This window comes from Talpa occidentalis, unplaced genomic scaffold (genome assembly GCF_014898055.3).
Source record: "Talpa occidentalis isolate TD23 unplaced genomic scaffold, MPIMG_talOcc4v2.1 talOcc4.9, whole genome shotgun sequence".
In the NCBI taxonomy this organism is placed as follows: domain Eukaryota; kingdom Metazoa; phylum Chordata; class Mammalia; order Eulipotyphla; family Talpidae; genus Talpa; species Talpa occidentalis.
In genome coordinates this window covers 28422220-28710577 of record NW_023605305.1, presented here as the reverse complement: position 1 = coordinate 28710577, position 288358 = coordinate 28422220, and the positions used below count along the sequence as shown (strand labels likewise).

The 288358-nt window shown below is 42.3% G+C and overlaps 6 protein-coding genes, 1 long non-coding RNA gene and 1 pseudogene across 18 annotated transcripts in view; 4 read left to right on the top strand and 4 right to left on the bottom strand.

Annotated features, from left to right (window-relative positions):
• LURAP1 (leucine rich adaptor protein 1) overlaps positions 1-10260 on the bottom strand; it is a 16678-nt gene extending 6418 nt beyond the window's left edge. The window contains exons 1-2 of one of the 3 annotated variants that reach the window (XR_005122820.1): positions 10080-10260; positions 9780-9859 (exon numbers count right to left, since the gene is read on the bottom strand). Coding sequence is in view for 1 of the 3 variants with exons in the window: in XM_037498634.2 (XP_037354531.1) it covers positions 6292-6489 (198 nt within the window). In the remaining 2 variants the exon portion in view is untranslated. Of the gene's footprint in view, positions 1-6291; positions 8931-9779; positions 9860-10079 lie in introns of those variants that run through there. The other 2 variants (XR_008550160.1, XM_037498634.2) reach the window with 2 other exon arrangements.
• Positions 9417-19437, top strand: POMGNT1 (protein O-linked mannose N-acetylglucosaminyltransferase 1 (beta 1,2-)). Of its 3 annotated transcripts, XM_037498630.2 has the most exons (23): positions 9471-9523; positions 9959-10128; positions 10440-10502; positions 10728-10842; positions 10984-11102; positions 12052-12117; positions 12206-12319; positions 13134-13251; positions 13442-13540; positions 13693-13820; positions 14177-14247; positions 14466-14541; positions 14718-14801; positions 14892-14933; positions 15144-15202; positions 15531-15603; positions 15687-15815; positions 15899-16024; positions 17071-17135; positions 17323-17367; positions 18173-18308; positions 18554-18663; positions 18760-19437. In XM_037498630.2, the coding sequence occupies exons 2-23, from the start codon at positions 10009-10011 to the stop codon at positions 18845-18847; spliced, it is 2046 nt and encodes a 681-aa protein (XP_037354527.1). In that variant the 5' UTR covers positions 9471-9523; positions 9959-10008; the 3' UTR covers positions 18848-19437. The 3 variants fall into 3 exon arrangements, with proteins under 3 accessions (XP_037354530.1, XP_037354527.1, XP_037354528.1); XM_037498633.1 differs by lacking the exon at positions 10440-10502 and having other exon boundaries at positions 9417-9523; XM_037498631.2 differs by lacking the exon at positions 9471-9523 and having other exon boundaries at positions 9678-10128.
• A 2778-nt stretch (positions 19438-22215) lies between these two features.
• TSPAN1 (tetraspanin 1) lies at positions 22216-62747 on the bottom strand. Of its 3 annotated transcripts, XM_037501079.2 has the most exons (12): positions 62424-62747; positions 59453-59565; positions 59229-59328; positions 39610-40473; positions 27210-27341; positions 26720-26784; positions 23782-23985; positions 23486-23560; positions 23271-23369; positions 23043-23195; positions 22872-22955; positions 22216-22698 (listed from the first exon to the last, which is right to left on the bottom strand). In XM_037501079.2, exons 6-12 carry the CDS (start codon positions 26774-26776, stop codon positions 22651-22653), a joined length of 720 nt encoding a protein of 239 aa, XP_037356976.1. In that variant the 5' UTR covers positions 26777-26784; positions 27210-27341; positions 39610-40473; positions 59229-59328; positions 59453-59565; positions 62424-62747; the 3' UTR covers positions 22216-22650. The 3 variants fall into 3 exon arrangements, with proteins under 3 accessions (XP_037356976.1, XP_054547260.1, XP_037356978.1); XM_054691285.1 differs by lacking the exon at positions 59453-59565 and having other exon boundaries at positions 62424-62444; XM_037501081.2 differs by lacking the exons at positions 39610-40473; positions 59229-59328; positions 59453-59565; positions 62424-62747 and adding an exon at positions 27901-27989.
• On the top strand, positions 31385-32131 carry P3R3URF (PIK3R3 upstream open reading frame). The gene is made up of 2 exons (XM_037501082.2): positions 31385-31681; positions 31961-32131. Exons 1-2 carry the CDS (start codon positions 31444-31446, stop codon positions 32002-32004), a joined length of 282 nt encoding a protein of 93 aa, XP_037356979.1. The 5' UTR covers positions 31385-31443; the 3' UTR covers positions 32005-32131.
• Positions 62748-63582: 835 nt separating the features above from the next.
• Positions 63583-124573, top strand: PIK3R3 (phosphoinositide-3-kinase regulatory subunit 3). 2 transcript variants are annotated; one of them, XM_037501078.2, is made up of 10 exons: positions 63583-64392; positions 92718-92826; positions 94845-94943; positions 106327-106507; positions 106893-107018; positions 110470-110612; positions 113393-113569; positions 118390-118464; positions 118885-119055; positions 124359-124573. In XM_037501078.2, the coding sequence occupies exons 1-10, from the start codon at positions 64287-64289 to the stop codon at positions 124555-124557; spliced, it is 1386 nt and encodes a 461-aa protein (XP_037356975.2). In that variant the 5' UTR covers positions 63583-64286; the 3' UTR covers positions 124558-124573. The 2 variants fall into 2 exon arrangements, with proteins under 2 accessions (XP_037356975.2, XP_054547259.1); XM_054691284.1 differs by lacking the exons at positions 63583-64392; positions 92718-92826 and adding an exon at positions 95352-95447 and having other exon boundaries at positions 94905-94943.
• Positions 87453-113581, bottom strand: LOC119237096 (uncharacterized). Of its 3 annotated transcripts, XR_008550257.1 has the most exons (6): positions 113532-113581; positions 109912-110054; positions 105921-105957; positions 105020-105150; positions 98711-98814; positions 87453-87624 (listed from the first exon to the last, which is right to left on the bottom strand). It is a non-coding gene; the product is annotated as an uncharacterized LOC119237096 (long non-coding RNA). The 3 variants fall into 3 exon arrangements; XR_005123190.1 differs by lacking the exon at positions 105020-105150; XR_008550258.1 differs by lacking the exon at positions 109912-110054.
• An 8084-nt stretch (positions 124574-132657) lies between the features above and the next one.
• Positions 132658-270791, bottom strand: MAST2 (microtubule associated serine/threonine kinase 2). 3 transcript variants are annotated; one of them, XM_037500978.2, is made up of 29 exons: positions 270615-270791; positions 247586-247733; positions 245510-245652; positions 211353-211384; positions 173274-173365; positions 166461-166536; positions 161518-161596; positions 159832-159986; positions 155877-155952; positions 153313-153522; positions 148473-148574; positions 146362-146494; positions 145488-145549; positions 145152-145237; positions 144493-144701; positions 143687-143825; positions 141119-141251; positions 140259-140424; positions 139613-139714; positions 139278-139400; positions 138967-139076; positions 138163-138317; positions 137401-137684; positions 137095-137292; positions 136153-136379; positions 135849-135971; positions 135299-135435; positions 134977-135170; positions 132659-134693 (listed from the first exon to the last, which is right to left on the bottom strand). In XM_037500978.2, exons 1-29 carry the CDS (start codon positions 270789-270791, stop codon positions 133186-133188), a joined length of 5379 nt encoding a protein of 1792 aa, XP_037356875.1. In that variant the 3' UTR covers positions 132659-133185. The 3 variants fall into 3 exon arrangements, with proteins under 3 accessions (XP_037356876.1, XP_037356878.1, XP_037356875.1); XM_037500979.2 differs by lacking the exons at positions 247586-247733; positions 270615-270791 and adding an exon at positions 200106-200300 and having other exon boundaries at positions 132658-134693; positions 245510-245611; XM_037500981.2 differs by lacking the exons at positions 211353-211384; positions 245510-245652; positions 247586-247733; positions 270615-270791 and adding exons at positions 200106-200300; positions 203165-203338 and having other exon boundaries at positions 132658-134693.
• LOC119237026 (60S ribosomal protein L37-like) lies at positions 175740-176003 on the top strand (annotated as a pseudogene).
• Positions 270792-288358: the final 17567 nt, after the last annotated feature.

Genomic DNA, 288358 nt, shown 5'->3' with positions numbered 1-288358 from the left:
ATAAATCCTTTAAAAAATAAATAAATAAATAATAAAAAAGGGAAATCACTTAGTTACTTCATGTCTTACCTTCTCAAAGTAGGGAAAAGCCCTACTTGTTGCTGAGTTTTTATAAAAGGTTATAAATTACATATACTTTGTGATTATGGCTTTCTGAGTTGCCCAATGGCTACAGAGAATTAGTAAATTATATCTAGAATAGAGCTTCTCTTCTTAGTATTACTTTTTAGTAAAAAGTTTATTTTCTCCACTAAGGGCTAAAAACTTTTTAAATGTTTTCCATACTTCCCAAAATGATAAATTTGAAAGTTAGTTTTTTACTAGATGATAATTTTTCCCTTTGTTTTTTTATAACAGTATAATTGATATATAACATGTTTCAGGTATATAACATAATCATTGCATAATTGTATATATTGCAAAATTATCACCACAATAACTCTAGCTATCACCCATCACCATACATTTACAAATTTTTTTTTTTAAAGATTTATTTATTTATTTATACAAGCACTGGGTACAGTCAGAAGCATGGGAGGGTGAGAGAATTCACCAGAGTCAGAGCGGGGAACAGAGCAGGCAGAGGGACCGAAGTGCACTGCTGAGGGGAGCAGCGGGCGGCAGGAGAGGTCTGCGCGCCATGTGGGACCCTCACCCGGTGGCCGGGGTGGCCGGGGATCGAACCGGTGCTGCAGAGGCTGCGGGCAGCTTCGCAACCCAGTGCTCAACCGCAGCGACACCGGGGAGGCCCTACAAATTTTTCTTATGTGTGATGAAAACTTTTAAGATCAACTGTCTTAGCTCTTACTTTATGATTCTTTTTTTTTTGTTTTCTTTTTTTCTTTATTTATGGATAGAAGAACTGGGGTGCAGGCCGGAGGTGCGGGGTGGTGGGGAGAGGATTCACCAGACGCAGAGTGGAACAGGCAAATCTTCTGAAATATACTGGTGAGGGGAGCAGCAGGCCAGACAGGAGAGTCTGCTGTGCCATATGGGTCAGGTCCCTGGCTGGGGATTAAACTCAGGCCATAGGGATGACAGCCTGAGACTTATCCCCTAGGTCACCAAGGAGGCCCCTTGATTATGATTCTTTTTTTTTTTTTAAAGATTTATTTATTTAAACAAGCATTGGGTACAGTCAGAAAAGCGGGAGGGTGAGAGAATTCACTAGAGCCAGAGTGGGGAGCAGAACAGGCAGACTGACAAAATACACTGCTGAGGGGAGCAGCGGGCGCGGCAAGAGAGGTCTGCCGTGCCATGTGGCACCCTCGCCGGTGGCCGGGGATTGAACCAGCGCTGCAGAGGCTGTGGGCAGCTTCGCAGCCCAGCACTCAACTGCTGCGCCACCAAGGGAGGCCCCACTTTTTTTTTTTTTTAAGATTTTATCTATACAAGAACCAGGGTACAGGCCAGATGTGCAGGAGGGTGAGAGGATTCACCAGAGACAGAGTGGGGAACAGAACAAGTAGACTGAAATACACTGCTGAGGGGAGCAGTGGGCGAGACAGGAGAGGTCTGCCATGCTATGTGGGTATCTCCCTGGCCGGGATCGAACCCACACTGCAGAGGCTGCAGGCAGCTTCACAGCGCTGTGCTTAACTGCATACGCCACCAGGGAGGCCCTAGATTATGATTCTTAAACATAAACCAACCCTATTGTTTTCCACCCCACTTGTACCCCCAGTGCAAATGAATGATTTCAATAAATACTATGTAGAGCCTATAACATGCCAGGCATTGTGTGTGGTGCAGGGAACAGGCCTAGACTAATTACAAGAGGAAGATGAGGAATCAAAGAGGGCTCTCAGCTGACTCAGAAATATCTGCTGCTTCTAATTCCTGTAGTATAAAATGGTTTGTTGATTTCAGTTTTCCCCACTGCTGACTTGGAATTCAGCTTTTTTCAGGTCTACTAAATTAGTTTCCACTCCCCCTTCTGTTTTTCAGCTTCCAAAATTGTGTTGTTCTATCTTTTTTCCTATCCTTGTTGTCATAAGGGTTCATGCTTCTAAAATAATCCTGACTTTTTTAGTATAATTTCAAGAGAGAATGGAAGTAAAGTACATGTATTCAATCTGCCATTGAATTGGAATTCCCACTGACTATAAATTCTTGAAGGTCAAACTCAAATGCTACCTCCTCTAGGAAGTCTTCCCTGCCCTTCCTCAAGAAGGAATTAATCCATTTAGTCATAGAACAATATTTATTAAACATTTCTCATAGGCATGGAATTGTGTTAAATAAAGAAAGAAAAACACCATCTCTCACCCTTAGGGGAAGACAAGACAATACAAGCAGTTAAAATTCAGTATGGGGCCTCCCTGGTGACACAGTGGTTAAAGTCTTGGCACTATCCAGCCACTGTGGCATGAGTTTGATCCCCAGCCAAGGAGCTAACCCACATGGCACACAGACCTATCATGTCTCCCCGCTGCTCCCCTCAACAGTATTTTTCAGTAGATATGCCTGTTCTGCTCCCCACTCTGTCTCTGGTGAATCCTCTCATCCCCCGCACCTCCGGCCTACACCCCAGTTATTGTATGCATAAAATAAATCTTTTTTAAAAATTCAGTAGGGCAATTGCTAAGAGAAATAACTGTTATATAGGGGGCTGTGCACACATACAAGGCATAACCCAACCAGGGGAGGTTAGAAAAAGGCACATGAGCTGAGACTTGAAAGTGAAGTAGGACTTAGCCAGAGGGACCAGTAGAAAGAGGCACTCCAACCAGAAGAAACAGCATGTGCTCCCTACAATTCAAAGTGACCTTTCCAAATGTGATCATGTCACTCTATAAAGAAGGAATTCCAGGAAGCCCTCCCTGGGTTCCAGAGCACTTATCATTCTGTACTAGAATTATTGCTCTATCTCCCTCTTTCCCTATCCCAGTCTGGTGCCTAGGATTAGATGGGCATATTCAGTTCTGTGATTCTCTTGCCTTTATTATCTTTGGTCCCAAAGGTTCAGGAGGTTTGGGTTTACTCTGTTGACGGAAATGAATGTGAGAACCAGATTCTGTAGTCCTGACAGTGGGATTCCTTGACTAGGAAAGCATCACACCTCAGGATAGAAAAAAGCAAGGCTTTTTTGCCAAAAAAAGGAACAACTCATTTTATACCATCTCTTTGGAAGTAGGAAAGAGATAAATAGCTCAGGAGAGTTGCAGCCTAGAAGGCTGCTCTACCTACCCCAATCCCCCTAGGATGATCGAGGTGCCTGACTCTTCCCACTAACACATATACATATCAGACTCTGCAGGTTCCTTTACCTCTCAATCCAAATCAGGTCCAGGGGTAAAATCCAGAGGTCCCAATCCTAGCTCCCTGGTTGGGAGCTGAGATTCAAGACTATTGTTACCTGAAAAGCTCTTAGAGATCACAATCTCCCTTCCCCTAAGAGATAGAAAAACTGAGTCCAGGGCCTCCCCTGGTGGCGCAGTGGTTGAGCGCTGGGTTGCGAAGCTGCCCACAGTCTCTGCAGCGCCCGGCCACGGGGCGAGGGTCCCACTTGGTGTGCAGACCTTTCCTGCCACCTGCTGCTCCCCTCAGCAATGTATTTCGTCAGTCTGCCTGCTCTGTTCCCTACTCTGGCTCTGGTGAATTCTCTCACCCTCCCGCGCTTCTGACTATACCCAGTGCTTCTGACTATACCCAGTGTATAAATAAATAAATAAATCTTTAAAAAAAAAAAAAGAAAAGAAAAGAAAAACTGAGTCCAGTGGAAGAGAGAGCCCTGCTCAAGAGCACAAAATGATGCAGTAGGCCCTGAACTGGAACCCATGCTTTTTCCCTCCTTGCCTTCCTTTCTTCTCAAACTGCTCAGTGGAGTAGGTTGTCCTAGCAACAGTTATTTGGGTAGAGAGATTAAGGAGGGGAGGTTGCTGTTGTTTCCCCTTCCCACATATTAGAGTCTGGCAGGTTCACTGAACCTTTAAGTAGGGGAGGGAAGCAACAGGGAAGACAGGGAGAAGCAGGGATGACCTTGGTCTCAAGGGTAACACTGCCCACTTCCTGTAGGTAAGCTGGGAAAGGGACAGTTGAAGAACTGTACTTATAGGATTTGGACAAGCTCAGCCACAAGTGGCTCCAAGGGGAATCCCCTGCCCCACTCCTTGTCCTGGCAGGGTACAACCCAATGGGGAGAGCAGATTGCATAAAAAGATCAATTATCAGTAGATATGCCTGGCCCAAAGAGGGGGGAAGAAATGGCTCACATGAGAAGCTTCACCCCGTTCTGGCCCCTATGCTCTTCATGGGCAACCCAGGAGTCCAGGTCAGGCTGGGTCAAGTACACAGACAGCTACAAAGAGAAATTAAAAATACCCCTTTAAAGTTTACAAACAGGTAGTCTCCACCAAAAGCAGGAAAGAAACCCAGAGACAAAGCAAGGTTTCTTTATTGGCAATCTGTGTGGTCTCCGGTAAGTCCCTTAACACCTGCAAACGAGTTTCATCTGTGAGATGGGGAAAATGATGACTACTTTCCTCACTTCAATGACATAAGATGTGTTTTAAAGTGTCTGGCACAAAGCAGGTCTCAAATGGTAAAGATGTAAAGTGCAGGCAGAACATCTGGGTTCAAAGTCTGGCTTTTTTTTTTGTTTTGTTTTACTTTTTGTATGACTTCAGGGAATTACATAACCTCTCCTCAGTTATCTAATAGTGTTGCTGTGAGGATTAAGAGACTATCTTGTAGGGCCTCCCTGGTGGCGCAAGGGGTTAAGCACTGCACTATGAAGCAACCTGCATCCTCTGCAGCATGAGTCCGATGTTCGATCCCCGGCCAGCCAGAGAGAAACCCACATGGCTAGGCAGACCTCTCCTGTCTCGCCCACTGCTCCCCTCAGCTGTGTATTTCATCAGCCTGCCTGTTCTGTTCCCCACTCTGTCTCTGGTGAATCCTCTCACCCCCTGCATCTCTGGCCTGTACCCCAGCTCTTGTATGCATAAATAAATAAATCTTTAAAAAAATATAAAAAAAAAAAGAGACTATCTTGTAAAGTGCTGGGCCTGGTATGTGCACTTGATGAAAGTTAGTTTCCAAAGCAGGACATTCTAGGTAGGCTCTTTCTAGGCCTTGAGCTAAAGTTTGTACAGGGAGGTGAAACTAGAGCCTTCCCTTAGGTGGGGACAGTCACAGCCCTGCTCTGCAGAAGTTGGCACTCACCTGCACCCTTTAAGGCCAAGTGCACACATGGCATTCAAACCCTTCTCTCAGGGGATCTTTCCTGTATTGCTCAGTCCACAAGGCTCTCCTCACAGCCTCTTAAGCAGTGTGGGAGCTCCCATGACCACCACCCCTACTCCCTCAACAGCTCAAGCTGGCACAGAACTGGGTACACAGTGAGGGTCCAGAAAGACTTATTAGCTAACACTCATTATGGCCTCCTGGTTCTGGGCCAGAGAGTTGCTGGCAATTTCTCAGTTCCCCAGAACTGGCTGCAAAGCAGTAGCAGGTGTAAATCACCCCCTTAACCGGAACCAGAGCCTTGGGGGTCCTGAGGAGGGTGATGGGAGGGGGGCAGGCAACTACTCTTTTGGCTCTTCATCTACACCAGCAGCAACAGGGAAAGGAGAGTGTGCCTGTTTCCTCCTGTTCACATGAAGGAGATACACAGAAGATCCAAATATCCCGTGTACCGTGTACCTGAAGGGCTGGTTGGGGGGAGACAGAGTCAGACATGATGGGACCAACGCTGGGGAAGCTGCTGCTTGGTGTCAGCTAAGGTGCTAAGAGTTTTCAAATATTTCAAGTGGAGTGTGGGGGCAGTGTGGGGGAAAGAGAGGGTGATTTCAGTGGCCCTAATCCAGGTAATTTCCATCGAAATCTCTTCTGTGCAAAATCCTGTCATGAAAACTGGGGCCACAGGTACAAACCCCAGGACTAGTTTGCAGGAGGAGACCAAATTGATTGCCTTGTTATAATCGTAGCGGAGGGAGGAGGGGGAGAGGGGGGATAGGCGGCCCTGACATGAAGGAGAGGGATGAGATTCGTGCAGTGTGCGGTTCTCAGGGCTTCCCAGACTTCACCTTTCTACCCCCTCCCAATGATTTGGCAGGAAAAACTCCCACGAGCTTGTGCCCCAAGTCTTCAGGATCCCTCCGCACTCCACTCACCCAGGAGGGCAATTAATGGATCTCAAGGTTTAAGAACAGATGTGGGAGGGCCCCTGCTAAGTTAGGTGGGGAGTTTCAGCTACCACCTCTCCAGCTCAACTCTGGGGCGTGAGTCGGTCCCTTCCGGCCCTGTGCTAGGGACTCCGTGGCCCTGGTCGGGGGAGCCCACACTCACCAGCTCCATCCTCAGCGCCATGATCTTGTCCCCCAGGCCGTGGCCTGTGCTAGGCGCCCCTGGGAGCAGCAGGGCACCCGAGATTTCCGACTCCCACTCGCCTCGCAGTCCGCGCAGCAGCCCTTCTGGGGTCTTCCTTCCCACCTTGCTCTCCACGTCGCGAAGGTCAGGCGTCTGGGACTCCACTGACCCCTCCATGCGGGCCTCTGCCTTGACAGAGCGGGGCGACCAGGCGCCAGGGTCCGGTTGCCGGGGGTCCTTCTGTCTCCCCGCTAGGACTGAGCGGAACCGGTGGGTCCCCGCCCGCGAGGCGCGGGGGCGGGAGGACGGTGCCGTAACGCTTAGAAAAGCCGCGCAATGGCGTATGTTTGTGTATATAAATATTCCAGAGCTGCGCGCACAGCCGTTGGCCCCCGGACCCAGGAGACTAGGCGATGCTGGTTTGCACCTGAGCGAGCAGACTCAAGTAGAGCTCGGTGCTTCTCTCCAGCCTCGCACTGGATCCAGTTAGGCAGTTCAGCGCATCAGGCGCCCAGAAATTTTTTGCCGAATGGAGGCTAGGCATTTTCAGTTAGGGACGTGGGAGTTTAAAAAACACTGGTGAGGGAGGGCTGCAGAGAGTTTTGGAAGGCTTCCTGGAGTAAAGGAGCTGAGTCTAAAACTGTGATTAGAATTTAACTACGCACACACACCCTCCGGGTAGCCACTAAATTTAGACTAAAGGAATAAAAAGTAAAGTTCTTCCGACCAAAGAAGAGCAATCAGTATTGAAGAGCAATCTGTTGAAGAGGTCCAAGGCCCCAGATCATGCTTGACCTGTAGACTGATGCTTCTTAAGCTTGACTGTGCTTATGTGTTATCTGTGAATCTTAAAATCTCGATTAAGATTCTGCAAATCCGGGGTAGAGCCTGAGATTCTGCATTTTTAACTAGCTTCCAGTTGATGGCTATAGGATTGGCCCAAGGGACCCTCCCCCATTGTTGAGTAACAAGGTCATAGGAAGATGGTTCTAAAAGACTTGGATTTTATTCTATAGGCAATGAGGATCCCTGAAAACCTTTTGCGTTGTTTTTGTTGTTCCTGGCTTGATTTTGGTTTTTAATCCAAACATTTTCAGAAGGATGGATAATAAAAAGAGTTACCCTTGTCCTTTCTTTGCCACCCTTAGCCCCACTCTCCAGTGGCAACCACTCTTACCTATATTTTCCCTGGTGTTTATAACTCCATATAGGCTTTTACCACTATTTCTTGATTTTAAATAATTTCTACAGACTTCCTATTATAATAAATATTACACTCTGTATTCCCTTCTTCAATTGGTCCTAGATATTTCTATCATTATTTTAAATTCATCTAATGGTTACCAGTATAATTTTATGTAACATATTTTTCCTTGACTCATGGAAGGATTTTAAATAAAAGACTGACCAAAAAAAAATTTGCCTTTTGGAAAGTTACTCTGCGTTTTACAAGGAGAAAGGTCTGGAGGGGTAAAAATCTGGAAGCAAGACTATGTGGAAGGCAGAAATCGGAAATGGCCTGAACCACAGGTGGGTTGTGAGGTTGGAGAATTAGAACGGAACTGAGGACTCTTTAGGAGGTAAGATGGACAGGACTTTTATTTATAGCAGTCTTTAATAAATATTTATTTAAAAAACTGAATGATTTCAATCAATATTATGGGACGCTTACTATGTGCTCACCATTGTGTGTGGTGCAGAACTAGAGTGATAAGTAAACAGACCTAGACTTGTTGCAGGAGAGAGGTGAGAAATCAAGAAACTCTCAGCTGTTTGGCCTGATAGGCCATTCACTAAAGAAGGGTACCCAAGAAGCCACCGTGGCAAGAGATGATTACAGCAGTAGTGCTGAATTGGAAGGACCTGTGAAGATGTCCTCACAGATCAGCCTGATCCCAGGAGAAAGTTTAGAAATGTAGATAGTAACAGAGGTCTTGAGAGAGTGGTTGAATCTTCCAGAGAGAATGAATTTGGGGGGTGGGGGGAATCAACCCTGGGGGGCATCTTTTTAAAATGCTAATAAAGATGGTTTGGATTTCTTCTGTTCTAATACATACTTACTTAGAAAAAAATCACCTATTGCCTCAACTCTTAAGATAAGCAGTGTGAACATTCTGGGGGATATCATCCCACAATTTATGAAGCAGATGGAATAGTTAAATGAAAAATATCTAACTGATCTTCAGGCTTCCTTTGTCTCCTTTTAATCCACTCTCCACAAAACAGTAAATGTTCTCTGAAATCAGATTATAATGCTTCCCTGCCAAAAATGCCCCACTCAATTCCAATAAGCATCACCATCCCATAGAAACTGGTTAGAAATGCAGCATTCGGCTCTGTCCCAGGACGCTGAATCAAAAACTCCAAGAATGGGGCCCAGTGTTCTGTGTTTTATCTAATACGCCCTCGCGGTGATTTCAGTGCAAGCTGAAGTTTGAGAACCACTGTGTTGAGCTAAGCGCTTTATATGTATCAGCTCATTTAACTTGACCACTTTGTAAGAATTACCCCTGTCAGCACAGTGCAGGAGTTAAGAGTAGAACCTGGGGACAGGTCGCTTAAGTTGGAAGCCAGCATTGTGACAATGGATCTCAGTTTCTTTTATAAGATTGGACAGTAAGAGCACCTACCTCGTGGAGTTGTTGTGAAACTGAATGAGGTCATGTAAGTACCTAGACCAGAGACTGGCACGGTGCACAAACATCACCTAAGTCCATCACATAATCACCCACTGCACAGAGGCGAAGTGGCTGGCCCGAGCTCGAGGTGAACGCTACCATCAGGGTTCTCCTTCCCTTTGGCCTCCCCAGGCCGGGCAGCCCCAGCCTCGCCAAAGCCAGCGGGGGCGCGCCGGCTGCGCCCGACGCCTGTGGCGGCTCTAACGCCGGCTGCCGTGGGCGTCCGGTGCGCGGCGCTCGGGCTCCACCTCAGCCGAGACGCCGGCCGGGGAGCGGGGGAGCCGTTCTCCTCCAGGAGCCCCCCGGCCACCTGCCGGCCCCGCAGCCCGGCGCTCGAGGGCCGCAGACTCGCCGCCCGAAGCGCCGCCCGCCGCCCTCTCACCCCGCGGCGGCCGCGGCGGCGGAAGCGGGGAGGCGGGCCGGGCGGGCCGGGGCGGGGCCGCGGCGGCATGGAGGAGGCGGAGGCCGCGGCGCGCCGGGCCGAGCAGCGCTGGCCCGAGAGGGGCCCGAGCGCGGCCCGGGCCCCCTGAGCCGTGAGTGCCCCCGGGCGGGCGGCCGGCGGGGGCGGCGCGGCCGGGCCCATGTCCCGAGTCCTCGGGCGGACCCGAGCCCCGGAAGGAGAGCGGGGCCTGAGGAGAGGGGTGCGGGTGGAGAGGGGTGGAGGGTGGGGATCGCGGCCCTTTGCCCGCCCCGGGACGGAGAAGGCCTGGGACTTGGTCTTTGTAGGGACTGAGGAGCCTGGATTATTCGGCCTCCACCTCCGGGGCCCTGGGCAGCCCTGACGGTTACCAGGGGTCTGACTGTCTGCTCTCCGGGTTTCCTTTCCAGAGAAGTTGAGCCACTTTCCCCAGATCACGACGCAGGGGTGCCTGCAGGGAAGAGTTACTGAGCGGTCTTCCTTATCCCCCCAGAAGGCATCCTACTTTAAGAGGGACGCTTTACCCCATGTGACCCTTTGGTCCCCTCAGATTCCTGAAGGCATGGGTTGGCCAGGACAGTGGTGACCCCGGAATTCGGCATGGACGACTGGAAGCCCAACCCCCTCATCAAGCCCTTTGGGGCTCGGAAGAAGCGGAGCTGGTATCTTACCTGGAAGTATAAACTGACCAACCAGCGGGCCCTGAGAAGATTCTGTCAGGTATAGAAATGTCCCAGGTCTCCCAGGAATTCCCTCCCAGCTCTATCCCAGCCTAGATTATGGGCACTGGCACCCTGGGGACGGGCAGCAGGTACCTAGAAGGAACCTCTTTGTGTCATGTCCCTATAAGGCAGTGCTTTAGGCCCAGAGTTCTGGAATCAGAACTCAAGTACACCCTCTGAGTCTTCCGACAGAAACCTGAAGTCTGCCCAGGAAGAGTCCTCAGGGTCACACACCTGTCAGGCATTCAGGGCTAGGACCCAGGTTTTCTGATCCCCAGCTTGGTTCTCTGGGACCGGCTGCATCTCTAGGAACTAATTGTGGAGGGGACCAAGGAAATCAAGACTTCAAATGGAAGAATACAGGAGCTCTGGGTAGGGAGGGCCCTGATGAAGGGGAAGCGTCAGGGGAGGTGCCCTGGAGGAGGTATTGGTTAAACTGGACCCTGGTTGGGGAAGTAAAGCTGGGCATACAGTGGGAAGAGAGACAGGCCCCAGGTACTCCCTGTGCCCTCACTGCACCCAGGGCCCTCCTCTTGGGAAGACCCTCAGTGGTCTAGAGAGGGTGCTTCTCTTTAGTTGTCCTCATCCCCCCCTCAGACAGGGGCTGTACTTTTCCTATTGGTGACCGTCATTGTCAACATCAAGTTGATCCTGGACACACGGCGAGCAATCAATGAAGCCAATGAAGACCAGGAACCAGAGCAAGACTATGGTGAGGCCAAACTGAGGATAGTATTGGTGGAGAGCCTGGGAGAGGCGTCCCCTGGGATCTCAAGGCTGAAATAGCAGGTCCTAAGGAATGACACTCTGCTGGAGAGATGATCTCCATGACCTGTTACATGCATCCCCACAGATGAGGCCCTGGGCCGATTGGAGCCCCCACGGCGCAGAGGCAGCGGTCCCCGGCGGGTCCTGGATGTGGAGGTCTACTCAAGTCGCAGCAAAGTATATGTGGCAGTGGATGGCACTACGGTGAGTGGGCCAGTGTCTGGGGTACTTAGTTCTATTCAGGGCGTGATTCCACGGGCATTGGGATCCACTGCCTGAGTAGAACCTGCACCTCTGCCAGCTTCTGACTATAGTGTGACTATGGGGCCCTCAGTTCCTCATCTGTAGACTGAGACTAATGACCTCTACTTTGGAGGATTAAATGAAAAGCATGTGAAATGTCTTATATATAGTGAAATATTATCCAGAGTGATAATTAGTATTACTAGGCAGTTAATTTATTGATTTATTTCATCGCTACTTCCTGATCCCTTCTTTGGCTTCAGTCTTGTCCTGGACCCTGGGAACCTGGAGGTATCAGACCTGGTCCTGTTTTGAGGGGCTCAGTCTGATGGACTGTAATCTCTCCAGCATGAGGGAAAAGTTGTCAAGAACTCAAGGAGCGGGGCCTCCCTGGTGGCGCAGCGGTTGAGCTTTGGGTTGCGAAGCTGCCCGCAGCCTCTGCAGCGCTGGTTCAATCCCCGGCTGCTCCCCGGCCACCGGAGGAGGGTCCCACATGGCACGCAGACCTCTCCTGCCGCCCGCTGCTCCCCTCAGCAGTGTGCTTCGGTCCTTCTGCCTGCTCTGCTCCCCGCTCTGGCTCGGTGAATTCTTTCACCCTCCTGCACTTCTGACTGTACCCAGTGCTTGTATAAATAAATAAATAAATAAATCTTTAAAAATAAATAAATAAATTTTAAAAAAAAAAACTCAAGGAGCCATGGAGGGGAGGGTTGTAGAAATATGAGATTTCCTTTGATGAAGGGGCTATGGACGCTTCTGGAAGAGGTCGCCTTCAAGCTGCGTTGGAAGAGAACTGTGTGAACAGGCATAGGCAGGAGGAGAGGTTTCATGAAACTTTTTTTTAAGTGTCTCTAAGACAGACCTTGAATGTGAGAGTGAAGAGTTCAACTTTGTCATTGCCATCCTGTAGGTGCTGGAGGACGAGGCTCGAGAACAGGGCCGGGGCATCCATGTCATCGTCCTCAACCAGGCCACGGTGAGGTCCAAGGGGTGGGGGACCTGGAGGACTAAAGCTGGGCCCTTTGCAGGTGACATTAACTCACAAGAGCTGTGTCTCCTGCCAGGGCCATGTGATGGCAAAGCGTGTGTTCGACACATACTCACCTCATGAGGATGAGGCCATGGTGCTGTTCCTCAACATGGTAGCACCCGGCCGAGTGCTGATCTGTACCGTCAAGGTCAGTGACTCTGCCCTGGTCCTGCCTCCTATTTTCCCAGCTTCAACCCTGCTCATGGCCCAGGGTTCTCTGCCCCAGTGTGGCATAGTAGGAAAACCTCTGGAGGAAGGTAACTCCAGTTCTAATCCTAACCTGTTGTTTTTTATTAATTCAACAGATAGTTACCGAGTACCTTGAGTGTGCCAGACACTGCTCTGGGTGCTAGGGATACAATGGAAAATGAGAGAGTCCCTGCACTTGGGAAGCTTACATCCCAGCAGGGTCCTGTCCAACATAAAGCAGCCAAATATATGTATAATGTCAGAAAATGATAATGAAGAAGAAAATAAAGCAAGGGAGACAGTGATGGGGAATGTGTTTTAGAAAGGGAAGGCCTCTGTGAGGCAATGATGTGTGAGTAGAAAGCTAGAGGAAGTGAGTGAAACAGGTATATCTGGAGGGAGAGCATTCTACATGGAAAGACTGGCAAGTACAAAGCCTCTGAAGGGGGAAGGTGCTTGGTATGCTTGAGGAATAGCCAGGTGCGAATTGAGCTGGAGAGAAAGCAGGAGAGTGGTGAGAAAAGGAGGTGGAGAGATAGCTAGGAGAACGGCACAGATTGTGTGGAATTGTAAGGATTTAGTAGCCTGGAGATTTGGGGTGATTATTAGACTCTCTCTAAGCCTTCTTCTGTTTTCTTATCTGTGAAATGGTAACAGAGGGATGTTGTGATAATTTGATAAGCTAATTTAAGTAAAAGATTTTACATGGTGCTCAATGTTTTGAGCTCCTGGAACCATGCCGGTCAGACCATCTACCTTCTCTGGTCTCCCAGGATGAGGGCTCCTTCCACCTCAAGGACACGGCCAAGGCTCTGCTGAGGAGCCTGGGCAGCCAGGCTGGCCCTGCCCTGGGTTGGAGGGATACCTGGGCCTTCGTGGGACGAAAAGGAGGTACTGGCACTGTAGGCCATCCACCCTTAGTACCTTTAGTCTGGGAGGAGCAGAACCCCCCAGATATGATGTGGGGTGGGGGTTATATAGGAGTCAGTGGTGGTGGGTTGGATGAAAGCGGGCAGGGAGATGGGAAGAAGCTGCCAAACAGCCTGAGCCTCCATTGTCCCTTATTCCTGCTCCTTGCCAGGTCCTGTCCTCGGGGAGAAGCATTCTAAGTCACCTGCCCTCTCCTCCTGGGGAGACCCAGTTCTGCTGAAGACAGATGTGCCACTGAGCTCAGCTGAAGGTGGGGTTAGTGGGGCCTAAGCTCTGGGACAGTGTCTGGTCTGGGTATGGCATTTGGGTCCTCTAGGGGGATTTATTCTCGACTGGATTCCTGGGGCTCTCCAAACCTTATGGCCTCATGTTCCTATCCCATCGATCCCATCCCTTCCTCAGAGGCAGAGTGCCACTGGGCAGACACAGAGCTGAACCGTCGCCGACGGCGCTTCTGCAGCAAAGTTGAGGGCTATGGGAGTGTGTGCAGCTGCAAGGACCCCACACCCATCGAGTTCAGCCCTGACCCAGTGAGTAGCGCCTTAGGCAATGAGGCTTGGACTCCTTCCCAGGGTGGCAAGTGACCCTAAGAAAGATCCAGGTTGGACTTTTCCCTACCCCAGCCTGGGAGCGAAACAGGAGCTGTGGATCTATACTGAGCTCTGAGAGACAGGGGATGTCCTGATTGCAGAGGATGGGGCAGGCTGTGTGGGCAAAGGCCCATAGTTGGACTTGGGCTGGGTAGGTGGAGGGGTCAGGCAGGGAAGACCCTCTGCCTTTTCCCTCTCTACTCTGGCGTCCCCTCTCCCCCAAGAATTTTTCCCTCCGTGGGGATCCCAGTTTGGAAAATGAATGAGGCAAAATCTAAAAGTTGTTTCTCCCTCAGCTCCCAGACAACAAGGTCCTCAATGTACCTGTGGCTGTCATTGCAGGCAACCGGCCCAATTACTTGTACAGGTGAGCCAGGGAATGGGCTATACCCAGCTCTGAACAGGAGAGTGCTTAGTGGGTGGGCACCCCAGGCTCATCTCTGCAGGATGAACTCTTGAGGTGGGTAGAAAGGCATTCTAGGTTCACCCTATGGGTAAACTTGGGGTATCTGGGTCCAACCATGAGCACAGGGGAGTCCTGAGTTGGGAGGCCAAAGAGGCCTAACCTATTCCTGGGCTCTCCAGGATGCTGCGCTCTCTGCTGTCAGCCCAGGGGGTGTCTCCCCAGATGATAACAGTTTTCATCGATGGCTACTATGAGGTGAGTGAGGCTCGGGAGCTTCGCGTGGAACAGAGAACAGGACTGAGGGGCTGAGTAGCAGTGATTGCCAGGGACCACCAAGGGCTATGAAATACGAAGGGCTTGCCATGTCAGAACCTGTAGCGGAGGGCAGGGGGAAGGTGGCTCACATGGTGACCAGTGGCCATGCCCCCCAGGAGCCGATGGATGTGGTGGCGCTTTTTGGTCTGAGGGGCATCCAGCACACTCCCATCAGCATCAAGAATGCCCGAGTGTCTCAGGTACTGCCCAGCCAGGGATGGGAAGGGGCAGACACCCAGCCCTGGTACCCACCCCAGAGCTTACATGTCCTGTTCCCAATCCCCACCCAGCACTACAAGGCCAGCCTCACTGCCACTTTCAACCTGTTTCCGGTGAGTAGTAAGGATGAAACTCCTGGGTCTAGGAAGGGGAGACATGGGCATAAAATCTGGTCTTATTATATAATAAGCTCTTGCCCTCCCTGGACCTCATCCTCCTGTTCTAGAAAATGGGGGTAATGCTGCCTGAGAATTGGGTTATGGGTGGAGGATTGCAGAATGAGAAAGGCCACCTTGGGATCATGTTGTCCCCTGCCCTTACAGGAAGCCAAGTTTGCTGTAGTTCTGGAAGAGGACCTGGACATTGCTGTGGATTTTTTCAGGTAAGGGGAGAGCCCCTTCATATAGCTGATAATAAGCCGCATGGGGCCCTTTTGGCCTGGCTGGGACTCCAGGGAAGAAAGCAATGAGGTGTCTTAGAGAGCTTTCTGGTGGAAGTGAGCTCAAAAGTAGGGGGAAAGCTTGAGCAAAGATGGGATGGCAGGTGTTGGGGCTACAGTAGGAAGTAGAAAGGGTGAATGGAGACAGTGGAAATTTGAGGGAAAGGGAAGGAGGTATGACTCCAGAGTTGCCTGTGCAGCTCTTCCAGCATCACTGTGTGATTGGGTTTTCCTTGCCCCTCCCTGAACCCTTGGATCCTGCTTTTTTCAGTTTCCTGAGCCAGTCCATCCACCTGCTAGAGGAGGATGACAGCCTGTATTGTATCTCTGCATGGAATGACCAGGTAGGCTGAGTGACCAGGGGTCAGCTGGGGAGTTTGTAAGATCCTAAATTAAAATCCCTCTTGTCATGGTTCCCTCTCCCCAGGGCTACGAACACACAGCTGAGGACCCAGCACTGCTGTACCGTGTGGAGACCATGCCTGGGCTAGGCTGGGTGCTCAGGAAGTCCTTGTACAAGGAGGAATTGGAGCCCAAGTGGCCCACACCAGAAAAGGTACCCTGGCAAGTGGGGTGAATGGCCTGGAATCCCCTACTAGTTGGGAACCTCCTAGACTTCCTAATCCTCCATCCCCCCAGCTCTGGGACTGGGACATGTGGATGCGAATGCCTGAACAGCGCCGAGGCCGAGAGTGCATCATCCCTGATGTTTCCCGATCCTACCACTTTGGCATCGTTGGCCTCAACATGAATGGCTACTTCCATGTGAGTGGGAGGCAGGGACATTGAGGAGGGGGCACAGTATGGTGAATGTAGGTCAAGAACATGGACTTGGGAGCAATCACAGCTCTTGCCATTTAACTAGCCATGTAACCAACATGGGGAAAATTATGTATCCTCATTACCTGTTTCTTTATTTGTAAAGTGAGTATACAAATACTATCTTTCTCCTAGAGTTATGAGTTATGAGGTTTAAATAAGTTAATATATGTAAAATGCTTTGAACTAGAAATGTTATATAAGGGCTAGCTGGTATTATTTTTATTATTACTATTCTTAGCACTAGACTGTGGGTGTGGGGAGGGTATTTCTGCTGCCAAGCGCTTATCCAGCCCTAGTTTTCCTCTGTCCCCTCCTGTCCTTGAGAGTGCCGGGGCCCATACTTTAGCCTAAAGTGAACAGGGAGGCCCTCAGCCCCACACCTCATCCCTGACTGTCCAAAGGGTCACTCCCCAGTTTCATACAGCAAGGGAAGCCTTGAGACTGCCCAGCCCTAAGGAATGGGGAGAGCTATCAGTTTGGAATCTCCTAGGAACAAAAAGGGCCCTCAGAGGTTGGTTAATACAAGACCACCCCACTCGTGTTCCAGAGAGGGGCAGATATTTACCTCAGACTGCTCTTAGTATCTTAGTCATAACAGTTGCCTTAGCCCTTGAAGCCCAGCCGATTCCTTCCTTTCTCCCCCCACACCTCACCCTTGCTTTGCAGACCCAATCCTGACTTAACATCAGGCTCAAAGGAAGCATGTGGCATAATGGTTAAGCACATTAGGTGCAGGGACTAGCTCAGAGGTCAGTAACTTGAGCTGCTGGTGTGGGTATGAGCTCTCTGGCAATGGTTGAGCCCAAATTAAAGCTAGTAATAGCCTGCCAAGGATGCTGTGAAGAGGACAGGGAAGTCAGGAGAAAACTAGAGGGACTTTTATAGGTCTGGGATATCATTTGTAGGCCTTGTAGATATGTGGTGGGTCAAATGGATGGTGTGGACCAGACAATGTAAGGCCCTGACTTTTACCCTCACACCAACTCCAGGAGGCCTACTTCAAGAAGCACAAGTTCAACACGGTTCCAGGTGTCCAGCTCAGGAACGTGGACAGGTGGGGGCAGGGAACAGGGCAAAGGGAGGATATTAACGAAGTCTTAATGACTAATCCCTGACAGTCCCTTTCAACCCTGGGGTGTGTGTGTCTACCCCAGCCCTGCTTCCCCTATGACCTCTTGCCCTGCCCTTGGGAGGCCTTGAGAGGCTACCTCACCCTTGACCAATTTCTCCCTCCCCTTCAGTCTGAAGAAGGAAGCTTATGAAGTAGAAGTTCACCGGCTGCTCAGGTATGGCCTAGGGCAATTGGGATATGTGGCATGGGCTGAGGGAAGTCAAAATTGAGGGTCTTGGGCCAGTAATTTGTGGGGCCCACTGCAAAATGCAAACAGAGCCCCTTGTTTAAAAATTATAAGGGCCTCCCCTGGTGGTGCAGGCAGTTGAGCTCTGCGCTGTGAAGCTGTCTGCATTCTCCGCAGCGCAGGTTCGATCCCAGCCTGCTGGCGAGGGTTCCACATGGTGCGGCAGACCTCTTCTGTCGCGCCTGCTGCTCCCCTCAGCAGTGCATTTCATCAGTCTGTCTGTTTTCTTCCCCGCTCTGTCTCTGGTGAATCTTCTCACCCTCCTGCGAATCTGGCCTGTACCCCAGTTCTTGTATAAATAAATAAGTCTTTAAATAAATAAATAAACAACAAACAAACAAATAAATAAATGAAAATAAAAATTATAAGAATTGGGCCTCCCTGGTGGCGCAAGGGGTTGGGACGCAGCCGATGAACCTGTCCGCAGCCTGCCAGGGAGCAACCCACATGGCGAAGCAGACCTCTCCTGTCTTGCCTACTGCTCCACTCAGCAGTGTACTTCAGTTAATCTGCTTGTTTTGTTCCCCACTCTGTCTCTGATGAATCCTCTCACCCCCCACACCTCTGGCCTGTACCACAGCTCTTGTATGCATAAAAATAAATAAATCTTTAAAAAAAAATTATAAGAATTTCAGGATAGCAATATCAGAGCATTAAACTGAGGACATGGCCTTGTGTGACATGCACATGAGGGGGGCCCTGTCTTGGCCTTTCTTCCCCAACCCTGCCACAGTGAAGCCGAGGTTCTGGACCACAGCAAGAACCCTTGTGAAGACTCTTTCCTGCCAGACACAGAGGGCCACACCTACGTGGCCTTTATTCGAATGAAGAAAGAGGATGACTTCACCACCTGGACTCAGCTTGCCAAGGTGCCCCCAAACCACATCCATTTTAGGAATACCCCTCCCCACAAGATATAGGGATCTTTGTTTTGGAATCTTCTACCTTAGAACTTTCTCTTCATGCTCTCACAACCCCTTTTCCAAATCCATATTCGGGAGGTTGCTTTCTCGAGGAAGCTGCTTTTAAAGAGCCAGAAAAGCTAGGCTAATGGTCTCAGTGACTCCTCCCCACAGCTCTGACCCATGCCTCTCCTCCTATCCCACCCTACCAGTGCCTCCATATCTGGGACCTGGATGTGCGTGGCAACCACCGGGGCCTGTGGAGGTTGTTTCGGAAGAAGAACCACTTCCTGGTGGTGGGGGTCCCAGCCTCCCCCTACTCGTGAGTGATTCATTCCTGCCTTAGGAAGGGGAAAGTAGTGGGGTTAGGGGACATAGTAATGGCCTTTTACAAAATGTTTTCATATTACCTCTCCAGAGTGAAGAAGCCACTATCAATCACCCCAATTTTCCTGGAGCCACCCCCAAAGGAGGAAGGAGCCCCAGGAGCTGCAGAACAGACATGAGACCTCCTCCAGGACCCTGCAGGGCTGGGTACTGTGTACCCCCCAGGCAGGCTAGCCCTTCACCCCATCCTGTAGGATTTTGTAGACACTGCAGGGGCTGGGGCTGGTTTGTTTTTAACATGAGTCTTAATTACTAACTCCAAGGGGAAGGTTCTCCTGCTCCTATGTCCCTGTTCCTGAGTTGGAGGTCTATTTATTTACTTTCCCATTGGGAAAGGACAGGATATTACCTGGGAATCATTGGAATCCCCAGGCAGCTGATTCTGCCCTTTGTACACACCCTTACCCCAGGCCTGGCTCAGAATCTCACCTATTTATTGACTGTCCTGAGGGCCTTGGAAACAGGCTGAAGCCTGGAGGGCCTTGTCTTCTTACTGGACTGGGGTGCTGCCCTGAGGGTAGGGCTGGTTCTTACTCAGGAAACTGGTGTGCCCAACCCATGGACAGGCCCAGCTGGGGCCCACCTGCTGATGCAGACTCACTCAGAGACCTTCAGACACTGAACCAGGCCTCTTCTTAGCCTCTTCTTTGTCCATGTCTCCAAAGCTGGATAAGGTGGTCATTGATTAAAAAAGGAGAAAACCTCTGGGGATGTGTCTTATGATTGTGTGTATGTGTGTGTTTGTGAGGAGAGAAAGATGGGTGGGTCATAATTGATGATAAGTTTTCCTTACTGTCCTTCATAGAGTTTATCTTCCATTTGGGACTGTTTGGTGACCATCGGATGCCCAAGTCTCAAATTTCAAGGCTTTCTCTAGGACCCTTCTTTTTTTTTTTTTTTTTAAAGATTTATTTATTTTTATACAAGAATTGGGGTACAGGCCAGAGATGCAGGGGTGAGAGGATTCACCAGAGACAGAGTGGGAAACAGAACAAGCAGATGGACTGAAATACACTGCTGAGGGGAGCAGTGGGGAGACAGGAGAGGTCTGTCCCGCCATGTGGGTTTCTCCCTGGCCGGCCGGGAATCGAACTCATGCTGCAGTGGCTGCAGATTGCTTCATAGGTTGCGTCTTAACCCCTGCGCCACCAGGGAGGCCCTCTCTAGGACCCTTCCTTGCTGCTGAACTATCAGGTCTCCTGCCTAGCTAATATGAGCCAGACACCTGTCCATAAAGATAGAGCAAAAGAAAGCAAAAAAAGGGATACTTGGGGCCTCCCTGGTGGCACAGCGGTTGAGCGCTGGGTTGTGAAGCTACTTGCGGCCTCTGCAGCACCAGTCGATCCCCGGCCGCCAGGCAAGGGTCCCACATGGCGCACAGACCTCTCCTGCTGTGCCCGCTGCTCCCCTCAGCAGTGTACTTCATCATTCTGCCTGCTCTGCTCTCCCCTCTGGCTCTGGTGAATTCTCTCACCCTCCCACGCTTCTGACTATACCCAGTGCTTGTATAAATTTAAAAAAAAAAAAAAAAAGGGGATACTTGGGGGTAGGGGAGCTAATGAATATAGCAGGAATGGGAAGGAAGTGGATGAGATAGGCCTAAGTGGGCATTATTCTGGAAGCTAGGGCTAGCTGCAGATGAAGCAGAGGAGCAAGGATGTCTGTGGGCCTTAGGACACTTTACAGAATTCCATATCTGGGCATTTCCTCAACCCCAGTGACCCAGAGATTAAAAAGATCTGAGAAGTTAAGACACTCCAGGAAGTGGATGGGGTTGTCTAGAGAGTGAAAGAGATTGCCCAAGGCAGGGAGCATGACATTTGAAGGATCTGTGAAGCACTTAGAACCAGGAGATGAGTATAGAACACCTCTTGAGAAGCGGTTGCCTCCAGAGCTTTCCCAGTGACCCCGTTAAGTTCCTTATATAGAGCCTTGGCCAGGGAGAAAGGAACTGACTGGAACTCCTGTCCTTCCCCAGTTTTCTGCCCCTGCTTCCTCCACTGGGGCCTAGAGCCCAGATTGGCAATGGCCCGGGTGGTGTGTGGGCTGGACATTTCTCTCCACCCTGGCGCCTTCAGTGTTTGCTGGAGCTAGAGATAGCGCTTGGGGTGCCACAACACCAGGCTGAGAAGCAGTTAAGTGTATGATGAGGTAGAGGCCCGCCCTGGGCAAACAAAAAAGCCTTTAGCCTCCATACACACTACCCCTGGGGGAGGAGTAGTGTGTGAGACACAGTGAGGTACTAAAGAGGGAAGGAAAGCCAGTTCCTCTCCCCAGCCTCCCAGCAGCCTCTTGTGGCACTTACAGACTAGCTCTTAGGTACTGTGTGGCTCTGGCCAGGTTTCTGTTCCTTTTTGGGCTCAGCAAAAGGTGGTGGTTCTGAGCTATCCTAGAAAAGCCCAGGAAGAAGGATTCAGGGGCCTAAGGGAAGCTAGGAGGAAGACTAGTTTGCCAGGTTTGACTTTCCATGGTAGCAGACACCATATGCTCCTGCAGTAGCTCCCTGCTGTCCAGGTTCGGTAGGCATCAAATCTACCTCTCGGACATTCTGGCCTTCAAGTAATTCTGGGGTCGTGTCAGCCAGGACCCCACCAGGTTCTAGAGTCAGACAGCCTGGTCCTAAATCCTTCTCAGCTCTTCACTGAAAGCTTGGGCCTGGAACAAGCTGCCTGGAAGGCCCCAGTTTCTGGAGTATGAGAGTAGTTAAGTATGAGGGCCTCCTTGGTGGCACAAGGGGTTAAGTCAGCATAATGAAGCTATCTGCAGCCACCGCAGCAAGAGTTCAATCCCCAGCCAGGGAGCTAACCCACATGGCGCAGCAGACCTCTCCTGTCTTGCCCTGCCCCCTTCAGCAGTGTATTTCAGTAGATCCATCTGTTCGGCTCCCCACTTTGTCTCTGGTGAATCCTCTCACACACACACCACCCCCCTCACCCCCACACACCCACCTCTGGCCTATACCCTAGTTCTTGGATACATAAATAAATCTATTTAAAAAAAAAAGATTAAGTAAGAAATCAGGTCTACAGAGAACCTAGCAGACCAAGACCAAAAATACATGTTCTTTCTGAAGTCCACAAAGGAACAGGTGGGTTTTACCTGCCTGGAAGGGTAGGCAGCTTGGATCCCCTGATAGGCTTTTCAAAACCTAAAAAGTAATTCTCTCCCATTGCCTGGAATGTTTCCGGTCTCCCGCCCCCATTCCAGCATAGCTTGTTATTTTCATAGTTTTCTGGTCCAGTGCCCCTACCCGGGAGGGAGTAGTTTCAGGCCAAAGTCTTCCCATATTATGAGAAGGCAGACTAACCCAACCCTCACCTCCTCAGGGCCACTCTTGTTAGGCTACTTCCCACATCTGGAATCCAAATGAAGGGAAGAAATAGCCACCCACCTCCACCTCACATCTCTTCTGCTACCTTTCTAGGGGTCCTTCTGGAATCTGCAGCCAGTTTAGGTAAGAAGGGCCCCAAAGATACACAGGAAAGAGTCCAAATGAAAACATTTTAATTGGTCCATGATTTCTGTAGTGTTTTCTACATATCCACCTGGTTACTTCTGATTTTGCATATTCCCAGGCTGTAGGGTACCTTTCTCTCATCTCCCAGGGGAGGACTGGGGTCACTGAGAGACCCCCTTGCCTGAAGGGGTGTCAAGGGCTTAAGGGACAGACTAGAGGAATGGACAGGAGAGCTGGCTTACATTGAGGTTTCATTCCCAACGACAGAAGGAAAAGTCAGGCACAGCCTGAAGGGGGTGATCCCTATTTGGTGCCAAGTCCAAGACACCAAGGCCAGGCCTACTCCAGTCCAAGTGCCACTGTTAGATCCTATCCCCACCCTGATCATGCTGCTTAGCAGTGCTAGGGTACCTCCTCCCAGCTCCCATGTAGCAGGCAGCAGCACTGGTGGAGGCAGAAGCGGACTCATTCCAGATTGCAGTACACATACATGGATACAATCATGGCAGCCAGCTGGTGGGGGAGGAACAGAGAGAGGTGAGAAGGTATGATCAGGGATCATTAAGCAAGTCCCCTACCCTCCAGATACCCTGCTCTGTTAGAAGTCCGTCTTTTCCTGAGGCTTTGAGATGGGCCAAACAGTCCTGACCCAGACCTGACCCTACCCAACTCCCTCACCCCCTTACCTCTAAGGCCCCAATTCCAGCTGCCACACCACCAACAATGACTGAGTTGGCTTCAATGGAATGCACAATCTGTTTCATGCAACCCTTGGGAGGGGAAAGAACATCTATAGTCAGCAGCTGCCCCCTCTGATGCCATTAAAGCAGCCCCCAACCTTTCATGCCAGTCCACACCTGTACATGCATCTCCTGAGCCTTCTCCTGCGTACAGTTTCCCATGGCTGTGTTATTCTTGTCAAGGCAACAGTATGGGGGAAAGGCATGCTGCTCTTTGAAATAGGGAGAATCTTCAAAATCGGTGTAGTTGTTGAAGCCACAACACTTTAACTGAAGAAATGGATGAGAAAGAAGTCAGTGGGGCATTCTTTCTCCCCACCCAAAAACCTCCCCAGCCCAGCTTACATTTTCCATGGTGGAGTTCCACAGTTGGGTGATATCCTTCTGGGAACCGTAGTCTTTCTTGATAGTGGACACGATCACTGGCTTCAGCAATTCCTCGCTCTGGATAGGGCAGGCCAATGTTTAGGGTCTGGTAGGGAAGGTGGCCATGCATAGGCCACAACCCACTTCCAGGGCTTTGCCCAATCTTCCCCCCTTGCCCTATCTCTGTTTCTCACCTTTTTGGAGTATACCAAGACAACCACACCAGCTGCAACCTCAGCAATGAAGATGAGGAGGAGGATGACGAAGAACTGAGTGGAGAACAGGGGTCTGAGTTTTAGGGAAAAACAGCCCATCTGCCTTCCTTGCCCTAGCCCCTCCAACTCCTCCCCCCCATAGTAATGAGGCAGCGACCCCCTTTGCTGAGGCCCTTGAAGGCCAAAGCAGGGTTTGGGGACCCCCAGGGTCTGGTATCTAGGGTGAGGGGGCCCTGGGACTTGGTCATGGGCCAGTGGAACCGGGTGTAACACACCATCATGAGGGCACACTTGCTCTCATACTGAGCCCCGTAGCAGCCCAGGAAGCCAAGAACAAAGAGCACAGCGCCAGCCGCGATGAGGAAGTAGCCCACGTTGACAAACTGCATGATGGTGGACGACGATCCGAAGATCTTCAGGAAGGATGACCCGTCAACTGACACCCAGATGCCCACTGCCAACAGGGCCACACCACAGAGCTAGGGACAAAGAGGCAGGCCTTGAAACATTACTGGCAAGCAGCTCCCTACCACAGTGAGATAGGAGATGAGACACTTCCCCCTTTATTTGCTGAAAACTCATCCTGTAGGGAGAGAAAATATCCTTAGAGTTAGAAAGGTAGAAACTGAGATGCTTATAGCTGGCACAGGCTGCACACCTTGGTAGATTAAATAGGACTGGAAGGGTGGTGGGGGGAGGTTTCAGAAATAGCCACAGAGTGGGGGTAGGGGCAAGGTTTTCCCTCACTGCTGCCAGGGCCCTGCCACATAACTAGGAGAGAAAACAAGCAGTTGAGCTCAACGCCCCCCCCCCCCACACACACACCCCTGCTGTCCCACCCCTCCCACTTTCTTTCTGGGCTTTGAGCGCCCAGAACACCTCTGTCCTCTGATAGGAGGAAATGAGGGTGGTAGCATTGAACCAGCTCAACAGTCACCATAGCAACATAGGCGGCACCGAGATTTACACCTGCTCCCAACCATGGTAAGGGTGGTAGTAAGGGACTCCCACCCTAAGGATCCATTGGCTCCCCTCCAATCAGACTCCATGCCTTTCCTTCATCTAGCCTAGACCTCTCCTTGCCTCTTAAGTGGAAATTGAGGTACCAGAAGGTGATTACAACTAGCATTTCTCTCAAAAGCTCTCTGACTTAAACCCCAAACCTTAGAGGGAATCCTGAGGCTTACACTGGGGAGGGCGCTGACCGGTTCTCACAATTCTTAGAGCAAGGCTTTGTTAATCAAGAGTTTCTCTGGATAAATCAGCCTGATATCATTTTGGTCCCAGCCTACACTTTCCAGTTATAGAAACTGAGGCAGGAACTAGAGGAGAGGTGGGAGATTGTGGCTGGATCACAGGCATGTTTGCTCAAGGACAGAAAACTGGGCTCTCAGCCTGCAGGGTCAAATTTCAAGGAGTCTCAGGCCTGTCCTGCCCTGCCCAGTCTGACAAGGCCTGGGCAACAGAGGCCAAAGCCAAACCGGATTTACCTTTAACCCCCTCGGGCCAGAACCCTTGCTCTCCAAATCCCTGGAATCTTTTCCTTTTCTCCAGATACGTGAATAAAGGTTAGTTCTCTGAAACCAAATGAAGCCCAAGACATGGATCACACTTGAATTAGAGTTTACTCACTCCCAGCCCAATTTGTCCAAATTCATCTACACTTAATGTCTTTCTTTTACTCACTCTAATCTATTCTAGTATGGCCCCGACGTCTCTGGTGACATCCTGTGTTACATCCAGAGACATTTCATGGGCCATGCTCTCCTCTGGCATCTCACTTTCCTTGTTTCCTTCTTCTGTTGCCCTTTCTTCATTAGCTTCTTGAGGGCTATTTCTCCCCTGATCCCTTGTAGCTGGATTTCCCGAATTCACTGTCCCTGAGTGCTCCCATCCACTTGCTAACTTCAGTGATCACCTGTGGGCACATACCTTTCAAGTGGCTAGCTTGAATTTGAACTACAACCCCACTTGGTACAGAACTGTCTGTGGGACTTCCCCCAAGGAGTTCATGCCAGCTATATGGGCATCATCTCAAGATCTCCCTTGTCTTTCCAATCTTCAGCCACCATATGAGGGCTTTACCCATTGTTCATCTCTCAGTATCTCCACCACCATCGCCAAGGTGCACGCCTCATTGCTCAGCTTCCTCAAACATACCTTATACAATCTGTTCCTGGTTTTCTGAACAATATCTAATTTCATGGCCTCTGGGTCTTTCTGCATGCCTTACAACCCTCTCACCCAGCACAAATCCCCAGCCTCAGCAATTTCCTTTAAGTCTTTTTTGACCAGGCTGGACTTAAGTTCCTCCAGAGCCATCCAAAGCCTCCCCTAGTCCCTGTGCTAAGGTCATATATATTATGTTGCAACTGTCTGCCTAACTGGTCTGCCATACATACCTTCAATACTCAAGGGCAGAGAAAGGCCTTACCCACCTGTCATACTAGCACTCACAGTCTTAGGTAATAAGTTGCTAGGTAATAAATGTTTTTCAAATGAATAAGTGTTGCTTGGGGGCATAATTCTGATTTAATGATGTAGGGCCTTCTCTCCTTTCAGCTTCCTTTTATACAGAGGCCACTGAATTTCCTTCCACACTAGGTGGAAGGCAAACCCCTTGCCTTCAATGGGCCCCAACGCCTATACAAAGGGGAGAATATTTCCTGTTTACCTACCCTGCCCTGCCCTGCCATAAGGCTGGCCCAAAGCTTCCTGGGAGGAAGGGGATGCCTCTAATCTTTTTTTTTAAGGTTTTTTTTTTTAATTTATACAAGAACTGGGGTACAGGCTAGATGCGTGGGAGGGTGAGAGGATTCACCAGATAGAAAGCAGGGAACAGAACAGGCAGAAGGACTGAAATACACTGCTGAGGGGAGCAGCAGGCGAGACAGGAGAGGTCTGCTAGCCATGTGGGTTGCTCCGAGGCCGGCAGGGATCGAACTGGCACTGTAGAGGCTGTGGACAGCTTCACAGGGCTGCGCTCAACCGCCTGCGCCACCAGGGAGGCCCCCGATGCCTCTAATCTTTACCCCAATTCATACGCCAGGTAAGCTGCTATTGACACCAAGATCCCATATTTGTGAAGGCTTCTGTACCTCATCATAAGGGGAAACTTTTACAATAGCATGTGGGCACAACAATCTCCTCTCTCCCCTTGTGCTTTCCCCACTCCTGTAGGGACACCCCAAAGCCCCAAACCCCCATACTTACAAAGATGATCAAATTGAAGATGATCATCAAGGTCTTAATGAAACTGAAACACTGCATGGTGGCTCCTAGAAGGCAGACATGAGTGAATTAGGACCTCACCCCCTTACCTGGGCCAACCTTGGCACTGGACCATAACATACCAGACTCCAGCATCCTGGAACCATAGATCACCAATCCTCCCCTGCATCTGTACTCTGACTCTTCAGGACTTTTCCTAAGATTCCCGTTTGGTACCCCTTTCTTCTGTAATTCCCAGAACTGATGCAGGTACCTGACACTCTGCGCTACTAATACCCCAGTGTTTTCCACTGGCACCAAGCTTGACAGCCAAACTAGAGCTCACTCCATGCCCTTTCCCTGACACCTGTATACCTGAACCCCTCCCCAAACCAACAGTAGACTCTTCCAGGATCCTTCTTCAAGACTCTTTCAGCTCCCAAATCTGTTCCCAGGTTGATTTCATAGGTTAATCTCTAGGCAATGCGTTTACCTGCTGAGGGCTCTTGGTAGCCTGTTCTGAGAGGGATCTGCTGAGGCTCCAGAGGGGGTAGATAGCTCCAGGGAACTGCCACTGAGTGGGAAGGCAGGAAGACAGGGCTGGCTCTCACACACCACTGCTTACCTGCAGGAGAGGCAGGTGCTTTAAAGGCTTCCTTCTGCCTGCCCACCAGCCCCACCCGCCTGCCCCACCCTCCAGTCTACCTCTTTTGCCCCTACTGCCCTCTGCTGCCTGGAGATGTGCCCCTACAGCTACAGTGGCAGAGGACCTCCGCCCAGCTAAGTTAACCAGAAGCAAAGCCCCTCAAGATCTAAAGAAGGAAGAGAAGCTTGGGGGTGAGGAAAGTGCCCCGTTTCTTGTGTGCTTTCCATTATACAGTGCACATAATCTTCCTTACACACTCTTGCGCGCGCGCATAAACACATATACACACACACACACACACACACACACACACTCACTGAACTCTGTGTGGACTCACTCCCAGCAACTAACAACAGAGCAACACCTGAGCAACAAACTTAAAGATGCTAAGTATAAGGTAAATACTTAGAGTAAATAAGCGGTACATTCATTTTCGTTCTCTCTCTTCCTTACCCCCCCTCCCCTCCCCTTCGTCCCTCCAGTTGCTGGAGGTTTCGCAACTTTTGCTCCTTCTCTGGGTAATAAACAGCTCCTAGACCTTTTCCCTCTATAAAACTTCATGTTTCCCATCTTTGTCCTTTCTCGTCTTTCTTCCTCTCTTCTTCCTCCCCACATGGTCTCTTTTCCCTCTTCTTGTCTTCTCTTAGACCTCTGTGTACGTACACCCCTGTTCTTTATGCCAGCAGGTGGCACTATGGCCCCAAAAAAGCACTCTAGTGTTTTTGTTTTGTTTTATTTTGTTTTTAAAGATTTATTTATTTTGCATACAAGAACTGGGGTGTAGGCCAGAGGTGTGGAGGGTGAGAGGACTCACCAGAGTCTCACATCCCACCCCAACTCTCTTGATGTGGAGGGGCAGGAAACTTCTGGCTTTCAAGTGGCTCAGACCAGGAGCTCCAATCTTGGTTCTGATATTTATTAGTTATGTGAGCTGGGGTGCGGGAGGGAAGCCGGGGGAGCATTTCTTAGACTTGGTTTTAAGCCTGTTTCCTGATCTGGATAACAGAATATATAGGTTTTAAAAATGAGATCACCCTCCCCCCACTCTGGAATATGTGGAAGTGACCATAGAGTTAGAAGATCAGAGTGAGGACAGTCACAGCGGAGGCAGTATGGGTGCAAGAAGTGGATTTTTAAATTTTTGTTTCAAAGATTTATTTATTTATGCATACAAGAACTGGGGTACAGGCCAGAGGCATGGGGGAGAGGGGAGAGGACTCACCAGAGACAGAATGGGGAACAGAACAGGCAGAGAGACCAAAATACACTACTGAGGGGAACAGCAGACCAGTCAGGAGAGGTCTGCTGCACCATGTGGACAGCACCCTGGCTGGCCTGGGATTGACTAGTGCTGCAGCGGCTGCGGACAACCCCACAGGTTGCATCTTAACCCCTTGCACTACCAAGGAGGCCTGATTTAAAAAAAATTTTTTTTAAGATTTATTTTTATTCATGCATACAAGAACTAGGGTGTAGGCCAGAGGTGGGGGTGTGTGTGTGAGAAGACTCACCAGAGACAGAGTGAGGAGCAGAACAGGCGGATCTACTGAAATACACTGCTGAGGGGAGCAGCCGGTGAGTCAGGAGAGGTCTGCTGTGCCATGTGGGTCAGCTCCCCAGCTGGGGATCGAACTCAGGGAGGCCCCTCAGATTCCCTTTTTATTCTCTTTTTAAATATGGGGGAACAGGAGCAAAAAGATTAAGTACTTGCCATGATCACAAAATGTGTAAAGTGGTAGAGCCAGGATTTACTCCCAGTCAGTCCAAGCCAGTCTTAGCCCACTGTCTGCATTGATGGAGTCTCTAAGAAGGCAGGAGGGACTGGTTTCCAAAAAGAACATGAGAGGAGGCCTTGGAATGAGACTCAAGAAAGAATATAACTAGGGCAGGTGGGTTTATGAGCATAGTAGCTAGAAATTGAGGGGCAAGGTCAATTTTCTTTTCTTTTTCTTTTTTAAAGATTTAATTATTTATGCATACAAGAGTTGGGGCACAGGCCAGAGACAGAGTGGGGAACAGAACAGGCAGATTGACTGAAATACACTGCTGAGGGGAGCAGTAGGTTAGACAGGAGAGGTCTGCCTCATCGTGTGGGTTTCTCCCTGGCCGGCCAGGGATTGAACTCGTGCTGTACAGGCTGCAGATTGCTTCATAGTATGGTGCTTAACCCCTTGCACCACCAGGGAGGCCCAAGGTCAATTTTCTAAGGTTGAAGATAGCAAGAGTAGAGAGGTTGGAGGGGGAGGTCTTTGTCAGTCCCAGTTTCCTAGCAGGCTACCATAGGAACAGAGAAAAGGTAGAAGCTAGGAAGAGAACCTACAGGTAGAGCAAGAGGGCATGGGAGAGTAGGCTGAGCTATGGAGGAAGAGGCAAATCCAAACAACCTGGTGTAAGGCCTGGCCGAGCTATTGATGTTCCTGTCTCCTATATGAAAGGAGATAAATTCAGGGTTCATACCTCTCTCAGCCCAAGGGGACCTAGTTGTTCCTCCACCTGCTTGGTTGTCTACATGACTTTGTCTTTCATGGCAGCAAGAAGCAGGGCGAGGCTGTATTCTTCTGTGTCCCCAGGGCCCAGCACATATAAAGTTATTAGTGAACATTTGCTGAATCTTTGAATGAATGAATGAATGATTGAGTACAGAGTAGCAAGAGTTAAATGTGGATTCTCATTATTCATGGTTTCCAGATCTGTGAATTTAACTACCTACCCTACTAAAATTGATTTATAATGCCAAGCCAATACTTATGGCCCCTTTGCAGTCATTCATGGTATGTGAAGAGCCACACAAAATTTGAGTTGTCTAATACTCACATTCTCAGTTAAGGTTGAATTAAGGTTATTTGCTGTTTAAAATGATCCCCCAAGTGTAATGCTTAAGTGCTGTCTGGTGTGCCTAAGAGGCAGTGGTGTGCCTTGTGGAAGAAATACATTTAAATGTTACTCAGACACAAGTTATAGTACTACTGCCCAACAGTTCAATGCTAATGACAACAGCATATATTAAATTAGCTGTCTTTTTTTTTTTTTTTTTTTTTTTTGGTAGAGGCATGCTTTTTTATTTGTTTGTTTGTTTGTTTGGTTATACAAGCTCTGGGTACAGTCAGAAGCACGGGAGGGTGAGAGAATTCACCAGAACCAGAGCGGGGAGCAGAGCAGGCAGAAGGACCTAAGTACACTGCTGAGGGGAGCAGCGGGCGGCAGGAGAGGTCTGCGCGCCATGTGGGACCCTCCTCCGGTGGCCGGGGAGCAGCTGGGGATCGAACCGGCGCTGCAGAAGCCGCGGGCAGCTTCGCAACCCAGCGCTCAACCGCTGCGCCACCGGGGAGGCCCTAAATTAGCTGTCTTTAAATAGAAACAAACATGCAACTAAGTCTTGTACTGATTGATCAGTTGACAAAAATATTGTGACCAGAGGCTAGTAGGAATCTAACCTTTCTCCTAGGAGCACTGGCTCCATATTTGCTAATTCAGTGTTCATGGTGACTTTATTAGAACACAACTAGTGTGACTAGCAAGAATTGTCTGATATGAAACAGGAATAGTAGAATATAGGGAATTGTGGAGTAAAATGGGACCTTTGTAAAGTACTCTGCAGTGTCTGGCACAAGGTAAATGCTCAGTAAACATTGTTAATATTGTTAATGTGGATGAATGAGAAGGTGAGGGAATGATGTCCTTTTCCCGAGGGGCCAAGCTGAAGTTTTCTGGCAATTGTACAGATCATGTTTTAAATGCATTACATACATAGTAATGCATTCCCCTCCATAATAATCCTGAGATAGAACCTCTTTTAATCCCCTTTATAAATATGGGGATACAGAGGCATAGAAAGGTTAACTTTTTGCCATGATTGCAAAATGTGTAAGTGGCAGAGCCAGAATTCACCCTCAGTCAACTTAATGTCTTAGCCAACAGTCTACATTGACAGGATTGTGAGGAAGCCTGACCCATGGGGAGGGGTTAGGGTCCCAGGACATAATAAAAAGCATCACCTGTATACACCCTTTGCATGTCATAGAGGCCTCCACTGCCCTGGCCAGCAGCACCTTCAGGCACACTGCAGAAACTCCTTGTGCCCATGGGGCCTTCCCAGCTTGTCCGTCCCCCTCGGCATCGGGGCATAAGCTCCCCGTACCGCAGACCAGGTATGCATTGGCCTCGGCCGAGGTTTCCCAGGATGTACAAGTGTAGCCGCAGAAGGTACCAGCAGAGACCCCTAGGACAAGCTGCCACCATTACAGCCACCAATCTCACCACTATGACCACAGATATCAACACCCGTACCACCACCAGCATGTGGATCCTTCCACCACAAGGTTAGCTGAGGGTCCCATCCCACGGTGGGAGCTGGAAAAACAGGAACACTCAAGTTTTTCCATGTTATCGCTGTGTATACACTCTGAGGGACACACCCTCTGTAAAATATCACCCAAAAGGAATGGGGGCTCTTGAGGGCAGGAGTCCCAAAGGCTGAGAGCCTAAATGGACCATGTAGAAGTGGAGAACTTGGGAAAGTGGGTGAATGTAAGAACACTGGAGCTTTTAGAATTAACTGCTGACTTCCTCATACTCTTCCCTCTCTTTCCTGTCCTCAGTTCTCAGATACCTCTGTCAACCTGGGAGCTTTCTCATCATCTAGAAATGTCCTGAAACTTGTCCGCATGCTTGACTGGCTCCAGGTCTGCATCTTCTAGTGGCCTTGGATGGTGAACAACAGATAAATACAGACATTTCTGCTTCAATCACCTTATTCCACTCCAAGGTGTTTCCAGACAACTATGCAGGGTGTGAGGGCAGGGAGGGGGCTGAATGTTCCCGGGGATAGGCTTCAATGACAGCAGCTGGGATCACAGATAGTGGAAGGACAACACAAGGTCAGCAACATGTACCATCTCCCCATCTTTGACCCCCATATTTTGATCTGCCCTATGAGATAGGGGGTCTTCCTGTCTCGCACTCCTAAATGCACAGGGAAAGGGATCTCTGTAGGTATCTTGGAAGGTCTAGGGAGTCAGTTTCTTGATGTGGGAAGTAGAGGCACAGATCAGAGATAGGGTGAGAGACAATTGCACTGCTTGAGCATAACTCCACAGCGCTTGTGTGGGGTATATGAGGCTGTGTGTTCCTGTGATGGTCAGTGTGTAGGTGTAGTGCCAGTATTCATGACAGAGAATGTATATGAGATCCAGAGAATGGGAGTCTAAGCCAACATGTGGCTGAGTATACCTTTGCAATCAAATGTGCCTCTGTGGCTGGCTGTGCGTCAAGGTGTGTTTATGAATATATAGGTTGCCAGAAAGGTCATCAGCTTGGCTAAGAGGAATGAAGGTCGGGGGTGGGGTGGGGTGGGGGCCGCCTGAAGGAAGAAAGGATTAGCTTCTGAGGAGAGTACACCATCTTTAGCCCCCCAGTCATTATCTGAGGTCAGTGTTTTCTACGACTGACAGCTGAATTGGGGCGCTTAGAGATAGGGCAAGAGTTTGAGTCCAGAGAGAGGGGAGGGTGCTAAGCACTCTGGCCTGGGGATTTTCCATTTGTATTTCTGATCATGTGCCCATGTGTCACTGGGTGTAACTGGGTTTTTATGGGTGTGTCTCCACGGTGCTGTACCTCAATGTGAGGGACTCTGTAACATGTTACTCTATGCCTGGGTTAGTGGTATCCCTAAGTCTCAAGTTCTGGCTCCAGTTCCAGGGCTCCCTTCCTTGAGGGTTGGGGGTAGAAGTGAATCCTGTGACCTTTGGCCTCTCAAGAAGTCTGGGTAATGTTCTCTGCTGCCTATGAGGAGGATATGAATTGTGTCTGTGTCCAGACACTCCAAGGCTGGCCAGAGACTGAGACTATGAGAGGAGGGAAGGGCATAGTCCTCACTGACACATTGTGCCCAGACAGTGGGTGATGATGTGCCTCTGGATATAGGGAGGATGCTGAAACCTCCGTCACTACCAGAAGGTGGCTGGGCTAATAGTACCCAAGACCCACAATGGGACCCCCACATATAAAGACACATGACACAGCCCATGCAGGGCTATGTCGTTTACATACATGCAGGTATGTAAATGTAAGTGGACTCACAGATACAATGCAACAAACACATATGCCTGTAAATACCTGCCTATAAACAGATCTTCCCTTACACTAATGTCCACAGGCCTCCCCACATGACTAATTTAACAACATACACACATGCCTCCAAATGAACACAGACACAAACATGCATGCACATAGACACAGACACACAAGCAGCCAGATAGGCACGAGCAATCACACTCATGCAAACTAGGCACACAGACACACACACATGCAGACACACTCACCAGACTTCCCTGCCCCTTCGGCCCTGGGACCCAGAAGCCTCCCTCCCCTATATGAGTGTGTGTGTGTGAATGCACGCATGCCCACACTTGTATCTCTGTGTATCTGTGTGTGTGTGTGTGTGTGTGTGTGTGAGTGAGAGAGAGACAGAGAGAGAGAGAGTGAAAAGGGGGGGGCTTGCAGAGCTGTGGGAACTCAATGACATCATCTCTCCCATCTATTTTTAGCTCCCTCTGCAATGACGGTTTCTGTACCGCCCCTCCCCCTCCAGGTTCCCTACTCTCCTTCCCCTACAGCTCCCAGAGATAGCCTCAGCCTGAGGGCCCCACCACCCCAGTCTAAGTGACCCTCTGGATGACTGGGTGCAGCTCTCACCCTCCCACCCCACTAGAGTCCCAAGAGGCTGAGCACCCTGCGCTCTCCGGGAAGTGAGGAAGCTTGGGTCATTGGCAGCCTGGAGCAGAAGCCTGGGTTAGGTGAGCTGACCTGGCCCTTAGGGTGCCCTGCTTCTGCTTTCAATCTGAAACTGTCTCATTTGTAGTGCCTGCTGTGTGTCAGGGAGGGGACCATGTTCTGGAGATAGAGAGTGAGCAAGACAGTGGGAGTTCTTACTGGTGGGAGCTCCAGCCTGGTGGGAGACAGACACTAAACAGATCACACGGACATTGCATTAAATTGTGGCAAGGGCGCTAGTAACAAGGGGACTTAGTCTTGGATGATTATCAGTTCACTGTCTCTGTGTCTGTCTCACTTAGAGATAAACTGAGGAAGCCAAAGAGTCACTATCCCTTCCCTCACACCTTTCACCCTAAAACCACACCTCCAGAATTCCACAGAGCAGCTCTTCCTTCTCACACCCCAGGCTATGCTCCTAACAATGCAACAACCTGCCATCCAAGAGTTGACCGGCTGCTATGCACATTCCCCTTTTCTTTGGAAACTCCTCACTGTCTATCCCTGGGAGGCAGTCCATTGTTCCCCCTGTATAGATGAGGAAACTGAGGCCAGAGAGGGTGTAGCTGAACCACACCTCCTGGTGCCCCAGGAGCAGCCCAGGGGAGGTGGCAGACAGGTGGAGCAGGAAGTGGTGGTGGCACAGGTGAGGGAGGGACAAGGGTGAGGGTGGGGTCAGAAGTGGAGGGAAATTGGTGGCCTGAGGGGTGCAGGCCTGGAGAAGGGCTTCCTGCTCCCACCAGCTATGGACAACCAGAAAATCGGGTTTGGCAGCTTCAGTCATTTGCCTGAGGGCTGAAGGAGGGGCTTTGAGAACTCCCGGGAAGCAGCCTGGGGGTGGGCCTGTCCTCTAGCCAAATCACAGTGTTGGAGGATTTTTACAGTACTCAGACCCTTAGGAACTTTGGGAGAATGGCTCCGGGCTGGAGGCAGGAGGCTGCAATTACAGTTCTGCCTGAAATCCCAGTGTGATATTTGGAAACTCCTGCCCCCTTTCTTGATCTTAGTGGGTCCTCCCAGGAGGGAGCCCTAGAGGATTGAGTTTCCTGCCCTCAACCCTACGGGGTTTTCCTGGGAGCCTGACTCAGGCACAGTAACAGAAAATGAATGAGAAGGGGCCAGACCAGACGCCTCAAGGGCGCCAGACTAGAGGTCCCTTGTCACCACTGACCGGAAGACAAACTCCAACCCCACAATGCTACATTAGGTTACTCCACCCTTACCAGTGCCCTTACCCGCACCCCCACTTCCGGCGTCTGTTCCTTCCTCATCTTCAGGGAAAGCTGCAGGGCTCCCTAGGTAATCTCTCATCTCTTCTCCACTGGCTCCCTGCCCTGTGCTTAATCACTCCCCATGCCTCTGCCCATTTGGCCAGGCCAGTATCCCAGTAAACTTTTTTTCCCCTGGACTCTGGGGCAGCCCAGGAAGGTGAGGAAGCTGAGTGGAAGGGCTTTAAAGGAGTCTGCTTTTCCTGCTAACTTCAGATACTGGAGCCCAAGTCAGGGGGGAGGTGGATGGACTGAGTTCTGGGGCCTGGGACTGAACTGCCCTAAGTATATCAAACTGTGTAGCCTTAGAGGAAACAGGAACATTACCCTTCACCTATCTAGCTATCTCCTTCCCTGCTTTCAGTAAACTTAGAGCCGAAGTCATGGATTCTTACAATCACAGAATTCTATGTTAGTAAAACCTGAGTTACAGAATATTAGAAATCAGAATTGTGGTATCACTGAGTCCCAGATCACAAGAGCTCAAGAGAAGTCAATTAGTGAAGCCCCTTCAGGTGATGAGAACTCCTGGGGATTCCCCATTGGCAATGGGCAAAGGTGTTCATACATGAACTCTCAAGAGGAGGCAGAGAGCCTGGGTCACAGCTTAGGATGAGGTAACCCACAATAAACAAGACATAAGACACTTCCATGAGGACACATTCCTGGGTTCCTGAGGATGAGGGGAATGGATAGTAAAGGGGATAGAGAAAGAGGAACTACATAAACTAAGAACACATAACTTAAAGAAAAGTCATCAAGTTGCATACTATGCTGGTCCCAATGTCTCCAGCTTCCCCACAATTGGGGTTATCATCAGCCAAGGACATTCTCCAAGGCTAGTAAGAGTTATCACATTGGAATGCAAAGTCACATCTGACTTTTTTGAGAAGGTTAGCAAAAAAAATACTACATAGGTCACACTTTTCTTGGGGGGGAGGGTCTGTTAGGAGGAACAGACTCTCTAAAGAGGATGCTGAATGTTGAGCAACATGGTATATACCAAAGTCACCCTCTGGGGTGGGATTCAGTTCCAGGCAAAGCCCTGGTAGGGGACCTTGTGGAGGGCATCTGTCTGGGATGATGCCGGGGAGGACAACTCTATAGAAGGAGCCAACCTTCAGGCAGCACTTTGCATGGGAATCCTTATCTGATCTATGGAGTTGGTTACTCAGCAAACAACAGGGATATTTATGTAGAACTGCTGTAAACTCAGGAACCCAGAGGGAGTAGCTCCATAGAGAGGCAAATACCAAGTCCTGCTAGGCATGGAAAATGGAGCAATGTCAGCTAAAGATTCTCTTGCTCAACTGCCTGTCCTTGAATTCAGCTCAATACTTTTGCCAGACCTCTATCCACACTCCTATTTGCCTCCCTCTGCCTATTTATCTGCTGTTCCACCTACTTGCACCTGCTGTGTGAACTTTGGCAAATGCTCTCCCCTTTATAGGCCTCAAACCTCCTTTGTTCTCTTTTGAAGTCTATAATTGGGTCCTAAGTACAGTTTTTAGTATTTTATAGTCCTGCCTTTGTTCAAATAAGTGCTAACCAGATATCTCCATTCTCAACTTCCAGAGAATGTGACTGGAAGTGCCCCCCAGTCCTGACCCAAAGGCACCAGGGCCAAGAACGCAGGGTGCCTTCCCAACTAGCGGATCCAAGGAGGCTGACCCAGCCTCCAAATGGGGGTGACGTTGGGAGTCCTGTGGCTGTGTTACAGGGCAAACCCTGATATAAAATGGGGTTGCCTGACTGTTGGACTGCCTTGGCCACAGGCTTAGGGGTGGGGCTGTAACTGACTGCTCAGGGTGAGGGGAGTGGTGAGCAGGAAGCTGAGAATCTGGGAGACCCTCTTTATCCAAACTGTGGGTAACTCTGAGTAGGAATGTGTGGGTGGGGAAACACCTTGAGGTCTGGCATGGAGACTTGGTTAAAAGATTAGAAAGTTGTGGGCCCGGTAAGTGGGCTCCGGGATGGAGGATAAGGGAGAATATTTGGGCTTATGCCACGCCCCCGCCCCCACCACACACACACACACACACACACACACACACGCATGCACGCATGCACACACGCAGCCCTGGGCCTGAACTCAGTGTCTCCCTTGGTCTCTATATAGGCATGGTTTGGGCACTAAGAGCCAGTTCTAGCCTTGTCTCCTAGGGAAGCCAAACCCCAACACTGCTGGGGGTGGAATGGAACGGGAGAGGGCTTGGGGAGCACTCTCAAAGACTCCAACTTCAGGAAATAGAATGGCAGGAATGGTGCAAGCAGTTTAGGTAAAATGCTATCCATATCAGCATGTGTGTCTAGGCATAGAGAGAGATGGTGTTTATTGAGTACCCTACTGTATGCTAGATCACTGATATTCACCAAATTGATATAAAAAGAAGGATGCTCCCCACTTTTTCCTTGATATTTTTATTTATTTATTTATTTTTTTAATATTTTTTTTTAATAGAGGCATGTTTTTTTTTCTTTATTTATTTGTTTGCTTGTTTGTTTGTTTTGTTTATACATGCACTGGGTACAGTCAGAAGCGCGGGAGGGTGAGAGAATTCACCAGAGCCAGAGCAGGGAGCAGAGCAGGCAGAAGGACCGAAGCACACTGCTGAGGGGAGCAGCGGGCGGCAGGAGAGGTCCGCGCGCCATGTGGGACCCTCCTCTGGTGGCCGGGGAGCAGCCGGGGATTGAACCGGCGCCGCAGAGGCCGCGGGCAGCTTCGCAACCCAGCGCTCCACCGCTGCGCCACCGGGGAGGCCCTCCTTGATATTTTTATAACAGTAAAATGATTTGTATATTTCTATATCGGTCTGTCTATCTGGACAGACATGAGTTTCAGTGCTGATTAGCCACTTACTGTTTGGCCTCAGAAATGTTGCTTTAACTTTTATAAACCTCTATTTTCTTAGTTGTAAAATAAGAATAATAGGAGAATGTAGGCACAGGGTTTGTTGTGAGGATTAAATGAGTTGAGACAACAAAACTGCCTGCAAGAACACTCAGCGGGGGCCTCCCTGGTGGTGCAAGGGGTTACGTACCACACTATGAAGCAATCCACAGCCTCTGTAGCACGAGTTTGATCCCCGGCTGGCCAGAGAGAAACCCACATGGCAAAGCAGACCTCTCCTGTCTCGCATGCTGTTCCCCTCAGCAGTGTATCTCAGTCAGTCAGCCTGTTCAGTTCCCCACTCTGTCTCTGGTGAATCCTCTCACCCCCCATCTCTGGCCTGTACCCCAGTCTTGCATGCATAAATAAATAGATTAAAAAAAAAAAAAGAACACTCAGCGGCAGCAGTGACCCTAGTTTGGTGTGTGGGAAGTGGGAGAGCAGAAAGTCTTTTGGAAAAGTGGAAATTTGAGCTAAATCTTAAAGTATTGAGTAAGAGCTAGCAGTGGAATAAGAGGGTAGGAACAGAAAGATATTAGTAACAAGGAGAATAATAGCATGAACAAAAAGCAGGCAGGTGAAAAACAAGATAGTGAGTTTGGGGAACCTACAGGTGTGAGACAGTGTGGAGAGTAATGAGGTTAGAAAAGTAAGCTAGGGGGCCTCCCCGGTGGCGCAGCGGTTGAGCGCTGGGTTGCGAAGCTGCCCGCTGCCTCTGCGGTGCCGGTTCGATCCCCGGCTGCTCCCTGGCCACTGGAGGAGGGTCCCACATGGCGCGCAGACCTCTCCTGCCGCCCGCTGCTCCCCTCAGCAGTGTACTTTGGTCCTTCTGCCTGCTCTGCTCCCCGCTCTGGCTCTGGTGAATTCTCTCACCCATCCGCGCTTCTGACTGTACCCAGTGCTTGTATAAATAATAAATAAATCTTTAAAAAAAAAAAAAAAAGAAAAGTAAGCTAGGGCCAGACTGGGGGGCTTAAAGTTATTAAGACTGAGAGATGTTGTGGGGGTTTTTAGCGGAGTAAGAGCAGACAGGCTCCCTGTGGTGGCAGTACAGAGGCAAGGACTTGTGGGGAGGAGGCAGCACTGGCATGGAAAGAAATGAATGGATTTGCGAGACAGAAGTGACAGGACTTGTGATGGCTTGAATAGGAGACATAAGAGAGCAGGAGGTATGAGGACCATACCCTGATTTCCAACTTGGGTCCCCAGGTAGAGCAAGAAAAGTAATACATTTGAGGAGAAAGTGACTTAAGTTTTGGACATGCTTGTGACCACATTCCAGGACAGATCTTCAATTATTGGGATTCTGTTGTCTTACCTGGCAATTACTCTGTCCAGAAGATGGGAGAGGTATCATTAGCTACTGTCTGTTCCTTGGCTGCGGTTGGCTGGAGGTCTGGGTGAGGAGGCGCATGTGTGCGTGGGGTGGGGATGGGCACACGTGCATGCATGCCTGCCACCAGTAGACTGGGCCTGGTGAATGTTCATTTGTGGTTCTGGGCCACCAGGATATCTCTTTGGGCACAATCACATTAGGTGAGTTTGAAGATTGGGACTGTCAAATTATTTCCAAAGAGAGTCCCAGGAGGGGATTAGTACTCTGTGCTCCTGAGATTACTGTCTTCATTTTGCAGTTGAGGAAACTAAGGCTCAGGAAGTGAGTGGCAGAACCAGTGAATGAAGATCTGTGTGAAGTCTTCTCACAGCACCAGCTGTCACACCATTGATAGTGACATTTGTTCCAAGAGGAGCAGGGACATCACCAGAGTCATGGCTCCTTGAGGGAGAAATGCAATATTGAGGGGCAGTGGAGATCAGGGAAGGTTGCAGGGAAATCTTCCTGGAGATGGTGCTATTTGGGTTGTCATAGAAGCATAATGCTTGCTTTCTGTCTCTCCAGCCAGCAATCACTGGCAGTCTGCTGTTGCCTGCTGTGAGGGAAAACTCGTCAGCTGAGAGGCCTCTGGGTAGAATGTGTCCAAAGACCCAAAAAGTGGCAGGCCGGAATTCCTGCAGACATGTCAGGCTTGAAATGGGGACATTTCTACCTCTGTCTCTGGCATCCATCAGCCCAGCATCTCTTTTGCATTGGCACTTCACTGGCAGCTGGCAGTTCAGTGCCTATTAACTTTCATATCAGGGTTCAGCATAAGTTTATGTTCTGCCCCTGGATTTGTTTTACCTGGAAAAAAAAAATGCATCATGTGATGAAGTGATAGACTCTAAGGGGAGGACTAGCAATTATAAGAAAAATTTCTTTCCATGGATGAGTGGGGGAGAGTTGTAAGACACAGAAAAGTGTTGCTAGTTCTTATCTGTCACCTACCAAGTTTTTTTTCTCCAGGTGTCCAAATGGCTGAGTTTGGGACTGGGGCAAATTCATAGAAACTGAAGAGGGGTGACTTTCAAAAAAAGTTTAAGGGCCTCCCTGGTGGCGCAGGGATTAAAGACAGCACTATCAAGCTATTGTCAGCCACTGCAGCACCAGTTTGATCCCTGGCCACCAGGGAGCTAACCCACATGGCACAGCAGACCTCTCCTATCTTGCCCTGCTGCCCTCCTCAGCAGTGTATTTCAGTAGATATGCCTCTTCTGCTTCCCAATCTCTCTGGTGAATCTGCTCACAATCCCCCTGACCCCCACACCTCTGGTTTATACCCCAGTTCTTATATGCATAAATAAATAAATCTTTTAAAAAAGTTTAAGTAATATTTGCTCATTGTGGACAATATAAGCATGTGAAAGGCAAAATACTTAAAGTACCCACTAACAGATAAATGCTGCTAATATTTTTATATATCTATATTTTCATTTCTGGTCATATGTAACTTTCTTTTAGGTAGTTAATATACTGCATAGACAATTTTTTTTGAAGATTTATTTTTATTTATACAAGAGCAGGGGTACAGGCCAGATGCGCAGGAGGGTGAGAGGATTCACCAGAGACAGAGTGGGGAACAGAACAGGCAGACTGACAAAATACACTGCTGAGGGGAGCAGCGAGACAGGAGAGGTCTGACTTGCCATGTGGGTTTCTCCCTGGCTGGCCAGGGATGGAATTCGTGCTGCAGAGGCTATGGATTGCTTTATAGTGTGATGCTTAACCCCTTGTGCCATCAGAGAGACCCTTTTTTTTTTTAAAAAAAGATTTATTTATTCATGCACACAAGAGCTGGGGCACAAGCCAGAGGTGCGGGGGGTGCGGGGGTGAGAGGATCCACCAAAGACAGAGTGGGGAACAGAATAGGCAGACCAACCTAAGCACACTGCTGAGGGGAGCAGCAGGTGAGCCAGTAGAGGTCTGCTGTACCATGCTGCACCATGTTGCTCCCCCACCAGCTGGCGGGGGGATCAAACTCCGTGCTACAGTGGCTGCAGACAGCCTCACAGGTTGCATCCCAACCCCTTGCACCACCACGGAGGCCCTCATTTGAAATTCTTTAAAGCTACTTAATAACTGTAGTCTTCCTCAATAGGGAGTTACTATATTTTATGTTATCAAACTTTTTATCTGTAGACATAAAGATTATTTCTCCTCCATCTTCTCTTCCTCCTTCTATTCTAAAAATGCTGTGATGGAAATCTTCATTCATAAATCTCTATTCATATATTGGATTATTTTCTTACAAATTTTTCTGGAAGTTGAATTACTGGGACAGAGGAGCAGAATATTTTTTTTTTTTTTTTTTTATAGAGGCATGTTTTTATTTATTTATTATTTATTTGTTTGTTTGTTTTCGTTTATACATGCACTGGGTACAGTCAGAAGCACGGGAGGGTGAGAGAATTCACCAGAGCCAGAGCGGGGAGCAGAGCAGGCAGAAGGACCGAAGTACACTGCTGAGGGGAGCAGCGGGCGGCAGGAGAGGTCTGCTCGCCATGTGGGACCCTCCTCCGGTGGCCGGGGAGCAGCCGGGGATCGAACCGGCGCCGCAGAGGCTGCGGGCAGCTTCGCAACCCAGCGCTCAACCGCTGCGCCACCGGGGAGGCCCAGGAGCAGAATATTTTTAAAGCTCTTGATATGTATTGCCAAAATGCTTTCCAGAAAGGTTGTGCCAATTACACTCTATCACTCCGACATATCTGTACCTATTTTATAGCATAAGACTAAGTATTAACGGGCCTCCCCAGTGGCGCAGCGGTTGAGCGCTGGGTTGAGAAGCTGCCCGCGGCCTCTGCGACGCCGGTTCGATCCCCGGCTGCTACCCGGCCACCGGAGGAGGGTCCCACATGGCGCGCAGACCTCTCCTGCCGCCCGCTGCTCCCCTCAGCAGTGTACTTCGGTCCTTCTGCCTGCTCTGCCTCCCGCTCTGGCTCTGGTGAATTCTCACCCTCCCGCAGTCTTCTGACTGTACCCAGTGCATGTATAAACAAAACAAATAAATAAATAAATTAATTAATTAAAAAAAAAAAAAAGACTAAGTATTAACATTTTAAAAGTCTGAAAAGTGTAAAACAGAATCTCTTTTCTTGGTGCTATACTTGGAGACCAGAGCTGCATGGTTCTACAGTGGTTCTATCAGTGATTTGATCCATTCAGACTGATGAATTCCTCTATTGATCAGATTGTCTTCTTCACTAAATTGGTGGCATTTGCCCACTGTTGTGGATATCCATAGTTTTTACCTGCCCGGAATTCTCTTTTCCTTTCAGTTACAGCTTCCCAATTTTCCTTTGGGGAACAAACCACCTCCATGTGGTTCAAGTGGAGCTGCCCCCACTCCTGAATTCCAGGAGTAGGCACTGATACTCTTGGATCCACTGGCCAGTTTTTGCAGTGATTGTTTTAATGATGGGGCATTTCACCCAAATGGGACAATGAGAGACTTTTACTGAATAACTGGGACAGAGGCCCTCCCTTCTGTTAGGGAATTGGTAGGTGGGAGTGTGAAGCTATAATATATTATGCCTGGACCCAGCTGGTAACTGTCTGCCTCTAAGGTGAGAGTCTATCTAAGACAGAAGAAAACACTAGATAAGTGGTAGTGAGAATAAAGAAGACATATGCTTGGAGACCGAGCTCCTGATTCATTTATATGAGGCAACAAATTCTCCTTTTTTTTTTTTTTTAAATCAGTTTGAAGTAGGTTTTCTATTATAAAAAAACAGTTAAAAAAGTTCTATGACATTGCATGGTGTTCAGAAAAGGCAAATATGCTAAATTGTTACAGAATAATTGGTTCTAAAGATTGAAGGATCATTATCTTCTTCATTCATCCTTTATATACAATGTCCTGATATCTGATATTATAAGCAGATATCAATCCAGTCTCTGCTTGCATTCTCACTACCTTCAGAGGAAGGTAATCGAGCCCATAATTGGAGAGTCAATGCTAAAGGAAATTTTTTTTTCTCATGAACTGTAAGAACCAACTACCCCCATGCCTGAAACTAAGACAAAGGAAAGAAGAATCTAATCTGATGACCCAAGAATTTTGTCCAAATTCTTGGCTATATAAGCAGAGAGGTCAAAGAAAGCTGAGTTTAGGGGTAGGGTAGAGCAAAATGCTTTGAATAAGATTGATGTATGTTTTTATTTATGAGAATTTGGGGGTCAGGGAGAGAGGGCTGGAGAGAAAGAAGGAAAAGAGAAAGGAATGTCAAATTAATATAGTATAATGGCAGTAAGACTTATAAGAACAACAATGTCTTAATACTAAATTTGGGAGGTTTTCTGTAGTTATGCTAAGTTCCCTCTTAGCATGCTAAATCCCAAGAATCGGGCCTCCCCAGCAGCACAGCAGTTGAATGCTGGGTTGTGAAGCTGCCCACAGCCTCTGAAGCACCAGTTCAATCCTCGGCTGCTCCCTGGCCACCGGAGGAGGGTCCCAAGTGGCACGCAGACCTCTCCTGCGGCCTGCTGCTCCCCTCAGCAGTGTACTTCGGTCCTTCTGCCTGTTCTGCTCCCTGCTTTGGCTCCGGTGATTTCTCTTACCCTCCCACGGTTCTGACTGTACCCAGTGCTTGTATAAATAAATAAATAAATCTAAAAAAAAAAAAAAAGAAATGGATATGGAAAGGAAGAATGATAGAAATGCAGGGAGGAGCAGGATGCTCTCGCTGCTCTCTAAGGATTGCCAGGGAACATATAGGAATTGCCCACATAGAGGTACAGTGAAATTAGGTGTTAACACTTTTGAAATTGGGCTTTGGGTGATTGAGGTCAGCTATTTTCAGTCCTATTCACAGATATACCTTTTGGAATGGGGGACTGATAGGAATAACATGTGTCTGGCCTGGGCACCTTGCTGCTTTGGCATTTGATAACTGAAACATCAGCAGCCTGGGGCACTCTAGCCATCACTCTACCCTTCAGGGATCAACTTTTTGGACAGGGATTTTTTTCTAGCTCCCAGAACAGCTTGAATTGAGAGATGGAGAATTGAATTTTGGTCCTTGGAATGCCAGGTTTAAAGCTCTGTAAACTTGAACCAAATAATGCTATGATCGCCTCATAATCTTTTCAAAAGGTTGTTTTTGACTTTCTAAATGGTCTATCCGGCTGAAGTAAGAAATAAAGATCATCCAAAATCTGATAATTTGGGGGAACCCAGATCTGCATGTTTCCAGTTCTTTTAAAAGACGAAAGCCAATCCAGACCCTGGGTTTCAGTACAGTGACATTAGGAGACTAGAGGAGGGGTATAGGGAGGGTTCTGGCCTTGAACATCAGTGACCACTCAGTCACCTGCCATGGAACTTTCCCATCAACAGACAGCAAGGAGTCTTGTAGACTGAATTTGGGTAGAGGAAATCAGGGAGGGGGGCCCAGCAGATGATTACCCTAACCCAATTGAGCATTTTTCAGCTTCAAGCGTTTTTACCCACGTTAGCTAAGTAACTGATGGCTTGTCCAAGTGGAGATGAGGGATGGCAGAAGACAGGAAGCTAGCTCGCTGTTGAACACGCTTCCAGAGTCTGCAGGCGACTGATAACGTGACTGCGAATACTAGCTTTGGATGTACCTAGTGGACAGGAGCTAATTGACAGGATCCTGGGACTGAGTGCGTGATGGTCAGCTGGTTTATCTGAGACAGTGTGATAAATGCCCTATTCAGTCTAGGGGCAGTCATGGTCAGAGAGACCCAGTCAGACCCCATTACTGATCTGATGACAAGTGTATGGGATATTAGCTGCTTTGCCACAGATGTCTTCTCTGGAGAACTGTCTCTGTCTCAGGAGACTGAATGAATTTCTTCATGGTCAGAAATGTCACATATGATATTTTTATAAGCAGGAAATTCTCACATCTGAACCTAGCCAGTGATAAACCCTTATTATCTACTATCTATCATTTGTAAAAAAACAAAAAACAGAAAAGACATGTAAATTTACAGAAATGGGTGTGTTAGCACAACTCATAGTAAATCAGTGTAGGCATCTATAATTCCACATTTTAAAATTCACTTTTAAATTTTACATAAGTATGGGACCTCCCTGATGGCACAAGGGTTAAGACACAGCCTGTGAAGCTGTTCACAGACACTGCAGCATGAGTTCGATCCCCTGGCTGGCCAGGGAGCAACCCACATAGTGCAGCAGATCTCTCCTGAGTCTCCCGCTGCTCCGCTGAGCAGTGTTTCAGTCAGTCTGCCTGTTCTGCTCCCCATTCTGTCTCTGGTAAATCCTCTCACCTCCCACACCTCTATCCTGTACCCGAGCTCTTGTATGCATAAATAAATCTTTATAAATAAATAAATAAATTTTACATAAGTAAAAATTACTATTTTGTGTGTATGTTTCTTTTCTTTTTTTTTTTTTTTAAAGATTTATTTATTTATTTATTTATACAAGCACTGGGTACAGTCAGAAGTGTGGGAGGGTGAGAGAATTCACCAGAGCCAGAGCGGGGAGCAGAACAGGCAGAAGTACTGAAGTACACTGCTGAGAGGAGCAGCGGGCGGCAGGAGAGGTCTGAGCGCCATGTGGGACCCTCCTCCGGTGGCCGGGGAATAAACCAGTGCTGCAGAGGCTGAGGGCAGCTTCGCAACCCAGCACTCAACCTCTGTGCCACCGGGGAGGTCCCTGTGTGTATGTTTCTAGGGTTTGGACCAACAAATTTAATTGCAAAGAATTGGTAAATATTTTAGGTTTTGAAGGCATACAGTTGCTGTCATAAATACTCAGTTCTGCATTTGGAGCACCAGAACATGCACAGACAATACATAAACAAATAAGCCTGAATTTATTTATGAACATCAAAATTAAAATTTATATAATTTTCACAAAATATTTGTTTTCTTTTGATTTTTCCCACATTTGTTAAAACAATCTAAAAAAGCATTCATAACTGCGAGCCATACAAAGATGGGTGGTGAGATGAATTTGGTCTTTTGGGCAATAGTTTTTTCTTTTTCTTTTTAAAGATTTATTTATTTTTATACAAGAGCTAGGGTACAGGCCAGAGGCATGAGAGGGTAAGAGGATTCACCAGAGACAGAGCAGGGAGCAGAACAGGCAGATGACAGAAATACACTACTGAGGGGAGCAGCAGGTGTGACAGGAGAGGTCTGCCGTGCCATGTGGGATTCTCGCTGGCTTGCCGAGATCGAACCTGCACTGCAGAAGCTGTGGACAGCTTCACAGTGGCGCTCAACCCACTGTGCCACCGGGCAGGCCCTGTGCAATAGTTTTCTGATCTCTGGTTTATACCAGGGTTCCTCACCCTTGGCACTATTGGCATTTTGGGCCAGCTAGTTCTTTGCTGTGGGGAGCTGTTCTGGCACATTGTAGAATGTTTAGTAGCATCTCTGGCCTTTATCCAATTGATGCCAAAAAGCACTGCCTCTACCTTTGAGTTATGACATCCAAAAATGTCTCTGAACATTGCCAAATGTCCCTTTTGGAACAGACGTTCCCCACTTGAGAACCACTGGTTTATACTACTGTGTACAATTATTCAATCACCACCATAATCAGGGTACAGAATAGTTGTATTCATTCATATTATATAGATCTGCAATTTTGGGATTCAAAAGAACTGTAAAAAACCTGAAATTCAAAAGGCTGTGCAAACTTCTACTAGCAGATAAGGATGACCCAGCAAGGTCTTCAAGAGGGAAGAGAACACAGCTGTACTCAAGTTTGCCAAAGATGTTAACTAGTCTGCAGTTCCAGGGAAATACCAGGGAACAGAGCTCAGTGCTGGATATGGTAAGAAGTTCTCCTATATGAAAACAACCTCAGCTACCACCAGAATCATTGGCCTAGTTACTAGAGATAGTTGAAAGGAAAGACCATTACATTAATCTAGAGATTTGTGAGGATCCAGAAGTTGAGAGCATTTAGGGAGAAGGCCACCCATGGCATGAAGAAAAGGTGCTCTTGGCTAGTACTCTATTGATATCCTGGATACCAGGAGAACTCAAAGGTTCTGCTATAAACTGGCAAGGAAAGTTTTCAAGGCTAACAAGGCCCCATGTCATTTGATTGAGTGTTGAGTACTCTAAGTTAGCAGTCGGGACAGTTTATAACCAAAGGGCTGTTCAGATTTTTTTCTCTGCTCTATCAGTATGAGTGTGATTGGAGACACACTAATAGAAGGCAGAGAAAAAAGAAGCCAAAAATCCAAATAGTAGGAATTAGGTTCCTCATGTAACAAACAAAAACTACAACTTTCTTAGGGAAAGGTTTACAGGAAAATCACAACCCCCAAACCCGGAGTCTTCTTTTAGATTCTTCCCATTGTTGAAACTAACATGGGAAAAGAAGGAGGGCAGACAATTCAAGTAATGGAGTGGAAAGAAACTTCAAATCAATTGAAATGATATACCCAGGATTATATATTGTATATTGATTATATAACCAGCATTGTAGATGGATTGTAGATACCCATGGACATTAAGCAATATAAAACATGAGGACTTCCTGATACCATTGATGCCCTAATGATGGTCCCATCGGTTTGGAGAAAGAGGTTTGAGGGTGAACACTTCTTAGGCCCTAAGAGACAGAACACTGGAGGAAGTTAGGGGTGAGGAGGTTCTGGGCCAAGAAGAAATCCCATCTATAGCATCTATGAGATGGAAGAGCATTAGGAAGAGAGGGAGTGGACATGGGCCTGGAGTTTGAACTGTCATTCACCCTCACAAGGGGAGGTCCCACTCAGGCAAATATCCCATCTTTGCCTTGTGGAGACAGGCAAATATCCCATCTTTGCCTTGTGGAGAGAGTATCCTAGAAAAGGGGCAGCCAAGGAAAGGATCAAGTCTTTTTTTTTTTTTTTTTTTAATAGAGGCATGTTTTATTTATTTATTTGTTTGTTTTGTTTATACATGCACTGGGTACAGTCAGAAGCGGGGGAGGGTGAGAGAATTCACCAGAGCCAGAGCAGGGAGTAGAGCAGGCAGAAGGACCGAAGTACACTGCTGAGGGGAGCAGCGGGCGGCAGGAGAGGTCTGCGCGCCATGTGGGACCCTCCTCTGGTGGCCGGGAGCAGCCGGGGATTGAACCGGCACTGCAGAGGCTGCGGGCAGCTTCGCAACCCAGCGCTCAACTGCTGCGCCACCGGGGAGGCCCTCTAACTTAAAGTTTTATTTATTTTATTTTTAACTTAAAGTTTGAATTTGTGAAATTTCAAAAAAAATTTTTTTTAAAGATTTATTTATTTTTATACGAGAGCTGGGGTATAGGCCAGAGGCATGGGAGGGTGAGAGGATTCACCAGAGACAGAGCAGGGAGCAGAACAGGCAGATGGCAGAAATATACTGCTGAGGGAAGTAGTGGGCACAACAGGAGAGGTCTGCCACACCATGTGGGATTCTTGCCAGCCGGCGGGGATTGAACCCACACTGCAGAGGCTACAGACAGCTTCACAGCACGGCGCTCAACCCGCTGCGCCACCAGGGAGGCCCTCAAAAAAATTTTTTTAGAGATTCATTTATTTACTCATAGAAGAACTGTGGTACAGGTCAGAGGTACGGGGTGGGGGAGTGAGAGAATTTACCACAGACAAAGTGGGGAGAGGAACAGGCAGATTTACTGAAATATACTGCTGAGAGAGTAGTGGGTGAGGCAGAAGAAGTCTGCTGCACCATATTGGTTAGCATCCTGGCCAGATATTGAACTCAGGCCATAGTGGTGACAGCTCTAAGACTTAAGCCCCACGCCACTATGAAGGCCCTTCAAAAAATTTTAAAGGTGGAAAGAGAAGGTATCAGGGAAGGACGAAGCCAGGAATTGATTTCTTTCTTGAAGACTAGGACATGACTAGGTTTAGGGTAAAGAGCACAAACCTGAAATTGGAAACCTAGACCTTTTAGAAACAGTGCAGGAAGTCTGTATTGTATGAGATGATTTTTAGATTAGCTTAAAGACCTACTGATTAACGCATTTTCTCCGGCTTCTATATCCCACAGATTCCCTTTTGTGAGAGCAAAGAAAAAATCAGGTAATATCTGGATTTGTGTGGATTTCCTGGCTCTGACTAGACAGTCCAAAATAGTTCAGCACAGTGTGTTCCATATACAGGATGGCTTAGCCACTTCCTATGGAGTTAGTTGTTTCCAGCATTGAACACCAGAGCAGGTATTATATTTATTTATTTATTTATTTTTTTAATAGAGGCATGTTTTATTTATTTATTTATTTGTTTGTTCATTTGTTTTGTTTATACATGCACTGGGCACAGTCAGAAGCGCGGGAGGGTGAGAGAATTCACCAGAGCCAGAGCGGGGAGCAGAACAGGCAGAAGGACCGAAGTACACTGCTGAGGGGAGCAGCGGGTGGCAGGAGAGGTCTGCGCACCATGTGGGACCCTCCTCTGGTGGCCGGGGAGCAGCCGGGAATCGAGCCGGCGCCGCAGAGGCTGCGGGCAGCTTCGCAACCCAGCGCTCTACCGCTGCGCCACCGGGGAGGCCCCAGAGCAGGTATTATAAAATCCCTACAACTACAGAGGACATAAACAGGGTGTGTTTATTCCGTCTTGTGTAGGTCCACCAATATGAAGGGATATGAGTTTCAGGCACCCCTATTACTATTCGGAAGTTAAGAGAATGATTGATCATTTGAATGTATCTGCAAGTGTGTATTTTTAACATTTATATATTCATTATATATACATATATACACACATATAAATTCTCTAAAACCTTGGAGAAACACTACTAAGAGTATATATCTCTTTAAGAGTAGTAGTGAGGGGTCTCTCCAGTGGCCCAGTGGGTTGAGTACAGCGCTATGAAGCTGTCCGCAACCTCTGCAGTGCTGGTTCAATTCCTGCTGGCCAGGGAGAGGCCCACAAGGTGAGGCAGATCTCTCCTGTCTTGCCTGCTGCTCCCCTCAGCAGTGTTTTCAGTCCGTCTGCCTGTTTTGCAACTTGCTCTGTCTCTGGTGAATCCTCTCACCCTCCCACGCTTCTGGCCTGTACCCCAGTTCTTGTATAAATAAATCAATCTTTAAAAAAAAAAAAAAGAGGAGTAGTAGTGAATACATTGCCTATCAGATTTTCTCTGAGAAACTGCCCCTCTCCAGTTCTCAGTAGCATCAGGCCAACTGACTACTTATTTGCTTGCTTCCAGGGGTGTCATGTGACTTACTCCTATCCAGTTAGAGCATTCCATCTAGCTGGATTCAATGGTTAGTTCAGAGGTGAGTATGTGACCCAAGCTAGGTCAATGAGGTTGAACTCTCAGAATTTTTCTGCAGTTATGTGGAGAAATTTACACTCTGATAGACAGAGATGGAGTTGCTAAGTGGGTGGAATGTAGACCTGGAGCCACCTGAGGAAACATCAGAGGGGAAAACTGAGAATGAATGTGGTTCCTGCTAACATTGTTTGAATACCTCTATTTATGGTTGTGCATCAAGTGAGACTGCTTAAGTGACTTCAGAGAATTTTCTGCCACTTGCACTGAAAACGTCATCCTAATAACAATAGTGATACTAGACAATATGGGGGACTTCACAACCTGAATAATTTTGCCTGATTACAATAAAAGGTGAGGACAGGTAACATCACACATGGGGTAAGCACAAGCCATGAAAAGATAAGATCTTCATTATTAACAAATTCAATTATGGAAAGCTAGAAGCATTCATAATGCTTATGCTAATCAAATCTCTTCCAGTATTGCAAAAGCCTTTTGTGCTCTACCTTTGGCATTATTAGGACAGACCCAGAGTATCAATTTAGAAATAAGCTTAAAATTTACAAGGAAATCAATTCCCTTATTCCCTTGGCCCCTTTTGAGAGTTAAAGGTCTTTATAATGTGTTGAACTACTTAATTCAGGCTTGTCCTAGCAGTTGCTGGCCCATGTTTAGGAGGTTAAATTTTGAGGGCATGAGGCTAGGTACAATGTTTAAAAAATGAAGAAGAGGACCTCCCTGGTGGTGCAAGGGGTTAAGATGTAACCTATAAAGCTATCCGCAGCCATTGCAGCACAAGTTCGATCCCTGGCCAGGGAGCAACCCTCATGGGACAGCAGACTTCTCCTGACTCTCCCGCTGCTCCCCTCAGCAATGTATGTATTTCATCAATCTGCCTATTCTGTTCCCCACTCTGTCTCTGGTGAATCCTCTCACCCTCCACACCTCTGGCCTGTACCCCAGCTCTTGTATGCATAAATAAATAAATCTCTAAAAAAACATTAATTGAAGGATACTTGCACCCTTATGTTTATTGCAGCATTATTTATAGTAGGCAAAACATGGAAATAACCAAATGCCCAAAAAATAGATGACTGGATCAAGAAGATATGGTATATATACACAATGGAATACTATGCAGAAATCAAAAAAGATAAAATAATGCCATTTGCAGCAATATGGATGGAGCTAGAAGGGATCATGCTCAGTAAAATAAGTCAGAAGGAAAAAGGAAAATATTGGATGGTTTCACTTATAGGAGGAATATAAGGGAACCAAATGAGGGGCAATAATAATAATAACAATAATAATAACAATAAATAATGTTATTTATAATAAATAATAACAACAATAATAATAACAATAAAAAACACAACAAAACTAAACAATAAAAAGACAACTACAAATCAGAGACATTCTGCAGGGGAGGGGGAGAGAAAGAGACCAGGGCGAGGGTGGGAAGAACACAAGGGACTATGGTGATGGTGCACAGGTGAACTGGTGTGGAAATTCTATGGGACTACACCTGAGAACAGAAAGCAAACATTGTAAAAAAAATTTAGTTAATTAAAAAATTATGGTTTATTGGTTTGATTTATAACTTTTTAAACTCAGAATATTTTTTAATTTTAATTTCATTTTCATTGTATTTTTTTTCAGGCTACAATAGTTTACAGCACTTTATATGATTCAGATGTACCTCTCTGCTACCATAGTCCTTTGTGCCCTCTTCCCCTTTTGTGCCCACCTGTAGAATTGGTAGCCTCAACTCTACAGTCAGATTTCTAGATTTTTTGGGGGAGTTTAGTTTTGCTTTTGTTTTGTTTTGTTTTTATAGTCCACATATGAATGAAGTCATCTAGTATTTGCCTTTCTCCTTACTTCACTTAACATTATCCCTTCTAGGGGGGTCTCCCTAGTGGCACAGGCAGTGGAGCACAGCGCTATGAAGCTGTCCGCAGCCTCTGCAGTGCCGGTTTGATCCCGGCTGGCCGCAGAACAACCCACTTGGCGCAGCAGACCTCTCCTGTTTCGCCTACTGCTCCTTTCAGCAGTGTATTTCGGTCATTCTGCCTGTTCTGTTCCCCACTCTGTCTCTGGTGAATTCTCTTAACTCCTGCACCTCTGGCCTGTGCCCCGGTTCTTGTATAAATAAAATAAAATCTTAAAAAATAAAACTAAAAAAACCTCCCATGATCCCTTCTAGTTCCATCCATGTTGCTGCAAATGGTAAACTTGCATCTTTTTTTTAGCCATTGGGTTTATTTATCAAATCTTAATCCACACATCTGTTACTGGGCATTTTGGTTATTTCTATAACTTACCTGTTATAAATGGTGCTGCAATGAATATTAATATATATATCTTCAATTTAGTGTTTTTTAAAAGTGTAAGGTTATAGTATTTATTTCCAGACCTTTCTTGTTTCTTGATCTGGGTCTGTATAACTATATACTTTCCTCTAAGTTCTCTTAGTACTGCTTTTATTTTCATTTTGCTCCAAGTATTTTTAGATTTCTCCTTCGATTTATAATTTTTAAGCATTTTGATAGATGGAAAATGAGTCTTCATTTATATTCTTATTTTGTTTGTTTAATTATGCATAAAAGAGCTGGGATATAGGCCAGAGGTATGAAGGTGGATGAGAGGATTTACCAGAGATAGAGTGGGAGCAGAACAGATCCACTGAAATACACTGCTGAAGGGAGCAGAAGACGTGATAGGAGAGGTATGCTATGCCATGTGGGTCAGCTCCCTGGTTGGGGATCAAACTCATGCTGCAGTAGCTGGTGATAGCTTGACAGTGCTGAGACGTCAACCCCTTTGCTACCCGGGGATTTTGATCTGGTTCCTACCAACATTAGGGGTGGGCCCCACCTTAGAACTGAGGCAAAGTTGGGTCTTAGAGGCTATAGACTCAAGAAATTGACTGCTGCTTGTGTCCTTTCCATTCCTCATCTCTACTCCTTTCAGATATTTATTTTATCTCTCTTTGACTTTCTGAATATTGGCCACATTTGCAACTCAGCTCTCATGGCGATGATTTTGCTATGTTTTGGGGGGTATCCAGTAGGCATTTGGATAGACAAGAGATAGGCTAGGGTTGGTGCTTTAGGAAGCTGAAGAGGGTGCCATCCAGAGGTCTGAATGGGTGATTAACTTTTTTTTTTTTTCAGAGGCATGATACCCCCGAAATTTTTTTTTAAAGATTTATTTATTTATTTATACAAGCACTAGGTTATAGTCAGAAGCGGGGAGGGTGAGAGAATTCACCAGAGCCAGAAACAGAACAGGCAGAGTGACGAAATACACTGCTAAGGGGAGCAGTGGGCGGCAGGAGAGGTCTGTGCGCCATGTGGGACCCTCGCTGTAGGCCAGGGATCGAACTGGCGCTGCAGAGGCTGTGGTCAGCTTCGCATCCCAGTGCTCAACCGCTGCACCACCAGGGGAGGCCCAGGGTGATTAACTTTTAAAGGGAGGAAAAGACAGGCTTTCTCAGAGAGGAAGGCAAGGAATCAAGGTTGTATACAAGTTTATAGGCTCTAGAGGGGTGGAAGTGTTATGTCTGTTGGTCTCTGAAGTAAAACATGAGGTCATATGTACTGATCTGAGGTTGGAGGGTAATCATTTGAGGTGAGTGGTGAAGGTGTGAGATGATAGCAGAAGCACATTCAGGAAACAAAAGGAATCCCAGAGACGAGCCTACAAGAAGTTGGTAAGCTTGGTTTTTCCTTTCTTAAGACCACTGCATGAGTATACCAGAAGGAGGACTGTGGGATTTGGCTTTGGCAGGATGACTTTTTTGGAAGGACAGGAGGGAGAGGCAATTGAAAGTATTGGGAAGAAATGGTTAAAAAGGTCCACCTTGGGTTAGACCTATGATTCCTAGTATTGAAGTTAGTCTCTAACAAAATTTCATTAGTGAACACCATAGTTAAATTGATTTACAGTCATTTCTTGGAAAGGAAGGTCTTTTATTTTGCAATTATATTCTATGGCTTGACATAGAAATGTCTTTTTTAAAAAACTAATGTGGATAAATTCATTTCCTAGGGCTATCATAATGAATTACTATGTGTAACAAAAATTTATTCTTGTGGTTAGGATTTATTCTCTGACAGTTTTAGAAGTCCAAAATCAAAGTGTTGGAAGGATTGGTTCTTTCTAGAGGTTCTGAGGGAGAATCTAGTCTATGTTTCTCTCCTAGTTTTTGGTGGTTTTAGTCAATTTTTGATATTCTTTAGCTGTAGATACATTTTCCAACTATCTACCTCTGTTTTCTTGTTGCTTTCTTCTGCTCTGTGCTTCAAATTTACCTTTGCCTTTCTTTATAAGGACATTGGTCATTGGATCTAGGGCCTATCCTAAGTCCAGGATGATTTCTTCTCAAGATCTTTAATTTATATCTACAAAGATCTCTTTTTCCAAATAAGATCACATCCAGAGCTTTAAGGGGTTAGGATTTGGACATAACTTTTTTTTTTTTTTGGGGGGGGGGCATCATTTAACTCATTGCAAAAAAAAAAAGAGGTTGGGAGAAGGATCAGAGACAGCTGCCTGTGAGAGTTGAGATTTCAGAGAGGGAGCAGTTTGTTCATACAGTATTGTTTGCAGGGAGAATTTAGGAGAAACACCAACCCAAGAATACTGACTTTAGGAGAAATACCAACCCTAATATACTCTAGTCTCCTGACAAGGAAGAAAAGGGGCAAATTTGAGTTGTAGCTAGAGGACACAGCCAGAAGTCAATGCTGTAAGCACAGGAGTGTGAGGTTAAGAATCAGCAGTCAAGGAGACCAGGAAGGTGCTAAGAAACAGAGTAAAACAGCTGGAGAGAAAAGACGAAGAGGGTAACGAAGGGGGCTATCTTGCCTCGCTCTTATGGTCTCAGGGAAACCAATTTAAAACTCAGTTTAAAAACACACGGGTGCGGGGTTGGGGGGGAGGCCTCTCCCTGGTAGCACAAAGGGTTAAGTCACAGCACTGCAGCATGAGTTTGATCTGATTTGCAGCCAGGGAGCTAACCCACATGGTGCAGCAGACCTCCCCTGTCTCACCTCCTGCTCCCCTTAGCAGTGTATTACAGCAGATCCCCCTGCTCTGTTCCCCACTCTGTCTCTGGTGAATCCTCTCCCCTCCCACCTCTGGCCTGTACCCCAGCTCTTGTATGCATAAATGATAAATTAAAAAAAAAATAAAAATATGGTCAATGAAACTGTTATTGCTTGTTCACATAAGTCTCCTTTACTGGATGGTGGGCTTATCAAGGATAGAAATAGTATCTTACTGAGTACTCAGTGCAAGATCTCACCCATGGAAGGGACATAGTTGAATTGAACAGAAAGTGCTTGTTATTTTATTATTATTATTTTTTTTTGTGGGACCCTTGCCAGCAGCCGGGGAATGAACCGGCGCTGCAGAGGCTGCGGGCAGCCTCACAGCCCAGCGCTCAACCACTGTGCCACCAGGGGAGGCCCAAGTGCTTGTCATTTTGTACTGTTCTTCCCTTAACTCTTCTTCCCTTAAACATTTAATAAATCTACTTATAAGTGTGATTATCATGTTACACATTTGATATATATGATAACCACTTACATTTTTTGTTTATAATATGAAAGTATATTGCTTTTAAATATATGTTTTCAGTATTTTAGGCGTCTTTCCTTAGTCTTAATATTACATAATTTAGAATTTGGTACATTGGTACTGAGAGGGGAGAAATAGGATCCCGAATGAGGTTTAGCAAGTAATAGTGGTCTTCACTGAGTGTCTCTTTTGCAAGAAGCGTAAGATGAACAGAGTAGGGCCTCCCCTGGTGGTGCAGCAGTTGAGCCCTGTGTTGCGAGGCTGCCCATAGCCTCTGCAGCGCTAATTCGATCCCCAGCCACCGGGCGAGGGTTCCACAAAAAAAAAAGAAAAGAAAAGATGAACGGAATATAAGGTACTCTCTAGCCTTGAATTAAAACAAAGTCAGTGTGGTTTTTCATATTCTCAGAGCTAAATGACCAGACCTTTTACATTCCACTGTACTTTTCTTTCTCAAACGGTGACCTTTAGTCCCTAGAGGTTGCATAATTGCCCCAGATTTCAAGAATGATGCTCTTGGTGTCTGGTGAGGCATTTTTGTATAATACATAGATTTTATAATTTTTTTTTTTAATAGAGGCATTATTTATTTATTTGTTTGTTTGTTTATGCATGCACTGGGTACAGTCAGAAGCACGGGAGGGTGAGAGAATTCACCAGAGCCAGAGCAGGGAGCAGAGCAGGCAGAAGGACCGAAGTACACTGCTGAGGGGAGCAGCGGGCGGCAGGAGAGGTCTACGCGCCATCTGGGACCCTCCTCCAGTGGCCGGGGAGCAGCCGGGGATCGAACCGGCGCTACAGAGGCTGCCGGCAGCTTTGCAACCCAGCGCTTAACCGCTGCGCCACCGGGGAGGCCCTTTATAAAATATTTCTAAAGGAGGCTTTTGATTTATTGTTCATAGAAGCAAATAAAATGCTATTAGTTTAAAAAGATTTTTAGGGGCCTCCCTGGTGACGGAGTGGGTTGAGCGCAGCGCTGTGAAGCTGTCTCCAGCCTCTGTAGCACCAGTTTGATTCCCGGCTGGCCAGGGAGATACCCACATGGTGCGGGATACCTCTCCTGTCTCGCCCACTGCTCCCCTCAGCAGTGTTTTTGGTCCGTCTGCCTATTCTGCTCCCTGTTCTGTCTCTGGTGAATCCTCAGCCTCCTGCACCTCTGTCCTGTACCCCAGTTCTTGTATAAATAAATAAATCTTTAAAAAAAAAAAAGATTTTCAAACCAAAATTGTCTAGTATAGGAACCAAACTGGTTTAGTTCTTTAACAATGAAATAAATAAGATAGCTTTTACATTTGAGTCCTGTGGTATTAAAGGGTGATTATTACAGATTCCAGTAAAGAAGCATGAACTACAAATTGTTCCAAACTATTGAAATAATGACCACAGGAAGTGAAAATACTTCTAAGCCCTATATGGTGTTACATTTCAGAAATGAGCTGGGATGGAAAATGAAACCAGCTTCTCTTTCCGCTGCTGAGTTTTCCTGAATTTCCTACAGGCTGCTTGGAATTTTGCAAATAATTCACAGCTGATAAAATAAAAAGGCAGCAGAACTGAGTATCTGTAGTGAGGACCCAAGAGACAGACAGCAGAGAGAAGGGTTATCATTTGCCCCTCAGAGTCCTGTAACCAAAGAACTATATAATTGTTGGATTTCGTGTTGTTCTTTTAAACAAATGGGAATCAGCTGAGGGCCTACAAAAAGGATTATCAGGGTCACTGGAACTTTTCTGCTTGAGAACCTTCTTGGGGAGTTTAGTTTGTTTTTGTGACTTTTGCTTACTCATAAAAGAACGTTCACTGACAAGCCCTCTGTGCATCAGGAATGATGCTGGGCACTGATGATTCCAGGACACATTTTCCACCCACTAAGAGTTTCCTAAGAGGAAACTCCTAAAGTGGAGGCAGGGGAGAGATAGACCCGGAAACACACTTTAAAAATGGTGTGCAAAGAACTGTGCAGATGCCAGGACAGGGTGCTCAATGAGTGCAGTTTGCCAGATCAGAAGAACATAGGTGGGAGTTTGCCACTTTGTGGTGGAGGACTTGGTGTGGAAGAAATATTTCTACTGTTCTAAGAATGGCAGTCCTTCAGTATAGCTAGTTCTTAGGAATGACAGGAAGAACTATGTGAGGAGAGATTGGAGCAGTAGGCAGGGACAAGATCTTGAAGCCTTGAATGCCGAGCTTTCCTGAAGGTAAATGGAATTATTGTGGGTTTATGCAAAGGAGTTCAGATTTTTCACTTAGATCATTCCTCTAACTGTGTAGAATATGAACTAGAGGAGGCAAGGCAGGGATATTATGAAGAGGTTGTTGCAGCTAAGTAAAGATGATGACAAACTCTTTGGTCATGTGATTTTTGGGTCAGCTTTCAATTAAATTTTTTCAGTCTTGGAGCTAATCTTATGGACTGGGGAAATCGAGAAGTAAAAGGAAGAAAGCAAGAAGTTTAAAATACCTGCATATAAGTTTGGGGTAGCCCAAATGACACCTGATCTAGGGAGACTTTTTCACCTACATATGGCCATAGATCATCACTGTTTTGGGGGCTCACCCAGCATTTTGTCAATCTCTCTATTATAGAATTAATCACACTCCTGTAAATATTTCTTTTTGGGGTCCTCCTCAGTGGTGTTGGGCTCAATGTTAGGCATTATGTATTATTCATTTTTGTATCCCCAGGGTTTGAAAACATCAATAAACATTCACTAAGTGAATGAGAGGGAGAAGGAACTGTGTTGCATGGTGGATAAGGTACTGACCTGGCTGTCAGGAGTTGGGGCTCTAATTCTGGCTCTGCTCCTAGGTTACTGCATGACTTTGAATAAGTCCTCTCACTTCTCTGGGTTTCAATTTCTTCATCTGTAAAATAAGGATAAAAATACAATTTTCAGGGTAATGGACACTAAATGAGGTTACAGAGCTTATCAGCTGCCTAGCCTGTTTGGCCCTGCCCTTGGGAAACACCCAGGACTATTGTTCCTACCATTTGGATCTCATTTGCTCTCTATCTCCTGGTGAGTGAAGCTGAAAGCTGTAGCCTTGATGAGGGAAAGTTTTCAGCAGTGACTTCTGTCCATCCAAGTGGTCCCTGTGTTGCTAGAAAGTTGGACATGAAAAAGAGGGGAGCATGTTAAGAAAGCTGTACAAGAGAGGTTAAAAAAAATGCAAATGCCAAGTAAAAGGAATACCATTCTGGGTCTGCCTGGTGGCACAAGGGGTTAAGCCGCAACCTATGAAGCTGTCCCCAGCCACTGCAGCTCGAGTTCGATCCCCAGCTGGGCAGGGAGCAACCCTCATGGTGCAGCTGACCTCTCCTGACTCGCCAGCTGCTCCCCTCAGCAGTGTACTTCAGAGTCTGCCTGTTCTGTTCCCTACTCTGTCTCCAGTGAGTCCTCTCACCCCCCACACCTCTGGCCTGTACCCCAGTTCTTGTATGCATAAATAAATCTTTTTTTTTTAATAAAGGAATACCATTCTGAAAAAGATAGAAAATCATGATTTTAGAAATCGCTATCTCAATAGATGACTGAATTCCCAGGTAGGATGTCTTTCCAGAATATCTACCAGCCTTGCTCTATTTACATTGTAAAGCTACTTTTTCCTCAAAATGTGATACATTCCCAATTTATAAGGCATATGATTAGGGAGTTTCTGAAATCTCCAAGTGATAATTTGTAAAGTTTTCTTAGAATTCCACTTAAGTGAGCTTAGTTAGCGCACAGCATTGGCTTTTTCCCAAGACAGTGGTCAAGGGAAAATGATAAGAAAAAAACTGGGCGTGGGGGGGAGGGGAATTGAGGCCAATAATCCTTCCCCAAAGGCCAAAATCAGCTCTGGTGTTTAAGTGAGTGACCTTAAAAAAAATAATAAAAGTGTGTTTCCATTTTGCAAGGCTTAAAAAACTATATTGTGTGCTCAGATGGCACCTTTAATCACAAAGAATTTGGCTGAGTTCCAGGCCAATTCTGCTGGTACAGAGAGCTCTGAGATCATACCCTATATTCAGTGCACAGAAGAAATATTTCATCCATCTCTGAAATGAAAAGGGGGAAATGGAGCATATTTGAACAGTTTTATACCAAGACCATACGGGGTGAAAAGTGAAGGACGTCCCATCCATTTGGACCTAGGAAAGGTACTATTAATTCTAAGTACTTAAATGGCATTTTTTTTTTCATTCTCAGAGTATTTCACCATAAATTAAGCAGCTTGCATAAATCTGAAGGCAAGCTCCTATTTCACAGATATATAAATGGAGGCAGATGGATTTTGTGATTTACCTAAGACTACTTTAAAGAAAGGCAGGGAAGAGGCAAAGGGAGAAAAAAGCAGCTCCCGAAGTAGCAGGTTGTAACCCAGGAGTTTGAGCTTTTAGAGCTGAATTTAATCCATACTGAGGCCAAATATAATCCTCCAGGATGGAAGCGGTCCAGGACACCAGAGCTAACATTCTCTGCCTTTGCCAAAGAGCCTGAGGCAGTTCGGTGACAAGCAGATAGAACCTCACTTCTATTTCTCAAGTGAAAGAAAGTAAGGCCGACATCATGTGATAGGTACTGCCCATCTTTGCAGGGCCCTGGTTCAAGCCCATGAGAAGGACGTGTGCTTCTCTTTGATTCATCATTGCTTTTGCATTAGTGCTATTTTTTGGAGGTGTCCTATTCAAAGGTTTATTTTAGTTGGAATGTTGGGTCATACAATTTTAGGTAGCAAGGTTGAATGACAGCTGAGTGCCAGTGTTGAGCAGATTATATACTGTGATGCTTCTTCACTGCATCTCCCGAAGCCTTAGCTGTGGGAAAGGCCTGGGTGATTGCTCTATGTATTAGAGATTGAAACCCCATCAGTAAATAATGAAAAGCGATCCAAGCTAAAGCTGCTGTGGAAATCTGAAAGCCATTATCTTTTCCACACTTCCTCTCTTCACCCTCATTTTGTTTGGGAATGTATGGGGACACCTAAGAACAAAAATAAGCCAACTTGCCCTTGACTTATTGTCCTGCCTTTTGAGTTATCAAATGTGAGTACTTCTGGCTCCCAGATATGATGAAGTAAAGAGAATGCTGGGAAGCAAGCCATAATTAGAGCTGCTCTTCCGGCATCTTCTATTCTACATGGAGGAATGGTTGGGGACATTCAAATGAACGTGCCTGGCCCCGTTGATATGGTTTCTGAATCACATTTGGGTTTCAGAAATGTCAGGGAGCAAATATGTAATAATCCTCACGAATTTTCTCGGCTAAACCTTGTCCACCCTTTCTTACTGTTGTTTTTTTAACCCATGACTCTATACACAGTTCATACACGTTTTACCTATCTGCAACTAACCTGTCTCAACTCAGAGCACCTTTAAAGAAAGCAGAAGCACTTTAGGAGAGGAAACGTGGCAACTCTTTGCAGGCACCAATCAATATCGCAGAACCACTAAGTATAGGAGGTTTTGCTAGGGCTTAAATCTGGTTGTCAACCCAAACACAATGGGCTTTGTTACTCTAGTGTAAAAAGGAAATGGAGCAGTTTTTGGCCTCCCCAGACTGTATCGCAGGATGGCAAATTTCAGACGCTACATTCACCAAATCTGCTTTTCCCTATTCAGAGTTCTCCAGCAAGTTAATTGGCTGTTTTTGAAATGCATGGCAATATTCAGCATTTTCACCCTGAAGCCTATCATAGTTTTCAGCTTTCCACATGCGAAGGGCTGGGCATGTGGAAAGGGATCGAGTTGGTTAGAATAGAGCCCTTTTGGCAAGGGATCCCAGCACCTGTGATTTATTATAGAAATCACACACGCACGCTAATTGCAAGTCGTTGCTGCTGCTCCCCGCCCCCCCCCCCCCCCCGCCTTGAGTTCTCAAGCCAAGGGACCCGCAGCGACACCTCAGTATTTCAAGTGTGGGGAGTTACTCTGGGTTCGAAAGTCCTTGGGCGGTAAAAGCAAAGGAACTGCGAAATACCTCGAGAAATGACCATTCCAGGAGAAAAGTGGAGCCTGCGCTCCCGGACGGGCCGGAAAGGGTGCTAGGGCCACGGCACATCTCCCTGAGCTGCAATGGTCCTGCAAGCGGGGTCCGGGACCTCTGCTTTATTTGACAACTTAGCGCGGTCTGTGGGTCTGTGGGGAGGGCCGTCCCGGCACGGGGAAGCGGTTTGAGGGAAGGGCCGTTCCGGCACGGGGAAGTGGTTTGAGGGAAGGGCCGTCCCGGCACGGGGAAGTGGTTTGAGGGAAGGGCCGTCCCGGCACGGGGAAGCGGTCTGTGGGGAGGGCCGTCCCCGGCCGCCTCAGGACCAGAAGAACGCGCGTCCCGCCGAGTGACGGCGCGCGCCCCGCTCGGGCGCCCCTCTCCCGGGCCGTCTCCGGGCAGAGGTGCCTCGCGCCCGCGGTCCTCCCCTCTCCTCACTCGTCCGGGCGAGCCGAGCCTCAGCGGGAGCCCCGCCTGTCTCCGGGCAGCTTGAGCCCCCGAGCGCTCGCCCAGCCTGTCAGTAACCGCCGTTTGCGCTCGCTTTCTTTCTATTTTTTTTCCCCCCTTTTCTTTTCTTCCCCCCTTCTGCCTTTGTCCCGCTTGGTAACTGGGCTCTGACCAATCGCCGCCTCACCGGCCGGCGCCGGGTGGCTCCTGATTGGCCCGCCCGGGGCGCGCAGCCGTCTCCCGCTCCCCCGCCGGAGCGAGGCAGACAAAAGACGCAGGCTCCGGGGTCCGGCAACCGGGATCGGCCAATCACAGCCCAGCTTTTCCTCGCGTCCCTCTCCTCGCGCGCTCCGCTCCCTCCCCGCCTGGCGCGCGTGCTCCCGGCTTCGACTCCTGGCGAGCGGCCAGCGCCCGGGCCGTACCATTCTCCCCGAGGCTGGGGGAGAGGCCTGAGGGGTCAGCGCGGAGCCGAGGGCTAGAGAGAGGTGTAGAGAGTGGAAGGCCGAGATGGAGGGCAGTTTTCGGAGCGCTTTCTTCGGCATCTAACCGAATCCCCAGTGCGCCGAGGCGGAATGGCGTGGAAGGGGCTGTGGGGACGCTGGCTGTCCCCCCCTGCCCGGCACGGCTGGGTGGCACCTCAGCGGGGGAGCGTGGGGGAGGGGGACAGTGTCCCCCCTCCGCGCCGTTAAAATGAAACTCTAGTGGCTGGAGTCCGGGCAGAGCGAGCGTGAGGGGCGCGGGCTCTGGCGGGCTTGCCGCTGCCCGGCGAGAGCGCCCCGCGGAGCGGAGCTGCTGGACTCCCCGACGGGCCCCCTCCGGAGGCTGCAGCGCCCTCGGTTCCGAGCCCGACTGGAGCCGAGCCCAAGTCCTGACCCCTGAGGGGATCGCTCTCTGCAGACCAGTGGGACCCCGAAACTTGAACGCAATACCCAACCCCCTTTTTATGCCCGCCTTTGTCACTTCTCCACCTTTCTCCCAACGGCCCCCCCTTTTTTTTTTTTCTTTTCTTTTTCTCCATTCTCCCTCACGCGAAGGACACAGAAGTGGCTTCCGCGGAAAGATCTGGAGGCGGTGGGAGCTTTTCTCTTTGGACAACGACTGTGTAGAAGGGATTTTTGGGAAGCCTCGTTTTTAACACCTCAGCCCTCCTCCCCTCAAGCCTCCCTGTACCTCTCTGAGGAGGAAAACCCATAAATTGAAAGTTCGGGGGGGCATTTTGCTGGGTGCTGTAGAAAGGACCCGGTCCTCGTCCTGGTAGTTGGCTGGACTGGTACCGGCCTTTGGAGATCCCGAAGTACATTTCCGTGTGGGACTTTTGCAGATATACATTTTTAGATTTTTAAGTGTCAGATTAAAAAAAAATATATATGCTTTCTATATATCTCCTGACGACCTGCCCCTGACAGCGCGATGTACAATACGGTGTGGAGTATGGACCGCGATGACGCAGACTGGAGGGAGGTGATGATGCCCTATTCGACAGAACTGATATTTTATATTGAAATGGATCCTCCAGGTACTTGGGAGAAAAAAAAGAATCTTGTGATGGGTCTGGTTTGTGCTTAACAAGACGTTGGTGGTGTTTTCAGGGCAGAAGTATGCTGGGTGCGTTAGGCTCAGGATGAGAGGCAGATTTGCAGTTAGAGCTGCAGTAAAACTGCTGCTGTTTTACGCGTTCAAAGTTTGCAGTTAGGACCCTGATCCTATTGTCCTGCGAGGGTGGGGGTGGGGGCTGGAGTGGGGGTGGGAGGAGAGACCCGTTTCTTTTACTTCTTTGCCTTTGCGTGTCGTTCAGGTTTTTGTCGAGCTCCCCCCACCCCCTTTTTCTTTTTTTCAATTAAAGATTATTCTACCTGCAAAGGATGCTTTATGTCCCAGTCAGTCTTCCCCTTTGGAGGAATTCTTTAAATTTTATCATTTCAAACATCTGTCCCCTTTGCTTCGTGGTTTTTTTTTTTTTTTAACCTTCGTTAACTTCTGAAACTGGGTTGCTTATGTGATTATTCATTTAAGATCCCCCCCCCCACACACACCTTTTTTTCTTACAGAAACCAAATGCCGGTTAGTGATTTTCAGGGATTGGGCTTGCTTAGTCAGTCATGGCCTCATTCAGAGGTTTTTCTTCTCAGAAATATAGTCGCTCAGAGATCTATGTGCCGTGTTTTATTACTCTTTAATTTATGGTGATTTAACTTAATGTGTGGGATAGGTTTAATATAACTTCAGTTCTTAAAGAGTAAAAAAGGAGAAACCTGCCTTTTTGTGTGTGAATATATGTGATGTGTACATGTAGATGATAGGCTGGAATACATATAATGTATACATATACTGTATTTTTAATTTAGAGCTTTGTGTGAGACCCTTACAGACATTTTGTGTATCTGGTAGGAAAGGAAGAGGAAGGGGAAAATGGAAAAGTTGGATGATTTTTTTTTCTTTAAAGTCTACCCCATTTTATGATTATTAGCTGTCAGATTTTCAAACCCTGGCTACAATTATAAACATTGCTTTATGTAATGATTTTGAATATGTAGAAGGCCTTTGTGACTCCTTATTTTGTTGAGGATGAACTCCTTATGTGTTTTAAAAATGTGTTTTAGTTAATAAATTGCGTGTCATTGGGGAACCTCATTATTATAAGACTGTAATTTTGGAAACGTTTGAAAGGATTTGAGCCCGTGGAAGTGTAATGAAGTATAACTGTCTTATAGAATGCATATAGAATTATTTCCTGAGTCCTTGTGAACAGTGAATTTTCCTTTGTTTTTTTAAAATTAGTTGTAGAGTATTAAATGATGCTGTGTTTAAAACTAATGCTAATATTGAATCAACCTTTTTGCTGCTCTTAATGATCACTTAGAATTTTTTCTTTTCCTGTCATTTTGGAGCCTTCTCTCCATGCTTTTATAATTGTGACTGCAATCCAGATGCATCTTTTCAGTGTTTTGCAAAGTTTGTAAAATTTACCACCCTTCTATTGTGTTTTCCCCCTTTGTTTCCTCCTAATGGTAAAGCATCATTTCTATTAGATGCATTTGTCACTCATGTAAATGGAAATTTACTGCATCGTTGATTCTTTTTCTGTAAAAAGTTAATAATTCTATATTTTTGTTATTATATGAATTATATATTCAAACTGCTTAGAATCACACTATATCATATAGCATCTTGCTTTGCAGACATACAAAGGGAATTTGTTGGGCGGAGAGATGAGTGGGGAGGAGGGGAGAAAATGAAGAAGGCATTAATGTTGGAAAATTGGAAAATATAGGCCTAGTAGTAGAATATTGGCCAAGTCGAGTTGAGTTATCCAAAATGATTTTAAGAAAGGTTGACTATTGTAATTATGTAGTGGTATGAGTCTTATGAGGTTATATGGAAAATTCTGATCCAAACTTTGTGTATTCCATTGGATATAAACTTTTTTGTTCAAAATGGTCATCCTTGATGAGATTTTGCGTACTGAGATTCTATTCAGAATTATTGAAAATACACATGTGTTGTTCCTTGTCACCCATTTTGTAGCCTTAATGTAGAACATGGTTAGTTATACCTAACAACTTTTTTTTTTAAAGACTTATTTATGCATGCATGCAAGAGCTGGGGTGTAGGGCAGAGGTGGTGTGTGTGTGTGTAAAAGGATTCACCAGAGACAGAGAGGGAAGCACAACAGGCGTATTGACTGAAATACACTGCTGAGGGGGAGCAGTGGGTGAGGCAGGAGAGAACTGCTGCACCATATGGATTAGCATCCTGGCCAGGGATCGAACTTGTGCCTTAGTGGCTGCTGATAGCTTCATATTGCTGAGACTTAACCCCTTGTGCCACCAGGGAGGCCCTATTCCTAACAACTTTTTAAAAAGAAGTACATTTGAATATGCTGAAATATTGCCTAAGTGAATAGCTTTTAATGAAAATGAGCACCAACCTTGTTTTGTGTGATTAAAAAATTAGGTGCATTATTAGTGAAGTTGCAGCATGTTTGTATCTGTCTTTTTCCAAGTTCTTATCCCAGATCAAGCTCCTATTTCTTGCCTGAACTGGTGTAATAAGCATAGTAACTGTTCTCCTCAGGTTCTGCTCTGTCCAGTTCGCAGTGTTATTTAAGTATCTTCTGGGCCTTCCCTGGTGGTGCAGGCGATTGAGCACAGCACTTTGAAGCTGTCTGCAGCCTCTGCAGTGCCGGTTCTATCCTGGCTGGCCGGCAAGGGTCCCACATGGTGCAGCAGACCTCTCCTGTCTCGCCTGCTGCTCTCCTCAGCAGTGTATTTTGGTCAGTCTGTCTGTTCTGTTCTCCTCTGTCTCTGGTGAATCCTTTTACCCTCCTGCACATCTGGCCTGTACCCTGGTTCTTGTATGCATAAATAAATAAATCTTAAAAAAAAAAAGTATCTTCTGATGACTTACCTTCCAATGGTAAGTCTTCCAGTGACATAAAGACCTTCCAATGGCTTCCTTTTGCCTATTGGGAAAAAACAAAACAAAAAAACCCCACCCATCTCAGATCCCCTACTCTGTCCTATAAGTTCCTCTATTTTTGCTTTCAACCTAATTTTCAAGTTTTTTCTTCTCCTCCTGGAATATATCTCAAGTTCTTTGGAAACTGTTTTGTACTTTCTGTTCCTTTAATGTATGCTTTTTCCTCTTCCTGGACTATCTTTCACTCTCAGTGGTTATTGTTAAAATTTTATCCTATGTTGGATGGAGCTAGAAGGGATCATGCTTAGCGAAGTAAGTCAGAAAGAAAAAGAAGAATACCGGATGGTCTCACTCATAGCAGGAATTCAGAAAACCTAAATAAGGGTCCAGGCAAAAGACTAATTAATACAAAGTAAAAGTCAAAATCAACAAGCAACTATAAACCAGAGACACATGGCGGGGAGGGTAGAGGAAGGACTAGGGTCAAAATAAGGGGGGGGGTGCAATTGTATGGGGAATATAACCAAAATGATAATGCAAACATTGTGCAAAAATGCAAAATGATTTAAGAATTATATAAAATATTAATATAAAAATATTATAAAAAATTTTTATCCTATGTTTAGGACCCAGATTAGATGCTTTCTTTGCCAGGATGGATGTTCCCTGGCCCCTTCTGTTAGAAGACAGCTCTCCTTCCTTTTCCTTTCTCTTCTAGCACTTCTCAGATAGAACTTATTTCCATTCTGTGAGGGCCTGTTGAGCCCATTCTCTTGAGAGTAATTTATCCATTTACTTATGTATAGGTTGCCCTATGGAATTGTCTTCTCACCAGATTATGAAGCTCATAGCTTGCTCAGGGTTTTATAAATAGTAGACAATTTAATAAACATGTGTTGAATTTATAAATACCTGAGGAGCACTGTTTCTTTGTAGCTGTTGAGTGCTTTTCTACTTAGAGTCCTTGGTTACCTCCTTCTTGGCTATTGCAATAACCCAGGGTTAAATAACTTTTGAATTAGACAGTTACTGATTTAGGGGTCTTAACTGTAATATGAGTATTATTTTAAAAGCATTTTTTATCTTAATTTTAATTTGAACATAAATGCAAAATTATGTATTATTTGTTGTTTCTACTGGTCTCAAAATTTTTTTTCAAAGGTGTTTTCCTTCAGCATATATTTTCAAAAACTATCATTACTGGACATCCTGAAGGGGTCTAATAATTGTGTGGATTGTGACAGCTACTATAGTTTACTAACATATAAAGATTGGATCCAAGTGGGAGTTTGATGTTTTAATTTTTCTGTACTTCCCAGCAGCAACAGAAATACTGAATTGTTCGGATGATACAAAACTTTTATTTTGGAAATGTTAAGATTGTGGTTCAAGAATTGCTTATAAGCAAGACTAATCAGTCTTCCTATGGATTCAGGTATTGGGATTATAGTCCATAGCAGAATAGTTGGTGGATAGGCCTTTCAAAGAGTCCTGGCTTTGCTGTAGGAGTTTAAATTAGAGTACTACCGATACTCAAAGGATCACAAAGTCTTGCCAACACTTAGGTGATCTATTAGCCTGTACTTTAGTTTTGACACTGTTAATTGATTTTATTTTGGGAAGATAAAGTAAATGATTTATTATTTTAATTAATAGGTACAATTCTTTTTAAAGATTGTAAGTTTTTTTTGGTTTTATCAAGACAAATTTCTGAAATTATCCTTAGGGCAGCATATCTCTTTAGTAGTTAGAAAATTAAAAGTTGTGATTGTTTGACAAAACATAAATATAGGAAGATCTAGAAAAGTGGTTCTCAGTACTCCTTTTAGAGTCTTAAAAATGATTGAGGATCTCACAGAGCTTCTGTCTAAGTGGGTTATATCTGTTGGTATTTACTTTGTTAGCATTAAGTTGATAAAAAAAATTTCATTCATTTAAAAACAGCATCACATGTTAGCATAAATTTTTAATGAAAAAAATTAAATAACTATTAGAAAACAAAAAAATGAGAGTGGCATTGTTTTAAATTTTTGCTAATAACGTTGGCTTTCAAATCTTTAATGTTTGACTTAATAAAAGTCACCTTAATTTCCATGTCTACTCCTGCATTCAATCTTTTGAGATATCATAAGTTATAACCTCTGGGATACACCACTGTACAGTTGTGAGAAAATGAGTGTGCATAAGGCAGACAGCATCTTGAAATATTTTGAAAATATTTTTGTCCTCCTGGGCCTTCTGAAAAGATCTTAGGGACCCACAAGATCTGGACTACCCTTAGAGAACTACTTGTCTAGAAGTTACCTGACTTCCTAGTTTGCTCACCAACCAAGTAAAATATCTTGACTTCCTTGAAGCCAAATGAAAAGATTGTTTCAGGAAAGTTGTTTGCTTATTCTGGCATACTTGGTATTTTCACTGGTAAAATATAGATTAAGTAAGTAACATTCTAGTGGAGAACTGGCACACTGACCCATGGTTGGGAAAAATATCTGCTGAGAAACACACTGAAGAAATAGGTCACCTGCCACCGTATGATCCTTAGGGTTGGGTATCCTAGTCATGTGAATTTTTCTTCATATACTCTGAATTCAGTTTCCTGGGTTCATCTTATATAAATACTTCTGTGTGTGATAAGAGATCTGTTATGAGCTAGGTGTCACTTTTTTAATGATATTGTCGTATGGGACAAATGTTAATATAATCAAAGGATGTAAAAGATATTTCAGTTTTTTTTCAAATCTTATCAAAAAAGATTAGTCATTGCTTTCATTTAATATAGTATAGTTTATCCAACCTTGTTTCATTAGAAGTATGGTGGCTCTCCATTTTATAATTCTTTTAAAATTTATTTTCATGTTGAATATCTTTATATTTTTCTTAGAATGTAGAAAAGATTGAACATGTTTATGGTCACCATATTTAACAAGATATGTAGAAAAATAATTACATATGTCTGTGTGATATAATTTTATTGATGTTAAAGGGGAATGCAGCCCAAACTTAGTAGAAAGAACACAAACTTTGGAAACAGATGATATGGTTCCAAATGAAGCTTTGCTTCTAACCCTGCTCAAGGTTATATGACTGGTTTAACTTTTCTGAGCATACTTTTTCTCTTTTGTAAAATTAAACTAATCCTACCTTTCAGACTTGTTCTTGGGAATAAATATACTATATCAATATCTAGAACAGTGTTTGGCATGTGGTATGTAGCTAGTTCATTATAGCAAATATCTTAAAGGATATTGATTACATAATTATCCTAAGTCTGTCTCTTTGGGTGCAGTCAAAACATTTTGAGTTATATTATCCCCCTCCATTATCTTGATCTCTGATGTTTAAGCAGGATCATTTTATTTTTGAAAGAGTTGTCTAGGGTCTTTTCTAGTTATAACATCTTATGAATCTATGGAAATGTCATGCAGTCATCCTTTTTTTTTAGTTTCTATTGCCCTTGTCCAGTTCCTCATCATATCACATTTGAAATGATTTCTAATGAATCTAATAGTTGCTGACATTTGTTGAATAATTAGTGTTAAATGCTTTTATGTGTGCTATTTCTTTTAGTCAAACAACCTTATAAAAATAGGCACTATTGTATTATTCCACTTTATAGGCAGGACACTGAGAGTTAGATGTTTTTAGTAACTTATTCATGCTAGCCTCACAGCTAGTAAGTAGCCGAGCAGGTGTTTCTGCCTGACTCTTAACACTCAGGTTCTTAATCAGTACCTCCTAACTGGTTGCTATTTCTAATTACTACCCCCCCAACACACACACAAAGTTTATCCTTCAGCTGAATTCTTTAGCCAGGTTAATCCAATGAAAATGTTATTTTCATTGTCTTATTGTGCAACTTAGAAATAATCAGCAGCTCCATTTATTTTAAGCAGAGTCCATATTTTTGGGATACGTGTTCTTTATTGATATGGCACCAATTTACATTTCTGCCTTAGATGCTAATCTTCCATTTTTATTTTTATTCTAAACCAATTCTTTGCTAGTCCTTGAATATACCTTGTTTATTCCTATCTCTAGCTTTCTGCTTGTGCTGCTTCCTTTGTTAGATTATACTCATCCTGCTCTCATCTTCAAGTCAGGGTCCTTTGCAAGTCCCCCTTCTTTCTTTTCTTTTTCCTAAAATTCTAGCACTGACTCCCTTAGTTATCTAGGGCTGTAGCCTGTTATTTTGATTAAAAATCATGTGTTTCATTATGACATTTAATTATTTCATGACTATAACTTATCTCTCCAATAACATAAGCTTCTTGAGCTTAAGCTATCCTATTTTTTAATCTTTTTTAAAAAAGGTTTATTTATTTATGCATATAAGAACTGGGGTATAAACCAGAGGTGTGGTGGGGGGGGGTGAGAGGATTCAGCAGAGACAGAGACAGAGTGGGGAACAGAACAGGAAGATTAATTGAAGTACACTGCTGAGGGGAGCAGTGGGCAAGTCAGGAGAGGTCTGCTGCGCCATGTGGGTTGCTCCCTGGCTGGCCAAACTCGTGCTGCAGTGGCTCCAGACAGGGATCAAACTCGTGCTGCAGTGGCTCCAGACAGCTTCATAGTTGTGTCTTAACCCCTTGTGCCACCAGGGAGGCCCGGCTCCTGTTTTGTTTTTTTTTTTTTTTTTTTTTTTTGAAAATTTCTTAGGCCAGTTTTGCACAGCATTTGGCAAAATATAGATTTAAGTTACCCAACGTGGCGGTATACCAATTAAATTCAGAATGTGTAAGGCTTGACTTGGTATAACAAGTCTGTTACTTCTTAGATTGTGTCTTTGAGCTTGTGTTTCTGAGCAATTTACAGAATTTTTGTTTCCACACCTAAAAAAATGGGGATCAAAATGGTCCTCTTCAATAGGGTTATGAGGATTTAGTAAATTAATAATTGTAAAGCACAAAGCATTGTGTATTGTACATGTTAAGCACTCAAATGCTTTATTCATGTATTCATTCTTATTTTTCAACAAATATTTTACTTCTAGGCACCGTTCTAGGTACGGCAGTGAGCAAAACAGCAGAACTCCCTATATTCAGAGTATACACTTTTTTTTTTTTTTTTTTTTTTTAATAGAGGCATGCTTTATTTATTTATTTATTTGTTTGTTTGTTTTGTTTATACATGCACTGGGTACAGTCAGAAGCGCGGGAGGGTGAGAGAATTCACCAGAGCAAGAGCGGGGAGCAGAGCAGGCAGAAGGGCCGAAGTACACTGCTGAGGGGAGCAGCGGGCGGCAGGAGAGGTCTGCGCGCCATGTGGGACCCTCCTCCAGTGGCCGGGGAGCAGCCGGGGATCGAACCGGCGCCACAGAGGCTGCGGGCAGCTTCGCAACCCAGTGCTCAACCGCTGCGCCACAGGGGAGGCCCCAGAGTATACACTTTTAAGGAGACACCAGAAAATAAACATATTTATAAGTAAAGTGTGAAGTGATAGATGATACCAAAAGAAAAAAAAGAGCAGAGAACAAACAGATTGCCAGTAGGGGAACTGCTGGTTTATTTATTTATTTTTTTTGAAGATTTATGCATACAAGAAACTAGGGTTGTGTAGGAGAGAATTCACCAGAGACAGAGTGGGGAGCAGAACAGGTAGATCTACTGAAATACACTGCTGAGGGGAGCAGTGGGCGAGGCAGGAGAGGTCAACTGTGCCATGTGGGTTAGCTCCCCAGCAGGGGATGGAGCTCTTGCCTGTCTCTTCTTAAATACTTTTCCTTTTCCTATTTTATTACTTTGCTCTGTATCATAAGGACCAGGAACCAAGAGAGTCAAGAAAAAGAAACTATGAATACTCATATAGCAACATTTAAAAATTTTGTCAACATAGCTTTCTATCATCGACTAAAACATGTTTTAGCTTTTTCAAAGATGTTTGGTTTTAAAAGGACAATCAGTTGGTTCATACCTGTTGTAGGACATCTGGTCAGCCAAGCTCCCCAGTGAATCTTTACTTTTTCTTTCTCTGGGTTCTCTCTGGCATTCTCTCGTGGTATTGCCTTTCTGTAGTCACCAATCCTCTCGTAGCTATTTTCCTGTCTGAGTGATGCTGCCATTAAAGCCTCAGCCGCTACGCATGCTCACACCATACTCCAGGTGTCCACCATCAGGCAGGCATGCCTGCATTAGCACAATTGAGGCCTCAGGTGATAGCCACAGAGGTCAGTAGTGTAAAAGCCTGACCGATTTCATTTACCCCACAAAAGACATTAACTGTGAACATTTAAAGTAGAGTTGCCAGATATAATATATGCAGTATGTCCCATGCACTGTTTGGGACATACTTATACTGAAAAAATATTGTTTATCTGATATTCAAATGTAATTGAGTATCCTGCATTTTTGTCACTAAATTTGGCAACCCTAATTTAGAGGGAGGATAGACAGCTGTGTAGGGTAAGGAAAAATATCAGGCTTTTCTGCCCTCCCACCATCAGGAGAGATGATGGATCCTTGAGGTCCTGAATATATGCCTGATGGCGGGCACCTGGAGTAGGGTGTGGGCATAGGTAAATGGGATTCACCTGGGCTGAGACTGTGCTTTTAAGGGCAGCGTTATGGGGACGCCAGCAGAAGCCAAGAACGAACAGAAGCCAAAAGAAGAAAAGTAGAGAGAACGCCAGAGAGCCCAGATAGAGTGAAGATTTGCTGGGGGCTGGGAGGACTGCCAGCCCCCCAGCCCCCCTGCCTGCCATGTACCCACTAAATCCCAATAAAAGACCTGCAAAAAACCACTGAGGACTCTGACTCCTCCTTTACCCGGTCTGCTGGATCCTAGAAAACCTGCACCGTGTCCATTCCTGCCTCTTACAGCTGACTAGAGCATATTTCCAAGTACATTCTCTGTATTGCCTTTAGAGATAGATGTGTGACTTGATGTAGTGGATATGAGGATACTTTGAATAGCAATAACAAAAAAAGTCCACCTCAAATTGGCTTAACCCAATAGTACTTTATAAGTTCGTGTAATTGAAAGTCCAACCGGAATGGAAAGGCTCCTGGCATGGTTTGATCAAAGTTACCAGACCTTGGCCCTGTTTTTCTGCATTTCTTTTGGCTTTCCTCTATGTCAGTTTTTCTTTTGGACTGGCTTCCCTGGTAATACAAGATGACTTCCTTCGGCTTCTAGGACTACATGTTTCCTAAATTCTGAGGGAGAAAAAGGATGCTTCCCACAAGTGTAACAGAAATACTGAACTTGGCATTAATTAAACTGCTCCTGTATTCAAAGGGATCACTGACTTAAAATTTCAGTTTTCTTGCACTATTAATTGAAGCTTTGTCTGAGACCATTGGCTCTTAAACTGGAGCAAGCATCAGAACCACCTGTAGGACTTGTTAAAGTACAAATTGCTAGTACCGACCTCCAGTTTCTGATTCAGTAGGTTTGGGGTTGGGATGTAAGAATTTGTATTTTAACAAGTTTCTAGATGTTACTGATTTGGGTGCCTGCAGATCACACTTTTAGAATCACTACTGTATCAGATCAGGAGCTGGGGAAGAGGCCAGTCCTACATAAACTCCTTACCAGTGTGGGGGAATAAACAACTTGTGTTTGGGGGAAATAAGTGCATTGTCATTCAAGAGAATGCTTGTTTTTTGTCTGTCTAGCTCCCCTTCCTTCTTATTGGTAACAACTTCCTGATTTTTCTCTTGGAACCATTGCTCCCTCATTTGCAATAAATGTTGAGTTAGGTAGAGTTGATCTAAGTTATTAGCTTTAAGGATTGGGACATGACCCAGGCTTTGCCAGTAAGATCACTGCTTTTGTCTGGGCACTGAGAGTAGCCTGGGAGTTAATAGGACAGTGATTTTTGTAATATAGTCAATCAATGCACATTACTATACATTACTTACTGTCCTGGCCTGTGATATAAAGATGGTGTAATCACTATCCTTAAGGAACTCCAACTGTAATTAAGGAAGACTCATGCATGCAAGTACTTTTCTTTGTAACTTCCGGTTCTCATATAGTACACATTTCTATTATATGCTGTATTCCCACCTTTATAATGCTTAACTATTTTATTAGTAGTTGTTTAAAATCTTTAGTCCTCATTAGATTATAAATTCCATCAGGATAAGGAATAAGTGCATAATTAACTACTGGATCACAAGTGCCTAGCACTGTTTCTGACACATAGAGGTACTCAGTAAATACTGGTTGAATGAATTGTTTTACGTATAGTAATAGAAAAATGTATAAACAGAACAGGGAATAATTGGTTTACTTGTGGAGTTGTGGAGAGATAATAGCCTGGGTAAGCAGCAGAGTTGTTAAAGCACCTTGGTGTATTTTGGGAACTGTAAGTTATTCTGTTCTGTTGAAATGTAATGTGTATGATGAGAAGTGGTGGTAAATGTTTTAGGGTAGGGAAGTGAGGGCCAAATCATGAGAGGCCCTGAGTGCTAACACTTAGAGGTTGGATTTTATCTTGGGGCAGTTTGGGAGCCACTGACTGATTGATATTGAGCAGGGAAAAGAATATGTTGGCTGCAAAGTGAAAAATAGATTGGAGGAGTGCAAGATTAACGAAGTGAAACTGGTTAGGAGGCTATTTCAGTACAGATGAAAGATGTCATAAAAGGTTAAGGTAAAAAAAGAAAAATATGGATGAGAGTGGGGAGAACCTGAGCGCAGAATTCATGTGACTCATAGAGCCATTATAAATTTAATTTAATTTTGTTTTAGGAACAGATATTAGCCAATCTCATTTACTAATCCATGGTTTTTCATCCATACCCACTTAATATTGTAGCCAGAGATTATATTTTCTTTTCATCTTGAAATAATTTTTTAAAAATGGTAATATACACCCATCCGCCACCCTCCCCTGAGAAAGCCTAACTTAAGGTAGTAGCAGTGAGAATGAATAGGAGAGTCGTTTAAAAGGTAGAATTTATGGAACTATTCAGGGAAAAATGAAGGAATCTAGAATGACTTAGCTTTTAGTTTTCTGCCTTGAGAGATGGTGGTACTATAAGCCAAGACACAGAATTTAAGGAGGAAGGACAGATTTGGATCATATAGCCTCTTAAATCAAAATGAGGCAGAGGTGAAATGGACTCGGTTCTTCCTTTTGGGGAGATTCTTTTTCTTTTAGGCTTTACTGGGGTATGAAAAAAGAGGGACTCCCACTGCTTCTAGGTTTGGAACCTAGAGCAGATGGCAGTAAATCATATGAGTTCCTACTGAGTTCTTGAAGAGTGGGAGAGAGTGCAGTAGGACCTTGACAGTTGCGAGGGTATTAGTTGCCAGGGTCATTTAAAATTTCCAGATGTTTAAGCTGTTGCATCCTTTTTGAAAGTAAGTGGGCATGAATTATAAGGATGTTAACTTAAGATTCATGAGTTAGATTCAGTATTGGTGAAAATGTGAATTGCAACAGCCATTTTGGAAAGTTTGGCAATATTTAGTGAAATTCCGTTTCTGGAAATATATTCTGAAGAAATAAAAGTATCAGCATGTGAAAGTACATGTATGCAATATTTTTGTAATATTGCATTGAATGGCAAAAATTGGAAACAGCTTGAATGTTCATCAGTAATGGGTATGGATATATAAATTGTGATGCATTTATATTGTAGAATATTATGCAACTCATGAGACTAAATTTTTTAAATTAATTTATTTATTTATATAAGCACTGGGTACAGTCAGACGCGCTGGAGGGTGAGAGAATTCACCAGAGCCAGAGCAGGGAGAAGGACCCAAGTACACTGCTGAGGGGAGCAGTGGGCCACAGGAGAGGTCTGTGCGCCATGCGGGACCCTCCTCTGGTGGCCGGGGAGCAGCCGGGGATCGAACCGGGGCCACAGAGGCTGTGGGCAGCTTTGCAACCCAGCATTCAACTGCTGCGCCACTGGGGAGGCCCTCATGAGACTAAATTAAATCTGTATGTCTTGACTTAGAGGAATATCTATGATAGATATATATTAAGACTAACAACTTATAAATAAATGTGTATAATAACATACCATTTTAGTAAAATAAAATAAAAACTACGCATTTCATATCTTTATTTAGTATTATATAAACATGGAGAAGGTGTAAAGGTGTATTTCATTGTAGGTATTCTTCTAATTACTGGGGATGTAGCAGTGAATGAAACAAAGCCCTTGCTTTATGTGGGAGGACATATGGTAATAACAAATTAAGAACTTATGAAGTAATATGTTAGGTGAAGATAAATTTGAGGGATAAGAAAACTTACTGGGTAAGGGGAATAGAGGGCAGAGAAGGAATTACTAGTTAATTTTGGATAGTCAGAGAAGTCCTTACTGATATGCTGATTTAACCTTTTTATTGTGAAATAAAATGCATACAAATAAGTGTATAAAACATAAATGACAGCTTGCTGACTTCATATAATGGGAACAACCCTGTAACTACCACCTCAATAAAGATGGTGAGGATAGCTAGCGTCTCAGAAGCCAAAACATCCCTTTCCAATTGTATTGTCTATTGGCTTTTTCTGGTATTCACTTGGCCTTTTATGGTATTTACTCTCTTGTTTTTCTTTACATTTGTATTTCTAAATGATATGTTTTAGTTTTGCCTGTTTCTTAATTTGATAATTGATGGAGTTATACCATATGTATTCTCTTCTATATAGTTTTAGTTCAGTATTATGTTGAGTCACCAAACTGTTTTCACATAGCTGTAGTTCTTTTGTTTGTTACTATATGGTATTTCATTATATATCACAGTTTATTTCTACTATTTATATTTTTGGGTGACTTCTGTTTTGACTTTTATGAAAAATGCTGCTATAAATGCAGTTCTGTAGGATACATCTAGGATTCAGAAATTTAGTTCATAGAGAATGACAAACTGTTTCTCTGTAAAAGTATGTGAAAACCCTATGTTGTCTTAATTTTGTGAATCACAGATAAGATGTACAGGTATTTCCTTATTTTTTTTCTTGTGTTTTCTTTATTCTTAATGAGATTGATCATCTTTTTATTTGTTGGCTGTTTGGTTACTTCTTTTATGAAGTACCTTTTCATGTCTTTTTGCACATTTTTCTGATTGAATTTAATCTGCTTAACAACTCTGTAACATGGAATAGTTCTCATCTATAAAATGGGAGTAGTAATAATTCACGAAGATTTTTTTAAGAATTATATATATGCACAGGCATATATATACACACAAATATACATATAATGAAATAATACTTAGCTTAGCATTTGATATATAGCAGGTACTTTTTTGAAGCTTTGTTTTTTTGATAGTGTGATTAGGAAATGTTAGAGTTACTAAGATGAGATGCTTGTGCTAGAGGTTTTACTAGTCAGCTGCACATCTCACTTACTAGAAGCTACCTGATTCTAGTGTCTGTTTAACTCTAAGATCAAAATGGTAAAATTTGGAGACATGAGAAGCAATGGGTTCATATTTGTAACAAGTGTGACTGATCACTCCTCTTCTGTGACTCATTTTGCCTTTTTTCTATGGGAAATTAAAATGTTTTCTATCTCTAAGCTGACTTTCCTTTTTCTGTCAATAAAATTCTGTTATTTTTAGCATAATTGCTTTTGTATCTTCACTTCCTCCCCATGGTTGAATATATGGTAGTGTGTGATTTAATGAACAGGAAAGTAGTAGATTTGAAGTGAAAAGGGAAGAAGGAGAGATACCTTTGTCCAACACTTAGAAAGAAGAAGGTGGGGGGCCTCCCTGGTGGCACAGCAGTTGAATGCTGGGTTGTGAAGCTGCTCACAGCCTCTGTGGCCCCGGTTCGATCCCCGGCTGCTCCCCGGCCACCGGAGGAGAGTCCCACATGGCGCGCAGACCTCTCCTGCTGCCCGCTGCTCCCCTCAGCAGTGTTCTTCGGTCCTTCTGCCTGCTCTGCTCCCTGCTCTGGCTCTGGTGAATTCTCTCACCCTCCCGCGCTTCTGACTGTACCCAGTGCTTGTACAAACAAACAAACAAATAAATAAATAAGAAGTAGGTTGGAAAATTGATTGGGGTTAGATTTCTCTTTTCTGTTAGAGGGCACTGTGAGAGAAGTGATGTATAAAGTGTTGAGCTTGAGATTTGTAGTCTCTGATCACTATGTGGGATGGGAAAGGTCACTGATCAGAGGCATATAAATGAATTACTAACAGGATAATTAATCTCAGTTAAGATTAGAGACTTATAAATTTGTAATGGCACAAACTCCCAGGTTGTGATTTTCTTTGGAACTCAGTAGTTGTGGTATGGGAACAGAAAAAAGCAGGTGGTTGGATTAATTCCCCATGATTGAGAACTTTACTGAGCTGGTGTGGCAAAAGAACAACATGCAGCTGAGTCCAGAGAGTGGTTGATGCCCAGCATTGAAGGAATAGTTAAGCAAATTTATGTTTATAAAGTACTTATTTTATAGTGTTAAGGTAAGTGCTTTTGTGTATAAAGGTTTAGTAATGATCAAACATAATATTCTAGGGATTGTCTTAGGCATTATGATGAAAAAATACTCTCAAAACCAGAATATTGGTCCCCCTTATTTGTGTATTTGAGACAATCACTTGACAGGAATTGTTATTTCCACTTTATAAAGGAAGAAAATGAGATTTTGCAAATGATTTGTTTAGAGTCATAAATTTGGTAAATCACAGAGAAAACTATTATAGCACGTGTAGTTACTTTGTAAAGCATTGTTTTATATATGCAGTCTTAATATTTCCTTATATATTGCTCAAATTTTTATTTATAGTTAAGATATCAGACTCAGGAGAATAATAATATAAGCAATAGATAACTATCAAAAATGTGATACCCACAAATGCTTTAGAAGTTCAAAAGAAGGGGGTGTTATAGACTAGGGTGGAAGAAGGACTTTGGAGATGATATTCGAACTTGGTCTTTGAAGGATATGTAGGAGTCTTTAGTTCTGTGTCTTTGGTTTACTTTTTCCACACAATAATCTTGTATATTATGTTTCGGGAGCTTTTTGCTCATATCGAAAAAAATTATTCTTGCTTATTTTTGATGAAAGGCCAAGGCTATCTGTGGATATCATAGAAGAATGCCACATCATTTCCAGATTTTTAATGCATCACCTTTGAGACTGCTTTGGAAAGAAAGAAAACAGCTTCCCACTAACTTTACAAGTTGAATTATGAACTCTTTGGTATAGTTTCAAATATAAATATAAATCTATTGATCCCTCTATCTACAGTTCTTTCCCCCATTACACAGTGATTTATATTTGAGTGTTACTTTTATGTGATTAATGGGCAAACACTCTTCATTTGAATCTAATGTTAGAAGGAGATTGAAGCCAAAGATTTAGCTTCTTTGTACTGAGCTGAAATGGACAAAAATAAGTACTTTTTAAAGGTTAGTAGTTCAAATTTTCACTTATCTTTTCCTTGTCTTGACATTTTTATTATATGGTTTCAGTGGAAGAAACATTTGAATATAAGATATTTTACATTAAGATCTTTAAAAATATATCAGAAAGAATGATTTCATTTTACTCAAAGATAATGCCCTGTGTGAATTTATTTATTCATTTTTAATATTTGGCATCTATGAATTTCTTTAAGCAGACAACATTATATATAACCTGTCTCATTTGTAGATTAAGTTCCTGTGTTATAGATTATGGCTTCAAATGAGTACTTGACACTTTTTAATAGTTCTCATCTGGCAATTCCAAAGAAGTAAAGATAAGATAGACTATTTAATGAGCTATGTAAAAGGTAGCTTCCATGGAAAGCACACTTAAAGAACAACTAACTCACTAAGGCTGACTTGAAAAGAAATTGAAACTCTTCATAGTCTTTTTTTTTTTTTTTAAATGCTCAGTGGTTTTTTTTTTTGTTAGTTTTTTTTTTTTTTTTTAAGTTTTATTTATTTATTTATACAAGCACTGGGTACAGTCAGAAGCGTGGGAGGGTGAGAGAACTCACCAGAGCCAGAGCGGGGAGCAGAGCAGACAGCAGGACCGAAGTACACTGCTGAGGGGAGCAGCGGGGCGGCAGGAGAGGTCTGCGGCCATGTGGGACCTTCCTCCGGTGGCCAGGGAGCAGCTGGGGATCGAACTGGCGCTGCAGAGGCTGCGGGCAGCTTCGCAACCCAGCGCTCAACCGCTGCGCCACCGGGGAGGCCCCTCTTCATAGTCTTTTAACAATAAAAGAATTTGAATTAATAATAAAAAAATCTAGCTCAAAAAAACAATTCCAGGCCCATTACCCTTGTTTCGTTGTCATGATATTTAAAACAAACAAAAAAACACATAAGGGCCTCCCTGGTTATGCAGGGGTTAAAGACACAGTGCAGCACTATAAAGTTATCACCAGCCACTGCAACATGAGTTCCATCCCCTGCCAGGGAGCTGACCCACATGGCCTGGCCCACCTGACGCAGCCGACCTCTCTTGTCTCATCCACTGCTCCAGGAGAGGTCTGCTGCACCATGTGAGTCAGCTCCATGACCAGGGATTGAACTCATGCTGCAGTGGCTGGTGATAACTTCCTAGTGCTGAGACTTAACCCCTTGCCCAACCAGGGAGTCCCCTTAACCTAAATGTTTTAACTTTTAATTAATGTTATTTCTTCTAATTATTGGAATCATTGTTTCAGTTGCCAGAGTATTTTAGAAAAACGTATTTTCAAAGGAAAAGCCAGTAATTTTAAGAAAATATGTCTCCAAAGATAAGATCATATTTCAATTTTGCTGAGCCAAGAAACTCAGCTAAAACTACCTTTTGGAGACTGCTGTTTTCCGTCTAATGTCAGTAACCAGTAATGTACGATCCAAATTCTGCGTTGTGATTGGTTTTTGACTGTTTTCATTCAGAGATTAGTTTTGCCATCAACATCTGATTTGGAATTGGGATTTAGTTCACATAGCAGGTTGGTTGTTGGGACATAGGAAAGGGTTAGTATTACTAATGACTGCACTACAGAGAAAACATTTCAGTAGGGAAAAACAGCATTTGTCCATGCATGAGCAAAATTGTTCTGTAATTCAATGCTGCATGCCAAATAGTGAAGACTGGATTTGAATGTAACAGCTCACTGATGATGGGGAAAATTTTGTTTATTAGTTGCCTTTTAAAACAAAGTTGGGGGCCTCTCTGATGGTGTAGGAGCTATGTCTCAGTGCTATCACCCCTTTACCACTGTCAGCTATCACTGCTGCCTTTGTTCGTTCCCCAGACAGGGAGCCAACCCAGGCAGCAGACCTCTCCTGTCTCGCCTGCTGCTCCCCTTAGCAGTGCATTTCAGTAGATCTGCCTGTTCTGCTTTCCACTTTTTTTCCCCCTCTGGATAGCCTAATCAATCAGTCATTTATTTCTAAATATTTTTCTACATCTAACATTATAGCATAATATCTAGGCTAGTTCTAATTCTCGATATTTTTATTCCTCTAAAACAAAATAGATTTTTGAATTTAGGAAATGTATTTTAATAAAATTTACTTTTATTTTTGTACTTTAAAGCCGTGTATGATTTCTGGTTATTTACAAATATATGTTCTGGGAATTTTTTCCTTGATACTTGGTTTTTTAGCAATAGTTAATAAAAGCTAGGTTAGCCCACCGACTGGGAGAAAATTTTTGCACACACCACTAATGATAAAGGACTGATCACAAAAATCTACAAAGAGCTGATGAGACTCACCAAAAAGAAAGAAAATAACCCAGTCAAAAAATGGGCAGAAGAGCTAAAAAGAAACTTCTCCAAAGAGGAAATGCAAATGGCAAACAGGCATATGAAAAAATGTTCATCATCACTTGTAATGAGGGAAATGCAAATCAAAACTACCATGAGATACCATCTTACACCAGTGAGAATGGCACATATTAAAAAAACTAGCAACAACAAATGTTGGCGAGGATGTGGAGAAAAAGGAACTCTTCTGCACTGTTGGTGGGAGTGCAAACTGGTCCAACCACTATGGAGAGCTGTGTGGAGATTTCTGAACCTACTAAACATAGAGCTTGCATATGATCCAGCAACTCCACTCCTAAGTATTTACCCAAAAGACACAGAAACATTAATTCAAAAGGGCACCTGCACCCCTATGTTTATAGCAGCACTATTTACAATAGCTAAGCTATGGAAGCAACCCAAATGCCCAAAAATAGATGACTGGATCAAGAAGATGTGGTATATACACACAGTGGAATATTACTCAGCAATCAAAAAAGATAACTCATGCCATTTGCAGCAACACGGATGGAGCTGGAAGGGATCATGCTCAGTGAAATAAGCCAGAAAGAAAAAGAAAAATACTGGATGGTCTCACTCATAGCAGGAATTTAGAGAACCTAAATAAGGGACAAGGAAAAAGACTAATTGCAATAAAGTAAAAATCATAATCAACAAGCAACTATTGACCAGAGACACACTACAGTGGGGGGTGAGGGGAGGAGAAGAGGGATTAGGGTCAGAATACGGGGGGTGGGAATTGTATGGGGAATATAACCAAAATGAAAATGCATACATTATGCAAAAAAGAAAAATGATGTGAGAATTATATAAAATTATATAAAATGAAAAATGTAAGAATTATATAAAATAAAATATATTTTATTATATAAAATAAAATAATAAATTTGTTTATTTTATATTAAAAATAAACAAATGGGGTAAAATGGAAAAAAAAAGAATAAGCAGACAAAATTTAATTTGAAAATAAAAGAGCTAAATAATTGATTATTAAATTTTACCTAATCTCTTGACATAATTGATATTTTAAAAAGACTGTATTCAGGACCTCACCTGGTGGCGCAATGGTTGAGTGTTGGGCTGTGAAGCTGCCTGCAGCCTCTGCAGCGCTGGTTCGATCCCTGGCTGCCAGCAAGGGTCCCACATGGCACGCAGACCTCTCTTGCCATGCCCGCTGCTCCCCTCAGCAGTGTATTTCGTCAGTCTGCCTGTTCTGTTCCCTGCTCTGGCTCTGGTGAATTCTCTCACCATCCCGTGCTTCTGACTGTACCCAGTGCTTGTATAAATAAATAAATCTTAAAAAAAAAATAAAAAGACTGTATTCAACAAATTCATAATACATAATCTTTTCAAGTGCACATTGTATCTTTAGGAAAACTGACCATTTAATCCCAGTGTAATAACTGTATGTTTTACTTATTTGAATTGCTCATTGTTTGCTTTATTACTGTCTTTGGCATCTACCCTTCCATCTATAGCTAACAGCTAATATTTGTTGATTGCTGTGTATTAGTTGCTATTTTAAGTTTACACATTAACTCATTTAATTTTCATATGATGTAGATACTACTTTAGCCTAATTTTATGGGTAGAAGAAACAAAGGCCTACAATAAGTAGGTTCTCATTTAGTATCTGCTGAATGAACTTATTTATTTAATCTATACTCTATACCAGGACTGTATACTATGTTTGAGTTAGGAAAGTCTTTTGGTCAGGGTTTCAGACAGAATAAGAGAAAGAGACTCTTAGTCTTATGGTACTTGGAATCTAAAGGTTTGAAGGCCTCTGACTTTGCTTATATAACTAGAGGTGCCTCTTTTTCCACCAGCACAGACTGGAGACATACAAATATTATTTTAGCTTTTTTTTTTCCTTCCATTTGTAATGTAAAGTCATCCTTCATAAAGTCAAATCCTGGCATAGACTATGAGGACTGAGATCTGCCACTGATCCCTGGCTTTTTTTTTTTTTTTAAATTTTTTTTTTTATAGAGGCATGTTTTATTTATTTGTTTGTTTGTTTGTTTTGTTTATACATGCACTGGGTACAGTCAGAAGCGCGGGAGGGTGAGAGAATTCACCAGAGCCAGAGCGGGGAGCAGAGCAGGCAGAAGGACCGAAGTACACTGCTGAGGGGAGCAGCGGGCGGCAGGAGAGGCCTGCGCGCCATGTGGGACCCTCCTCCGGTGGCCGGGGAGCAGCCGGGGATCGAACCGGCGCCGCAGAGGCCGCGGGCAGCCTCGCAACCCAGCGCTCAACCGCTGCGCCACCGGGGAGGCCCTGATCCCTGGCTTTTTAAAGTACTTAACTCTTTATTCTTAATTATAAAAATTGTCAAACATTTGGGAAAAATGTTAAACTAGCAGAAAAGTTGTAAAAGTAAGAATACAAAGAACATGTATATATCCTTTACTCAGGTTCACCTGTTAACATTTTACTCCATTCATACTTACTCATGCTCTTAATATAAAAAAAAAATGCTTGTTTCTGAATGAAGGGTAAGTTACAGTCATTCTGACCCTTAATTACTAAATACCTTAATATGTATTTCTTTAGAATAGGAATATTCCTTTACATACCACAGTGCACTACAGTTATCAACTTCAGTACATTTAACTTTGTTACAGTACTCTCTAGATTATATAGATATGTAGATTATGACCAAAGAAATAATGTTTACAATGCTGTAGCCCCTCTGAATACTTCTTTAAAGAATATAAAAGTGAATTTTGAAAAGATTCTTGAAAAAGGAAACTAAATTCAAGTGAAAAATTACTCATATTCCATTGTTTTTGTTTCTGTTGTTATTAAAACATACAAACATAGCAGACGACCTCTCCCATGGCACCTACTGCTCCTCTCAGTGGTGTATTTCAACAAATACACTGTTCTCCAAAAAAATAAAATAAAAAGTGAAATAAAACATAACAAACATAGGTAAAGAAAGTACGCTTCTGTGCTGCTGCCCCCATCACTGTTATATACCCTGTTAACAGTTTGATATTCTTCCATGTGTCTTTATGCATATATACATATACCGAATATATATATACTCACATGTGCACAGTCACACACATACATATATATGTATGTTCATATATCTACATTTTAAAACTGATTTTAAAAGCTTTAATTACTTTAATAATTTCTTTATCAAGGAGTTATGAGATGACTAACATCTTTTTTTTTTTTTTAAAGATTTATTTATTTATACAAGCACTGGGTACAGTCAGAAGCGCAGGAGGGTGAGAGAATTCACCAGAGCCAGAGTGGGGAGCAGAACAGGCAGACTGATGAAGTACATTGCTGAGGGGAGCAGCAGGCGCAGCAGGAGATGTCTGCATGCCATGTGGGACCCGCAGCCCAGCCCTCAACCACTGCGCCAGCCACGGGGGAAGCCCTGACTAACATATCTTAATTAGCTTTTCTCTCTCAATGTGTTCTACTTAACTTATTTAAAATTCATGTGATTAGGAATTTTTTTACCTTTATTTATGATATAATTTGAAAATGACATAGATAGAAATCTGCTTCTCTCCATGTAACTAGAAGGTTAAGATAAATTTTTATTTACCTTTAGGGCCCCCCCGGTGGCGCAGCGGTTGAGCGCTGGGTTGCGAAGCTGCCCGCGGCCTCTGCGGCGCCAGTTCGATCCCCGGCTGCTCCCCGGCCACCGGAGGAGGGTCCCACATGGCGTGCAGACCTCTCCTGCCGCCCGCTGCTCCCCTCAGCAGTGTACTTCAGTCCTTCTGCCTGCTCTGCTCCCCGCTCTGGCTCTGGTGAATTCTCTCACCCTCCCGCGCTTCTGACTGTACCCAGTGCTTGTACAAATAAATAAATAAATAAAAAATCTTTATAAAAAAAAAAAAGTTAAAAAAAAATTTTTATTTACCTTTGCTAACTAAGTTCTGTGATTTACATGGGGGTGGAGAGCAGTTACCAAAGAAAGCAAAACATTTAGTTTGAACACAGTGTTGGTTTGGTAGACCTAAATTTGAATATTCCCATGATTTTAGGAATAATGAATTATCTTTAAATTTATCCTTTTGGACTATGAAGTTCTTAAGTATAGGGATTATATTGATCTAGTTCACTGCTATATTTCTAGTTTCTAGGACACAGGAGTAAATATTTAATATATGCATTAAATGATAGACAAAAATATAGAAACAGGTATATTACATTAATTTCAGATTGTATAGTTCATTTTATTCTTTAGCAACTTTATGTAGGAACTTCTTTGTAATCACTTTATTCTTATATTTCTGCAGATAAGAAAGGCAGGATACATGGAGGCTGTGGGCAACCCTCTGTAATAGATGTGAAATGGTCATTATATGTTTGTTGGTGGTAGAGTAATCAGTGAACTATCATTATCCATAAATAGTAGCTTCTACATGTGGCCTGGTCAACTCAGTTCAGTATAGGGCTCCTCCAGGGAAGGGATGCAGACAATAGCAAGACTGTGACTCCCTTTGGTGATTAGGGTGTAACTCACCTGCTTTTCCAAGGAGGTTCTTTGGAGGCCTTGTTGGTCATAGCACTTCAATCCGTGAGGACTGGGTTTGAGACGCTTCATGTTTGAACTTGAAGTTTCCCCAGGAGAGGATCAATTGTTGCTTTGCTGAGTTTCCGTTACACTTTGCTTTTATCTTTATAAAAGATAATTTTGTTGAATATTATGGTTAGGTGTTTCAATGAGTCATTCCCTGTAGATTTGTTCTTTTGAGTGGTGGGAATATCTTTGTATCTTTTATAGCTATAGCACAGTGCTTTGTGTAGCACAAGTTTAAACTGTTAATCCGTGTATGTGGATAAGTAGGACCATTTTAAATTTTGCAAAATTACACTTCCAACTGTAGCTACTTTCATAAGCCACATCAAATCCTTTTCAAACAAGATAGGTATAAATAAATAACCATTTAGAAAAAGGGTATGAATTATAAAAAACTCTCCCCTTATGTAATAATTTCAGAAGTTCAGTATATTTTTTGTAAACAATAAATTATGGTATAATTCACATATCACACAATTCACCCACTTAAAATATGTGATTTGGTAGTTTTTAGTGTATTCATAGCATTGTGCAACTGTCACTACAAGCAACTTTGGAACATTTCATTATCCAAAAAATAAACCTTGCACACATTAATTGCCACTCCCTTTTTCCCTATAAGCCTCAGCCCTGGACGTCCATTAATCTACTCTCTGTCCCTAAAGATTTGCCTATTCTGGACAATGGAATCATATAATAATGTATTTTGTGATTGGTTTCTTTCACTTAGCTTAGTGTTTTCTTGGTTCACCCATGTTATAGAATATTTAATTTTACTGATGAATAATACTCCATTAGATGGACATATCCCACATTTTATTTATTCATTCCTCTTTTGATGAACATTTGTTCTTTCCCCATTTTTTGGATATTATAAATGATACTGCTATGGACATTCATTTATAAGTTTTTATGTGGATGTATGTTTCATTCCTTTGAGTAGATAGCTAGGATTGAATTGCTGGGTTGTGACTCTGTTTAACCTTTTGAAGAACTGTCAGACTGCTTTCCAAGCAGTTACATCATTTTACAGTACTACTAGCAATATATGAGTTTCAGTTTCTCCACATCCTCACCAACACTTGTTATTTTCTGATTATAGTCAACCTAATGCGTAAAATGGTGTTTCATTGTGGTTTTGATTTTCATTTCCCTGATGACTGATGACATTGAGTATCTATCTTTCATGTCTTTATTTGCCATTTGTATAATCTTTGGAGAAATGTCTAATGTCTACTCAGATCTTCTGCCCATTTTCAGTTTGGTCATTTATCTTTTTAAATTTAAGAGGTTTTTGTGTATTTTAGATTTTGTTAAAAAAAGATTTATTTATTTACGTATACAAGAGTTGGGGTCCAGGCCAGAGATGCGGGGGTGAGAGGATTCACCAGAGACAGAGTGGAGAACAGAACAGGCAGACTGACTGAAATACACTGCTGAGGGGAGCAGCGGGTGAGACAGGAGAGGTCTGCTGCACCACATGGGTTGCTCCCTGGCCGGCTGGGGAGTGAACTCCTGCTGCAGAGGCTGCGGATCGCTTCATAGCGCACACGTTGCTTAACTGCTTGAGCCACCAGGGAGGCCCTGTATTATAGAGGCCCTGTATTATAGATTTAAAAAAAAATCAGATATGTGATTTACAAAGACTTTCTACCATGCTGTGAGTTGTCTTTTCACATTCTTGATGGTATCCTTGGAAGCACAAATTTTTTAAAAAAATTGATGAAGTTCAATTTATTTTTGCATACGAGAGCTAGGGTGTATACCAGAGGTGCTGGGGTGTGTGTGAGAGAGAGGATTCATCAGAGACAGAGTGGGGAGCAGAACTGGAGAATTGTCTGAAATACACTGCTGAGGAAAGCAGCGGGCGAGACAGGAGAGGTCTGCTGCGCCATGTGGGTTAGCTCCTCATGCTGCAGTGGCTGCCAGTAGCTTCCTAGTGCTGAGACTTAACCCCTTGCGCCACCAGGGAGGCCCTGAAGTTCAATTTATTTTCTTTCATAGTTCATGCTTTTGGTGTCATATCTTAAGAAACCATTGCCTAATCCAGGGTCATGAAGGTATAATTGTGTTTTCTTCTAGAAGTTTTATAATTTTAGCTCTTTTAAGTCTTTGATCCATTTTGAGTTAATTTTTGCATATGGTGTTAGAACCCTTTCTAACTCTTTCAGAATGTATCTGGTTCTAACCAGATACATTCTTTTACATGTAGATAACCAGTTGGTCCAGCATCATTTATTAAAAAGACTGTTCTTTCACCACTTATTATCTTGATGCCCTGTTGAACATTATTTGACTGGAAATACTTTCTGTTTTAAGAAACATACATTGTTTCCCTTTTCTGTCAGGGTTGTCTCTGATTTTTGTTGTTGTTAATTTTTATTAAATGGAAACAATGTCAAACTTACAGAAAAGTTATAAGTACAGTACAAATACAGTACTTACAGAAAAGTTGCAAGTATAGATTTTTTTGAACCATTGAGAGTAAGTTGTCAGCATGATGCCTATGTTAAAACATGTGCGTTTATTTCTCACAAACAAGAACATTCTCCAATATAGCCACAATATAGTCATCAAGATCAGAAAATTAACATTGATGCATTACTACTATCTCATCCTCAGATCCCATTCAAGTTTTATTTATTGTCTCAGTGATGTCCTGTATAACAAAAGAATCCAATCCAGAAACACACATTGCACTTAATTGTCATGACTCTCTAGTCTTCAGTCTGCAAGAGTTCCTTAGTCTTTCACTTGACATTATTGAAGATCGCACAAGTTATTTGTAGGCTGTCTCTCAGTCTTACTTTGTCTGGTATTTCCTAATGATTGGATTCTATTTGGGAGTATTTGTTATGAGTATCAGAAGTGTTGTTATGCCCTTCTTCATGCATCCTATTGGGGGCCCATGATTTCACCATTATTAGTAGTATTAACCTTGATTACTTGATTAAGATGGCATTTGCTAGGCTTATATTAGTCTTTTTGCTTTTGTGATTAATAAGCACTTTGTGGGAAGGCCCTTTGAGATTATATAAGTTCTCTTTCTCATTAATCTTTCAGTTTTTCATTAAGTTATTTTTATCTGCACAAACACAGGGATTTCTATTTTGTTTAATGACTTATATTTCCATACTATTATTATATTAATGCTCTGATTGTTCCTGATTTGGTAGCGGGAGCCCCTTTAGCTTCATTGTTCGTTTGTCATAGCCCCTCATTCTTGGAGCGCTCACTATTTGGCACAACATCAGTTCCAGGTCAATTTGGTACTTCTCTGGAATCAACCATTTCTCCAAAGAGCCTTCATTTCTTTTAATAGAGAATCACATTAGAACCAAGACTTTGGTCCTAGGTGTGCATATTGTGGTACTGCAGATGCCAGGACCTTTCAGGGCACAGAGATAGGGAATAATTGTATTTCTTATATGTACATTTACATCTGTCTACTTATTGAAATGTTTTAGTTCACATCAATAGCTGCAATTCAGTCCAAACCAGATGGTTCATTCTTTTCACTTATTTTCCATATATATTTTTTATTTTAGAAAACTTTTTGAAAGTTGCTTTTATTTACAACGGTAACTTTTAAAAGGCCATTAAAGTTAACTGAACAATAAACGAGGCAGAACTCCTTTACAAAACCAGGAAAAAACTAAAATGTCACTTTCTTTAGAGAACCTGTAGTTCATTTTTATTGAAAACAAAGAAAAAACAAACTTTTGATCGTACTAGAAGAAACTCAAGTCATAGGTCTGGAATCTAATTTCAAACACATGGAATGAATTGCTGATATAATTGATTTGCTGCTGTATTTGTGTTAACATTAATAATTATAGAGCAGTGCAACTAGTATTTAGATCAATCTTTATAGTTTTACAGTCAGACACAGAATTTCACTTCTCTTTACACTACTGGTTCTCTTTGTGTACCTGGGCTACCTCTTACTCAGTGAAGTGATTTTTATATTGAAGGTCTTAGAAATTTCCTCAGTTTTCCCCTTGATGATAGTGGCAATAATCTTGTATGAAACATCAAGCAAGTCTTTGGTGTCTGAGTATTTTGTAGCCAGAATTAGTTTAAAAGTGTTCCTTGGTAAAGCGGGGTGGTCATCTATTTACTTTTCTTTGTACTCATCCTCAGGATGAGGGTCATCCTTATAGTGGGTGTCCCATTGAGTGAACTTAGTAAAAAAACTTCATTAACATCTGGATCATGATCTCCTTCATCATACATTTCTACATCTTCCAGTATGGTCTTGGGTCATCATCTCTGTCATCATACATTTCCAAATCTTCTAGTATGGTCTTGATAGTCATAGATTGCTTGGGAATCTCCATATCAACCTCAAATATCACTCCCGAATCACCATTCTACAATTTCGGTCTCAAAGAGATGACAGGACAGAGCCTGATGGCAGCAGAATAGCATCAGCAAAAAGAAACTTTTCCATGTTTGTAACTTCCATTTTAGACTATGAGAAACTAGCCCTCAATATCTTTAATAGTAGTTACTTGTTTGACTCATGTCTGTACTTTCTTACAGCTAATTACTGCATTTCCCCTGTCACCTTCCATCTCCTGCCCAAGTTGAAACAGTTTTCACCCTTACTGGTTTTGCCCACTGCATTGGGGTGCTCACATTGAGGACTGTGTCCTTATTGGCTTGGAATCCATTACTCTGTGATATTACTTATACAGCCCTTATTACTTAGGTTCAGCACCCCATGCCTGGCTGTCCCCATGAGAATCCCCTCCTCACCCTACTCAAGCTGCTGCCTCCTCTATGGTCATAGTGTTTCCTTATCTGCTTTGGGTTCTGACACCAACTCTTGGCTATCATACCTATACTGACCTCTTAATGATTTTGGACTAAAATGTTTGTGAGTGGCCTTAACCTTGTCTTTTGAGAGACAATGAAGTTTTCTTAGACATTTTTTCAGAATTAAAAATCAGTATTTTATAAGAAGGAAAAAAGCTTAAATGACTTGAAATTTTTACTTTTCAGGCAGTTGTTGGTAGAGTTCCAAAAAGGGGTCATTTGTGTGATGTTTAACATTTATCATAAAATAACAATTTGACTTATAATTATTTGAATCTTAATATACATTGATTAATGAGCTGTTCCTCACTGAGGAAATTAGAAAACAAATAATTTACATCTATAAAATAATACTAATTTCTTTTCTAGCTCTTCCACCAAAGCCACCTAAGCCAATGACTCCAGCCATTACAAATGGGATGAAGGACAGTTCTGTTTCTCTTCAGGATGCAGAATGGTATTGGGGGGATATTTCAAGGTAACTAGAATGTTACTATAATTGAATATATATTTTAAAATATTTTGAGAATTAGTAGTTAAAATATTTTAATGCCCCACTAATTGTCATTAAGGATTACCATTATAAAAATATATGAGAACATTCTAAAAGTTTCTAAATGCTTTTCTTCCCACAAAGGAAATCTTCAAATTAAGATTTGAAGTGGCTACGACTTTTAATACTATACTGAGGATAAATTTCTGAATAAATGAAATGTAAACATTTAGTATAGTTACATGTGTTTTAGGATAGATTATAGGTACTTAATTTTCCTTACCCTTCTCTAAGATAATGGTTCCACAATTTTTGCATGCACAATAATCAATTGGAGTAGGACCTAGGAATCTATTAAACAACATCCCTTGGCAATTTTGATGCACCCTTCGCATACATCATTTTGAGAAACTGGACTCTATGCCATATAGCTTTTTTGGGTAAAATGTGGTTTTGGAAAAATTTGAATCTAGGGAAGGAGATACACACACATATTTAATTTTAATATTGTGCTTTCTTGTTCCTATAAGACTATCTATTTCTGCCAGCTCAGATTCCAGGTTGATGATATTGATGATATATTCAATATGTTTGTTCTTCCTTTTTTCTTGTCTGTTCTCCTCCATTACCAAATTGGCACTTCCTTTTTTTCTTATCATTTTAACCATCTTTAAATGTATATACAGTTCAATTGCAGAAAGTATATTCCCCCTTGTTACTTAGATAATACTGCTAGCCATCTCTGAACTATTTCATCTTCCCAAAGTGAAGCTGTACTCATTAAATATTCATTAATCCACTAAATCCCCTTTCCTCATATTCTCCCAGTTTCTGGCAACCTCCATTCTACTTTATATTTCTATGCATTTGACAACTCTCATATAAGTAAAATCATAACAGTATTTTCCCTTTTGCGATGGCTTATTTCACTTAGCATAATGTCTTCAGGGTTTATCCATGTTGCAGCATGTGTCAAAATGTCTTTCCTATTTAAGGCTAAATAATACTCCATTATATATATTATATGTATAATATATATAATGGAGTATATATACATATATAATGGAGTATATATACATATATATACACACACACAATTTAAATTTATTTATTCATCTGGACATTTGACTTTGATGAACATTGGATTGTTTTCAGAATTTGGCTATTGTGAATAATGCTGTTATGAACATTGCTATATAAACATTTGTCTGAGTCCCTGCTTCCACTTTTTTTGGGTATGTACCCAGAAGTAGCATTATTAATTTATGATAATTCTGTGTTTAATCTTTTAAGATGATAATATATTAAAATTGATCAGAAAAATATATTTTAGCATTGTGTGATAAGATTATCTATTATATTTAAATACCATCTAATTTATAGTTTAAGATATCTTTAATTCCAACATCTTTTATGTCCTGACATTTCCTTTGAGTGTTGTGTTGTTTTTACTTAAAGTCCTAAGCCAACTCTGCAGAAGGAATTTGTCAGCAGTATAAATTCAAATTAAGAGAACATTGTATTGAAAGGTTATAAACTTAGTAAATTTTTACCTCTCTACTCAGGCATAGTTGCCACTGTTGCTTAAATTTAACCTTCTTTCTAAACAATTGCTAGTTTTTCCTGAAACTATAAACTCACATTTGCCTATGGATGCCCTAAAGTTTAATAGGAGCACTATCCCATATAGATAGTTGAAATCTAGAAGTTTGAAAAGCAAATAGTTTTTCCTTAGAATGCATTATACTTCCTTAGAATGCATTATATTCCTTAAAATGCATATAGTTGAAATCTAGAAATTTGAAAAGCAATTACTTCTTCCTTAGAATGCATTATCAAAACAGAAAAAAACATACCTAGGGTAGAAACTATATGACTTCTGCAGGCTCCCATGATTCTATAACCTTAGATATTACTCATCTCCCAAGTAGCTTTACTCACAATGTGTGAAAAGAACAATGGACACTTCTTTATTTCCATTTTTCTATAATTCTGTTCTTTAGGGAGGAGGTAAATGACAAATTACGGGACATGCCAGATGGTACCTTTTTGGTCAGAGATGCCTCAACAAAAATGCAAGGAGATTATACTTTGACACTACGGTGAGTATTTTTCATCATGGCTAGTGTTCTATTAGCATAATTTTTCAGTATACAAATATTTGTGTTTTATTTAAATCTTTAAAGATATCTTTTCATATCTATTTAATAGATACATAGTTTTGAGTTGTTTGGTTAACTATTTTTTGTGTATTAAATATTTAAATGTCTTGTATAAAATTGACAACAATTTTTATTTTTATGTAGCAATAAGATGAGAAGGCTAAAATCCCCAAGTGTGTTAGGAAGTTAAAGTTATACTGTTGACCTTATGAGTAACGGAGAGGTTATGGATATAACCTATGGTTATTAATATGTGGGAATCTATAATAACTCTACATTATATATATTATATCCATATGTATCTATAACTATATATATCCATCTAATATATTGTTTTTCTCAATGCAGACTTCAGAAAGTAAACTCAACATAACTTAGGTTGATGAGGATTGTAGAAGATAAAGCAATTCTGTTATGCTGTTTATATGGGCATATTAGATTCTCGTAAGTGGTAGATTACTTTTTACATTTTTAGAGATGAGGCATACATGTAGAAAGATTAGGGAAGCTGTTTGAGATTTCCACATTTAAACAATTTAAATAGTCTAATATAATAAAATCTTGTGATTTTAAAGTGGTATTATCTAAAGAAAATAATAATAATGAACAATGACAACTCATTGTGCAGTATCTTATTTATTTCTCACAATAAACTTATGAGGTACAGTTTTTATTATTTCCATTTTCTAAGTGAAAGCAACTGAAACTTAACCCAATTAAGAAACTTGCCTAGAGACACATAGCTAGTAAGTTTCAGAGGATATTTTCCAATCCAGATTTATCTGGCTTTTTGCTGTCTTTCCACATTTATGCTAGAAATTTGGAGTCATTATATCAGTTTCTGTTAAAGATATTAAAAATTAAGGGCCTCCTGGTAGCACAAGGAGTTAAGTCTCAGTACTGTGAAGTTATCAGCAGCCACTGCAGCATGAGTTTGATTCCCAACTACGGAGCTAACCAACAGGGAGCAGCAGACCTTTCCTGTCTCGCCTGCAGCTCTCCTCAGCAGTGTATTTCAGATAATCCTCCTGTTCTGCTCCCCACTCTGTCTCTGGTGAATTCTCTCAACCCCCTGCACCTCTGGTGTATACCCCAGCTCTTGTATACATAAATAAAATAAATCTTTAAAAAATATTAAAAATTAATATCTTTGGACTTATACATTCTACATTGATTCGTTCAATACAGTTTTTTGTCTGTTTCTAGTCATTCAGCCTTCTGTCTCTGCCACTCAACAGAGACTGTTAAAACTAATGACCACTTCTCTCTTACCTTACCCGACCTATTAACATCATTGGTCATAGACACTTTTTCCTAGAAACAACTTATTTTTTTGATTTCTATAAAACCACACTCTTCTTGGGGGCCTCCCTGGTGGTGCAAGGGGTTCAGCACCGCACTATGAAGCAATCCGCAGCCTCTGCAGCACAAGTTTGATCCCCGGCGGGCCAGGAAGAAACCCACATGGTGCCGCAGACCTCTCCTGTATTGCCTGCTGCTCCCCTCAGCAGGGTACTTCAATCAATCTGCCTGTTCTGTTCCCCACTCTGTCTCTGGTAAATCCTCTCATCCCTCCCCCCACATCTCTAGACTGTACCCCAGTTCTTGTATGCATAAATAAATAAATCTTTAAAAAAAAAAACCACACTCTTCTTAATTCTAGGACGTTTCTTTGTTCAATATCTAAATGTTAATTTGTCCAGGGTTCAGATTGGGCCTTCTTCTCTTTTCTGTATTCATTCTTCCAAGATGAGTTTGTCCTATCCTGCGACTTTATTTATTTATTTTTTAAAGATTTATTTATTTTTTCATACAAGAATCGGGATACAGGCCAGATGCGCAGGAGGGTGAGAGAATTCACCAGAGACAGAGTGGGGAACAAAACAGGCAGACTGACAAAATACACTGCTGAGGGGAGCAGTGGGCGAGACAGGAGAGGTCTGCGGTGCCATGTGGGACCCCCGCCAGCCAGCCAGGATCGAACCGGCGCTGAGGACAGCTTCACAGCGCTGCGCTCAACCGCCTGCACCACGAGGGGAGGCCCCTATTCTGCGACTTTAATATCTAAGTGATAACGATTCATAAATCTCTTCTCCAGCTCTGATCTCTAGAACTCCAGGTGCATACAGCCAGTTGCCTGCTTGACTTTGTCACTTGGATAACTAGGGGGCATGCTAATTTTAACAAGGCCAAAGAGGAATTCTTGAATCCTCATCCAACTACCCCTATCCAAACTGTTTATCTTCTAGTCTTTACTTTTTTTTTTGAAATGGAATCACCATCTCTACAGTTACTCAAGCTACACATCCTTTTCCTCTATTTCTCTCACCCCCACATCCCATTCATCACTAAACAAGTCCTACTAACTCTACTCCAAATCTATATTTGAAATCTCTTCACTCATCTCTACCATCCAGATCTAATTCACTACCATTTGATTGCTCTTTTTTTAAAAAAAATTGATTAAACTTTATTTTCTTACATTGTTTATTTTTTGTACAGTTTTTTTTCCTTTTTTTTTAAGATTTATTTATTTATTTATACAAGCATTGGGTACAGTCAGAGGCGCAGGAGGGTGAGAGAATTCACTAGACCAGAGTGGAGAGAACAGGCAGAGTGACGAAGTACACTGCTGAGGGGAGCAGCGGGCGGTAGGAAAGGTCTGCGCGCCATGTGGGACCCTCTCCCGGTGGCCGGGGATCGAACCGGCGTTGCAGAGACCGTGGGCAGCTTCGCAACCCAGCGCTCAACCGCTGCGCCACCAGGGAGGCCCTTTTGTACAGTTTTTGATTTCTCCCCTCAGGTGTCCCCATACTACCACATCACCTTGAACCATCACCATAGTCCCTGTGCTCTTCCCTCCCCTGTTTCGCTTGTTCCTTTGTTGTCACCTTCTATCAGACCTCGCAGTGTCTTCTAACTTCTAATTTTCCCTACCTCTCTTGACCATTTTCTGCACAGCACCCAGATCATTTTAAGATCTGAGTCTGCTTGCTCCTTTATTTAGAACTCTACAGATCTTCCCTACTGCACATAAGGTAAAGAATTTGGATTTTATTTCACTTACTCTATTTGACCTCAAGATGTAGGTCTCAGTCTACTTATTCCCTCATCTGTTTCCGCTCTCCCCATTACAATCAATCCCTCAATTCTTTCTGTATCTCAGACAAGTTATTCCTGCCTTACAGCCATTGTAATAGCTGTTTCATCAGCTGTTCACAATAGCTGTTTATTCTTTCTGATCTTTGCATAATTGGTTCCTTTTTTGTCATTCAGACCGCTGCATGTATGCTTACCTCTTCAGGTGTTCTTTGACCACTCAATCAACAGTAGCCGTTCAGTATTGCCTCAATTTACTTCTCTACATGGAAACTAACTATTTAGTATTTTCTCCTCTACCACCTTGTCTATCTCAAACCATTAGAATAAATTCTCGGAGATTAGAGACTTGTAAACAATCATTGCTATATCGCAGTGTCTAGATTAGATGCACACTTTGGAGATATTGCTGATTTGGTTACAGACTACAGCAATTAAGTGAATATTGAAATAAAATGAGTCACACAAATTTTTTGGTTTCCCAGTGCACATAAAGTTTATAGTTAAACTATATGGCAGTCTATTAAATGTGCAATAGCATTATGGCTAAAAAATGTACATACCTTAATTAAAGAAATACTTTATTGTTAAAAAATGTTAATCATTACCTGAGCCTTCAGTAAGTTGTAGTCTTTACTGGTGGAGGATATTGTCTTGATGTTGATGGCTGTTGACTAATGAGGTTGGTAGTTGTTGAAGGTTGGGGAGGTGCCTGCAATTTTTTAAAGTAAGGCAACAATGAAGTTTGCCACATAGATTGACTTGTCTTTTCACAAAAGGTTTCTCTGTAGGATGTGATGCTGTTTGATAGCATTCTACCCTCACTAGAACTCCTTTTAAAATGGGAGTCAATCCTTAAACCGCAAGGCTACTTTATCAACAAAGTTATGTAATAATCCAAATCCTTAGTTAATTTACTTGAAGTTGCCATGTTTTTTAGGAACAAAGGCCAGCAGGGGTTCTACTCACTGACTCCTACTCTAGGATCACTGTGATCTGTAGCTGGCAGGGATCTTTAATAGTCCATGGTTCAGCTGGATTTCTCCAGATGTGAGAATTTCCTGATAGCATTTTTCAGATGGTTTTCCATTTGATCTTTCAGTTGTAGGAAGCTAGTATCTTCCTTTTGATGCTATACTATACCTTCCTATAGTATTATTGTGCAACTATAGAGTTCAGAGGATTATCTTTGTCCTGGAATTTGTACTAGAACCAGGGGCATGTACGTGAATAAGACTTGGTTTTAGGGCCTCCCCGGTGGCGCAGCGGTTGAGCGCTGGGTTGCGAAGCTGCCTGCAGCCTCTGCAGCGCCGGTTCGATCCCCGGCTGCTCCCCGGCCACCGGAGGAGGGTCCCACATGGCGCGCAGATCTCTCCTGCCACCCACTGCTCCCCTCGGCAGCGTATTCTTCGGTCCTTCTGCCTGCTCTGCTCCCCGCTCTGGCTCTGGTGAATTCTCTCATCCTCCCGCGCTTCTGACTGTACCCAGTGCTTGTATAAATAAATAAATAAATCTTTAAAAAAAAAAAAAAAAAGACTTGGTTTTACCCTTAAGAGTTCACAATTCAAATGTGTAATGATGGATAGTTGAGACACATATGTATTATACCTCATGCAGTATGCTAAGTGTTATATTAGAGTTCTTCCTTTTCTTCCTTTCTTCCAATCCCTGGTAATCACTGTTCTACTTTCTGTCTCTGTGAAAGACTATTTGACTATTCTGGGTGCCTCATGTAAGTAGAATCATACAATATTTATCTTTTTGTGTCTGGCTGATTTCATGTGGAATATTGTTTCTGGGGTTCATCTATACTATAGCATATGTCAGAATTTCTTTTTAAAGCTGATTAATATTCTATTGTAAGTATGTACTACATTTGTTATGTAACACTTCCTGGGCATTGATAAGAATGTTTTAAAGTTTTCATGTATCTAGTACAAGGTCTGACATGACAGAGATATTCAGTAAGTATCTGAAAGAAGGAAGGAATAAATAGATGAAAAATAATGAGAAAGTTTCTCAGAGGAAATGACAATCAAGCTGCACCTTCATAGATTTTGCCATGCAGAAAAGTGATAGCCTTAATTCAATTTAAGAAATTCACAGTGCTCAGTACTAGTGACTGCAAAACCTAAGTATGAGTTAAAACTTTTGTCTTAAGGAACACATAGTCTAGTAAGGGCAAGGGGTATATAAGAAAAGTGCTTTGACTTAAACTGAAATGACACAAGAAGTTCAAACTGTGCTTTGGGGGCTCAAAGGAGGAAAATGGATAGCTTATTGAGATGATATAGAAAGCTGTCTATATCAAGGAAGAAATAGCATTGCAATTTATGTTGAAGAAGGGAATAGGTTTGGATATATAAAAAGTGGGAGAGGAGGGTGCAGGATTTGGTAACAAGAGGAACAAAGATATGGAGGCCAAAAACTGTAGAAACGTTCTGAAATGCAGCCCCATTTGGTTAAAGGTAAAGTCTGCAAAAAAGAAAAAGGTAGGGGATAGAAGGTTGAAAGAGGGTCATGTTGAAAAGGACCTTGAATTTTGAAATTTGGAGTTTGTATTTAATAGTATAGGTTGTTAGGGGAAACCATTGCATTTTTTTCAGCAGGGAAGTTATATGATTAGATTATTTGAACACAAAGAATAAATATGGATAGACACTAGTAAAGCATTAGAAGGCTATATGAATTGAGAGTTAATGATAATCTAGAATAGGATTTAATTATCATTTAATATTTCTTGAGTTCCTACAATGTTTTCAGAACTGTACTAGGAAAAGGAAATGATAAACATGTCATGAGTGAAGGCAGGGAGACAAAATAAACATCTGAAAAAGAAATGAGATCAGTGTTATGAAGTACTGTCTAGGGAATACATAAGGTTTTATGATAGGGAATGTGAAGAAAGAAAATGTAAGGTAGTTGAGGAGGGTCTCCTTGAGGATGTGATGTCTGAAAACAGAAAGATTAAAAAGAGCTAACCAGAAAAGTGTTCCAGGGAGAGGGAACAGAAGATGCAAGGACACTGATTTTGGAGCCTCAGGTAGACAGAGGGGGCAGGGATTGAATTTGCTAAGTCATTGGCAACCCTCAAATGAAAGGAATGATTATAAAATCAGACTTTAGAGAGTAGGGGGGTGAAGAAGTAGGTCAATTCAATAATGATTAAAAAAATCAGTAATTAGGGGGCCTCTCTAATGGTGCAAGGGGTTAAGACGCAACCTATGAAGCTATCACCAGCCACTGCAGCATGAGTTTGATCCCTGGCTGGGAGCAACCCACATGGTGCAGCAGACCTCTCCTGACTCACACACTGCTCCCCTTAGCAGTGTATTTCAGTCAGTCTGCCTGTTCTGTTCCCCACTCTGTCCCTGGTGAATCCTCTCACTCCCCCCACACACACCCCTCTGGCCTGTACCCCAGTACTTGTATGCATAAATAAATAAATCTTTAAAAAAAAAAATCAGTAAATAGGGCCTCCCTGGTGGCTCAAGGGGTTAAGTTGCAGCACTTTTTTTTTTAAGATTTATTTATTTATGTATACAAGAACTGGGGTACAGGCCAGAGGTGTGAGGGATGAGAGGATTCACCAGAGACAGAATGGGGAAAAGAACAGGAGACTGACTGAAATATATTGCCGAGAGGAGCAGCGGGCAAGTCAGGAGAGGTCTGCTGCGCCATGTGGGTTGCTCCCTGGTCGGGGATCGAATTCATGCTGCAGTGGCTGCGGATAGCTTCATAGGTTGCATCTTAACCCCTTGTATCACCAGGGAGGCCCAAGTCGCAGCACTTTGAAGCTGTTTGCAGCCACAGCAGCATGAGCTGACCCACATGGCGTAGTAGACGTCTCCTGTCTCACCTGCTGCTCCCTTCAGAAGTGTATCTCAGTCAGTTTGTCTGTTCTGTTCCCCACTCTGTCTCTGGTGAATCCTCTCACCCCTGCACCTCTGGCCTGTACCCCAGTTCTTGTATGCATAAATAAATAATTCTTTAAAAAATCAGTAAATAGTATTCATTGAAGAAAATCTGGATAGTTAACAAATCTTTAGGAATATGCTATATGCTAGGCATTGGGACAGGTGCTAGGATATCAAAAGGAATAGCATGATTCTTCTGTTCAGAAAGATTATAGTAAGAGAGAGAGAGACTATAATTAAAAATTAACTGTTCTTCAGTTCCATCATGTCTTCATTTTCCTTTTTCTCTGCTTTAGAGTCCTTGATCCATTATTAAATTACCCCTGTGAATATATATACTCAACAAACTTGCTCCTTTCTCTTGAGTAGCCACCTAAGTATATCCCAACACTTATTAAATTGAACTTTTCATCTATTGTCTATACTTGCGCTGTTAAATGTGAAGAAAAATATACCACACATACCAGTCATACTTTAAATTTCTGACTATTAATCATAAGTGGGCCTTTTAGTACTGCCCAGCTTAACTGCATTTCCACAAACCATTGCCCTTCCACTTTCTTAGATGACAATTTCATGTTTTTTTTCTCTCACATCAACAACTCTTCTTCCCCCCTTTAACTTAAAGCAACTTAAAGATTTATTTATGTATTTATTTATTTATTCAAGCACTGGGCACAGTCAGAAGCGCGGGAGGGTGAGAGAATTCACCAGAGCCAGAGAGGGGAGCAGAGCAGGCAGAAGGACTGAAGTACACTGCTGAGGGGAGCAGCGGGTGGCAGGAGAGGTCTGCGCGCCATGCGGGACCCTCCTCCAGTGGCCGGGGAGCAGCCGGGGATCGAACCGGCGCTGCAGAGGCTGCGGGCAGCTTCGCAACCCAGCGCTCAACCGCTGTGCCACCGGGAAGGCCCTTAAAGCAACTTTAAAAAGTTGCTTCCTGAGTGCATGCAAACAGTGAGATGATATCTAACTCCCTTTTGTTCCAAATGTCATGGTTATCCACATATTTATCTGAATGTAAATACTCGCCTCTTTCCTATTCCAGTGAATGATTATTCATTTTCTTGTCCAGGTTCTACCTCTCTGCTTGTGTCCTGGATCCCAACCCATCCTTCTAATCTACTCAGGGATATCATCCTAGGCACTATCTATCCTTTCTTTTCTTTCTTTATTTTTGCATAGAAGAACTGGCATGTAGTCTTGAGGTGCAGGGGATGAGAAGATCTGCCAGAAACAGAGTGGGGAGCAGAACAGGTGGATCTATGGAAATATACTGGTGAGGGGAACAGCGGGCAATATAGGAGAGATCCACTGCCCCATATTTGGGTTAGCTCCCTGGTCAGGGATTGTCCTTTCTTTTAACAGTTTTTGTTTCTCTACTGAGATCCAGGCCTATGTCTCTTTCTAGTTACTTCTCTATTTCTCTGCTCCCATTTGCAGCATTATTTCCCTAGACAGTTGTCTATAGGCATTTCTTCTTCCTCTTTTTTTTTTTTTAATTCTCTTTAATCCATTCCAGTTAGCCTCCCATCCTTACCATTCCACTGAAACCATTTAGTCAGGATCTCATAGTGATCTCTTCTTTGCCAGTTCCCAAGATCTTGAATCCATTGATTACTTCCATTTTTGTTGAAATGCTTGTGTAAAAATAGTTTTTTAGGGTACCATGCTCTTAGTTCTCTTACTTCATTAATTGTTCTTTCTTGGTTTCCTTTGTTGATTCTTATCCCCTGACCAGTAAACATTGGTATGTCCCAGAATTTAGACCTTGGATCTCACCTCTTATTCAGCTATACTTATCTTTAAATAACATCTGTAGACTGACAACTCCTGATTTTAGATTTCTTGCCCAGACCTTTCTCCTGAACTTTAGACTCTTCAAGTAGGTTGATAGGTCATCATCTTCACTTGGATATTTGCTAGGCATCTCAACATGTCTAAAATCAAAATGATTTTCCCCTTTAAATTTATTCTTTTATAGACCCTTCTTCATTTCATCAAGTGAATAAGTGAGAATTCTGTTCTTTTAATTGCTTAAGATAAAAACCTTCAAATCATCTTTATCTTGTCTTTTTCTCTCATACCCATATGCGAGCCATCAGCACATCCTGCCAGCTCTTCAAAACATATTCAGAATCCCCTGATCTCTTATTATCTCCACTGCTACGCCTCTTTTCCAAGATGCCGTAACCTCTTGCCTGGATTATTTAATTAATCTTCCATCTGATCTTTCTACTTTTACTCCACTTTGCATGGTCTCTTCTCAGTCCAGAAGCTATAATGAACTTTTAAACCACAAGATAGATATCATTCTGCTCAAAACCCTCTTGTTTCCCCACCTTATGCAGTAAAAACCAAAGCCCTTACCAGTGGCCAACAGGATGTTATATGAGCTAAGTTCCTTTTGTATTTCTTAGTTTGCTTTTTACTACTCCCTTTTGCTCTTTTTTTTTTTTTTTTTAAAAAGAATTCTTTTTTTTTTTTTTTTAAGAGGCATGTTTTTATTTATTTATATTTGTTTGTTTGTTTGTTCGTTTACACATGCACTGGGTATAGTCAGAAGCGTGGGAGAGTGAGAGAATTCACCAGAGTCAGAGCGGGGAGCAGAGCAGGCAGAAGGACCGAAGTACACTGCTGAGGGGAGCAGCGGGCGGCAGGAGAGGTCTGCGCGCCATGTGGGACCCTCCTCCTGTGGCCGGGGAGCAGCCAGGGATCGAACCGGCGTCGCAGAGGCTGCGGGCAGCTTCGCAACCCAGCGCTCAACCGCTGCGCCACCAGGGAGGCCCTCCCTTTTGCTCTTTCAGCCCTAGCATCGCTGATGTCCTTGCTGTTCCTCGAACATATTAAATGTGCTTCTGCCTCAGGGACTCTGCATTTGCTGTTTTCTCTGCTTGAAAAACTTTCCCCCACATATTTGCTATGTCAGCTCTCTCACTTAGTTTAGTACTCTGCTTAAGTCCATTCCATATACTTAAGTTCTTCATCCATCTACATACTGACCTTCTAAGCGTTATTTAAATCCATCCATAGATTCAGACCTATTGTGTTTGACCTTCCACACCTTTTTCATGAGTGACAGCATGGTATAAAGAGGTAGCAAGGTGTATTTTTCATGCTAAGTCTTCATGCTGCTGTAAAAAGAGTTGAGTGGGAATGATGCAATATTTTGTTATGATATGAATCAATCTGCTGGTTTTAGATTATACTTTAAGGGACTTAAAAAATGTTGCCATTTTAAGCTTTGGTTATAAATTATTATTTTTTTTTTTTAAAGATTTATTTTTTTTATTTATACAAGCACTAGGTACAGTCAGAAGTGTGGGAGGGTGAGAGAATTCACCAGAGCCAGAGAGGGGAGCAGAGCAGGCAGAAGGACCAAAGTACACTGCTGAGGGGAGCAGCGTGCGGCAGGAGAGGTCTGCGCGCCATATGGGACCCTCTTCCGGTGGCCGGGGAGCAGCCGGGGATCGAACCGGCGCTGCAGAGGCTGCGGGCAGCTTCGCAACCCAGCGCTCAACCGCTGCGCCACCGGGGAGGCCCTGGTTATAAATTATTTTTAAAGGAACCTCTCTATATGACTCAATAATCAAAAATATTCTAAACTATTCAAACATAAGATTATATCCATCTAATATAAATGGCTATACTTTATAAAACAGTTGACTCACTTACATATTGTGATGGCATAAAGAAAGTTGCTTCCAAGAATTACAAGCAAATATAAAAGACAAAATATTGTCAAGTGCTACATTACTCAGTTATAAATCATTCAAGGAATTAATTATATATTAACAATAAAACCTTGAGTGTCTAGGTGATTTGTTTAGAGACAAATGTTTCTCATCCCCCTTCGTAGAGAGATGGCTTCTGCTTCCTTTCGAACACACATGTGATGACTTACCTACACTATGTTCCCAGAGAGGTTGCCTTTATTCTTCCTGAAAAAAAAATTGGTAAAATTCAAATTAGGAAATCTATTCAGAAAACAAAAGACACAGTTTACTTCTATAAGTTATTTTTCTTAAGTGATTACTTTTGCTAAATTTGTTGGTACTGTAGGTCAGCTGGCAAGACCTTCAGAAACCAAGATATTTATTTTATAGACAAAAGAAATAGTTTTAAATTATATATATATATATATATATGTTTACACACACAATTATATAGGCCTTCTCACCCCTTCTATCCTCATTAACTTGGTAAAACTTGCTTATTAATATGATACCAGGCTTTCAGATCTCAGTATGAAAACAATACTTCAGTAGAGTTTGGGGGGAAATCTATAGTTGTTGTCTTGTTGTTCACAGGAAAGGAGGCAATAATAAGTTAATAAAGATCTATCATCGAGATGGTAAATATGGCTTTTCTGATCCTCTGACATTTAATTCTGTGGTGGAGCTCATTAACCACTATCATCATGAATCACTTGCTCAGTACAATCCCAAACTTGATGTGAAGTTGATGTACCCTGTATCCAGATACCAACAGGTATGATTAGCTCTTTAGCAAGTCATTGTTTAACGACATCATTTGATTCTAATTTACCAAGCTTATCAGTTAAAAAATAAATGTTTAACATGTTTTTGGACTTTGGGCTAACTGTTCCTTAACAGCTCATTGCATGTATTTATTAAGCTTATATGAAAATATTTCTGTTTATATTTCCTATTTATACTTCATTTCTTAATTTATAAAGTAACTATTTTGATGTTATCTAAAGATTGATCTTAGTGTTAATAAAAAGATTTAGTACTTTTGTATGCTTAATACAGTGGCTCAAAGCTACAGTAGAAAGACAATTTCAAAATAAATACATGTGGAAAAATTCATGAGTCAAATTGTTAATTTTCTTTATTTTTGTTTTTTATTAAAGGATCAGTTGGTAAAAGAAGATAACATTGATGCAGTAGGCAAAAAATTGCAAGAGTACCACTGTCAGTATCAGGAAAAGAGCAAAGAGTATGATAGGCTATATGAAGAATATACCAGAACATCCCAGGTTAGTATATTTTTGTTGGGTAGGCCAGTAAGTATGCAATTTTATAGTTATACTGGATTTTATATAATTTGTCTATCAATCTTTAGCTATCTTAATGTTTCAAAGATTTTTATTAATTTATTTTGCATAGAAGAACTGGGGTGCAGGCCAGAAGTGTGGGGGTGAGAGGGTTCAGCAGAGACAGAGTAGGGAGAGAACGGACAGATCCACTTTAATACACTGCTGAGGAGAGCAGATGGCAAGCCAGGAAAGGTCTGCTGTGCCATATGTAGGTTAGTTCCCTGGCTGGGGATCAAACTCAGACTATAGCAGTGATAGCACTGAGACTTAACCCCCTACGCCACCAGGGAGGCCCTATCTTAATGTTTTAAACAGCCTTTTTGAGACTTGGGTCACATAAATCTCTTTCTCATTCATAAATCACTTTTACTGGTTACGGATATACTTAAGTATTTGAATTAGTGACCAAGAAAATACATGTTGGGGCCTCCCTAATGGCCTAGGGGTTAAATCTCAGTGCTATCACCATTGATCCCGCCGGGGGGTGCAATGGACCTTTGCTGTCTTGCCTGCTGCACCCCTTAGCAGTGTGTTTCAGTAAATCCACCTGTGCTGCTCCCCACTCTGTCTCTGGTGAATCCTGCCCCCCAGCCTCTGGCTTACACCCCAGTTCCTCCACATGAAAAATAAATATTCAAAAAAAAGGAAAATATATGTAACTGGATATCTCCTGTACTTCTTTTGAAACATAGATTATACATTAAACACCTTATTAGTTGCGTTAGTGTATGTTGATTAATCCACACTACAGTAACATTAGTTCATTCTATTAAATTCAAAGTGAATTCTCAGTGTAAAAGTAACCTGAGTCCTTTCTAGTAGATAATAATTTTGTCTAATGTTTTTTTTGTATTTCATGGGTTTTTATAATCTTTCTCTTGCTTTCTTTCAAATTAATTTATTCATCTTATAGCTTCTTAAGATGGAAATTTTGTTCATTAGTTTTAAAACATTTCTAATATAACCATTGAAAAACATAAATTTCCCTCTTATTTTAAATTTTAAAAATTTTTTTAAAGATTTATTTTTATTTTTATACAAGAACCAGGGTATAGGACAGATGCGTGGGAGGGTGAGAGGATTCACCAGAGACAGAGTGGGGAACAGAGCAGGCAGACTGACGAAATGCACTGCTGAGGGGGGCAGTGGGCAAGACAGGAGAGGTCTGCTTCGCCATGTGGGATTCTCGCCGGCTGGCTGGGATCGAACCCGCGCTGCAGAGGCTGCAGACAGCTTCACAGTGTGGCGCTTAACTGCCTGCGCCACCAGGGAGGCCCAAATTTCCTTCTAAGTAACACTAAAAATACATCTTACAAGTCTTGTTATACTGTATTTTTATTATTTGGCTTTAATTATCTTCTTGTTTCCCTTGTGATTTATTCTTTGGCACATGCATTGTTTAATTTCTAAATATTTGGGACTTTCACAGATATTATATTATTTATTTGTGGTTTACTTTTGTTGTAGTAGGTGAACATATTCTTTAAGATTATATATTCTTTTGAAATTTATTGACTGATGACATAGCACTTGCCTTATCTTGGTAAACTTTCCATGTGCACTAGCAAAGGCTGGTAGAGTTGTTGATGTAGTGCTATATAAAAATAAAAATAAATATAGTCTTCCAACTGTTCTTTCTACTTTTACCTCTCCCACTTTGAATGGTCTCATCTCAGTCCAACAGCTATAATGAACTTTTTAAAACACAAGATAGATATAATTCTACTCAAAACCCTCTTGTGTCTCACCATCTTATGCAGTAAAAACTAAAGCCCTAACAGTAGCCTATAGGATGTTATATGATCTAAGCTCCTTTTATAGTTCTTAGTTTGCTTCCTACTGCTCCCTCTTTTGCTCATTCAGCACCAGCATTGCTGACCTCACAACCCAGCCATAACCGCACTTAACAATTCTAGCAAAGCCCATCTCAGATATGGGAGATCGTCAGATATGGAGACTGTTTCTTCCATGGTTCTCGACTAACCTTATATATGCCCCCGTACTGAGCAACTTCTTCCCCACGCAGAGACACCTTCTCATCTCTTTCCAGGTCCTCATTCTTACCTCGATTTGTAACATCATGAACTGTCATCTGCAGCACCATTGATGCTGTCCAGTGGAAGTCCTTCCTCTGCACCCAGTCCAGACATTGTTGCCATCTTGACTGTGTCCTCTAACCATAGCTAAATATTTAGATATTGGCATTCCAATAAATTTATAATCCTATCTGATATACATGATGTAACCTCAACTATATGGAATATCACAAAGTTCTAGCCTCCGTTATCTGCTAATCCTTTTATGTTCTCACCCTTTTGAGCAATTAATGATTGCTGAACATCTCCCATTTTCTTCCCCTGCCCCAGTCTTTATGACCTAGTTCATACGTTGCCTCCTCTGTAAAGCAGTAAGTAATTTGGTCCCCTTGATTGCCTCACCATGATATGAAAACAAACCTTATCATAGTTTAGAATCTATTTCACATGTGTATATTGAATCCTGAAGGGCAGTCTCCCTATTTTATGAGTCTCTTTATCACCACATGGTACTTTTCAGATAGTGGATTCTCAATAATCATTTGTTGAAATTAATCGGTACTGGGTAGTTGAGGAATTATATACTATCAGGACTAAAACTTTTTAAGTGGTAAACATTCAGGATAGTAATCTTTCTAGAACTTTATATGTATATCTTGGCTTTCTAAAGTAAAATGAATAACATTTAACCTCTGAAGATTTTAGGGAAACTGTGATTCAAATACTACTCTCTTACTAATAGTCTCATATCTCATCAAAATATATGGGACTGTTTATCCTGGTGCTGAATGGCTTACCCTGCTGGATTTACCCTGCTGGAGTTTTTGGTTTTTCATCTTAGTGGTCTTTGTGTATCTGATTTTAGCAGGTACTCTTCCTCTTCTGCTGTCTGCTTCTGATCAGATTAATCTACTGATGAATCTGTTTGGAAAACTGCATCCTTTAGAAATGAAAGTAAGAATAAATAGACTTTACAGGGTTGTTCTAGAAATAAGTTTTGCACATTGGTGCATGGACTCTTCTGCTACATCTGCTCCCTCAGCACTTTTTGGGAACAGCACTTCAGTAGGTATAAAGGCAGAGTTTATCTTTGTTTTCAAGGCTTTCAGGGTAAATTCCTTAGCAAACTAAGTGGTCTTCCAGTGGTTCTCAGCTATATTTCAGATAATAGGTATTTTTCTCTTCTTTTGGGTTCAAATATATTCTGTATTAAGTAATAGAGGTAGGAATTCAGTAAAGATTTTAGCCTTTTAATTCAGTCTGAAATGGAATTGTAACTACAATTATGGTTTGTTTTAAGATCAAGGTTACAAAAATAGATAATAAGATTTGTCTTTCTTTTTCCTCTCCTATAGGAAATACAGATGAAGAGAACTGCAATTGAAGCTTTTAATGAAACAATTAAAATATTTGAAGAGCAGTGTCACACACAGGAACAACATAGCAAAGAATATATTGAGCGATTTCGCAGAGAGGGGAATGAAAAAGAAATTGAACGGTAAATCTACCTAATAACTCCAGGTGCACCAGTGAAACAAGACTTCTTTCCTTCCCTTATGATCTCTGTTTTGTCTGCTTTTATCTCCTCAAACTTCATAGTCATGCCATATGGAACCACTTAACTGTTTCTGCAAACGGCACCAAACTGAACCTCCTCTCTTCTGCATTCCCCCCACCCCATCCTCCTAAATTGTTAACTCCTGCTCATCACTTAGGACTCAGCTTAGACATGACTTTTCCAAGAAAATCACTCCTGATTCTCTAAAGTGGTTTGGGGTTTTTTGGTCTATACCTCTACAGCATCTTGTCCTGATCCCTACTGTAACATTTACCGAATGTCATACCCACTAAAACTATGAGTTTGTTGAGAGTAAAGACTGTGGCTTATTTTCCCTGCTAGTTCCAGCACCTATTATGGTGCCTGATAACACATAATGGATGCTCACTGAATATTTGTTGAACTGAAAATCAACTTTGATAGAATAAATTGAGTAGAATAAGACCATGGACAGGAAGAATCACCCTGACTGTTGCAGGTCACTGCAGTCTTTGTGGTTATCAGGCAAAAAGATGATGAGGCCCTGAACCAGAGCAATGACAGGACAGGAAGAGGAGTTTATAGGAAACTGAGGACTTAATGCCTAACCACATGATAGTCATGGGAGAAGTCAGCATTTACTCCTAGATTTCTGATATGAGTGATTAAAGGATGAATTATTTACCAAAATAGGAAGTATATGATGAGCGTTCAACATTGGAGCCAATGATTTGAGGTTCCTGTGAAAATCCAAAAGGAGTTGTCCAGGAGACAGGCAGCTGGTTATTTGGATTTGGAATTCAAGGTACAGAAAGGATTTGGGAAGATTAAGTGTATAGTTGAGGGTAGATGCTAAGAATAAGTTTACTCAGAGAAAGTGATCAGTACGAAAAGTCTTGAATCTGGCAACTCAAAGGAATTGGAAGCCTGGATCAAAGCAAATTTAGGGAGTTTTAGAAGACTGAGTCAGGTAACTGTTTTGAGGAGTGAAAAAGTGGATAATAAAGAAAAATTAATCATGCCAGGGAAAAGCAAAATTATTTCTCATATCAGCTCTAAGTTATGTGCGTAAGTATAGGGTTAAGTGCTGTGAGACAATGTAGTCTAGTGGTTAAAACCTTAGGCTTGAATTCCATATTTACCACTTACTAGCTGTGTGATTTTGGGAGTTTCTTAAATTATCGGTAATATCTTGTTGAAGTGCTGAGAGAATTAAGGGATTTACCTATTCATATGTGTGTACACTCATACACTTGGTACATGGCATCAACAAATGGCAGTTAGTCTTCAGATGTCTCAATAGATGGCAATTATTATTATTATTTAAATATCTATTTATTTATGCATACAAGAACTGGGGTACAGGCCAGAAGTGTGGGGGGTGGTGAGAGGATTCACCAGAGACAGAGTGGGGAACGGAACAGGCAGACTGACTGAAATATACTGCTGAGGGGAGCAGCGGGCGAGTCAGGAGAAGTCTGCTGTTCCATGTGGGTAGCTCTGGGGCTGGGGATCGAACTCGTGTTGCAGCGGTTGCAGACAGTTTCACAGGTTGCATCTTAACCCCTTGTGCCACCAGGGAGGTCCAGATGGCAATTATTAGTTTATTTTTATTTTTTAAAGAATTATTTATTTATTTATACAAGCACTGGGTACAGTCAGAAGCGTGGGAGGGTGAGAGAATTCACCAGAGCCAGAGCGGGGAGTAGAGCAGGCAGAAGGACCGAAGCACACTGCTGAGGGGAGCAGTGGGTGGCAGGAGAGGTCTGCACGCCATGTGGAACCCTCCTCTGGTGGCCGGGGAACAGCCAGGGATCGAACCGGCACTGCAGAGGCTGCAGGCAGCTTCGCAACCCAGCGCTCAACTGCTGCGCCACAGGGGAGGCCCAGATGGCAATTATTATTAATGAATAGGAAAAAACTTATAGTTTAGTTGCAAAGGTAGATAAAGTAGCATATGATAATAGTAACATAAAATCATTGTTATTGAGAGACAAATGAATAATGTGGATAGTTGTTACCTAAAAGGTTTTAGGGTAAAACTGAAAGGCTTGTAGCTATCACCTACCAAATGTTTATGAGGATGCCAGGCACTGTTCTAGTCCTTTTACCTGTATTACCATATTTAATTATAATAACTGAGATACTACTGTAGGTACCTATTTTAACAGATTAGGAAATGAAGGCACAGAGAACTTAAAACTTAACTACCCACACAGTAAGTGGCAGGACAGAGATTTAGACTTGAGACAGGTTGACTACAAATCTATAGCTTTTAACTGCTATATTGTACTACCTGTTAAATATTATACAAACAGCTTTATTTGTTCATTCATGGCCCTGGAATTGCATATTCATAGTTTAGCAATCACAGTGGAGAGAATTTGTTTACAAGAGTTCTAGAAAAAGTTCTAGAATTTACTCTCACTAGATCAGTTCAGGTATTATTATTATTGTTTCATTTCTGATCCAGTCACTGTGACCTGAGGGTAGGGATGGGATGGAATAGAATATTTTCATTGTGATTGTGTGGATGTCAACCCAAGAATCTGAGATGGGGGCAGGGAACCCTTACCAACAGCAAACATCAGGGGTGCTATTACCAGAGAATGGGAATGGATACCGGGCCAGGCAAAACCAACAGATGTTCACCACACTTAAGATACTTGGAATATACTCACACTATAGAATGCTTCTGCTTAGTTCCTATTTTAGCTTAAATATGTCAAATATTTTCACAGAATTATGATGAATTATGACAAATTGAAGTCACGTCTGGGTGAGATTCATGATAGCAAAATGCGCCTAGAGCAGGATTTGAAGAAACAAGCTTTGGATAACCGGGAAATAGATAAAAAAATGAATAGTATCAAACCTGACCTGATCCAGCTGCGCAAAATCCGAGATCAGCATCTTGTGTAAGTAGTCTGGGTCTGTGTGGGAGGGAAACACCAGTACCAGATCACTAACAGTATTGAAGACATTAGAGGTAGAGGAAGAGATTTCAATTTAAGAACTTAAAAAGGCAATCCTGTTTGTTAGTAGTAGAGAGTACCAGAGTTTACCAAAAGTCAGTGGGTATGGCTAACCAGATGAGGGACTCAAATCTATTCAGATGCTTTGGAAATCTCAGAAAGTGGCTGTGGTATGAGCAAAGTGATATAGCTTAAAAAGTACAGTTTAATGTTTGCCTGAAACACAAAAACCAGAATTGTTGGTTATATGGTAGAACCATAGAAATAGAAATTACCCTTCGGGGCGGAGAGAAGGAAACTAATAATGGGGGATTACAAATACATATACAGAACAATCTATTAAGGGTTTTTATATTTAAGAAAAGAAATCCTGTATTTAAATAATAGAAATGTGTTATAGCAGGCATGAAAGATAATTTGACCTGAGGAGTAAAACCCAACTCTTAACTATTAGGGAAAAGTATTTGATTTGACTAAATATAGAGGTATTATTCAAATACAAATTGAAGGCTATGTTATCAGAATAAGTTGTTTGGATTAGATTTTTACACGAATAAATGATTGTTTCATAGAAGGAGCAAATCCATAAGAAAGGAAGATATTTTAGATTTTAGTTCTGGGTAATGAATAGACTGTTAGGAAATGTGTTTATGCTTTTGTGCTTGTAACACAAATCAGTTCAAACTCCTAGCAGGAGAAGACAGAGCAAAGACCTGAGTTTTCCATAGACTTTAGGATTTCTTTGTGTGAGTAAGGGAGAAGAGACATGATGTGAGCTATAGATTAGAACAGGTGAGTTTCAGTAGAGGGAAATTTAAGGTAATTTTTTTTGAAGGGGAAATAATCTCAACTAGAGAGGCATAAATTCTCTAGGACTACTGCTCCAGTTTCAAAGTACCTTTTCCAATCCCCCTCTTCGGAGACTGCTTAGCTTAATCCTTTCTTGGATTGAAAAACAAACTCTTCCCTCTTAAAGGATAGTAGTGGGGTTATAAGGGTAATTATAGTTAGACCATTAGAAACACAGCTCATTTACATCAGTTTACATAAATGTAAGTATGCAAATTGTATATTTGCATATTTTTTCCTACTTGCTAGTGGAATAGGTAAAGATATGCTAATACCAACTATATTTTTTCTTTTATTCTTTTTTTTTTTAAAGCTTTTTTTTTTTAAAGATTTATTTATTTACACAAGCACTGGGTACAGTCAGAAACATGGGAGGGTGAGAGAATTCACCAGAGCCAGAACGGGGAGCAGAGCAGGCAGAAGGACCGAAGTACACTATCAAGGGGAGCAGCGGGCTGCAGGAGAGGTCTGCGCGCCACGTGGGACCCTCCTCCGTTGGCCGGGGAGCAGCCGGGGATCGAACCGGTGCTGCAGAGGCTGTGGGGCAACCCATCGCTCAACCGCTGCACCACCGGGGAGGCCCTTTTCTTTTGTTCTTAAGAGATCTTCAGTGTAATGTATGGGAGTAGTATTTTTCTTGTTTATTTTTATTTATTTTTTTTAAAGATGAGAACACTAAGGTACAAAGAGAGGCTGGTCCAAAACCACACAACTAGTAACAGAACAAGAGATTGGATGTTAGGTCCTTGAATGCTTTGCCTCAGATTTTTCTTCTACAATGTACTGCTTTTACATGTGATCTAAGCATTATTCAACTACAATAAGTTAAATATGAATTAACATATTTATTGGAATTGTTCTTTTTCAAAATCATTTTTATTTTTTTTTAAGATTTATTTTATGCATACAAGAACTGGGGTACAGGCCAGAAGTGTGGGGGGTGAGAGGATTCACCAGAGACAAAGTGGGGAACAGAACAGGCAGATTAAACTACACTGCTAAGGGGAGCACCAGGGAAGTCAGGAGAGCCTGCTGTGTCATGTGGGTAGCTCCCTGGCTGGGGATCGAATTCATGCTGCAGGGGCTGCAGATAGCTTCATAGGTTGCGTGTTAACCCTTTGCGCCACCAGGGAGGCCCAAAATCATTTTTAAATGTCAGTTTCTGGCATTGTTAATAGATGTTGAAGGACTCAGAAATTATACAATAGTATTTGAAATGGATTTTTGGGAGATTGTAAAAGTTGGCTGTGTCAGAAGGGCAGATACCATGGAGAGTGGCCCCCAAAATTCTTTTTCTCCTGGTCTTTCCTGGATATACTAAGATTTCTTGTAGCAAAAAGGGAGGTTCAACTTAAAGAGGTCTGTGATTAAAAGAAATTAGTTGAAAATGTGGCACAGTTTGTTCATTTCAAGCCTTTTACTCAGAATGCTTATCTTTCTAATAAAGGAAAGATCCTTTTCTTTTTCTTTTTTTTTTTGAGGCATGTTTTTTATTTATTTGTTTGTTTGTTTGTTTGTTTTGTTTATACATGCACTGGGTACAGTCAGAAGCACGGGAGGGTGAGAGAATTCACCAGAGCCAGAGCGGGGAGCAGAGCAGGCAGAAGGACCGAGGTACACTGCTGAGGGGAGCAGTGGGCGGCAGGAGAGGTCTGCGCGCCATGTGGGACCCTCCTCCGGTGGCAGGGGAGCAGCCGGGGATCGAACCGGCGCCGCAGAGGCCGCGGGCAGCTTCGCAACCCAACGCTCAACCGCCACGCCACCGGGGAGGCCCGAAAGATCCTTTTCTTTAAGAAAACTTTTTCCCGACTTCTACCCATTGCCTAATTCCAAATCTGCTTCTGCATTTTTTAGGTATTTGTTATAGCAGCATCCCATTTCCAGGTATCTAAAAAAGTCTACTATGCCTACTCATTGTAAATTGACACTTGACTTTGGAATTTCTACCTGTATTAGGGGTTTTAATATTGGGAGTGTTTCCAGATCTGCCACAGGATAGAAGTGTTCATTCTTTCACCTCAGAAAAGTATAGAATAAGATTATATCTAAGTATACCCATCAGAATAGGAAGCTTTGCTCCTTTCTGTTAATAGAAAGCACAGAGAATGTATATGTAACAGTTCAATATCAGTTCAGTTCAGCATCAGTTCAGAAAGATTATCAGGGATAAACTACATTTTCACAGGAGCAAAATCTTAAGGAAATGATCTATTGAAACAAATGAACATTTTAAATAAGAGGGCATTTCCTGGTGTTGGAGGAACAAGTCCATTGCACAGTAAAATAAAAATTTTATTCTTACAGTTTAATCAATCAAGTGGCATGCCTGTAGTCACAAAATCAGTGCAATTTTTGTACATAATAATCTTCCAAAATATAGAGAATTACATTAGAAGAATTATACAACCAGAAGGGGTTGAGTAATGCTTAAATCACATGTAAAAGCAGGACATTAAAGAAGAAATCTAAGGCAAAGCATTCAAGGACCCAACATACACTCTCTCGTTTTGTTACTAGTTGTGTGGTTTTGGACCAGCATGTTTATACCTTAGTGATCTCATTATAAAAAAAATAAACAAGAAAAATACTACTCCCATAGATTACATAGTGTGCTACGTATTTTGTTTCAGTTAGAGTCATTATCCTGAACTTTTTACTACTGTAGTCACTGTAAATTTTTAAATTTGTAATCTCTTCAACAAAGATATGTAACAGTGACAACAATAAAAAGGATGGAAATTTTTGGATGATAAGAAATTTAGAAGATAATATTTTGCTAAGAGACGTGATGGTGTAGAAGGCAGTTTGTACTAAATAAATTTTATCAAGATCACGTGTTGCTTTCCAGCTTCACTATCACTAAGCATAAAAAAATGAAAATCTGGTTAACCGAAGGGCAAGCATTACTGAAAAGGCAATGAAATCTTTCTAAAAGAACTTCAAAATTAGGTGTGATGCCAAGTTGTCTAGTGTCCTCAAGGTCAGATAGATACAAGAGGATCGTGGAGATTTTGTTAAAAGCAGCCCATCTGCAAATATTTATTGACTGTGTGCTGGCACTGTTTACCTTATTCACAATATAGCTGTGAACAGGACATGCTCCTTTCTTTAAAGTAGCTTACATTTTAGTGAGAAAGACAAACAAGTGGAAATATAATGAATATCAGGCAACTGCTGTGAAGGTGATAGAATAAGCTAAAGTCTAGAGAGTAAATGGGGACCTGCCTTAGTTGGGACAATTAGGGTTGTCCTCCTTGAGGAAATGTCTATTTGAGACCTGAATGATCAGAAGCCTTGCTTGGGGGATGGTGATGAATGAAAGTTTGTATGCGTTACTCAAATTTTAGACTGTCATTCATCTCAGTGGAACTAAATGTAATGGTTTATATCATTTTATATGTAAAATGTTGATACATTTTAAGATACTGTGCTTTACCTAGTGATGAAATTACTCAGATTACCATTCTGAATTTCTTGTGACTTGCTTAGGTACAAAAACAGACTTTGAAATTCTGTTTTAGAATTTTAAACTCAATGCAATAGGCCATACAGGAAATGGGTCCTCTGGCTTAGCAGAGATTGTAAATATGATGCCACGCTCACCTAGCCAATGATTTCATAAACAAATGTCCCACATGTTTGAGCACAAGTTATATACTTGTGGTAGTGTAACCTGGAAAAGGAAAATGAAGTGAGAGAAGTACCTAATTTCAATTAGCTCCTTGCACTTCTGCTTTTTGCAGAAAGTTGAAGGAAAAGTAATATAGACTAACATGGGTAAATCTCAGGCCACTCTTAGTGGGGCTGGGAAAAATAAGAGGTTCTTGGACTCTGGGAGTTTGGCTGACTTGAACATGTCTAATTTGCCCAGGCAGTGTTTGCAGATACTTACAGTACTGTCTTCCTTCCGGCAGATGGCTCAATCACAAAGGAGTAAGACAGAAGCGCCTGAATGCCTGGCTTGGAATCAAGAATGAGGATGCTGATGAGTAAGTTCTCTGTGTACCTTTCTATCAGAGGGCCTTGTTCCTAATATAAGACATGGACTTTCTTTATATAATATGTTAAGTGCTGGCTCTTATATCACTTGAGGACATTGATTCAAGAACTTTGCATCTCTTTTGAATTGAATTGCCTGAAGAATACTCTCTAGGTGCTTGAATTCAGAGACCTGCCCAACATGAAACCTGAATGCATAAGCACTGTTCCTTCAGACATTCATGTGTCAACTTACCAAATGAGACATGTGAATTGTGTGCTTTCAGCACCATAGTAACGAAGTTGTTAAAAAATCATGCAACTACTTACATTTTACTTTGTCATTTTGTGCTTAAAGATTAGAAGATAGTTTTGTGAATTTGCTTTTAGAGATGTTACCTGATTATTAAATATTTTAATTTTTTTTTAAGGACCTATTTCATCAATGAGGAAGATGAAAACTTGCCCCATTATGATGAGAAAACTTGGTTTGTTGAGGATATCAATCGAGTACAAGCAGAGGACTTGCTTTATGGGAAACCTGACGGTGCATTTTTAATTCGGGAAAGTAGCAAGAAAGGATGCTATGCTTGCTCTGTTGTGTAAGTCTTCTCTGGGGACATGGCCTTTTGAAAACTTCTCACTCACTGATAGAAAATCAACCCCTCATAAAATTCAGATCAAATTAGTTAAAATATAATAATTAGTTAAAATATAATAATGGCTATACATTTTTTTTTTACAGTTTTTTTTTTTTTTTAAAGATTTATTTATTTATTTATACAAGCACTGGGCACAGTCAGATGCGCAGGAGGGTGAGAGAATTCACCAGAGCCAGAGCGGGGAGCAGAGCAGGCAGAAGGACCTAAGCACATTGCTGAGGGGAGCAGCGGGCGGCAGGAGAGGTCCGCGCGCCATGCGGGACCCTCCTCCGGTGGCCGGGGAGCAGCCTGGGATGGAACCAGTGCTGCAGAGGCCGTGGGCAGCTTTGCAACCCAGCGCTCAACCGCTGCGCCACCGGGGAGGCCCCCATGGCTATACATTTTTATAAAGAAAAGAGTTACCTTTGGAGAAGTGAAGTGCTATCTGAAATTATTTGGGGGATTTAAATTTAAATGGGTAAGCAGTTTAGACCCTGCAACATTGCTGTTGGCTTTCAGGTATTTGTGAAAAGTAATGTGAGATCTTCAATTGAAAAGATCCCTTAATTCTTTAATAGTCTCTTGCATATCTTAGTCTTCACGGTCTGATCAAGGAAGGCTTGATTAAATAGCAATTTTTTTACTTCAGAAGAAAAACTTCTAAAATTTGTACTTAAATAATATTCTGTTTGGATGATAGAAAATGTATTTTCTGTAAGTTGATTTTAAGACTTAGTTTGGAAAAGCTTATTTTTCTCTTAATAGAAAATGAAGTTCTGGGGACAACTAATCATGCCCAGTCATACTTTACCTGTGTTGTATATATTCCTTTTAAGAAGGCAAACGCCTCCATTAACAAACACCCCACTTAGAGTGGAGGTATAGTACAATGATTATGAGAGCAAGCTTTGGTGCCAGATATATTTTATTTTACCTTTCTCTGCCCAGTTTCCTTATCTATAAAATAAGGATAATAATAATATTTACTTGAGGGTTTTTAAGTATTGAGTTAATATATACTGTAATGTGTTTTGATCAGTACTGACACATAATGAGTAAACATTTTCTAATTTTATTATGATACTGGTGCTAATGATGAATATGACAGAATGCAAGTAAAGATGACAAAATGATTTTGTCCTCAGAGGGCAAGGTGGTAAGAATAGATGGAAGACATTCATATTAACAAGTGCTCAGGGCTTTATGTGATTACTTATCCTTAATGGCCTACTTCAGTCATGGAGGCAGAGTTTGAGTTGGAATTTACCTGGTTTCAGAGTTCACATTTTCCTGTTGCATGATGCTTTCTTTGTTTCACAGTACCCAAGTAAATAGAATCACTGTGAAATAGGTGTCATTACTAGGCTTTGCACATGAAGAATTGTAAATTCTGGCGGGGAAAGAGAGGGTTGGGGGTTTTGTGAACGAAGTGGCTTTTGAGTTAGGCTATCAAAGGATGAATAATGGGGTAACTACTAGAAGAAAATAGGGCAAGATTTGAAAAGTGCATTGCATTATTGTTAACCAATGATAGAAATACTTGAAACATTTAATTTCTCTCAGACCTATGCTGCTTAAATTATCTGAGTGGAAATGGCAGGAAAGGATGTTTCTTGTAGGATTTGGGATTTTTTTTTTTTTTAAAGATTTACTTATTTATACAAGCACTTGGGTACAGGCCAGAGGCATGGGAGGGTGAGAGAATTCACCAGAGACAGAGCAGGGAGCAGAACAGGCAGAAGGACCGAAATACACTGCTGAGGGGAGTAGTGGGCGAGACAGGAGAGGTCTGCGGCACCATGTGGGAATCTCCCTGGCCAGCTGGGAATCAAATGGGCACTGCAGAGGCTGCGGACAGCTTCACAGCGCAGCCTCAACCTGCTGTGCCACCAGGGAAGCCCGGATTTGGGATCTTTTAAGAATAAAAAGGAGGAAGGAATAAGCTCAGTTCATTCATCCTTCTCCCTTACCCAGGTTATTGGGTGGCAGTCTGTGGGTTAAGGGCTTCACTGGTAGAAAAAACTGCCCAGCAGATTGGCTAATCCTTGAGAAACCAAGTTGCAGCTTAAATATCTTGGAGGAACTGTGTTCTTATTTTCCTTCCATTAACCATTGACTTGACCAGACTCAAGTTCACAGTGGTGTAGATTTCCCTTGCCTGTGAAAACCTTCTGTAATCATATAGTGAAGTTTACATTGAGGAATGGCTGGAAGCAAAGAGTCTGACATTACAGACTTCAACTTGTTTGTCAGCTACTCTAGTCATAAAACTCCTATGTCCAGTGATCTCTCAATATACTTAGAACATTTACTGAAGGAGGAGCATGAATAAGTTCAGTTTTTCAGGAGATGCTAATAGCAAAATTAAAATGTTCAAGTAGTAGAGTATCAACTTCTGTTTTTGATTCCTATTTTTTCTATTTTAATTTCTGTTAAAGAAGCCTGAGAAGACATTGCTTAACTCCACAGCATTCTTAGGCCAAGAGTCCTGCAAAACAGGAGTGTATAATATTCTGTTAGGGGGCCTCCCCAGTGGCGCAGTGGTTGAGCGCTGGGTTGCGAAGCTGCCTGCAGCCTCTGCAACGCCGGTTCAATCCCCGGCCACCGGACGAGGGTCCCACATGGCGTGCAGACCTCTCCTGCTGCCCGCTGCTCCCCTCAGCAGTGTACTTCATCAGTCTGCCTGTTCTGCTCTCCGCTCTGGCGAATTCTCGAGATCACCCTCTCGCGCCTCTGACTGTACCCAGTGTTTATATAAATAAATAAATCTTTAAAAAAAAATTCTGTTAGGTTAGGGAGTGCATACTTGTGATCTTTATTGTTGTCATTTGGATAAAAAATTTGATTAGGGATAGAAAACTAGATAGAACAAGAAATAGAAGACTTGACCAACACTATAAATAACTAGACCTCTTAACAAACACCTCTAGAACATTCCCCTTAACAAGAGCAGAATACACATTCTTGTCAATGGCCATATGACCTTGATCAAACATCTGATCTCAGAAGCTAAGGAGGGCTAGCTAAGCAGGCCTTGTTATCACTTGGATAGGATAATACATATTCTTCTCAATCACACATAAAACATTACCTAGGATAGACTACAGATGAGGCCATAAAACAAGTCTCAATGAATTTAAAAGTGTTGAAATCATGATATGCTCTCTGACCACAATGGAAAGAAATTAGGAGTCAAAAACAGAAGGAAATTTAGGAAAATCAAAAAACAACATACTCCTAAATAACCAATGGATTAAAAAATCAAAATCTGAATAGAACTATAAGAAACTGAATCACTAATTTAAAAAAAAAAAAAAAAAGCCCATAAAGAAAAGCCCAGGCCCAGGTGGCTTCACCAGTGAATTCTATCAAATATTTTAAAAGAATTAATATAGGTCCTTCACAAACTCTTCCAAAAAATAGGAGAGAACACTTTCCAATTTGTCCTAAAAAGACATACCAAAACAAGACAGAGATATCACAAGAAAACTGTGGCCCAATATCCCTCGTGAATATAGGCAACAAAATGCTAGTAAAGCAACTCCAGTGACATCAAGAAGGATTTATATTCCAAGACTAAGAAAGAGGATTCTTTCTAGGAATGCAGGGGTGGTTCATCATAAAAAAAAATTAAAAAATAATACACCATATTAAAGGAGAGAAAAAGCACGATTATTAGTACGTAAAAAGTATCTGACAATATTTGCAAGTCATATATCTGTCAAGCAACTGATGTTTAATATATAAAGAACTGTGGACAATAAAGACAATTACCCTATTTTAAAAATAAGGAAAGGGGGCCTCCCCGGTGGCGCAGCGGTTGAGCGCTGGGTTGTGAAGCTGCCCACAGCCTCTGCAGCGCTGGTTTGATCCCCGGCTGCTCCCCGGCCACCGGAGGAGGGTCCCACATGGCCACCGGAGGAGGGTCCCACATGGCGCGCAGACCTCTCCTGCCACCCGCTGCTCCCCTCAGCCATGTACTTTGGTCCTTCTTCCTGCTCTGCTCCCTGCTCTGGCTCTGGTGAATTCTCTCACCCTCCCGCACTTCTGACTGTACCCAGTGCTTATATAAATAAATAAATAAAAAATAAAAATAAGGAAAGGATTTGAATAGACATTTCTAAAATGAAGAGATATATATGGTCAATAAGCATCTTTAGTCATTAGGGAACTACAAATCAGAACCACAATGAGGTACCACTAAGATGTCTATGATTAAAAAAAACAGACAGTAAATAATGTTGGCAAGGATGTGGAAAAGTTGGAATCCTCATACACTGCTGGTGAAAATATAAATTAATGCAACCACTTTGGAAAACAACTTGATATTTCCTCAAAAAGTTAAACAGAATTACCGTTATCAACAGTTCCTCTCCTAGGTATTTATTCACGTGAAAACACATGCCAAGGGGCCTCCCTGGTGGCACAGCAGTTAAAGTGTATTTCAGTAGGTCTGCCTGTCTCCCCACTCTGTCTCTGGTGAATCCTCTCACCCCCGCACCTCTGGCCTACACCCCAGATCTTGTATGCATAAATAAAATCTTTGAAGAAACAAACACATGCCCATATAAAAACTTGTACATGAATGTTCAGAGCAGCATTATTCCTAATAGACAAGGAGTGGAAACAACTTAAGTGTCTATCCACTGATGAGTAAACAAAATGTGGGATATCCTTACAATGGAATATTATTCAGCCATAAAAAGAAATGAAGCTCTAATACATGCTACAACATGGAAGAACTTTGAGTATGGTGTATTAAGTGAAAGAAGTTGATACAAAAGTCTACATACTGTATGATTCCATTTATAGAAAATGTCCAGAACAGAAGACAGAAAGTAGTTTAGTGGTTACCAGTGTCTGGGGGTAGCGTTACCAGTGTTTGCTTATGGATACATGGTTTATCTCATGAAAATATTCTGGAATTAGATGACGATCATTATACAATCTTGTGAATATTCTAAAAACCATTGATTTATACACTTAAGAAAAGTTGATTTGTTCTGTCCCTCTCTAGTGTATTCTTGCTAGTGAATATCCAGAGTTCATGATTTAATCCATTTCAGCTCCACCAGGTCTTGGTGGGAGGTGAAGGATATCGCTGTCTAAAATGGGGTAAAGGGACACACATGAATGTCACATTTTGCAGACTTTGTTGACAAAACACTTCTCCTTTGTGTGACAGTTGCTCCCAGACTTCTGGCCATTTGGGTTCCCTTTATCATTATCTGTCTTAATTCCTTGTGGTGGTTGTGTCGTTGCAGGGCTGATGGGGAAGTGAAGCACTGTGTGATCTACAGCACTGCTCGGGGATACGGCTTTGCAGAGCCCTACAACCTGTACAGCTCACTGAAGGAGCTGGTGCTCCACTACCAGCAGACCTCTCTCGTTCAGCACAATGACTCCCTCAACGTCAGGCTTGCCTACCCTGTCCATGCACAGATGCCCTCGCTCTGCAGATAAAGGGGGAATGGGAAGAGAGGTGGCTCTCTAGCATTTTTTTCTACAGTTTTTATTAGACAATGAGGGCATTCTTTCTACGTAGACTGCTTGTTTTGCACAAGAAGTGATTCTGTGAATGTGAAGTGGAGAGGCCGAGCAGCAGCTGGCCAGGATGGGGGCATAAAGGGCCTGAGGTTCTCTGGGACTCAGCTGTGCCGCTGCACTGACATACGAAGCTGGAAGCAGATGTTGTTTTTTTGGAAAGTTTCACTGGGAGCTTGTTTTGTTTAACCAAGCATCCTCAACAGATCACATTAGGCTTGACGGGGGTGGTAGATTGTATCTGGAAGCCTCTATAGAGTCAGTGTCTTTTTTTGGTCTTAGATTCTTGAGCATGTGGCAGGAGGATGACTCTGCCAGTTCTCTTGTGATCTGGCCATCTCTCTTCCTCCCCCAAAGATGACTGTTTTGGTTCTGTGGTAGAAAGCATTTGGTGAAAAAGACAACCAAAGGAAAATCGGGAGGTTTGGAATTTCATTTAAAGAATCTTAGTCAAGGGTAAAACACCTTCAGTTGAGTGTCAGCATCTCAGTAGCTCCTCCCTCTAAAAAAAAAGCATCATGTTTAGAAACCAAATTGACCCCAGCAAAACAGCATTTGTTGCTGAACTAAGAAGGCGGCACTAGTATCTGAATGCACACTTCTGTACCAAAACTTGAAACTGAAAGGAAACCTAGAATTTGTTAGTTTTAACAAACACAAAAATTGGTCACTGTAACTCTGGCCCTTCCCTTGTTTCTCAGAGATGAGAAATAGTGTTGTGTTGTTTTGTTTTGTTTTGTGGGCATGGTGAGCTTTGAATCATAAAATGAAGTTGGTGCTTGTGTGGTGTTTCCTTAGCCTACAGGAGGAGCTGTTGTTTGAAACTTTTGTAACTTGTTTGTATGAGTAAAGAAAAGGTGCAATTCAGTGCTTTTAGATGGCTTGATATACCAAATATTGATATAGAACAACATTCTTATATGTGCTTCCTCAAATTTAAAGACCTTGCAGAAGCAGTAAACATGGTTTAATTTCCCTTCATCTCCCATCCTTTGCTGGGTAGGGCTCAGGGAGCCATAGGTGACAAGGGCTGTAGCAGGAAGGGAGCCAGGTTGTGGTTAGGGAACTCAGCAAATCACAGACCCAGTGGTTCTGGTGTCCAGGGCTAGGGTCATACCACAGTACCCATGTGCTTCCATATAGTGTTTTCCAAAACTTGCAAGGTGAATAAGGGATGATTTGGGAGTTTAGACTGTCAGGAGAAGCCATCTGGAAGCTTTTATCTTTGCCTTTTTTTGTGATCCTGCCATTAAGATGTGTGCACAAACTGTCCTCATGCTTCAGTGGCCCTGATTTTAGGCCAGGAATCTTCTGCTCCATGTGGTTTAAGTCTTCTAGCTGAGTGAAGGTAGGTGAATGGGGTTGGGGGCAGGCATCTACTCCTTCTTCCATTATGCCCAACTCCCTCAGTTAACACTCATTTGACAAATGAGTCCAGCTGCCTCTTGAACCAATCCTGGAACCGTAACAGACTCCAAGTGATCAGCTGTTGGAGCCCAAAACTGTGCAGTGAGGCATCCTGGCTGAGCTAGAGAAGCCTCTTTCAGGGTCTTTGTGCGTAAGGCTCACGGGTAAGAAAGCTCTAGTTTTGTGAATGAGAGTTTTACCCTGAGCACTTATCTTGGGAAAGGGACTAGAATGGGCCATGACATAGTAATAGATTAAAATTTTTGGAAAAAAGTTACTAGCAATCAGGATAGGAGAGAAAGTGTGTATCTTTGGTTTTTTCTTGGTGATGTTACAGTTTCAGGATTGGGTGAGACAAATGATCCCCCCTCCAGTGTCACTATCACTATTCTGACTTAGGCCCATAACTAATAGCCAGCTGTACTTCCTTTCTCCACATTGCCAGGGAGAAATCTTGATGAAAGTTTTACTGAGTAATCCAGGCAATTTGCTGCTGGACACAGTGGATGGCTTTCACCTGTGTTGAACCTGCTTAAGTAGTTGGATGCTCAAGATTGGGTACAAGGAATCCCCTGATTCTAAAATTTAGTTTCTGGAGGTTTCTTCTAAAGTAAGCCAAAAATGGAAATAAGGATTCATGCCTGTAACACTGAACCATGTCTTTCCCCTTGTCAAGCAGACATTAAGGGTGTACAGGGAGAGAGCTAGCACCACCTGTTACCTACACTGGTTTGTGGAGAAGGGCTGACCTTTTTTCTTAGTCCTACATTCCTTCACATGTTGTTTCAAACTTTTTTCATTTGTTGTTTTGTGGGAACTAAGATCTAGGGATCATTTGAGAACTTGGAAAATATCTTTTGAGTAGTTGCCACACAACTTACTTGATCTCCTGAGTCCGTGGAAATAGCATAGGGGCCAGTCTAGTAATCACCTGGAAGGGGTTGCCATCATTTTGGCAAAGTTTTGGCCTCCTTCTGAGTCTAGCTGTGTCCTGTCCCGTGATCTGGGCCCTGGGCTTCTCTCTTGGCATCTTAATTTCAGCTTCACTGAGACAGATGCTAAAGAGGCACAGACCAAGATCAGACTCATTCATTGTCCTGCTGGAAAAGCCAGCCACCAATATGGAGGCAGTTTGGGGTTCACTGGACATAGGTTTTAGGCCCATCTTCCCTAGGTGGAGCTTTCATCATGGAACAATGTTGTTTCCACCTAGCCATTAATGCTAAACGTTGGTCAAGGCTGAGGCCTCTATAGGCTAGCTGTGTCCTTAACACTGATTTGGCAGAGGCTGAGAACTTTTAAATGCCTCCCCTATTATTTCCAAGCCTTGTTGGACTTATTTTGGATCTCATTTGGTCTGAAGCAGCTTTGAGTGCCGTTGTCCTATCTTTCATGGTCTCCTCTTGCTTCAAGGAACCAACTGCATGAGTCTTGGGCCAAGAATTGCCATCTGTGCAATCTCTGGTTTTCACGATGGTCTTTGTTGCCAGTGAAGACTCCAGGGTAGGCCTCAAAATAGAGGGTCCAGATGGGGGCCAAGTGTTCAGCCTTGCTTTAGCTCCTGCCACTTGTGACAAACCTTGTTTTCTTACAAACTCCAGCATGTGACTTTGGTATCCTATTGTTACTTGTGGAAAAGCTATTCTGTTGTCTTTGATGTAGTCCAAAAAATTCATGTAGTTTACATAAAAATATCTGCTCACAAGAAAGCCAACTATGTGTCTTGTGTTGGGACAGTTCATAATGTAGTTCCTAGACCACTTTTGCAAATTGTTCTTGTCACCAGATGTGTTCAGACATTGCTGTGCAGTTGTGGGGGGAGGGAGGGGGGAAGGTCAGGGGAGCTACTTTTTGGTCTTTGTTTTTTACCTTCCCCAAGGGGGAACAGTCTGGCCAACTTGCTCCAGTAATGCAATAAAAACATTGCAATAAAGCACTTTTTTGTCTTCATGCTATGGAGTGGTGGGCTGGGTGTGTGGGGAGGGGTGGGTGAGGGCAAGAGGAAGACTGGTGTGTTGAAACTCCCAAACCTTCTCTTTCACAAGTAGTCCCGGGGTGAACTGAGGCCACCGGAAGCTCTCTTCCCCCCAAAATAAAGGTAATTGATCCTAACAGGCATGCTGCCAGAATCCTGTTCACAGACATAGGGAGACTCAGAAACCAACTCCGAGAAAGTGAAATCTGAGCACTGTTTCTTTGTCATCCCAGTCCCGATTACTAAAAAGCCCAGCTTCTCATCACTTGGGAATAAGTATTTCCACATTTTATTCTGGACGCCAGAGAAATGGACTTACAGTTGCCCCAGGCCTTTAGTCAGCTGAGATTCCTGTGTTGGAAACATAACTAGCAAACATGTGACCACCTCTGCTTGCACAGGCCATTGTAGCTCTTATCCACTCTCTCAGGCCCCAACCAGATGTGTACTGAATTACAAATCAGATTAGGTAGGGGAATGGTGTGTACCTATTACCCCATGGCCACTGCTACAAATTACGGATGGCTTTTAAGGATTAATCCTTAAAGCTGTTCCCATTTTCTGCATAGAATGATCAAATTCCTGTCTCCAGTGTAGTGCTCTCTTCTGAACTCTGTGTGTTGGTTGTGTATCCCCACTGAGGCCTTGGGTGTCCAATTGGCACTGCAAATTTGTTTAGAGAAAACATGTTTGGCTATGAATTTCCTAACTTTTCCACCACCAAAACTCTCTGTACCTACACACCTCCTGTCCCTCATGTGTTAACATTACAAAAGGTAGTCTTCCTGGGCCTCCCCGGTGGCGCAGGGTTGAGCGCTGGGTTGCGAGGCTGCCGAGGCGCGATCCCCGGCTGCTTCCCGGCCACCGGAGGAGGGTCCCTCATGGCGCAGACCTCTCCTGCCACCCGCTGCTCCCCTCAGCAGTGTAGTTTGGTCCTTCTGCCTGCTCTGCTCCCCGCTCTGGCTCTGGTGGGTTCTCTCACCCTCCCGCGCTTCTGACTGTACCCAGTGCAGGCAGGCAGGCAGGCAGGCAGGCAGGCAGGCAGGCAGGCAGGCAGGCAGGCAGGCAGGCAGGCAGGAAGGCAGGCAGGAAGGCAGGAAGGAAGGCAGGAAGGAAGGCAGGAAGGCAGGAAGGCAGGAAGGCAGGCAGGAAGGCAGGCAGGCAGGGAGGGAGGGAGGGAGGGAGGGAGGGAGGGAAGGGAGGGAGGGAGGGAAGGGAGGGAGGGAAGGGAGGGAGGGAAGGGGGAGAGAAGGAGAAGGAAGGAAAGGAAGGAAGGAAAGAAGGAAGGAGGAAGGAAGGAAAGGAAGGAAGGGAAGGAAGGAAGGAAAGGAAAGGAAGGAAGGAAAGGAAGGAAGGAAAGGAAGGAAGGAAAGGAAGGAAGGAAAGGAAAGAAGGAAAGGAAGGAAGGAAAGGAAGGAAGGAAGGAAAGGAAGGAAAAAGGAAGGAAAGGAAGGAAAGAAAGGAAGGAAAGAAAGGAAGGAAAGAAAGGAAGGAAGGAAAGGAAGGAAGGAAAGGAAAGAAAGGAAAGGAAAGAAAGGAAAGGAAGGAAAGGAAAGGAAGGAAAGGAAAGGAAGGAAAGGAAAGGAAGGAAAGGAAAGGAAGGAAAGGAAAGGAAGGAAAGGAAAGGAAGGAAAGGAAAGGAAGGAAAGGAAAGGAAGGAAAGGAAAGGAAGGAAAGGAAAGGAAGAAAGGAAAGGAAGAAAGAAAGAAAGAAAGAAAGAAAGAAAGAAAGAAAGGAAGAAAGAAAGAAAGAAAGAAAGAAAGAAAACATGCCTCTATAAAAATAAAAAAAAAAAACAACCTCTTTAAAAAAAACAAAAAACAAAAAAAACAAAAGGTAGTCTTCCAACTAAAAAGCCACTCCTTCTGTATTTTGGACCCAGTTTTCTCCCACTTTCTCCAAAGCCACCATGATCAATTCTTTAGCTTCTGTTCAACTTTTCACCCATTGACATTTAAACACGGTTGGGTGACATTTAAACTCCACTTCTCCAATCCTCAATCCTTTTATCCCGTTATCTCTTTTCTCCTCTTCAAAGCCAAGTCTTTTGAAAAAACTGTCTAAATTTATTTCATCTCCTCAAGCATTTCAGTTCTGGATTCTTCTTAGTTCTGCTACTAACTGAAATTGCTCTCCTTGATATGTTTTCAAAAACCATCTGTATTGACTGCTTGTCCATTATGGAAAATTCTCCCATGGGCTCCAATGAAGACCCATTCATCTAGCTTTCCTCTCTCCCTTCCTTCTAATTCTCTGGACTTCAGTCTCATATTCTTCCTGCTGCCTCTCACTCACGCCCTTTCCCTTTTCTCCACATCCATGAATTCACCTACCATCTCCAGGCCAATTCTGTCCTTCATTCCTTTTGCGCAGACCTACTGCGAGGTAAGTCACATGTAGCCCAGTGATTTACAGGGTCATCACCTGGCCCTGGTTAAATCACATTTTACAATTCAGTAAATATGAAATAGGTAATTCATCTAGTTGTGTAACTCAATGTAGTTTATCTTTGAAACCTTCCTCTGCTTCATGTCTATGTAAAACCCATCACCAACCTCTATCAATTTTACCTTCAAAATATCAAAGACATCACTTCTCTTCAGCTTCACTACCACTTCTCACTTTTGTGTACTGCAAGGCTTCTTTTCTTCCATTCTTGCGCCCCTCAAATTCATTCTTGTTATAGCAACCAGAATCATCTTTTGAAAATACACACCTGAAACTGTAAAGCCATTAAATAACTTGCAATTGCTTTTAGGATACATGACAAAATTCTTAAAATGGCCTGGCTTTTCCCAAGTTCTAGATCTCATTTCCCACTTCAGTTCCTCTTCACTGGTTCCCTCCACTTAGGTAGTTCCAATGTCCTGGGTTTTAACTTTTCCCTTCTGCACAATCTTCTATTCCTGTGGCTTTCATTACCACCTGTTTGCTGATAGCTGCCCCAATCTGTTTCGGCTTCCTGCACTTTTTCCTCCTTGGGGGGAACCTCACTATTGTCCCCATTCAGATACCATAATGGATCACTGCATTTTCTGTTCAGTCTGTTAACCCTATTCAAGTCTCTGTACACTATAGCCAGTGATGTTACTAAAACATAAATCCCATTATACCATTTCCCTTCAATTACTTCTCAGAACTCTCTCACTCCCTTCAGGTTAATCTGGCAGTGTTTTTCTTAAGGAGAGAACATTGGCACTGGGAGCAGTCTCCCTAAGATTGGCAGGATGCATAACCTCTCAGTGCCTACTCCTCCCAACCCTCATTTCCAACCCCTCTAAGGGGGCAGTTCCTTGCTTCCATGAACTGCAACAAGATTTGCCCTTATTTTCTGGCCTACCCTCTTCACCTATAGGATGGGGCTTCTAACTTGATATGCATGAAGGTCTCCCCCAGGCAAGCACTTCCCAGTGTCCAGTAACAGGCTGGCAGAGGGTCTGCTGTCAGTGAGCAACCAAAGGAAGAAAGTTTTCATGGCTCACTGGTGGGCTCTGCCACCACAGTCAGGGTGCGCCCTCTGGCGGCACAGCTTTTCCCCAAGCTAGGTGATGACGACAGCGATGCCTGGTCTAGAGGCATTTTCCTGTCTCTGGGCATCCTTTGGACCTAGGCGTGGATTGTGTAGAGCAAGCAGCAATTTCCTGAGTCCTGCAACCCCATGGTGCCATCTGACTCTCCCACACAATGGTCCCACAAATGTCCTCCCTTTGCCTTCCACACTACTCACCACCATGTGGGTAACTCACTGGGAATGGTCCACCTCAGCAATGTCCAGCTACTGTGCTGAAGATTGACTGACAAATAGACCAGAAGGGCTCACTGGCTATAAACATTAAAGACTGATTAAAACAAAAGGCAGTATCTGTTTTCATGTCACCTGGCTTCTCAGCATTTTACCAAGCACTTCTCCCTCCAATTAAAATATCTTTCCTTTCTTGAATATTAAGACTCTCTTCTGGCTGCTTCTAAGTCTTTTTTGCCTATATCTTAGTGCTCCCCAATGTGTCACTATTGATACACTGATGGCTCTTAAATGTCTATCTTCAATCTATTTTTCTCTAATGAGTTCCAGACCCATGCATCTAATTATCTCTGGATGCCTCAGAGATACCTCAAATCAAATATATACAAAGTTCAACTCTTTACCTCACCACTTCTTACCCCACCTTGTTTTCTGGCTAAGAGTCAGGAGATAAGGGCCTCCCTGGTGGTGGAAGGGGTTAAGACGCAACCTATGAAGCTGTCCGCAGCCTCTGCAGCACGAGCTCGATCCCTGGCCGGCCAGGGAGCAACCCACATGGCACAGCAGACCTCTCCTGACTTGCCCACTGCTCCCCTCAGCAGTGTACTTTGGTCAGTCTGCCTGTTCTGTTCCCCACTCTGTCTCTGGTGAATCCTCTCACCTCCCCCCACACACCTCTGGCCTGTACCCCAGCTCTTGTATGCATAAATAAATAAATCTTTTTTTTTTTTTTTTTTGGTGGGACCCTCGCCGGCAGCCGGGTAACGAACCGGTGCTGCAGAGGTTGCAGGCAGCCTCGCAGCCCAGCGCTCAACCGTTGCGCCACCAGGGGAGGCCCCAATAAATAAATGTTAAAAAAAAAAAAAGAAGAGAGAAATGTGGGTTCTAGGGTTGAAACCTAAATTTTAATCCTAAGTCTGCCCAGGGTATATGATTTTGGGCATGTTAGCATCTGAAAACTCGAGTTCTCTTATTTATAAATCATGGCCTTTCCTGGTCTCCATCAACTACAGAAAGTCTAGACTTCTGGAAGACAATCAGAACTGGCCTTTACCTAACTCACTGACTCCATTTCCCCTCTTATTTTCAGTTTCTTTAACAAACCAGGAATACCGTATATGCTGTATTCTTTACCTAGACATTCTTTCTTATACCAATTCTCATTCTTCAAACCTAGCGAACTATTACCTATCCTCCGTCCTTTAGGTTTGAGCTCACATATCATTGTTTCTGGAAAACCAAGCCAAGTTATGCACTCCTACCCTGACAGTGGAAGCTGTCTTATTCATTCACTGTATTATCAGCAATATAGGACCTTGAGTTACACTTGTGTTGACTGAAGGAAAGAAGCAAACATAAGAAACATAAAGGTGGTTTCCAAGAGCGTGTATTACACAAGTCTGAGTGCAAGAAATGACAATTACTATGTTTGCTTTAAAAGCTCATCAGGTGCCAATACCAAGTCCTGATGCTTCTGAGGATGCCCTGGGTCTCGGCCCCTCCAGAGCAGGCTGGGCCCAGGCTCCTGGGTCAGTGGGCAGCCTCTGCATGGAACGTCCTGCCTCCTGTCACCTGAGGCATCAGGCACTTTGGTGGTACCCAGGGCTGGCTCCTCTTTCTCTGTTTGTGTACACTCGGGCTCCCAGAGCCAGCTTTGGCTAAGAACCCCACAAGGTGGACGGGCCAGCTCAGGAACATTGGGAGGCCGTGACTTCCCTGCCTGACTGGGACAAAGGTTCTCCGGGTGGGCTGGAGTTGTGTTCTCCAAATACTGGGGGCCAGGCAGTCCACCTTTCACTGTTGCCCCTCTGCTGGAGGCTGCTCTGTCTGGGTGCTCACTAAGTAATTTCCAGGACCATGGACCTGGCTCTCCAGCAGTGGAGGAAGAAGTGGAACAAATGGTGGAGAGGGGACAAAGTGCTGTTAGTGCCTGGGTGTGGAGGTGATGGGCATTCCAGCAGCCTTCCTGGGGAATGGGATCTGTAGGTCCAGCCCCACCCACGCTGGGGGCTGGTGTTGAGGAGCTGGTAGCCTCAAAGGCTTGGGGGGTCTCAAGCCTCCTCTGGGGATCACTAGGGCATTTCATTCTAGGAGGCCCCAGTGTGACCCCTGTCAGTGTGTCTGGGACCAATGGGCCCTGGCTCCTGGGGTTTCTGGGCAGAAAAGTTTCTCCTTCCTCACCCTCTCTTGCTCCTCTGAGAGGTAGATCCTGTCCCACTTCTGGGTTAGATATCAAGGTTGGCTCCTGTAGACCTCGGCTGTGCTCAGGTTCGTCATCAGTGTCATCCTCTGAGGAATCTACCTCACGGATGGCTTCTTGCTTCTGCAGTGACTCTCGCCGTTCAGCCCGGTCTTGTCGGAGGGTGCCTAAGGCCCGTGAGGGAACAGGCTGCAGCACCGCCTTCCCTGGTAGAGCCCCTTTTCCAGAGAGCACAGTCCTGGTCCCAACAATATCCAGAGGGTTGACTTCCCTGGGTGGCAGTTCCTTCTTTAGCTCAGGGTGGGGCAGGTCAAGGCTATGCTTTCGAGAAGTGACCAGCTTCTTCTCAGAAGCAGCAAGGGCAGCTGCTAGTTTCTCAGATGACTGTACCCTCTTAAGCAGTGGTGAGCGGGGTGGCTCTGCACTCTTTGGCCGTGAGAGTTGCCTGCCTAGGGGAGGTGACAGATGAAGCTTGGTGGGGAAGGCCTGAGCTCCGTGGCCTGATAGGGGCGATGGGGAACGCTGGGGTGAAGCTGCTGGTGGTGGAGAAGGGGTGTGGGCCAGTGGGGACAGCGGGATGCTGCCTGCTGACTTGCGCCGAGGAGAGCGATACTGGCGTTGAAGCTTGGGTGCCAGACCGTGTAGGGAGCTGGGCCGTGTGTGGCCAGAGCTGGCTGGGGAGCTGGGCACACTGGAGCTGGGGGAGCTGCTCTGTGAAGAATTCCCTCCCACTTTACACAGACAGACACACAGACAAAGGCAGAGCAATGTTAGCAGGTAGAAGTGACTGAGGGACAAGGTAGGGTCTCACCATACAATGTCCCAGCAGCATCAAGATTATCCCACTGGTAAACCAGATCCCAAGCTACAGAAACTAGGTCACCCTCCACCCATGTAACCTCCTCCCAGGATTGCTGGGTCTTTCAGGGAGTGGCCTAAATGAGTTTCAGAGGACTCAGGCACTGTCCTATCTCCCAGGGGTTGTCTCTGAAACCTGAAGGGGGCCCTTCATACCTGAATGCACAGCATCAGGGGTTACCCGGTAGCTCTGAGTGGGAGATCGAGGGGAAAGGCTGTGGCTGTGTGTGGGAGAGCCCGGCCCACTCTCCCCTGACGACAAGGAGCGGTTAAGGGAAGACAGGCTGCGACTGGTATGGAGGAGGGACGCCTGCTTGGTGATCTTCCGGAACAAGGAGCTCCTTTTTCTGCTGCAGAGACAAGAGTCAAAGGCTGTCTGAGCTGGCGCAAACAGCACAGTATACACTAGGGCTAGGGCATGGATCCCCAGCTAACACTTGGGTGGCTCAGAGCAGACCCCTGGGCTAAGTTGGCTCACCTTTCTTGTCCATCCTTGCCTCGGCTCCGCTTGCTCCTTCGGGCCATCTTGGCCTTGTAGCTGCCCTTCCGAGCTGGCCCCACTTTAATAGAGGTGTTCTCCAGAGGAGTTGTTGAAATAGATACTTTGTTTCCACTCTGGGAAACAGACCATGAAATGAGTCTTGGCTAAGGCAGTTACCTTGTTCTCACTCCTACCGCTACCCCTGCCCATGGTTGCAGCACAGCTTTAGCTTTGTCCTTGCATCAACGTTTCTGAACCACAGATTAGGAAATGACTCCAACTGAAGCCTGAGTGGTTTGGGGATGGGAAAGTAGCGAAGAGGCTCACCTGTCTTGTTCTCTAGTCCTATACCCAAGGATCCCTGGGTCAGTGAGGGTGCTACCTTCCAGTGAAACCCCACTGCTGTGGTTACACCCAAGTTTGGGTTTGTGTCTGTTTTTAGTGTGCAGTGTCTGTGCCCCACTCTCCCAACACCCCTCTGGCCACTCAGAGACTCACAAGGCTGGGTCTTGGAGGGACCAGAGTAGGCAGTATACCCAGTACTAACCTTCAAGATCAGCTCCACCACTTCTGTGTGCACCAGCCCATGCACAGGCTCACCATTGACATGAGTGATGAGGTCACCCTGGCGAAGCCCCGCCTCACTGGCTGGACCTCCATCTTCCACGTGCTGCCCCAGGGAGAGAACAGTCCTCAGCCTGGAGTCTGAGCATGAAGTAGGGGGCCTGATTCTGCTCAAGTTGTGTCCTCCCCACCCCTCCCCAGTGTGGGCAGGGACACGTAGGCCTTAGTACCCGGAAGGCAGAGAAGAGATAAAAGTGGGAGCCAACAGAGATGGTGGCCAGACATACCCACACCATGTGGTGCACAGTGTAGACATCCGAGTCACCCATGTAGACACGGATGGCCCGCAGAGTGAAGCCATACTTTTTGCCAGCTCGATGGATGATGATGGGTGGTCTTGAGCTGCTGAGGGCTGGCAAGAAGTCCCTGCTTGGAGAAGAGTCCCTGGATGATGGGTTCGATGACTGGGAATGTGGGGACATGGGGCTGGCCAATGGAGAGCAGGTGTGGTGTTCTGGGGAAGGACAAGCTAGGACTTAGTGGTCAGAATGCTGGCCTGGCCCATGCTCCCAACCCAGGCCCCTGCCTAAGGTGTTGATTCCAGGATAGCTCTATTTACCGAGAGATCCTGAGCCCAGGTTATGTTTCCCCTACAGCTTCTAGTTTTGTTTTGTTTTGTTTCCATTTTAAAAGGTTTATTAGGAAAAGGAGAAAGAAAAAGAGAGAAATCTGCATAGTCACAGGTGGGCAGGAGAGCTGCTCCCCTACATGTTCTAAGCCCTCTTGTGTGCCCAGACCCTCTCAGACCCCAAGAGATGGAGGTGATAGGGGATGGCTGATACCATTTACTGAATGTTTACTCATACATATCAGGGATAAGGTCTTTGTATGTATTTAAATGTCACAGTTAGCCTAGGAGTGACTACTATTAATATTCCCCATTTTTTGATGAGGAACTTGAGACTCGGAGGGATTAAGCAATGTCTCCAAGGTTAAAAGTCATTTAGCGAAAGAGCCATGATTTGAATATAAGCTCTCTGTCTCAGCTGACCTCTCTCTCCCACACACACAACCCCAACACCAGAGCGTAACTTTAGAGACGCTAGATTATAACAAAGGAGCAGTAGTGAAACACAGCCCCTCAACACACCATGCAGATGCACCTGCCAGACCCACAGAGCTTCCAACACCCTTCTGTGAATTTTATCCTAGTTCCCTGGGGACCTCACCTGAAGGGATGAGGAGAGACAGGGTTGTGGCTGAGGCGGACTTGATTACTTTGTTGATGGGGCGAGCCGACCGTTTTTCTAGAGAGTCCCCAGAGAGTAGCCGGTGGCGGGCCCTGCGCACAGCCAGGTCACTGATGGCCTTGGCTGTGGCTCCCTCAGCCAGCTGCAGGGTTCCACGTCCTCCTTGTGACTCCATAGCTGTAGACCCAAGTGAGCAATGAGACCTGCACTGCAGCTGAGTCTCCCCTCCCTGTCTCCCTGCAGTATCCTCGAGTCTAGGCCCTCTGGCCACCTGCTATGCCACACCTGGACTAGAACCATTGTTCTGGCCAACAGGCTCTTCATCCAGCTTTAGCCGCTGCTCCACGGGTCGTTCAGGGACAGGTCCAGATACTCCCTCCCCAGACAGGGGTGTGAGAAATCCTGTACCCTCCTGCTGCTGTCTCCTGGGGGTGCTGCTAGCCTCATCAGGGCCCTCGGAGAAGCGAGGCACATCCAGGAGACCTGAGCAGTGGCGTCGCACTGTCAGTGGAGGGCTTGAGTCACTCTCTGTATGGGACGACTCAGACACCGACAGCCGCTTTCGCAATCTGCAAGACACACGGCCTTGGGTGAGATGACCCAGGCAGTCTCCCTCCTCCAGCCCAGGCTTCCTCAGGGGCTAACAAGAGTTCTAAATCCCAGAACTTTTCAGATATTCCTCTAGGAGCTTGTTGGGCCCCTTGTTGGGTGTCCCCGAGTGGCCTGGTGCTAAGTCTCAGTGCTATCACCACTGTGGTCTGAGTTCAATGCCCCAGATGGCACAGCAGACCTCCCCTGTCTTGCCCGCTGCTCCCCTCAGCAGTGTATATCAGTAGATCTGCCTGTTCTGCTCCCCACTCTGTCTCTGGTGAATCCTCTCACTCCCACCTACATACCAGTTCTTCTATGCATAAATAATTAAAAAAAAAATAACTAAAAGCCCCTTGCTGCCACTAGTACTCCTCCCTAACAGCCAACTCTCGCCCATGATCTGTGACAACTGATGGTTGGTGTGTGGGCCACCATGGGTGAGCTCTGGGTGCTCACATCTCAGGAGAGCCAATCACCCAGCTCCGGTCTCGGCCCTTCAGTCCTGCCAGGCCATCTGATCGGTCCTCCTTCTCCTCACTCAGGCTGCGCTTGGTGGGAGGTGGTGTCCGGCGTTCCTCCAGCAGAGAGAGTCGCTCCATGCTACTGTACACCTGTGGGCACAGAAGATGTGCTGGGATGAGCTCCAACAACCACACTTCCCAAGGAGCAAAAAGTATTCTTGGGCCTCCCCGGTGGCGCAGCGGTTGAGCGCTGGGTTGCGAAGCTGCCCGCGGCCTCTGCAGCACCGGTTCGATCCCCGGCTGCTCCCCGGCCACCGGAGGAGGGTCCCACATGGCGCGCAGACCTCTCCTGCCGCCCGCTGCTCCCCTCAGCAGTGTACTTCGGTCCTTCTGCCTGCTCTGCTCCCCGCTCTGGCTCTGGTGAATTCTCTCACCCTCCCGCGCTTCTGACTGTACCCAGTGCTTGTATAAACAAACAAACAAATAAATAAATAAAACATGCCTCTATTAAAAAAAAAAAAAAGTATTCTTGACACCTGAGATCTAGAAACACACACACACACACACACACACACACAGCAGCTGAACATTCGAAGCAACAGCTATTCCACTGGACTGACCCGAGCTCACCCTAGCATTCCCTACGTCAGGGCTTGCAGTGGTTCTAGAAGCACCTGTCATATATAAGCCCAGTCCTTTCCTCCTCTTTTCCTAGGGCAGTCCCATTACCATCTGCCCCAGACACATCTCTCCCCACCCCTCTAGTCTGTTTTGCCTAGTCCAGGCCTCTAAGTCGTACCTTGCTGAACCTTGGAGAGCAGGAAGAGAACTGACGGATCTCAAGGTAGCCATCCTCACTCACTTCCTCCTCATCCTCCGAGTCTATGTGGTGGTATCTCTCCGAGCGGGCTGAGTCAGACAAACAGGACAATCCCCTGCAGAGGTTGCTGGGGGTGGTCTCCTTTTGACCCTACCAGACCTCAGCAGGGCCTGTAGAAGTTGCTCCCAATGTCAAGTTTAGGGAACACATTTATTTCTGGACCAACAGGCAGGATCTCTGCACCACTCTCCCTTTCTTCCCTCCTCCCCGCCCTGGCCCCTTGGCCTTACTGTCAAAGTAGCTGGTATCATCCTCTGATTCCAGCTGGGGAATAAATTCAGCCTTCTGGCGAAGCAGTCCTGTCCAATCCAGACCCGTAAAGAATGGGTGCTGCTTCACCTCATAGGCGCCTCCTGTGGGCAGGGAAGGCATGGGCAAAGCTATGGAGTCCAGTCAGCAAATTCAGTGAGAACCCAAACCTTGAGAGGCTAGGCCTAGAGGCAGAGCTTCTAGTACCTTTCCTCTGCTGCCTACAGGGATCAGAGCACTTTCCGGATCCAGAGGACTGCCTACCTCAAGTCTGACCCTTCCAAGAGGTAAGACAAGTTAGTGGGGCCTGCCCTACCTGTACCCAGTCTCTCCAGAGGGTTCTGATGGAGCAGTTTAGAGGTGAGGTCCTGGGCATCTGGTGGCAGTGCATCATCCCCTTCAGGCCACACAATCTCATCTGGAGAGTCATGAGGGGTAAGGAAAAGGAGGGAGATTAGAGAAGAGTCTCAGAAGTTGTGTATAAAGGAAAGGAGGCCAAATGGGCCCAGCCCAGAATTCCTGAAAGTCCAGCTTAGGATCCCAGTCTCTAAGTGCTACAGGTTCCTCTATCCCTTGGGGGACTTCACACACCCTAGACCATGGCTTGCTCTCTGATCCAGGGTAGGAACTGCAAAGCCATACTGCTGTGCTGAAGCTCCAGTTGACCTTGCCTTTATAGCCCAGACGTAGGTACACACACATACACAGAACTCACACTCACAGGACATGCATGTACACAACATAGCCACATGCATGCATACACGAGAGATACATGAACACGAGCAGAGCAAGTTCCAAGGAGACAGACAATGTGTTCATGAGCACACACAAGCTGCACCTAAGAGGCAAACCACACCAGTCATGCACACACATGAATCCAGAACAAGAACTCATAAGCCTCACAGGTAAACCATTTTGTGGATCCAGGCCGTGTCTCTGTGGGTCAGGGTGGTGGTACCTACCACTGATCACTTGTCCAAAGAGCTCCTCCGGAGTGTCTCCAAAGAAAGGGACGCAACCCACCAGGAACTCATACAGGATTATGCCCATGGCCCACCAGTCCACTGGCTTCCCATAGCCCTGTCGCAGGATCACCTCAGGCGCAATGTACTCCGGGGTCCCGCATACCTAGGTGCAGAGAAATCAGGCTGGCTTAGCATCTTGAGGCAGCTCATCAGCCTGACCTCTGGAGCAGAAAATCTATGAATGAAGACCCAGTTTACTTTAATGAGGTGAAGATCAATGGGATTTCCAGGGTACTAGTTAGAACTGCTGGAGTAAGTTTATGTATTTCCTAATTAGCCAAAACATCTAATTCTAATCTGGACTCACCACTCTCTGTTCCCCTTCCTTCTGTTATCTGATTCCCACTATTGGCCGGTCCTCCAGTCTCACACAGAACAGATCCTACCAGTTATATGACTAATATACGGACTTGTAAACAATCCCTATGTGATATGTCAAATCAGGGAATGTCCAGAGGCCATTCTCAGAGGCTGGGCCACAGTCTAACAAAAACTTAAAGCTATATTCTTAGACTCGGCGCCAGGAAAGCCTGTACTTGACGTAGGAAGGCTAAGTTGTTAAGCTCTGATCTCACATCAGTCTTTTGGAGTGTTGGCTGTTATAATACCTATTTTATAGCATGGCCCACTGTATCTTTCAAACATGCTCTCTCTCTCTCTCTCTCAATGCCTCCCTGGAGCCCAAAGGTGGAAATGAACTCCCAGTCTTTGTGTCTAGCTACAGGGTAAAGCATATGGCCCTGTCCTTATTCTGACGCCTGGAATCAACCCCCAAAGTCTCAACTGTCCTTCCTTACCTGCTTGTCCAGGAACTCCCGTGCATCCTTTTCAATGTGGCCCTCATACAAGTTTGTCGTCAGACTCATGAGGCCAATTTTAGAAAGGCCAAAGTCAGTGAGCTTGATGTGCCCCATGGATGTAATCAGAAGGCTGGGAAACCAGAGAAACAAGCCGTAAGTTATTTCCTGGTTTCCTATGGGTGCTGATTTTAGTATATGCTAAATTTTCTCATATAGGCATCCACAGGGTTACTATGGGGTATAAGCAGTATATCTTCAGCAGGGAGACAGGCAACCATAAAAGAATAAATAGCTCTGGCTTTGTGAGCACTGCATTCTGCATAAGCACTAACTTGCCATTCAGCCATTCCCCCAATTCATGTGTATTTACTCCCCTCAAATGTGTTCTATGATGGGAGCAGGTAACAGCCAGGTGAGGAACAGACTTTCCTCCACAGAGCAATCAGCCTCACCTGAGGGCATGAGCTATCCTCAGTGCCCTTCCCTGAACTTGGGTGACACCATACCTGACCTAGGAAGAGGGAAAAGGGGTACATAATCTTGTTGCATGTCCACTTCTGGTCTTATAAGGGGGGTTGCTTGGGAAACTAGACATAAGTCCTCACAGAGAATTGCCTCTTGTCCCTTCATATAACTCTACCTGAGTCATTTTCTTCTGTGTCAAAGGCTTCATTTGCTACCCATTTATTCTATGATTTCCACATCAGTATCTCTAGTCCTGACTTCTACGAGCTCCATGCCTACTAACTGCCCAGATATCTTACAGGTACCACAAACTCAACTTCCCAGACAAAGTCATGCCTCCTAAGTGGTTCCTCTTCTCAGTGAAAAGCAATTTCTACCCCCTGAGGTCTGTAATAAATGTTTTATTGATTGTTGATAAAATATTCTGGCTCCTGGAAGATCTTACATAGTACATAACAGAACAAAGGTAGCTATTATCACGCTGTTTTTTATTTGTTTGTTTGTTTGTTTGTTTGTTTGTTTGTTTAGAAGTGGGATACAGGCCAGATTCACAGGGTGGTGAGAAGATTCACCAGAGAGAGCAGGGAGCAGAACAGAACAGGCACATGTACCAAAACACACTGCTGAGGGGAGAAGCGGGCGAGACAGGAGAGGTCTGCCATGCCATGTGGGTGGCTCCCAGCCGGCCAGGAATTGAACTCACACTGCAAGGCTGAGGACAGCTTCACAGCACTGCACTCAACCCCCTGCGCTACCAGGGAGGCTCCTATCACCCTGGCTTTTTTTTTTAAAGAGGAAGAACATGAGGCTCAGGTTTAAATGACAGAATGGAATTCGCAGAGTTAAAGAGTGGCCATTTGAACTCAAGTCCATATGTCAGTACCACTTTCCACTACAAAGTCTTTATCACTGTGCACCAGTCCTAATCTGGAAACTTCTCTTTCCAAGCCCCACTTCTACCATATTGTTTCTTTTCTACTTCCCAACACTATCCCTTTGTTCACCATCCTGACTCCGTTCTGGTGCAGGCATTGTTGATTTTGGTCTGGTCTACAGTAATGGCCTCCTTGTCTTTTTCACTGGCAATTATCTTCCTAATCAAAAACAAAATCTGAGCATGTTATTCAATCATACCTTTGGTTGATAAAGACACTCGAGGAATCTTTAAAACCTAAACTTAACAGGCCTCCCTGGTGGCACAAGGGGTTAAGCATCGCACAATGAAGCAATCCGCAGCCTCTGCAGCATGAGTTCGATCCCTGGCCAGCCAGGGAGAAACCACATGGTGAAGCAGACCTCTCCTGTTTCACCCGCTGCTCCCCTCAGCAGTGTATTTCAGTCAGTCTGCCTGTTCTGTTCCCCACTCTGTCTCTGGTGAATCCACTCACCCCCCACATCTCTGGCCTGTACCCCAGCTCTTGCATGCATAAATAAATAAATCTTAAAAAAAAAAAAAACCACCCTAAACTTAACAGAAAGACCCTTGGGGATCTAATTCCTGCCTATCTCTCTTGCCCACTCTTACTATTCTATTTACTATTCTCTAACAATAATCTCAGCATCAGCCATCTGGTACTATTTGTAGTGCTGGAGTGGGACACATTCTCTCATGCTGCTGTGCCTTTGCAAATATTGCTCCCCAGTTTTACAAAGCTTTGCTCACCCCTTTCCACCTCATGGCTTTGGAGAACAGCCTATACACAGATATTTCTGATTCCCATTTTAGACTTAAGATCTTCAGGGTAGGGGCCATAGAGTAGGGACTATATTTATAGCCCAGAACACAGTGCTTGACACAGAGTAGATGTCAGTAAATGTTGGGATACATCTGCTAGATGTGCTATTTTGCTCCTGCTTGACTTCTTGAGCAGTGATACTGACTCTTACGTGTCACCCAAGCCTTACAATGTCCTTGTCAGATCTTGTTGGCAATGGTCTTTGCATGGGGTTGTCAGGAAGTACTGGGCCTAGATGGACACCTACATGAGCACTGTGTCCTAGCAGCCATTCTGGGATAGTGTTGACATGCAGTGCCTGTCTCCATTTATCTAGAGATACAAAAGAAAGACCTCGGATATGGGAACCAGATAGTGTGCGTACTTGTCAGGCTTGAGGTCACGGTGCACGATGCCGTAGTTGTGTAAGTACTCCAGGGCTAGCATAGTTTCTGCAAAGTACAGACGCACCATGTCCACAGGCAGAGCCCCAATATTCTTCAGCAGAGTGGCACAGTCTCCTCCTGCAACAAGCCCAGGCCATCATGAAGGAGTGATCCAGTTCCCTACTCTAGATGGTCTCAGGCTTATAGTCTCTGAGGTGCCTATCTCTGAGGAGATAGCCTCACAGAATACCCTTGTGCCAGAGCCTATGATTCATTAGTTCCTTGCCGCTGGCATAGGTGGGATACAGTGTGGAGGGAAGTAGGACATAAGGTGAATCTGCCAATGGCTTTTGAGGCCAGAGAGGTAAAGATCCCAACTCTCCATATCTGTAAGCTGACTTGTAGGAACAGGACTAAATTATTTTCAGATAGGAATCCTACATCCAACCCTGGGCTTCTGTGGTTCTGCTGCCTCCTTTGTTCCTGCCTGAGGCACCGGTGGTGTGTACAGGACTCTACGGCTGATGAGCTGATACTTCCTATCCCAGAGTGGCTCTCACTGCATCTGACAGGGGCAGTTTCATGGCAGCTAATATTCTAGAAGCCCTTGTGAAGGGCAAAAAGTCTTGTGCCCACCGAGGCAAAAATGGTCTCCAAACTCCTAAGGCAGAAACCAATGCCAAAGAGAGACTGGGAAGCTGGGCCCTGAAACTTCACCCCATATACCATGCTGTTGATTCAAACTCAGTGCTGAATCTCGGATTGTAACTTGGCCTCCACACCAGGCCACCTTTTCCCCCAATACCTTCCACATACTCCATCACCATGCACAGGTGGCGCTTGGTCTCAAAGGAGCAGAACATGCTGACCACAAAAGGGTTCTCGGCAAAAGTAAGTATGTCGCGCTCCACGAAGGCCTGCTGGATTTGGTTCCGTAAGATCAGGTTCTGCTTGTTGATCTTCTTCATGGCAAAGCGCTGCCGGGTGGACTTGTGCCGCACCAGAAACACAGCCCTGGGAAACATAGCCCATCCCGTCCTCCCATAGGCTCTCAGTGCCAGAGCTGTGCACTCCACCACCCAGAGCCAGATGACCACACTGCCTCCTGTCATGCCTTACAAAAGCATCAAACAAAGCAACAGGGATATGTTTATCAGTGAGGACTGGGGCACACTGACTCTTCAATTCCTTAATATACCAAGCCCTGAGGACTCAGTTCAACCCTCCCCCAGAGCTCTGGAGAAGAGGGGTGCTATCAGGAGGAATGGGAATATTGCCTGGGAAAGGCACAATGTCAGATGTCAGAGGAAACTGAACTTTTGCTTCTCTGGGAGACTTCAGGGAGGGCGCAGGTCCATCCTGAAGCATCTGCTCCCGAGAGGATTGAGCATCATATATGTCTAGAAGGAAGAACCTAAGGACTGACAGTGCTAGTCCCAGCCAAATTTTGACCCCTGCCTTTACCCATAGGCGCCATTGCTGATAAGCTTAATGGTTTCGAAGTCCTCTTCAGAGGGTGTCTTTTTGGATGTCAGAGATGTCCCCCGGCCCTGGAAGGTAAGGGAAAAGGCAGGAGGTAGGCTTATGTTTGGGGAAGCAGTGGTTCCATCATCAGCTCAGTTTTTTACCTTGCTGCAGCTTCCTGCTCATTCTTCCCCAGGAGCTCAATGACTTCTCAGATTATGTAGGCAACCACCCACCCCCGAACCCCTCCTTCAAATATTCTCTGAAAGAGAATGCACAGCCTTTGCCTCATAGGGCCCAGACTCCAAGATTAGGGCAGGAGTTCACAGTCTTTACCTCAATGGAATCATCTGTCTCTGGGGTGTCAGGACTGTCATAGCTGCTCAACTGGGTCATTTCTAGAAACAAAGCAAGGATATAAGAAGAAATGGCAATAACAGGCAATGGCAGGTATCTCAGCAGTCCACTCATATCACATGATAGGTGCATGCAGGGTAGGCACTAATGCTTTGTGCACCAGATTGGGATGTAAATCCAGTCCTGTGGCTCTGTCCTCAGTGCAGTCAGTCACAACTTTTGGACCAGGAAATTAGCCAATTGATCTTGCCACTCCTGTTTCCAGACCCCAGTGCCATTCACAAGGTGAGGCAAAATTTATAGTTTCCCTCAAACTTTGGGACAATTCCTGAAAAACAGGGCCCAAACCTGGGTTATTAATACTCATCTTGGTAAGGACTGCTTTGTCAGATGGGGTTGGAAAGGAGGAAAGGCAGGAGCACAAAAAATATAGACCAGGACTGGAAGCCAGGGGCTTGGCATAATACCTGGAAGAATGGTGTTATCTTTTAAGCCCTCGGACCACCCCAAAGACACTTGTAAAATGAGGGGAGGCAAATAATGCAGAGAGGTGATCTATTTTGAAAATGAGATTGTGGTCTTTTGTTGTTTACCGCTTTTGATTTCAGGCTCTAAATTCAACCAATCGAGGCAATCAGAGGCAATCCAGATTGCGTCATGTTATGCAGATGATGAAAACAATTCCAAAGAAAGGGATGTTTTATGAGAGAATACACAGTTTCTCTTATAGCCTTGAGAACCTGATTCTAAGTTGTGTCCATATCCAATCTAAGCCTCTTCTCCAAGTAGCTTCCCTGCTGCTAGACCTTGTTTGCTATGGGGCCTCTTTGCAGCCACCAAGCAGTATGCTCACCCTCTAGGGGATCCCGTGTGAGGCCCAGTTGGCTAACGATGTAGCGGGGAATGTCACATTTAATCCCTTGTCCCTCTTTGGCGTGGCCCTCAGCTGCTTCTAACAGGTGGTAGAACTCTTCAGGGTCAAACTCCTGTACCAGGGGAGAGAAGTAGTCAGCGGTGAGTGCTACAAGGGAAGGCAGCTGGTTTCTCTGGCTTTACAGTATATACCCAGAGTAGGATAGACAAGAAGACTTTCTCTTGGTGATGGGGCACCTCTTCCCCTTAATACCCAGAAACAACATGATTCAGGGATAAGAATGTCGACAAAGCTTACAGGTCACTTCTAAATTTGTCACACTAAGCAAATGCTGTCTTCCCAGCAATTGGGTTTCAACTGAGTTTAGTCTATCTCAACTGGTCCCAAGCCCTCTGCCTTCAGATGTCACTGTCAGGTATGTTCACACCCAACCCAGAGGACCAGTCCTGGCACACTCTCAACGATGGTTCCTAGCCCTGGTAGTACATGCATGTGTTCAGATACTTTCTGAGCACGTCTTGTGTGCTAGGACTAGGGGACCCATGTGGAACAGAGCATAGCAGTCCCTGTCTGCATGGAGCACATAATAATGAGGGATCCAAGTACTAAGTGCCCACCAAATGCTGCACTCTGGGCTAAACCCTAGCAGTACCTATGTAACCTCAGTGAGGAAAATAAGGCTCATAGAGGTATACTGATCTGTCCATGGTCACAGAGGTAGGAAGGAACAGAAAATCAGCATTCAATCCTAGTCCTGACTCCATGAAGCTGTTTAATTCTGGACTTCATGTTCCTGAGGGAGAGGCCCTTGGCTTGACCACAACCCCATCACTGCTGTTTTTTTCCCCTCTGGTCTTGTTACTTTAGAGAAGTATACCCCCATCTAATCTCAATATAATATAGCCAAACCTGGAAGTCCTTTTAATGTTTTATCCTTAGTTCCCATCTAGTCAGAGTGTCTACCTCATAAGTATCTATCTCCTCTTTTCTGTTCTCCTACCTCTGTTCTAGTTCAGGCAACTCCCATCTCACATGAACTGCTTTAAGTACCTCTGCACTTATTTCCCTGGCTCATCCTGCCCTCTCTTCCAATTCACTATCTATGCTGCAGTCAGAGTCATCTTTCCTAGAAGTAAATCTGATGGACTACTACTCAGAAATAAATAGGAACCAGTTAATGATACATGCAACACGTATGAATCTCAAAACAAAACAAAACATGCTGAATGAAAGAAGACATGTAATTTCTTTTATATGAAATTGTACAGAAGACTGACAATAAGTTGTTACCTGAGAGTGAGGGCAAAGTGGAGAGGGAAAACAGATTAACTCTTGCAAAGAGGTACAAGGGAAATATTTTTTTCAACATAAACAACAAACCTTTATTCTAATTTTTAAAATTTTTTAATAATTTATTTTATATAATTCTTACATCATTTTTCATTTTTACACAATGTATGCATTTTCATTTTGGTTATATTCCCCATACAATTGCACCGCCCCTTATTTTGACCCTAATCCTTCCTCCTTATTTTGTCATAGTGTATTTTCCAGGTTTATCCCTCATCAATTTCTCAAAAGCACTCTGTACTCTCTCAAATGCCCCTTTTTATGCCCCATACCTGGCAAACTCATAATTATGCCTCAAAGCACCAATGAGCCTTATGTCCTCTGGGGAGTTTTCAAGGAGTAAAAGAGCCCTTCCTTCAAGTTCCTGTTATACCTTGTACTTAACTCAACCATCATATTTCTTGCAATATCACACATATTATTCACACCAAACCAAATCTAATTCCACTATAGAGGAAGCTTCTTAGGACCAGGGACAGTTTTATTCCTGTTGTATATCCAGTGTTTAGCATAAAGTAGGTACTCAGGAAAGTGTTGCTAAATGATTAAATGAAGGCGTCCCCTCAGGACCATTCGTTTTTCCTCACAGGAACTCCTTTGGTTCCCCAGTGCTTTCATATTCTATTTAAATAAGTACATTAGCAGCAGAAATGGAAGTAGCTTTGCTGTTTGTATGCTACTTCCTTTCCAGCTTCTACTCTCACTCTTCCAATCCCTTCACTGTCCCAGGGTCCACTCACCAGGCATTCCAGGAGACGAGCTGGGCGGGCAATGACAATCATCAACTTTTTCACCAGCTGCATCACAAAAGCCACTTCTGAGCTCTCTGAACGCTCATGAGCCTATAGAGAAGACAAAGGTTAGTTAAGTAATCCTATAGCCCATTGTGGTTGAGCTATTGCAATAATTCAGATGAAAAAGGCAAAGTCAAGGCAGTAAGTATGGCGAGGAATGGACAGATGGACCATTTCAGAGGTAGTTGACTGAGTAGGCTTGAGGTGTGAAAGAAGTGAATATAGAAGGTTAAATGCAATGTCAGTTTTAAGGACATTTCAGTAAACTCCAAAATGAAACAGGAAATACAAGAAGATAAACAGTTTGAGAATAAGTAAGGAAAATATTACATTGCTCTAAAGAGAAAAGGCAGGAAGATAGAAAAATTGTTTTCGACATGTAGAATTTCAGGTACCTTCACTAGATTCTTTCTTGGGTATTTGTTCAGCCCAAGAAGAAAATTTCTCTTTTTCATAGAAACTGCTCTGATTTAGAGAAGTCACATTTGTATTGTGTGGGTGCATCTTTCCTATCTCCAATAGATGACCAGTGGGTTACTTTCTTAGGGATTTGAAAATGGGTGGAAAGACAACTGTTAATGTCAGCGTTGCAAAACTGTATAATCTACTCTTTAGTGAAAAGGGATGGTGATATCCACCAAAGGGTAGAGAAAAACTGAAATCACAGGAGGAGGGTGAATACTTTCTGGGCTTTGCCCTTGGTCCTTTTCAAGGGTTGCTGGTATTCCTGTCTTCAATTCTTTGTCTCTTTATAATTAGTTTTCCTTTCCTGATCAAACTATTCTGAGTTGGCTTTCTATTACTTGAACCAAAAATACTAACCAATCGGGGGAAGTCAAAGTGGAGGGGCCCAATAAGCAGCTGGGAACAATGATCTGGAACTCAGCAGACATGGGTGGGAGGGAGTCATCAGTGTAGGTATGAAATCAGGGAGCAGATGAGGTTGACAAGGAAGAGTGTGAAGAGAAAGAGCAGAACAGACCCTCAGGATGGTCCACCTTGGAACTCCAGCATTTGAGGGATGGGCAGAGAAGGCACATGTGGAAAGGCATCACGATGGAGATAAAAGTGTCATGACAACTGGAGGTTGGGGGTGGGATGCAAGGAGAAGTACTCACTGTATAAAGTTGTGTAAAAGGGGGAAGAAACGTGAGTAATGAAAGAGCTCATAGGATTTGACAATTAGCCAATTAGTTACTTGGTGACTTTTGCCTGAAATAGTTTCGGTGAAACAGTGAGAAAGGAAAATAGAATGCAGAAGACTAAATAGAGAATAGGTTGAAAGAAAAACAGCACGAGGACCATTTAAAAAACTGGTTATGAAATGAAGAGAGAGAATGGAAAATATGGTGAAATCTTATTTATTTTTTTTAAACTTGGCCCAAATATCAACTCTGTGAAGCCTCATCGACATTCCTTGCTTCATGCTCTTATGCATGTGCACATGAACAAGAAGTAACTCCTCCCTTTTCTATGTCTCCTGGAGTCTGCTAATGCCATATGGTACTATCATATCACTTTTCAATTAGTTGGCTGTCTTCTATAGCTACACTGTAGGGTCTTGTGAGTGATGAGGCTGTGTCTTTTTTTTTCCTTCACATGTTAAGTCTAGCACAGTGCCTCTTACACAGCAGATGTCAATCAATGATGGTTGACTAAGTGTTCGTAAATGTATGATCTTATTTTGTGGAAAAAGACAAACCTGTGCTTGAGTTCTAGCACTGCTACTTAAGAGTTTCTTTGGACTAAGCCTCTTTAGGCTTCATCTACAGATTTAGGGAATAATAATAGTATCTTTCTATAGTGCTATTGTGAAGACTGAATTAAAATAATTAAAACCACTTCCAAATTTCTAACTTTTCAAATTTATCTACCAACTTTCTCCTGCAGGTAGCTTCACTCTCATCTTGCCATCTACTTTATCTGCAATTCCTGGGGTGAAAGATTTCCTTTACACATACTTAGAGAGACTGTTTATACTGGCTCCTAGGTCTAGTGAACTTCTACCTACTTATCAAAACTCAACTTTTCCCAAACTCTCCATGCAGTCTGCACATCCTCCTTTGTCTCAGAACTCACCTCTACTTAGTGTTCATCAATCATACTTACTATAGCAAACAAAAGAGATAACTCATACAGGATACTCAGTGTGGTGTTTGGCACACAGCATATACTTCAATAAAAAACAGTTGTAATTAAAGATATGTTTTTGGGTCTGTAGACCCAGGAAATAGCAAGTTTCTTGAGTTAGAAAGTGCTCTGAATGAGTTAGAACCTGCACTGAATATGTTTTTCTCACTGTACTGCCGGGGCCCAAGGAATTAGGAAAAAGATGAATGCATTGGCTACATATCCAGTACACTTCCTATAGCACCAAACGACCTACTCCCAGGGACAATGAGTCTGGTCAAATGCCTGAAGGTTTTGGGAAAGGCCCTGACTTTAGCATTTTATTTTTATTTTAATAGTTCTTTTTTTAAAGATTTATTTATGCATACAAGAACTGGGGTACAGGCCGGAGGTATGGGGGGGGAGAGGATTCACCAGAGACAGAATGGGGAACAGAACAGGCAGGCTGACTGAAATACACCATTGAGGGGAGCAGTGGGTGAGCCAGGAGAGGTCTGCTGCGCCATGTGGGTAGCTCCCTGGCCAGGGATGGAACTTGTGCTGCAGAGGCAGATAGCTTCATAGGTTGCGTCCTAACCCCTTATGCCACCAGGGAGGCCCAACTTTAGCATTTTAGAAGATTAATTTTAGATGTACAAGCAAATTTGGAAGTTACCCTAAGTAGAACTTTATTTTTATTATTTTTTTAAGATTTATTTATTTTTTTACATAAGAGCTGGGGTACAGGCCGGAGGCACGGGAGGGTAAGAGGATTCACGAGAGACAAGCAGGGAGGAGAACAGGCAGAAGACTGAAATACACTGCTGAGGGGAGCAGGGGCGCGACAGGAGAGGTCTGTCATGCCATGTGGGAATCTCCCTGGCCGGCTGGGAATCGAACCTGTGCTGTGGAGGCTGCAGACAGCTTCACAGTGCTGCGCTCAACCTGCTGTGCCACTGGGGAGGCCCTATTTATTTATTTATTTATTTATTTATTTAAAGATTTATTTATTTATACAAGCACTGGGTAGTCAGAAGCGCGGGAGGATGAGAGAAGTCACCAGAGCCAGAGGGGAGAGCAGAGCAGGCAGACTGACGAAGCACACTGCTGAGGGGAGCAGCAAGCAGCAGAAGAGGTTTGCACGCCATGTGGGACCCTAGCCTGGCGGCCAGGGATCGAATCAGCGCTGCAGAGGCTGCGGGCAGCTTCGCAACCCAGCACTCAACCGCTGCACCACCGGCCCACCCTATTTATTTTTTTAAAGATTTACTTATTTATGCATACAAGAACCGGGGTATAGGTCAGATGTGTGGGAGGGTGAGAGGATTCACCAAAGACAGAGCAGGAAACAGAACAAGCAGACTGAAGAAATACACTGCTGAGGGGAGCAGTGGGTGAGACAGGAGAGGTCTGCCATACCATGTGGGTATCTCCCTGGCTGGCCAGGATCGCACCTGAGCTGCAGAGGCTGCAGACAGTGTCACAGCACTGCCCTCAACTGCCTGCGCCACCAGGGATACCCCCTAAGTGAAACTTTATAGACCTGATGCTGTGACCCCTTATTCCTACTCATTGTTGGAGAACTGTTAGAAAGTTATTCTTGAACAGAAAGACATGGCTGCTAGTGATTTTCATGGGACTTTAGCTTTCTCAGCTTCTATTTCTGCAATGTCTGAATTTAAGCATTCTGAAATTAGAAAAAAAAATTTGTAGAAGGAAGTACTTTTTCACCTATTAAAACCTTTCTCACTATACTCTCGTCCACTGGGCTAGTTTGCCTTCTAGGGGACAAGAACCATCTGCTGCCTATTATATATAAGAAATCTTCCAATATTTCACAGTAATAATCTAGAACCATTTTTTACATTCAACAGTTCCCTAAATTAAAAAAAAAATATTCCCTGTTCATGATTTCCAGACTAACATAATAAAGTTCTATTTGATCAGTAGCCCCAGGCTCTCAGCTCATCTGGTGCTACACCAGAGCAAGGTCATAGGTCTGAAAGTGAATAAAGGGTTCTGGACTGAGTCCTAGTGAGGAAGATAGAGCTCCTTGCCCAAAAACGTTATTGATGGCTTACTGGAGATTCATAGACAATCAAACACCAGAGCATGATTCAGTGACTAGGAACTCAGTGTATGATTTGATCTTGACTGCAGCTGGATAACTTTACCTGTCAAGCCTGTCAGAGACTTTTCATACTGGATAGGATCATGTATCTAACAGATGAACCCATAGGGCAAGTCTCAGCCTGCTTTCTCTTGGCTAAGGAGAAATGATATTACACCATAATTTCTATTGGAAGAGAGGCAACTACAGTCACTGGGTCCACTTTTTTGGCTTTCGTTTATAAATATCCCAGTCAAAGACTTATGAATACTACCGCTCTTGGAGTCTCTGGCAGAGTAATACATACTTGGATTGGATTTAGAAAAAGGATTACAGAATTGAGTTCTTTTGATATCAAGTAGGCTTCTCTTAGTAATGCAGAAGAGGAGGAACCCCATGCATCAGCACCATACTTGGGGGTGGGCCCTGCACATTGGTAAGGAGACCTGTGGTGGTGAGCAGGCTGAGAAGACTGGGATCACCACTAATGCCTTACTCCAATCTTAGGATTAATAATCCACTAACTATGTAGAGAATTCACCAGAGTCCCAGCATACGGACACTTACATCTTGCAGAAGTTTCTCTAAATTCTCTTGAAGTTCGTAGAAATAATGTGATGTAATGAGGCCACTCCGAGATTTATCCAGGCAATCTCGGGCCATCTCAATCACCTGATGTTGAATAAAGCTCAAGGCTCCATCTGCCAAAGGCAACACACTATCTGGAGTGTTGGAGGAAATGAATTCTGCTAGACGCTCTTCCATTTGTGCAGTGGCCTGGTAATAAAAACAGAAAAAGTTATACTTCCTTCTAGTTCCACCTCAGTTGGAGCTAAGCATGAAGGAAAAAGGCTCTGTGATCCTGGTTTCCTGATGTTCCATTTGCAAAACCTGGTAACTGAAGACCTGAAAAGATCACCTTTAAATCAAACCAAAACATTATAATCAAGGTCCCCTATCTTCTGGTCATGTCTATCTTTCCCACCTCTTAAAGGGCGTGTACTTTTGCTCTAAGGACACAGAATTGTTTGCTGTTTCCTCTTCCTTATTATGTTGTTCCATGCTTGATTATGTTATTCTCTGTGTGAGGCTTTTTCACCCTGCCAGGCCTGCCTGGCAATCTCCTATTACACCTCCTAATCTCAGTTTAGGCAGCATGTATCCTATAGGAAGTCTTTGATTCTTCCAGGCAAACTAGTGTTTCCTTTCCTCTGAGCTTTCAGTGGACCTCCCAACTGTATAAACTTAGTATATGGATGCAGCTGGTTTCTAAGCCTTTCTCTGGACTAGAAATTTTGGACTGGGAATTTCAAGTCAGATAGAGCTTGATTTATCTCAGGATTCTCTTACTTGACCTTAGGAACCAACTGAGCTAAGTGGTTATTCAGAAAATGTTTATTGGAGGTGTGAGCCTACCTGGATCCCTAGCAAAGCAGAATAGGGTTCTGGCTTAGAAGCTTATTGAAGCCCAAACACACACCAGTAAACAAGTTCCTACTGCCTATGTAGGACTTGGGCTTCATTTGTTTACTATCTGGTGGCAATTTCTGATTCCCAGGGTGAGTTTAGGCAGAAGTATGTGTGGTATATACATACATACACACCTATGGAATGTGTGTGCAGGAAGAGAGAAGAGAGAGAGAAGAGGGATGGGAAGGAATCAATACATTTTAACAGTTCACTTTACATGGATAACTTGGTGACATGCATATAAAACAACCATGCAATGCTAGAGTGACAATAAGATGACAAATATATAAGGAAGAGGAGGAAACATGTACAGAATAATAAATTTCTTTATAAAGGACAAAGCATAGCAAAAGACTTTCTTAGCTGTTTATTCTGTCTCTCCTCACTCCTCACTCTTATTCTCTAATGTTCACTTCAAGGCCAGAAAGCACAGAACAGGTTAAGCAGAGAAATAATGGGCAATACTAACTGCCTATTTACTATGTTCTGAGCACAGTTAGAAAGCTTAATGTTTATTAATCTTTACAAACTCCCTCTCATTATCCGAAATTACAAATAAGGCAAATGAAGCTTAGAGAAGTTAAATAATCTGTCCAGGGTCATATAGCTAGTAAATGGCAGAAGCAGTTTTGAACCCAGACTGTATGGTTCCAGAGTCTATGCTCTTCCTTACTGCTTGCCTCACTGTGTATGTCAAGAGGGAAGACAAGAGCTTCACACCATTTCCTAAGCCACCCAGGTGTGTCTAGGAGATTGTACCTGAGTCTAGAGAAAGTATACTCCCAGAGGAGCAGGGGGCTACAAACCACATACTCTAGATAAACAGGTAGCCTAAGGGAGGTCTGGGTAGAGGATGAAGAAATGCTTGAGAACTTCATGCTTGATTATGCCTATGTCAGTCAGTCCTCTAGTTCTCAGACAGAGCTGCTATGTTCTGCAGGAATAGGACCTATCATTAAAAGGCCTAGTCAGAGTGTACAGGGGTGTGGTGTTCAAAACAAATGCAAATAAGGTGCTAGTTTCACATACAAACAGAGTCATAGCCAAACTGCAGTTATGAAAACTTTCTCAGCTATCTCAGGATAGTAACCTACCATTCTCTCTCATCATATTCCTAAAAACACATATCCAAATGTAAGTAAACAACTCTGAGACCTCTCTCAACTTACCGTTGCCTCTCGCATATTACCTGCCAATCTAACATAGCCCTGTCTTTGCACTCTCTGGTTTCCAGCAATGAGGTACTACTTAAGAATCTGCATTGGACAAAGGTACTCTCAGAAGGCAACCTATTCTGGCAGACCCTGGCTTGCAGATCCTGATGTACATGGTTAGAAACATGGTCTCTAATTCTTTCCTTCCCATTACCATATGGGGGAGAGAACATCTTTCTGTTATTTCCCTCTAGATGGTTCTCCCATAGGGAGTTGAATAGAGGCTTTGAAAGGACAAGTCTCAAACCCACCATCTGCCTTCCTCTCAAATAGTCTGGAAGCCCCTGTGCTTGAGCCCTCTTCCTCGTGGATGCCGTTCTGTTCTTGATTACCTCTAGAGACAGAATTCAATCCCTTCACTGCATCTTTCCACCTCTTCTGTCTTGGGGCTGGCTGTAGGTAGTCATTATCAGGGCATTACCAGCTTCCTTTAAAATAGATCCTTACCTTAGGGAATCTTTCTTTGTATACATGATTCATCATTATTATTTCACTGTCAAAGGAAACTGGGGACCGTCCAGGACTAAATAAGAAAGAAAGAACTGTTACTTCAGTGCTATGGAACTACAGAGGAGAAAAAAATGGCCATCCCAAGAGCCCCTGCCCTCCCATTGTCTATTGTACCCCACACACTCCCACTTAACAAGTGCTGAGTTCTAGAGTCTTTCTTATTCCTAAAGTTGCTAGCACACCTGTTCTGCTCAAAATGATTTTACCTGAAGTTAGGCTACCTTTCTGTAAGAAGTCTGGCTTTCAAGAAGACCCCTGCCAAGGCCTTAGAAGGCCTGAAAAATATATCAACACTCAAGCCCACTGGTGCCTTTCCTAGGATGACCTCCCCCAAAACATGACTCTCTGGGTCTACTTCACTTTGGCCAGTGGGATTGAGTACAACCCAACATGTGTTAGGAATTAAATTAAATCAAACCACCACCAAAGGAAGACACCTTTTTCTAAACAAGCTGTAGTCAATGGGGTTAACTTGTCTTCTGATTAGGGGACGAATGAGGTCAATTCAGCTTGCAGTAAGTTATAACCTTGGGTCAATTCTTCCCCTTAGCCCATGTATGGTTACATCCCTATAAAGGATTTCAAAGTTTGAGCCACACAAGTGAATGAATATTTGGGTCTGTAGGGTAAAGAAAATATCAGGCTTTTCTGCCCTTCCGCCATCAGGATAGATGATGGATCCTTGTCCTGAATGCATGCCTGATGGCGGGCACCTGGAGTAGGGTGTGGGCATAGGTAGATGGGATTCAGCTGAGCTAAGACTGTGCTTTTAAGGGCGGCGTCACGGGGGGACGCCAGCAGCACCAGCACCAGCAGCAGCAGCAGCCGCAGCCGCAGCCGAAGCCGAGAAGCAGCAGAACGAACGCTAGAGAGCCCAGATAGAGTGAGGACTTGCTGGGGGCTGGGAGGCCTGCCAGCCTCCCAGCCCCCCAGCCAGCACCCCTGCCTGCCATATGCCTGGTGAACCCCAAATAAAAAACCTGCAAAACTACTGAGGACTCTGACTCCTCCTTTACCCGATCTGCATGGGATCAGAAAACCTGCCCTGTGCCCAGTCCTGCCTTTACAATTGGCGTAGTCGGCAGGATCCATGCAGACGGGTATTGGAGCCCTCCGAAGACCTGGAGGGACTAAGGAGAACAGACTTTGCCTGTGACGACGCTGGAGGCACCATGGCGGTATAGAAGATGGATACGTCCACGAGCTATAGGATGAGACCTGGCGTGAAGGAGACGCCCGAAAGGACCAGCCAACGACACCGGAAAGGACCAGCCAACGACACCGGATAGGACCAGCCAACGACACCGGAAAGGACCAGCCAATGACCCCTGAGGCAGCAGGCCATTGCTGAAGCAGGGAGAGGCCAATGGACTGATAGACTGATGAACTGATGATTTTGGACTGACAATCCCGCCAGAAGGCGGAGGACCTTAGCAGGTTATGTTTATTTTTTGAGAATCTGGGGGTGGCCAGTGGGCCTAGATGGCCAAAAGCAGCCTGTGTATGCCCAGTGGCCAGGTGGAGGAGAAAAGCCAACTAAGGTGGCAAAAGCTGGTACTGATGCTAAGTTGAGAAGCCCTAAAGCGGCTGTTAAGCAGCCTGGGTATGCTGAAGCCCTGTGAGTCTCGTAAAATCACCTATGGGTGATGCCCTGCTCATTCTTGAGTGAGGGTGAGGAGCTGAGGAGCCCGTCCTTGAGGGACGGGTGGGGAATGTGGCTTGGGGTGGAGCCCAAGCCAAATGCAAAGTTTGGATCCCCAACCCATGTGCTTGTGCAGTGGGTTGGCTTGAGAGCAGGGGTCTGTGAGTCGCATGGGTGGCCATGAAGGCCGAGTGTTGGAGCGACTGCAGACAGAAACCCTGAGGGTTGGCGATTACCCCCAACAGAATAAAATTGCCAATCCCAGAGCTAGTGCATCCTGGGGGTGGATGCTGTGTGTGCCTTGTAGCCGAGACTACAGCCAGAGAAGGCCAGGAAGCCTGACGGCTCCTGGTGTGTTATAGCAGATGCCGTGTGTGATTTCCCCTCCCTCGTATGAGCAGTGCCTTCGGCAGCAGATTTGGTGGCTCATCTGCTGGTACCAATAATTGTCTTTTGCACTTGGTTGGTGCCCTGCCTGGACTTATTTGTGTTTTGTTGTATTTTGTTATATTTGATGTATTTGCTTTTGTGGGCCATGGCTGCATTGTTTGTTTGCTTAGAAAATTGTATATGTATGTATAGACTGTATGGCAGAAAACCCTGAGGGGGTGGACTGTAGGGTAAAGAAAATATCAGGTTTTTCTGCCCTTCCGCCATCAGGATAGATGATGGATCCTTGTCCTGAATGCATGCCTGATGGCGGGCACCTGGAGTAGGGTGTGGGCATAGGTAGATGGGATTCAGCTGAGCTAAGACTGTGCTTTTAAGGGCGGCGTCACGGGGGGGACGCCAGCAGCACCAGCACCAGCAGCAGCAGCAGCCGCAGCCGCAGCCGAAGCCGAGAAGCAGCAGAACGAACGCTAGAGAGCCCAGATAGAGTGAGGACTTGCTGGGGCTGGGAGGCCTGCCAGCCTCCCAGCCCCCAGCCAGCACCCCTGCCTGCCATATGCCTGGTGAACCCCAAATAAAAAACCTGCAAAACTACTGAGGACTCTGACTCCTCCTTTACCCGATCTGCATGGGATCAGAAAACCTGCCCTGTGCCCAGTCCTGCCTTTACAGGGTCCTACCCAGTTTGGTACCCCTGACATGTGATCCCAGCTGAACTATTCCTCTCTACCCTTCCTCCCTGAAGTGGGCTGTGGTCTGCCTGCTGATTCAGTGCATTTTACCAAATATTAAAGAGTAATACAGCAGGGATTACAATTTGCAACTACAAATGGCCTAGAAGGTACCCTTTAATCTGAGGGGGTTGCGATACAGGTAGACAATGGGGATCCACACTCTACTCTCATTTATATTTTTAATCCTTTACACTGCATTCCTAGTAATCATCTTCATCACTGGGTAAACCTGTACCAGTCTTTTGAGGTCTGGCTCAGCTCACTCCTGATGCCTTATGCTTGCAGTGCCAATATTACCTAAGGGGATTCTTCCTGGGAAGCACTGCTCCTCTGGAATCCAACCCTGAACATTCATTATTTTCCAGGAATCCTGGAAAATTGAGCTCAGACATTAAAACCATGCTCATTTTAATCTCTACCCTATCTTAACCTGGGATTTTGGCACATATTTAACCATAATGTCAAAGAGAAGAGCCAAATTATTAAGGGAATTCACAGTTAAATCAGCTATTAAGGTTTGTTTGGTTAGATGAGCACATGTGATTCAGGGAAATGAGATTCAGATGGGTATTTAATTTTGCCTCTTTAATGGGCTTCTTTCCCAAGTGGGTCACAAATGTCTTCACAACAACATTTTTAGCTGCCTGAGTTCATATACTCTTGGTCTCTGGGTTCTGCAGGTAGGTAACCATCAGAATTGACAGTATTACTGTGTTTTTACTGAATGGAGTCTAAAGTATATAACTATTGCCAACAACTTTCAAAGAAAAAAGAGAGCACCAACTAGACAGCATCTTCAGGTGCCTCTTGGGCTAGTAAATTGATCTGTATGTGACGGCAAAAAGGGCTTGAGCTTAGTTAGACCAGATTCATGCAAGTTGCGCCAATGTACTATGCCAGGGGTTGGCTACTAATAGCCCATAGACCAAATGTGTCCCACTGCCTGATTTTATAAATAAAGCTTATATAAAGTCTGTGGGTGTGTTCACACACTAAATAGCAGTATGGAGCTGCCACAAAACCTAATTACTATCTTGCCCTTTATAGGATGTTTACAGTTTCTGATCCTATGCAAATAAACTGAGTTCCACATGTATTGTGACAATGGGCAGGGTGTACCCCTTACCTGAGGCTGCGGGAGCGGGGCCGCATGGCTGGAGACTGCCGGCCCTCCTCATCTGGTACACTCTCTGTGCTGAAATGCTCGGTCAAAAAATGCAGCTCATCGGCTGTAGGCTGGAAAGGCAACTGGTGTAGCTTTTCCTGTGAGGAGCACGAAGACTAGAAGGAAAAACATTTTAAAAATAGCCTTAAAGACCAGTCTGGGGCATTCCAGGAATGGAGAACTGAAATGGCCAGGACTTCCCAGTTAGGTGAATCCAAAGTCAACACAAAGCAGGTATCTCTCCCTTGCTCCCTTCAACCCTCACTGTGCTTGACTGCATTCACATCGACCCCCTTAGTGTTTTTCAGTCCTAAGGAAGTCAAGATTCAAGAGTCTTCATGAGTCTGTGGTGAACACAAACGAGGTGATCATGATCTGGTGCTGCAGGTCATCCATGTTCACTGACATGGCTCCAGTCAATACCAAATCCTGGGCTCAGCAGCCTTAACAAGCTGCTGCCTGCCACTTACTGCTCACACCACAAACAACAGCACAGGCCAGGCTGGGGTATCCCAACATTTAGAAGGCCATGAGCCATCCCTGTCAATTGGTCTGTGCAGCGTGGCCAGCTCCCAACTCTGTGCATTGTACAAGACGTTTGGTTAGAATCCAAAAGGTGGTATGTTTTAAAGTATCCAAATGAAATAAACTGGAGTAATTTGTTTAGTCTATTAAATTTTACTGAACAGGAGTATATGTATGTGTGTTTAATAAAAGTACCTGTTTCAGTAAAGGATTATGGGGAATGGGGTATTTACCAGGGAACAATTTGAAGTTTAACAGCTGCCAAAAGACTAATGAGATCTATAGATTAATTTAAGAGTAATATCTAGGGCCAAGGGAGGGAATATGCTCCTTTTACCTACCTGGGATTCATGACTATAGACAAACTGAGCTGAGAAGATCTGGAGAATGGTGGAAGACATGTGGAATGAGTCATCTGATCTATGGCCTCATTTTACATGGCCTACAGAGCCTAAAATACTTACAAATGGGAGCTTTACAGAATAAGTTTGCCAACCTGTCAACCCGGCTTCAATTAAGAATCGCTTGACAGGAAGATTCATTTTAGGGTCAAATGTACGAAGTAGCAATTAAGACATCTATTGTATTTTAGGCTAAAACCTTTTCTAAAAGAAATCTAATTAAATATTTTAAAGATAGGTCCATCTCCTTTGCTGATATACATCAAATTTGGATGTCAAATTACAATCATTTTACCCTTCTTTCTTAAAAAGGTGAAGTGAGGAAGATCTACTAAGTCTCTGGGACATGGGAGCATTATCTGCTCTTGGTTATAGTTCTAGAAACAAGGTGAGGGGAGTAGGGGGACTGTGGTTAGGAACATCCATACCTAGCCTCATTGGCAAAGCAAAAGTTCATCCCCAAACCCTCTTCTGACTCCCCGAAGACTAATGGACACCCAGAATGCATGTCACTTTATTCTTTCCAATTGTTTAATGTTAGAGACTATGGCTGTTAAGGGCCCACAGCCCTCTGCCCCATTCAGACTCATCCTCAAGCAACCCGAGTTTACTAGTTCTGGAGGAAAAATAGAGAGCCACTTTGTAACATGGTAAGGGCCAAGAACTCATAGCGAACTACTTCTGTAGGGTGATGGAGGGAGTCACAGATGTGGCTACTTACTGAAACAGTAGAGCTAGGAGTGTTGGTTCCATAGCCCGAAGAAGGCAAAGAGGCCAAAGACCAGCGCCGTCCATCAGTCCTATATAAGAGAAGAGTATTAGGCAATTTCTACTGTTCCCCACCTTGAGCCTAGCATCTAATTCCTTTTTCCTTTGTGTGGAGCAGTTGGTTTACTGGCAGGCTCTTCCTTGACTCAAGTCATCACTGCTTGTTCCAGTACGTGCTTTCACATCTCTCCTAAACTGGACCTTTTGTGTTTTCTCTACTGAAAGACAGCTGTCTCTGACTATAAAGGAGTCCACAAGTTTGAATAAGAACTTCTGTTATACAATATTGCAGAGTTTTGTAATAAAAATCTTTGTGTTCCCAAACACATTTATTCAAACAAGCAATGACACATATTTGAAGGGCATTATCACAAGGAGAAAACTGCCTGTGAAATGAAGTTATTTCCTTTTTTGAAGGCTCCAGGTGAAGGGTTCTTTGGTCTTCCCCAGGCCGCCAGGTTGACAACCAAATAGTAGACCACCATCTGAGGGTGGGTATGAATCAATCAATGGCAAATAATTAAAGGATACCTAGGATCCATTAAGACCTCTGAGGATGTTTGCCTGAGTGACAGTAATCTTATGAAAGAGTGAAGTGGCTTAGCCATGGCTATATATGGGATTTGGGGACAGGCATCCTGCTGTTTTTGAGAGGGTTCACGCTAAAGTTCTCATCATAGAGAACTACAGTTATTTACTTTGCTGTAGAGGAGAAAATATCAAGCAGATATCTGATCTGAAGCTTTTATAAGTGGACAAGTGATTCTTTCTTGGACTGTGGGAAATGCTCTAAATCATTGGGCTTGGGGGTATAGCCTACTCTGGTTGAAGTTGGAGGAAAATTTCTTTGCTGTTACTCACAGAACTTTAGAACATCAGCAATGGGGTATCCTTTAGAAGGTAAGTTCAATACTCTCAATTTTCAGAGAAATCTCAGATATCTGGATTATTTGTTCCAGGTTTCAGAATTTAAGGTATTGGGGAAAGGCAGGAAGAGATACAAGAAAAAAGAAGAACTAATCTTGCTAAGACTTCTTTTGAAGCATTCCTATCCACCCCCAACCCATACCTTCCAGCTGTCCTTACTATATTTGGTAAGGGGGCTGCCCAGGGTTCCATGCCACATGCAAAGAACTCAAACTTCATGCCACCTAGCCATCCAATACATGTAAATATCCCTGCTGGAATCTAGTCTCTGAAGCAAAGAAACATCGAGGATACCTGGATGTGATTTTCTCTTTTCGCTAGGTCAGGACACCACATCTGAAAGCAAGTTAGTTCCAGGAAACCAGAACTCAACAAAATGAGACCAGTCTAACTGAGGGATAGATTTCACAAATCCTTGTCAAACACATTTTTCCACTGGTGGTTTTTGCTCTTTTAGATAAAAATGGAAATCGATTATATGGCAGTTATTTCTCTGAAAGCCAAAATACAGGGGCCACCAGAGTCAGAAAACAGTGCCGCAATAGAATGTCTTAATTTCCTCTACCTCATCATCTCACTGGGCAATTGAATACAGTTGTGGGAATGAGGGTGACTTGTCTCTAGGCTAAGGAGCTTGGAACTATTCAGCAATTCCTGCTTCCAGTCATATGAGCTCTGAGCCTTGGTTCCAGCAGGTAGAGGGGGCTCCCTCAGGGCCTCTTTCCTAGACATGAAAGGCCAAATGTTTATACCCACAGTCAGAAGACTCATCACAATCACTTTTCACCAAGCACAAAAATCACAAAACATATCACCTGGCCATGCACAGAAGTTTCCCAGCCCTCTTCCTATTACATCCACGTTTACCTGTCTGCTCTGTGGCCATGGCTGTAGTGAAAAGATGTACATTACAGTGAGAAACAAAGGGAATCAGAAGAATAACTCTGATTCCTGATCTGTTTGTCCCCTGGCATTTGGTCCAACTTGGCCAAGGAAAACCTTTTTAAGAATGTGTGGAAGTTTTAAGTAAAATTGTGGGCTTAATGGATCTTTAGCGTTGCATTAAATCTCTTTTTTGTGTGCTATTCCAAACTAATATGATCATAATAAGATTCAAGGCTGACCTCAATAACCTCAGAAACACAATTCCTGAGTACCCTATTTGGCAGGGTTGAAGTTCTCTTTTCTACTGTCCTGTAAAGTGACAGCCCATGGTTCGATGTTCCCAGCACCGATCTATTTGGAGGTCAGTGGTAATAACCAGATTCTAAAAGCCCCATAGCTGGTCATAGTCCCTAAAAGAAGGGGATGAAGCAGAGACAAGGGCACCAATGTAACATGCTATATTCCCTCTGCCTGGCATGGTCTACACACTTATGTCCACACTCCCAACATGGCTGGCTCCTTCTTATTCTTCAGGTCTTAGCTTAAAAGTCAGTTCTTCAGAGACACGTTACATGAGCACCAGAGTATTTTCACCAGCTGCAGTGTCTTCCTATTCCTTCATGCAGCATCATGTTCTTTCCCTTTGTGGTGCTTAATCACCATTTATAAATATGTCTGTTTGCTTATTTATTATTTTTCTCCACCCTCATTCAATCAACAAGTACTAATAGAGTACTTATAATAGACCAGAAGACACAGTTTCCAGCACACTGAAATATCTGTTAAATGTGCTTTGACTCCAGATGGAGAAGACAGAAACAAGCAAGGAAGAAAATAGCAGGTATTAAAAAGCACAAAACTGGGCCTCCCCGGTGGCGCAGCGGTTAAGCGCTGGGTTGCGAGGCTACCTGCAGCCTCTGCAGCGCCGGTTCGATCCCCGGCTGCTCCCCGGCCACTGGAGGAGGGTCCTGCATGGCGCATAGACCTCTCCTGCCACCCGCTGCTCCCCTCAGCGGTGTACTTCGGTCCTTCTGCCTGCTCTGCTCCCTGCTCTGGCTCTGGTGAATTCTCTCGCCCTCACGCGCTTCTGACTGTGCCCAGTGCATGTATAAACAAACAAACAAATATATAGATAAAAATAAATCTTTAAAAAAATAAATAAAAAGCACAAAACTGGATGATTTGATAGAGAATGATGAACAGATTGTATGTTTAGGGAAGGCCTCTCCTAGGAGTTGACATATAAGATGAGATGAAAAAATGAGTTATCTGGGCCTCTCTGATGGCACAGCGGGTTGACTGCAGCACTGTGAAGCTGTCCACAGCCTCTGCAGTGAGGGTTTGATTCTCGGCCAGCCAGGGAGATACCCACATGGCACAGCAGACCTCTTCTGTCTTGCCCGCTGCTCCCCTCGAGAGTGTTTTCAGTCATCTGCCTGTTCTGCTCCCCACCCTTTCTCTGGTGAATTCTCTCACCTTCCCACACCTCTGTCCTGTACCCCAATTCTTGTATAAATAAATCTTTTTAAAAAAAAAGAAAAAAATGAGTTAACTGATATTAGCGAAGAATATTCCTCATGAAGGGAACCGAAAAATATACAAACTCTACTAATTCTTTAAGTTTCAAGAAAGTAGTATTTTGTAATGTAACCTTCAATTAGTTACATAACATAGGTGAGAGGAATCCACAGGACAAACTCAGATGGTATTTGGTTTACATACGGCAATTGGGTCAGGGGAGCACCCAAGTCTACCATCAAATTTCTCCTAACCTGCCCATGTCCTTTTCAGCTACAAAGAATCTTTGAGAGGAAGAGGGTGGATTACTTTTGGGTTCTCGTTTGATTATCGACTTAACGCTCTTTTCCAGGAATCTGCTCTTTTACTATTATCTCTTTTTAAAAAGTAGTATAAGTATAGATACTGCTCTGGCCTCAAGCTGTATATGTGATTCTCCAGCCATTACAAGTTCCAAAACCTGGAGCCATAACTTTTCTGGAGGCCTGAGATTGACTCTCACCAAGAAAAAATACTATAAATAAAAATAAACATAAAATCAAAGAACATTACCACTATCAAGAAAGTTTTTTTTAAGCGTTCTAAAAAGTAATTCATTTGTGCATGGAGCCTACATAAGTAGTTTGGATTAACTTAACGCAATCAGTTCAACACTTCTTCAGAGGACAGGTAATATCTTGGCAATGGGCTGAGCTGTCAGAATTTTTAAGAGATAAATTTGTATCCTTTCCAAAGAGTTGAAATAGGAGAAGGAGGGGCTTTCCTGGTGGCGCAAGGGGTTGAGTGCAGCGCTGTGAAGCTGTCCGCAGTCTCTGCAACATGAGTTCGATCCCCAGCCAGGGAGCTCTCATGGCACAGCAGACCTCTCCTGACTCGCCCGCTGCTCCCCTCAGCAGTGTACTTCGGTCTATCTGTCTGTTCCGTTCCCCGCTCTGTCTCTGGTGGATTCTCTCACCTCCCACACCTCTGGCCTGTTCCCCAGTTCTTGTAATCATAAATAAAAAAAATCTTAAAAAAAAAAAAAAACAGGGCAAGGAATATAAGCATGGTTCTGAAATACACTTCTTTCTAAATTCAAGAGAAAATAAATGAAAACTCATGGTCTCTTTATCTGCCCTCAGGGGCCTCAGCTCAGAGTCAAGGAGCGAGGCCTATAAGGTCTGTTTTAGCTACTTGGAATTAGCTGATTTAGAGGAGTTAGAATATGGGTTCTCCAGGGAGGAGAGCTCATTTTCTCACTGATCACCCTAGGATAGTTTTCAGTTGAGAATATGCTTTGGAACATACCAAGGACTAGTGCTTAGGATTATAAAAATAAATCCACTTGTAATATCTACTTGCCCATTTGAAAGTGCACAAATACCTAGGATATCTAGAAAGCAGAACAAGATGATTATGACCTGGATAAGGAAATCAGGGAAGGGATTTTGATGGAGAGTAGCCCAAGGTCACACACTTGGAAGGGCAGTGACTTAAACAAGAAGCTGACATTTAACTGCCATTCATGCAAGCTGACATTTAACTGCCATTCATATTAGCCACAGAGAAGTTTTTCTATCAGCTTACCTACGGGCAGGAACAAAGGAAAAGTGAGCAGGTGCATTTGGAGAGAAATTTCGTGGGCTGTCCAAAGGACTGTTACCTGTAGATAGGAAAAGAAACCTTTTAAGAGATTTATTTATGAGGAGATCTGAGATGACCTCAGGGAAGAAATTTTCAACTAACAACAGCAATTAGCACATATGATTATTTTTTCAGGGCTATCATCGGTTTGTTTCTCTCTTTGTGAATTTTTGGGAGGTTTTCTCCCCTATTCCCAAGTTTCCTGTAACAACCTATTTTTCTCAGACATCTATTCTAAATTAAGGAGCAATTTGCCATTTTCCTGCCCTCCTATAAATACCCCAGGCTCCAATTTGACTACCCAACTTTCCAAAATCTTGAGGAACTCATTTTATGCAGATGGCACAGCCAAATGTGCAAACATTTCTCAATGGGCAAAAGTACTCCTGGTTCTAAAAGTCTCTTGCACATCTTTCTCTGCACACTGCATCCAGAAACACATGCACTTAAGGGAAACAATTCTCATGTGGAGACTTAGGACAGCAATGTTCCTAAACAGCAAGACCCCTAAATCTGCAAAGAATGCCCTGGCATTTTCTTGGAAATTCATTTCCATGTGCCATGAAACTGCCCAATTGTTTCCCTTATCTCTAAACAACAAGAATAGGACTTAATGTCTTTCTGTATTGATCCCTGAAACAATGCACCACCCACCATCCTACTTAGCATCTTTGTATCAATTATATAAAGGCACTGTCTTTGGGTGAACTATTGTGGAAGTGGTATTTTCAGCTTCTACTCATCTCCTTGACTACATGAAATGCACCACTTTATACAGTAGAGCTGCTCACAACCTAGAACTGATGCTGTGTTTTCCATGCTCTGTGGCTAGGGCTACCTCCTATGATCTCTTCCCATCTTCTGACTAACATAGTCCACCAAGATAAGAGAAAAGTGGTCTGGAGTAGTTTCCTTAGCCAGGGCTTAAAAGGATAAGGCCTCCTCAAAATTATCAAGGTCTTAAAAAAAAAACTCCATTCTTTTTAGATAGTGCCACATCAAAGATTAATAAGTACCTTCAGTTAGTTTGATCCTTAACATGTAAAACTAGATGTCCTTTGTTGGTTCCCAAAATAACCCAGCAAAAGTCTCAAAGAAATCCCTAGACATGGGGATTCCTACAAACAATAACTGGCCTTCCAAAGAAAAGGTGTGAGTTATAGAATAAACACAAAGAATCTTCCAGGTGCTCACAGTAACACCAAGGATACACAGACTACACATCAAATTTTTCATTGGAGCTATATCTTTAAATTATAGAAAGAAAAACAAACCCTGCCAATCTAGAATTCTACACCGAGTTGCTGCATACAAAAATTTGGCGGCAGCTATCTTTGGTTCTCAGGAATAAACTCCTAAATCCTTGGAATTTCCCAAGTGACAGGAGTTTGCTTGTTATTCATAGTGGGGCCTGACAGTTTATGAGAATGTGATGATGCAAGATAGGGACTGACTACACCAGAAAGACCAACCAAGTTATTAGAGGGTGGGGCTTTAAGCCAGCTGATATCAGCTGGACCTACAAGGAATCACGTAGCCAATGAGTCAACCAATCATGCTCAGATAATCCCAATAAACACTCTGAAAACCAAAATTACTAACTTTCTTGGTTAGTGATATTCTGCTTTCTGTTACACATCAACGTGCCAGGAAGGTAATCCATCTAAATTTAGTGTGGAGAAGAAGATACTGGCGGCTTCACACATAGGACCCTTCCAGACATCACTCTATGAGGCTCTTTTTTGGGAAGCTAGTTTTGACTTGTATCCATTTTGCTATAATAAAACTGTACTTGTAAGTATAGTGCTTTCCTGAGTTCTATGAGTCATTCTAGCAAATTACTAAACCTGAGGAGATAGGCAGAACCTCTGAATTTACATGCAGTTGGTGAGAATTATGGGTGACATGGGAATCCCCACACTGGCAGCTGGTGTCTAAAGTGATGAAAGTTTTGTAAAGACTCTGCCCATAAAGACTCTGCAAAATTTGGCCTAATTCATGCATGAACTTGATAAAAAGAGTTCTTCTTTCTCCACACCCTCTGCAGCACTTGCTGTTAGGAGTATCTTCCATGAGAGTCATTCTCATTGTGGTTATTTGACTTGCATCTTCCTTATTAAAATGACAAACATTTCCCAATGCATCTATTGGGCCTTTGGTTATACTCTTTCATGAACTGTCTGTTCATATTTGCTTCCCTTTTTATTAATTGGATTTTATTGTTGAGTAAGTTTTATGTATATCTTGGGTATTCAGCACTTGTTGATTGTATAACGTGTGAACATTTTCTCCCATTCAGTAAGATGTCTTTTTTGATCTACATATATTTTCTTTTCCTGTATAAAAGCTATTTAAGTTGAGGTAATCCCATTTGTTTATTTTTGCTTTCCCTTGCCCCAGATGTCCAAAAATATCTTTACCATTGATGTTATGAAACTTATCAGCAATGTTTTCTTCTATGTTTCACTGTAGCAGGTTTAGTGTATCTAATTCTTTAATCCACTTGGAATGTATTTTTGTACATGGAGTTAGAGTGATCCAACTTTGTTTTTTTACATATGACCATTGAGTTATTCTGGTATCATTTGTTTAAAAAATGCTCCTTCTATGTTCATGAATTAAGCATTTGTATATATATATATATATATATATATATATATATATATATTTAGTGTTTATATATATATATATGTAAACATATTTCTGGGCTTTCAATTCTGTTTCACTGATTCACATGTCTATTTTAATCACAATACCATATTGTTTTAATTACTGTTGTTTAAAAGTATAGTTTAGGGGCCTCCCCTGGTGGCGCAGGCCATTGAGCGCAGCGCTGTGAAGCTGTCTACAGCCTCTGCAGCGCCGGTTCGATCCCGGCTGGCTGACGAGGGTCCCACATGGCGCAGCAGTCTCGCCCGCTGCTCCCCTCAGCAGTGTATTTCATCAGTCTGCCTGTTCTGTTCCCCGCTCTGTCTCTGGTGCACCCTCTCACCCTCCCGCGCATCTGGCCTGTACCCCGGGGTTCTTGTATAAAATAAATAAATCTAAAAAAAATTAAAAAAAATAAAAAATAAAAATAAAAATAAAAGTCAGGTAATGTGATGCCTTCATTTCCCTCTTGTTTTCTCAGGATTGCCTTAGTAACAGAGCCCAGATGGGCTCACTGGCAAATTAAACCAAACATTTAAGGAAGAAATTATACCCATACTCCACAATCTCTTTCAGGAGAAAGACAAAGGGTGTCATCCTATGAGGCCATCATCATTCTAATACCAAAACCAGGCAAAGACACTAAAAGAATACTATATACCAAAGTCTTTAATGAACCTAAATGTAAAAATCCTGGACAAAATATAAGCAAATAAAATTCAACAACATGTAAAAGGAATTATACACCATAACCAAGATTTATCCCCGGTATGCAAGGCTGATTCAACACCTGAATAGCAAGTACCATAATCCCATCATGTCAACAAGTTTTAAAAAAGCATGTTCAAATGATCTTATCAATAGGTGCAAAAACACATCTGACAAAATCTAAAGTCCATTAATAATAAAACTCTCAGCATATTTGGGGCAATTTCTCAACTTGATAAAGAACACCCATAAAAAACCTAAAGTTAACATCATAGTTGATGAAAAACACAGTTTTCCCCACTAAGATTAGGAAAATGGTAAGGCCTACCCTTCTTACCACTGCTTTTTCAATATCATACTGGAAAGTCCTAGTTAATGCAATAAAATAAAACATCTAAGACAGGGAATAAAAGGTATACAAATTGAGAAGAAATAAAACTGTCTTTGTTTACAGATGATATGATGAATGTAGAAAATCTAAAAGAATCAATAACAGAAAACTCTTGGAATAAGCAACAATAGCAGAGTTGCAGGATATAAGGTTTATGTACAAAGTTCAGTGCTTTACTATATATCAGCAATGATCAGGTGGAATTTGAAATTAAAAACACTGCCATTTACATTATGAAAAGCTTAGGTATAAATCTAACAAAATATGTGTAAGATCAGTGAGAAAAACTATAAAACTGTGAGGAAAGATATCAAAGAGGAACTAGAACAATGGAGACATAGTCAATGTTCATGAATATAACACTCAATATTGTCAAGATGACAGTTCTTCAATTTTAATCCCATTCAAAATCCTAGCAAATTGTTTTGTAGATATTAAACTGATTCTAAAGTTTATATGGAGAGAAAAAAGACCCAGAAAATCCAACTCAACATTGAAGGAGAACAATCCAACTTTAAGACTTACTATATAAAGCTACTGCAATCTAGACAGTGTGGTATCAGAGAAAGAATAGACAAATAGGTTAATGGAACAGAACAGAGCCTGAAATAGACCCACATAAATACAGTCATCTGATCTTTGACAAGTTAGTAGACAATACAACAAAAAAAGACAATGTCCAACAAGTAGTATTAGAATAATTTAACAACCATACACCCAAAAAATGAACTCTAGATGGACCTTACACCCTTCACAAAAATTAACTAGATATGGGTCATAAACCTAAATACATATATAAAACTTCTACAAGATAACATAGGAGAATTCTTTTTTTTAACAGAGGAGAATTTTTGATGAACTTAGGTAAAGCAATGACTTTTTAGATAGGACCTCAAGGGCTTGATCAACTAATAACTTTTGCTATGTAAAAGACAATGTCAAGAGAATGAGAAAACAAATTACTGACTAGGAGAAAATATTTATAAGCGATATCTGATAAAGGGATGTTATCCGAAATATAAAAGAACATGTGAAATTCAACAATAAGAAACAAACAATATGACTAAAAGGTTGTTTTAAAAGACCTAAATAATCACCTAGTCAAAGAAAGTAATATGGATGGCAAATAAGCATATGAAAATATGTTCAACATCATGTTATTAGGGATAGGCAAATTGAAACACTGAGATACTACTATACACCTAATACAATGGCCAAATTCCAAAACACTGACAATACCAAAAGCTACTGAGAAAGAAGAACAGCAGGAACTAATACATTGCTGGAGGGAATGCAAAATGCTTAAGAAGACTAGCAGTTTCTTATAAAATTAAATATCTCTTACCATATGGTCCAGCAATCATGCTCCTTGGTATTTACACAAATGAGCTGAAAACTTATGTCCACACAAAAATCCACACATGAAGGTTTATGTATCTTTATTCATAATTGCCATAACCAAGAGCCTTTAGCCCATGAGTGGATAAACAAACTGATACATCTAGACAATGGAATATTATTCAGCTGTCTAAAACTGAACTAAAAAGAAATGAGTTATCAAGCCATGAAAAGTCCTGCATACTACTAAGTTTAAGAAGCCTTTCTGAAAAGACTACATATTGCATGATTCCAACGATATGACATTCTGGAAAAGGTAAAACTACAGAGAGTGAAAAGATAAGTGGTTGCAGGGGTTGTGGGGAGAGAGCGATGAACAGGTGGAATAGAGAGTATTAGAGGTAGAATAGAGTATTTTTAGAGCAATGAATCTATTTTGCATGAGACTACAAATGCAGATACCTTTGTAGGTGTGTATGTATACAAATATACTTAGTACTGTACTAGGTCTAAGTATTTAACATTAGTATTACTAAGTATTAAGTAATGGCGAATACATGTTATACTTTATCAAAATATCAAAGTGAGAATTTTGCTTTAAAAGTCAGATATGTCTTCAATTCCCTTGTCACCCTGTGCCCTTCATGGTGTCCTCTAATGTGAACATTATTGCTGTTTTCTTGCTGCTTGGAAAAGCGCCATGTACGTATGGATCTGAGCCAAGGATCTGACGGTCTGAGCCAAGTCAAGTAAGACCCTTTCTCAAGGACAAAGGTCAATTTCAGAATCACCAGACTCTCAGGGCCCTCAGACAACTACTACACATGCACCCTCACGTTCTCCCTCCAAAGACGGTAAGCTTTGAACCAGGAGACAAAACCCAGGTGAATGGAACAATCTAATTTGGCTTGATGCCAAAATGTTATGCTATTTTGGTACTCTTTTATCACTCAACAACGGCCAAGGTCCATGGCTAACCAAACCCAGACATCAAGCTCTAAAAAGCTTCTGGCTTCTATTGGTTTCAAGCCTGCTCCATTTCCACTACCTTGGGTTTGAAACTTCCATATAAATGGTGTTGCAATGAACAGTATAGCAGCGCAGCAACCCTGTTTCAGCAAACCTGAATTTCCTCCTATGGTTGTCCCGTGATGCAAAAAGCATCTAAGCCAAAATAAGAGGCTAACTCGAGTGAGGTCTTCTGTGTCATAATTTTTATATATTCCTCGCTCAGAGTCAAGTAAGTCAGTCCTTATATTGTTGAAGGAATCCATATTCCAGATGGAGCTAAGTCTGAATACATGAGATAATTTGCTTCAGTTCCAATATATGAAATCATTATCAATGTGAAGCAAATATTCCTCTCATTTTTGTCAACTCCTGTTCAAATAGAGGGAAAATTAGCAGAAGTCCCAGTGAGACAGAAATCTACCGCTGTAAGCCCTGATCCTTGGACATGGTAGGACAAAGTATTAATGAAAACCTTATCACATGGCCCAAAATAACTGGTGCATGCTTTCTATGGGAAACCATGTTCTTGAACTCTATATGCTAAGTATAGTAAAGTAACAAAATAATGTATTGAACTACACAAAGTGAGAGGTGGGAGAGAAAACAGGCATCTGTGGCTATTTTTTTCATTCTACCTTTCTTAACTTTCAAGCACTCACCTGCATGACCATGGAGTGGTGAGTGAGGCCGTGGCAGTGTAGGTGATGTGCTAGAGGTCACAATCAAGCTCTTGCGGTTACTTGTCCGACAACTGTAATGAAAACATAATGTCAGTTATAACAGGAGCACACCATGGGTCCAGAGAACCTGAATAGCTACTTATGAACAAAACAGTGACACCATTCCACAGGCTGAGAAGTATACTTTTTTTTTTTAAGATTTATTTATTTATGCATACAAGAACTGGGGTACAGGCCAAAGGTGTGTGGGGTAAGAGGAGTCACCAGAGACAGAGTGGGGAACAGAATAGGTAGACTGACTGAAATACACTGCTGAAGGGAGCAGCGGGCGAGACAGGAGAGGTCTGCTACACCATGTGGGTAGCTCCCTGGCCGTCTGGGATTGAACTGTTTCTGCAGAGCCTGTGGATAGCAATAGCTTCATAGTGCTTACCCCCTTGCGCCACCAGGGAGGCCCCAGTATACCTCTTTTCTTTTTTTTTTCAGGTTTTTTTTTTTAAAAGACTTATTTATTTATACAAGGGCTGGGGTACAGGTCAGAGGCACAGGAGGGTGAGAGAATTCACCAGAGACAGAGATGGGAGCAGAACAGGCAGAAGGACCGAAATACATTGCTGAGGGGAGCAGCGGGTGAGTCAGGAGAGGTCTGCTGCAACATGTGGGAATCTCCCCGGCCCACTGGGAATCGAACAAGCGCTGCAGAGGCTGTGGACAGCTTCACAGCACTGCGCACAATCTGCTGTGCCACCGGGGAGGCCCCCCCAGTATACCTTTTTAAATTGAACTGACCAATTCAGTTAGGGTACCTAATGAAGACAACCATCACAAATTTGATTTAGAAAGCAAAAAATGCAAACCAAAAATATTCTCACCTCATAAAACTTGTTTTTGCCAAAACATGAAATTTATTTTTAAATATCTAATAAACGTACTATTCTCATTTCACCATAAATTTAAGAACAGGCCTGCATTACTTCTAAGATGTAAACTTTCCATTCTATGGGACTTTTTCTTGTAGAAAACTAAATCATGATGAGAAGTCATTTTATTCGACAACTTCTACTCAAGTCTATGTCAATTTATTTGAATATCAGTCTATCTTATAAGTTTACTTCAATGTTTTTAAAAAGGCACCAAAACAAAAAAGTCAGTCCTTTTTTAAAAGGCATTAGGGAAGCTTGTGATTTATGTTAATCCAAACCAACATTCACTGAGCACCTATTATGCTCCAGATACTGTTCTAGGTGTTAGGGATACATGCTAGGAAACAGGAGATAGTCTCTATTCTCAAACTAGAGTAAACAGTGCTTTGAAGAAGAGAAACAGAAACATAGACAGAGACAAAATATTCAAGAAATAGCAAAGAATTAGAGAAGGTGGTAGGAGGGGAAATGGTATGCAAAGAAGTAGGTTATAGAAGCTACAGGGTTAGGTCACAGCCAGACTGTAGGGTTGGTATAGTGCTGCAAAGAACTATTATGAATGTGATGAGAAACCACTGGAAGAATTGAGGTTAAACTCAAGAACAACATTATGATCAGAAATATTCCACCTTGGGCCTCCCTGGTGGCGCAGGCGGTTGAGTGCAGCCCTGTGAAGCTGTCCACAGCTGATGCAACGCGATTCAATCCCAGCCAGCCAGGGAGCAACCCACATGGCAGTGTATTTCAGCAGTGTATTTCAGTCAGTCTGCCTGTTCTGTTCCCCGCTCTGTTGCTGATGAATCCTCTTACCCTCCCACACATTTGGCCTGTACCCCAGTTCTTGTATGCATGAATAATCTTGAACAAAAAAAAACAAAACTCCACCTTTCCTAATAAATCACCAGACTAATCATATCTCACACACCCTTCAATTTCTCAATCACCAACAAATATCCATGTCTCCCATTCTTGAATTTGTCTCCTCTACAACTTGATCCTCAAAAAACAAAAAAACAAAAAAACAAACAAAAAAAAAACACCCAGAAAACTCCCTATCTCCTCAATTCCATTCCTTTCCTGAGCATCCACTTTCAGTTCCAGCTCTAATTGAAACCTTACCACTCCCCACCCAAACCACAGTTGTGGTGAAACCCCAAACTGTTAAACCCAGCTTTCCATGTATTGTTCAGCTGAAGTTGGGCAGTTGGACAGTTGAATGTGACTGAAGAAAAACCTAAAATCATGCTGACTGGTATCGCTTGATATTTATAATGCTAAATATCAAGTGGATCCTGTGAACCATACTATGTTCACCTAGGCAGTATGTTCTCTCTCTCTCTCCCTGCCCAAGACACCTGATACCCATCTGGTCCCCAAACTTCTAACACTACACAAAATTCCCCCAATCTCACTCTTCTCTGCTGACTCTGGTTTTCACTCAAATAGGAGCAAAAATTAGCACTACATATTCATGTTACAAAAATGTACTAGCTAGCTCTTTGTTCCTGGCCACAGGAGCAAAATGACGAAAGAGACGTCATCGTTCGGAAAGCGTCGCAGTAAGACGCACACCTTGTGCTGCCGCTGTGGCTCTAAGGCCTACCACCTTCAGAAGTCGACCTGCAGCAAGTGTAACTGGAGTGCCAAGGCTAAAAGATGAAATACCACCGGGACTGGTCAAATGAGGCACCTAAAAATTGTATATCGCAAATATAGGCATGGATTCCACAAAGGAACAACACCTAAACCCAAGAGGGCCGCTGTTGCAGCATGCAGTTCATCTTAAGGATTTCAGCAGTCACGCAATAAATTTCTGGGTTTTTTTTTTTTTAAGTACTAGCTTACTTACTGTATATATATTCTCTGCCTTCCCAGGTTCCTATCAAAGTGAGCTCCCCGGACACCTCATTAAATGAAGGCTTCACCCACACTGCCCTTCCTCCCTCTCTCCTGTGCAAAAAGTTTCTATTTTCTACTGGATCATTCTTATCATCTAAAAAACATGCTGTCATTTCTTCCACCTTTAAAAAAATAAAAATTTTTATGGAACTTCCCTGACTTGCCCATTTCTTCGCTCGCCTGTTTAGGAAACCAATCATGTTCATTTCCTCATTTCTTCCTAGCCCACTCTTGCCATGGAAACCACTATTATCAAGCTCACCATCAACAATAATCAGTGCGCAGTCCTTATTTTAAGTAACCTCTCAACATCATTTGACAGTTACAATTCTTTTTTAAAAAATTGGAATATAATTCACACTTAATAAAATACATATATCTTCAGTGTTCTGTTCAATGAACCCTGATAATTGTATACAACCATATAACAACATCTAAACATAAATCAGAAAAACTTTATTACTCCAGAGAGTTCCCATGTGTCTCTCTCCAGTCAATTCCCTATTCCCCAACCCCTTTCTTCTATCACACAATTTATTACTTTTATTTTGATGATTTTCCTATAAGTAGTGTTATATATTATGCCTTTTTTTAATGATGGTTTCCTCTGTTCAATCTAATTATCTACATAACGTTACTTGAAATGCTTCTTTATTTTCTAGACATTTTCCTGGTTTTCCTCCAATCTTAGTAGTGGTTCACTAAATTTTATTCACCATTGTTAGTTCCTTGCCTTCCTGGCCTCTAAATGATTCAGTACATTATGGGGCTCAAATCTGAGCTGAAATATCTTTTCTTATCTTCCTACATTCACTCCCTTAATTTTTTTTCAGTTTCATAACTTTATATCTATGATGGTAACGATACCCAGCTTTTTATTACTAATTCTGTCTCTCCTCCAAGTTTGAGACTTATATATCCAAATGCCTCACATCTCCACTTGGATGTTTAAAAGGCATCTCAGGGCCTCCCTGGTGGCGCAGGCAGTTGAGCGCCGCACTGTGAATCTATCTGCAGCATCTGCAGTGCAGGTTCGAGCCCAGCTGGCTGGTGAGAATCTCCCATGGCAAAGCAGACCTCTCCTGTCTCACCCACTGCTCCCCTCAGCAGTGTATTTCTTCAGTCTGCCTGTTCTGTTCCCCACTCTGTCTCCAGTAAATCCTCTCACCCTCCCGTGCATCTGGCCTGTACCCCGGTACTTGTATAAAAATAAATAAATCTTTAAAAAAATAATAAGGGCCTCCCCGGTGGCGCAGCGGTTGAGCGCTGGGTTGCGAAGCTGCCCGCGGCCTCTGCGGCGCCAGTTCGATCCCCGGCTGCTCCCCGGCCACCAGAGGAGGGTCCCACATGGCGCGCAGACCTCTCCTGCCGCCCGCTGCTCCCCTCAGCAGTGTGCTTCGGTCCTTCTGCCTGCTCTGCTCCCCGCTCTGGCTCTGGTGAATTCTCTCACCCTCCCGCGCTTCTGACTGTACCCAGTGCATGTATAAACAAAAACAAACAAATAAAGAAAGAAAGAAAGAAAACATGCCTCTATAAAAAAAAATAATAATAATAAGTCATCTCAAACTTAACATTTCCAAAATAGAGCTCCTGAATTTCTCTCTAAAACCTGCTACTGCTCCATAAGTTGTATCTGTATCAATACTATGCACCACCATTCATCCAGATGCTCAGGCAAAAACTTGTCAATCAAATATTGAATCTTCTCTTTTCTTCATACCTACATCCAAAACAATTAGCAAATTCTGTAGCATATACCTTCAAAATAAATCCTGAGTCCAAACAAATCTTATTACCTCAACCACTACTACTACTTCAAAAGATTCCTGAATGATCATCATTTCATTTCACTTTGGTTCTTCCTCCCCATTCCCTGTCCCCATCAGTCTTTTCTTCACCAATTAACCAAATATTTAAAACCACAGATGAGGGCCTCCCCTGGTGGTGCAGGTGGTTGAGCGCCCCGCAGTGAAGCTGTCCGAAGCCTCTGCAGCGCTGGTTAAATCTGGCTGGCCGGTGAGGGTCCCACTTGCCACGGGAGACCTCTCCTGTCATGCCCGCTGCTCCCCTCAGCAGTGTATTTCGTCAGTCTGCCTGTTCTGTTCCCCACTCTGTCTCTGGTGAATCCTCTCACCCTCCCACGCATCTGGTCTGTACCCCGGTTCTTGTATAAAATAAATAAATCTAAAAAAAAAAATCAATAAAACTACAGATGAGATCATGTGTATTCCTTACTAAAAATCCCTACTAGCTTCTAATTCAAACTGCTTACCACAGTCATTCAAATTAATCCTACTGTAAAGAATCTATTTTTTCTTATTTAAGGTTCTTAGCTTTTGGGTTTTCTTTTTTTAATTAATTTTTAAAATTTTTTACATCATTGTTCATTTTTTTTTAAATAAATATTTTTTAAGATTTATTTTTTGATTTATTTATACAAGCACTGGGTACAGTCAGAAGCGCCAGAGGCGAGAGAAATCACCAGACCCAGAGCGGGAAGCAGAGCTGGCAGAAGGACAGAAGCATTCTCCGGTGGCCGGGGAGCAGCCGGAGCAGCCGGGGACCGAACCGGTGCCGCAGAGGCCGCGGGCAGCCTCACAACCCAGAGCTCAACCGCTGCGCCACAGGGGAGGCCCCATCATTGTTCATTTTTAAACAACATTTGCTTCCCCCCACCCCCTCAGTTGTTGTCCCCATAGAATTTCCTTCATCAATGTACCTGTGCGCTATCAGTCCCCTGTGCTCCTCCCTCCCTCCCTCTGATCCCTCTCCCTCCTCCTCCCCAGTCTTTTGGGTTTTCTTAAAGAGAAATACTTGTACTTATTCAATCCCTTGTCTTAAGGGTAAATAAGATATAAATAATTTCAAGAAAGTCATCTTTAGACTCTTTGCTTTTGAACAGGAGAATTTTTACAGAATATACATATGAAGTCACATTCACACTTAGAAGTCTTACCCAGACCAAGGGAATCCTCAGTAGAAAGATATCCCAAAGTCTTCTGTACTTTGGCTCATAATACTTCCCTCAATAGGTATATCCCCCCTCCTTGACTTACCAGCTTAACCCATTTTTTTTTTTAGGAACCATAGCTCAAATGAGGTTTTATGTGAATTCTCCTTTATTCATTCAAGTAGGAAGAGATCTACTTTCTTTGAACTCATTCAGCACTTATGTCTTATACTACTATGCACAGTCATAGTGTCACTGTAGTACAGTAGAAAGAAACAGGGCTTTGGAATTAGAAGATCTGTATTTCTCCCTTCTTTCACCATTACCACCATGGACTAAGCTACCATCATTCTCAACTAAATTAACTGAAATAGCTTCCTCTCATTAGTATACATGCTTCCACTTAAGTTCTTTTACAAATCTGTCCTCATCAAAATATAAATCAGAATTTATAAAATATAAATTTAATAATTTATAATATAATTTATGTTAAATTAATAATACTTTAAATATTAATTTAATAATTTATATTTAACAAATATAAATAGAAAAGACTTCCACTTTTACCCACCATGGAATAGATTTACCATCTCACATCATACAACTAATAAGCCAGACAAACAGTTTCAGACATTGGACAACAAAGCAACGCTGAACAATGATCATTAAGAGAAGGAAAACAAACAAGGTAAGTTCTATGGTTTGTCTGAGCTTACTATCTAGAAAGACTTCTTAGCAATAGCATAGGGAGGGGGTGACCCACACAGAGCCTGGTGGTCTCCCTCAGTTGAGGAAATTACCCAAAAAAGGAATAGAAGCAACATTCCTGGTGTTTACACGGGGCTGGAAATATTTGTATTTCCACCGGTCAAGGGGGAAAAAACCTTATAATCTCCAGTAAGGGAAAATTATCCCCAAATGTTGCTCTGGTCCCACCTATCAAAATTTAAAAGACATCAAACTCCTTCAAATTAACTTCATCCCAGAACAAGCCTTGAGAATACTGAAAGAAATACAAAATATCTAGCATGCAATAGGGTCAAATTCACAGGGTTATGCATGTAATAAAATATTAAAAGGCATGGGAAAAAAACCCCACAAAATACAACCCATAATGAGGATTGGGAAGAAATCAATAGATCCAGAAATGACAGATGATAGAAATAGTAGAATACCTGAAATTGTTCTAATTATATTCCATATAGTTTTCAGTAAGACATAGGAAACATAGGGAACATAGATGATTTTTTAAAAAGACTCATTTTATTTATTTATGCATACAAGAGCTGGGGTGTAGGCCAGAGGTGCAGGGGGAAAAGGGGTGTGTGTGAGAGGATTCACCAGAGACAGAGTGGGGAGGAAAACAGGTGGGCTGACTGAAATACACTAATGAGGGGAGCAGAGGCCATGACAGGAGAGGTCTGCTGTGCCATGTGGGTTAGCTCCCTGGTTGGGGATTGAACTCATGTTGCAGTGGCTGTGGATAGTTTCATAGTGCTGAGATTCACCCCCTTGTGCCACAAGAAAGGCCCTATAGATAGATGATATTTTAAAAACTCCAAATAGGATTTTTGGAGATTAAAGCAGTAGCAGACTACATGATTAAAACGAAACTGCATGATGTTAATAGCTAAGGCACTACAGAAGAAAATAAGTGAAACTAGATACAGCAAGAGAAACTAAGCAAAATGAAACAGAGAAAAAAGAATTTTTAAAAGTGGAAAAAGCAGCAGTGAGCTATGGGACAACCTCAAGCAGACTAAACATATAGTTGAGTCCCTAAGAGGAAAAATAGAAAAGATACTATAAGAGGGGGCCTCCCTGGTGTTGCAAGGGGTTAAGCACCGCACTATGAAGCAATCCACAGACTCTGCAGCACGAGTTCGATCCCCAGCGCAGCAGAGCTCTCCTGACTCGCCCGCTGTTCCCCTCAGCAGTATACTTCGGTTAGTCTGCCTGTCTGTTTCCCACTCTGTCTCTGGTGAATTCTCTCACCCCCGCATCTCTGGCCTGTACCCCAGCTCTTGTACACATAAATAAATAAATCTTTAAAAAAAGATAATATAAGAAATAATTTATTAAAATTCCAAATTTGAACATTAAAAACTCACAGACCCAAAAGGTTCAATGAAACCCTAAGCACTAGAAAAATGGAGAAAAGTACACCAAAGCACAATATAACAAAATTACTTAAAGCTGGTGATTATAAGAAAATCTTAAAAGCAGCCAGATAGAAAAACTATGCAACACAGAATAATGTCTGACTTCTCACAGAAAAAGATAAAAGTCAGAAGACAAAATCATCTTCAAGCATTAAACCTAAAGCAAATATAGGTTTCAAAGACTCAAAAAGACTTTTCCAGACATAAAAAGCTGAAATAATTCATTACCAGTAGCCCTGCACTATAATAAATGTTAAAGGAAGTCCTTAAGTAGAAGGTACATGATACAGATGGAAATCTGGACCTATATAAGGGAAAGAAAAGCACCAGAAATAGAAAATGTGTGTGTGTTTATCTCCACGTATATACATCACTTGTTTTATATTTATGTAAGATAACTGAGTTTTTAAGGAAAAATAAGTTACAGAGGGGTTTAGACATCTATAGACACAAAATATAGAACAGCAATAGCACCAAGCTAGGGAGGGAAGAAACAAAATATGTGGTATACTGTTGTGATGCTCTTAATATTAAATGTGATCTGATATAGTATCATATCAAGGTAAACTGTGGTAAGTTAAGATTTTATATTATAAATAATAAAGCAATTACTAGAAAAAAACAATATCATTAATAAGCGAACAAAGGAAATACAATAGGATCATTAAAAAATACTCAAGCCAAAAGAAAACCAGAAAAAGAAAGGAAGAACAAATACAGTTGGGACAAATAGAAAAGAATAGCAAGATAAAAAGATTTAAACACAACTATACCAATAGTCACCTGAGATATAAATGTTTTTAAAATATCTTTAAGGTAATAATGGTCAGAATGGATAAAATAGCAGGACCTAACTCTATGCTGTTTCTTATTTGTGACAGCCAAAAACTAGAAACCACCCCAAATGTTCACTGATAGATAATGATAAACAAATCATAGATCTATGCAATGGAATATTATGCGGTAATAAAAAGGAATGAAACATGCTTTAAATAATGAATGGATCTCAAAATAATGTGCTGAACGAAGGTAACCAGCAAAAAATATATACTGTACTTGAGGTGCATGTCATGTAGTGTTTCACCTATATTTCCTTCTATGTATTTTATGGTTTCAGGTCTTATGTCTGGTTCTTTAATCCATTTTGAGGTGGTTTTTGTGCATGGTGTGAGGCAGTAGTCAAGCTTCATTCTTTTGCATGTAGCGATCCAGTTTTCCCAGCACCATTTATTGAACAAACTTTCTTTGCTCCAGTGCATATTCTTTGCTCCTTTGTCAAAGATTAGTAGACCATAAATCTGTGGGTTTATTTCTGGATTTTCTATACATCACCCAAAGCAGTGACAGTGAAGGCAAAGATCAACAGCTGGGCCTACATCAAATTAAAGAGCTTCTGTACAGCAAAAGAGACAATAACCAAAATAAAGAGAAACCCCACCGACTGGGAGAAAATTTTTGCACACAACACTAATGATAAAGGACTGATCACAAAAATCGACAAAGTGCTGAGACTCAACAAAAACAAAGAAAATAATCCAGTCAAAAAATGGGCAGAAGAACTAAAAAGAAACTTCTCCAAAAAGGAAATGCAAATGTCCAACAGGCATATGAAAAAATATTCAACATCACTTGTAATCAGGGAAATGCAAATCAAAACTACAATGAGATACCATCTTACACCAGTGAGAATGGCACATATTTAAAAAAAAACCAGCAACAACAAATGTTGGCGAGGTTGTGGAGGAAAAAAAACTCTCCTGCATTGTTGGTGGGAGTGAAAACTGGTCCAACCACTATGGAGAACTGTGTGGAGATTTCTTGACCTACTAAAGATAGAGCTTCCATATGATACAGCAATTCCACTCCTAGGTATTGACCTAAATGACACAGAAACATTAATTCCATGCATCCCTATATTTATAGCAGCACTATTTACAATAGCCAAGCTATGGAAACAACCCAAGTGCCCAAAAATAGATGACTGGATCAAGAAGATGTGGTACATATACACAATAGAATATTACTCAGCAATCAAAAAAGATAAACACATGCAGTTTGCAGCAACATGGATGGAGCTAGAAGGGATCATGCTCAGCGAAATAAGTCAGAAAGAAAATGAAAAATACCAGATGGTCTCACTCATAGCAGGAATTTACAAAACCTAAATAAGGGACCAGGAAAAAGACTTATTAATACAAAGTAAAAATCAAAATCAACAAGCAACTATAAACCAGAGACACACTACGTTGGGGGTGGGGGAAGGGTGGGTAGAGGAAGGACTAGGGTCAAAATAAGGGGGGGTGCAATTGTATGGGGAATATAACCAAAATGAAAATGCATACATTGTGCAAAAATGAAAAATGATGTAAGAATTATATAAAATAAATATTAAATATATATAAATACTGTATGATTACATTTATACAAAATTCAAGAAAATGTTAACTGATTTATTGTAACAGGTTAGGGGTTGCCCCAATAGGAGACAGGGGCAGAGTATAATAAAAGGGTATGAGAAGCTTTTGAGAATTATGGATGATGTTCATTATCTTGACAGACCTATAATGGTTTCCAGGTGGACGCATGTATCAAAATCCATCAAATCATATATTTAAAATATATACAATTTATTACACATCAATCATATCCCAATAAAGCTCAATATATCATTAAAACTCAATAAATAATATGAAAATCACTCTTCATCTTAAAATTCCCCCTTTTCTCACTGAGGTAAATGTCAAAGTTCCTACCATGCCCTACAAGGTTTTACATGCTCTCAATCTCCAGTACCTCTTTTCCTTTTATTCACTCAATTCCAATCATATTGGCTTCCTCACATTGTTTAGAACATGCCAAGCATGCTACTGCCTTCAGGAGTTTACAAATTTCTTTTGCCTATGTTTCCCCTATAGGGCCTCAGCTTGTTTCCTTACTTCCTTCAGGTATAACTGCTCAAGTACTATCTTCTCAATGAATTTTTCCCTGGCCATTCTATCCTGCTTTCCCAGGTATGTTTTCTCAATAATGCCTGCACATTCATTTTGTTTAGTGTCTCTTTTCCCATTAGAATCTAAGTTTTATGAGAGCCGGCAATTTTGCATACTTTGTTTACTGCTGAGTTCCTCAATGCCTACAACACTTCCTGACACATGACAGTCTCTCAATAAACATTTGTTAGATGGATGAGTATAATTTATTACAAGGATTAAAATAAAAAGAGGATACTTGTACACCTGGCATGTATACTGTGAGACAAGTGGGTACAATCTGGGTGACAGGGCTGTAGTATAAGGTATAATTATTATGTCAAAATTTCTTCTAAATAGAACTTAACATTCCTTGAAACTATAGGGAGAGATAATGATTCCAATTTCATTTGTTATGATCTTATTTAAAATTTAAGATGAAATCCAAACACTAAGGATCATATTTCTAGACCACATGCCTTTTTATGAAGGTACACATAATCTTACTTGGCAAATCTGCAACAGCTGCCAGGGAGAAAAAAAGGTCAGATACCCTGGTACAGATGCCATGACTCAGCTGAGATCCAAAACAAGGAACTGGCTAATTTTTCCATTTCAACAGGTTCTGGCCATTTCCCCAGGATCCTAGAAGATAAAGGGGCAGGTCTTAATTCTTTCATCTCAGATGAAAGTACTGGAAGTTTACAGAGTCAAGAACACTAACTCAGCTGATGGCAGGTAAACTGGATCCTCCCTGTGGCCTATTACAACAACTGGGGTTAACCAGACTGCTATACAATATCATCCCAGACATTTTGTTACTCGGAGTAAGACCTGGCATTTTCATTTTTTTACTTGCTTCACCATGGCCAGCTCAGTGAACAGGGAAAACAAGGACTTAAGGCACACTATGCAATCTCTGCGAAACTGTGGAATTGTGGCCCTATTTAGAAGTTTCCAGCCTTCAAAAATACTTTTACTCTAGGATCCTAAAAGTATGCAAGAAATATAACCTCTTGCAAAAGCTGTCAAAATTTACTTAGTTTGCTCCCCAAACTGAAATAATATAGGATATGAAATAAGATACAAACCTACAAACCCCTCAGGTTCCCCAATTTCCCAGCTCCAGAAGTCCAGTTGCTTTAGGAATTTAAGTACTGGTTAGAATCGGCCACTTTCTTTCACACTTTAGAATGAGCGACCACTTTTATTTCCTCAAGCATGATGAATAAAACAGAGAAGAATTTAGGGACATTTAAGGTCAAGCACTTCCAAATGTTATTTCAGAGTAACAACCCAGGTGATGTCCCTGCAAAGACTGAGAAACTACAGATATGTTGGCCAATAAAGGGTGCTGCTTGGAGATGAATCCATTATTTATCTCTTGCCTAGATCATTTCAATAGCCTCCTACCTAGTCTCTCTGGTTTATTCTTGTCTCTTATACCCAGTCTGTTCTCAACATAAACAGTCACAATGGCACTTTAAAATATTAATCAGATGGGGCCTCCCCTGGTGGTGCAGTGGTTGAGCGCTGGGCTGCAAAGCTGCCTGCGGCCTCTGCGGCTCCAGTTTGATCCCCGGCCACCAGCGAGGGTCCCACATGGCGCGCAGACCTCTCCTGCTGTGCCCGCTGCTCCCCTCAGCAGTGTATTTCATTAGTATGTCTATTCTGTTCCCCGCTCTGGTGGGTTCTCTCGCACTCCTGCGCTTCTGACTGTACCCAGTACTTGTATAAATAAATAAATAAATCTAAAAAAAAATATTAATCAGATGATTTCATTAATCTGCCCAAATCTTTCCAAAGGTTGCTAATTTCACACAGACATAATTGTCCTTCTACCTAGAATATCCTTTCCCCAAGTATACAACAGCAAAAATTTCTTACCTCCTTCAAGACTTTATCCAAATGTCACCTTTCCTACATACTATTTCTATATCCTAGCAACAATCTTAAAACAAAATTAAGAAAAATATTCCAGGGCCTCCCTGGTGGCCGCAAGGGGTTAAGCACCACACTATGAAGCAATCTGCAGCCTCTGCAGCATGAGTTCGATCCCTGGCCAGCCAAGAGCAACCCACATGGCGAAGCAGACCTCTCCTGTCTCACCCGCTGCTCCCCTCAGCAGTGTATTTCAGTCAGCCTGCCTGATCTGTTCCCCGCTCTGTCTCTGGTGAATCCTCTCATCCCCCGCATCTCTGGCCTGTACCCCAGCTCTTGTATACATAAATAAATCTTTAAAAGAAAAAAAAAAGAAAAATATTACACTCACAATAGTAATAGAAATAACAAAGTACTAAGGAATACATTTAACAAAATAAGACTTGAACACCAAAAACCACAAAACAGTGCTAAAGAGGAGCTAAGTAGAGACATCCCATGTTCATGTATTTGAAAACTCAAAATTATCAAGGTAACAATTATCCCCCCAAATGATCTCGAAATTCAAAGCAGTGCTTATCAATGCTTATCAAATAAGCTTTTCTGCAGAAATTAACAAGCTGATCCTCAAATTTATGTGGAAATGCAAAGCAACCGCAACAAACAAAATAATTTTGAAAGCAGAACAAAGCTGAAGGAATTATGCCATCTAATTTCAAAACTTACTACAAAGTTACATTAATCAATACAATGTGGAATTAGCACAAGTTAAGGCATACAAATTAGTGATTTATTTCTGTACTCTCATTTCTGTACCATTAACATATATGGTAAATGTATTTGAACAAAGGTATCAATATTATGGGGAAAGGATAGTCTTTCTAACAAATTACATCAGTACAAATGGATAGCCACATTTAAAAAAAAGTAACCTTTGACCTTTATCTCATACTTTACACAAAAATTAACTTAGATGGATCATAAAGTGCTTTTAGCACTTTAAATTACCTAAAGTGCTAAAAGCAAAAACTTCTACAAGAAAATAGAAGAGAAAATCTTTCTACGTGTAGGTTAGACAATAGTTCTTAGATATGATACCAAAAGCATGATCCATAAAAGAAAAAATTTTAAACTTTGGCACTTCAAAAGACTGCAACCTAAAAAATGGAAATATATACACCAAGAGAAAATATTTGCAAATCATGTATCTGATAAAGGACTTGTATCTAAAATGTACAAACACGTCAAAACTCAGTAATAAGACAAACGAAGTATTTAATGCACAAAATATCTGAATAAACCGTTCACAGAAAAACATAAAAATAGTTAGTAATCTGACATTCCAGTTATTACTTATTAGGGAAATACAAACTAAAACCACAATAAGCTATGACTACGCATTCAATAGAATGGCTATAATCAAAACAGTCCCAAACTGGAAACAATCTGAATGTCTATTAACCTGTGAATGAACTAACAAAAGGTGGTCTATCTATATAATGGAAAGGAAAGAATTACTGGTGTGTGCTCAATATGGATAAACCTCAAAACATTAAGCTTAATGAAAGAAGCCAGAAGCACAAAACTACAAAGCATATGATTCTATTTATATGAAATGTTCAGAAAAGGCAAATTTATACTGTAATCAATGGTTACCAAAGGGTGGGAGGCATAAGATTAACTGCAAATGGGCAAAAGGTAACTTTTGGGCCATGAAGATGTTCTACATTTAGATTATGGTGATGGTAACACAATTCAAAGACATAAGAAATAAACACTGAATAACACCATTGGGGAATTTTATAGTATTAAGAAAATTATTTCAAGGAAATTATGTAGATGCCTGAGACTGCATCTGATGTACTTAGTGGACTTGTGAATTCCCCCTCCTCTCCTTCCTTCCTGAATACTTAAGTCTAGAAGCCATTAGGTAATCATGGTGGTCAAATGGTTGGAGGTTGGGGGAAAGGTGCTTCCCAAGGAACGTCAGAGACTGACAGGGATAAGAGGTTGCCCGCTTGAAGAGAACAGTGATAACAATTCTCTTCGCATAGGGTGTTGGAGAGCCAACAATGTGAGGAGGGCATACACAGAGGTAAATTATTACAAAGGGAGATTGGTTACATTGAGAAAGAAATGATAAGTAAATATATTGAGGGTAACAGGAATCCGATATCTCACTGTCAAAAAAAGGGTGTTACAAATTAGAAATGGAAAAAAGAAGAATTAGTAGTAGAAGTATCAATGTAAGCTTATGGTTTTCATATAGAGAGACCAGAAAATATATGTATGTGTTGCATACATTTTCTGGGAGCAATGAACCCAAATATCAGCAGCCTTCCCTATCTTGACTTTTAAATAGCATTTTTGGGCCTCCCTGGTGGCGCAAGGGGTTAAGCACCACACCATGAAGCAATCGCAGCCTCTGCAGCACGAGTTCGATCCCCAGCCAGCCAGGTTGCAACCCACATAGCACAGTAGACCTCTCCTGGCTCACCTGCTGCTCCCCTCAGCAGTGTATTTCAGTCAGTCTGCCTGTTCTGTTCCCCACTCTGTCTCTGGTGAATCCTCTCACCCTCCTGCACATCTGGCCTGTATCCTGGTTCTTGTATAAATAAATAAATCTTTAAAAAAAAAAAAAAGACAGAAGTCAGCATGAAGTGATTCTTCGGGACCAAATATGATATAATTTGGACATCTATTGGAGGACGCCCCACGTAGTGAGCAGTAGGGCCTTGACCCGAGTCCTGAAGGCATGTGAAAACACATGAGTCTTGGAAGAAAACCTCTGAGTGACAGGACTTGGTTGTTGAGAGCCTGGAAAGTGACCTGCGTGGTGTCAGGCTTCTACATCTCCACAGTCGGAGAATAACAAAATGGAGAGACCCTGTGCAGTGAGCAGAAGGGCCTTGACCCGAGTCTCTAAGGCATGTGAAAATACATGCGTCTTGGAGGAAAACCTCTGGGTGACAGGACTTGGTGTTGAGAGCCTGGAAGTGACCTGTGTATATCTCCACAGTTTGAGAATAACAAAAATAATGAGCAAACTTCCCAGGCTCTGGCTAGGGGGGGATAAGATTATGTGCGTGAGAACTAACCACCTGGTACCCTACTGTCTGAAGTAAATAGATAATAGTAAGAAAATAGACTAATCACTCATACATGTTATCATTATATGGTATGCTTTGATGTTACACCTGCTGCAATTAAAATAGTATATAATGAGCACTAAGAAAATAAAGATTTGCTGCATGCTAGACATGACAGTCCCCCATGTCTGATTTCCCTCACCATCGTGTCCCAGGTCTCGGACTCACTAGAAGTCCACAGACATCAAAATATATGATGTTAGGGCCTCCCCGGTGGCACAGCGGTTGAGCGCTGGGTTGCAAAGCTGCCTGCAGCCTCTGCAGCGCGGGTTCGATCCCCAGCTGCTCCCCTGCCACCGGAGGGGTCGCACATGTCACATAGACCTCTCCTGCCGCCCGCTGCTCCCCTCAGCAGTGTACTTCAGTCCTTCTGCCTGCTCTGCTGCCCGCTCTGGCTCTGGTGAATTCTTTCACCCTCCCGCGCTTCTGACTGTACCCAGTGCTTGTATAAATAAATAAATAAATCTTTAAAAAAATATGATGTTAATTTAATAGCTTATAACCCACCAAATAAGAACCCATTGAGTTCCTGCTGATGTAATGAAGTGAAAAAGCAAAGGAGTGGAGTAAACTCTCCTAACAATGCTAAAACAATTGATGAGTACAGAAAGAATGATGTAATTAGAAATGGTGATAGTTACATAGTATCAAGAACCATTCTTCAAAACACTAATTAGAAAGAAAAGAGCAACTTTACAGCAGAGAAACCTCGCAGACGCCACCTTAATCAAGTAATCAAGGTTAATTTCAAAGTAATGAGACAAAATAGATGCCTGTATCACATCAGGTGCATGGAGGGGAATACATCATCCTGCCAAAAGATGCTGCTACTGCCAAAGATGCTGAAGGGAATCCAAAAAAATGCTACTTTGGCCAAGGGATTAAACAGAGGGAAACTGAGAGTCAACAGATGCAGTAAGAGTTCTCTGCCTTATTATCTGCCTAAAACCAGGCAAATTTCCTTGAAGGGAAGGTGTTCCTGTATACCACAGAGAGAAGAGCAATGATACATCTGCATAGACAGACCTTACTGAAATAGCCCTTATCTTCCACTACCCTCCCCAATATTTCCTAGTTATTTCCCCACAATTTATCATCCCTTAAAGTCCAAACTCCCTTTCCTTTGTTAAAAAGGTATATAAGCTTCTACGTCTAACCACTTCTTTAAGTCCCTTTTTTTTCCTGTGAACGTCTATGCATGTAAATATTAATTTTAAAATGCATGCTTTTACTCTTGTTAATCTGCCTTTAGTTAGTTTAATTCACAGGCCCCCCAAGTACTACACTTAAGAGGATAAAGGAAAAGCTTTTCTTCCGTGACAAAGCATAGTCTGAAACTAATTCTGAGGAATTATCAGGACATTTTGTCAAACATTTGGCCTGTGATCTTCAAAATTGTCATAAGTTTATGGGAAAATATGATGGAACTGAGCCTCCCTGGTGGCGCAAAGGGTTAAGACACAACCTATGAAGCTTGCCTTCAGCCACTGCAGCATGAGTTCAATCCCCAGCCAGGGAGCTACCCACATGGTGCAGCAGACCTCTCCTGACTCGCCCGCTGCTCTCCTCAGCAGTGTACTTCAGTTGATCTGCCTGTTCTGTTTCCCACTCTGTTTCTGGTGAATCCTCTCACCCCTCCACAACTCTGGTCTGTACCCCAGCTCTTGTATGCATAAAAAAAAAAATCTTTAGGGCCTCCCCGGTGGCGCAGCGGTTGAGCGCTGGGCTGCAAAGCTGCCTGCAGCCTCTGCAGCGCTGGTTCGATCCCCGGCCACCGGGTAAGGGTCCCACATGGCGCTCAGACCTCTCATGCCGCCCGCTGCTCCCCTCAGCAGTGTACTTCGTCAGTCTGCCTGCTCTGCTCTCCGCTCTGACTCTGGTGAATTCTCTCACCCTCCCGCGCTTCTGACTGTACCCAGTGCTTGTATAAATAAATAAATAAATCTTTAAAAAAAAAAAATCTTTAAAAAAAATGGAGTCTTAGAATTTATACTTTAAAAAAAGAAAAGAAAAAATATGGAACTGATCCAAATAAAATTAAAAAAAAGTAAAATTGTAACACATGATCCCGAAACAGATCCTTTTGTTATAAAAGACATTATTGGCATATCTGGTGAAATAGGAATTAAACTTATGAATTAGATGATATTTATCAATGTTAATTTCCTGGTTTTGATGGCAGCATTATAGTTAGGAAAATGTCTCTGCAGGAAGTATACATCAAAGTATTCTGGGGTTATGTCATGTTAGGAACTGATTCCCAAACAGGTTTGGTAAATACTTTCTATGTAAAGGGCCAGAAAATAAATATTTTAGGTTTTATAGGCCATAGGTGGTCTCTGTAGCACACACCTTTAAAAATATAAAACCCATCCTTAGCTTGTGATTGTACAAACACTAGCTGCAGATTGCACCTGTACTGACCCCAGGTGTTTTTTTTAAGGGGGGGGTAAGAGTTGAGGGGGTCTTTGAACCATTCTTACAATTTTTACTTATTTATTTATATTTTTTGAAAAATATTTATTTATTTATACAAGCACTGGGTACAGTAAGAAGCGCGGGAGGGTGAGAGAATTCACCAGAGCCAGAGCAGGGAACAGAACAGGCAGACTGACGAAGAAATACACTGCTAAGGGGAGCAGCGGGCACGGCAGGAGAGGTCTGTCGCGTCATGTGGGACCCTCGCTGGTGGCCGGGGATCAAACCGGCGGTGCAGAGGCTGCAGGCAGCTTCGCAGCCCAGCGCTCTACCGCTGCGCCACCTGGGGAGGCCCATTCTTACAATTTTTAAATAAAATATTTCACTAAAATCCAGAGCAATCACTTGCAAGTTTCTGGGGATGGCTGAAATAGAGGTAAATTTATCTAAAAGCTAAACATTTATTAGATAAAAAGCATTCTCTTTCTACCACATGCTAGTGACTTTCCTAATGGGAATTTGGGCCTGTTCTACTAAGAGAGAGGGATGGATTGAAGTATGGATAGGTGGTTAGATGGATGGAGGGAGGGATGGATGGATCTATCTCAGTTTCCTAAGACAGAAAACTAATTCTTTCCATATAAGCTTGGGAATAAAGTATTCATCTTTATGAAACATTTTAGTCTGACTTTTAGTTAGCCATTCTGAGGTATCACTCCTCAGATATTAGAGTGGCAAAAATTCAAAAGTTTGACAATACATTCTGTTGGTAAGGCTGTGAACAAATACAAATTCTCTTATACCACAGGGGGAAATATAAAAATAGTATAATCACTATGGAGGGAAACTGGACAATACTGAATAAAACCACATATGCATTTATTCTTTGACTTTGCAACCCCAATTCTAGGAATTTGTCCTGAAGATACAACATCAAAATTAAATAATCTATGCCAAGAACTATCATTGAAAATTATTTGTGGCTCTGAATCTTACTCTAGTATGCGAGTGCCTTAACAGAACAACTCTCCAGCCCCAAATCTATCCTACCTACAAAGATCAGGAAAGGGACTGAGCCTAGTCCCTTAGATAATTAAGATAAGCACTGACTATTCCTCCTGAGGAATCCAGGAATCCAGGGCATGAGGTGCTACAAGAGGCCCCTCTAAAGAAAGGTTATCAAATAAGATTTTGTGTGTGTGGCGGTGGTGGTGGTAGTCTAAATTGTTGGGTTCCTGCATCTGGATCAATTCTCACTTTTCAGAGCACCCATATAACACAAGTCTAGATAACAAGGTGTCCCAGAATGACTACTAGGAGCCAAAAGATGTCAAGGTTTTTCTTGGAGGAAACCCAAAGGACACCTATTCTTTGCCATAAAAGCCTACAGAAAATCTCTCAGAAGTAACACGGGAAGACTAGAGGGCTGAATTAGTACCGGCTGCAAATTCCAGTAGTGAACTTGTTGCTGAACATATTCAAACAAAGGTGGAAGCATTTTTTGCTAAATACTGTAAGAAGAGTCTGTTTTTCACAAGATACTGGTATGCAGTAAGTTAGAGGCAAAACTTTTCCAATATAAATACCACTCTAATAAGGATTTCTTGATACAAACCCTCCCAATTTAGGTCTGACAAAGTCTATGGCTATTCAAAACTGATTCAAAATCTAACCCATCTTATGGCCAGAAAGTTACCAACATCAATTTCTATCCCCAGAATGCCTAACGTTGTGCCAGTGAATTGCCAGAGATACAACTGCCTCCTACTCTTCTGGGACAACAGTTAAAACACAGACCATATCTCAGACTCCTTTAAACAAAGTTATGCCAATAATGCAATACCATGTCTGAGTGCCAATTAATATGTTGGGATCATATTCTTAGCAGACATACCAGTTGACTAAAGGTTAGATGTTAATTCAACCCAAATGACAATATTTATAATGTTCTTAATTCTAATCAAAACTATCAGACAATAGATTGCTTTTTGACACAGGGCTTCTGAAACCCTTGCATATTCCTAAGTGATGAAAGCATTAAGAACATCTTTTGTTTATGAATTATCTTTTGGCCTACTACTCGTGACTGACATCTGAAATAGGGTTGGAGCAGTTTTGTTGGACTGCGTCTTCAACCTGTGGGAGCTGATGCTATCTCCAGGCAGAGACTGTTAGAATTGAGTTAAACTAAAATATGACCAGTTAGTATCAGAGAACTGCTTGGGGTAAAAGGGGTTTGGGGGCAGGAGGGAGGGAGGAAAGAAGGTCTATACATTTGGGGGCCGGAAGTGTTTAGAAGTAAAGTGCTCTCTCTAAGTAGTAAAGGAGACACACGGCAGGAAGAACTAGATTTTTCCCTATGCAAAAGGAGGAAAACTCAGTTTTTCTAACATAATATCCATCTAAGATACTTAACAGTTGACATCAAGGTCTGTCTATAATAGACCCAGCCCTCTTTGTCAAGAAACAAACAGAAAGGAGTGCAGAGTTAGAGTAGACATTTTAAAACTGTCACTTGATTATCTTCTAATTACTATGAGAGAGTCATCTGTTTTCTAGATCTTTGGGGCAATGCAGTCAAAAGCCACAAGAGCTATATTAGTTTGCTGGAGCTGCCGTTAACAATGACTGACAGGCCACAGTTCTGGAAAGTAGGAGTCTGCAAGTTTGGACTCTTCTGAGGCTTTACTCCCTAGCTTATAAATGGCTGTTTTCTCCCTCCAAGTCTGTGTCCTAAACTCCTCTTCTTACAAGAATACCAGTCATACTGGATTAGGGCTGGTATTTAATGAATTCATTTAATCTTAATTACCTCTGTAAAGATCCTATCTCCAAATACAGTCACATTCTAGGTACTAGAGATTATTAGAACAGCAACACACATGAACTTAAGTAAGACACAATTTAGTCCACAACAATAGTTATACTTCGTGGGGATAAAACACCCTACTGTGGCCATTGCAAGGTAGCAATGTGTGGATCCTAGTTCCCTCTCTCCTGGGTTCTCTATTTTCAAATACATGTCAAATCCATGACCAGTAGCTCTCAATTTTTAGATTTTCACTTACTGAGAGTTTATTGGAATCATATTTCTCTTCTTTTGAATTGTACCTACTCAACTGCTTGATAACAATAATGTTCAACAGGCATGTGAACACTGTAAGGGCTGGAGAATTTAGGTTCATCACTGTATTCACTAAGCACTGATTCTTACTAGACTCTGAATGTGAATAGAGAAAACAAAACTAAATTATCAGACAGCAATGAATACAGTTAGAAGATGAAATGCAACGACAAAAGCCTAAAAGAAAAAGATGTTTAAAAGAAGGTAATAAAGGGCCTCCCCAGTGGCGCAGCGGGTTGAGTGCTGCGCTGCGAAGCTATCTGCAGCCTCCGCAGTGCCGGTTTGATTCCCAGCCTGCCAGGGAGATTCCCACATTCTCTCCTATCCCAGACCTCTCCTATCTCGCCTGCTGCTCCCCCTCAGCAGTGCCTTCGGTCCGTCTGCCTGTTCTGCTCCCCACTCTGTCTGTGGTAAATCCTCTCACCCTCCCGCGATTCTGGCCTGTACCCCAGCTCTTGTATAAATAAAAACAAATCTTTAAAAAAAAAAAAAAAAAAGGTACTACAGATAATGCCCTAGAAGTGACGACAGACTATGAAATACCAATTTCTTCTTCCAGTACTAGAGAATTTTTAAAGAATGGTATGAATATGTCATTGTGGGAAAAGAAAAGACCTGAGGCTGCAAAATTATTTAGGTTCAGAACACAATATATCAAGGAAGTATCTTAGATGAAGCATTAGAACTGTATAGTTAAGATGAAACTCTGAAGCCAGACTGCCCCGTTCTGCCACTCACAAACTGTGTTATCCTGAGTAACTTATTTAATCCCTATGCCTTGTTTTCTTCATCAGCAAAATGAGCATAATAATACCTACCTCATAACATTGGTGTGAGGATTGAATGATTTACAAATTTTTAATGCTTGGAAAGGTACATGAAAACTTTTAAATCCTCAGTTTAACTCAGTAAACACTCAGCAAATGGTATCTATTTTTATTCTTTTGTTGTTTCATTTCTCAACTTTTCTTTATTTAGCAAGATAAACCAATTAAAATAAGGATTGTAATACCAGAAGAGAAGGGGTGAGAAATGGGGAATATGGAGGGGAAGGGGCCCAGTCCAATGATCTATGGTGGATTAAGGGTGGTGTTATGGTAACAACCATCTGAAGAATTGTGAACCTATACCTTAAATCATATACATGTTGTAAATCAATTTTAGCTCAACTAAAAAAATGATATATTTCTGTTCTACTCTATTAAGTTTATCCACTATGTAAATAGGCCAACCAACAATCACAATGAGCAATTTTCATTTCTTTTTATTTTTTTTATTTCCCACTCCAATTTTCACTTCTGATGATACTCAAAATAATTAGGGTTTCTCAGACACACAGACCAGTGGAATTGAATAGAAAGCCCAGAAATAAAGCCACACATATATGAACAACTAATCTTTGACAAAGGAGCAAAGAATATGCAATGGAACAAGGACAGTTTGCTCAATAAATGGTGCTGGGAAAACTGTACCACCACATGCAAAAGAATGAAATTAGATCATGACCTCACACCATGTACAAAACCAACTCAAAATGGATAAAAGAACTGAACATAAGCCCTGAAACCATAAAATATATAGAAGAAAACATAGGTAAAACACTACAGGACATACATCTCAGTGACATCTCTAAGGACTCATCCCCAAAAGCAAAGAAAGTGAAGGAAAAGATAAGTAGCTGGGATTACATCAAATTAAAAAGCTCCTGTGCAGCAAAAGAGCATTAACCAAAACAAAGAGACACCCTACTGATTGGGAGAAAATTTTTGCATGCCATACTACTGATAAGGGATTGATCACAAAGATATACAAAGAACTCACAGGACTCAACAAAAAAAAGTAAACCATCCAGTCTAAAAATGGGCAGAAGAACTTAAAAGACACTTCTCCAAAGAGGAAATGCAAATGGCCAACAGACACAGGAAAAAATGTTCAACATCCCTCATAATCAGGAAAATGCAAATCAAAACCACATGAGATACCACCTTACACCAGTAAGAATGGCACATACTAAAAAAACTAGCAAAAACAAATGTTGGCGAGGAAGTAGTGAAAAAGAAACTCTCCTACACTGCTGGTGGAAATGCAAACTGGTCCACCCACTATGGAAAGCTCAGTCTACTAAAAATGGGACTACCATATGACCCAGCAATTCCACTCCTAGAATCTACCCAAAGGAAACAAAAACATTAAATCAAAAGGATACCTGCACCCCTATGTTTATTGCAGCACTGTTTATAATAGGTAAGACTTGGAAACAACCCAAATGCCCAAAAATAGATGACTGGATCAAGAAGATTTAGTATATATACACGATGGAATACTATTCAGCAATCAAAAAAGATAAACTCATGCCATTCACAGCAACATGGATGGAGCTAGAAATAAGTCAGAAGGAAAAAGAAAAATATAGGATGGTTTCACTTATAGGAGGAATATAGGGGAACCAAATAAGGGATCAGCAGAAAAAATAACAATAAAAAAATACAACAGAACAAAACAAAAATAAACAGACAACTATAAATCAGAGACATTCTGCAGGGGAGGAGGAGGGAGAAAGATCAAAACGAGGGCGGGAAGAGCACAAGGGACATTGTGATGGTGCACGGGTGAACTGGTGGTGGAAATTCTATGGGAACTACACCTGAGAAAAGAAATGAACAATGATGTAAAATATATATAAATAAATTATTTTTAAAAATTAGAGTTTTTGGTTTCTGTCATGATGAGGAATCAGAGACCAGGTTTAAGTGCCTTAAAAACTGAAAAGGAAAAAAATGAAACGTGAAACATCAGGTATTGAGACATTGCATAAAAGAGAACAAAGTAAGCTCTAAAATTGCCCCAAACTAAGTCCTAAGATTCTCCCAGCTAACAATTTGTAGAACATTTCTAAGAAGCAACACAGAAAGAGGGTATTCAAAAAGAACCCAGCAGTCTGAGTTGAGAGACAGAACTGGGAACTTGGAGAGGGGCTAAGGTGGTTGGAATATAAAAGTCAGAGCACAAAAGAGAGAACTTGGCATTTTTCAGCTGAGTTCTGATCAACTCATGTTGGTGAGGAAACCATCCAAGAAAATAAACAGGTGTTATGGCTCACAGAGGGCCAGGAATAGATCATGCTCCCTCTAGTCTGAGTGGAAAAAACTCATAATGCAAGGGGATAGAGTAGAGTACTCAGAAAGTACTGTCTCAGTGTTAAGGATAAATTAGTCATAAATGCTGCCCTGGACCCACCTAGAAAAGATTAGAATAATCCTCAAGAGAATCAAGCTATTTCCAAATAATTTAACTGCATCCCAGAATTCAAGAACATTTTAAAAAATACAAACAATAAGGTACAATTATCTTGCCATATCTCTGAACTGATATATCACATGGGAGAGATACCAAAGAAGAATGGAATGAAACTAAGGTAGTGACGAGAAAGGGGGGCATGAAATTTAATGCTACAAGCCCCAAATTGCAAGGCATTGCTTTGGGTTGTATTGTCCTAAGATCACAGGTGTATCATACATCAAGCCATGTACCAAGATGGAACACACCTTATGGTATAAATGTCCCCAACTTCCAGTTTTTCTTAGTCTTTTACACCAAAGTCTAGAACCTACAGGAAGAAACAGTCTCTAACACTGTTTTAAATTGTCTAGGAAATTTGAGCTCTCTCATCAAACTGTCATTTAAATTTATTTGAAGTTTCAACTTAAATCTTTCAGTTTCCGGGTTACTTTTTTTCCCCCACAAACAAAAAGCTTAACAAATACCTATTGATCTCATATTTGCCTTCTTGAATTTTTTTTCAATTATGCTAAGGATACTTCTTTCTAGGATTCCCTTCCCGAAGAAGCTGCTCTTTTCAGTCTCTCCTTTGCTAGTCCCTCATCTCCCCAATCTCATAAAATCACATTGCTCCAGGGTTCAATATCCTGTGACAGTTCTTTTTCTATCAAGTCAATCACTGGATGATCTCATAAATCTAATAAATTTATTTCACTTACACACTCACAATACCTACTTATGTATCTTTTGTGCAGAACTCACATATCTCTGACTACTTAATTAGCTCTTTCAGTTTCCCAGTCTCATTTCATAACTGCAATTTTCTAGCTATTCATCCCAAATCTTCAGTCATCCTTAATTCATCTTTCTCTCAAACTCTGCATCTAATCTATCAACAAATCCTATCAATTCTACCACCAAAATACATACCCAAATCTAACCACTCTCACCATCTGCATCACCATGGGTTCAAACCATCATTGTCTCTTATCTAGATTATACCAGCAGACTTCTAACTCTATCTAGGGTGATCCTTTTGATCAATGTCAGATGATGATATTCTTCTGCTTTAAACCTACCAATTTCATAATAAAATTCAAGAATATTTAAAGAGATGCTCACTACAAAAACAAAAGTCCTTATAAGCGCTTACTATATGAAGAATATTTCTAGGAAGGTTCCACTTTCTCTGGCTTCCTACTACATCTAAGATCTCCTTTCCCACTTCCTACTTTCTAACTTACTCTACTCTGAACTCTGCTGCACAAAGAATATACAAAGCAAGCTCTTTGGCACTTACTGTTGCTCTTTCTGAAACACTTTGCCTTCAGATATCTCTATTCTGGCTCCATGACTTACTTCAAGACTTTGTTCATATATCATTGAGGACCTCCCTGACCACCTTTTACAAGAAATGTCAAACTCCAGGTCTCACATTCCCTAGTCCCCTTATGCTATATTCTCAGTGTCTATTATGTCCACCTGTATATATTTACTCACTAATTTGTTTACAGTCTCCCTCCACTAGAATCAAAGCTGAATTTTGGGATTGTACCTCCTATGTTCACTCTTTTTTTCTTCATACCTAAAAGAGAGCCCTGCACATAGCACACACTTAAATAATGTTGAATATATGAAAGGAAAGGTAGAAAGAAACAGGGAGCAGGTTGTTTTCAGTCTGAATTTCAACCCATGGAAATAAATCATAACTAGTTTTAGAATCAAACTTTCCTGTTGCATAAAATGTGGGATTTGGATTAGTTCAACCTTTAAAGAGCTCTAGCATTCTGCAATGCTATGCTTCTCCTGTACAGTGGTCACAGGACTGTCTAACAGTCAGGAATGGCACAGAAATTAAGTACCAATATGCTACCCTACTTTCTCTTGAAATTTTGAATGTAACAGAAATCTGTGAAATTTCTTTTACACTTCTCTGTGATTGGGCCATTACTTTTACTTAGTTTCTTCCCATTATTAAAGAAAAAGATTTGGGTTTTACCTATTAGGCCAGAATCAACTGCCAAGGTCCACATTCACATTATAGCAGTTTTCCTTACCTCCACTGCAGTGGGCGGCTGGAACAGGGACTGCCAGGACTGCTATGGGCTTGTGGGTTCAGGAAAAAGGCAAGAGAAGAAGTAGCCAGAGCACAGTCAGCACTAAATGGGACTTTAGTGAGGGATAGGGCTGGAGCTGATGTGGGAGAAAACATGTGTTGGTTTGCTTCAGATCCTCGGCAAAGAGTAGAGATTCTGACAAGGTACCACAGTAGGAAAAAACAAAACAAAACAAAGTCAGTGATAATTTCTCAACCGAAAAGAAGTATTTTCAAAGTGGGTTAGTTTAGGCAAGAGAATCAAGAAAAAAAAAAAAACTGTCAAAAATCATTCTCAAGTATCTATTGACACAGACTATCTACACTAAAATAATTTATAGAACACCAAAAGGCTAAGTTATGGGTTTTCAAAGTACTTACAATTGGCTTCTAGAAAACTATTGCAAATTTACCACAACTGATCAATTAGCAAGCAATTAATATTTTGTGTTCAATGACAGAAACTACTAGAGAATGTATCTGTCCATAACAGTAAACTATTCTCAATAGTTTTTAAATTGTTAGAGCATATCAACAATAATGCCAACTTATTCAGCTATTTTGCCTGATGAAGATATCATATAATGTTACTTAATTCTACAGCAAATTTTGCTTCTACTTAAATTTTAGTTTTCTAGATTACTTCCCCCCAAAAAACAAACAATCTAACAATTTGATGTGTTAAGTTCCAATGAACATTTCATTAAGTAAAAAAATCACTAGATTGAAAACAGGTGGATGGCAAATATAGATTTCTACTTTACTGATAACTGATAGAAGTCACAGATGGTAAAAAAACAATTGATAAATTCATAGTATTCAATTTTCTTTAGTAGCAGCATAGTTTTCTATACAAATACCATGCTTAATTATAGTATTTTATTTCTAAGATGAAAAAAATTAAGTATCTTATAAGCACCTGATCTGTTTTAAAGTGTTATTTTATTACTAGCTGTTTGAATATGCACATAATGTTATTGTTATTACTAGCTGTTTGAATATGCATATAATGACATTCTACTTTAATTACATATAGTCCAAAGAAATCTTTACCTTTCCACTTACTTTTCCTCTAACCTGGCTTTAGCATACTCACAGATAAATACATAATATGAGGATACGTGGCAACAGGATAGGAAAATACAAGGAAGAAAATTACTTAAAATTACAGGCATGCCCAAATTTCCACAAACTCAACATAAGTGAAATTATAAGAAGTAAAAATATTAGTTTGGGATTAACTTTTCTAAAGATTTATTTAAAATACAAGCTCCCTAGCATATATAAGTTTGAGCTAACTAGAACATACTATAAAACACTTAAACTGATTAATAATGCTTATACAAACTGTTTAAGTCTTCACACTTATGACATAAAATGAGATTTAGCCATTTTGATTATAAAAATCTATGAAAATTAAATTTCATTCTCTTTTTGCTCCTACTTACCACTCTGCAAAATGGTTACACACTGGGACTAAACTCTTATATGGTATATGGTTTTTTGAAAAAGGAAAGATGATTATGAAGTCTCCAGGGAAATTTGATTATGAAGTCTCCAGGGAAATTTTCCTAAAGTAAACTCTAAGACACTAAAACAGATACAATGATCACCAATATTTGTGCACCAACATCTGGAGAACTTGGACTTACGTTTTCTTAAACTACAAATTTAACATTAAAAATTACAATTTTGCTAACCAATCATCTTTTTTTGTAATACTAAATCACTGAATTTTATTTTTTTTTAATTTTAACATTTATCATTTTTTAGACAATATTTGCTTCCCCCTACCAATCATCTTTAAATGATATTCCAGTTAATGAAGCTTCTTTTATGTGGTGTTTATTTTTTTAATTTAATAATTAAATTTAATAATTATTTAATTACTCCTAGCATAGAAATAAACCTTTTATTTAGTATGACAATCCTCCTAGTTATATACATCACATAAATCTGATTTTCCAAGTGTGGTAGAATCATTAGTCAATAAGTATCCACTGACTTTAAAGGGCAACAAGTCAAAGGAAGCCCATTAAAGTCTATCAATCTGGTACACCTACACCATGCTGTCTCCAGATAAGCACTAATTTTCATGGGAAGAAAATCTGATGTGCACTTCCCTCCTGTGAGCTATGCAAAAGCAATTCAAGACAGATCACTAAGGTGGGAGGGATTCTAGGACACTTCTTTCCCTGGCTTCCTAATTGTTGATCAATTCATTCAGCACTCTTTCATTAAATAACCTGCAAGTAGTTCTCACCCTTTAAATGGAAAGCCTTCTTCCATTCCGCAGCTTTAAAATCCTCACCTAAGCAATTTTTTTATTGGTCAAAAAATAAATAAAATTCAGGTCAAAACTTTAAAAGACTCAGGCTTTAAGAAAAATACCGAATGGTCTCACTCATAGCAGGAATCTAGAAAACTTAAATAAGGGACCAGGAAAATGAATATAAGAAAGTGAAAATCAAAATCAACAAAAAACTATGAACCAGAGACACTTTTTGGGGGGTGGGGGGCGGGAGGGGAAGGATTGGGGTCAGAATGGGGCGTTTGCAATTGTATGGGGGAATATAAAAATAAAATTTAATAAAAAAAATAAAAATAAAAAAAAATAAAAGACTCAGGCTTTGATGTGCAAGGGACAGTACAGCATCAAAGGAGAAGATAAACTTCTTTGCCATTTATTTTCCATACTCATAGAGTGGAGCTTGTATATGCAGTTTTGACACTAACTTAAAGTACAAATTTGCTTTCAAGGCAAGAAAAAAATATTCTTCATTGTTAATCCAGTCCCCCAAGTACCTACGACATCTAACTCAGTTTTCAAAATTAGCAGTCCTTTATGCCCCTGCCAGGGAATACTGTTTTGACCTTGAATTTATGAAGCCAGCTCAGTGCTCTTCCTGACAGGAATGTCTAAAGCAGAGTCTTTATCTAAGCAAATGAAAGTGAGTTAGTTGGCATTAGTTCTTTTCCTCATATCTGCCAGTTTCCACTCAGACACCCCAGCCTCCTTACTGAATCCGCAGACATGGTGCTCCCAGTCTTTCTCTCCTTCGTTTCATCATTTTTCTGGCTACTCAAGCTTTTGCCCTCTCACACTGGAGTCTTGGCAGAAAATTCTTTCACAGAAGGGGTATGCAGTCTATAAACTAATGGAAACTTACAAAGTCTTCCAAACTTAAGAGAAAAATTAAAGCACTTTTCTTCAAAAATAAGATATTCATACTTCCCTTCCCCCATACCCCCCTCCCCACAAAAAAGATCTGAGAGTCTAGGAAGCAGCAGTGAGGAGTCCCAGATCCCAAATGAATCAGCTGTCGTCTGAGCTGCCTGACATCATTCACACTTAGCCTGCAATAAATCAGAGCCCCAGAGAGCACCTTGTTCCTTCTCAGAGACAAGCACCAAACTCCCTCCCCCACAAATCAGTTGCTTTCAACCCTGAGGCCTGGCAGCAGTAAAGACTCTGGCAGAAAGTGTACATACCAACTTGGAAACTCACACTGTGACAGAAATACTAATTCAGGAGGTGTGGGCCAGGCTAGAACAGCTGTTGTAGTGGGCAGGGGGTTGAAAGAAAGCTTCTGAAGGATCCCATGTTGGCAATTTAATGAACTAAGACTTTGTGGGCATTGGCATTTCACTGGTGGAAGATGATAGTCTTAAGGTTAGCGCTCACAGCACAGTCATAATACAAATTTTTAATTTTACCAACTTAATACTGTCCCCGTTATTTAGAAAAATTTCAGCACCATTTTTAATTCAATCTCTATTATTCTCTAATCACTTGAATAACCTTGTAGTGAGAAAAGTCTTAAGAAAATTTAATAAACCCAGAAACTATTTAGCTTCATTTCATCCAGTAACTATTAATCAAATCATTTATATGGCAGATGTTACATAAGACATTATTACAGTAAGCAAATGAAGGTGTGTTCATTGGTATTAGTTAAAAATTAATATTTGTAAAACAGAAAAATGCCTAACAGAAAGACAGTACTATAAAAGTGTTACCTATTATTATAGGTCTTGCCCTCCAGGGGCAAGCTCCCAATCTAAAGGAAGAGATAGACCCAAATACGTAAAAAAGCATCTCATAAAAACAGTCTGGGCAGAAGAAAGCCAAGTGACCAAATAACTGCAGTCAAACACTGACAGCTACTGTAGTCAAAGAGGAAGCAAACACTTTGATTCTCTGCATGCACCTATGGGTTCCTCTCATTGATCTAGATGACAAAGTTATTTGCCAAGCTGGTTATCTAGGGTAATATTTAAATGATTAATTCAGGGCCTCCCCGGTGGCGCAGCGGTTGAGCGCTGGGTTGCGAAGCTGCCCGCGGCCTCTGCAGCACCAGTTCCATCCCCGGCTGCTCCCCGGCCACCGGAGGAGGGTCCCACATGGCGCGCAGACCTCTCCTGCCGCCCGCTGCTCCCCTCAGCAGTGTACCTCGGTCCTTCTGCCTGCTCTGCTCCCCGCTCTGGCTCTGGTGAATTCTCTCACCCTCCCGCGCTTCTGACTGTACCCAGTGCATGTATAAACAAAACAAACAAACAAACCAGCAAACAAATAAATAAAGCATGCCTCTAAAAAAAAAAAAAGAAAAAAAATCTAAAAAAAAAAAATAAATGATTAATTCATACTCCAACCAATACTATGTCAACTATAGGTCACAACTCTTTACTAAGTCATGAAATTAAATTCAGAAGTCAAGACCAACATTTTCATAAACAGAAACAGAATAAAACACAATGGATAAGAATTGTTTTGTGAGGGGGCTCCCTGGTGGCCTAGGGATTAAGTCTCAGCACTATAACAGCTACTTTTCTGGTCAAGGAGCTCACCCAAAAATGGCACAGCAGACTTCTCCTGTCTCACCCCGCTGCTCCCCTTAGCAGTGTATTTCAGTAAATCTACCCGTTCTACTCCCCACTCTGTCTCTGGTGAATTCTCTCACCCCCCCCCATACTTATGGACTATGCCCCAGTTCTCCTATGCAGAAATGAAAAAGTTTTGTGTAATTTCTGTGTTTTGTGACATCATGAATTACATAAAAACACTCAAGTGCAATGTGAAATATTATTAAGAGTCATAGTCTTAATAACATAAAATACCACTGTTTTAATTTTCCAAGCAAACTCACCCTACCTAGTATTCAAGGGATACTCACTTTTTTCCTCTCCACTTAAGCCCAATCACTTGACTCACACAGGTCCTATTTCAGAATTCTCTGTTCTATACAAGGCCTAATGAAAATTGAAATACCATCTCAGCAATCTAGCACTTATCAACAAGTACTGAGTCCCACTCTGACAAAGTCTCTTCGTGATAATGATGTCAGAGTCAGTGATGAAAGTCCCCATTCTCAAAACTAGGAGAGCACCTGCAGTCTATTTCTATCCCAAGCTAAGACTGTGAAGTTAAATCTAGGCTCTAGGTTTCTAAGGGATAAAGGCTGTATAATTCCACTCATCCAAAGTATCTGGAATAGGCATATGCATAGAAAAATAAAGTAGAACAGAGATTACCAAGGATTGGGAGGAGAAAACAAACCTGACCTTTTTTTTTTTTTTAAAGATTATTTATTTATTTATACATACATACATACATACATACATACATACATACATACAGCACTGGGTACAGTCAGAAGTGCAGGAGGGTGAGAGAATTCACCAGAGCCAGAGCGGGGAGCAGAGCAGGCAGAGGGACAGAAGTACACTGCTGAGGGGAGCAGCAGGCGGCAGGAGAGGTCTGCTGCAGAGGCTACAGGCAGCTTCGCAACCCAGCGCTCAACCGCTGCGCCACCAGGGAGGCCCACAAACCTGAACTTTTAAAAGGCGTTTTCCTAGCTAATATATGATGGATGGTTGGACTGGGGGTTAGCAATGCTAGACAAAGACCAGTTTTACAAAGTCATAGCAGTAGCAGAAGCAAGACATTACAATCGCTTGGATTATACACAGACAAAAAGTACATGATAGCAAAAAATAAGAGGAAACTAAGAGACAACTGAGGGGTATAAGAGTTTTGGGGGGCCTCCCTGGTGGTGCAGGGGGTTGAGACGCAGCCTACAAGGCTGTCCGCAGCCACTGCACCACAAGTTCAATCCCAGCCCACCAGGGAGCAGCCCACATGGCGCCAGAGACCTCTCCTGGCTCCCCTGCTGCTCCCTTCGCGCGAGTGTACTTCATTCAGTCAGTCCATCTGTTCTGCTCCCTACTCTCTCTGGTGAGTCCTCTCAATCCCCGCATCTCTGCTCTGTGCCCTAGTTCCTGTATACATGAATGAATAAATCTTTTTTTTTTTTTTAACGTTTTGGGTGTGAGGAATAGGAAGACAAGAATATTTAAGTTTTCTCTCTTGAGGAAGTGGTACCATTTAGCAAACTAAAGAATGAGGAATAGGTTTTGAGACAATAATGATTTCAGTTTTACGAATGCTAAAGTTAAGATGTCACTGAGATATCCAAGCAGATTATAGGGAACCAATAGTTGTAAGGTCTAGTGATGTAAATGTGGGGATGATTAGCAAAAATTATTCTCAACATAACTAACAAAAATGGCCTTTCAAGGATTTTCAGTTTTTCAAGACCTGTGTCCACATATTATGGCTCACTGACAAATCATTTCTCATTTAAAACAAAAGTGTTGTTGTAAGGAAATTAGTGCTGACCATTGCTCCATCCCTGCCAACCTCGGTCAATCCCTGCCTTCCCACTGGATAGGAAAATGTTATGAATTACGCTAATGGTGTTGATTGCAAACACTGTAAAATACACTAAAAGCCACTGAATTGCATACCCTTAAATAGTGACTAATTACATGGTATGTGAATTATATATCAACAAAATAAACCACCTTCTCCCCCTAAAAACTGACATATCATTTGCTTGAAACTACCTACTGACTTTCTATCTCATTCAGCATGAAATGAAAAGTCCTTCCTGTGATTTACATACTATTAATACATAATTCAATCCCAGTCTCATATTCTTCTATACCCTACCACTATATCCACTACCCTAACCCCAACACCAGTGGCTACTCACCAACAGTCACTTTGGCCTCCTAGCTGACCTCCAATATACTAAGCATGTTTCTACCTAGGACCTTGGCACATATATACTCTAGCTGGAATGCTCCTGACATACACACATATATATTTATCAATAGGACTCATTCCAGACTCCTGTTCTTCACTCAAAAGTCACCTTAATGAAGAAATTCCTAACAACCCAATTCAAAATTTCAACCCCTGCCCCACAAAAACTCTCTTATCAAGTTTTATTTTTCTTCATATCACTGTATACTATATGACTTACCGTGCATGTTTCTGTTTATTCTTCTCAAACAAAATGAAAGTTTCATGAGTATAGCAACTTTATCGACTTAACTACTACTGCACCTCTGTTATTTAGAAAAGATTCTGCATATATTAGGAACTAAATAAATCCAGCATGATAAATGCATGGATGGGTTAATTTGAAAAAAGGAACAAATAAACAGAGACAAAATGACAAACATGGGGGCCTCCTTGGTGGCTCAAGGGGTTAAGCATCAGCACTATGAAGCTATCCACAGCTACTGCAGCATGAGTTCGATCCCCGGCCAGGGAGGTGACCCACATGGCGCAGAAGACCTCTCCTATCTCACCTGCTGCTCCCCTCAAAAGTGTATATCAGGGTCTCCCAGGTGGCGCAGTGGTTGAGCACTGGGTTGCAAAGCTGCCCCCAGCCTCTGCAGCACTGGTTCCATCCTCAGCTGCTCCCCGGCCACCGGAGCAGGGTCCCACATGGTGCGCAGACTTCTCCTGCTGCCCACAGCTCCCCTCAGCAGTGTACTTGGGTCCTTCTGCCTGCTCTGCCCCCCCCCCCTCTGGCTCTCTGGCTCTGGTGAATTCTCTCACTCTCCAGTGCTTCTGACTGTACCCAGTGCTTGTATAAATAAATAAATAAATCTTTAAGAAAAAAAAAAAAAGTGTGTATCAGCTGATCTGCCTGTTCTGCTCCCCACTCTGTCTCTGGTGAATCCTCTCATCGCCCCGCACCTCTGGCCTGTCCCCCAGTTCTTATATTCATAAATACATAAATAAATCTTTAAAAAAAGGCAAACAGTAACTTGTTTTATTAAAAAAAAATCTACTAAATAATAACGTCAACATTCAAACCCAGGTCTGCCTGACTCTCAAGCCCAACCTGATTATTTCTATGCTACTTTCCCTAACCAATTTGAGCACACTGGGGAATTATATATTAGGTGGAAGAGTATGCATTTTATATACTACCAAGATATCACATACATACAGAAATCCATTTTTTAATTCCTGTCCATTTTAATGCAACTATAATCTATGGAAAAGCCTACAAAATCACCACACTTCATTTATTTTTTATCACTCAGCTATTTTCAAAAGTATAGTAGTTAATGGGACCTGAATCTCAAAAGACAAAAGCACCAATAAACTGCAAACTCCTAATTTCTCCATGCCCATTTAAGTATATCAGAGAGACTATGCCAAAGGAAATGACCTTTATACCTGAAATGGCATACACTGGGATCTAATCTTGCAAGAATCATTCTGGGATAGAAGCAAATAGGGATATAATACAACACTTATCTCCTTTCAACCAAGACGCAGGGGACAAATAACTTCTTAGATTTTTAAGATTAGGCTACAAGGGCTAGAAACAATAGGGCAAACAGTAAGTCACTCATTTTATTAACATCAGTTTAATACAAACATTCAAACATCTTAGGTCTGTGGTTCCAACCTTTCTGGCTTCTTTACTGCAAATGCTTTGCCTCTCACTTCACACTCCCTACAAAGACTTGCCTACTTCTATGCAGAAGAGGTAACTCAGAGCTTTGACTATTTAGAGAGATGACTAATACAAAGATCAGGTAAGCCAAACCCTTCATTTTACAAATGAGAAAATTCAGGTGCAGAAATAATGGTTCTCATTAAACTACGTGTAACTTGTTAGTGGCAAAGTCTCCATTAGTATTCATGTTTCCTGGCTTCCTCTCAGAACTTTTTCTACTTCTCTAATAGTAAAGATTTAAAAAAAAAAAAACCTCTACTGAGGAACTTCTTAAGTATAAGTGCTCCAAATACAGGGATGTGTCTAATTGAATCTTAAAGCTCAGAACTTAGATCAAGTACAAACATACTTAGTGATCAATTGTTTTACGTGTGAGCTACTTTCTTTTAAAAAGAATGGAAAGTCTATTTCTGATGCTAATCCATTAAATATTTTTAAGGCAGAATAGGCCTAACTTTAGACATCCGTTAAATAGTCAAAAAATTCCTCTAGTTTAAAACAACAATAATGCTCCCCACTTCACCACCTTCTTCTTAGCAAACTCCATTCATTGAAGTCACATATTCCTGGAAGAAAAAACCTGCCTCAAGTCTTAATTAGTTTCACCTAATTTATGCAGAAAATTTCCAAAAAGAAGATATCAAAAGAAAAAAATGCCATATGGTAGGATAGTTATCAGGTACAAATACTTGTTAAACATAACTTTGAAAAACCACTCCCGAAAGAATTAAAGACACTAAAAAAAAAAAAAAAAGAAAAGAAAAACCACTCCCTTTCAGTATGTATACCTACTCAGTATACAACTCTACTAAGAGTTCTGATAGCACCCTTGCCCACTTTTATGAAACTTGGGATGCGTGCAAAGCCAGAACTGAGATCCGCTGCTAGAATTGAATTTAAAGAAAGACTGTGGCTCTGATATAACAGAATGCATCCAAGTTTAATCAACTGTTTATGAAAATTGTAAAACTAATACACCTTAGGAAAAAACTGTAAGAAATGAAGCACTGTCTCATATGTTGAATGATCCTTCTAATAACAAGAAAAAAGGAAAGCAAGTACATAGTGATCTTCATTAAGGCTACCAACACTGAAGGAGTGAAGTGATTTGTCTAGGTTTATAAAACTAATAGATACAGCCAAGATTAAATCCCTACAAGTTTTCTGACTTGTAATTTGAGTCTCTATATATCACATTACAATAAGCTTTCAAAAAACGGGCTAAAGGGGCATTACAAAAATCTCAGAGGACAACATATTACTAGAGAACTTTTACAAAACAAAATTCCAGGGCCTCCCTGGTAGCGCAGCTGTTGAGCACTGGGTTGCGAAGCTGTCCACAGCCTCTGCAGTACCGGTTCGATCCCCGGCCGCCTGGCGAGGGTCCCACATGGCACGGCAGACCTCTCCTGCTAAGCTCACTGCTCCCCTCAGCAGTGTACTTCGGTCCTTCTGCCTGTTCTGCCCCCAGCTCTGGCTCTGGTGAATTCTCTCACCCTCCTGCGATTCTGACTGTACCCAGTGCTTGTATAAATAAATAAATAAAATTTTTAAAAAAAAAACCAAAATTCCAACATGAGAACAGTTGATATATATATATAAAGTGTATTTTAAAATAAATATGGATATTGCTGTGTCCTCCTTAATTATACCTCATGTGTTTTGTAAGGTAAGGTTGTGAAGCAATGTTTTATCATAAGCCTATTTCCTTGTGTTTCCCAAATTTGGTTCTTACCAAATTATGATGGGTATGAATGCAGGTACATAAAATACAGGTTCCGGAACCCTAATATGGAGATTCTAATTAAATAATTTCAGAATCTACATTTTAAAGCAAGCATTTTGCTTAGTGAAATTTGTAATAGTGCCCCAACAGAATTCTTAGAGAAAATGTAGGCCAAGAGAGTCAACCCTAGTCCAGAAGCCAGAATAGAAGAAACATAAAAGAAAACCCCACTTCAACCTTGTTTAGCTGCTGCCCTTTCCCCAGCTTCTCAGAAAAGTGGGCCTCTCCTGCTATGGGACAGATGTGGATGGCAAGGGCTTTCATTTTAACATGCTCAAAAAACTTAAGTTTACTAAAATTCAGTAAATCTAAACATGTATAAGACTGTGATAGGTACCAAAGTGGAAGCTTTCCCCACAGGCTACCCAAAAATTGAGACAAAGAGAATCTAGAGTGGGGAGTTCAGAAAGAGGGAAGGATCTGGTTTTGCAAGAAATGTTGGCTGGTTCAGTGACTTCCATAGTTTTCACGCAAGAGTTCAGAAAAAAAATCTCATGAATGAGATTCTCCAAGTGATACTGAGAACAGTCCCTAGAAAGGATTCCTAAACAGGATGTCATAATCTTATTTAACATAATGGTAATAATCTACTTACAAGCTGCCTCTTCTTGGAAGGCTCAACTCCTTCTGAAAAACAAAACAAACACAAATTAGACCTAAGTAAGGATCCATCTGAGTCCTTCAGTCTACATTCCATCCTAGGAGATTTACAGCATTATGCTAATAATAGCAAAGACTAAATATTTCTAAAATAACCTTTTCCTTTGTCTCTTAAATTTTAGTGAAATAAAGAGCAATCAGGTTAATTATCACCTCTTTATTCTTTCTTCCCCAAAGGAATGTCCCATACAACACCTGCAATGTTTTTTCCACTAGATGGAACCAATGTGCCAGTGTAGATTCCAGTACTCCTTGGGCTAGCCATTAACTGCCAATGAACTGTAAATGATTCCTATTATTAGGGTCAGGGATATGAAAGGAATGTGATGAGATTTTCTTTTTTAGACATAGTACAAAAAACAACATAACACAGATATGCTACAATACTGTCACTGGCATTAGAAACAAATCTTGCAGTAACAACTGGGGCCCCTGCGACTTGATTTCCAAGTTTACAAGTCCTACCTACCGATAGTCCCACTTTAACAACTAATCTGAATTTTTAGTTTATCTTTTCCATGTGTATCTTTATATCTTATTGCTCATCTATCCACAAATAATTATTGGCATTGTTTTATGTTTTTAAATTATACATACATATTTTCATATTATATGTATTCATCTGCTGATATCCATCAATATAATAATTAGGGGATTCACCCATGTGAATATATTTTACTTTAGTTCATTAATCTACAGTATAATATAGTCCAGTCTAAAATTTTATTTTCCAGTAAATGGAAATTTAATTTTATTCCCATGTTTTTCTTCTCCACCAAAACAATGATCCTATAAACATACTTGTTTCCTTCATGCACTTACATATAAAAAGTATCTTGGAATGCTCAACTTAACCTGTTTCTTGGAAGGTTCCACTTAAATGTGGAACTGCTGAGTCACAAATTATCAAAAAGTGCTCCCCAAGATGAATATATCAATTTAACCTCCTCCCTCCAACACTGTTAGAGTTGTACTTCCCAGACCTATCCCCAAATCCAACACAACAACTTTTCCTAATCAACATGTCAAATTCAACATGTCCAAAACTCAAATCACTCTCCACCAAAACTGACTCCATGCACAAGTCTTTCCCCATCTCAGATGATGGAAATTCTATTCTTCTGGTTGTTCAGATCACTAACATGGATGCCTGTTTTTACATGCCCCACATTCCACCCATAAAGAACTCTTAATGGTTCTAACTTTCAAAATACATGCAGGATACAACCACTTCACACTATCTCAAGACGTAAAACCTCTTAAACAAAAGTCTTGGATTTAGTGGTGTTTTAGAAATCAGAATTTGGGCACAAGGGGGTGGGATATATCAAAGTAATAACATATACATATTATTTATCTAACACTATCAACAAAGTCTCAGGCAGCAACAAAAAACATTAAAATTACTGCATCAAAATGTATGATAGTCACAATAAATGTGACTAAAAAATCTAATAAGTCTCAATTTACTTTTGCCACCAAAAGAATTCAAATTAAGTCACGTTTTACTGCTAAATGAGTTATGAAACACCTTCTAGTTTCTGATATTACAACCTAAGCCAACAAATCCCTGACTTCTCAATACTCTAATTGGTAGACTATTCTGCTTCTAACTTATCCTTATTCTATAGTTCATTCTCTACAAATGAGTGATTCTTTTATTTTAAAATAAAGTTAGATGATAATACTGCTCAAAAACCCTCAAATGACTCCCCATTTCATTCAAAAGTCAAAATTCACATAAAGACCTAGAAAGCTGACCCCACCCAAGCTCTATCCAATATCTCCTTAATCTCTCTCTTACACTCTTTTATCCAGACATCCTTCCATGTATATTAACAAACTCAGTGTGGAAAGTAAACCTATATATCTCTAAGAAAATATAAGCAAATATATTGTTCATCAGACACATCAGATGTTCAGCTTTAAGTCCCAATGCTAATCTATGCACTATGCCTATAATACTGCTCTTCCCCAAATATCTGTTTACCTCAACTCGCAACCTTCAAAGATCTTGGCACAGAGGGGTGTTGTGGCACTGACAAGATGGCAGCACCCAAGGAAATGATGTTTCCCTAGAAACAGCCACAAAAAGTACAGGGCTGCCTTGGAGAAGTAGAGACAAAAGAAACAGCAGGAACTCGCTCAATTGAGAGATTAGGACTCTCGTAGAAATAGGATGTTTTTAATTAAGAAAAATAACTAGAAGTGAAGCTGTTGGAGACAGGTAAAAATTACATGAGGCGTGGTTGTTAAAGGAGTAGAAGGCACAAGAGGAATTCAAAATAAAGAAGGAAGAGGGGGCAATTGGAAAATGGTAGGAAGAAGAGAGAAAGGAAGGAAGAATGGGAAGAACAGAAGAGAAGAAAAAGAGGAGGAGCAAAAGCTACAAAAAAGAGGAAACTGCAGCAGATGCTGAAGCAAGCTGAAAATTAGTTGGAAAATGGCGCAGTGTGGCAAAAACCCAGAATCACCCATGAACTTAAAAATAAAGCAAAAAGATGGAGCTAACTGCCCATTTTACAGTAAAAAAGGAGATTGAAGATTTGGAGACAGGTCTTCGCAGATACAATTTCCTATCATTAACCCCCACCTTATCAAATGTTACAGCGTTTGGCATGCAGCAGTGCAGAAGGGTCAACTGCAACCCAGACACCAGTCTGGGCCTAGATTTTATTAAGTATTTTCTCTGCATATATGAAAATGATCATGTGTCCTCTACTTTGCTAATGTGGCTAAATTACATTGATTAATTTTCTAATATTAGACTAATCTTGCATTTCTGGGTTAAATTCAACTTTGTCAAATGTAGTGCAAGATTCTCTTTGCTAAGACTTTATGAGTTAAATTTTACACCTATATTCATAAGAGATAATGCATTCAGTTTTCTTTTATTATAATGTCTTTGTCAGATTTTGGTACCACATGCTGGCATCCTCACACTGGCTGGGATATATTTCTCTATTTTTTCAAAGAGTTTGTGTAAAACTGGTGTTATTTCTTCCTTAAATATGATATAGTTTTCACTAATAAAAGCAATTAGGACTGGGGACTTTTATTTAGGATTTTGACTCTAATAAATATACTTTCTCAAGTTGTCCTTGTCAGTTTTGACATCATGGTTATACTAATCTCATGAAATGTGCCAGGGGTGTAGTTCTTCTTTTTCTGCTTTCTAAAACAATCTATATAAAACTAGAATATTGTTCTTTGCGTCTGCATGGCATTTCTGGTTACTTTAATAGTTTGTCAGTATAATGACAAATGGATTTTATTTAGGGGCAATAGTAATAAATGAAAATTCTATAAAATGCTCTGCTTATATTATATAAAATGTATATATTCATTTGCACTGATCCTATCTGAGTCCCTTTTAGGCAGGGAAATGCCCACTCTTTACAGCTATACAACAGTCTGCACTTGCAAGGAAAATGCCCAGCACATTTTGTGCCAAGTTCTCTGGAACCATAAAGATAGGGCTGAGGCAAAGTGGAATAAAAAGCAGTCTCCTATCAGATAAAGGTGGCCCAGGGAACAATGATTTTCCCAATCCTCCCTTTCCCAAGGAAAATTCATAGCAGGCTGAGGAGGAAAACTGCACAATTAGAAAATATGAATATGGTGAGAGCTTTCTCATTTTGGCAATTAACTATAAATTCAACTCATTACTCTGAGACCAGGAAGATATCTGACAATATATTACAGTATCAGGTGAAACCTATCTGAGTCAGCCTTCTTTTACCTACTAGTTATCTCCTGACTCTCCATAGTCTTCACAACCTTCCAATTAGTACTCTGAACACATTCAAATTCATCCCTCTTTGAAATAAGAAAGAGTTTCCCTTAATTACTATACATTCCCCTTCAACCACTGTCTTACCAATTCCTTTTCCTATCAGAACCACACTTCTTGTACGAGTTGTATATATTCACTGTCTCCAACTGCTCACTTCTTATTCATTCTTCAATCAACATAATGCAAATATCCCAAAACTTTAGCACCCTATTTAAACCATTCTTGCTAGGTTACCAATGATGTCTATGTAAAGATCCTCCACTACACATTTTTAATCTACCATTTCTTTCTTCCTTTTCTTTTCTTTTTTTTTTTTTGCTTAACTATTCAGCAGTATCAAACATAATCATCCATTCTTCCACCCTGACTTTTCTTTCAATGAAACCATATTCTCTTGTTTATCCTCCTATCTCTGAAAAACACTACCTAAACACCTTTGCAAGTTCTTCCCTCATCACCCTTAGATGCTGGAAATTCTCCTTTCCATATACATTTAACAGATGACTCCCAGATCTGTATTACCATTCCAGATCTCTGTCCTGAGTCCTATAGTTTTTACCACTACCTTCTCCTTAGTAATGCTTAAACTTCCACTTAACTTTCTATTCAATCTTGTTCTCCCTGTTTTCCATTTTAGTCATGGTACCACCAAGCCAGAGTCATTCTGACTCTTCATCATTTCCTCTCACACTACACATCCATCAAGTTTTGCCAATTCTACCCCCAAAATATCTAAAGTCTATCAATTTCACTTTATCCCCATTGCCATGCCTCCTAGGTCAGGTCAGTATCATCCAAAAACATTCTCCTAACTGGTCTCCCTTTAATTTAGGTTTGTTCCCTTGTTTTTTAATTTTATATCAATATAAATATCATATAATTAGTATCCGTTTTCTAGGTGACTCTGTGAGTTTAAAAAAACAAATAGGCAGTCCAAAAGTCCTTTTTAAAATGCAGAACTGATAGGGTCATTTCTCTCCCTAAGACTCAGTGAATAAAATCTAAAATTCTTTCTGTAGCCTACAGGACACTATTTGGTTTCTACTGCCTGCCTCCTCAACATCAATTGCAAAATTCTCAAATAAGCCAAACTTTTGGTCTATTCGACCTGCCACACACTCTCTCACCCTTGAGTCATCACACCAAATGTTCCTTCTATCTGGTATATGTTCCCTTATTTCTTTTTACACATTCTTTCATTTTTTAAATATTTATTTATTTATGCATACAAGAACTGGGGTATAAGCTAGAGGTGCAGAGGGGTGAGAGGATTAACCAGAGAGAGTGGGGAGCAGAACAGGCATATCTACTGAAATATACTGCTGAGGGGAGCAGCGGGTGAGGGGCGAGGCAGGAGAGGTCTGCTGCACCATGTGGGTTGCTCCCTGGCCGGCCTGGGATCGAACTCATTCTGCAGTGACTGGAGTTATTAGTTTAATAGCACTGTCTTTAACTCCTGCACCACCAGGGAGGCCCCTTTTATACATTCTTGTACATTAACTTAAACCTCATTTTCTCTGAGAAAATTTCCCTACACATAGCTCCTCCCTCTATATTACTCCAACTCCTGACTGTAATTAGCTGTTTAATTGTCTGTTTTCTAGGGCTGACTTAGTTGTAGAGGAGCAGACATTAGTCTTGCTCACAAAGGCATTTCCAACAAACAGCACAAAGTCTTGTCTAATAGGTACCAAATGAATTATTTGATGAATAAATAAATAAATCAAATGAGTAAATGGTACTTACTAGTATCACTGTCATCATTGTAAGGCTCACAATGAGGTTGTAGCTCCTTTGGAGCTACAATAATGAAAACTGCCCACTGCAATTAGGTGAGTAAAAGCAGCTTTACTGGAGAAAGGTTAGAATGTTATCATTTATATTATTTTATTAACAGTTTGCTGGCTATTCCAGTGATGGTTGACAAAAAATATGCTTTCAGGACAGAAAAACATTACCTATCAAGGAAATCTACTTTAATATCATTTACTAACGGGCTTAAAAAAGACTATCCACAAATCCAAGTGTAACAGAGTGGTCCCCAGGAAAGGGGGAGGTTCCAGGTTCCCTGCCCCACCCAAGGAAGGGTGGAGCTGAGCAGGAAGAGGAGAAGCTGCAGAAGAGACTGAGGAAGGAGGCAGGATGGAGCCTAGAGACATGTGAAGAAGCTGCGCTTGTCTTTTGGTCGTGGACGGGGTGACACAGATGTGGGTGAGACCCATGGGGAGGTGACAATGGCAGCTTTTATCTTGATGTTGATTTTGCTCTTTTCCTTCCGGGCTTGTTTGGTTGTTTCTGACCCTTTTCTGTGGGTCCCCACTGGAAGATGCCTTAGACTTGTGGCAGGCTTTGGGGCCTTGCTCTGGGGACGGGTAACTTTGGGTGCTTCATTTAGAAACTAGACTCTTTGCCTTACCTGTATTGTTTCCTAGTTTTTATTAAAGTTCCTTCCCATTAAAGTCTCATATGTTTTGTGTTGATGCGGCGGATGGCAGAACCCATTTAGAATAGACAATAGGCAGGTTTGCGGGGTTTGGGCTGCCCCTCTCCCTGTCCTATAACACAAGCATCTCCTTAGCTCTGGCAATAAATCTGCTGGGATAGTAAAAAAAAAAAACAAAAACAAAAACAACAAACCTTCCTTTTCCATGTAGGAAATGTACTATTACTACTGCTCTGGGCATTATGATCTTTTAGCTCCACTTATTCACACTTGAATGTGAATCCATCTTGAGGTCAGAAGCCATGGGGAAATCAGTGCAAATGCAGCTATGGTACTTCTATGAAATATATTTCACTTTCCTGGTTCTACTTGCTTATTCCATTAAATTCACATGTCATCACTCTCAGAATAGGTTTTGGTAACAGAGTATTTACATTATACAATAATATTAAGAAAGATGTGAAAGCACAAAATATGAAGTTCTGAAAATTAGACTCATGTTATGGCTCAATAATATAAAACTTGTGTGATCTTGAATTTCATGTACCTCTAGGGCTTATATATAGTAATTGCAAAAGCCAAAATATGAACGTATTTTATGCTATAAAGTGTGACACAAATAAGAGATGTGTTGTTCTCATCTGAGTATGAAAAACAGTAAAAACAGTTTGATGATACTAAGGCTACTTCAACATGGTATAAAGACTCCCGGGCTCAGAGAAAAATGTGTAAATACAGGTTACTTCACTACTTACTTCACTCATAAAAATCTTGGTCAGTAATGATATCTTTCTAAATCTCATTTTTCTTATCTGTATATCTGAGATAAAATATTTAACTTGCATGGTTCATAAAAGTTGCTCTAACAAAGAACGTTTGTTCAATAAATGGTGCTGGGAAAACTGGGTCTCTACATGCAAAAGAATGAAGCTTGACTACTACCTCACATCATGCACAAAAACCAACTCAAAATGGATTAAAGAACTAGACATAAGACCTGAAACCATAAAATATATAGAAGGAAATATAGGCGAAACACTACATGATATGCACATCAAAGACATCTTTACAGACATATCACCCAAAGCAGTGATAGTGAAGGCAAAGATCAACAGCTGGGACTACATCAAATTAAAGAGCTTCTGCACAGCAAAAGAGACAATAACCAAAACAAAGAGAAACCCCACCGACTGGGAGAAAACTTTTGCACACAACACTAATGATAAAGGACTGATCACAAAATCTACAAAGAGCTGATGAGACTCAACAAAAACAAAGAAAATAATCCAGTCAAAAAATGGGCAGAAGAGCTAAAAAGAAACTTCTCCGAAGAGAAAATACAAATGGCCAAGAGGCATATGAAAAAATGTTCAGCGTCACTTGCAATCGGGGAAATGCAAATCAAAACTATAATGAGATACCATCTTACACCAGTGAGAATGGCACATATTAAAAAAACTAACAACAACAAATGTTGGCGAGGATGTGGAGAGAAAGGAACTCTCCTGCACTGCTGGTGGGAATGCAAACTGGCCCAACCACTATGGAAAGCTGTGTGGAGAGTCCTCAACCTACTAAAGAAAGAGCTTCCATATGATCCAGCAATTCCACTCCTAGGTATTTACCCAAAGGACACAGAAACATTAATTCCAAAGCACACCTGCACCCCTATATTTATAGCAGCACAATTTACAATAGCTAAGCTTTGGAAACTACCCAAATGCCCCAAAATAGATGATTGGATCAAGAAGATGTGGTACATATACACAATGGAATATTACTCAGCATTCAAAAAAGATAAACACATGCAATTTGCAGCAACATGGATGGAGCTGGAAGGGATCATGCTCAGTGAATAAGCCAGAAAGAAAAAGAAAAATACCAGATGGTCTCACTCATAACAGGAATCTAGAAAACCTAAATACGGACCAGGAAAAAGAATAACTGTAAGAAAGGAAAAAATCAAAATCAACAAACAACTATGAACCAGAGACACTCTTTGGAGGAGGGGAAGGAGGGATTCGGGTCAAAATCGGGGTTGCAATTGTATGGGGAATATAAAAATAAAATAAAATAAAAAGTTGCTCTAACACTAGAATAAGAAAATGAATTTAAAAGCTTAAAGATTTCGGGCCTCCCCGGTGGCGCAGCGGTTGAGCGCTGGGTTGCAAAGCTGCCCGCAGCCTCTGCAGCGCTGGTTTGATCCCAGGCCGCCGGGCAAGGGTCCCACATGGCGTGCAGACCTCTCCTGCCGCCCACTGCTCCCCTCAGCAGTGTACTTTGTCAGTCTGCCTGTTCTGTTCCCCACTCTGGCTCTGGTGAATCCTCTCACCCTCCCGCGCTTCTGACTGTACCCAGTGCTTGTATAAATAAATCTTAAAAAAAAAAAATTTTAAAAAAGCTTAAAGATTTCATATAAAAAGATACTCCACATCATATTTCACTGAGAAAATATAAACTAAAATCATAGTGAGATACCAATAGACACCTATTAAAAAGGCCAAAATCTGCAATACAAGTAATACCTAATGCTGGCAAGGATGTGGAACAACAGGGATTGTCATATATTGCTGGTGAGAATGTGAAATGGTACAGTCACTTTGAAAGACAACTGGTAGTTTCTTAAAACAGTTGCACTTGCTGGTGTTTACCCAAGTGGGTTGAAAACGTATGTCCACACAAAAACTTACACACAAGGGCCTCCCTGGTGGTGAAAGGGGTTAAGCATAGCACTGTGAAGCTATCCGCAGCCTCTGCATCACCAGTTTAATCATCAGCCAGCCAGGGAGCTACCCACATGGAGCAGCAGACCTCTCCTGTCTCGCCTGCTGCTCCCCTTTGCAGTGTATTTCAGTAAGTCTGCCTATTCTGTTCCCCACTCTATCTCTGGTGAATCCTTTCACCCCAAGCACCTCTGGCTTATACCCCAGTTCTTGTATACATAAGTAAATCTTTTAAATAAACTTTTTAAAAACTTACACACAGTTATTTATAGCTAATTGCTAAAACTTGGAAGCAACCAAGATGTCCTACTATACAAGAATGGATAAATTAACTGTGGTACATTCATACAATGGAATATTATTTAGTGTTAAAAAGAAATGAGCTATCAAGTCATGAAAAGGCACAAATGAAAATTAAATGCATATTAAGTGAAGGAAGCCAATGTGAAAAGATTACATACTGTATGATTCCAACTAGGTGACATTCCAGAGATGGATCAGTGGTTGCCAAGGATTTGGGGGCAGGGAGGATTTTTAGGAAAGTGAAAATACTCTGTATGATACAATGCACCAATGAATACAAGTCATGATACATTTGCTCAAACCCACAGAATGTACAACACCAAGTGTGAGCCCTAAAGTAAAAAACATGCACTTTGGGTGATTATGATATATCAATGCAGGTTCCTCTTTGGTAAAAAGATGTACCTTTCTGATGAAACATGTGTGGAGGCAAGGTGCATATGGTAAAACTCTGTACTTTCCTTTCAATTTTGTTGTAAGCTTAAAACTGCCTTTAAAAATGCAAACTGGGGCCTCCCTGTTGGCGCAAGGGGTTAAGATGCAACCTATGAAGCTATTGGCAATCACTGCAGCATGAGTTCGCTCCCTGGCCAGGGAGCAACCCACATGACACAGCAGGCCTCTCCTGACTTGCCCACTGCTCCCCTCAGCAGTATACTACCGTCAATCTGCCTGTTCTGTTCCCACTCTGTCTCTGGTGAATCCTCTCACTCTCTACACCTCTGGACTGTACCCCAGCTCCTGTACGCATAAATAAATAAATCCTTTTTAAAAAATGCAAACTGGTCCAACCACTATGGAAAGCTGTATGGAGATTCCTCAGTCTACTAAAATTGAAGCTACCATATGACCCAGCAATTCCACTTCTCGGAATCTACCCAAAGGACACAAAAACATTAATTCGAAAGAATACATGCATCCCTATGTTTATTACAGCACTATTTACAATAGATAAGACTTGGAATCAACCCAAATGCCCCAAAATAGATGACTGACTCAAGATGTGGTATATATACACAATGGAATACTATTCAGCAATCCAAAAAGATAAACTCATGCCATTCGCAGCAACATGGATGGAACTTGAATTGAAGGGATTATGCTCAGTGAAATAAGTCAGAAGGAAAAAGAAAAATAGCGGATGGTTTCACTTATAGGAGGAATTTAGGGGATCAAGGGGGGAAAAAACAATGACAACAACACAATAACCACAACAAAATTAAACAAAAATAAACAGACAACTATAAATCAGAGACATTCTACAGGAGAGAGGGAGGGGAAAGGATCAAAACAAGGGTGGGAAGAGCACAAAGGATTGTTGTGATGGTGCATGGGTGAATTGGTGGTGTAAATTCTATGGGGACTACACCTAAGAAAAGAAAGCAAACACTGTAAGAATAAAAAATAAATTAATTTTTAAAAAACTGAAAAAAATAGAAGTGTCAAAAAAAAACAAAAAACCCTGTGCCCTATTCCCTCAACCCCAAATTTAAGGTTTCATAGTTTAGACTGTCATTAGTAATAAGAAGTTGCATATTTCTAACCTGGGGTCCACCTATGGCAAGGTTTCAAAGCTAATGATCTTGAAAAACTTAATTCTGTGCCCCAAATTCAAGGATATTCTGTTTAGTCTCTAAATTTTTATTTTTATAATTTTGGATCCGTCAAATTGATATATTTTGATACTGCTTGCCAGAGATGTTACTTCTCTCTTAAACTATGTTCAAAAGTTGCAAAGAAAGCTGTACATACTAAAGTCTAAAGAAATAATCAGGGCCTCCCTGGTGGCGCAGCAGTTGAGCGCTGGGTTGCGAAGCTGCCCGCAGCCTCTGCAGCGCGGGTTTGATCCCCGGCTGCTCCCCAGCCACCGGAGGAGGGTCCCGCACGGTGCGCAGACCTCTCCTGCCGCCCGCTGCTCCCCTCAGCAGTGTACTTTGGTCCTTCTGCCTGTTCTGCTCCCCACTCTGGCTCTGGTGAGTTCTCATCCTCCCGCGCTTCTGACTATACCCAGTGCTTGTTTAAATAAATAAATAAATCTTTAAAAAAAAAAAAAAGAAATAATCACTCACTCCCTTTCACTTGTCCACAAAGCAAATTTCTAAAGGTATCACACTGTCTATATGCATTTCGCATTCTTCAAAATGACTAAACCCATAAAATATTTCCAAAGAAAAGAAAAAGGCCAAGTGTCAAAAGGCAGTAACCACTACCCCCACAAGTAAATATGCAAGGCAAGACAAGGCTTGTGTTTGTCCTTTATGATATAGTCACCAGCATGGAAATGACCGGCAGTCAAAGCTATCTCTGCCTGGGGCAGCTTCCTCCATGAGTCTCCCTTACATTTTCAATTTGAATTCTCACTCTTATTTATGTGTGTGTGTATATACATCATATTTATACATATATGTGTGTATATAAGTATTGAGAAATCAATGTATGTGTGTGTATATAAATATTGAGAAATCATCTCCAAACCCAAACCTTTATGCATTCTATGTATATACACATACAGTGTGATGCCTTTAGAAATGTGCTTGTGGACAAGTGAAAGGGAATGAGTGGTTATTTCTTTAGACTTTAATGTATGTACATACACACACACACACACATATTGTTTCTCATTCATTCATTCCTCTTCCACTGCAGTAGCAGTGCTCTTCCCAGAGAAGGAAATTAGCAGGCTCTAAGACTTTACAAAACATAACTCACTAAAAATGCAGAGAGGTTTGGGTTTTGGAGATGATTTCTCAATGTTTAAAATTAAGGCGGGAGGAAAAAAGGTATTCATTATTAAAGACTAGATATGTCTTTACAAAACTTATAATTAAAACTATATAACATAAAAAATACTACCTGGGATGAAGGTAGCAGTGGAAAACAACATTTGAGGCCCCACTCAAATGACTGCTGATAACAATACCATTCTATAGTTCATTGTCTTCTAGGTGAACAAAGAAAAATACTTCTTAACAACATATTGGAATACTAACTATAGAAAAGTGCACATAAGCATACAACTCAAATTTTCACAAACTGAACACACTAATGTAACAAATAACCAGATGTTCTTTTAAAGGAATCATTATCATCAACCAAACAGCAACCTCATGCCCCCTGTTCCAGTCATAACTATCATTCCCCAAAAAAACAGCATCTTGAGTCTAACTTTATAGATCATTTTTGCTGTTTTAGCATTTTCTAATATACATCATAGATTCATATGTGCCTAGTCCTAGTGTTCAACAACATGTAATTCAAATTTCAGAAGGCAAAAAGTAAATGAAAAGGTTATGTTTGAAGAGATGATGGCTTAAGAAATTTCCAAAATTGATAACATAAATGAATATACACATTTAAGAAGCATAATGCAGCCCAATAAATAAATGATATATTTTAGAAGAAGAAAAATGACCCCAGGAGGAAAACCTAAGACCAAAAAGGAACAATGAGCAGAAAAGCTGCTAAACATACATAAACATCCATAAGTATTAACTGTATAAAACAACAATAGGAATATATGATTTATGGTATCTTTTAAAAGAAAAAATTAAAATACTGGACAAAAATAGCATGTAAGTTAGAAGGATAATAACAGAAAAGGATTCCTTGTATTATTCACAAAGATTAAAATGTGGCTTTGTTCTAACTCAGCAGTAGAGCTAGAAAATCATAAGAAACAAACCAAAAATTTTCTATCAATATTTTTAAATAGCAAAAAAAAAACAGGAGCAGTAAGTCATGGAAATATGGGCTGTGGAATGCAAGAAATAATATGGCAGAAGCCACTTTAAATATACCAGTAGTCATAATAAATGTAAACAAACAAGTTTACCATACATACAGTAGGATGACCTACTGTATATCATTTGCAACAGATACAAGTACAATAAAATGGAAAGGTTAAAATAAAGGGATAGTTGACTTTAGAAAGACAAAAACAGACAAACTTCTGCTGCTATAGATCATGGGGGTGTGGGGGAGGATTAAAAATGACCAATATCAGTAAGGGACCAGGAAAATGAATAACTATAAGAAAGTGAAAATCAAAATCAACAAAAAACTATGAACCAGAGACACTCTATGAGGAGTGGGGGGCGGGGAGGGGAGGGATTGGGGTCAAAATAAGGGGGTTGCAATTGTATGGGGAATATAAAAATAAAATTTATTTTAAAAAAAATGACCAATATCAGAAACATAAAGGATATAGGAACAGAATGAAACATGATATTGTGATTTCTAAAAAAAATGAATAAAATTATTTTTCATATATATTTGGACTTAAATCAGTTCCTGGATCACAGCTCACCAAACCCTTGATTTTCCTAAGTGTTAAGAGTAACAAAGTGTCTTCTTGTCACCTGAATGAGGCAAGTGTTAGAATCACCTTAGGACAGGGGCTGGTCACCTGGAAAACCAAACATGTGATTAGAGGGCTGGAACGTTTGGAACCCAACCCAAGGACTCCTGGGAAGAAAGAAAAATGACATTCTTGCACAATGTATGCATTCTCATTTTAGTTATATTTCCCATACAATTCCCACCCCCCTTATTTTGACCCTAATCCCGCCTCTCCACCGCCCCCCCAGTAGTGTGTCTCTGGTCTACAGTTACTTATTGATTTTGATTTTTTCTTTATTATAATTAGTCTTTTTCCTGGTCCCTTGTTAAGGTTTTCTAAATTCCTGCTATGAGTGAGATCATCCAGTATTTTTTTCTTTCTGGCTTATTTCACTGAGCATGATCCCTTCCAGCTCCATGCATGTTGCTGCAAATGGCATGAGTTTATCTTTTTTGATTGCTGAGTAATATTCCATTGTGTATATGTATCACATCTTCTTGATCCAGTCATCTATTTTTGGGCATTTGGGTTGTTTCCATAGCTTAGCTATTATAAATAGTGCTGCTCTAAATATAGGGGTGCAGGTGCCCTTTGGAATTAATGTTTCTGTGTCCTTTGGGTAAATACCTAGGAGTGTTGTTGCTGGATCATATGGAAGCTCTATCTTTAGTAGGCTGAGGAATCTCCACACGGCTTTCCCTAATGGTTGGACCATTTTGCACTCCCACCAGCAGCGCAGGAGAGTTCCTTTTTCTCAATATCCTCGCCAACATTTGTTTTGCTAGTTTTTTTAATATGAGCCATTCTCAGTGGTGTAAGATGGTATCTCGTAGTTTTGATTTGCATTTCCCTGATTACAAGTGATATTGAACATTTTTTCATATGCCTGTTTGCCATTTGCATTTCCTCTTTGGAGAAGTTTCTTTTTAGTTCTTCTGCTCATTTTTTGACAGAGTTGTTTACTTTGTTTTTGTTGAATCTTGTCAGCTCTTTGTAGATTTTTGTGATCAGTCCGTTATCATTAGTGTTGTGTGCAAAAATTTTCTCCCCGTCGGTTGGGTTTCTCTTTGTTTTGGTTATTGTCTCTTTTGCTGTACAGAAGCTCTTTAATTTGATGTAATCCCAGCTGTTTATCTTTGCCTTCACTATCTCTGTTTTGGGTGATGTATGACAGTAAGAATTTTAAAATTAGGTGCCACCAAAGACTAGAATATCAACAGGAAGAAGAAGAGAAGGTCACTCACGAATGACAAAATGCTGGAAAAAATGAATGAATATGAAAAAAATAAACTAAAAAGAAAAGAAGGCAAAAAGTCTGTGTGGCTACAACACAGAACAAGAATATATAAAGCAGAGAGAAAAAGAGAAGGGACACAGATAAGATAAATCATTCAATTTTCAAAGTCTAAATGACTTTTACTGACTAAACGGACTGATGAGTACAAATTACAATTTTTTTTTTTCCCTAGAGGTATGTTTATTTATTTATTTACTTATTTATTTGGTTTTTTTGTTTGTTTATACATGCACTGGGTACAGTCAGAAGCGCAGGAGGGTGAGAGAATTCACCAGGGCCAGAGCGGGGAGCAGAGCAGGCAGAAGGACCGAAGGACACTGCTGAGGGGAGCAGCGGGCGGCAGGAGAGGTCTGCGCGCCATGTGGGACCCTCCTCCGGTGGCCGGGGAGCAGCCGGGGATCGAACCGGCCCTGCAGAGGCTGCGGGCAGCTTCGCAACCCAGCGCTCAACCGCTGCGCCACCGGGGAGGCCCTACAATGTTTATTTTTATCAAACGTCCCACAGTAAAGAAAAAGGAATTTAGGGTCTCCCCTGGTGGCGCAGCGGTTGAGCGCTGGGCTGTGAAGCTGCCCACAGCCTCTGCAGCGCTGGTTCGATCCCGGGCCACCGTTGAGGGTCCCACATGGCACATAGACCTCTCCTGTTGTGCCCACTGCTCCCCTTAGCAGGGTATTTCATCACTCTGCCTGTTCTGTTCCCCGCTCTGGCTCTGGTGAATCCTCTCACCCTCCCACGCTTCTGACTGTACCCAGTGCTTGTATAAATAAATAAATAAATCTTTTAAAAAAAGAATTTAGAACATCAGGAGGAAATCACTAGGTTACACTTTTATCCATATGTTATTATCTTTTTGAAAATGAAATAACTTTCACTTGAAAGGATAATGCTAAGTAAAATAAGTCAGAAGAAGAAAACTAAATACCAAGTGGAGTCACTAGTATGTGGAATATAAAGTAACTAAATTAAGTAATAAAGAGAATTTGAAAAACTAACCCTTTATAGAGCTCATTACAGAACTGAAACACCAAGGGAGAGAAAGGGCGGGGGAAGGGAAAGCACAAAAAGGGAAGGAAGAACACGATGGTCTACAGTGGTGGAATAGGGTAAGCGGGTTTGTGGTGGGCGCACTATGGTTATAATACCTGATTGGGGGTATCCCAATACCGCCTGAGTTCAAAATTAATTAACTTTTAAAAATTATTTTTTAAAAAAATGAAGCAATTTTCAAGAAGAAATGGAATGTTTGAAATCTAGCTGGTGCTTGAAGATTTTGTTTACAATGACCATATTTTTTTTAGTACAGTGATAAATATGAAGAGTAAAAGTCCCCATAAATTTTTGTCAGCAACGTTTCCCAGTATGCATTTTATTTTCATATGTTCTCCAAAATAAAGAACCCCAGAACAGTGGCCCTTTAAGCACTCTCATTTTTTAGAACAGCAAAAGCAAAAAAGGCAGAAGAAACATTATACAGGTTTTACCTGTGGACAATAATTTTATCAGTACAATAAATATTCTCAATTCAGTACCCTAAGAAACTGGGCACTCTATACAAAGAAGAATGATTACTGATTGTGTGTGCCTTATGGGCAATTATTTAATGTGGAATGATGAAACTAAGAAAGTTGGTAGTAACAAGTTTGTTGTGATGATCAGTTAACCTTTTAAAATTAAAATAAAGTCTTCTCCCATAAAGTTGATTTGAAATATGGCAAATATAAAAGCAACTTTTTTTCATTCACAAGGAACTTCAAATGTCTCCACTACAAATGTTCCAAAAGTAGCAGTGGCCTAAGTGCCAACTTTTACCATCAAGAAGATTCAAACCTGAACCACTCATTAACTGAACATCAATTCCTGCAAAGGATGGAGGCTCCCCTACTTTCAAGGAAGGAGATCATGCATAATCTCCCAGATATCCATAAGGACCTAGGGATACTGCATTTGCAACTGTATAGGATGAAAGCACTACACTCTTTTTCCATTAAGTAGGAAGTCACTTTGAGAATGAGGGTCAATATACAGAGCAGCAAAGCTGAACAAAAGACTCTAAAATACCAAATTCCGTAAAGTATCCAATCTGGACTTCAATTTTTGTAAATCAATACATTTCTTTCATATTAATACCACTTAGAGTTGAGTTTCCTGTTGTTTGTGATTCACAGTATCCTAAACCTCTATAGCTATCCTGACTATACCTAGAAGTGCTTTGTCCTTGAAGTTACTGGGCTTCACATTAAAAAAAAAAAATTGTTTTCAGAAAATCCTCTACAGCCTCCACTTTTATAACCCCCATCCAATCCAATAAATCTTCTTGCCTTTTTGACCACATCAGTCTCATAACTGGTTTTCCTGCTATATTTATAGTCTACTCTCAATAAATCAGAGGTATACAGAAATGGAAGCACAGATTTTCAAAATTTGATCACAGTTATATGCCTAGACTATAGCAGAGCAATAATGTGAACCAATCATGTTCATTCCTTAAAATGACCTGCACCTAAAAATGCAGTAATACCTACTTGTCGTCAACATCATGATGACTGCACGAGGTAATGAGGAGCCTAAGAATGGAGGACACAGACAAGTCCCCAATAATAAATACTGTTTCCCTTCCTTGCAATGCTTCTTTAACTGAGTCAAGAACCCAAAATAATGTTATCTGTATTTAAAAGCAATATCAGAGAATAATTTTAATCACATTTGAAGTTACTAGAGTGAAACATCAGGATATATTCCAAGCAGCAAACATGAAAAAGAAAGTTCATATTTTTTTTTGTATTGGAAGAATACTGTTTTGTTTTGTTGTTTGATTTACACTGAATTTATGTCACTGTGTTATAGGACAGGGAGAGGGGCAGCCCAAACCCCACAAACCTGCCTATTCTAAATGGGTTCTGCCATCCGCCGCATCAACACAAAACATAGGAGACTTTAATGGGAAGGAACTTTAATAAAAACTAGGAAACAATACAGGTAAGGCAAAGAGTCTAGTTTCTAAATGAAGCACCCAAAGTTACCCGTCCCCTCGTGGGTAAAAGTCCATCCAAATGGGATTGGCCCAGAGCAAGGCCCCAAAGCCTGCCACAAGTCTAAAGCATCTTCCAGTGGGGACCCACAGAAAAGGGTCAGAAACAACCAGACAAGCCCGGAAGGAAAAGAGTAAAACCAACATCAAGATAAAAGCTGCCATTGTCACCTCCCCACGGGTCTAACCTACATCTTTGTCACCCAGTCCACAACCAAAAGACAAGCTCAGTTTCTTCACGTGTCTCTAGGCTCCATGCGCCTCCTCCAGGTCTCCTGGCTCCCTCCTGCTTCCTTCCTCAGTCCCTTCTGCTGCTTCTCTTCTTCCTGCTCAGCTCCACCCTCCCTTGGGTGGGGCAGGGAACCTCCCCCTTTCCTGGGGACCACCCTGTTACAACTGTGTGCATAATATTAAGAATAAAGTCTAGGGCCTCCCCGGTGGCACAGCGGTTGAGCGCTGGGTTGCGAAGCTGCCCGCAGCCTCTGTGGCGCCAGTTCGATCCCCGGCTGCTACCCAGCCACTGGAGGAGGGTCCCACATGGCGCGCAGACCTCTCCAGCCACCCGCTGCTCCCCTCAGCAGTGTACTTCGGTCCTTCTGCCTGCTCTGCTCCCCGCTCTGGCTCTGGTGAATTCTCTCACCCTCCCGCGCTTCTGACTGTCCCCAGTGCATGTATAAACAAACAAACAAATAAATAAATTTAAAAAAAAAAAAGCCTCTAAAAAAAAAAGAATAAAGTCTAGGGTCTCCCCTGGTGGCGCAGTTGTTGAGCGCTGGGCTGCAAGGCTGCCCACAGCCTCCGCAGCGCCGGTTCGTTCCCTGGCCGCCAGCGAGGGTCCCACAAAAAAAAAAAGAAAAAAAAAGAATGAAGTCTAATTTTTCTCCAAATACTTAACACTATCCCAATAATTATAATTATTATAATTATTATTGACTAATTCTTCCTGACACGACAGATGTGTCCTTTGCATATACTATTAAATAGAACTGTCGATTTCTATCCTCTTACTTAATGTTTTTACCTTTATTTTGCACAAAAACTATAATGATCTAATTTGACCCAAGCAATTCAAAATCTGGTAGGCTGCTCCCTTTTTTATAATCTTCTTTTAAGCTGTTTGAGATATTCTGTCAGAACCTTAGAATCATCTTGTTTATCTCTAAGATTATTCCCACTAAACTTACAAATGAACATCTTTACAATGATGTAATCAACCATTATTCCATGTGTTATACCTTTTCTTCTATAGCTTTCAAAATATTTTACAGCTTTATTCATAATAGACAGGTTACTTTTGGTATTTAGGGAATTTTGTTGCTAATGAGTAGACTATTTTCTACTATGTTTTCTGAATGATTACTGCTGCTATGTTTGACCATTATAGTTTTGTAAACTTGTACCTGGCCATTTTTATAGGATCCTTTGATTCTAACAAGCTTTTTAAGTTGATTCCTTTGGTGTTTCTAAGTAATAGTTATTTCAATGCCATCTACAAATATGATTTACTTTTATACAGTATTTATGAGTCTATTTCATTGCCCAGAACTTTACAACTTTTTAAAAACAACAATGGTAAGAACAAATATCCTTTACCTTTTATTTATGTACTAAACAAATACAGCATGTTTGGCTTTTACCAGACTCTGTTCAAGTCACTGGAAAGAGAATTAGAAAGAAAACAGACAACATCCTGCTTTCAGATGCATATAAATGCACTATTTACTACACTGTCACCTCCCAAGAAACCTGGCAAAGAAAGCTGGAGGATCAATGTAGCTTTTATCTTGGTTGACTTTCTGAAAAAAAAAATTAGGAAGTTTAATTTATTCACCAAAAAGCATGAGTGAGACCCCAAAATTTAACTGAATTTCCATCTTCTAATCTGAAGTTATCCAACAGATTACCTGCACCACTGGGTACAATTTAGCTTTTCTGCACTTATGTACATAACTCTAAAAATAATTTTTAAACCCTTATATTATAATTTACCTATTTAGCACAAATAATCTAAACGGCTACTTTTCAAAAATTATTTCTATTTCAGAATGATCCATTACAGTCTGCTAGAGAGTAAATGCCAAAGTAATGGGGGGAAAAACTAGGAAAAAAAATAAAGGGGGCTACTGAAAAATACTCACAAGTGCTATGTAACCTGGCAATCTGGAACTCCTAGACAGAAACAAAGACTCAAGAGGAAGAGCAACAATAAACAACGTAGCGTATACTAAAAACTGACTCAGTCACCAGGAGAAATGATTGATTTAACACAAAAGAAAAAAAAGGCACAGAACTGAAAATATTTTCCATCAACAAAAAGGATTACCTTATGAATCCTGGCAACTGAAGAGAAATAAAGCTATAAAGAGTCAATAAAATTAAATATGGCTATGGTCAGCCATTTTTTTTTTAATAAATAGCTATTTGAACATACGTCACTGTGAGAGGTCTCCTGAAGCACTTTCTAAATACTTACAAAATACCCCCAAGATCGCTTCTCGGCCTTTTGGCTAAGATCAAGTGCAAAACACCCCCAAGAAATTAAATGCCAAATCTCATCAAATCAACTGCACTTAACAAGAAATCAAAATAAAGTGTTGACTTTTAAAGCCTGGTCACTGTGGGGCCTCCTGGGGTTAAGCACTGCACTATGAAGCAATCCGCAGCTTTGCAGCAGGAGTTCAATGGCCAGCCAGCCAAGGAGCAACCCACATGGCGAGGCAGACCTCTCCTGTCTCACCTGCTGCTTCCCTCAGCAGTGTATTTCAGTCAGTCTGCCTGTTCTGTTCCCCACACTGATTCTGGTGAATCCTCTCACTCCCAACATCTCTGGCCTGTACCTCACTCTTGTATGCATAAAAATAAATAAATCTTAAAAAAATAAATAAATAAAGCCTGATCACTGTGTATTGCTTAAGATTGGATGCTCTTGGGGATTTTAAATGTTTGTAATGCCATTAATAAGAAGTTCAAATAATTAGAAGAACAAATAATATTCAGAATCATAAATATCATAATTTGTTGAATTTTATCAATCTTATGTTTTTTGTCTGAGCACTTAACAGAAACCAAAATCATGATAATTACATAGACCCTAGATGCTCTGTACCAAAAAAGTGATTTACAAAAGTCAAACCAAATGAAAACAAGAGAAATAGCTATACATCATGACAATAGACTGATTAACTCAGTATTTTATACTGAAATCTTTACTTGTCAATCTTTAAAAACATTCAATGATGGACTAAATGAAGCTGGCCTGTTCATTATTAATAAGACTAGAATGGGACATCATTTGTAAACCCTGATCAGTATACATAATATCTGTGCATACATACTATATGTAAACTGTAAACTATACCTTAATAAACTTAACATTCAGTTATTTAAAAAAGACTACAGTTGGATGACCTACTTTAAGCATGAAAAAGTAAATCATCAAATTTGAAAAAATTGTAGTATGTATGCTTTTAGTGCTAAGGGCATTCAAAAAAAACTCAGCTGCAGGTTGTTTATCAGTCTATTTCTTCCACATTGTTATACCTCACTTAACTCTTCATGCGACAAACTGCCCAAGACTTAAGGAAGAGAAGGCTGTCAGGCTGTCCTAACAGTTGTCAGATGTATGGCTATCATATATAGTGTATAACATGCAAAGTGATATTTTAAAAAGTTTTTTAAATAAATAGAATAAAACATACATTAGAATAAAACATACATTATACACACGTGACTTAATTAAAGGGGTGTGGTGGGAAAACAGGCTTGGTAATCAGAAACAGAATATGTCTCCTATAAACAATTTTCCCCAGAAGCATGTGATATCCAAAATGAGGTTTGCATCCTGCATAAGTCTGATTTAGTTACTCCATTCACTTAATATAATGTAAGTAAGCTAAAGCAGCATTATTTCTACCAAAGTAGAATGGTCATAGATAATATTTCTAATCAAAACTGTACATAATGGAATAAAGAGAAAGTTGATGCATTCAATCCCTGCCACAAATGAATTATATAGAACCAAAGCAATCTGATCAGTATGTTTTCAAAAGACACTAAGAAAATCAGCAAAAAAGATTTCTGTTACTCACCTGTAACCCTCTCCTTCGTAGAATACTCGAATCATCCATAATAGAAATCAGACAAAAAAGCCACTCCCCAGACAATCAACTATTAGCGCCTACTGGTGTACTGCTGGGTAAGGAGGTAAACAATCAATCCTACTCTCATGCTGTGCCCACTATCCACTGTTCCACTAAACCAGTTCTCTCTCTGTCTGGGGTGAGTACACAATCACTGCCTCACATCAGAGCCACGTCTTTCTTCACAGCAGTACAGCGAGATCTCATCTGAATCACATCAAAATAGGGGGAAATACTTCATATTTGTTTTTCTTTTTCACACATATCCCTTTGGTTGAAAATATCTGAAATACAAGAAAGGAACAAAGGTCCCAGGAAAAAAATCCAGGCTTTGATAGCCTGACTTTAATCGCTAATTAAAAGGTTTGGCAAACAAAACGTGTGAGTCTCCACCTACAGCTACTAAGCTTATAAAATCCATGTCACGTTCTCCTTTCCAAAAACAAAACCACTCCACATACATTTTTTTTAAAAATAGCAATTCTTCAGAAATGCAAGGAAAAACATATTATTCTGATGCCTATATTTTAGGAGAAGACTGATACAAAACAAGTTACTGTTTTTGACTAAGTCGGCAAAATTCCTTTCATCCTTTGTAAAGACAAAGCAAATGTCAGATTCTTTAGATATTGTCACAGGCTCTTTTGTTTCTCTATCTCTAGATACACTGATTTTCAGTTATTGGAGAGTCACGAAAGCCTCTTTCTCAGAAGCTTAGATCATTGCTAGGGTCAGTTTCCCTGCTCTTTTATATCCTGAAAGAGACTAATACACGTGTGGTGAGTTCTGAGCATGGACACTCATTCATCTGTTCAGTGCTGAGGAGTACCATCACAGGAAAAACTCCCATTCCATCAGCATGAAAAGTCTAGTTTTAGCCAGGCTTTATATAAAACAATCCCAGAATTGTTGCTTTAGTCAATGGTTGCTATTTTCAAAGTAGGACTTCAGCCAAGTTTAAAAATGCTTTTAGTCCCCTAATTTATAGCTTTCTCTATATGTATATAGAGCTTAAGAGTGAAAGGTGTTTCTCATGATATGATTTTGTTACTTAAACACTGTATAAGCAATGTTTTAGACTTCCCAATTTTATAGTAATTGCCAGGAGCCAAGTAATCACAGGAGAAAATGAAGTAAACTAGTGACTTTTCTCATAAATAACAAAAAAAATTCAGTGAGGGCAGCACATATTTTTTTAGGAAGAGGCTTAAATACATTATCTATCAATTCACAATCACTGTTCTTCAAAGTACAGGATATGCTCCAAAAAGTATTCTCTCCAAAGAATTTCAGGAGATATTAACACAAATTTCATAATTTGACAAAGATAAATATAAAGCACCCTGATCAAGCTATTATATTAAGGAATAAATACAACAATAACTATAGGACATATTCTGTCCGTACTCAACAAGGAGGAAAAGCTGCCCCTTCTGCCATTACGACAGTTGCACCAACACGCTGGGGCTTGAAAAGGGGTCAATTTATAAAATCTTTTTCTGGTCTTCTTACAACTGATTCTATAGCCACACTGCTGAAAATAGCACAGCCAGGATCAATCTCCCTTCCATTCATCAGAAAACTTCTAATCCTTAACACAACTAGTGTGGTTTTTCATTGTGAGAACTAATAAATCCACATCTCCATTTATTCCTTCCATCTGCTGCTTCAAACAATGGCTGGATTATGTCTGTGGGGAAAACAAACATAAGACCTGAACAGACAGCTGATTTGCACTGGGTGTGCAATCCACTATATGGTTATCTGCAAAGTCACAGGCTTTTAAAGCTATAGAATCTTTCTACAAAATTAATTTTATGGGGCCTCCCTCTCAGCACTATGAAGTTATCCACAGCACTGCAGCACAAATTCGATGCTCACAGGGAGGTAACCCATAGGACACAGTAGAACTCTCCTGTCACACTCCCCGCTCCCCTCAGCAGTGTATTTCAGCAGATCCGCCTGTTCTGCTCCCCACTCCGTCTCTGGGAATCCTCTTAGCCCCCGCACCTCTGGTCTAGACCCCAACATAAATAAAATAAATCTTCAAAATTAATTTTATGGAAAAAAATTAATTTTATGAACTAACTAAAATACATACATCAGCAGGGAGAAGAGTGGATCTCTAATCTATTTAGCAGTGAAAAAACATAAACAGTGCATTTTGACCAGAGATTCAAAATTCAAACTCTTCTTTCATTTAGTAATTCAGGCCTCAATTATTATGCCAACCACCAAGCTAGGCATGGGGAAAGATTATCAAGATTAAGATTACCCTTGGTAATGTTCCATTTTAGGAGACTAATTCAGTTCTGTAAGAACGCAAATACAATGAGTAAGTCAAACACAAAAAAGTAATTATGACGTAATGCAAGAAGTTCTACATCAGGGATATGACAAAGTATTAAAGGAGTGCCAAAAAGGTTTCTATTACATTAGGAAATCTACAAAAGTTCTCCAATGGAAATACCACGTGGTTACTGAAACTAATGTTATAGTATTATCAGCCCTTGGCCAAGACTATCTCCCTTCCCTAAAGTGTGCATAGTTTGAAAATCGTCAACCAGTGCTCACTACCTTAAATTTTTTTAAAAAGTCCTTCCCTTGTCCTAGAGGAATACCACAGTATGGAAACAAAATAGCTTTTATCTCCAGTACTACCTTATTGTAAATCATAGCCTTCCAATGAAAAAGAACAATGCCTTGTTTCCTGAACACATCCATCTTTTTCCATCTTATATTCCTTGTAGTTAAACAGGAAAACAAGATAAGGTTGTTGAAAGGAATAATTTAGACAACAGATACCAATGCTTCTTAATCTTTTTTTAGTATTTCTAATGACTACTTCTACTTAGTATTTCTTTAGTATTTCTAATGACTACTTCTAATAAAGTAGAAATGTACCCTACCAATATTTTTCTGCCACACCCTGGTTTTTTAAAACCCTCAAATTTTTCTGCCACAACCTGGTTTTTTAAAACCCTAAAAGTCATACACATTTTTGCATTCTTCTCTCTAAATCAATAAAGCCTTCATTTTTTAACATTAAAATAATATGTATACATATTGATTAAACTGTGGGAGGTTGAAGAAGAATATCCAAGTGGGAGGAAAATCAAGACTGCAAATGCTATTAAAGAATCCTAGAGGGCCTCCCTGGTGGCGCAAGGGCTTAAGACGCAACCTATGAATCTATTCACAGCCATTGCAGCATGAGTTAGATCCCCCGCCAGGGAGCAACCCACATGGCGCCGCAGACCTCTCCTGACTAACCCGCTGCTCCCCTCAGCAGTGTATTTCAGTCAGTCTGCCTGTTCTGCTCCCCGCTCTGTCTCTGATGAATCCTCTCGCCTCCCACACCTCTGGCCTGTACCCCAGTTCTTGTATGCATAAATAAATAAATCTTTTAAAAATAATAAAGAATCCAAGAAAAAAATGTTCAGGATGAACAAGAACAATGCGACCAAGAGAACCAACCCAAAGAACAATGAACTTACTGACTTGGAAGTCACAGGTTAAGTACCCTTTGCAAAAATAGTTTCATGGGTAGATGATTAATAGAAGCAGGTGTCCAAGTGACTGGGTGGTTTGCAGAATGAGTAGGAGATGAGGAAATAAAGATGGCAAATCTAGACAGCTATTCCAGTTTCAACTTAACTCTTTTCTAGCACAAACTTCTCACCCCCAAAATTTTTAATGCTATTCTTAGAAATGAATAAATGGGATTCAAAACAGAGATGGGAAAGAGATACTCTCCTTCCATTAAAAATGGGAGGAAGATCTGAATAAATATTTCTCCAAAATTGACAGTCAGCCATCAAGCATATGAAGAAATGCTCATTATCACTTATTATTAGTGAAATGCAAATCAAAGCCATAATGAGTAACTCGTAATTCAAAGAAATCAAATGGAAAATTAGAAATTTGAACTGAATAAAAATAAAAACACATGTTATAAAGTGTACAATGAAAGTTGTACATAGAAAGCATTGTTTACCTATATTGGAAATAAACAATCTAATGACCTCAGCTTCTACCTTAACTAATTATTATAGAAAGAGGAAATGAAATCTAGTATAAACAAAGAAAATGAATCAATAGAGAGCAAAAACCAATAAAACAGAAAATGTACATATAGATACATAAATAAAAAGAGAAATCAATGAAAAGTAAGGTCTTGAGAAAATTAATAAACCACTGTTAAGAAAAAAGAAAAAAAATTTTTTAATTTAAATTTTATTTTTATATTCCCCATACAATTACAACCCCCTTAAAAAATAGACCCCAATTTATACCCAATTACAACCCCCTTATTTTGACCCCAATCCCTCCTTTCCCCGCCCCCCCATGCCCCCATAGGGTGTCTCTGGTTCATAGTGTTTGTTGATTTTGATTTTTTCTTTCTTATAGTTATTCTTTTTCCTGGTCCCTTATTTAAGTTTTCTAGATTCTTTTTTTTTTTTTTTTTTTTGTGGGACCCTCGCCGGTGGCTGGGGTGGCCGGGGTGGCCGGGGTGGCCGGGGAACGAACCGGCGCTGCAGAGGCTGTGAGCAGCCTCGCAGCCCAGCGCTCAACCGCTGTGCTACCAGGGGAGGCCCAAAGTTTTCTAGATTCTTGCTATGAGTGAGACCATCTGGTATTTTTCTTTTACTTTCTGGTTTATTTCGCTGAGCATGATCCCTTCCAGCTCCGTCCATGCTGCTGCAAATTGCATGTGTTTATCTTTTTTGAATGCTGAGTAATATTCCATGGTGTATATGTACCACATCTTCTTGATCCAGTCATCTATTTTTGGGCATTTGGGTTGTTTCCAAAACTTAGCTATTGTAAACAGTCCTGCTATAAACATAGGGGTGCAGGTGCTCTTTGGAATTGAAGTTTATGTGTCCTCTGGGTAAATACCTAGGAGTGGAATTGCTGGATCATATGGAAGATCTATGTTTAGTAGATCAAGAAATCTCCACACAGCTCTCCATAGTGGTTGAACCAGTTTGCACTCCCACCAACAGTGCAGGAGAGTTCCTTTTCCTCCACAACCTTGCCAACATTTGTTGTTGCTAGTTTTTTTAACATGTGCCATTCTCACTGGTATAAGATGGTATCTCATTGTAGTTTTGATTTGCATTTCCCTGATTACAAGTGATGGTGAACATTGAAAAAAGAAAAATTTAACAAGATCAGGATAAAAGATAACTCCATGAGAATAAATTCCACAATTTAGATGAAATGGATAAACTCCTTAAGAGACATAAACTACCAAAATCCCTCAAGAAACACAGAAATTATGACTATCTCTGTATCTATCAGAGATTAAATGCATAACTTTCCTACAAATGAAATGATAGGTGTTGAATGAATGACAATGAATTATACCAAGCATTTTTCTTAATCCCACGTAAACTCTTTCCAAACATTGACAAAAAAAGGAGTATTTCCCAACAGATACTATAAGGTCAGCATTATCCTAACTTCAGACCCAAACAAAAGACATTATGAGAAAACTACAGACCAATAATCCTCAGGAATAAAATGCAATAATTTTAGCAAATCAAGTTCAACATATATTAAAAGGGCAATATACTGTGACCAAGTGGGGTTTATGCCAGGAGTATAGATTGGCTTAACATTTAAAAATCAACCAATGAAAATAACCAATATCCAAACTATAGTTCACACAGTTCTCCTTTTCAGCAATTCAATTATACAGGAATTACTGTTAACTAGTTCTCTGAGAATAAGGGCAATGTCTTATATATCTTATTTATCTAGGAGTCACAAATCCTAACACTCTCTGGGCACTGGAAACATGTTTACTGAATAAATAAATAAAAAATATGTGGCTATATTTTTCTAAATGCTAACTTAAGACAGATAAGATTTAAAAATGCAACCTACATTAGAGATATCATGACCCTAATTTAAAGGCAAATCTAGGGCCTCCCCGGTGGCGCAGCGGTTGAGCGCTGGGTTGCGAAGCTGCCCACAGCCTCTGCAGCACTGGTTCGATTCCTGGCTGCTCCACGGCCACTGGAGGAGGGTCCCACATGGCGCGCAGACCTCTCCTGCTGCCCGCTGTTCCCCTCAGCAGTGTACTTCGGTCCTTCTGCCTGCTCTGCTCCCCGCTCTGGTGAATTTTCTCACCCTCCCGTACTTCTGACTGTACCCAGTGCTTGTATAAATAAATAAATAAATCTTAAAAAAAAAAAACAAAAAAAAAACACAGTTTAAAAAAATAAATAAATAAAAATAAAGGTAAATCTAAATAACATCACCCTCAAAAATTACAATTACTGATGTTATCTTTCCTTTATATCTCTCTACCCAAAGAACTGGTAACTAAACTTGTTCAATTATTCTAGCAAGATTATTTATGAGGTCCTATAACAAATAAATGCCTCCCTGTAATTAGTACCTTGGGCTAAAAATTTGCAAATTAGTTTCATTGGGACCACAGAACCAAATAAACTACCACAGCTTCAGTTTATCAGAGCTTGTGTTTTTAGTAAGATGCTTATTACATATATACATCATATGTTAAACACTGATGGAATATCTTAAGGCACAATTCTTCCTACAATTCTCTCTCATATAGCATAGTAATAAATTGCGATTGCTTCTCTCTCTCCTCCTGCCTCTCTCTCTGTCTCCTAGGCACAACAGACTATATGCTCTAAAAGAGCATATGGCACATTTTATGGGGTCATAAAATGATATCATAGAAACAATCTTGCAAGTATGGGAATATAAAAGGGATAGTCTAGAACAGTTTAAAAAAAAAAAAAAAACTACCTAAGCAGGGCCTCCGTGATGGCCTAGAGGTTAAGTCTCAGCACTATCACTGCCTCAGCCTGAGTCTGATGCCCCGTTGGGGAGCTAACATACATAGGGGGCAGCAGACCTTCCTGTCTCCATCACTGCTCCCCTTAGCAGTGACTATAAGTAAATCCACCTGTTCTCCCCACTTTCTCTCTCTCTGGTGAATCCTCTCACTCTCACCCCCCAACCTCCACACCTCTAGCATTCCTTCTCATTCTCTACGCTTTGCCATGATCATTTATATTTTTTAAAGATTTATTTATGCCTACAAGAACTGGGGTACAGGTCAGAGGGTACAGGCCACTCGTGCAGCAGTGGCTGGCCATAGCTTGATAGCACTGTCTTTAACCCCTGCACCACCAGGGAGGCTCTGAGAATTAACCTTATTTTAAAGATGAGAAAACAGAGGCTCAAATAAGTTTAGTGTTTACTTAAATTTCACATAGTTATATATATATATATACACACGTGGATTTGTAAAAGAATTACTTTTTAGACCTGAATTCAACTTCTCTTCTCCCAAGGTTTGGCATTTTGTTTTTTCTAGGTCTTTTATTTCCTGAGTTATTTGCTTAACTATTGTAACCTCAGGCTATCCTTCCCTCTCTTTTCTCCTATTCAAAGATTCCCAGTTGGAGATTATTTATATTGAGAAATAACCCTTTTTTTTTTTTTTTTGCATAGAACTGGGGTATAGGTCAGAAGTGCGGGGAGTGAGAGGATTCACCAGAGACAGAGTGCGAAACAAAACAGGCAGATTGACTGAAATACACTGCTGAGGGGAGCAGCGGTGAGACAGGAGAGATCTTCGTGCCATGTGGGTTAGCTCCCAGGCCAGGGATCAAACTCAGGCCTTAGCAGTGATAGTGCTGAGACTAACTTTAACTCGGAGGTCACTAGCGATGCCTGACAACCCAAGTAAGTGGGTAAAGTTTCTGAATAGTTCTTCAAAGAAGATAAACAAATGGCCAACAAACACTAGATGCTCAATGTCATTAATCACCGGGGAAATGCAAATCGAAACAAAATACCCCTTCAGACCACTCAGTCAATTAAAACCAAAAAGATAGATAAGCAAACATTGATCATGATGCAGAGAAATCAAAACCCTCAAGTATTGTGATGGAGGACAAGAATAGAAAAACTGGAAAGGAGGCCTCATAAGACTAAAACCTGACTCACACAAGGAGATGTGGGTCGAGGGGAATAACATGACCATTAACACAGCTGTAGAGGTTGTGACCCTTAGGCACCAATGCTTTATCACAAGGCATGAGACCCAAGCAGGATCAGATGCTATAAGGAGTGGAGCACAGGCCTGAGGGTAAATATATAGAGACTGGGCCCACCGTGGAATCTCTGGTCCCTTTCTAGTTTGGCCTATTACCCAACATCAGCAACAAGCAGGCCACTTCACAGAGTGACCCCTCCCAAAAAGAAAAGGACTATATCAATGCAGTCTCTGCACAGGCTCGGGGCGGCACTCCCACCGCCCTCCTGTGACTATGCAGGTGCTTCTTTTCACCAACTCTCCCCCTCCGCAGGGTACAGCCTCCTGCCTGCCCATGACCTGTACATGCCAGGACTTCTCTTTACTGACCTCCCTCAAGGGAGGCCGCTCTCCTCAAGGCCGCCTGCCTGCAACCATGCAGGCCTCTCTTAGCAAACCTGTCCCTTTCCCTTTCCCTAATAAACCTGTTCTTTAAATATAACAAACGTCACTGTCTCATGGAGAAACGTGCCTGGGGAACTCGCTGTGTGCAGCTGAACCAGGAGCTCTGGTGAAACCTTTCCCAGAGTGAACCCAAGGACCCCACAACTCCACAAAACAACATCAATTGTTGGTGGAAATGTAAAATAGTACACCCACTTTAAGAAACAGTATAGCCTATCCTCAATTAAACAGTTAACCATACAATTCAGCAAGTCTACTCTTAAATATATACTCCCCAAAAAATGAAAATATATGTCCACAAGGAAATTTGTAAACAAATGTTCACTGCATTATTCAGAATAGTCAAAAGGTAAGAAAAAAACTAAATGTCTACCCAGACAGCTACAGAAAATGTATATACACACTGAACAATATTAAGCAGCAAAAAGGAATGAAGTAATGGGTCTCCTCAGTGGCACAGCAGTTGAACGCTGGGTTACGAAGCTGCCCGCAGCCTCTGCGGTGCCGGTTCGATCCCCGGCTGCTCCCCGGCCACAGGAGGAGGGTCCCACATGGCGTGCAGACCTCTCCTGCCGCCCGCTGCTCCCCTCAGCATTGTGCTTCGGTCCTTCTGCCTGCTCTGCTCCCCGCTCTGGCTCTGGTGAATTCGCTCACCCTCCCGCGCTTCTGACTGTACCCAGTGCTTGTATGAATAAATAAATTAATAAAATAAATAAATAAATCTTTAAAAAAAAAAAAAAAGGAATGAAGTAATAATCCATGCTACAACATGGATAAACATTAAAAACATTAGCTAAGTGGGCCTCCCTGATGGCGCAGCAGTTGAGCGCTGGGTTGCAAAGCTGCCCACAGCCTCTGCAGCACCGGTTCGATCCCCGGCTGCTCCCCGGCCACCAGAGGAGAGTCCCACATGGCACGCAGACCTCTCCTGCCACCCGCTGCTCCCCTCAGCAGTGTACTTCGGTCCTTCTGCCTGATCTGCACTCTGCTCTGGCTCTGGTGAATTCTCTCACCCTCCCGCGCTTCTGACTGTACCCAGTGCTTGTATAAATAAAAATAAATAAATAAATCTTAAAAAAAAACCCAAAAAAACATTATGCTAAGTGAAATAAGTCAGTCACAAAAGGCCTCATATGGTGATAGAAAGTTGATTAGTGGTTATTCAGACCTGAAGGGCAGGGAGGCTGGGAGGATAAGGAGCTAAAGGGTACAAGTTTTCTTCCTAACTTTTTATATTCTAAATGAAAATATCCTAAAACTTAGTACAGTGATGGTTGCATTAACCATGAATATACCAAAAAGTCACACATTGTGCAGTTTAAATAAATGAATATCACATCTGAAATGTATTTCAATAAACTATTTAAAAAACAGTAATTTAGTAATACTCTATTTCAGTTAGCCTAGGTTCAGACTCCCACAATATCAGCCCATAATTCCCACTGTAACATAATACCTAAAAATTAGTCATTAATTAAGCAGATTAATTTTGGTGGCAGTTTTCAAAAGGCTATGTGTAGAATCAGGCATAATACTTTAAAGAAAGAATTGCTGTCTCCAATCACCTAATCCTATGAGATCAAAATCTCTGTAACAGAACATAGATCTCTCTTTTCAAGTTTCAGAGGTTAAAGGGAGGGGTAAAGGGAGGAGAGGTCAACTTTAATAGACATATTAGAACAAGTGGGGATATCTGAATATGTCTATAGATTACGTAGCATTATTAAACTGCTATTAAACTTCTTGAATCAAATAATGTATTGGTAGTGTTTTGGGAGACTATCTTTCATTTCTGGAGAAATAATTACGTAATGGTGAGGCATCTTACTATCTGTGACTTGCCTTGAAATATTTCAGAAACAAAAAAATACACACACACACACACAGACAAAGCAACTGTGATGAAAATGTCATGTCACGTTAAAACCAAGTTGGCCAATCTAAGTAAGCTTATGTGGGTACTCACTGTAATATTCTTCTCATTTTTCTGTAGGCTTGAAATTTTCAAAATAAAAACCTGGGAAGAGGGGAAGTTCCACAAATGATCCTATTCTCCCTGTAGCCTAAGTGTCACAGACTTCAGGTCATATACAAATTTCTTGAACCAAAATTTAACTTCCCTTTTGCTTTAAGACGATTTCTATCCCCAATTCCTTGGATGAACAAATGAACAAAGCTTTCTACTCCACATATACCAAAAAACCTATAATCAGAGTAGATGAGATTACATTTTAATGGAAACAAGTTTCTGTTATTGTGACCATACAAATTCTAGTGTGCCTTGTCCTTTAAATAAAGGAAAGAATATAAGCACAGTCAATGAATGCCTTAAGTAAAGAAGCAGGGTCGGGCCTCCCCGGTGGCGCAGCGGTTGAGCGCTGGGTTGCGAAGCTGCCCGCGGCCTCTGCGGCGCCGGTTCGATCCCCGGCACCGGAGGAGGGTCCACATGGCGCGCAGACCTCTCCTGAGCAGTGTACTTCGGTCCTTCTGCCTGCTCTGCTCCCCGCTCTGGCTCTGGTGAATTCTCTCACCCTCCCGCGCTTCTGACTGTACCCAGTGCATGTATAAACAAAACAAACAAATATAATAAATAAATAAATAAAAACATGCCTCTAATTAAAAAAAAAAAAAAAAAAAAAAAAAAAAGAAGCAGGGTCAAAGGGTACAGGCAGAAAACCATCCCAGACTACATAACTTAATCACATCACTGTTAGAGTCTTTTTTTCTTTCTTTCTTTTTTTTTTTTTTGTGGGACCCTCGCCGGCGGCCGGGGAACGAACCGGCACTGCAGAGGCTGCGGCAGCCTCTCAGCCCAGCGCTCAACCGCTGCGCCAGCAGGGGAAGCCCACTGTTAGATTCTTTCTATCATAAAAAGCCTATACAAAGAAAAGACCTATTCTTTCACCCAACACATATTTAAGTATCCACTATGTGGCAAACATACTCCCTATCTTCATGTGCTAAGTATATGTACCATAGAGCTATACACAGAAGCGAAACAACCTCAAATGATTTAAATCATTTCTATAAAGAAAGCTGTTTCCTAAAAAATGTATTCATTAAAGTTACAATCATATAGAATTTTTTTCTAGACTTAATACATAATCAAAACCAGTGACAGAATGCACATAATCAGGATATATTCAAGTAAATTCCCTTCTTTACAATGCTTCACTTTAAGAAATTAAAATACCCAGGGCCTCCCTGTGGCATAAGGGGTTAAGTCTCAGCACTATGAAGCTATCTGCAATCCCTGGCCAGGATGCTAACCCACATGGCGCAGCAGACCTCTCCTGTCTTGCCTGCTGCTCCCCTCAGCACTATATTTCAGCAGATCCACCTGTTGTGCTCCCCACTGTCTCTGGTGAATCCTCTTGTCTCCCCCCGCACCCTGGCCTGCACCCCAGCTCTTGTATGCATAATTAATCTTTAAAAAAAAATTAAAATATCCAAATTCTTAAAAAAGGAAAACAATAGATATAACAAAAGACAATCACAGATTTGTTCACAGAGCAACATAACATCTTACTTACCAAGCCAGCAGTAAGAGAAGGTGCAGACTGTCCAAGGGACTGGTTTCTCATTCGGACCAAATTTGATGCTTCTCCTGAAGACTGGCAAGTCACCTGTCCCACATTGCTATGTACGCTGCTGGATAAGGGGAGCAGCTGCTTACCTTCAAACACAAGATTTGGAAAAAACACTTGTACTTTTATTAATAAACAAATGAAAAAATATAAACACATTAATAGCAAATGGATAAAAGTATACTGACTCAAAACTTCACAAATGTGAAGTTCCCCAACATCCATTTTAGAATAGATAGCTCTTTAAAAGCTCCAACTGCCTTCGTGGTGAGAGTTACAACTGAAATACTGAACTGAGTTAACTATTTTAATTCTCTGTAATATCTATCACATGTCAATTCCCCTACTCTGACACCCAATCTAGCAGGTCAGGAATTTTCCAGTCCCTTCCACTCTACCTAGTTCCTTACGAACTCAAAGTGTAACAAGAGTGGAAATGACAGCATCTCCCTTTAGAGCTTTTGTTTCCAGAAAACAATAAATCTACATTGTTAATATCAGGCTCTGGGTTGACTCACTGGTGGAATCTTATTGAAAAGAATACAAGAGAGTTACTTATAAAGACTGAGTTCTACAACTGCAATGACTTTCTGAGGTGCAAATCCCATTTCAATCCCTTTACACTACTGCTAGTAATCTAATCAAAATAAATATAGTCATGTTAGTCCCTTCCTTAAAAACCTCTGATGGATCCTTCATGTTTAAAGAATTAAGCCAAACTTCTTTTTAACAAACTACAAAGGCCCTCCCTAAATCAGATTATCTTCTGGGCCTCAGAGTTCCTTACACTCTTTTCCACATATTCACTCACTCTACTTTTAAAACATTATGCTCTACACCTGACTTTTTTTTTTTTTGAAGATTTATTTATTCATTTACACAAGATCCTGAGTACAGGCCAGATGCGTGGGAGGATGAGAGGATTCACCAGAGAGAGAGTGGGGAACAGAACAGGCAGACTGATGAAATATACTGCTGAGGGGAGCAGCAGGTGAAACAGGAGAGGTCTGCTGCATGGTGTGGGACCCTCACCGGCAGGCCAGGATCGAATCGGTGCTGCAGAGGCTGTGGACAGCTTCACAGCGCAGCGCTCAACTGCCTGCGTCACCAGGGGAGGCCCATACACCTGACTTTTCTTGCTGACCAAACTCATTTAAAAACCCTCCCTCTTCTTGGCAAAATCTTATTTGTCACGGAAATACCATTTTAATAAAGTATGAGGACAGAAGTTTTTGGTTTTGTTTTTACTACAGTGTTCCCTCTTAAACAAACAAAAAGTGATGCAACTTATTTATCTGTACGATAACTTAAAAAGCATTAAGATTTTAATTTGAGGGCCTCCCTTGGTGGCGCAGGCGGTTGAGCACCGCACTGGAAAGCTGTCCGCAGCCTCTGCAGCGCTGGTTCGATCCCGGCCGGCCGGGGAGGGTCCCACATGGAGCGGCAGACCTCTCCTGTCTCGCCCACTGCTCCCATCAGCAGTGTATTTCTTCAGTCTGCCTGTTCTGTTCCCCACTCTGTTTCTGGTGGATCCTCTCACCCTCCCGCACATCTGGCCTGTACAACAGTTCTTGTATAAATAAATAAATCTTTTTAAAAACATTTAACTAATTCCTATTTGAATGATTTTCTTAAATTTCTTCTGCATGAATCTTCTAAAAGTTTTGCATGAAGGAAGTGGGAAGGCATTAGAAGTTTTGCAATGAGTTCTGAAAATGGTTGTGGGGGGAGAAAATCAAAAGAGGCAAAAATGCAAAGTTTACAGAAGTGAGCAGAAAGCAAAAACTAAGATTAAAAGGGAATAAACAATGACAGCAGCCATAAAAGAAATATCTAGAAGGTTCAAGATATTGGGATTCAGGGATTCTATGAGGAAGCACTAGAAAAGCAGACAGTCCTACCTATAAGTGTTCTATACAAGACTCCCACTAGAAAAGAAACTATCAAGATATCAAGTCAACTGATACACTCATAAATATTGATAAAATTTCTACTTCTTAAAGGAAAATTTAAGATACTTACCTGACAAAGAATTGGCCAGGCTTCCTCTCCGTAACTTACAATCATCCTGACTAAGCTGTCGTTGGAGTTTAGCTTTTCCAGTGGATGAAAAGATGTCAGGATTGCTGAGCTTCCTGAAGAGCAGGGGACTAAGTCCAGTTATCACATCCTTCAAAGAGAAAAAAAAAGTAAAACACAAGGCTTTATTTTCTTCTCCAAAAGTATAAGTACTTTATATTTAACATTACTATAATATTCAGTACAATTAAAAAGTGCCAGCATTTTACATTTCTTGCTCAGTAACTAGTCAGAAATACATTTCTTGGTAAAATCTGTGTGGGTATGTAATGAAGGCTATGGGATATTGGTTAAAAAGTTCCACAAGAAGGGGATCAGGGGGCCTCCCTGGTGGCACAAGGGGTTAAGACACAACCTATGAAGCTATCCACAACCAGTGCAGCACGAGTTTGATCCCTGGCCTGCCACGGAGCAACCCACATGGTGCAGCAGACCTCTCCTGGCTCGCCCACTACTCCCCTCAGCAGTGTACTTCAATCTGCCTGTTCTGTTCCCCACTCTGTCTCTAGTGAATCCTCTCACCTTCCACACCTCTGACCTGTACCCCAACTCTTGTATACATAAATAAATCTTAAAAAAAAAAGGGAGGGAGCAGGTTCATAAAATATGAGACATTTTGATAAGATATATTATTCACAATAAGTACACGTTTAGTTATGTTTATTTTTCTGCTTTTATTCAAACTTTTCCTATATCAAATAAAAAAGCTTATTTAGTTTTAAAAATATCATTAGATATCATATACCTTCCTTTACCTGTCATACAAAGTTAGAAATACCTCTAACATTAACTAATGCTAAAATAAAACTTGCTTTATCTGTCTATAACAGAAGCTAAATATATGTTTTCAATGAAAAAGTACAAAAGTACTATGGAAAAAATAGACAATATGAAACACTTTCCATTGCCCTTATTTTAGTCTAGTCTCTGCCAATGGCTGGTTCCTTCTCTGAGTAAGCAGTGTCCAACATATCATCATCAAACCAAAGATGTTCTGAAGCAAACACCTCCCTAATTTGCATTTTTTGAAAAGAAAGAGGCACATCTTTTATATTTCAGTGAAGGAAGTTATAATAAACATAGATAAGTAGTATGTCAAACTGGTCTTCACAGTACAATGACAAAATGAAAATCATAAAAGAAATAACTAATATCTACACCACCTGCCATTTGAAAAACAAGATGCAAGTAACTGATACCATGGTAATATTAAAAAAAAAAAGCACAGGGGAAAAATGGAAAAAGTGTCCACCTCCCTGAGAAAAGATTATTTTTTTAATCCTTTCAGGTCATATACTATTAATTGGTGGGTTCGCAATCCACACAGGAAGTGCTAAATTGGTTGGTAGTGGCTACCCTGAATAAAATTTACAATCAGGGTCTCCCTGGGTCGCAGGCAGTTGAGCTCCACACTCTGCAGCGCTGATTCAATCCTGGCCGGCCGGGGAGGGTCCCACATGGCGTGGCAGACCTCTCCTGTCTCGCCCGCTGCTCCCCTCAGCAGTGTATTTCTTCAGTCTGCCTGTTCTGTTCCCCGCTCTGTCTCTGGTGAATCTTCTCACTCTCCCACACATCTAGCCTATACCCCGGTTCTTGTATAAAAATAAATCTTAAAAAAAAAAAAATTTACAATCACCAAAACATAAAAATAAGAGTGAAGGTCGTAAATAAAAATAGTGGAATAGAGAAGGGAAAAACAGTTTTTTAACTGGTGGTAAGCAGACAAAAGAATACAGGAGGATATTTAGGCACTATATCATGAAAGCAGTAGATATGTCCAGGCAGCTTTAACAGCTGTGAGCAGGGAGGAAAGGGAACTAAAAACAGTAACTAATAGGCAACAAAGGAGCAGTCAGTCTTTGGGTCATCAAGAATGAAACAGCATCTATGCATTAAAAAGAAACCATAGGGCCTCCCTGGTGGCACAGCGGTTGAGCGCTGGGTTGCAAAGCTGCCTGCAGCCTCTGCAGCACCAGTTCGATCCCCGGCTGCTCCCGGGCCACCAGAGGAGGGTCCCACCTGGCGCGCAGACCTCTCCTGCCGCCCGCTGCTCCCCTCAGCAGTGTACTTCGGTCCTTCTGCCTGCTCTGCTCCCCGCTCTGGCTCTGGTGAATTCTCTCACCCTCCCGCGCTTCTGACTGTACCCAATGCTTTAATAAATAAATAAATAAATAAATAAATAAATAAATAAATAAATAAATAAATAAATCTTTAAAAAAATAATAAAAAGAAACCATAGAAGGGGCTTCCCTGGTGGCTCAAGGGGTTAAGTCACAGCACGATGAAACTGTTTGATCCCTCACCAGGGGGCTGACTCACATGGCACAGCAGACCTCTCCTGTCACAATCTGCTGTTCCCCTCAGCAGTGTATTTCAGTAGATCTGCCTGTTCTGCTCCCCACTCTGTCTCTGATGAATCCTCTCACCCCTCCCCCCGCACCTCTCAGCTGCACCCCAGCTCTTGCATGCATAAATAAATCAGAAGAGGAAGACAAAAAGGAGGAGGAGGAAGAGGAGGAGAAAGAGGAAGGAGGAGACAGAGATGGAGACGGAGACAAAGATGAAGATGAAGAAGAAACACAGAAGCAAGCAGGATATGGCCACTAATGCTGGCAATCCATCAAAAAAGGACTGGCAAGGAGGAAACCTCAGTTCATAGCTGCCTCTGCAGGGGAAGGCAATGCCTATTTCTCTAGTTCTAGCCATAGAAGATACAAGCATGAGTGCGACAGTGAGCCAGGGAGACAGGGGCCCCAGTACGGAAGGCATAGCTCAGAAAGGCTGAACACTCCACTGCCACCATCCATTTTCTCCCAGGAGAGGGAGGTACAGTGGATACAGTGAAACCCTGTTCAGCACCCTGACCAAGAATAAACTCCATTATCCTCCCCAAACACACTGAAGACACAGCTACAGATGAGTTCTACCTGACATAGATTCTACCTGATAAAGAGCACCATCTACTGGAAAAATGGAAGCTCTGCACCCTTAATATTTAGAAAGAAAATAATCAAGAGACCAAAAAATACAACAAATGTCAACCGAGTCTGCAGGAGAGTATTATACCATAGACAGAACCTATCTCCAGAACCAAACCACAAAGAAGTGGAAGAGCTTTTCTTCCTATCAGGTACAGAATTCAAATTTTCCATGGCAGGGCCTCCCCAGTGGCGCAGCGGTTGAGCGCTGGGTTGCCAAGCTGCCCGCGGCCTCTGCGGCGCCGGTTCGATCCCCGGCTGCTCCCCGGCTACCAGAGGAGGGTCCCACATGGCGCGCGGACCTCTCCTGCTGCCCGCTGCTCCCCTCAGCAGTGTACTTCGGTCCTTCTGCCTGCTCTGCTCCCAGCTCTGGCTCTGGTGAATTCTCTCACCCTCCCGCGCTTCTGACTGTACCCAGTGCATGTATAAACAAAACAAACAAACAAACAAATAAATAAATAAAAACATGCCTCTATTTAAAAAAAAAAAAATTTCCATGGCAAAGAAATGGAAGAAAACACACAAAAGCTTATCAAACATACAAAGGAAAATTCAGAAAAACAAATGTCCTGAGAAATAAAATTAACAAAAGGAAGACTGAAATTAAGTTTTAAATAACAATGTAATGGAGATGCAGGATGCAAAAAGATAAAAATTCTACAGAAAGCTATGGAAGTAAAATAGATTAAATGAAAGAGCAAACCAGTGATCTTGAAGATGAGAATGCACAAAGAATTCAGGTGGAAGAAGGAAAAAAAACACAAAGAAACAGTGTGAATAAACACCTCAAGAATTTTCCAATTCCATGAGGAAAGGCAATACAGGAATAATAGGTATCCCAGAAAGGGAAGAAAGATAAAAAGGGAACAGAGAAATATTTAAAGAAGTAATAGAGGAAAATTTCTCAAACCAGGAGAAGGAATTAAACATGCAAGTCCATGAAGCTAAAGATCAGGTTACATAAACAGAATGAAACCTACACCAAGACACACAGTAGTGAAATTCTTCAGAGAACTCAAGACAAAAAAAGACTATTAAAGCTAGCTAGGGGTGGGCCTCCCTGGTGGCGCAATGGTTGAGCGCTGGGCTGTGAAGTTCTGCAGCACCGGTTCTATCCCAGCCCGCTGGGCGAGGGTCCCACGTGGTGCGCAGACCTCTCCTGCCGCCCTCTGCTCCCCTCAGCAGTGTGCTTTGTCACTCTGCCTGCTCTGCTTCTGGCTCTGGTGAATTCTCTCACCCTCCCAACCTGTGCTTCTGACTGTACCCAGTGCTTATAGAAATAAATAAATAAATCTTTAAAAAAAAAAAAAAAAGCTAGCTAGGGGAGAGAAGCTAACAACCTACAAAGGAACCCCAATCAGGCTTACATCTGCTTCTCCAAGGAAACACTACCAGCAAGGAGAAAACAGAACGTGGTCAAAATATTTAAAAAGTTAAAAACTGCCAGTCAGTATTACTCTATCCTGCTAGGTGCTTCTCCTTTTAGATGTGAGGGAAAAATAGAAATAAAAGACTAAACAGAAGCCAAAGGAGTTTGCAAACTCTAGACCTCTTCCTCCAAGAAATGTTGGAAAAAACTATCATATCAAAACAAAGAGAAGAACATTCACAAAGGACTTGAACAAAGCAACAGAACCACAAAATTAAGGACAAAATGACAATAGCAAACCTTTACATCTCAAAAATCACTCTAAATGTAAACAGACTGAAACCATCAATTAAGACAGAGTGTCTGGCAAGATTAAAAAAGAATCTGACAATCCGCTGTCTCCACAAAATGTATCTGAAGTCCAAAAATAAACATAAGCTCAGAGTAAAGGGTTGGAAAACAATCCTACAAGAAATAGGACCCAAAGGAAAGCAGAGATAGGCATACTCATCTGATAAAATAGATTTCCAGCTAAAACACATAACAAGAGAAAGGAATGGACACTATAGTGATTCAGGGAATACATCAGTAAGATATAATACTAATCAATATATACAGACCAAACAAAGCATCATCAAAACATATAAGACAATTACTAGCAAATCTGAAAATACAGGGCCTCCCTGGTGGCACAGGGGTTAAAGAAGTGCTGTCAAGCTATCACTAGTCACTGAAGCACAAGTTCGATCCCTGGCTGGCCATGGAGCTAATCCACATGGCGCAGCACACCTCTCCTGCCTCTCCTGCTGCTCCCTTCAGCACCTCTGGCTTACACCCCAATTCTTGTATGCATAAATAAATAAATCTCCTTTTTTAAAAAAAAAGGATTTCGAAGTGAGAAAGAAGTAAAGCTATTATTATTTATAGATGACATGATATATGCATAGAAAACCCTAAAGATTTAACTTAAAACAATAAATCAGTTCTGTAGTATAACAGGATACAAAATCAATACATAAAAGTCAGTTGCCTTCTTTTATGCAATAATGAGCTAGAAGAGGAAGAAATTAAGAAAAAATCCATTTACAATCACATCAAAAAGAATTAAATACCTAGGAATAAACATAACAAGGAAGTTGTGAAGGGCCTATAGAAAGGAAACTATAACATAGCATTAAAAGAAATGGAAAGATAGTGCCTCCGATTGGTCTGGAAGAATTAACATTCACAAAATGGCCATCCTACTCAAAGTAATATACAGATTCAATGCAATCCCCATCAAAATTTCAATGGCATTCTTTATAGAAATAGAATAAACAAAATTGGAATTCATATGCAATCACAAAAGACCCCAAATAGTCAAAGCAATTCTGACAAAAATGAGGAAGAATGGCAGTATGATACTGAAACAAAAACAGACACAAAGACCAATAGAATAGAGAGCCCCAAAATAAATTTTTGCCCACACCTTTACAAACAGTTAATTTAAGACAAAGGAGTCAAGAATGTGTACCAGAGCAAGGAAAGCCTCTTCAATATATGGTATAGGCAATGGAATGCTATTCAGCAATCAAAAAAGAAACTAATGCCATTCACAGCAACATGGATGGAACTAGAAGGAATTATGTTCAGTGAAATAAGTCAGAAGGAAAAAGAAAACTATCAGATGGTTTCACTTATAGGAGGAATATAGAGGAACCAAATAAGACATTGGGGGAAAAAATAATAACAATACAAAACACACACACACACACACACACAAAAAAAAAACAGACAATGGGTGGTGGATCAAGGGGTTAAGCAACTCTCTGGTGGCGCAAGGGGTTAAGCACAGCACTATGAAGCAGTCTGCAGCCTCTGCAACACAAGTTCAATCCCCGGCCGGCAAGGGAGCAACCCACATGGCACAGCAGACCTCTCCTGTGCCCGCTGCTCCCCTCAGCAATGTACTTGGGTCAATCTCCCTGTTCTGTTCCCCACTCTGTCTCTGGTGAATCCTCTCACCGTCCCCCCTCCCCCGCATCTCTGGCCTTTACCCCAGCTCTTATATGCATAGATAAATAAATCTTTAAAAAAAAAAAAACAGACAATTATAAACCAGAGACATCCTGCAGAGGAGGGGTAAGGAGAGTGATTGGAGGGAAGGAGGGAGGAGCACAGGGGACTATGGTGATGGACATGGATGAACTGGTGGAGGAAATTCTATGGGGACTACTCTTGAGGGAGGAAAAAAAAGCAAACATTGTTTAAAAATGAACGATGTAAAATATATATAAATAAATTTTTTTAAATTATGGTGTAGGGGGGGCCTCCCCGGTGGCGCAGCGGTTGAGGGCTGGGTTGCGAAGCTGCCCGCGGCCTCTGCGGCGCCGGTTCGATCCCTGGCTGCTTCCCGGCCACCGGAGGAGGGTCCCACATGGCGCGTGGACCTCTCCTGCCGCCCGCTGCTCCCCTCAGCAGTGTACTTCGGTCCTTCTGCCTGCTCTGCTCCCCGCTCTGGCTCTGGTGAATTCTCTCACCCTCCCATGCTTCTGACTGTACCCAGTGCATGTATAAACAAAAACAAACAAACAAATAAATAAATAAATAAAACATGCCTCTATAAAAAAAAAAATTATGGTGTAGGGCATACATCTGACAAAGGACCGATTTCAAGACCTACAAAGAACTCATAAAACTCTACAAAGACAAAACAAGTAACCCAAATCAAAATATGGGCAAAAGAACTAAACAGACTAATGTCTCCAAAGAAGACATTAAAACTATCAGCAGGCACATGGAAAAAAAAATGTTTACAATCACTTATTATTAGAGAAATGCAAATCAAGACCAAAATGAGATACCATCTCACACCTGAGAATAGCCCATATCAAAAAGACCAGAAACAAGTGTGGGCAAAATGTGATTAAAAGGGAACCCTCCTGGGGCCTCCCCGGTGGCGCAGAGGTTGAGCGCTGGGTTGCGAAGCTGCCCACAGCCTCTGCGGTGCCAGTTCGATCCCCGGCTGCTCCCTGGCCACCAGAGGAGGGTCCCACATGGCGCGCAGACCTCTCCTGCCGCCCGCTGCTCCCCTCAGCAGTGTACTTCGGTCCTTCTGCCTGCTCTGCTCCCCGCTCTGGCTCTGGTGAATTCTCTCACCCTCCCGCGCTTCTGACTGTACCCAGTGCTTGTAGAAATAAATAAATAAATAAATCTTAAAAAAAAAAAAAAAAAGGGAACCCTCCTGGGCCTCCCCTGGTGGTGCAGGCATTTGAGCACAACGATGTGAAGCTGTCCACAGCCTCTGCAGTACGGGTTCCCGGCCAGCGAGAATCCCACATGGAGTGGCAGACCTCTCCCTGTCTTGCCTGCTGCTCCCCTCAGCAGTGTATTTCAGTCAATCTGACTGTTCTGTTCCCCACTCTGCCTCTGGTGAATCCTCTCACCCTCTTGCGCATCTGGCCTGTACCCCGGTTCTTGTATGCATGAATAAATCTTTAAAAAATAAATAAATAAAAATAAAAGAGAACCCTCCTACACTGCTGGTAGGACTGCAAACTGGTCTAGTCCTTATGAAAAGCAGTATGGAGGTGTCTCAAAACATTAAACAGGGTTCTGCCATTCAACCTCCAACCCAATAATAACACTCCTAGGCATCTACCAAAAAAATTCAAAAATGCTAATTTGAAATGAATCTTGCACATCCATGTTTATTGTAACATTTACTATAGTAAACTATGGAAACAACCTTAGTGCCCTAGAACAGATGAGTGAACAAGATGTGATTGATATACACACACACACACAGAGGAATACTATTAAGCAATCAAAGAAGATAAAGTCATGCCATTTGCAGCAACATAGATGGAACTTGAAAGGATAATGCTAAGAGAAGTAAGTCAGGAAGAGAAAGAAATGCCAGATGGTGTCAATAAAATGTGGACTATATAGTAACTAAATTAATAGTCAGATAGACAAGCTGAAAACTAATTCTTGACAGCTTACTACAGAACTGAAATACCAAGGCGGAGTAGAATTGGGGGACGAGAAAGAATAAAGAGGGAAGAAAGCACAATGGTCTATGATGGTGGAAGATGGGTGAGTTGGTGGTGTGTACACTACGGTAGTAATACCTGACTGGCGATACCCTAATATTACCTCAGTTAATAATAAATATTTTTTAAATGGCATTGGGAAAACTGGACAACTACAAATCAAAGACTGAAACTAGATCACTATCTTACACCCTACACATAAATCAACTCAAAATGAGTAAAAGACTTGGATGTGAGACCCAAAACCATAAAATTCATAGAAGAAAGCATAGGCAAAACACGGACTTCAGGGATATTTTTGAGGATTACTCTCCAAAGGTAAGAAAAACAAGAGTGACAATTGAGACTATTATCAAGCTGGGAAGCTTCTACACAGCAAAAGAAACTATCACTAAAACAAAAAAGACATCCTAACAAATGTGAAAGAATAGTTGTACACCATACATCCAACAAGGGGCTGATATTCAAGATCTACAAAGAGGCCCTACATCAACAAATAGTAAAATAACCCAATCAGAAAATGGACAGAAGAGCTAAAAAGGCATTTCTCCAAAGAAGACATATAAATGGGCAACAGAAAAAATGCTCATCACTTCTCTGAGAAGTAAATCAAAACCACAATGAGATCCACCACACATCTATGAGAATGGCCAATATCAAAAATATCAGAAATAACAAGTGCTGATGAGAATGTGGAGAAAAAGGAATCCTCTTTCACTGTTAGTGGGAATGTAGATCGGTCCAGCCCCTTTGGAAAGCAGCAGGGAGATTTCTCAAAATACTAAAAATGGACCTACCATATGACTCAGCAATTCCACTTCCAGGTATCTACTCAAAAAATAAAACACTAGGGCCTCCCAGGTGGCATAAGGGGTTAAGCGTCAGCACTATGAAGCAATCCTCTGCAGCACGAGTTCAATCCCCAGCCAAGGAGGTGACCCATATGGGCAGCATACCTCTCCTGACTCGCCTGCTGCTCCCCTCAGCAGTGTATTTCAGTAGATTTGCCTGTTCTGCTCCCCACTCTGTCTCTGGTGAATCCTCTCACACACACACACACCCACCTCTGGCCTGTACCCCAGTTCTTGAACGCATAAATAAATCTTTAAAAAAAACCCCACTAATTCAGGGCCTCCCTGGTGGCGCAGTGGTTGAGCACTGGGTTGCGAAGCTGCCCGCAGCCTTTGCAGCTCCGGTTAGATCCCCGGCCGCCGGGCGAGGGTCCCACATGGCACGCAAACCTCTCCTGCCACCGGCTGCTCCCCTCAGCAGTGTATTTCATCGGTCTGCCTGTTCTGCCCCCTGCTCTGGCTCTGGTGAATCCTCTCACCCTCCCACGCTTCTGACCGTACCCAGTGCTTGTATACATAAATAAATAAATCTTTAAAAAAAAAAAAAAACACTAATTCAAAGGGATATATGCACTCCTATGTTCACTGCAGCACTATTTACAATAGTCAAGCTATGGAACAACTTAAGCACCCACAGACAAATGAGGAGATCAGGAAAATGAGGTATATATACACAATAGAACACTACTCAATTATCAAAAAATAAACTTTTGTGATTTGCAACAACCTGGATGGAACTAAAGGGGATTGTGCTAAGTGAAACAAGTCAGAAGGTGGACAAGCTTTCCAAGTAAATCACCAGACTAGTTCAAAAATTTCCAACGTAATACCTCCAATACACAGAGAGGATTGTGTCACAAATTATGTGAAATTGACAATACAGTACTCAAGTTGTAAACAGTTTACTGTCTTAAATAAAGGAAGATTCTGGGTAAACATTACAATGAAGTCAATTAGGTTGCTTTTCAACATTCCTGAAAAGCAAGAATGAATGAAAAAAAATTTAAAGGAGAATTACAGCTAGGATTTCAGAAATTACACATAACCTACATTTACCTAATTGTAATGGCAGCAATCTTAACTTTACACACAAGATTAGTATTATGCTGATATAAGGTATTAAAGACAAGATTCAAATTAGGCAAAGGATCCACAGCTAAAACCAGGAATCTATATACTAAAAACTTGTCTATAAGACTAAAAATAATGTGTTAACTCAGTAGGATTCATCTTATTCCATATGACTGGTGAAGAACATTCCATATCCTATGGCAAATTCTCCTTCACCTATCCTGCCAAGAGTCATATCCAGGTGCCATATGAAACAAAGTCCATTCTCTTGGGATGAAGTCCAACAAATGATGGTAGAGGATTATGGGTGCTTTTTTCTTTTTTTTTTTTTTTTTTAGAGGCATGTATTTTTATTTATTTATGATTTTTATTTATTTGTTTGTTTGTTTTGTTTATACAAGCACTGGGTACAGTCAGAAGCACGGGAGGGTGAGAGAATTCACCAGAGCCAGAGCAGGGAGCAGAGCAGGCAGAAGGACCGAAGCACACTGCTGAGGGGAGCAGCGGGCGGCAGGAGAGGTCTGTGCGCCATGTGGGACCCTACTCTGGTGGCCGGGAAGCAGCCGGGGATCGAACCGGCGCTGCAGAGGCCGCGGGCAGCTTCGCAACCCAGCGCTCAACCGCTGCGCCACCGGGGAGGCCCTATGGGTGCTTTTTTGATGGGTGTGGTATAACATACACCTGAAGACGCATATGCCCCTAGATTATATACAGTGTTATAAATGAATGTTTCCTCAATAAAAAAAATACGAATTTTTAAAAGTTTATTCTCTTAATTCCTATCAAAATTCCTTTGTTGATGACATAATTCCTAAAAAACCAAGTAGACCATAGCTCAAGATCAAACACAACATATAAAACTTTAACCGGATCATGAATGTTAACTATAAAACCTAAAAGTATAAACCCTCAGAAAAAAAAATAAGAGTAGTAGTTTTTGTAACTTTAAGTAGAGTTCTTACATAAGCACAATGCACAACTTTTAAAAAGAACAAATTTATAAATTGGATTTCATCACATTTTAAAATGACTGTTCTTCCAAAAAATGCTGGTTAAGGGCCTCCCCTGGTGGCTCAGTGGTTGAGCGCTGGGCTGCGAAGCTGCCTGCAGCCTCTGCAGTGCCAGTTCGATCCCCGACCACCGGCAAGGGTCCCACCTGGCGCGCAGACCTCTCCTGCCGCCCGCTGCTCCCCTCAGCAGTGTACTTCGGTCCTTCTGCCTGCTCTACTCCCCGCTCTGGCTCTGGTGAATTCTCTCGCCCTCCCTCGCTTCTGACTGTACCCAGTGCTTGTATAAATAAATAAATAAATCTTAAAAAAAAAAAAAAATGCTGTTTAAAAAATAAAACTGGAACCTCCCCTGGTAGCGCAGTGGTTCAGCGCTGGGCTGCGGAGCTGCCTGCAGCTTCTGCAGAGCCGGTTTGATCCCGGCCACCCAGCGAGGGTCCCACATGGCACGGCATACCTCTCCTCCAGCGCCCACTGCTCCCCTCAGCTGTGTATTTCGTCAGTCTGCCTGCTCTGCTCCCTACTCTGGTGAATTCTCTCGCCCTCCTGCGCTTCTGACTGTACCCAGTGCTTGTATAAATAAATAAATCTTTAAAAAAAATTTTTTTAAATAATAAATAAATAAATAAAACTCACACAAGAAAAAATATTTGTAAAACACACATCTGGCAAAGAACTGCATTCAGTATCTATAAAGATCTTTCACAATTTTATAATAAGAAAACATAGACGTCAACTGTAAGTATCAGGAAGTTTGAACATACCCTCGACAAGAAAGAGGCAAATATGGCAAGTGAACATATAAAGCCATCCTCAATATCATTTATCATTAAGAAACAAAACATTTAATAAATGAGAGGTAACATCAGCAAAATAGAACACATAGCTCCAAGCTAACAAAACACTGAAAAACAAGCAAAAAACATCAGAATCATCTTTGTCAGGATTCTAGAGAAGTCAAATGTTTGTAGCGATGCTAAATCAAGACATTAGCTTAAAAACAATAGGAAAGTTTTGTGGCATTTTTACTTTCCCTTGTTCCACCCACTCCTTCATGTGGAGTCAGTCTTAAAGATATTAGCCCATGTTTCCAGTGCAGGACCATGGTCCTTGGTTCCAGAAGGGACAGAACAGACCTATTCACAAACTATTGCTGATGCCTGTTCAAACTTGTCCAGGGGATACCTGAAGGACTGATGCATGGCATCCTCCTATTTCATTTAATTCAAAATCTTATTAAGGTGGAAAAGCAGCAGGCATTGCTCAAAAACACTGTAAAGTGATCCAAATATCCATACTCACAAGGGCAAAAATTAGAAATAAGATATATACAATAGACTGCCTAACATCTGGAAGCAAAAAAGGAGTTTCTTTGGAAAATTAGATCAAAAATATCTGTGTATACAGGGTTATTTAGAAAGCCCAGGGCAAGATACAAGCTCAAAGACCTGAAATCCATCAAATATAATTTAAATGTAAGAGTCCACACTGATAATGAAAAATAATTCATAGGTCACCTGCTCAGAACTACAGAAAACCACCAATTCATTATCTTAAAAAACAGGTAAATAATCAGGTCTTTCTTACATAAACCATACCACTGTGAACCAAACGGTAGATGAGAGGAACATCTCCTTAAAATTTTATTCCAGCTAATAAATGAAAACAAAATAATAGAATTAGATATCCATTTTTCAACTCCCAAATAGTGGAGTAAGCATCAAACAAGCATCAACAACTGTTAAAATCAATAGGCAAAAAAACAGACATTATGTGCTTCCCATTGAAATAACACACCATTACCTAGAATCTTACCAAAGATATTGAACCTGAGTCTAAGTTTCTATATCCAACTGTAATCACAGTAAATATAAAGGATGCAGACACATTTTGAAATGCACCTTAGGCATGCAACATAGACTATGGGAAACTCTACATGTCCAATGCCCTAGTTTTCCAACATGCGATTTTAAGAAAAAATAAAGAGGGAAGTAAAACCTATAAAGGAGACAAACATATCTAATTTTTTTAAATGCGTAAGACTAAATTATAATGTCTAGAGATGCAAAATTAGGTGATAGAAACCAACTTAAAAATTGGTTTCAAGTTCAACTTGAAAGTTTAGCTACACCACAGTTAAAAATTAAGAGAGACAAGAAATGATTACTCTTTAAGTCAAGATAGTGATTATTTTTGGAGAGGAGGAGGGATTATGACTCATATGAGGCATAAAGCAGAATTTCTAGAATGGCAGACAAAATTCCTTTTTTGACCTGGACAGTGGTCAAAGGGTGTTCATCTTATAATAATTAAATTACAATTTGTTTCCAGTATTTTTCTGTCCTTATTATATTTTACAACAAAAATTTTAAAGTGAAAGTAAAGCAAGATTTAAAAAATCACAAAACAAATGACCTACAACAGGAAAAGAATATTCTGCTACACACAGTGATAGTAGTGACAAAGAGCAGGTAAATAAGAAACATGGAAACAAACATTTAGTGAGATCCAATATAAACCAGGCATTTTTAAATCTTGAGTTAATCATAAAAACAACACTGCAGGGCCTTCCCAGTGGCACAGTGGGTTGAGCACAGCACTGTGAAGCTGTCCACTGCCTCTGCAGCACTGGTTCGATTCCTGGCTAGCCAGGGAGATACCCACATGGCACAGCAGACCTCTCCCGTCTTTGCCTGCTGGTCCCCTCAGCAGTGTGTTTCAGTCCATCTGTCTGTTCTGCTCCCCGCTCTGTCTCTGGTGAATCCTCTCACAGGCCTCTGGCCTGTACCCCAATTCTTGTATAAAAATAAATCTTAAAAAAAATGCAAAATAGACATTCTCTTCATTTCAAATTTAAATCTATTAAGCTACTAAGAGAATTAAAATCCAGTGTGATTTCAAAGTATGATTTCCTTCCATATTATATTTTAATGACATTAATAAACAACTCCCAATAATCAATAAGAAAACAAAGACCATACAAAACAAAAAGAAGGTACATAAGGATATCACAGCAGACAAAAATATTGAAATAAACAATATAGAAAAGACTCACTAGTAATAAAGGAAAGATATTTTAGACATTGCAATGCCATCTATACCTTGCAAGTCAACATAAAGTAATAAACTGATAACACCAGCAGTTAAAAGGATATAGGAAAACATCACTGGCCAAAGTACAAATTGGTACAATCACTGCAAAAAGCAATTTGGCAATAATATCCAGCAAGAGAAACTCTTGCACATGTGTACACAGAAATAAAAGTACAAAGAAATTTACTGAGGCATAAAAGGGAAAATAAAAATAACCTAAAGGCCCAATATTATATGAATGGATAAATTATTTATTCAAAGGAATGCTACATAGCAGTTAAAAAGTTAATGTAACTGCACCTCCCTGGTGGTGCAGGGGTTAAAGACAGCGCTACCAAGCTATCACCAGCCTCTGCAGCACAAGTTCGATCCGATCCGGGATCCCTGGCTGGCCAGGGAGCAACCCACATGGTGCAGCAGACCTCTCCTGGCTCGCCCGCTGCTCCCCTCAGCAGTGTGTTTCAGTAGATCTGCCTGTTCTGCTTCCCACTGTTTCTTTTGAATCCTCTCAGCCCCCACACCCCTGCCTATACCCCAGTTCTTATATACACAAATAAATAAATCTTAAAATAAAATTAATGTAACTGATCTAAATGTATTAACATATATGAAGATTGGCAAACTTCAGCTGGCAGGGTAAAACCTACCCATCACCTACTGAGTCCTGCCAGCAAACTAAAAATAATTTTTACATGTGTAAGTGGCTGAAAAGCAAATCAAAAGAATGCTTCATGAAATAGTATTTTCAACATGGCAAATATGACAAATATTCCAATTCAAGATCTGTGTATACAATTTTCTCACAACATAACCAAGTTCACCTATTTACACTGTCTTATGGGTGTTTTGCTACAACAGTAGAGTTGCGTAGTTTTGACAGAGACAATACGACAAGTCCTAAAATATTTATTATCTGCTCCTTTACAGAAAAGTTTTAGATTCATGAAATGCCCAGCGTCAACAAAAACAGAAAACAGATTAGTGGTTGCCAAAGTCTGGGTTAAGAAAGCAGAAAGTGGGGAATGACTAGTTAATGGATATGAGATTTTTTTGTGGAGTGATAAAGATGTTCTGGAACTAGATAGTGGTGCTGTTTTCATAATAAAACAAAAATCACTGATTATAAATTTAATGTAAGTGTATTTTACCATAATCTTAAAAAGTCAAAGCACATATGGACCTGAGTTCTCTTGGACCACAGATCCTTGCAGTAACCTATGAAGTTAAAACAGCAGGACCCAGTCACCTTACTCTCTGACTTCTCTTTGGTTTCCTTCTGGCTTTTTCCCTCTTCCACATGGTTTGGCTGACAAAGTAAGAAAAACCTGAGGACAACTCTGAATAGCCACCAATATGTGAAGGAGATTGCACAGGGATAGAAAAACAAGCTTTTCCAGATCTCCTAGCTGTTACTGGGAAACGGTCTTTACTTACATTCAAAATGGTTACCCATAACTCTAGCCCTACAAAGAATGAAAAGAAACTATGGGGCCTCCCCGGTGGCTCAGTGGTTGAGCGCTGGGTTGCGAAGCTGCCCGCGGCCTCTGCAGCGCCGGTTTGATCCCCGGCTGCTCCCCGGCCACCAGAGGAGGGTCCCGCATGGCGCACAGACCTCTCCTGCTGCCCGCTGCTCCTCTCAGCAGTGTACTTCAGTCCTTCTGCCTGCTCTGCTGCCTGCTCTGGTGAATTCTCTCTCCCTCCCGCGCTTCTGACTGTACCCAGTGCATGTATAAGCAAAAACAAACAAACAAATAAATTAATAAATAAAACATGCCTCTATTAAAAAAAAAAAAAAAGAAAAAGAAAGGAAACTATGGTTCTAGGCTATGTACACCCAAAATAAGAAAGCTTCTGTAGTTCTTGCTGAGATCTATATTGGGCCTATGGCAGGGACTAGTTAGATATTGACCAAACATGATTCACTCTCCTCTGGGGCACAATCTGAACAATATTTCCCAGTCCTCCAGCAATTAGGCATAGCCCTACGACTACACTCTGGCAATGAGGATATGGATTGAAGTGATTAGTACTGGCCTATCAAAGCCTCTCCCAAGATCCCACACATGCCTCAGGTGCCCCTGGAAGTCACCTGTAGAAAATGGTGAAGCCTCCATTAGTCTGAGTTCTTTTGAATGTATCCCTTACAGCAATCAGTGTTCTTTAAAGTAAAAGAGAGCTAGTAATAAAATGGTAAAAGAAGGCCTCCCTGGTGGCAGAGGGGTTAAAGTCTCAGAGCTGTCAAGCTATCACCAGCCAGCTACTGCAGCATGAGTTCAATCCCTGGTCAGGGAACTAAACCACATGGTGTGGCAGACCTCTCCTGTCTTGCCCACTGCTCCCTTCAGCAGTGTATTTCAGTAGATCTGCCTGTTCTGCTCCCCACTGTGCCTCTGGTGAATCCTCTCACCCCCCACACTTCTGGCCTACATCCCAGGTCTTCTATGAATGAATGAATGAATGAATGAATGAATGAATGAATGAAAATACTGTTATATTCAAGTTGGTACAAATAAAATGATATCTCAGAATTTTAAAATGTGGTCACTGACCTGAATTTGTGGTTAATTACATTCAAAAACTTAGAGATGATTCTGACTGCTAAGACAGTTACCAAATAAAGAAATCCATAAAAGTTTTGCATCACATATAGGTTAATCAAGTTCCCTCAGGTCAGAGTGAAATTTGAAGTCAGAGAATGAATCAATGGTAATCATTATATACATTCACTCAAAAAGTATTTATTTAGTATCTTCTACATACAATTCCAAAAGCCAGAGATTATAGCAGTGAGAAAGACCCAAATTCCTGCCCTCACAAACCACATGTCCCAGTGTGGTAGAATGACAATAAACAACAAATATGCCGCAGTATCAGGTAAATACAGAACATGACTATAAAGAAAGGGAAAGAGTATTACTTTTGAAAGGGTGGTCGGGGGCTCCTTGGTGGTGCAAGGGATTAGATACCCAACCACGGAGCTAACCCATATGGTGCAGCAGACCTCTCCTGTTTCGCCCACTGCTCCCTTCAGCAGTATATTTCAGTAGATTCCCCTGTTTTGTTCTCCACTCTGTCTCTGGTGAATCCTCTCACCCCCCACACCTCTGGCCTGTACCCCAGTTGTTGTATGCATAAATAATCATTAAAAAAAAAAGTATTTCACAAGTAGGGCCTCCCTGGTGGCTCAAGGGGTTAAGTCTCAGCACTATCAAGCTGTCACCAGCCACTGAATCATGAGTTGGATCTCCCCCCCAGAGCCCCAAGGAAGCTAACCCACATGGTGCAGCAGACCTCACCTGTCTCACCCACTGCTCCCCTCAGCAGTGTATTTCAGTAAATCCACCTGTTCTGCTCCCCACTCTGTCTCTGGTGAATCCTCTCACACCCTGCACCTCTGGCCTACACCCTAGCTCTTGTATGCGTAAATAAATTAAAATAAAACCTTTAAAAAAAATCCTGAATTGGGTCTCCCCTGGTGGCGCAGCGGTTGAGCGCTGGGCTGCGAAGCTGCCCGCAGCCTCAGCAGCGCCAGTTCAATCCCTGGCCACCAGCGAGGGTCCTACATGGCGTGCAGACCTCTCCTGCTGCCCGCTGCTCCCCTCAGCAGTGTACTTCGTCAGTCTGCCTGCTCTGCTCTCCCCTCTGGCTCTGGTGAATTCGCTCACCCTCCCATGCTTCTGACTGTGCCCAGTCCATGTATAAATAAATAAATAAATAAATAAATAAATAAATATTAAAAAAAAAAAAAACTATTTCACAAGTAGCCATGCATTATTTATACAAGCACTGGGTACAGTCAGAAGCTCAGGAGGGTGAGAGAATTCACCAGAACCAGAGTGGGGAGCAGAACAGACAGACTGACGAAATACACTGCTGAGGGGAGCAGCGGGCACCGCAGGAGAGGTCTGCGCGCCATGTGGGACCCTCGCCGGCCGGCCTGGGGATCGACCCAGCACTGCAGCTTCGCAGCCCAGCGCTCAACCGCTGCGCAACCGGGGAGGCCCCATGCATTATTTTTTAACGTGAAAAAAGGAGGAAATTTTGGTATCTATTATGATACATTCATATGATAGAAAAGTAAACAGCAATGAAAAAATTCTACACACACACAACAGATTAATTTCAAAAACAAGATATAAATGAAAGAATCTAGTCACAAAAGAGTAAAAATTACATGGTTTTATCTACATGAAATTCAAACAAAAGGCAAAACTAATACATAGTGATTGAGGTTGGGAAATCAGTTACCTTTGGAAAAGGGTAATAACTGGGAAAAAGCACAAAGGAACACTGTAGGATACTAAAAATGTTCTACAGATTGATGTAAGTAACAGTCACCTGGGTGCATTAATTCTGCAAAAATTCATGGGCTGAATGAAACTCTGATTTGTGCATTGTTAAGTCACACCTCAACTAAAAGGTAAACAAACACAAAATCCTTGGTGACCCTGAAGACATCAGTTTTGGGGAAGTTTGTGTAAAAGCCAAACCATAACATGAGAGATGTACACAAGGTGAGGAAGCTCAGATAGTGAATACAAACTCATTTTTCAAGAAAGTTGCTGGTAAAACAAGGAAGAGATGATAAAGTGGCTTGGGTGGGTGTAGGGTAAAGAAAATATCAGGCTTTTCTGCCCTTCCGCCATCAGGATAGATGATGGATCCTTGTCCTGAATGCATGCCTGATGGCGGGCACCTGGAATACAGTGTGGGCATAGGTAGATGGGATTCAGCTGAGTTAAGACTGTGCTTTTAAGGGCGGCATCACGGGACGCCAGCAGCAGCAGCAGCAGCAGCAGCCGCCGCCGAAAGAGAAGCCGAGAAGCAGCAGAACAAATGCTAGAGAGCCCAGATAGAGTGAAGACTTGCTGGGGGGCTGGGAGGCTGGCAGGCCTGCCAGCCTCCCAGCCCCCCAGCCAGCACCCCTGCCTGCCAAATGCCTGGTGAACCCCAATAAAAAACCTGCAAAACCACTGAGGACTCTGACTCCTCCTTGACCCGGTCTGCATGGGATCAGAAAACCTGTATTGTGCCCAGTTCGGCCCTTACAATTGGCGTAGTCGGCAGGATCCATGTAGATGGGTATTGGAGCCCTCCGAAGACCTGGAGGGACTAAGGAGAACAGGCTGCTTGCCTGTGACGACGCTGGAGGCGCCATGGTGGCACAGAAGGTGGATATGGTCCAGAGCTGTGGGACGAGACCTCGCATGGAGGAGATGCCCGAGAGGACCAGCCAACAACACCGGAAAGGACCAGCCAATGACCCCTGAGGCAGCAGGCCGTTGCTGAAGCAGGGAGAGGCCAATGGACTTGAAATGATGGAGTGATGGACTGACAATCCCGCCAGAAGGTGGAGGACCTTGCAGGTTGATATGTTTTGGGACCCTGGGGGTGGAACAGTTTTGTTTGTAAACCCCAGGAGATGGGAATCTGGGAGTGGCCAGTGGGCCTAGATGGCCAAAAGCAGCCTGTTATGCCCAGCAGCCAGGTGGAGGAGAAAAGCCAACTGAGAAAGCAAAAGCTGGTACTGATGCTAAGTTGAGAAGCCCTAAGCAGCTGTTAAGCAGCCTGGGTATGCTGAAGAACTGTGAGTCTCGTAAAATCACCTGTGGGTGATGCCCTGCTCATTCTTGAGTGAGGGTGAGGAGCTGAGGAACCTGTCCTTGGGGGACGGGTGGGGAACGTGGCTTGGGGTGGAGCCCAAGCCAAATGTAGAGTTTGGATCCCTGACCCATGTGCTTGTGCAGTGGGTTAGCCTGAGTGCAGGGGTCTGCGAGTCGCATTGGTGGCTATGAAGGCCGAGTGTTGGAGCGACTGCAGACAGAAACCCTGAGGGTTGGCGATTACCCCCAACAGAATAAAATTGCCAATCCCAGAGCTAGTGCATCCTGGGGGTGGATGCTGTGTGTGGCTTGTAGCCGAGACTACAGCCAGAGAAGGCCAGGAAGTCTGACGGCTCCTGGCGTGTTGCAATAGATGTCATGAGTGATTCCCCTCCCTCATATGAGCAGTGCCTTCGGCAGCAGATTTGGTGGCTCATCTGCTGGTACCAATAATTGTCTTTTGCACTAGGTTGGTGCCCTGCCTGGACTTATTTGTGTTCTGTTGTATTTTGTTATATTGTATTTTGTTATATTTGATGTATTTGCTTCTGTGGGCCATGGCTGCATTGTTTGTTTGCTTAGAAAATTGTATATATAAAGGGGCCTCCCCGGTGGCGCAGCGGTTGAGCGCTGGGTTGCGAAGCTGCCCGCAGCCTTTGCAGCGCCGGTTCGTTCCCCGGCTGCTCCCCGGTCACCAGAGGAGGGTCCCGCATGGCGCGCAGACCTCTCCTGCCGCCCGCTGCTCCCCTCAGCAGTGTACTTCGGTCCTTCTGCCTGCTCTGCTCCCCGCTCTGGCTCTGGTGAATTCTCTCACCCTCCCGCACTTCTGACTGTACCCAGTGCATGTATAAACAAACAAACAAACAAACAAATAAATAAATAAATAAAAATGCCTCTATAAAAAAAAAAATCTTTAAAAAAAAAAAAAAAAAAAAAAAAAGAAAATTGTATATATATGTATAGACTGTATGGCAGAAAACCCTGAGGGGGTGGACTGTAGGGTAAAGAAAATATCAGGCTTTTCTGCCCTTCCGCCATCAGGATAGATGATGGATCCTTGTCCTGAATGCATGCCTGATGGCGGGCACCTGGAATACAGTGTGGGCATAGGTAGATGGGATTCAGCTGAGTTAAGACTGTGCTTTTAAGGGTGGCATCACGGGGATGCCAGCAGCAGCAGCAGCAGCAGCAGCAGCAGCAGCAGCAGCAGCAGCCGCCGAAGCAGAATCCGAAAGAGAAGCCGAGAAGCAGCAGAACGAACGCTAGAGAGCCCAGATAGAGTGAAGACTTGCTGGGGGCTGGGAGGCCTGCCAGCCTCCCAGCCAGCACCCCGCCTGCCAAATGCCTGGTGAACCCCAATAAAAAACCTTCAAAACCACTGAGGACTCTGACTCCTCCTTGACCTGGTCTGCATGGGATCAGAAAACCTGCACTGTGCCCAGTTCGGCCCTTACAGTGGGTTACACAATTCAGAGAAATTGTGTTACTTTGTTTTTATTTGAGGTATAAAACAAAGAAAATATATATAACAAGGGTCTACAACAGAGAAAGGATGAAATTCAGGTTATAAGTAGAGGGATTAGCCTTGAAAAGGAGAATGTTTTTACTTCTTTCTATGAGAATGAAGCAAAGGATGAATAAAGACAATTCTGAGATAGAGGAAAGGGGAATGTGAAGTAACCTTGAACTCTGTAGTGAAATACACGGTAAGGTCAATTGGACCAGGTGAACTGAGTCAGGAAAGGATCAGGGTTTTCCATACATTTCGAAGGTTTAGAGGGAGGAAATTACAGCAAAAGGACAATGCTCAGTGGTCTGAAAAAAGGCCAGAGATAGAGCTGATGGTAGTCTAGTCAAGACTAAGTGGAGAAAAAAAGGTGGAAGAACAAAACGGGGTGGGGTGGGGGAATCCCCATGCCAGCAAGCACATCACTGAAGCTGTATAATAAAAAGTAATATCTAAGAAAAATACTTATTTAAATGATGGGAAAGAGACAGGAAGCCTAACAGACGTACTGAAAGACTCAGGGATGAAGTCACTGGGGTCTCCAACAGAACGATGCAAAAGGAAAACTGTCACTAGAATTTGTTACTACAGAACTTTTCTGTAAATCCTGCAAGATCAAGAACCACATACTCTCCTTTAACTGAACTTCCTACAGCTGGTAGTGGCAGTTTCTCCTCCCTGATAAAACTGACCTTTATCCCCTACTTCTAAATACACACAGGCTTGATTAATAAATAATAAAACATACCCTGTCCATTTAGAAACTCCCATTAATATTTTTACATTACTTTCTGTTTTCCCATCAAGGTGTTTTCAGGGGTAAACTCTTAGACGGCAGAGCCAATATTTATAAATTCTCAGCTCCCAGCACTAGACTTGAGATACCACACACTCAAGTGTTTTTAAAAGTGCTTTCTCGTGAAACAGATTACCGAGAACCTTAACAATGATTCTGCACACACTCCTACACGGCTATGATAGTCAAATCACAGAATGTTTAGGAATGACATCCATTTTTACAACTGTCAAGACCACCTCTATGAAACAGGATTACATTTACTACAGACAACGTTGTGTTTCCCCACCTTACACACTATTTACCCCTCTGGATAACTCAATGCCCCCTTTTTAGTAAGACCACTCTGCAGTTCATTTACTCCCAGTCCACATCCCAGCGTCCTTCTTCCCACCAGAATCCCTCACCACAAATGCCCATGAGACCATTTTTTCATTCCTCACACCCCATTTTCCGTTCTACCCCGGGCCATCGCTTCCACTTCTCTATTCCCCATTCTTCTGCCTCTCCAGACCTCCCATTGCTCCTGCCGAACTCTTTGGTCCCCAGCACTCAAAAGCCTTAGCCCAAACCCGGCGGGCAAAGACTTCCCACCTTCCCCATTGCCCCCAGGAAGGCTCTCCCTACCCATCCTCTGCCTTTCGGACTCCGGTCCGCCCCTACCTGCTCCTTGACCTCGGGTCCCGCGGGCCCGGTCCGTTCCTCCAGTCGCTGCCTCCCGGGCGGCGCTCGCCGGCGAAGGGGCTGGGGCTGGGGCAGCTCCGCCGCCCGCTGCGTCCCATCCTCCCGGCGGGCGGCCGCGGGCGGCTGCGGTCGGTCGCGGCACCGCGTCCGCTTCATCTCCGCGGCTGGGCCCCGCGGGCGTCAACGCCGCGAACGTCCCAGCCCCGCACGGCCCCGGGCCGCAGCGCTGCCGCGCCAACCACCGCCCGCGGCCATGGTGGCCGGCCGGGCGCCCGAAGACACCGACCCCAGCCCGCAGCGCCTCCGCGCGTCCCCGGGCCTCAAGCGCCGCGGCCTGCTGGCTACTCCCTACGAGGGCGGCAGCATCACCGCCGCCTCGTCCTCCCTCACGCAGCACACAGGCGGCCACTCGCCGCCGCCGCCGACTCCTCAGGCAGCCGCCGGCCCGCCAGCCTCCGGCCTGCCCCGCCCCTTCTCGCGCGCGCGCACGAAGACCCGCCGCCGCCTCCGTCCGCGCGCGGCCTCCCGCGCACGCGCCGCGAACTTTCGCGCGAGACCCGCCCTGGGCCGAGGCGCTCGGGGAGGGGAGAGCGAGGGGGCGGGGCTCCGGGTGAGCCGGGCGCCGCAGGGAGCGTTCATTGATGCTTTGAATCACCCATTCATGAAGTTGTGTGCCTGGCCGAGCAAAGGCTGGGTGTGGAAAAGGTGAACCGATTGGTTTCCTCAGGGAAATAGAGGGAGAGCGACCAGGAGCAGAAAAGAGACAAAATACACAATGAATTGAACACCACTGCATGCCTGTTTATTGAGCTGCCAGCCTTCACCTAATTCTTACTTGACACTTTGGAGGCTAGTTTGCTCGTTCTCGTGTTGTAAATAAGACTGAGGAGAATCGAGCCACTCAGCAAATCAGTGGCCAAACTAGACAGGATTTATATTCTGGCTTTTCTGTCGCTTTACTCTATTCCTGATCTTTTCAGAAAATAAGATAGGGTGTGGAATATCCTATAAAAAAGAGCAAGACCTCTCCTGACTCGCCCGCTGCTCCCCTCAGCAGTGTACTTCGGTCAATCTGCCTGTTCTGCTCCCTGCTCTGTCTCTGGTGAATCCTCTCACCCCCTTGCACCTCTGGCCTGTACTCCGGCTCTTGTATGCATAAATAAATAAATCTTAAAAAAAAAAAAAAGACCAAGTGATGAATTCCTTCAAGGGGCAGGGGAAGACAAAAAGATTCCCAGAACATTCCCATAATTCCCCACTGACAATGAAGTCATCACGTTAAAACCCAGTCCAGCCTGACCACAGCCTGTCCAGCTGTGGCCTGGGAAGCCCAGCAGGTCACTTCCAATGACTCAGCTCAGCAACTTGGCTGTAGCTCAGCCTTGCCGGGACTCCTCCTTCTGGCTTTAGCTGTTCTACCACAAGGTTGTTTTTTTCGCTTTTTTAACTTGACTAGAGTTCTTTCCCAAAGTGCCTCACCTATTTTTCCTGGACCCTTTCTCAGAAGTAATGATGGCTAATATTAATAGTTAATAACAGTAAGTTAATAGTAAAATTAACAGTAGTAAAAAAAATTTTAGTTTATTTTTATTTATGCATACAAGAACTGGGGTGTAGGCCAGAGGTACAGGGGGGTAAGAGGATTCACCAGAGACAGAGTGGGGAGCAGAACAGGCAGATCTACTGAGATACACTGCTAAGAGGAGCAGTGGGTGAGACAGGAAAGGTCTGCTGCACCATGTGGCTCAGCTCCCTGGTAGGCCTGGGATCGAGCTAAGACTTTAAACCCTGTGCCACCAGGGAGGCCCTGTAGTAAAATGTAATAGTAAAAAAAAATGATAGTAATAATAGCTAACATTATAGAATGCTTATTTGATGCCAGACAGTGCATTTAATACACACATACACAAAAAGTGTATTGTATTACTTCCAGTTTACTGTTGAGGAAACTGCAACTCAAGTCATCTAATGTGCTCAATATGACATAGCTAATGAGTGCAGAGCCAGGATTCAAATTAACATCTGTTATATATCAGAAGATAAACATACTACCTATGTGCTCTACAGCTTTTTTTTTTTTTTTTAAGATTTATTTATACAATAACCGGGGTACAGGCCAGATCCACGGGAGAGTGAGAGGATTCACCAGAGACAGGCGGGGAACAGAACAGGCAGACTGATGAAATACACTACTGAGGGGAGGAGTGGGCGAGACAGGAGAGGTCTGCTGCACCACGTGGGATTCTTGCTAGCCGGCGGGATTGAACCCGCACTGCAGAGGCTGCGGACAGCTTCACAGTGCAGTGCTCAACTGCCTGCGCCACCAGGAAGGCCCTCTACAGCTTTTCACCAGTCTTTTTCTGTATACTCTGTTTCATTTCCCCACCACTATCCAATTGCCTCAACCAGAAATAGGAAAGTCATCCTAAACTCCTTCCTTCCCTTCACACCCCTACAGCTAATTAATGAACAAGTATTGATGCCTCCGCAACCTATATCTTAAGTCAATCTCCTCTTTGCATCCCACTGGCACCACCTCAGCTTCAAGTCTTACCTTCTCTAACCTCCTTGAGTTAGAAAGCTTTCTAACTGCTTCACCTACAACCAGCCCCTTTCTCTTCAAAACCATTCTCCAAAAGCCTTTTAGAAGTCTGCATATAGCGGGGCCTCCCTGGTGGCACAAGGGGTTAAGCACCACAGCCTCTGCAGCAGAAGTTCGATCCCCCACCGGCCACGGAGCAACCAACATGGCTAAGCAGACCTCTCCTGTTTTGCCCGCTGCTCCCCTCAGCAGTGTGTTTCAGTCAGTCTGGCTGTTCTGTTCCCCACTCTGTGAATTCTCTCACCTCCCCCATCTCTGGCCTGTACTCCAGCTCTTGTATGCATAAATAAATAAAACTTTAAAAAAATCTGCATATAGCAAGTTATTCCCTTGTTTAAAGCAATTGAATGAATTTCTATTACCCACAAGATGAAGTCTTACCCTTCAAAATCCTATTGAATTTGTAATAAATTCAAATTCTTGTTCCAGCAGGAACTAGTTAATGAATTAATTTTAAAAAGGAAGCCAGGGGCCTCTCTAGTGGTTCAGCGTGTTGAGCGCAGCAATGTGAAGCTGTCCGCAGCCTCCGCAGCGCAGGTTCGATTCCCGGCTAGCCGGGGAGAGTCCCATATGGCACAGCAGACTTCTCCTGCCTCGCCCGCTGCTCCCCTCAGTAGTGCTTTCAGTCCGTCTGCCTGTTCTGCTCCCCACTCTGTCTGGTGAATCCTCTCACCCTCCCGCGCCTCTGGCCTGTACCCACCCCCCATTGTATAAATAAAAAATAAATCTTAAAAAAAATTTTTTTTAAATGAAGTCAGGATTCAAATATGAAACAAATAAAAAATGTGGCCTATGTTGTGGCAATCAAAGGCAAATAAAATCTGAAAAGCCATTTAAGCCCTTACACATCTATTTTTGTTGTTAAAACTTTATAATTTTGAGGGACCTCCCTGGTGGCACAAGGGATTAAGTCTCAGAACTATCAAACTATTACCAGACACTACAACTATCCCTCCATCAGGCCAGGGAGCTGACCCACATGGCGCAGCAGACCTTTCTTGTCTCACCCACTGCTCCCCTCAGCAGTGTATCTCAGTAGATCTGCCTGTTCTGCTCCCCACTCTGTCTCTGGTGAATCTTCTCACACCAAACCCCCGCACCTCTGGCCTGCACATCTGGCCTGCACCCCAGTTCTTATATTCATAAATAAAAATGAATCTTTAAAAATACATTTTTTAAAAACTTTATAATTTTGAGGTTAGATTTTTTTAAATTCTAATAGACTTGAAAACATCTTTGGAAACTTTAATGTTTATAATTGTGCTTGTCCCAAATGTTTTTTTTTTTTTTTTTAAGATTTATATATTTATTTATACAAGCACTGGGTACAGACAGAAGCGCGGGAGGGTGAGAGAATTCACCAGAGCTAGAGCAGGGAGCAGAGCAGGCAGAAGGACCGAAGAACACTGCTGAGGGGAGCAGCGGGCGGCAGGAGAGGTCTGCGCGCCATGTAGGACCCTCCTCTGGTGGCTGGGGCGCAGCAGGGGATCGAATTGGCGCTGCAGAAGCTGCGGGCAGCTTTGCAACCCAGCACTCAACCGCTGTGCCACCGGGGAGGCCCACCAAATGTATTTCTTGCTCCTCCTCTATTTTGCTCTATTTTGCAAGGAATTGATTCATGCAAGTGTAGTTATAAAGTTCCCTGACTCAGTTATTTTCAGGTAATCGGAGAGATGCTGGAAGATGTCTGCTTCAGGTAGCATTTCCAAATTTGGCTGTGTCTTTTCCAGGGTTCCATGTTTCACTGGAGGACTGCCTTCCTACCTCAACTCCCATGGGCAATTCTTCCTATATGGTTTCAGTTCCCACTGAGTGTCCCAGCTCATAGGCTCCGTTAATATCATCTCTTCCTTTCATTCTACTGCCCCAGTAACAGTTTCCTGCTGTTCATAATTTCCCAGTTGCATTCTCATTCCCTATTTTACTGTCCTTTCCTTCTCTTCCTGATGAGAAAGCAGACTCTGCTTAGGAAGTATAGCCAATATCTTGCCTCACACTAGGGATGGTGGAACAGGAAGACAGAGGAAGCTGGTCTTTTATGACATTTTGTAACTTGGAACTGTTGCTCTTACCCTGGAATGCTTATCTCCCAGCATCTTTTTACAGGAACAAAATTAATTACTATATGGTTAAACTATGTTACTTGCAACTTAACACATCCTTAACTGATAATGTATTGGAAAGATTCTACTGTAACTCAGAGACTGCACAAAACTGAATGGGAGTTTGACAAACTGCTCTTAGAAGTTGGAGTACTACAGATCTTTACCCTTTATCTAATTACTGTTCTCTGTATATTGAATTAATTTTTTTCTTTTTTTTTAATATTTATTTATGCATACAAGAACTGGGATACAGGCAAGAGGTGCAGGGGCAAGAGGATTCACCAGAGACAGAGCGGGGAGCAGAACAGACAGATCTGAAATACACTGTTGAGGGGAGCAGCAGGCGAGTCAGGAGAGGTCTGCTGTGCCATGTGGGTAGCTCCCTGGCTGGATGGGGGATCGAACTCGTGCTGCAGAGGCTGTGGATAGCGTCATAGTGCTGTGCTTAACCCCTCGTGCCACCAGGGAGGCCCTGAATTAATATTCTTTTCTTGCTCTACTCCCCATATAGTAGATAATATGCCCAACTACAGCTTTTATGTTTTACAATAAATATCTACTGTAGAGTAAGGAAAAATGTCAGGCTTTTCTGCCCTCCTGCCATCAGAATAGATGGATGCTTGCGGTCCTGAATGCATGCCTGATGGTGGGCACCTGGAACAGGGTGTGGGCATAGGTAGATGGGATTCACCTGGGCTAAGACTGTGCTTTTACGGGCAGCGTCACGGGGATGCCAGCAGCAGCAGAAGCCGAAAGAGAAGCCGAGAGAGAAGCAGAGAAGGCCGGAGAGCCCAGATAGAGTGAAGATTTTCTGGGGGCTGGGAGGCCTGCCAGCCTCCCGGCCCCCCAGCACCCCTGCTTGCTGTATGCCTGGTGAACCCCAATAAAAAACCTGCAAAAAACCACTGAGGACTCTAACTCCTCCTTTACCCAGTCTGCTGGATCAGAAAACCTGTGCCTATTCCTGCCCTTACATCTACAATCACTGAAATTAACTTCACTCCCTTGGTCCAAAACATATAGAGGCAAGAAGATACTCATTGATCCATCTACCATAAGTAGATGGTTAAGGTCTGTAAAGGGCAGGACTGGACCAGTGCAGGTTTTCGGATCCCATGCAGACCGGGTAAAGGAGGAGTCAGAGTCCTGAGTAGCTTTTGCAGGTCTTTTATTGAGGTTCACCAGGCATATGGCAGGCAGGGGTGCTGGGGGGCCAGGAGGCTGGCAGTCCTCCCAGCCCCCAGCAAATCCGCACTCTCTGGGCTCTCTGGCGTTCTCTGCTTCTGCTTCTTTGCTTCTCTCATCGGCTTCTTTCTCAGCTTCTGCTGGCGTCCCCGTGATGCCACCCTTAAAAGTACAGTCTTAGCTCAGCTGAATCCCATCTACCTATGCCCACACCCTATTCCAGGTGCCCGCCATCAGGCATGCATTCAGGACAAGGATCCATCATCTATCCTGATGGCGGGAGGGCAGAAAAGCCTGACATTTTCTTTACCCTACAAGGTCAAATATTAATATGCAATTTCTAGCAGGAACTATTGTGGGTATAGCCTACAAGTCTCCTTTCAAGTTAGATAGGAGCAGGACACTTGATCACCCCAAGGCAATAAGTTACATCCTGAGGTATGACTGGGAACACCTGAGGGGCTGATGACTGATATGCTTTGCACCCCAGGGACTGATCAGTGGAACACCTTATTAATAAGATTGGAGCCATGGGAAGGAGTTAGGAGTATGTTATTGGACTCACCCTCCCTAAAGCCCTGAATCCAGTGTTCAGTTTGACCCACCCTTTTCTGTCAAAAAAAAAAAAGGCCAGGATCCTGCATCAAGCAGTAGCCTGCATCCTACTGCCTGCTCCACAACTCATATTTCTTTCTTTATCACTGAGGTGTTGCTGATACAACAAATTATATGTATAGAACTGGAGAGAGGCGATTTCCACAAGAAAGGGGATGTTGACAGATAAAATAATAGATGTTACTTGTAAATAATTAAGTGGGATGGTGGTATCATAGCGTTTTAGTGGTGAAAAGAATGTACTATATGCAGATTTTGACTTAACGATATACACATGAAATCTATGTGATGTTATAATATAATGTTACTTCAATTAAAAAATATATTTTAAAGAGGAATTCCAGGAATAATTAGGGGGAGAATCTACAGGTGACTGATTATCTTGATAGAAGGAGTGATGAAAGAAGTTAACAATGATTTCAAGGTCTCTAGTGACTTATCCAAAAAAAAAAAAAAAGGGAAAGAAGAATTAAGTCAAATTAAATTATCAACAACACTAAATTTGGTTTGAATTCTGTTGATTCTTCTCTACACATTTATAGGGTAAATGAAGATTGTTCAGGTTTTTCCACCATTGGCCTCTGTGGCTATCACTTGCAGCCTTGAATGCAGGAGGCGCTTGGGAGCATGGGCTCAGGGTACCCTGATGGTGGACACCTCATGCCTGATGGTGGACACCTGGAGCATGGTGTGGGCACACCTAAGCCTAGAGACAGGATATGAGGGTAGTGTCACAGAGGATGGTGCAGCAGAGAGTGGTGGAGTGGCCACAAGAGAAGGTCAAGGGCCCAAAGAGTAAAGATTCACTGGAGGCCATGAAGCCTCCTCCCTGATCCCTCTGCCTGCCCTGCACCTGGTTGCCACACTACAAGTGGCATAGAAAAATCATTAAAAGCCTGAAAAAGCTATTGAGGGCTTCAGGACCCTCCCGGATCCATAGAGAACCTGCCCCATACCCTGCAGGCCTGCCACAACATTTCACAAGGTTTTAAACAACAGATTCTGACCTTAGTTCCATAAAGATTACATACAAGTCAAGATGAGAATCCCAAAGTTTCCAATGAATGAAAGAACAGAGGGCAAGGAACAGACAATTCACAAAGGATGAAGTTAAAGGAACTAACAAACATAAAAATATTCTAATGTACTGGTGACCAGAGAAATGCAAATTAAAACAAGGAGCTATACTATTTTTTCTACTTATTAGATTAGCAAATAGGCTGACTACTGAGGAAATAAGTTAAACCTGGGCATCTGTGTTTCAGATGGCAAGGAAGTGGGCACAGCCTTTAGAGTAAGCATTGTGGTCAGAATTATTCATGAACCATAGAAATGTTCTACCCTAATGATTCCACTTCTGAAAAAAAAGACCCTAAGCCAATAATTGAAAATAAGGAGAAGGAAACTTTAAGCTCTACAGATAGTTTAACAGAATCACTTGAAATAATAAAAATTATTATTTTTTTTTATATAGAGGCATGTTTTCTTTCTTTATTTGTTTGTTTGTTTGTTTGTTTGTTTATACATGCACTGGGTACAGTCAGAAGCGCGGGAGGGTGAGAGAATTCACCAGAGCCAGAGCGGGGAGCAGAGCAGGCAGAAGGACCGAAGTACACTGCTGAGGAGAGCAGCGGGCGGCAGGAGAGGTCTGCGCGCCAGGTGGGACCCTCCTCCGGTGGCCCGGGAGCAGCCGGGGATAGAACCGGCGCTGCAGAGGCTGCGGGCAGCTTCGCAACCCAGCGCTCAACCGCTGCGCCACCGGGGAGGCCCTGAAATAATAAAAATTATTTTAAAAAATAAGTAGTAAGGGGCCTCCCCCGTGGCGCAGCGGTTGAGCACTGGGTTGCGAAGCTGCCCACAGCCTCTGCGGCGCTGGTTCGATCCCTGGCTGCTCCCCGGCCACCGGAGGAGGGTCCCACATGGTGCGCAGACCTCTCCTGCTGCCCGCTGCTCCCCTCAGCAGTGTACTTTGTTCCTTCTGCCTGCTCTGCTCCCCGCTCTGGCTCTGGTGAATTCTCTCACCCTCCCACGCTTCTGACTGTACCCAGTGCATGTATAAACAAACAAATAAATAAATAAAACATGCCTTAAAAAAAAAAAAAAAAAGTAGTAGGACCTCCCCTGGTGGCGCAGCGGTTGAGCGCTGGGCTGCGAGGCTGCCCGCAGCCTCTGGAGCGCTGGTCCGCTCCCGGGACGGCGAGGGTCCAAAAAAAAAAAATAAATAAAAATAAGTAGTAAAGGCTGGTCAAATAAATATTATGAGATCCTCTTACAATACAATAATATGCAACCATTAAAATGACAGCAATTAAAAAGTATACAATAGTATGGAAAATTCTTGCAACATAACCCTAATTGTATTAGCAACTTCATGTATATATTCAATTAAAATCAAAGTGTAGGGCCTCCCCGGTGGAGCAGCGGTTGAGCGCTGGGTTGCGAAGCTGCCCCCAGCCTCTGCAGCACCGGTTCGATCCCCAGCCACCAGGAGAGGGTCCCACATGGCGCGCACACCTCTCCTGCCGCCCAATGCTCCCCTCAGCAGTGTACTTCGGCCCTTCTGCCTGTTCTGCTCCCCGCTCTGGCTCTGGTGAATTCTCTCACCCTCCCATGCTTCTGACTGTACCCAGTGCTTGTATAAATAAATAAATAAATCTTTAAAAAAATAAAATAAAACCAAAGTGTATGAAATAAAAAATTAAAGTTTATAACAGGGAACTATTGCTGAAAATTTTGGTTTTTGTAAACTTCTGTCTTTGCACAGAAAATTGCATATCCTGATACTTAAAAGCCCTCTAAAACATTTTAATGACAATTTGATAATCAACTGCACAAGTAATTTACATTTATTTATTCAGCCATTCCCTTATATGTTAAACTGTGATAGATTTTGAGATGCAAGTAATTTAAACAGAAGTTAGCTTAAGGAGAAAATATAAACTGTTATAAAAATACTGAAGTGTTTCACAGACTGAAAAGTCAGAAATCCAGAAAGCTACTAGAATCTACAATGGAATTTTTTTTTAAATTTATTTATTTATTTATGCAAGCACTGGGTACAGTCAGAAGCGCAGGAGAGTAAGAGAATTCACCAGAGACAGAGCGGGGAACAGAACAGGCAGACTGATGAAATACACTGCTGAGGGGAGCAGCGGGCGCCGCAGGAGATGTCTGCTGCACCATGTGGGATTCTCACCGTGCCAGGATCAAATCTGTGCTGCAGAGGCTGCGAACAGCTTCACGGCATGGTGCTCAACCACCTGCACCACCAGGGAGGCCCCTAATTTCCCTTCTTAACATGAAAAGGTAAGTGAAATTATCAGGTCAGATAATGTGAGTATTATAAGGACAATTGCTTTCCAGAAAGAACATTAACCTACAGTGACTGGGAATTTCTGCTTACCTGCATCCTTCTAATTCTTTTTTTTTTTAAAGATTTATTTATGCATACAAGAGCTGGGGTACAGGCCAGAGGTGTGGGTGATGAGAGGATTCGCCAGAGACAGAGTGGGCAACAGAACAGGCAGACTGATGGAAGTACGCTGCTGAGGGAAGCAGCGGGCAAGTCAGGAGAGTGCTGCTGTGCCATATGGGTTGCTTCCTGGCAGCTGGGCATCTAACTCGTGCGGATCCAACTCGTGCCACAGAGGCTGCGGACAGCTTCACAGGCTGAGTCTTAACCGCTTGCACCACCAGGGAAGCCCCATCCTTCTAATTCTGAGGAAATAGAAGCTTGGAAGTTTTATTAATTTAAAGCAGAAAAAAGCGATATTTCATTGTTGTTTTAATTTGTGGTGGTGCTTTATATATGTATATACATATATAATATGTAGGGTAAATGAGTTAAAAATCAAGTTTTTTAATTTTTTAATTATTTTTTAATATTTTTTACAAAAAATCAAGTTTTTTTTCCACTGTCCTGCCATTAGCATCTATGACCAGCATCTGCAGTCATGCTCAGGCACCTGCGATTATGGACACCTGGACCAAGAGAGCATGGGCGTGCACATGCGTAGGTGCATATATGTAAATGTGCACACTTGTGTCGATGAGCAAGGGGCTATAAGGGCAGTGTTGCTCTGTCCTCTGATTCAGCATTAAAGGCCTGTAAAAAATCTACCAAAACCTCCAAAATTATATTTTCATCTGTGAGAATCAACAATGAACATACCCAGACTACATATATGTATAAACTGTGGTTGAGTATTTTCTCATATTTAGGAACTAATGCTTCTTCAGGGAAGGGCTGTGTGGTTTCCTTGCATTTCCTTGGTGACGATAGTAAAGATTCCTCCCCAAGGATTGAGAAGTCAGGCTTTCTGATAAGACAAATGAATAGATGGGAACTCTGGAGCTATTATGAAACTGTCTGCATTTCATACAGGCCATTCACACCTCTTTTCCAGACACTGCTGTCTCTGCCCAGTTTCTCTCCCTGCTCTGTCACCAATTCTTCCGGCCCTCATTCCTCCCTACGAACCATAGCTGTATTTATTTATTTATTTATTTATTTATTTATTTATTTTGTTTTGTTTTGTTTTTGTTTTTATACATGCACTGGGTACAGTCAGAAGCGCGGGAGGGTGAGAGAATTCACCAGAGCCAGAGCGGGGAGCAGAGCAGGCAGAAGGACCGAAGTACACTGCTGAGGGGAGCAGCGGGTGGCAGGAGAGGTCTGCGTGCCATGTGGGACCCTCTTCCGGTGGCCAGGGAGCAGCCGGGGATCGAACCGGCGCCGCAGAGGCCGCGGGCAGCTTTGCAACCCAGCGCTCAACCGCTGCGCCACCGGGGAGGCCCCATAGCTTTATTTAGATGGAAGTCCTGGGACATCCAGATGCTTAGTACTATTTTCTAGAAAGTAGTTATTTGAGAGAAAGTTCAGAGTCCCATTAGCAAGTGTCAACATTGCATAGTCATAGCACAGACACTGGGCACTTACATGTGGTACTCTTAGGGGGAAAGGATGTCCTTAGCAAACTCCATACAGACTTTGTGGACTCCACCCCCACTCCATCAAGACACAGGGAACTACAAATCCCATGATTGACAAAGGGAAGGTTGCGAGGACCTGAGGACAGAGTTAAAGTAACTAGGCTCTCGGTTTGAGTATTTAACTGGCCATGTGGCCGGGCGTCGCCCTCTTGGCCACGCTGTGTGCTAGGTTTTTCCTCAGCTTCAGGGGTCATTGGGATTCCATATCAGCAGAATGGGTAGAATGGTATCAGCATTTATGAACTTATCTCCCTCTTTTTCTCCCTGAGTTTTTCATTCCCCCATTTCCCCTTCCCTTGTAAATAAACCTTTTATCAACCTTTTGTTTATGTCTGCAGTTTAGCATTAAGTCCCCTTTAAGGGCCTCCCCGGTGGCGCAGCGGTTGAGTGCTGGGTTGCGAAGCTGCCCGCAGCCTCTCCAGCGCCTGTTTGATCCCCAGCGCCTGTTCGATCCCCGGCTGCTCCCCAGCCACCAGAGGCGGGTCCCACATGGCACGCAGACCTCTCCTGCCGCCCGCTGCTCCCCTCAGCAGTGTACTGTAGTCCTTCTGCCTGCTCTGCTCCCTGCTCTGGCTCTGGTGAATTCTCTCACCCTCCTGTGCTTCTGACTGTACCCAGTGCTTGTATAAATAAATAAATAAATAAATAAATAAATAAATCTTTAAAAAAAAAAATAAGTCCCCTTTAAGCACGCCGGTGAGGACCCACAGTCAGGCAACCCATTTTATATCAGGGTTGCTCTGTAACAGTACCAGAATCATCTACCTGGAAAACTTAGCTGTACTGACGCTGGAGCTGGAACATACAACTGTGATGACTGAAATTTTGTTCCCCTCTCCTGCATGTCCATGAAATTTCACCCAGCACACAGTTCTGTCAATACAGTTGGCATATTGTATTATCATTGTGCTAGTCTTTTTCCTAAACTGTCAAACTTTGAGGATAGAGACTATGTCTCTTTTTTATTTTTGCATCCTCAATTACGTAAAGTTCCTCTGCTAGACTTGCTCTGTCAATATTTCCTCAGAGTTCCTTGGCAAAGAGAATTTAAAAAAATAGAAAATACAGGTAGAGTCGGAACCTGAGAAGGACCAGCTGTGATGCAAAAAGGTTAAAAAAGAAAAGAAAAGAAAAGAAAAGAAATTTGACTAAGGACTGAATTTACAAGGTTTATGGTGAAGGGAAACATTTTCTAAGTTCCTACTAAGTTCTAAGCATTTGTATTGTCCAGTACTCTTTCACTCACTTGGCTCTTATAACTCTCAGGCTCCACATGTTAGGGGGAAAGGATGTCCTAAAATAATCCCATTCAGGCTTTGTGAACCCCACCCCCACTCCAGACTAAAGCCATCAAAACATTGAAAAAGACAAATCCCATCACCACCAAAAAAAAGGTGGCTGGGACCTGAGGGTGGAGTTGGGCAGCCAGGTTGGATATAAAAACCAAACACGTGGGCCTTGGGGCTCTCACTATCTCTCGCCTCCTGGCTTCACAGCTCCTGGCTGGCGGCCAGCTCTCAGAGCGCCATTTTGAAATTCCTAATCGGTGAATCGGGTAAAACTCATTTAAAACTTTGTCTCCCACTTTTCTCCCTGAGCTGTACATTTCCTCATTTCCCCTTCCCTTGTAAATAAACCTTTTATTAACCTTTTATGTGTGCCTACAATAAAACATCAATAAGTCCTTTTAAACACACAAGTAAAGACCCACAGTCAGACACCCCGTTTTGTATCGGGGTTGCTCTACAACACACACACTGTAGGAAAGATGGTAGTCAGGGCCTCCCTGGTGGTGCAAGGGGTTAAGCACCACACTATGAAGCAATCCACAACCTCTGCAGCACAAGTTGGATCCCTGGCTAGCTGGGGAGCAACCCACATGGCGAGGCAGACCTCTACTGTCTCGACCGCCTGCTGCTCCCCTCAGCAGTATATTTCAGTCAGTCTGCCTGTTCTGTTCCCCACTGTCTCTGGTGAATCCTCTCACCACCCTGCACCTCTGGCCTGTACCCCAGCTCTTGTATGCATAAATAAATAAATCTTAAAAAAAAAAATGGTAGGCAGAAGACCCTGGCTTATATAATCCCAGAAAAGACCCTGTTACCAAAAAGGGAAGGTTTCTCTTCTAACAGTCTATAGATTAAGTCAAGAATCTGATTAGATCTACTTTGGTCACATGTCTCCTGTGGATTAATCACTGGGTCAGGCATACCATGAGAGGCTTTAAATGAGTTACGTGTCTGATGATAAGCAGAATCCTAAAGAAGGGGAATGGAAAAGCTTGCTGGACAGCCAAGAGCATTAGCCACCATGGCTAACAAGATTGGAATTATTGTCACCTTAGGAGTCTCTCTTTAATACACTAACCATTGTGCTATCAAGACTGTTTCCTGTTGCTCTGAGGAGATGAATTCAAAGACCTTAAGAGCTCCTTTCAATTTTCTGGTTGAGAGAGGACATGCTTTTTTAATCAAGTCTTGAATACTGGGCCTGGTCTGAAATAATCTAGAGAACTGGATTATCAGAACATCTGGGTGGATCTGCTCCCACTACTAGGTCTTCAGGGCTGATGTTGAGACAGATAGGAAATTTCAGGTCCAGGCAGAATCCTTATCAGCCCCAAGCAACTGCAGTTGTTTTGAGACCAAAACACATCCACACCCCATTTATTTGACTTAACTTCATGCCCAGTCCTCCTTCACTGAATGATGACTTGACCCTTCAAACTCACTTCTCCTCTAGGTATTTTCTCCACTCCCTTGTTAAAGTATAATGGCTATTGAAATTCATCTATCATTCTTTCAAAAATAATTCATTAACATCTTCCATGTACCAGGACTAAAGGTGTAAGGGCTCTTTTAAAAACAGCAAATACAGAAAACCTCCAGGTTGAGTCCACAGATGTCAGTCTGACTAGTGAAGCCTTCTATTGAGTTCTTTCAGACCCTTCCTGACTCCCAAGTCTGCAGAACAATGAACAAAGCAAGTGTAACTTATCAGATGTGGTTTCCCGGTGTCCTGTCCTAGCCCTTTTCTGATTCAGTCACAAGAAAAATACAGGGCACTTTCAATCAAACAAATAAACAAACAGACCTAGCTAAACAATTAGGGACTTGGAAAAGATATGGCTGTGTTTATTTCTAGAAGTGGAATATAACTGACTTCACACAAGTACACACATGTGCTCAACTAGCACCTTGGTCTACGGCTGGATGGTTCTCACTTCACCACCTAATCATACAGGGGGTATAAATATATATATATATTTATATTAACAGTAGCAAGTTAGGCCCAATAGCAAAGTCAATTGCTTAAGGGTATCTATGGTTTCTTAGTAAATCCAGAGAAATTGTTCCCCTGACTTTCTTATCTCTGTTCTGTGGTCAGGAAAAAGTTAGCAACTCAATTTCCCCAGGCTAGTGTAAGCCACTCCTCAACTGCAATCCTTTCTGAGTAATAACAGCAGATATGAGTTAAAAGGTCATGGGTGCTTTTTCATAGAGCACTCTCTGGCATCTCCCCAGATTTGAGACACTTGAGCCCATCTTTGTGATGTGCATGTATGTGACAAGGAGTATAAATAAAACTGGTTGACCAGCTAAGCATCAATGTGTCCTAGTGTGAAACCTTTAACCTGTCAAAACCTTAACTAAGGGTAAAATGATTACTCTGTAAACTTCATGTGCTACAAAGTTAAAATATCTCCCAAAACTCTTGGGTCAATGAAAGGCAGAACAGGCAGGAATATTAACCAGTTACAGCTTTGCTTAGAAAACCTAAGCAGGGGGCCTCCCCCGTGGAGCAGTGGTTGAGCGCTGGGTTGCGAAGCTGCCCGCGGCCTCTGTGGTGCCAGTTCGATCCCGGCTGCTCCCCGGCCACCGGAGGAGGGTCCCACATGGCACGCAGACCTCTCCTGCCGCCCGCTGCTCCCCTCAGCAGTGTACTTCGGTCCTTCTGCCTGCTCTGCTCCCCGCTCTGGCTCTGGTGAATTCTCTCACCCTCCCGCACTTCTGACTGTACCCAGTGCTTGTATAAACAAAACAAACAAACAAATAAATAAATTAAAAATGCCTCTAAAAAAAAAAAAAAGAAAAGAAAACCTAAGCAGGGCCTCCTCCCTGGTGGCTCAAGGGTAAAATACTGCAGTGAAGCTATCAGCAGCCTCTGAAACACGAGCTGATCCCCAGCAGGCCAGGGAGCTACCCACATAGTGCAGCAGACCTCTCCTGGCTCAACTACTGCTACTCTCAGTAGATCTGCCTGTTCTGCCTCCTGCTCTGTTTATGGTGAATCCTTTCACATACACACACACCAGCATCTCTGGCCTACACCCCAGTTCCTGCATGCATAAATAAATAAATCTTAAAAAAAAAAAAAAAAAGCTCCCAGCCAGAATCAGCTATAATCACTTAGCTCTACACCAAGCCCAGAAGTGCCAAACATGGGTGTGCCTCAGCACACATGTAGCCAGAAGGAAGCAAATCACTTTCTTTCTCTGACCCTCAGTTTCCTTCTTTTGCAAGTCCCTGCTAAGTCCAAACTGAATTCAGAGTCTGGATTGTGGTAGAATTAGGTGACTTAGTGTATAATCTTTATACAAGAGTTCACACACATGAGGAGGTTCCTGGGGAAAGACAACAGAGATGATCAAGTTTTGAAAGGTCAGGAACTTAGTCCCTATATATGTCAGTCACTGTATATGCTAGAGGGACTGTGTCCCCTTGGACGGTGGATACCTACATTTGAATTCCCCTGGAAACAGACCCCGGAACAAGGATCCAAAAGGAAGTAGTTTACTAAGTGCGCAGGAAACACTAATAGGGAAGTGAGGAGTGAGATAGGGACGGGAAAGAGGTCAATAAAAGAACAAATGATCAAACTAGGTATATTGCGGGTGACTGGGGCTTAATCCCATGGAGAAAATGTGGGAAATTTTATAGAAAACAGGCCTCAGAGTTACCGCTTGCCAAGGTATATATACATCAACTGCCATCAGTCACTGGTTGAGAACTACTCCAGGGAGTATTAATTTTCACCACTACCACTGTGCTTTCAGCCTGTCAGAAACAGGAGTTGAATAATTTCAGGCTTGTAGAAGTTTGTTAGTGAGTTCTTAAGTGATAAGACCCCAAGGGATGGATAGGGCACCAACAACATCTGCTGCAAATCTTTATGAGACTTGGGGCACACTGGGGAAGCTTTGGAGTTGATAGTTCCCCCCCCCCCTCCTTTTCTACAAACTACAGTGTGAGAGGAAAAGGAATACTATGCCTACTGGAGAATAATAGTCCTTGGACTTTCTGAGGAGATTTTTTTGAGGAAACTGAGGGAGGTCCTGCATTAGCAAATGGGGGCTGAGGACCTCTGTGGTTACACTTTCACATCAAAATGGCTTCATTTAGGCCCACAGCTGGTGATACTGGAAAAATTCTGCTTGTATGGAGCTATGGTAAATACTCCATGATGGTATACACAAAGGGTCTAAAATAGTCCTGAACACAGGCATGTTCTATAAAAGGAAATTTTTGTTACTTTTTGTGATTTTAGTTAATGAGGGGGCCATCAAAGAAAGAAAGGGCACATCCCTTACACTGTCAAACTCTTCTCTGTGTAAGGTTCTTACCTGTGTGTCTTAGACTTTGGGGAGAAGGGAATCAGAGCCAGCCAACCACTTTCCTTACCTCATCTAGGCCTTCTAATCTAAGGTGTGTATTTGTCTATGTATATGTGTGTGTCAGTGCATGTGATCATGCCAATGTGCATGTCTCTATGACCATGATGTGAGTGTGCAATGTACTTGTGTTAGTGTGTGCATATCTACATGCATATATGTCAGTCTGTAAGCCCTGAGGGTGGTGCCAGTATTGCCTTTTTCTCCTCTGCAACTTGCACCAGGCCCAGTGTTCTCCCCTTCTCACAGGTCCTGTGAACGTGGCTATGAAAAAAAATCAAAGGGACACATTATTCAGGCAACCCTTACCCTTGAGGCCAACTGCATAGAGACTGGATAGCTAGCTAAACAGATGATTGATTTTCCAGCCAGACACAGTCTGGGCCAGAACCTAAAGAGGCATGAGCCTGAATGCAGGGACAGAAAACTGAGAAAGCAGAAAAAGGTGAGGACAGGCGTGGGATGTGGCAGCTCAAAAACTGTAGCCAAGAGCCAAGAAGTAAGAAGCCCTTTTTTATGATATACAGGATCCAGATAATGATTTTCCAATCCC

Excerpts from the sequence above, each read along its gene's own strand:
- TSPAN1 (XM_037501079.2), bottom strand. The coding sequence starts at position 26,776 with ATGCAGTGTTTCAGTTTCATTAAGACCTTGATGATCATCTTCAATTTG. Across the intron at positions 23,370-23,485 it reads TCTTGGTATACTCCAAAAAG|AGCGAGGAATTGCTGAAGCC; the intron begins GTGAGAAACAGA and ends TGCCCTATCCAG. Across the intron at positions 22,699-22,871 it reads CTGGAATTGGGGCCTTAGAG|CTGGCTGCCATGATTGTATC; the intron begins GTAAGGGGGTGA and ends CTCCCCCACCAG.
- PIK3R3 (XM_037501078.2), top strand. The coding sequence starts at position 64,287 with ATGTACAATACGGTGTGGAGTATGGACCGCGATGACGCAGACTGGAGG. Across the intron at positions 94,944-106,326 it reads GATTATACTTTGACACTACG|GAAAGGAGGCAATAATAAGT; the intron begins GTGAGTATTTTT and ends TGTTGTTCACAG. Across the intron at positions 113,570-118,389 it reads ATCCGAGATCAGCATCTTGT|ATGGCTCAATCACAAAGGAG; the intron begins GTAAGTAGTCTG and ends TCCTTCCGGCAG.
- POMGNT1 (XM_037498630.2), top strand. The coding sequence starts at position 10,009 with ATGGACGACTGGAAGCCCAACCCCCTCATCAAGCCCTTTGGGGCTCGG. Across the intron at positions 12,320-13,133 it reads TGCTGATCTGTACCGTCAAG|GATGAGGGCTCCTTCCACCT; the intron begins GTCAGTGACTCT and ends CTGGTCTCCCAG. Across the intron at positions 14,542-14,717 it reads TCATCGATGGCTACTATGAG|GAGCCGATGGATGTGGTGGC; the intron begins GTGAGTGAGGCT and ends CATGCCCCCCAG.
- MAST2 (XM_037500978.2), bottom strand. The coding sequence starts at position 270,791 with ATGAAGCGGACGCGGTGCCGCGACCGACCGCAGCCGCCCGCGGCCGCC. Across the intron at positions 139,077-139,277 it reads TGATACCAGCTACTTTGACA|CCCGCTCGGAGAGATACCAC; the intron begins GTAAGGCCAAGG and ends TGTCTGACTCAG. Across the intron at positions 137,685-138,162 it reads GTGATTGGCTCTCCTGAGAT|ATTGCGAAAGCGGCTGTCGG; the intron begins GTGAGCACCCAG and ends TGTGTCTTGCAG.
- P3R3URF (XM_037501082.2), top strand. The coding sequence starts at position 31,444 with ATGGGGCCTTCCCAGCTTGTCCGTCCCCCTCGGCATCGGGGCATAAGC. Across the intron at positions 31,682-31,960 it reads GTGGATCCTTCCACCACAAG|TTCTCAGATACCTCTGTCAA; the intron begins GTTAGCTGAGGG and ends TCCTGTCCTCAG.